We start from the raw sequence: 288,358 nt of genomic DNA on the forward strand, positions 1-288,358 counted from the left end.
AGTTCATCTCTAATAATGGCAGCCTTAGTTATTACTCGCCCAAGATCGCAATTTAGTTCGATCTCAGCCAATGGTAAACAGGTTGGATTCAAATCTAATGGCTGTTGCACCCACACATTTTCACCTGTCAGCATTTCCGGCATGATGTATTTGCGACAAACTATATCAATACTAGCACCTGAATCCCTTAATATAGGAATTTTATGACCATTTACGTAACCCATACTAGTATAAGGTAATAGAAATTTATCCTCTGGTTTTGCACTAATTCTGTTAAGATTAGCAGGAGATTCAGTACTATTCTTAAGTTTTGCACATTGGGGTCTTAAATGTTGATAGGACCCACACTGATAGCATTGTGGCGTTTTTCGTTTTTCATATTTATCATCTGGACGTGGACTTCTAGGTCTATGAAACCAGCTTTGAGAATTAAATCCTGATGACAATTTTTTTTCAGTTTTATTTTTATTATCTGAACTCAATTTACCTTGAGTCAGTGCATTGTATCTTTCTTTCTGCCGATCCACTACAGGCCTTTTTTGAAAGTTTCCGCAAACGTTTTCATAGGCATCAAGTTTTTCAGCTAATTTTTTAGATGAAATCATCTCTACCCATTCATCAAGAAAATTATCTCGAATTTCAGGAGGAACTCGACGTTTAAGTTGGTCAAGCACCATCAAATCTAGCAACTGATCAAAAGTCTTAACTCCTAGACCAGTCACCCATTCCTTGCAATAATTTTCTATTTCATAATTGAAATCCACCCATGTAGATTCGGTACTCTTTTGATGTTTCATAAATTTCTGCCTAAACTTTTTCGGGCTTAGTTTAAACCGTCTTAACAATAAATTCTTCACGTGCTCATAGTCTTTAGCTTTATCGGAGGGTTCTCTAGCTATTAACTGGGTTACTTCGTAAGGAAGTAGTCCTAGTAAATGAGATACAAATTCTTCTTTATCAATTTTAGCCCATTCTGCTTGCCTTTCAAACAATAGCAAATATAGACTGATATCTCCTTTCTTATCATCAAATTTCTGCATAAGGTGACGCAGCTCCGTTTTCGGCCGGATCTGTCCGGTATTTTGAGACTTCAAGTCTCAAAATACCGGACAGATCCGGCCGAAAGATTTAAAGACTTCAAGTCTCTGCTTCAAGTCTTAATCTCTCTAATTCATACTGTTCGTTCTTTCTCCGCTCTTCTGCTTCTTCCTGTCTCCTACGTTCTTCTCTTTCCTCTCTCTCTTTTTCTCTTTTCTCCCTCTCTTTCCGTTCTTCTATTATTGTATCTAAGACTCCTTTGACGAATACTTCATCATAATCTCTACTTTCAACAATTTTCTGTTTTAAATCGATTATTTTCAAATCTGCAGTCACATGAACTCCCAGTTCAGCCGCGAGATTTTGCAAATCTTCCTTACGAGCTCTTCCCAAGTAAGACATTTTTTTATGTTTAAAATTAACGAACACTGTGTTCTTTATATTTCCTCAAAATAGCTCAATTCAATTACTTTAATTAATTACTGCAGTCAGGAATCACGAAATTAAATGCACTTTGTTAAGTACGTATACCTCAAAAATGAAATATTTAAATTATATGAAGTTCATTCTCTTTACCACATTAATTGTGATTAAAATAAGAATATATATAGAGAGAGCAATATATATATCTATATTATAGATCTGTCATAAAGCAGATTGTCAAGATGGCAAAAATTAACTAAAATGATACAGATTATATGGAAACGATGGATAACTGACTATCTTAATCACTTGCAGCAACAAAACAAATGGTATTTTTCAAAGGACAATATAAAGAAAAATACAATTAAGATGATCATTAAAGGTGATCAGTTACCTCCATTTAAATGGTTACTAGGAAGAATTTAACAGACAGTTTCCTGGTAAAGATGGTAAGATACGAGTAAAAGTCATTAACACAAAGTTTGGTCCAGTTAAAAGGCCAATATCAAAAATTTTATTGCCTATTGAGGATAACTTCAAGGATTAAGTTTCATTGTTAATAAAAATATACATTGCTTTTTATTATACTTCTATTTTAGTAATTTTGATGAAAAAAATGTGAAATTTTTTTACTGTTTGAAATGTTGATAAAGGTATACTGTATACTTATCATAATTATTGAAAAATTTGCAAATGTTCAAACTTTATCGAATTTTTTTAATTGTTTATTTCATTCTGTAAATGATTTATTAACTTTAAGTCTTTTGTTGATGCTTAAAAAAATGAAGAGCTGAATTGTTAGCATTTGATATTGAATTGTATGCTTAGATTTCGTTTGCATGTCATAGATATTGCAACGTGGGGCGGTATGTTGTCTCCTACGCGGCATATATAGTAGAACCAGCGACCTCAGAACAAAAGGTGTATTCATTTTAGTGATTTGTAATTCAATATTACATTATTTTCATTAGTATTAAAACGAACATGAATGATGCACCAGAAAATCTAAAAATGGAGTTATAAGTGTGATACAAATCTTATTGAAGGATATGAAGATGATGATTTCATTGACTTTTATTCGTAGTTGTCGAAAGATAACTATCCTCAGTTACGAATTTTTGCAATAAAAATAATCATTTTGGAATATATTTATATGTGAAAAGATTTTTTTTTTTTCGCAATTGAAAATTAGCAAGTCTGAGAAACCCGATTGATTAATGGGTAACTACAAACCGTATATGAGGATTGTTTCTATTAATTTTTCTTCAAGGCTACAAATTTTGAATCGAAATGCCGTCAAATGTGGAACTGCAGTAATAATGAAAAAATAATAATAATTGTTTACATATTTTTTTCTGCATGTACCGAAGAAAAATTTAAGAAATAAAAGAAAGAGCTTTGTAATTAATTATTCTCACGTTTTGACCCTCTTCGAAAGTTTCCTCTATATATTTGAAAACTTTTCGTAAAATTTGTTTATTTTTAGTTTAAGTAATTGATTGCTAAAATTAAAGGTAAAAAAATTTGATAAGTATTAAAAGAAATATTTCTTTACATTTTGTATTAACTTATATAAGTTTTAAAGAATATTAAAAAAAAAATAATAATAACTTTTTTTATTCCCTTTCAAAAATATTCATAGAAAGTTAAATATATGAAAATCAGCAGGAAAATTTAACGTATTTCACTGTTAAAATAAAAGCCGCTCTAACTTGAAATGAAGCGAACAGAGCATTAATTATAAAGTCGCTAAATTTTTGATTTTAAGGATACCTCAGAAGCTAAAAATGCGTACGGAATATTGAATTATACCCATTCTTTCTTGCATTTGATTAAAATTTATCTCATTAGAGATATATTTCCCATTCAGTTAATTCAATTCTCACTTTGCGGCAAGTCAAAAATACATAAAAATTCGAAATATTTGCATTAAAAATTTAAAGATACAGAAAAAAAATAAAACACCAAATACAGTTAAGACAATTAAAAAAACAATTTTTACAATTAAAAATTATAGTTTCTATGCACAAAACAAGCAGTTTGGTCAGCAGGCAAGAAGGCAGATTCTTTGGTGCCCAAATCTAAAAGTTTCCTTTTGGTCCCACTCGGCAAAAAGACACTGTAGGTGTTGAAAGAATTAAATCACTATTCTGCTAAGTATCAAACGTAAACGAATATGGCTGCTATGGTAAAAAAAAAAAAAAAAAAAAAAAAAAAAAAAAAAAAAACTGGTGTGTACACTACATGACTTCCTTGTACGGAATATTAAATTATACTTTCCTGCGTTTCATTTAAACATATTGAATTAGCAATTAACGAATTTTGAATTAAATGTACTTCTTCGATACAACATAAACGCACTCTTTAAAGTTTAGTATATTTATTTACCATAGCGACACTCTGATGCTGGGTACACTTAACAGCGTTACATATCATTCATTTTATAACTCAGAGTGCACAAACATTGCATCATCAGAAGAATTACCACATGTTCAAGTATTGTAATAAATCTAAAACGATATCGTATAAAAGAAATTAAGCAAATAAAAAGTAGCATAAAAAAATAAATTAAAGTCAATTCCTACTTAGGTCAACAAAGAAAAATTGTTATATAATTATATATATTTAAACGAATTATATTACAATATATATATATATCTAAAAAATAACATTTTAAATATATTATAATAACTTAATAATTATATATAACGAAAAAACTGTATTAACATTAAGTGTCATTCAATACTATTAAAACGTAAAAAAAAAAAAAAAAATTAATGTATTTGAACTTGAACGGATGAATAAAAAGAATTTTATTAACTACTGAAAATTTGAACAAGATATAAGGAGAGTATGAGCTAATAGTAGGAATTTAAAAAAGAAACAGTTTTTAACAGATGATTCAGCGCCGCTTCCCTAATGCGCATGCGCTACTAATTAATTCAGTTCTTACTTCGCGGCAAGGCAAAAATACAGAAAAATTCAAAATATTTTCATTAAAAATTGAAAGATATAGAAAAAAATAAATAAATAAATAAAACACCAAACACTTAAAACAATTTTATAATAATAATAATAATAATAATTTTTACAATTAAAATTACAGTTTCTACGCAAAAACATGCAATTCGGCCAGCGGACAAGAAGGTAAATATTTCGGTGCACAAAATTGAAAGTTTACTTTTGGTCTCACTCGGCAAAAAGACACTGAAAGCGTAGAAACTGCCTTAATTTGTTGTGGAGGCTTTGCTTTGTCAATATATGGGATAATTTAATAACTTAAATTATAGTTCCAGAATGAATTAAGCATAATTTAATTCGCAATAGTAAAAGATAACGCTATTTTGTTGTTGCAAAGCTTAGTTTCTCTAGATTGGCAACAAATCCACTATTCTGCTAAGTTTCAAATGTAAACAAATATGGCTGCTATGGTAAACAAATTAGGCTTAGCCGCACTTAAACAGCTTTTAAGTTATTGATGATTCTACAACTATTATATACAGGTTAACTACAGGCATAAAAACCTTAACCGGAAGATAAGAACAACATAGTTCAATAATTTTTAAAGAAAAAAATGCACAATTTACAAACATGTAAGAATAAAGAAACTAAGCACACTGAGCCGAATAACAAAGTGGATATATATATATATTTATATACTTTTGGTGCGGCCGATTGCAACCAAAATGGGAGGTGCACATCTGCATGTTAGAGCAGTCCTATATACAAAATTCCAACCTTCTTAGGCTACTCCTTTTTGAGTTATGCGAGATACATACATACATACGTACAGGCGCCACGAAAAAATCTCTTCAGAATTCATTTTAAATCAGTTTTGTAATATTTTTGGGGGAAAAGAGTCCTTTATTTTGTCCTTACATACTAACGTCACTCAAAAACATCTTTAAATTGCATTCGATAGCGATCAAAATGGATATTTCCGTTGAAACATGATAACCTGAAATTTTTTGCGACTACAATACTTCCTTTTTACTTCGTACAAGGAAGTAAAAATTAGGCTTAGCCGCAATTAAACAGTTTTTAAATTGTTGCTAATTCTACAAATATTGCATGAAAGGCATAGAAACTTTAACCGGAAGATAAGAACTACATAATTCAATCATTTTTAAAGGGAAAAAATGCACAATTAACCAGCATATAAAAATAAAAAACTGAGCTCATTGATCCGGGCAACAGAGCATGCATATATATATATTTGTTGCAGCCGATTGGGGCCAAAAAGGGAGGTGCACAACTACATGTTATAACAGTTCTATATACGAAATTTCAATGTTCTGAGGCTACTCGTTTTTCAGTTATGCGATATACATACATACGTACAGATGCCACGAAAAAATTTCTTCTGAATCAATTTTAAATCCGTTTTATAGTTCGTTTGGGGAAAAAGAGTTCTTTATTCTGTCCTTACGTACAGATGTCATGGAAAAACATCCTTAAATTGCCTTCGATAGCGGTCAAAATGAATATTTTCATTGAAATATGGTACTCAGAATTTTTCGTGATTACAATACTTCCTACAAGGAAGTAAAAATCTTCTCATGTTTGAGAAAGTATTTCAGGAAGAAGCTTTATAAAAAGAAAAGATATAATGCGTAATTTTAACATAAATAATACTTTGATCTTAATTTTGTAATCATTAACTGAATAAAATCGAACTACCTTAAAATTTCGTTCTGATGTAGTTAACGAGAACTTGTGAAAATATTTCATTCCAGTTAAGCTGCTCTAAGCAAACTGCTTAGGGTAAAATCTAGCATTTAATTCCATTCAGAATGAAATGTTATATAAAAGTGTATTCCTTGTACATACTTAGCACTCAGATATTGTAGAAAATGTACATTTATACGTATATTATTGAATTAAATTATTGAATTAAATAACTTGAAATAAATTTGACATCTGGCAACAAAACTTAAAGATATTTGAATATTAAATTTCACCGTCTTTTCTCGGCATTTAATAGTTTCAAGTTCTTCGGCAATTATTCCTCAATATTTTTAGGTTCGTATATTTCATATTAGATGTTTTTAGTTTTTAAACAAAGCGCATTTTGCAGTTCAAGGAGCAATTAACTTTTACATTCAGATATTTCCTGTTGTTATACTAATGAGTTTCAATGTCTTTTTTTTTTTTTTTTTTTTTTTTTTTTTTCTGTTTCAAGATGGCGCGCTCATGTAGTTGTTTAACATTAAAAATCTGTTAAACTTTCTGAAGATTAAACTGTTTGAAGTTGTTGTTGTTATTAAACTGTTTGAAATTTGTTAAGCTATCTGTTGATATGAAATTGCTTCAATACGGAGTGTTTAATATTTTAAATCTACGCTAAATATTGGGCAAAATATTATTTAGCGCCTCATTTTCCGATATTAATTTTAAAACTCATGATATTAATTTAGTTTTGATGGACAGTAAGAGAAATAATCTTATGCTTAAGGTATATGAAAGTACCAATGAATAAGTGTTGAAATAGAGGAATTCAAGCAATTAAAAGTTTTAAATTATTTATAAAGCATAACGCATGTGTATCTAACTTATTGCAAATACATTAAACTGATGCTGTTGTTGTTGTAATGTATCTCACTTGTCTGACAGTAACATCAAAAAAAGCCCACGAAATTCATCGTGGCAATGAGAGCAAGATTGGGCCTGTCGTTGGCAAGACCTTGAGCACCGTACAGGTGACAGTACGACTCGCTCAGTTCCAACAACCCCAGTTTTGATGGAGAGCACTCCGGGTGCACGGGTCCGAGTATCTCTCACCCCTCTTTCCTACCGCCAACCCCTCCAGAGGACTTTTGGCTTCCCGCATATTTAGAGCGCCGCCATGCCGCACAGACACTATGCATTTAAAAACATGGTGCTACTTTGGTAGACGGTTGCACGGATTTTTGGCGATCTACATTGGCGCGGTTTTTACAATCGTCAGCCATCTTAAAAAACGCTGTTTTTAGGTATTTTACGCATAGTAAATTATTCGAAACTTTAAAAAAATAAATATCGTTAAAAATAAGGGATTAATTTTTGTTGAAAACGTTGTTTTTAAAATGGCTGGCAAATGTAAATAAATACATTTACTAAGAGTATAAAATACTAAAGTAAGGATAAATTATTACTTTTATATAAAAAAGAAATAGAGTAAAAACACCGCTATAAAAACATTGCGCCAACGTTTAATTGGATTAAAATATTATTTAAATTGAATATCGAATTAAAAACATCATACCAACGTTTAAAAAAGTTCAAATATTACTTAAATCCAAATACGTTAAAATAAGTTTCATATGATATAATTATTTAACATTAAAACATATGTGGCAATAAATATCTCAACAATTTTTGAAAACAGTGTATTAATTTTTTAATAAAAATCGAAGTATGCAATTCAGGTATTATAAAGTAAAAAAAATATGTACTTACATTTTTTTGAGTATTTTACCTGTCGGATATTCATAAGTACCACGAAAAAAAATCGGAATCACAATTTAGATATCAATGAAAAAAAAATTGTCGGTAAGAAAGGAGGAATGTTTAATACTTTTTTTAACGTTACAGTCGTTATTTCTTCCACCGTGACCACAATACCATATACGGCCGTCCTCAGAATTGGCTCTTCACCTACCGGTAGAACGGTGTTTGAGACACCAGGGTGTCTAAACCGAAGGCTCCTTGTAGAATATTTTGATTGCTACGAAAAATGGCAACAAATAACCAGTCCATATTCTAAAATAATGTGGATTCAAAATCACAAAATCGTAACAAGTTGCAAAATTAGTTGCATAAGGGATAGGTGGTTTGGTTTGGTTTATTAGATTACGGCAAAGCACTCGAGGGCTATCTGCCTTAAGGGGGATGCGTTCGTGGAGGACTTTTTAAGGGAAACTGGCTCGTACACACGTTACACATGGGGAAAACCACGAAAACACCCATGCAGCCAGCCCGTTCGCGGGATTCGAACCTCGGACCGAACTACCAGTGTTCAGCGACGTTAATAAGGTATAGGTGACTAGGAAGCTAAGGTGGAATAAAATTAGCATTTAAGATATTGAAAAGCTGTCGAGCTGGTGAAAAGTCCTGTCTGTAGATAGTAGCTGTTCATTCGACGGAGCCAGTCACGTGGTAGGTCACCCTCCCAGAAACTGACCCCGCGCGATGCTACTTGAAAACCAGATAACCTGGCAAGTACAACGGATGAAACAAACTTTTAGAAAATAAAGTAGAGATCATTTTCCGCATTTCTGCATTTCGTTGGTTGCTAAATCTTTAATGCCTTTCGTCAGTTATCTTCATTAGATACATTACAGCTTTGAATCCAGAGGATAGATTATCCGCGATAAATTTCGACTTTCTGATATCATCAACGATCTCGATAATTTTTGCAAAGAACTTTTGAATTTTTTCGTCTCGCAGCCAGTTAATGGCTTCAGCTGTGTCTACTGGGAACTGTCGTAATTTCGTTTTAAGTTTCTCACTGTACAAACCCTTCTGGGGTGGAGGGTTGCTTTCTTCACTGGTTTTCACGAATTGTGGGAAGTCATCTTTCGTGGCGGTAAATTACTTCGGGACGCTTGGGGCAGTTTTACGTTCAAATTTCTTCTTATATGCTTCGCGTACGCGATAGCTGCACACGTGATTTTCCCCACAGAACAGACATGTGGGTGTTTCATCTTTATTCTGAGGGCAAGTATTACTACGATGATCTTTTCCACATTTACAACACCTAACTGCATTAGTACACAAATGGATCCATTTGCGGTTTTGCAGCTGAAGATGGTGGTTCGGTAAAACCATCGAAACTAGTCCTGTGAAAATTTTGTAAATATAACGTTGATTTTTGTTGTTTGACTTCTGAATTAGTATTTATTCGGCGTGTTATTGTGTCTTAATTAGCAAAGTCAGGTTGGCCAAAATAAGGTCTCAAAGGACAATTTTTTGATTCCGATACTAATAATTCTTGGTGTAATTACCAATAACAGCATTCATCTTCGAAACGGACATATCCATTCGCTTTGAAATCTAAGGAATTCGAAGAGATGAATAATAAAATTTTAAAATGGCGCGGTAATGCACAAATATTCAGTAATCAATCAGGGAGCTGATAACATCACGCATAGAATTAAAATTATTTAAATAATCATTCATAATAAAATCATTTTTTTTTAAAATGCAAAACTAAATTGTATTTTAATATTTAACAGCCATAAATAATGTTTAAAACATTAAAATAAATTTATAGATATTAAAACCAATTACTTTTAAAGTAAGGTGACGTCATTGATTATATCATCCACAACATAAAATTATATAAAATATCATAAGCAATAAAATTTTTATTTCAAATAAAAAAAGCAAAATTAAATTGATTTTTAATATTTAGAAGCTATAAATAATATTTAAAAACATGGAATTTATGCGTAATAAAAAGCATTATTTTTTAAATAAAATGACAACAACGTATCCGTTACCATAAATAACTTATTCAGCAATGGGTTTACCATAAATCGTATCGCTCACCAAAAAAAATTGCCAAAATCCGTGCAACTATCTACCAAAATAGCACAAAAAACGGTGATGCCTTCGCCGTGATTCGAATCTAGGCCTTTCGGTACCGCTGTAAGCTTTCTTAACTACTACACCGTTTAGGCGGCACATTTCACAGATAAATATGTGCTTAAAATTATGCCTATATCACGGATTAAATAGAACTTTCCTATTAGTACTATAATTCTTTGTAAAATACTTTGAATAATCTGAAATGGTGCACAAGTTTGTCTTTAGAGGAATAAGGGGAAAGATTAGTTCTTCTAAGCGCAATAAAAATTTAATGAAGTGATTCTTTTTTTTTTTTTATTTATGGGAAGAAAATCTGTTATGTAAGTTCTACCGTTCTAGATACTTTCTAGAACTCTAGAAACCTCATGTTGGAACTCAGTCATCGATTTAGTCACTTAATCGCCTAATATGTAACCTGCAAATTTCAAATGTCGCCAAAGGCTTATGCTGTGATTTCTGTTTATTTTCTTCTGCTTTGCTTGCTTCTCATTTTAACAAATCTCATGGCTTATCTCAATTTGGGGGTTTAAAAGCAATTCTTGAGGGCATATTTGGTGACAATTACTAAGGCGATAATTAGTGAAATTTTGTAGATCTTTAGTATTGAAAGTAAAAACCACGGATACTCCGGATACTTTATACATCGGTGGTAAAAACATTTCACCCTTGTTAAAGCTGCCACCGCGCTTAAACACCAAAGTCGGCAAACTATGCGGCCTAATCTGTAATGTGCAAAATTCAAATATCGACTGACGTTTTTGCAACACCACTAGCAACAAGCCCCCCCCCCAAAAAAAAATAAGTCATAACCTTGTTGCCTACCAGCGATCGAGCGGTAAGTCATTGAACATTGGTAGCTCGGTTCAGGGTTCGAACCCGGAGAACGGGCTGACTGCATAGGCGTTTACGTGATTTTCCCCATATGTGTAAAGTGTACATGAGGGAGTTTCCCTTAAAAAGTCTTTCACGAAGTCAACCCAGGCAGATAGCCCCAGTGTGCTTCGCCTTAAGCTATCAAATCAAACTAAACATATCCTTGTTAATAAAGCCACCATGCCTATTCGCCAGAATTGGCCAACTTAACAGCAAAGTATGAATTGTGCAAATTTAAAAATTCCTAAAAGCTTATTCGGTCGCTGCTTTAACAAGGAAACACACAGATTTGCTTTAATAGCGTTGGAATATCGCCAGCAATCGTCAAAGCCTGTTTCATACTCCCAACTGAAGAGTAATAGAATCCCACCTAGAAAATACAAATTTATCGCCTATTTAAGCAGAAGCATGCGTGGAAATTCTGTTTCCAGTAACGTTTGTATTCTTTCGAATATATTTATCCTTACGAGTTTTATCGTTGGTCTTGGGTAATTCATTAAATTTAGTAAATTCGACTTTATATTTTTTCGGTTCCAGAAAATAAAATAAATGGAAATATTTAAAATAAAAGTTAGGCATGCTTATAAACGTTTCCTTTCAGGTGACTTCTGGGGAAAAAAAAAAAAAACTACATAACATGTCAATGTCCTCAGCCCGTGGAAACTTTTAAAAAAGTTTAGCATCGGCAAAGTATGTAAACAATTTTTTTTTTTATATCTTGCAGTTGAAAATTGTGTTAGAGCTTATAATTCGATTTTATTATTGGTGTGCTTGCGGGCAACGGAGTAAACTGATGTTATCATCAGTTTACTGACTCTAATATGGTTTGCCATATTAGAGTATTTAGACTCTAATATGGCAAACCTAATCGTTTTCCGCGTGTTTCTGATATGTCGTGCATTTAACACAGGTAAGGCATTTAAGTGCACTGCCCTGTATTTAGCACAATTTTATAAAAGAATCATAAATTAGAATAACTATGAAACTTTTTTTTAACAAGTTAGAGAGTTTACTTGACTCAAATCGAACACAAATCAAAGTTAACACTCTTCACAAACATTTAAATTGATGTGCTGAAAAATGAACTTACAAGATACTCATTTATAATTTTTAAATATCTTCAGGCAATATAAGGCAGTATTATCAGAATCATATTCCATAAAAGAAGATAACATTGCTGAAAAAGAATGAAGTACAAGTCCAATGCAAGTACAAAATAATTTTTAAGACTTCTATATCTAAAAAATCTGATGTGTACACCACATGACTTCCTTGTACGGAATATTAAATTTTACGCATTTTTTCTTGCATTTCATTTAAACTTATTGGATTGAATTAAATCTACTTCGCCGACGCGCATAAACCACAATAGAATAAAAGCATTCTTTAAAATTAAATCTAGTATTTGTTTACCATAGCGACACTCTGGCGCTAGATTCACTTAACAGTATTAATAATTACATAACAGTTAACTTATATAATAATTATATAACGGAAATTAAGTTAACTGTTATATAATCCAATAATTATATAACAATTAACTTATATATTTCGTTCATATTATAACTCATAATGCACAAAATTTATATCATTTAAAGAATAGAATTATCTAATCGTTGCCACATGCTCTATTCAAACACTATAATAAAGCTAGAATGATGTATAAAAGAAATTAAGCAAACAAAACAAAAAAGAAACAATTTTTTTTCACAGACGATTGAGTATTTCTCATTTAATTAATTCAGTTCTCACTTCGCGATAAGGCAAAAATACATAAAAACTCAAAATATCTATATTAAAAATTACGAAGTAAACCTTAAACACGTATTTCCTCGAAAAAATTCCAGAAAGAATTAAGCATGATTTAATTGGCAATAATAAATGAATGCGTTATCTTTGTTGTTGCGAAGCTAATTTCTCTAGATTGTCAACAAATCCACTAGTCTCCTGTTTCAAATGTAAAGAAATATGTCCGCCATGTTATTTAAAACTTAACCGCACTTAAACAGCTTTTAAATTGTTGATAATTGTACAAATATTGCTTCCAGAATTACGAAAGGCATAAAAACCTTAACCGGAAGATAAAAACAACATAATTCAATCATTTTTAAAGCAAAAAATGTACAATTTACAAACATATAAGAGTAAAGAAAGTGAGATCACTGAGCCGGGTAACAGAGTGGATATATATATAAATATATTTATATACGTTTGGTGCGGCCGATTGCAACCAAAATACGAGGTGCACATCTACATGTTATACACTGACTACCAATAAGTATTTGGACACCTATGCAAATGACGATATCTGCGGTCCCAAGGTACGCCACGGACTCCGCCGGTATACATCGTGTAGGAAACAGCATCGGCTTTAGTCGCATGCAAGATGCCTCGCAGTTCGGAGCTGTCTGATTTCGAAAAAGGTATAATTATCGGGTATCACAAATGTGGCCGATCCTTAAGGGACATATCTAGCGATCTGAAGTACCCAATATCTACAGTGGCCTATGTGATTAAGAAGTGGAAGGTGAGGGGTGATTGTCGGAATGTGCCCCGAGTCGGCAGACCAATGAAACTGGGGGATAGAGACCGACGAGTGCTGTTCAGAGAAATTCGGAAGAACCGCACCCAACCGAACGCCCTCATCCGCGAGGAGTTTCAACAGGCATCCGGGAGTATTGTTTCAATGAATACCATCCGTAAGGAAGCACATCTGCTTGGTTTTCATGGTCGTGCTGCTGCCCATAAGCCTCTGATCACTAAGTCCAACCCCGCTGCTCGGTTAAAGTGGTGCAAAGCACATCGAAATTGGACCGTAGATCAGTGGAAACGGGTTCTTTGGAGCGACGAATCAAAGTTCACCCTTTACCTTTCGGATGGCAGGGTCTGGGTCTGGCGTCTACCTGGAGAACATCTCCTGCCAGAATGCATTGTGCCAACAGTCAAGTTCGGCGAAGATGGAATTATGGTCTGGGGGTGTTTCTCCTGGTATGGGCTGGGACCCTTGGTCCCCATTCATGGTAAGCTCAACTCCGATGCCTACTGCACTATTTTGGATGACAATGTGCTTCCTTCGTTGCGGCAGTTTTACGGGTTGGACCCCTGTTACTTTCAGGACGACAGTGCCAGTTGTCATGTTTCGACGTTAACCAAGGCTTGGTATGGTGCCAATGGAGTGAGTTCATCGAATGGACTGGCCTGCCCAGAGTCCAGACCTGAACCCTATCGAGAACCTCTGGGACGAATTGCATCGTCGAATTCAGGGGTGCACTACCCTTGCAAAATCGGTGAAGGACCTTCTGTGTCTTCTCCAAGCCGAGGGGAAGAAAATACCACTAGCTGCCATACAAAGACTTGTGGAAAGCATGCCCCGGAGGGTCCACGCTGTAAATACCTCTCGTGGAGGCTCTACCAACTATTAATTTTGAATAAAGTTAGTTTTTCTTTACTATCACAAGTGTCCAAATACGTATTGGTAGTCAGTATAGCAGTCTTATATACAAAATTTCAACGTTCTAAGGCTACTCGTTTTTGAGTTATGCGAGATACGTACGTACATACGTTCGTACAGACGCCACGAAAAATTCTCTTCAGAATTAATTTTAAAGCAGTTTTATAATTTTTTTGATGGAAAAGAGTGTTTTATTTTGTCCTTACGTACAGATATCACGCAAAAACATCGTTAAATTGCATTCGATAGCGGTCAAAATGGATATTTTCGTTGAAATATGCTGCCTGAAACTTTTCGCGATTACAATACTTCCTTTTTACTTCGTACAAGGAAGTAAAAACAAATAAGTAGAATCCTCTCTCGCCCATATATCATTTGGAGCTTTTGGCGTTGCCTAATTTCATTATGCAAAAGTGACACTAATTAATTTTAACAGTTTTCTTCGCGTACACGTCCTGCCTTGTATAGTTAGCTTTCCATGCTCAGGTTTTTATTGCGATTTTCCATCTCGTTTTTTAAACCTATAATTCATCTTTAAAAATAATGACCTCTATTATAGTACCCATCATTTTTTTTCTGCATGTTTTCTTCGTATGTGGCTCTTGTCTTTTATGCACAGTCCATATTGTATTTACTTGCTTTAAATAAGAACAAAAAGGCTGTGGGTGCTTGCAATAGCTTTTGCAATTGTCAAATAACAATGCACCCATAGGCATTTACCTTCGCATACCATAAGGACAATGCAGACCTTAATGAACTTTGAAAACAGGGTACTAACATACTATTCCGTAGACCAAGGATGTCAAACTCGCGCCCCGCGGGCCGCATGCGGCCCACAACAAATATTTTTGCGGCCCGGCCAATATATCGGCAAATAATAATATATAATAATAAAATAACATATCGACGAAGAAAAAAAATGAAATGCTTACTGCTAAGTAATTAACGATAATTTATTCAGTGTTGTTAGATTACTCACAGCGAGCTGACACACACACTACTTAAATTACAAATGCGTGTGAGTAGCTTGCGTTCAGCTACCTTCGGCTTTTGGGGGACACGTGCACTCAGAACTTGTACGCATCCCCCGATAGCCGAATGTAGCCGAACTCATGGTCTCAGTTTTCCAATCATAGTTTTGTACGACATATTGGTGCATGCTTGTGCATGCACTTTGCTTTATTCTTAATTATTACTTAATTTATATTGTTACGGATTTCATAGTTATTTATTTAGTTTTTTTTTTTTTTATTTAGAATTGTAATTAGATTTGCTTCATGTTGCCTTAGCAACGCAGACGGTTTTTGAAAAGACAGCTGCGTTGGAAGGTTAAAAATAGAACAGCGCGTGCATTTAATACCTAATAAATAAATATCTCGTAATTGCTGTTGCCATCCACAAAAATCCAGATATTTATAGATGTTTCCAGTATATTCGAGAAATTAATTATAAAGCTTATAAAAGCCGAGAACAAACAACTCATCTCAGTAGTAGCTGTAGTTCTAGCGAACTGTTTGTTTACTTAATGCTGTGATTGATTTGTAGCGATTTCGCTGTGAGATAGAATTAGTTTCTCTGTTTTGAATTGATTTTTGCTAAACGTTTGACATTTTGTGATATTGTTAGAATATTTTTGAAGAAATATTTCAGCATTTTGATTTATCTCTTGTAGAAAGAATAAATTTTTGTTAACTTTTTAACGTTAACCGTGTTTATTCCAGCCCTTTGTATTCAGTATGTCTATATCAAAAACAAGTGGGAGTAAAATTAAACGAAAAATCGCTAACGAACATAGAATATTCCAAGTAAAATGAGAATTAGAATATTTTTGCTGTGAAATAAAAGATAAAATAATCTGCTTAATATGTAATAATACTATAAATGTATAGAGTTGCGCGCCCCCAACTTGCACGCAACCAAGAGGTGACTGTTGAAACTGGAAAAGAGACAGAGTCTTGCTAAGGGTTTAAGTCCCTTTTTATTCAACTTAAGAAGTTACAATTGCGTGCTCTTGACGCTCACAAACTACGCCGACCCGGCGGTAAAATAAAAATAAGAACCTGAAAAGAAATAATAACAGGACTCTAACTACGAGGCTCTCTAAAAGTAACTAACCTCACCGCGTTTTACAATACCGCTGCTAATTCAGCAAACTTTGAATATCACGTTGAACGATTAACAATTCTCCAAGGCAAGCACACAGGCCGAAACGCGGGGTTCTTCAATTTCTGTCTAACTACCTCCGCGCTCGTGAAGTAAGAACAGCCGTGGCCTTCGAGATTAGATGGCCTGGTCAGCTGCAGAATCACGTGATTTGACGTCACGTAAGGCGTCTGAACTTTCACCCTTCGCATTGCATTGTGTGGACACTGCAAGCGAAGACTTCTTATTACGTTGATTGCATGCTTTATATTTTTATTATTCGTGTCTTTTTTTTGCTAAATTTAAGTAATATTGTTAAGGATATTTTCGTTTTTAAATTGAGATTACTAGTTAACTTATTTGTTGACAAGAATAACGATCGACGTCTACGTAGAGCTGTCTTCATCATGCCTGCACGATGTTGCGTTCCAGCATGCAAATCCAATTACGATGGCACTAATGAATATGAATCAGTATTCAAATTTCCAAAAGATACAGTAAAACGGGATTTATGGATCAAAAACATTCCAAGGAAAAATTTTATTTCAAGTGATCGCAGCGTTGTCTGTGAAAAACATTTCGAAAAGATGATATTATTCGATATGATTATTTACCAACAAACGAAGGTACTTTTATTCAGATGTGTAGAGGGCATCCTAAATTAAATAATGATGCTTACCCATACATTTTTTCTGGTTGTCCAAAATACTTATCTGAAAGTCCAACCCCTCAGAGGATGAGCAGGGAGGAAAAAAGAGCTAAGATGGAGAAGCATATTTTTAATGAATTTTTGAGAAAGGACAAAATAACATCATTTGAGGATTTTTCTTCTATATTACCAAATAAATTAAATATTTCAGATACTTCAAATATTATTTCACACAAATCTGCTGCTGGTATTTATATTTTATTGCTCAGTTTTCATTCATATCCTAAAATTGAGAAAAGTATCTTTGTATCGCTTCATATAGATACAGCAGTTTATCTAGGAGATAAAGTTGTTCCAGTTGAAAGTAAAGAATAACCAGTAAAAACGTTGGACAGCATTCTTTACTGGTCAAACTTACCGAGATATATGTACAAAACATTAACATGTTTGATGTTCATGAAACTTGTTTAATGTGTGGAATTCCCTTTTCTAGCAGATTAAAAAAAATAATGAGCACCATTTCAAATATTTGTTTAAACAATTATACTAAAGTACTTTTTAAAAATAGTATACTAAATATGATGCAGTTTAAATATATTTTCAATAATGTATCTTTTACATTTAAATTTATTAATCCTTTTGCTGTTTCCTTATTATTTAATAATACTTCATAATTTTTCAAAATGAATTATCAATTGCGATTAATTATTGCTTCAGTATACTAGTACAACTTGCACAGTATTTGCTAATTAGACAGAAATGATGGTTTGTTCTATGTATAGTTGTTTTGAGGTTTTCGTTGGCAAATTTATTGATTTTACGCTTTGGGAAACATTATATGGATGGCTTTTATTTGTAAATATATTATTTATTATGCATCTATGTATAACTAATAATGTAAATATTATTAAATGATGTAAATATTCTTATAATTATTGCTATAGATAACATATAAATATGTGAAAATTATTCGTTTTCTGTAATGTTGCAGCAAAATTGTAATTTATTTAATTTACAAAGTTTTGAGATTTAAATTTTTTCTGTGGCTTTTCTGTTCATTTTATTAGATAGTAATTTAAATGAATTAAAAATACATTTGCATAATGTTTGGAAGCTCTGAAATATTTATAGTTTTAAGGAAAAATTATTTTTTATGTCTTTTAATTTGCTAAATTATATTTACTTTTGTTACTGAATTATTTATGTTTCTAAATCTTTTCATTCCTTTCATTCCTCTCCTTCTCAAACTGTAAAGACATTTTTATGTTAATAAATAACAGCCTTTTTATTTATTTACTTCAAAACTTTCTTTTTTGAGTGTATCCTAACAAATTATTACAAGACAGTGTAAAAAAAAAATGCACAAGATAACCTAAAACATGGCATAGAAAATTTCGTGAATATTTCTTAAAAAATAATATTTATTAAGTTATTAATCTTAACTGCAAATGAATATACGACCTTTTATATACGTTTTCAAGCCTCTGGAAATTTAATTATTATGCATTATTAAAAACAAAACACTCTAAACATCGAACGAAACGCTCGCATTCAAATCTGAAGCAAAGAAAGTCACGGAAGGATCGGACGCCTTTCGTGACGTCTCTCGTAGCTAACCAGGCCATGTTATCTCGAAGGCCACGGAACAGCACACCTCGAACTCGTTTCCTTTCTATTTAACTCAGAATACTTCCGCTGATAATTTGAATCCTTGCGCGTTCTACTAAAATTTACATACTCTGGCATTGGCAGTTCCAGGGGAAAGTAAGGCTTGACAGGAAAGATAGTTTAAACTTAAAATAAATGTTAGTTAAAATAAATATAAACCCTACAAAGAACCAAAGTTATATAATCTTAAACGTCATTACGAACAACACAAATCGAAATATAACAATTACGAAGGATTAATGAGAGAAGAAAAGTTGAAAGAGCTCAAGTTAGGAGTGAAAAAGCAACAGTCCATGTTTAGTAAAGTATTGCAAGAAAGTGAAGCGGCGGTACATGCAAGCTACGTCTTGTCCGAGTTGATAGCTAAACATTCGAAGCCTTTTACTGACGGTGCTTTCATCAAGGAATGCCTAATGAAAGCTGGAGAAATTGTTTGTACTGGAAATGTGAAGGCTTTTCAATCCATTTCATTGTCTCGAAATACAGTTGCGGAAAGAGTTACTGATTTAGCCGCGAATTTTAAGTGATCAGATCAAAGGAAAATCATCTAGTTTCGAAAGTTTCTCCATTGCCTGTGACGAGAGCACGGACATTAGTGGCAAAGCTCAATTAGCAGTGTTTCTTCGTTCTTGTAACAAGAATTTTAACATTTCTGAGGAATTACTGGAACTAATACCGATGCCTGGTACTACCACAGGAGAAGATATATTTACTTGTGTTTTTGGACTTCTGCAGAAGTACAATCTACCTTTGGCAAAATTAAATTCTGTAGCTACAGATGGCGCTCCATCAATGACCGGGAAAAACAAGGGCTTCGTAGCATTACTAAGAAAAAAACTTAGCGAAATTCACGGTTCGTCAAACATTCATCATATGCATTGTATTATACATCAAGAAGTTCTATGCACGAAAGTAATAAATATGGAGAATGTTTTGTCATATATAAAAAAAGTTATAAATTTTATAAGATCTCGAGGTTTAAATCAGCCTCAATTCACTGCTTAAGTGAGTTAGATAGTGAATATTCGGGTTTGTCCTACTATATCGAGGTACGTTGGTTATCTTGCTCCAAGATTCTCAAACAATTCTGGGATTTGAAAGAAGAAATATGTCAGTTTTTAAAAACGAAAAATCAAGACGTAAGTTTGTTTTACGATCCAATATGGATACAAGATTTATCTTTCTTGGTTGATATAACCAAACACTTAACCGATTTAAATTTATCGTTACAAGGAACAGATCATATCATTACGAACATGTTTGACATAATTAAAGCATTCAAATGTCAACTAGTTCTTTGGGAAAAACAACTTAAAAATGAAGATTTGACGGACTTCCCGACGTGCAGCATGAATAAATCAAGTTTAGATGATACTTGTTCGTATCAAAAATAGGCAGAAAAAATTGCAAATTTAACAACTGAATTTTAAACGAGGTTTAATGATTTTAGTTCCCTCGAAGACAATTTTTTTTTCTTTCTTCGATTTTCTCAATAAGTATTGACTCAGTACCCAGCCATATGCAAATAGAGGTGATCGAGATTCAATGCAACTCAAATTTGAAAGCAAAATACATTGAAGTGGGCGTGCCTGAATTTTACAAATATTTACCAGCCAGGTTTGAAAATACTCGAAAATTCGCATATGAAATTATTTCCATGTTTGGTAGCACTTATCGGTGCGAGCAGTTATTTTCAGTCATGAAAGGTAATAAGTCTCCTATTAGAAACCGTATTAATGATGCTCACTTTGGGTCAGGATTGAAAGTTATCACTGCAAACAAAATTTCTCCCGAAATAGGAAAGATAATAGCAGAGAAGAGATGTCAAGTATCAGGACGTAAACATTAAATTTTTCTTGTTCTTTTCTATATAAATATATATATATATATGTTTATTATTGTATTATTCGAAATAAATCTACGTTTCTATGAATATTGATTTTTTTTTTTTTTTTTTTTTTTTTTTTTTTTTTGCGGCCCGCCTAAAGTTAAACCTTGTTTGTTTGGCCCTAGTGTACCTATGATTTTGACATCCCTGCCGTAGACCGTGAAAGTTGGTAACCATCGAATCACGGAAGTTGGCGGAAATTCTGCCAAAATTGCGCCAATTGCTTTCACGGAATTTTGAAAGAGCTAACGCCTCGTTTTGTTAATAAACAGTTAATATAGTGTTACGGTTTTTGTATTTATTTAGATATTTTTAGTAGAGTTAATTAAAATTGTTTTATATTCCCATGCAATGCAACACGAGACTTATTTGAAGAGAAAGCTACGCTGAAAATATTAAAATACAGAAGCACGCGCATTTAACATTTTAATAAATATATATCTCGTAATTGAAAACTTTTGCTATCCAGAAAAGTCGAGAAAATACCAGAATGTTCTTGTGCAAGATTAAAAAGATTATAAAAGCTGGGGAAATACATCTCATTTCAGTTGCTTACTCAGTTTTTGTTATTGATTGCAGCGATTTCGCAGTGAGATCGGATTAGCTTTCTCTACTTTGAATTGTGTTCTTTTAACGTTTTAGGAGTTTAAAATATAACTACTGTGAGATATTGCGGTATTGTACGAATATGTCTGAGGAAATTGCAGCATTTTGTTTTATTTCTTGAGATAAGAATAAATTTTATTAACTTTTTATCGATTTGTGCTTTCAATCCTTTACGAACCCGTACGCACGCAACAATCCGCTTTGTTTTTGCGCTTCGTCGATTTCTACTATTAAGATAAGCCCTCCATATTTTCACGAAATTCTATTCAGAATGCTATGAGTACAATCCTTTCGCAAGTAATTTTTCAATCTATAACTGTTTCGTTCGCTGTATTCAGCTGATCTTATCATTTTTCATGATTCATTTTTTCTTTGATGGTAGAATTCTATACCTTGTGAAAAGAACCACTTGTTGTTGTTCTGAAAAAGAGAGTTCCCAAATTTGAATTATATTCTTTTTCAAAAATGCAGCTATAACAGTTAATTTATATCATTGTTCCTGAAAGGTGTAATATCGAGAACCAATCGGGTTGCAAATGTGCATATGTTATGAGTGTATTGTTATGTTACGCTTATCCAAAACTGAAGCTAAATCGCACTGCTTGACGGTAGTTTCACAGTTCACTGAAGTACCGAAAATGGTTGTAGGGATTCATGTTTTTTAATCGATAACCTTATTATTTTTTCCTTTACTGTCACTTTTACTTTCGTCAGTTGCTGCCAGAGTGCGAAGCACTTAACATACGAAAGAACAGAGTTCCTAATATTAAAGACGTAAAGCAGAGCTTTCGGTATAGCGAATGCCGATTGTTTCCGCACCATTTCCTTCTTCTGAGTTCAATGTCGTTCACTGGTGGTGGTGTTGGTGGTGGGGAAAAGCGGCGAAAAGTCGCCTGACTGTCTACACAGAGCCACAGCTTAGCATTAAAATAATTAGGTTCCATGTATAATGTCCTCTAAATGTCTTCTGTCTACTTCGCCTGGGAAGTACTGGTTAGGATTTGTACCTAGACAGTCTCAACCACGGGGGGTTATATAATTTGACTTCACAGGACTAGAACCCGAGTATTGTACTCAGGTTGGTTCAGGCTTGGCAGGGACCGTACTGGTACTGTCGTGTCTGTTCCTTCGGCTGCGGTGGAGCTATATCGGAGATCGTCGACTAAGTCCCCGGAGGTTTGACCCCATTCAGTTCTCGTGGCGGGGACTGACAAAGTGGACAGAGCACCCACAAACAATGGAATTTTTGCTAACGGAGTGGTGTCCGGAGGCAAGGTAACAGAGTTTTTGATTTTGCAACGTTTTAGTTCTGTCCAATGCTTTGTAAAAGCCGGGCGGGGACTGCGGGGGTTGCGCCCGTGTGGACGAGGTCCCACGGACGACGGATATTCCAAACTCTTGTATGGGTCCTCTAGAATATGGATCTGGGTCGAAGGTCCTTCGTCTGGTGTGTCTGTCTGCTTGCATTCGATGCAAGCGATGCAGGGAATTTTCTATAATATGTGTCAACATGTTCTGCAAAACAGCATGTACTTCACGACTGAGAGTAATTTTCAGTACATAACTCATGTGCAAGCAATGTGTAAAGACTACACTGTGTTTCAGGTGATCCCCATAGGTTGTAATTCGAAGATGTCAAAACTGAGAAGAAAGATAGAAAAATGAAATAGCCAGAGCGGGAAATCAGATGATTTGGAAATATCTGTTGAAGAAAAGCCAAATTTATGTTTCCCATTGAACTGCCTTGTTGGAAGCAAAATATATACACCAGCTATCCTATCTCCGATTCTGGTGATCTTTATTGTTCCACCGAAACCCTCGCCGAGCGTCTGTCACAGACACTGCTCTAATAAAGGCTTCCATTGTCCGCAACTGCACTCACCAACGGTACATTCCATTCCGATTACTTGAACTCCTAGCTCTCGATAGATGTATGTACGCCACACATACAAGTATGCATTTTAGCAAGGTTAGCAACTCTAACTTGTGGATGCAATATGCTGCATCTTGTATTAACATCTTGTGTTCATATACTTGCTAAAGTAATAGTTAATCTACTTTTTTATGTATATATTTCATTCGTAAATGTAGTAATTATTTTCCTTTTCCAATCGGCTGAAAAATTTACTGTTCTGTTCTGGAAAAGGGAATTTTGGGCCGCAATTCGCTTTTTGAGACCAATTATGAAATGAAAATTTCAACGTTGTAGAGGTAAAAGGTGCCTGAAAAGAAAGTGAGCCTCCGTAACGGAAACTGGTTTCATGGTTCAAAAATTCTTTTTCTCCCTGCATTAGCGTTTATCTTTTATTGGTGGGAGAAAATGACAAAAATGAAGTGGTGTGATAAGTAATTAAGTATGTGTAAATAATTCATTAGAATAACTTTATGAGAAATGTTAGCTCAAAACACCTGGTCAAACTTGTTAAAGACAGAACTGGAGAATTCACTGAAGTTGCCGAAACTGAATAACTTGGTGTCTAGAAAAACCAGGGCCGAAGGGTGTTTTCTAAACAGTGGAAACTTTGGGGAGGGGGGTATGTTCCGCTAAACAGAAGAATGCTTTTGAGATGAAGTTCCTAATAAAGCACTCTTGCAAAATATATCATTTATTGTCGTATATTGCTGAACTTATCTAGCGAAAGTATAGGATACGAGAAAAATTGTCAAAGCTATTCTTATGACAACGGCAGGATTATGACCACTAAATCTTCTTGTATTTAAATCAGAGACCATTTTAGATAACTATTTGCCCCAAAGATTCATTATCACCTTGTTATTAATTCTAACAAACCATTTCGCAACTGTTATAATATTCAATTTTTTTACATCGCTAAATTTAAATGGTTTCAACCCTCTAGAAAAGACGTTCTACAGCGTTAAATGGACCATTGTGGAGATACTGCTATCTATCGTTATCTGGAGGAGATGCTGAGATCTTTCTATAATTAGAAGTGCCGGAGCTCACTGGAAACGTGTCAGGAAGGTAGAAAAAATACATAAAGCAAACAAAAAATAATAAAATAATTCATAATTAAAGTAATAGAATTAATTAATTAGATTAAAATTCAAATCCAATAAAATATTAAGAAGTATACAAAAATTTAACAAATTACTAAATTAATAGTTGAATAATAAAAGAATTAAATAGTTAAATAATAAAATAAAATACCGAACGTCTTATTTGGGACTTCAGATGGAATTCCCATTTCGCTCAAAAACTAAGAAATAGCTCCGCTGGACTATGGCTGAATTTAATCCCTGAATACACAATATAAAGCACTGTTTCAGGGGGTGCTAGAAAAAACAGACCATTCTTTTTCCATTATACCAATGGAAAAAAGCAACACGGTTAAAGCGCTACTGATGAGAATAAAACAGCATGGAAAGAAATTTTAAAGGAGAAGTGTAGGTATGGAAACAAAGACAGAAGAGTCCAACACTTTCTGACAACGATCTCCAGCTCCTAACTGTCTAGCAGAATGCAAAAGGATAAAAAATTCTCCCTGCATCTGAGGATTAATCTGGAAGATGAGAACAAGCGTAAGTTCGGTACAAATAACAGTTCATGTCCCCGTACTTAATGTCATCTTCTCAAGACTCTACATGTGCATTTTTTCCCTGGGAAGTCAGCGTTGAACGTGCATGACCAGGCTGAACACTTCTAGATACTTTTTGGAACGAAAAATTTACATGCTCACATAAGTGCATTGCATTTTCTACAGTCTTTGATATTGATTGCCTTTCATTAGTCTTTCTAAAGCCTTTGACTTGTTCGTGGGGCTTTTTCTCTCCATAAAAGTCTCAATCTTAAGGTTAAAAGGTTTGTTTCTTATGAAAAGATAGTACATTCAGAAGCAAAAAATCGATATTTAAGGGTTAAAAAATAAAAAGAATTTTCTGTTGAAACTATGGTTTAGTTTCATATAAAGAGGACAACTACATGACAGAAATGTGGTTCAATACATGCCCTCACGTTTAAGGCTCCAACATTTAGAATGACAATTTAGCTAAAAAAAAAAAAAAAAAAACTTGGTAGTGCCTGGCTTTGGTGGGCTCTGGCGCAGTTTAAGCTCTGGTTAAACTGACCACATTTTCATTGAGACAAAGCCAGGACAAATGGAATGAAATGAAAATTATAATTTAGATATGAAAGCAGACCAATAATTAAAAAAAATTTATTTTATTATATACGATTATATACTTGTCTATAAGTATACAAAAATATATTTATTATTAACTATTGGTAACTATATAAATATTTGTAAAAAAACAATAATTTGAATATTATGTTTTTTAATTTATTTAATATTTTATTTAAAAAAATTATGATTTCCTTTCGCGGTCATATTTTTTATCCGAGTGAATACTTTGCAATAGACTCGGATCATTTAATAAAATGTTGTGAAATTTCTCACATAAATTGGTCAAATTAAATTTTAGGCTTAATACAGATTTTAAAGTTTTAATGTTCAACAGCGTTTTTTTAATTGTCCATATTTTATTGATACTAGAAAAAACACGTTCTGTTGCTGCATTTGTTCCTGGAAGGGAGAGCGCGTGTTCACCAATTTTCAAAATATTTTCATAAGAAATATTATTCTGTTTAAAATGAAGGAATAACTCCGTCCATTTTTTGTCTGGTTCCAAATTTGTAGAAAACCAACATTTAATTTTTTTCATCAGTAATAACGTATCTTTTTACCAATGACACCTCATCAAAAAGATCATTTTCGCAAATATTATTTTTCGGAAAATGGTTACTAATATACTATTAAAAAGATTTTTCCACATATTCCCATAAAATTTCCTTTCTTAAAGTCACCCAATGAAATTTTTTAATGTCCTCGAATTGAACTGTCCGTTCTTCAAGATATTCCAAGCAGTTATTATAAAAATTTCTGACTTTTTTCAGAAAATCTGGTCGTTTAAAGGCACCTTGTTCTTCCAACCTAGTGATTTCCTTTCGAATAACTAAAGGAACGTAATCCTTATCAATTCTTTCTTGCAATTTTGTCTTTAAATTATTGATTTCATTTGACACTTCCGTAACTGAAATTTTGTCACCTTCAATAATTTTCACAGCATTGTGAAATAATGTAACTTGGTTGTGGATGAACTGAAGACAAATTTGTAATGTGTCATTTTCAAAAAAGAGCTGCAATATTCTTGGACGTTTATCTTCTGATAAAAAGTGATTTTAATGGTTCGTATATTTTGAAAATATTTTCTGCAGCTGGTAAAAGAGCTAACCATAGTGTTTTGCTGTAATCAATAATTCTTTTATATTCAGTTTCTGTGCTTTCACAAAGATCCTTCAAACTTTCAACACGCGCAGTATATATATAAAAATACGAATAAATCTTTGCAATAATATTTTCAACATCCATTGGAAGTAAGTCAGATGCTGTTTGAATAGTATTGTGTAGAACGCGCGCTGCACAACCAACTCGAATAATTTTTTGGTTCAAACGTTCGTTAAGTTTCGTAAAAACGTTATTGATGCCTCTTCTAGCTTTTCCAAAAAAATTTGCGTTAGTGTTATCCTCACAATAGGCGATAATTTTATTGTTCAAATTACTCTTTTTTAAAATAGTACTTACTGAACCAAAAATTATTTCTGAAGTTTCACCCGGCAATGAAACAAAATCTAATATTCTAATTTTAATTTCTGTTTTTGGATCAAAAGGTCTAACAATTCTGGGAAATAATTTAAAATCTTTGTAGTTAGAAGCATCATAATATATGGATATAAATGTGTATTTAATTTAATTCTTTCTGCAATTGTGAAAACGAATATGGTGGAAAAACATTATAAATAATTGCTTCGGTTTTTGTCCTTGCATGTGCAAATTTTTTGTCGTACAATGTTTTGAACATTTGCGACGTACAATCAATTGATTTGAAACTTTGATTGTCAGTTATCGTGTGGAAAGCAAATAGCCCTTCATCTAATGCTAGCTGTTCCTCCGTTGACAATGCATATTCCTTGACGAGACGTAACGACAATAATCGAACACCACCGAGTAAATCATTTAGTTTACTCTGCATGCATTTTATGTTTTTTTTTTTTTATTTCTTTGTATTCACTATAATAATTAATAAATAAAAGATAATATATTTTTACAGTACATTTAAAATAAGAAATGCAGATGTTTTTTAAAAAGCGGGACATTTTTAAAAATCGGCGGGAGAGTCATCCGTAAATTCTTGAACTCGTAAACCCGCTCATTACCGATTACATTGAAAGCAAAGTCTGTGGTTGTGCAGGACATACCTTTTGCTGTAAGAGATGCTGACTGATACTTCTTCGATACACGAGAATGAAGCATACATGCGGTTATCAGACGGACAAACGCGAAACTCAGCGGATTATTTTTTTCTAGAAATACCTTCACTCAGAACCAGTTTCAATGGCAAATTTCAGCTCCTAACTGTGTGGAAGAAAATTGCCTCCGACTCAATATTCACTCAGAAGGAAGTTAGAAATTCGGAGTAACTGGATTTAGTTACTTATCTTAATTAAAATAGCGCTGTCGGAATAATTCTGTTCAATGAGATAATATGGAAATTCACCGTCCAGGTTAGCGTTTCTCGGTTTATACTCCTCGAAGATAGTGGTCTTCCTAGATTTTCAAGAAAGAGAAAAAATAAAATTCAAATTAACTTCGCATACCATACTAGAGTTTGGAAATTACAGATGTCAATCGTGTAACACTTTTCTCCCGAGACTCACATTTTATAAAATTTACTGACATTTATCCTAGGCTTATCAACAAAAGAGAGATTTAAATCAACATATCTGGGCTGCTGTTGACTATCACACATCCAAACATAGAACAATTAAACAAGAATCGGTAGACTCATCCATCCCATTAACGTGAATAACAACATTTATTTCATTTTTAGCTGATAAGATAAAGATTATCCAAACTAATAGCCTTGAGCTATTAAAAACAAATATAAGTTTTCTTCTGTTAACTTAATTATTTAATACCTATATAAAATGAAATGAATGTTAATTAATTGTATTTTAAAAATAAAAATGCTGGTAGTAATGCCTGCAAAAATATTGCTTTCGAAAGGAACAAGAATAAGGTGATCCACAAGGCATTCAAATTTATACAAGAAAAAAGTTTGAGAAACGCTGAAAATATTTGAGAAACGTTGGTTAAAACTTTAGCATGTTAGCTTATGACTTAGTATGTTAACTTTGGGTTATGACGCAAGAGGACAGCGCTGTTTGTGCGCTCCGACGTGTTGAGAATTGTGCTTCAGACTTTGTCACGTGGTGTTGCGAAATAAATACAGACGTTTTGCAGTGATAGGAAGGTTTGACTTGTATTTGATTATAGCAAAGCGCTAGAGGGCTATCTGCCTAAGAAAAAGGGAAATTGGCTCGTATACACATTACACATGGAGAAAACCACGAAACCGCCCATGCAGCCAGCCTGTTCGCCGAGAGTCAAACCCAGGATAGAATTATCAGTGTTTTGCAACAACCGCTGGTGGGTCCAGTGGTAGAAAAGAGTGAAGCTTCGTAGGAACAGATTACTTTCCCATCCTTTGTCACGAATGTAATGAGTGACTTGGTAATGAATGACTACTTGGTGCTTTTCTTACGATTTTGAGACTAGGCAGCCAACTTTTTTGGTTGGAGGAAAAACTGCCAGAGAATCTTCAATTTCAGAAATACGGAATGAGCGCTATGCTAGTCTCCTTATTCGATTAAAAAGAGATAATAAGTTTTCCTGAAGGACAAATGTTGAACAATATATTTTGTAAAGATTTAAGAATCAGACTTTTGAAGAGAAAACTTTTTTTTTTTCTTTTCTTCAAAAAGACTTTTGAAGAAAAAAAAATTCAGCTTGTTAAAAACGTTCAATGGAATGGTTGTTTACTGGTGAGCGACAATGAAGTCTTACCTCAGAAGTCATTATTTTAATAGCATGAAAGAGATTCAGAGACTTAAATAGAGTTCGAAAACTGGAGTTCTACAAAGGAATCAAGCAGTTGCACGGACGTGCCAAGCATTGTTACAAAGACTGTCTGTTGAAAACTAAAAAGATCTATACAAAATTCCAAAGTGCTTTCTTCGGATTTTCTGTGAATTTAGACCTCAAACTTTGCAGACATTTTGTTTAAATCTAAAAACAGGTAATCAATTAATCAGATTATTACGTCTTTAATTAATTAATCTCATTAATAGCATAAAATATAGCTATACTAAGATCGTTTCTTTAGGCAGAAACATAGTACTGATTAGACAACCTTCTACCCGTAAGAATCACCATCTATACAAAAAAAAATATTATTAATTCACTTAAAAAAATTTCAGGAATCTAAGATCCATTTCACTGTTTGTTTCAATGCAGAATGGACGAACGGCAACCAGATGAATCTTCGCCTACAATATTATCAGCATTTATCTCTTATGGTCCCGTCACTCAAGTAGAGATGTTTCCAATTCGTGCCAGATTTGAAACTGTAACTCAGGAAGATAGGCGAACAGAGGTAAGTTTTATAATTTTCAGTTCATTCTATCAATTTATCAAACTAAATAGACGTAACGCGGTGCACAAAATTTAAGCCCAATATTCACAGTAATGATGTATAAAGTAAAAGCTCGATAAGCTGGCATGTTCGGCTCATCGGTAATGTCGAATTACCAGATATGTTGGATTATCGATTTTATCAAGGTAATGCGCAAAGCAGTTTTATAAACATCATTTAAACCGCGATAAGAATACAAAATCGTAAACGATGCTTTACGCAAAGTAAGTGAACAGGGTGCGTTTAAATTTTGCAAAGGTGCTAGAAAATTAAATACAAAATGCAATGCAATATATGACTCTTAATTAATTTATGCTTTGAAATCTACTGAATGCCTGTTACATGAGGATTTAAGAATTAAAATATAAACTTTCTTCTGAAAGTATCATTGACGAGATATGTGAATTTTATTATTTCTCCTTTGTTTTGATTATTATAATCTGTAAATTCCACAAATTTACTGTGTAAGTAAAGTAACGTTACTCAGACATATCTAGATTCCATTGTGGTTGATGAATATCGTTCAAACATGGTATATATAATCACATGGATCATGAGGAAAATGAAACTGTTATAAAAAATTATACTTCCAATTTCTACTACCTGGTGAAAAAGACGGCTTATAAAAAACAAGAAACAAAAACTGGAAACAGAATTTTATTCAATTACAACATTTTTTCCATATGCATTCGATTTACACCAATAACATGCTCAAAACGCATTATAACGTGTTCAACAATAGTTCGAAGTATAGTTTTGAAAAACTGCAGCAATTGTGTTTCTGCAATTCCACAAGAAATGTTGTACTGAATTCAGGTAAGTTCGTATACTTCCTCCACAGACAAAATCATTCAGGTGTCCCTACGAACAGAAATCACAGATGCCAGGCATTTGGAAAACTTCTTGATCTCCAAAGTCAGCATAAAACGGTTCTTTCAATTGTCAGCGAATATGGTATGTTGCACCATCTTGCATAAATACGATATTCTCTAAAATTTCTCGTTCTTGTGAGACAAAAAAGGCTTCCTCGTGAGAAGTTCGCAGTAATGGCCACTCTTAATACCTTACAAAGACTTCAGTGCTTCCCTCAAAGTAAAAGGAGCCAATAATGAAATCATCAGTGAAACTACACTATATAATTATGTAAAACAGAATGTACAGGCAGTTAATGCACAATACAGAGATTTACAGCACCGCATATGTGACAGCTCTGAGTATTCACTACTCTTGAGGCAAAATGCGCCTCGTCTGATCAGAAGATGTTCTAAAGCCATACATTGTAAACAGGTATTTTCACCAAAAATTGTGATCAAGGATCACTTGATTTGTCGAAGAGGACTGGAAACAGAATACTCGGTCAAATACTGCAACAGCAATTTCTCTTCTACAGTTTTATTTGAAATCTATTTCCGCCCTCTTCTTTGGCAGTACACACAACTGTACTGTCTCTTCAGATCTCTGACTGGTAAATATCCTTTTAATCAATTCTCCTGTATAGAGCCTTTTTGCAAGCCTTTCAAACGTCAATATTTTTGTAGTGCGGCTCAGTTATTGCTACAGTTCTGATAGATAACTTGGTCTTGCTTCGCTAAAAGCATGGTGAAAAATGACTTAACGGCATTGATTATTGACCTTTCAATATGTCCGGCCGATTTAATCTCAGTCTTGTTGCTTATTACTGGAAGCTGCGTGGTAGGCGTTTCAATTTACATCATTTGAAACAGCGGTCCGTGAAAACGTTTCGATGCTCCGATGCAGAAAAATTGGGACATTATTTATATTTTTATGAAGATTCAGTTTAAAAAATGACGAGTAACGAAACCTATTATAGAATATGGATTATACTTTTTAAATTTTAGCTACTACCTTCAGCTAAATTCCTTCTGAATTTAGAGACTTTTTCAGGTGTATCTAGCGACATTTAAAAGTGACAGTTGGCATCCATGGATATGCTGCTGTTATCAATAATAGCGCGAACTGGAATTTGCTTTCCTTTTGAATTACAAACATATGCTACTGTAGTCGTTACTAACACATTTTTTCTCCGTGTCAATAGGCAACATTATGGATTTTATGAGAATCATCTGTAATGCTTACAAGTGCATGACTGGGAGTTTCCGTTTTTGTTTTGTCTAACTATTGATCGATGGCGCCATTGCTGAGTAAGCGATGATTATTATGTTTACAATAATTAAAAATTGACGGCATAACACTTTTAGTTCATTGCTACTGCTTTGCGTTTACCGGTTTGTTCTTGCTTTTCGTGAAGTTATTTTTCACTGATATGGAAATGCGAAGCTTTATGATCCAGTTTATGTACAAAAAGGTAGAATTTTTGTAATTTTCATATAATTTTTCAATGTGAATGAAATATGTGTATTAGTGAGATGTTAATAGTATTTTAATTGTTACTCATAATCAAGGGTGTAGCCTGAATTTCCATAAAGGCATGCTGCTGAATACCAAATGTTTCGAAAATTGTATGTTAACAAATGAAAATTAGAATTACATGTATTGTAAAGTTGAATATTGTTTTTGCGTATTAATATGTTGTTTTTAAGGTCTTATTTAAGTTTTTTTTTTAAAATTCATATTAATGGTCCGCCAAATATAAAATTATATATGTAGCGGTTCGTGAAGTTGTAAGGGTTGACGACCGCTAATTTAAAATATCGTAGAATCTACAAGTGTAACTTTCCACTGCTCAATATGCACAGGTGTTCTTTTGATGGTATTTAGAACTCCTGCGTAAGAAATACGTTGAGAATATGCTGACAGAATGTTAGGTACAATATTTCCTGCAAACTTTCACGAAGTAGACAAGTTTTTATGCTTACTTTTTTCGCTTAGAGTAATGCGAAATCACGCGTAATAGGAGCTCTACTAATAAAGAATAAAGATACTACTATATTTAATTTTCCTTTTACTTTTCAAAACTTGATTAGGCATAGTTAAACTTTCATATAAAAAGATTCTTTTTTAAGTGAATGTTCAGTAATTGAATCTAAAAATATACCATACTGCTCCGATATTAAGACTTTCGTCTCCCTTTTAAAATGGTTTATCTTTTGAAAACCGTAACCAGTTTATCCGTATAGTTTAACACTTCAATAACATAACGTACTTTATTACTACAAGGGCACATAAAAAAATCCTATTTTTCAGAAATACAAGATAAAATATCGTTTAACTCTGTCGTCAAAAAAGTTATCTTTTTTCCAAAACAAAAGATAAATCATCACTTACCACTAATATTAAATAAAAAAAAATCATTTATTAATTATTATTACATTGCATAATATTTCGACCATTTAATTACCCTTCATATCGAGCGGCTGAGGAGGCTTTACAGCGAAAGCACATGGCCCTCATTCACTGATTGCGTCCAAAATCTGCATATTGTAAACAATGCAAATGGCGACGCTTAAATAGCACACCTTTCCGAAACAAGCAAAAATACTGATACTAACGCTTTATATTGTTGCGTACGTGCGGGTTCGTAATAGACTGAATGCGCACAGCTCCGATGATAGGTTAATAAGATTTATTTTATCAAATGATAGACTTCAGAGATCTGGAGCTTTCCACAAAGATTGTCGTACAACTCTTCACTTTATCACAGAATACAATCACTGCGAACTACTCTGAACGCTAAACACAGTGCAATGCTAAAGAGAAAGCTACCCGGAGAGATTTCAGTACGAACTAACGCTGACGTGACGGCTAACAACAGCAACTGAGAGCAACTCCAACTCCCGCTGTATGCCGAGACCAGCGTGCATTTTATGTAGCTCGCTGTTTTTCGGTTGTAATGAATTAAAGATGTCTAAAATGACAATGAGTCGTGTCACTGAAGAGGATTAGCCGGTATAAAAAGGGGACCACAACACTGTACAGTCATTAGGATTTTTTAATGTGGGAGGCGTGGAAAATGAACGATGCTTTCGCCGGGACTCTAACCTGGACCTCATGAATACATGCTGAGTATCCTACTGTTACATCCCGAAGGCATGCTGGAAAGAGGGAGGAAATACCTCATTATAGCATGACTGGCCAGAGAGAAAAAATTAATGACAAAAATACTAGACATGTGCCCCGCTTGAGATGTGACGCCATCTACGTTGCCCGATAGTAATTAAAACAGTCATCGTACAAATAAATGGAGAATTAAATTTCCAATTCATCGAAGACTTGAATAAACTGCACATAGTTTATCTTTTATTTATACTGAATAGCAAGCTGTGCTTTTTTATTTCATTTTCTTAAAAATCATTGCAAACTTCAAAATTTTGTTGAAGAAATCGTTCAAATTAAGCATTGTGGTTTCAAAAGAGAAATCTGACTGTAAAGTAGAATTATTCGGTGCAGTAGGAGAGGGTGAAGCATGCGCAGAAGCGCTTTCACTTATTTTCACTTACTTAAAAGCTTTCTTGACAGGCCATTTTTTAAGCTGTTCAGGAACAGTCTTATCTTCAACAGAAAAACACAATTTCATATATAACTGCACTAAACTCATCCATCTATGTAGAATATTCGTAGCATTGCCCCACTCCCAAGGACTTCATATCCAGGGCAGTGCAATCCCTGGACAGGAAGCCATACTTGCAACTAAGGCAAATCAGTATAATATTAAAACAATAATTTCAATAGATCAAATACTAAATTAATAACTGAGTGCATGAACCTACAAATTTAAAAACAAATAGGACCGCAGTCTTATATTATTTACATTATATATATATATTGGAAACTATGTACTATGGCCTTAGTAAGGGGCTAGCCTGTTGTAAGAAACGACTTTAAGATTAGAACTCCGTGACTAACGGATCAAAACTACGACGTCGTTCAGCTTGTTTAGGACTATGTAAGGAGCATCCTAAGGTGACTCCAATTTAGGAGAAAGTCCTTTTCGTGGAATCGGATTCCACAACCACACCGTATCACCTTCTTTGACTCGATGTCCTGTAGTTCTCGTGTCGTATCGGGTTTTCATCACCTTCGTCGCCAAGCTGACTCGCTCTCGTGCAAAACTGTGCATAACTTCAAACCTCGGCGATAAGAGCGTATCCGAAGGGCGACTGAACAAGAGATCAGAAGGCAGATGAAGGTCTCGATCGAAGAGCATCTGCGATGGAGAGTAGTCGATAGTCTCGTGGACAGCACTGCGATAGGTCAGCAAGATCAGTGGTAACTTCTTGTTCCATTCATTTTTATTTCTGGAAAACACCAGGAAGAGTTTATAAAGGATCCATTAAACCTCTCTACCATGTCGTCTTCCTGGGGATATAAAAGTGTCCTTTGAGTTTTGTGGATGCCGAGTAGCTGGCAGAGTTCTTTAACTGCAGCCAAAATAAAATATGATCGAAATGTAACTAAAGAGGTACTCCGAACCTAGAAATCCAATTATCATTACCTCTACTACTCTGGCAGCCTCTTGATCAGGATTAGGATACGCTTCAGGCCACTTGGTGAAGTAATCAATGACAACGAGGATGTATTTAGTGCCAGTTCGTGGCAGAAGTCCAGAATGATAAAGGCGATACGTTCAAAAGCGACCCCTACACTATAACCGAGGGAAGTTGCATCTTCCCTCGGTTACGTTTCTTCGGTCCTTTCCGACTCGCACAGGCCGCAAAATTGGCACTTTTTTTGCACGTTACCTCTAGCATTACTCCAGTAGAAGCGCTCTCGAACTCTGTGCAAAGTCTTCCTTATTCCTAACTGGCGTTCTGTAGGGCTGCTATGTAGTTCTTTAAATACGTCCAGGATCCGGCACCTTGGAAGTATCAGCTGCCGTCGAAATGCCTTTCCATCATCTGATTCGAGCTTCCGGTACAAGATGCCGTTTCGAATATGGAATGAGTCCCAGAGAGCCCACTATTTTTTTTTTTTTTTTTTTTTTTGTCGTAGGTCTGTAGATCGAAATGTCCTGACAGGTAGGTTTCCTGTTTGAGGACTTAATTAATTCAACTATGGGTTTAAGGTCGCAGTCTTCCAACTGGTCTTTTCCAAATTCTTCAACACTCCATAGGTCTGTGTCAGACGCTGTTGAATTCGTAACTTGACGTGCGACTGGCTTAAGGAGCTCGTAATTCGCTTCGACCCTGAAACAATATCTGCAGCTTTCTGGGCAGGGTCTTCTAAAGAGGGCATTGTCATTTCCATGTGATGATCCCTTCCGATGATGATAGTAATGTCATATTCCTGGAGTCCCTGTACCCACCTGGCTATTTGACCTGCGGGATTTTCCAAGTACGCAAGGAATTGTAAAATCTATCACATATGGCATGTGATGGTAGGCGGCACTTCCAAATGTTATGTTAACGTTTAATTTTCCGTCGATGTGGTTCTTCTCTCCAGATACAGCCTAGAGGGTAACGCAGGGAGACGTTCAGATGAGTTTACGTTCCAGTTGTTAAGCCAGATCATTTCGAGTTATGTTAACATTGGCTTATGTATCAATGGTCACATTACAAGGATCTTCATTAATAAGTTCTTCTATGATAAAAGGTTCATTACTGCCACACTCAATGCAGAAATCTGAAGCGCTTTAAAATGAGGCTTCTAATTATCTTTCAAATTCCGCTCCCCGAAATGGCCGCAAATTTGTTTCTTGCGTCCTTGCTGGGAAACGGTCTTGTTTTCTGTGCCGTGGGGTATTCTTCAATTCCCCCATACCTGCTTTTCAGGACCGCAGTTCCAGCGCTTTAGGGTTTAATTGTTGTCACTCCCCTTCCTTACCAAGGCATTGACTTGTGTGGTTAAATCATCTAGACGAGCAGTCATTTCATTCACTGGCTCCTGGACTTGAGCAGTTCTGAATGGTTGGCTCTCTTAACGAGTTGCTTGCTGGCTTTCTCGAATTTCATGGATTTTCAAGCTTTTTAAATCCTTGATATCCGCCATTCATAGAACTTTCTATATTTCAAGATCTCGGATGTCATGGATGAAATACTGCAGCGACAGGATTTCCCTTGTTTCTGTCGGGCACTTCGAAACGGCGAGATGGGACAACCTTTCAACATCCGTGGCGAGCTCCTGAAGTGTTTCCGTGGGATTCTGTTGACGAGATTTTAATTGAAGCCTGCTGTAATCTTTTACACATTTCTCGTCGAAGCGTAGCTCCAAGGCGCCGGATGGGGTTTCGAAGTCTAATCTCTGGTTTTCCGGAAGAGTCTTCAGGATATCCGCTCTCAGAGAAGCGGCGAGATGACAGGCCTTAGCTTGGGAATCCCATCCATTTGCGTCCGCCACTTTAGAAAATGGTGTCTTATACGCTTCCCATCATACGTGGATAGCTTTAGAGAGAAACGAGAAAGCATGGGTAAAAATTTAAAACCATCAGAATTGCTTCTTGCTGCCGTTATGCATTTCTTTAAAGTGTCAACTTCTTCGGCGACAGCAAAAGAAAACCTGTTTTCAATTTGTTGTTCGATTTGTTTGTTCTTGGGACGGCAGAAACTCTTTCTTCAATTTCTCAAACTCTGTTTTCAACCATGTCTATTCTGTCTTTTATAGCTTCAGTTTTCATTTCTATTATGGCAATGATTTCTCTTTTCGTTTCCTCTTGACCTGCCTCAATCTCCTCATGGCCTGCTTTCATCTCCTCTTTAATAGATTTCCTCTTTACTTTAACGGATTCTTGTTCTGATTTCATCTCTTCTTTGATGGAAATGACGGCCTTTTTTTTTTTTTTTTTTTTTTTTCTTTTCCTGGAATGCAGCAAAGGCAGACGCTAGCTGTCTTAGTTGCTGATCCATCGCTCTTGCCACTGGCATTGAATTCCACTTATTTTATCAAATGAAACATTTGAGAGATCTGGAGCATTCCACAAAGACAGTCGTATAACTCTTCACAGTATCACACAGTGCAATCAGTAGCTACACTTCAAACTACTATGGACGTTAAACATAACGCAATGCAATGTACATCTAACGAGAAAGCTACCCGACGGTATCTCAGTACTCCGAAGTCCTGCTGAGATAACAGCTAACAACAAATGTCAGCACATGCTCTCTCCGGTCTTATATAGTTTTCAACCTGCCGCTGAGATATTTCTAGTATTTTCTAATTTTCGAAATTAGTGGAAGGCAAGATGAGGATCGAATTACGGTTACAGCTAATATAGTGTTCAATCACATTTTTATTACTTGTACGAAGTAAAAAGTAAGTATTGTAATAGCGAAAAATTTCGGGTATCATAGTTCAAAGAAAATATCCATTTTGACCACTATCGAATGCAATTTAAGGATGTTTTTGCGTAACATCTATACGTAGGAGAGAATAAAGGACTCGTTTCCCCCCAAAAAAATTATAAAACTCATTTAAAATGGAATCTGAAGAGATATTTTCGTGCCTTCTGTATGTATGTGTCTCGCATTACTCAAAAGCGAGTAGCCTCAGAACGTTGAAATTTTGTATATAGGACTGCTATAACATGTAGATTTGCACCTCGTATTTTGGTGCAATCGGCCGCACCAAAAGTATATATATATACCGCTCTTACTCGTCTCAGTAAGCTCAATTTCGTTTTTCTTATATGTTTGTAAATTGTGTATTTTTTGCTTTAAGAATGATTGAATTATGTTGCTCTTGTCTTCCGGTTAAGGAATTTATGCCTTTAGTTAACCTACATGCTATATAGGTGTAGAATTATCAACAATTTAAAAGTTGTTTAAGTGCGGCTAAGCCTAATTTGTTTAGCATAGCAGCCATATTTGTTTACATTTGAAACTTAGCAGAATAGCGGATTTGTTGCCAATCTAGAGAAATTAAGCTTCGCAACAAGAAAGTAACGTCTTCTTTTATTATTGCGAATTAAATTATGCTTAATCCATTCTGGAATTATCATTTAAGTTATTAAATTATCCCTTATATTGACTCAGCGTCAACAATAAGTCAGTTTCTGAGCCTTCAGTGTCTCTTTGCGGAGTGAGATCAAAAATGGACTTTCAGTTTTGTGCCCTAAAAATCTTTCTTCTTGTCCGCTGGCCGAATTGCTCGTTTTTGCGTAAAAACTGTAATTTTAATAGTAATTTTTTTTTTTTTTTTAGTTGCTTTAACTGTACTTGGTGGTTTGTGTTTTTCTATATCTTTCAATTTTTAATGAAAATATTTTGATTTATGTATTTTTGCCTCGTCGCAAAGTGAGAATTGAATTAATTGGTAGCGCATGCGCATTATGTAAGTGGCGCTGAATCGTCTGTGAAAAACTGGTTCCTTTTGATTTGTATAATTTGCCGCTACGCGGCCAGTCTTCGTCTGGCTTTTGAAAATTCCGGAAAATTGCCTAAAGGGAACATCAAACATTAGATTTAAAAACGGCAGAGAATTTTACTCTGCAGAACAGCTTTATCAAAAGGGAAAAAAAACAGAAATTTCAATAAAAATGTTGGCTTTTACATATAAAGCATGCCTTTTACACATAAAAAAATTACAATATCCCTTAATAATATAGCAATATCCCTTAATACAAATATTAATTATTTTAATAAATAAATTAACCAACTTCCCGTTATCGCCCTCATTTTTCCGAGTGGAAACAGTGCTGACATCAGCAACAACGGCAACAGTGATATATCAGCAACAATGGCCCTGATATAATGGGAGAAAATTATCGATTTGATGCGATTTTATCCAAAAACGTAAAATTTTAAAAAAAATGTCATTCGAAATTTGAAAAAATCGCTTCGAGGCTGCACTGGATCTTGTCTAGATGCACCTATGTACCAAATTTTGTACTCCTGGGTCTATTATAATAAGTCTGAGTTATAAAATGAATGGCGCTTTAATTTCCAGGCGCTTTAATTTCCAATGCATTATAGATTTTAGTTTAAAAAGGTGTTCGCTCTCGCTTCATACAAACAGCATAATCTCAAACCTCATTACAACCTTGATGGCAAACGATAACATTAACTTGCTACAGTGGAACCTCGACATACGAGTTTAATTCTTTCCAGCGTTGAGCTCGTATATATATATAGCGAATTTCTCGTATCTAGAAACAAACTTCCCCATCGGAAATAATGGAAATCTAGTTAATCCGTTCCGCAGCCCCAAAAATATCAACATAAAAATCAATTTTTCTAATAAATAGCACTAGTAAATAATATAGCCGTAGTTTACCTCTATTATGGCTTCCGATAAATGATAGCTTCCGACACCGACATTTTAACTGTTTCTCGTTAATCCACACCAACAACAACCTCCAGGAGTTTTAGACGGTGCTTGGAAGTAACGGTAACTCTTTTGGCTACATCAAGTTTCTTAATTTCTGCATTTTTCTTCAGAATAGTGCAGATCGTCAATGTCGAAAGTCTTCCCCGATTCCGCCACTCTTATACCACGCTTATGTTATCTATGATTTCTTTCTTAATTTGAACGATCATGGCTTCGTTATGTTTCTTTGCAGCACTATCTAAGGCAACAATCTTCTTGGGAGGCATCGTGAAATAATTATTTTGACGTTAAATTTAATAAACAATTAACTCACAAGCCACAAACACGTAGATGAAAGAACACTGAGTGTTCTGACAAGGGGATTCCCCGAGTTGAGACGGAACGGGAAATGGCGCCACGCATACCAGCAGCCTGGCTCATTGGTCGTTACTCGAGTCAATGTATTTAGTATATAAATTTTTGCTCATACCTTCCTCGTATCTCGAAATTCTCGTATGAAACTCTAGTGACGTAAGTACGTATTTTTTGCAATAAACAGGTGCGTATTTCTTAATACCAATGGATATTCCTTTCAGACGTTTACACAAAATGAAGTGCATTGATTGCGGACATATTTGGGTATAAAGGCGCAATTATCTTATCCTTGTGAAAGAAATGCCGTTTCGTACCAATTAATTGATGCTCTAAAACTTTCTAATTGAAAATTTGCTCTATCTCTTTTCGTTTTCGATTTGCAACGCCTATCTTCCAGATTTCGTCACTAGCGGCGCTGTGCCGTTTGCATCAGGTCGGGCATAGTCGCTTTACTATACCGTTACCTCACTTGCATAGCTGTAGCTCTCTCCGAACGCAAGAATTTTCAGGTTAATGGGCCTTTGTGCACCCTGTATAAATTCCGTCATTTACTGCAATGTCTTTTTGTCGGGGGTACAAAAGAGAAGGGATGGACACAATTTAAATTGTAAGAAACTTCCTTTTCTACCTGCCCCCCCCCCCCGTAAAATTAATTCTCTTAATGCTATTTTATTTTTAAAGAAAATTTACTAATGAAAAATATATTCAAGAAATAAATAACTCGGAAAAAAAAGTAGTGTATTGCAGCAGAACCCACTTAAAGAGTTTTCCAAGAGACTGTAATGAACGATTTCATAAACGAGATAATTTTTAAATTACAGTTACCTACAAAACAGCTTATTAACAATATAATATCGAATTTATAACTTTAATAATTATTTAGAAATTAAATCCTTGTAGTTTTATTTTTTAATTCAATTTAAATTATTCTTTCTTTCATGTTCAGCTAAATTAGTATTTTGTAATTTAATTCTTTTTAATTTTAATTTCAACTAAATTAGTTTAGAAAGTAGTTCATTAAATTTTGTTTAAATATGCAAAATAAAGCAAAATTATCTGCAACTTCTTATGGATTTTAATGCATTTTCTTAAAATATTAATGAATTAATTTTGTGAAAAAAGCATTTAATGTCTCAGGAACAGATTTACCATTCAAAAAAAGATAGAAAACTGAACTAATAGTCTTCGTTTTCATATTCTAAGTGTTTCCTTTTGTAAAAGCGAGATGTATGAAAATGGACCGAAACTTTACAGCCTTTTTCGTCACCTTAAGTAGTTAATTTGCCTAGGTATATTACTAACCATTATGACGACTGCAAGTGGCATGTTGTCAAAAGAGAGCCATTAAGAAAACCAGACAAAAGGCACCATTAATTTAAAATCAAAATTGTTTATTTCCATTTGTAAAGTGCTTTCGATAAAAATTTCTTTGAAAAAAATAAAAACAAAAATAAAAACTGTTTTCTGAAAGAAGGAAAAGTTTCTCGAAAGATTCATGAAAATTTAAGAGGGTAAATCTCTCAACGTAAAAGATTCTACGCGAGAAAATTTTTTAATATTATCAAAATAAGGGAACATTTCGGATTTAGTGAAATAAACATCTTAAATGAGTTTTACTGCATATGCTACTTGCTAAACAAGTGTTCAGCTTCTCAAGGTCGCGGTTAATATTGTCATTCGAATATTGTTATCGAATTGCCAATGTCCTGGCGGTATGTATACGAAAACATGAAAAATGTATCGCTTATTGTGATCAACAATTCAGTTATACGATCAGAATATTATAGAATAAATATTCTAAACAGTAAATCTGTAAAGTAAAATCTTCAAATAAGCTCAAAATAAAGTATGAAAGTTGCCAAGTGACAGGTGAAGTGTCGCGAAATAAAGGATTAAGTGGCAAAGCAACTTGGTTTCCATTTTAGTCAACCATTTGAAATAAGGGGAAAGAAATAACTTAGGTTTATGTAGACATTTTTTAATTAAAAATCTACACAAATTTTGATTTCGAGGGCGATCAGACATACATTTCGAGGGCGATCTATATACATGACAATGACATACATTTCGACAGCGATCAGAAACACATTTTGATTTCGAGGGCGATCAGACATAGATTTATCTTCTTCAGAAGAAAAAAAGAAGAAAAAATATTCTGCAGAATTTTTTTTTTTTTTTTTTTTTTCGAAAACATCTACGTCAAACTAAAGTTGCTTTATTCCTTTTTAATTTTGCAATAGCATATTCTCTTACAGTGAAGAATGCTGAGTATTAAGATCAGGAGCATACCAACGATGAAATAATTTCACAAATGAATTTTTGCTTCTTTTGTAATTAAACTGCTGTGACAGTACCTATTTATTTGCTTTTAGACATATTTAAGTTAAATTAGTCATATTTCATGGTATTTTGAAGGATTTGTTTTCTCTCATCGTTTAAAGTTATCATTCGGTTAATATTACCAAAGTAGCCGCGGAAAAACGTGATTTAAGTACCTCCTACAAGCTAATACCTGCCTAGTAGGTAATGTGCAGATCACCTAGATATTCCGCATATTACTCCGCATTCCGCATTATTTCACTTGAATAAATCACTCACTTGAAAAATAATTATTTCACTTGAATAAATGCATTTATTCTAGTGAAAGAATTATTTTTCAAGTGAGTGATATTATTTATCTTTGCTCGAATAGCAGCAATATGGGTTTAAATTAATATTCATCAGACAAGCAGTTCAACCATGTTAAGCAATGCTAATTACAGAAACCACTAGACCTCTATTGATTACAATTATAAGTAATTTCATATAATAATCAGCAGATTGTAAATGAAATATATTCGCAATTGTTGAAACATAATAATATCTATTTTCTAATTAATGTGATGCAATGATCAACAAATAGTAAATAGAAATTACTGAAACAAAATGCTATTTACTGAACTTTTGATATCTAAAGAATCAAGTTGACAGAATCTGTCAATCAACAGAAAAGCTAACAAAAAAAAAAAAAAAAAAAAAAAAAAATCATTCAACAAAGTAGAATACAAAGAATCAATTTTAATGATTGAGGACATTTTGAATTTCATAGCCTTGCCTTTTGCTCTAAGCACACCCATTCGTAGCACATTTAGATTAGCAGTCACAATACTGTCCAGTGCCAAAGGGTTAATTTACTATGCAGGAAAGTGGAAATGAAAACAGAAAGAGAAATGTTTCCACGATAATGATTCGGTTAAGTTCACATTACCTACGTAAAGTGGGATTTTTTTTTTTGAAGATCATTGCACATGTCAAGGGAACAAATAATCTGCTGATTAACTAATTAATGTCAATAGTTTATATATAATTATGAAAAATTTGAGAAAAAGGGGTTGGTTCAAGATCGTATTATTCCCTTATTAAATGCAAATCTTTTCTTTTCTTGGAAAACTTTTTCATAAATGCAGCACTGTCTCACATGTTCGTTTAAATGAATCACAGTTTGCCTAAGCTGCGTTAATCAAACCAGAGTCAGCATGTGTTGTTTGCAGATGCAAGTAGTTGTTACATTGCAGGTACGGTATGCTGTAGATTTCCCACTTCATGGAATACAGGATCTGTTTAAAAGGATCACCATTTTACAAATTATTATAGCAAGTAATTTCATTGGCTTATATTTACTGGCCGCCGCCCAGTTGGTATAATAGTTAGGGTAGCCGATTGCAATATCTAAGGGCCCGGGTTCGAATTATGAAGAAGCCATGGTTGTATTTGTCCGACCCTTCATAAGAGGCAACCACCTATTTGGTGCTTCCATAATAAAGTGACCACCGATTCTGGCCTTAGTATAGTGGTCAAAGTTTGTGGACGGTTGGGCCCGCTATTAGAAAAAAAAAAAAAAAAAATATTTACCTGGCGTAACCAAATTAAACTTTAAGAGAATGCGGAATATAAAGATCGCGAAAAAATCCTGAGCTTATATTTTTGTATTAAAAATGTCTTCAAATTCTTTAAAATCAAGCAAAAGAAATCGTATAATGGTACATTAGTTATATCAGCAGATGTAAAATTTTGTTTTCAGTACTATTCATAAGTGAAACCAGGAGTTCCGAAATCTCCTAATCCATTTATCTCGAAATGGATATTTTCAATGATCTGTAAATTTTAATTTAGAGGATGTATCTAAATTTCCTCACACATTTACATACACGTATTTTCTATACATTTCACTTGTTCATTTTATGCAAACTGTCTTCAGAATTTTCAATTTTGAGCAAAATATTTGAAAATATTTCCGTCAAAATAAAAATCAGTCTAAAAATATGGTTATTTTTACAATTATTAAAAAGTTAATAATGCATAATTTTATAAGTTTTGAAGATAAATCGAAATAAATACTTTTAAGTGTACAAAAAGAAAAATTTATGCAAATTGCTCATGGTTCAGTATATAAATCAATTATAAACGCTTTAAAGATTGTTTTTAAATACAATTTTAAACTGCTGAAGAATATTTCTTATGCAAAACGATTTTCATTAAAAAGGTGCGAAATTATGCTAGATACATATATTTCAGGGAAAATATTTATTAAAAAGTATTTATAAATAACAACGAATTGTGTCTCGGATTCCTTTAACCATCCAAGTTTCTTCTCACATCTTACAGGTATTCTGAGACCATTTTATACACATACACACAACTAAGTTACACATCCAATTTATAATCTATTTTGAAGCGTATCCAATATGACTGATGCGATGGCATGGATAATATGGAATTTGAGTTCATCATTCCCGAATGGCAACAATGAAATAAAGAAAAGAAATCGCAAAGAATAAGACCCTGCGAATTAACAGATTAGAGGAGGAATGCAATGCCATTCTCTCCTTTCGAATGTCTGATTTTAAAACTGATTTGAGTATAAATCCAGTGACAAAAGGATCAGACATGTAGCATCTGTATCGTATGATACGAAACTTGGATAGTTAAAGTTTAACTTGATGCTTAAAAATTGATAAATATGTGCTGTAACGATTGATAAATATGTGCTGTAACGATTGATAAATATGTGCTGTATCTCTTTGCTGTAACGATTTGTAACCGAATGATTCTTTTTGACTCACCTACGATATTCATATCTTTTACACACTATGACAGGAAAGAGTGGTAGGATTTCAGATGCTGGTGCCATATTCACCAGGGAAATTTACCAAACCGAAGATGACTGCTTCCCAAGACACTATCCATACAAATCGTCGAAAAAGGAAGAAAAATGGCTCGAAAATTCGTAGAAAAACACAACCGTTGGCTATCAAACAGAATGACAGAAAGACGAAGAAAAGTAAGAAAAATAACGTCACTCGTGTTTGTTGTCGAATCTGTTGGGACACAGCTACAGAACTGAAAAAACAAGGTATTTCCATGCACGTGACAATATGTGGTCATGTCTTATGTGCGCTCTGCTTGCTAAAAGTCGGACGCACCTGCCCCTGCTGCCGAACAGAAATCACATATCCTGTGAGACCTCTGTATCTTGAATAAAAATTAGTTTCTCTTTTAACCTTTGCATCCAAATTATTTGAGATGTCCAGAACGTTTTCGTAAATCTCCACAGATAATGAGTTGAAACTACCTTTATGCGTAACCGAAGAGCTATTTTCAGCATAAATCTAAGCAGAAAATACTGCTGATATATTATTCGATGGCATTTCTCAGCAGCAGTGCCCCATTCTCGAGAATTTTTTCCCTTTTTTTCCCTTCTTCTCCTGTCTCCTTTGAATTGGTTCAATTTCCTCTAATATTACAACAACGATACATTAGGTGTCTTTCGTATGCAATCTGTAAACATTTGCTGAAAATGCTTAAAACTTTTAAGGTACTCATTGTACTTACACTTTATTAAAAGCATTTGCTGAAAACGCTTAACTTATTGAATTTCACCAAATTATTAATTAAAATTCATCACGCCATAAAAAAAGAATGGTAACAATTAAAGACTTTTCAAAGCATTTATAGTAATGAACCCCTCAGAATATACTTAGACACCTGCCACAACACACGTATTTGTACACAGGGTATCTCAATGTAAGATTTACAGACTTGTAGGAAGCACCCAGACGACTCGGAATCGCAAAGCATTGGACACAACAAAATGACAAGCAGATGTACATAGAAAAATCCAGAAGTGGAAGAATACCACGAAGTGAATAAATGCACAAATGGAATTTCGAATATTTTGGAAGATTTCAGGCATCTGAGTACCCTAGGAGTTATTGCATGCAACCGGTTCCTCGGGGCTGTGAACGGGGTGTCATATACCAATATTTCCATATGTTCCCACAAGAAGTAATTAAAATATAATAGGTGCGGGGACTGAACGAGTCAAACCACTGGCGTATCACGCCCGATTCACAATCGGCTAAATGTAAGACCCGAAGATAAAGCTGCTGAGACTACAATTAAAATCCTTCAAAACTTAGCCAAGAAGTCAACGAACCTCACAGGTAAGTGTAATTTAACTTGCACTAGAGGCATTGCTCACCCTAAACGTAAAGCCGATGCCCTTAAGACTAAATGCAAAAGTGCTAATGTTGAAAGTTCAAATACTGATAGCGAAGGTTTTTCGATTAGCCACTAAAACTGCTACTAATGACCTTAAAATTGATACCATAAGTCTATTCAAAATAGAAACAAATTGCATGTGTTGAATACTAAAAACGTTAATAATCGGAATAATGAAACCCCAGCGGTTCAAGTTGTACAGCAGCAGCCAAATTATACCCCGCCCATCATGGTTAATCCTAGCAGTCTATCACATGAGGAACTTTTGAAAAATCTGGCTAATAGTACTGATGTTAAGTTTCTGGAGAAACTTAATGGAGAGTTCATAAAGATTCTTCCTCATATTGAAAATGATCATCGTGTACTTAATGCTTTATTTAAAGAACATGGTGTTGAGCATTATGTATAAAATGCCAAATATACTGAACCCAAATATGCTGAACCCATGATACGTAGCTTAGCCACGTATCATAACCTTTATGGATTTAAAATTAATGTTTCTGAGAAACATTAATTTTGCGCTTACTGAACGTGGATTTACTGTCAGTAAACTCACCCAATTGACCAGAAGGAAAATACAGGCTCTCGTGCCTTTATTCATGGTTGAACTTGTTAAAAATGAGAATACGGGAAAAAAATCTTTGAACTAATAGATCAACTATACTTCTCCAAAACTGTAACAAAATATATAACCAAGAAGAAGTGCCGCAGTGCCATAACTGCCAACGATTTCACCATTCCTCGAACAATTATCATTTTCAACCTCCATGTGTGAAACACAAAACAATGGACTGTCGAGAAAAAGGAAGGACTGAAGAACCCAAATGCAGTAACTGCCCACGTTGCCTCCTATTGTGGGTGTATTAAATTCCTTAAAAATAAGCAGAGCCAGGCAATCTCATAAGCCAAAATGGCCAAAACACAGGCTGCTACACTGACACCAAACACCAATGCTACTAACTCCAACTCGGCTACTACTGTACCTGCCAAGTTGCTTAAGAATTTTAATAGTAACAGCAGTAAATTATTTAAAACTAGCAGCTACGCGGCCAGCCTTCGTCTGGCTTTTAAATCTACCGGAAAAATGCCTAAAGGGAACACGAAACGTTTAATTTAAAACTGCGCACAATTTTACTTTGCAGAACATCTTCATTGGGAGGGGGGAACCACAAATTTTAAAAAAAGTATTACATATAACAAAATTACAAAGAAATAAGCAATATCCTATAATACAAATATTAATTATCCTAATAAATAAATTAACCAACTTCTTGCAAAATCTTAAGAATTCAAATGGTATAAAGCAAGTTAAGAACTCTGTTTCCTATAAAAATCATGCACAACTTTTTATATAATTAAAATTATGTACAATTAAAACATAATATACGAAAACTGTTGCCAAAACCACATTTCTGAAAGAATGAAACTATCATCAGAAAGCAATAATCAATCAAAATTGTGCTTTGTGGATGACATAATTTAAAATATACAAACCTCTTTGCCATTAGCTAATAAAGAGAGAGGCGGGAAAGGAAATTCTTCTTGTTGTGCCTCGCGAGACACATGCGCGTCAAAACACGAAGTTTGCGATGTGCGTGTTGCGTGTCCAAAAATCAAAAGAAAAAAAAAGCAGCATTTTATCTCATATTTTCAACAGTCGCAGACTGAATGAAAAACTGTTGCCAAAACCACATTTCTAAAAGAATGAAACTATTCAAAATGATGCAATAAAATCAAAAAGATAAAATTAAAAAAAAAAAAAAAAAAATCTGCTTCGAATTCTGAAAAAAATCGCTTCGAGGTGCACTGGCTCGTCTAGATGCACCTATGTACCAAATTTCGTAGCCCTGGGTCTATTAGCTTACGCGCAGCACGAACGAAAGACACACAGACTTTTCTTTTATTAAATGTAGAGAAGAGATGTATCCAATACTAATTATATGAATGGTAAAAATCAAATTTTTGAATTTCTTACTCGAAACAACCATTTACCTGGAAATTGCTTATCAAAATTGCTTATACGCACTTTGTGTATAATTGCTGTGGATTAAGTAAGTGCCTGGTTAAGTCAAGAATGTGTGTGTGTGTGATTATGGCAAAGCCTCGAGGGCTATCTGCCTAAGGGGAGGGATGCCTTCGTGGAGTACTTTCTAAGGTAAACTGGCTCGTATACACGTTATACATGGGGAAAATCACGAAAACGTCCATGCAGCCAGCCCGTTAGCGGGATTCGAACCTCCTAAGTCAAGAATGATTATCGCTTCCGGATATTTGTGTTATTACACCATTTCTTATTCCACTATACCACAAAGCAGCTAACGTAATTTACTGTTTAAGACTCCCAGAAGTCGTGCACCAGCAGAAAAGTGAAGTTCAAAGTTCAAGTTCAGGTCAAGTACATGAATGAATTAAATGAAATATTTGGAAACGATAGGATTAAAGTTATGAATAATGTATTCAAAAATTATATGCCTAAGCTAAAAGTAGCTAGTGATCTTATTGATAAAATGCATATTTTTCTTGAAATGATGAATTAAATTGACAATTATGATAGCCTAATAACGTGTATGCATTCAGGATAGTTACATAGAATGCAAATGGTCTTATCCGTAGAGCATATGAGCACAAAGAATTCTTACATGACTTAGTTTTTATACAGGAACATATGCTTGATCCGTATAACGATTTCAAAGCCAGTATAACCGACTGACTTTGAAATTGTTAAGTAACTTTGTAGAAACATTAGGTTATTTCGAGGTCGGAGAGTTGAAAAATTAGCAACCCCTTCTCCGGGAATCGAACTGTGGTCCTCTGGAATATGCACTCAGCGTGCAGACCATCACACAACGAAGGCACGCCAAGAAGGCGGGAGAAATACTTTATATACTCCCTCTTTTAAAAGGCGACTGGGTCTTTTAAGGGGACACAATCGCAAAATCCTGGGTGGGGAGAATCATCATCCACCACCCTTTTAGTTCGGGCGCCACTGTAGAGATATTAGGTTATTTTTACGAAGCAGGCAAGATGAAAAATCAACAACGCCTTCGCCGGGAATCGAACCGCGGATCTCTCAATTACGCGATGAGCGTGCAGACTACTACACCACGAAGGCTTGCTAAGAAGGCGGGAAAAATACCTTATATACTCCTCCTTTTAAATGGCGACTGGGGTTTTAAGGGGATCCAATCGCCAAATCCTGGGTGAGGAGAATCATCATCCAACACGCTTTTAGTTCGGGCGCCACTGTAGAGACATTAGGTTATTTCGAGGCCGAAGAGATAAAAAATTAGCAACGCCTTCGCCGGGAATTGAACCGCGGACCTCTGGAATGCTCGCCCAGCGTGCAGACCACCACACCACGAAGGCGGGAAAAATATTACTTGGCAGATACAGCAGTAGCTGACTTCATCCCTATAACGATTTCAAAGCCTTTCAACTATGCGAAGCACAGATTACATAGACCAACTGAAGGCAGATACGCACTTGGGAGGAATGCCCTAGGTGAATTGCTTATTCTAGTCAAACGCTCCATTTCTCATTACCTCACAACACTTCCACCGCTCTTAACTGTCGAAGCCTTAGTCTTCACAATCACTTTTATCTCCACCTGTATACCAAATAATATACATGTAGTAGATGTGTCTTCTGATTTGCACGCGCTACTTAACACTAACAATTGAGTTATTCTAGGTGGAGATTTTAACGCTCACCGCCGCGTTTGGAACAGCAATTCTATTAAAAAAATAGACCAACTTGCCCAATCAGCCAATATTTTAATTGTAGCTCCGGGTAAAACAACACACTACAGCTTCGGTAGGCCCAAAATTATTGATTTCTTTCTGCTGAAAATATTAGTACTCCTACTTTAATTGAGAGCATGAATGAACTTTCTTCGGATTATAATCCGGTTACGGCGGAGATCAGCATTTACAGCTACAGTACACCGCACAGAAGAGCCCTTATTACTAACTGGGCAGGATATGCCAATGCTCTAGACAACACCCAGTACACTTTTTTGAACATACATACGAGAAATTAATTAGATAACTCGATTAAAAAATTTACGAATGAATTACACTCTGCACTCACCAAAAATAGTAAACGAGTTGCAGAAGAGAAAATATATAAAAGTCCTGCCATAACAGAACTAATAAAAAAAAAAAGAAACCATGCTAGGAAAACTAGGCAAAGATTACGTTGTCCGCAGGACAAATAAGAATCATGAATAGATTCAATCACGAGGTCAAATCAAAGAACAAGCACAACTGGACTGGACAGGATACTCGGAATGTGTCACTCGGAATCATTCAGTGGGTGATAGTTCATTCTCGAATGCTGATTCTAAGTATAAAAGACGCGACACAAACATTTGACACCATAATGGCTCTACGGGGAATGCCTACACCGAAATCGAGAAAACTACATTTCTAGCAGATCACTACGCATCTCAATTTTACACTCACAACATATTGCACCCTCAAACAGAACATACTGTGTCACTACTCAATACACAACTGTTTTCAAGAACATGCGCAAACAGCATTCCTGTTGTCATGCTCTCAGAGGTGATTAGATCTATTGAAAAGAGACAAAATCGAAAATGTCCTAGGCTGGATCAAGTCAGTAACGAAATGATCAAAGAAATGGGTGCGAAGATGATTTGAAAGTTCACCAAAATTATCAGCATTATGATCTATCATTTCGCGACCAACTGAAAGACTGCATCATTACTCCGATTTTTAATCCTGGAAAGAACCCTGCTGCTTATCGTCCGATTAGTTTACTTTCCACGCTCAACAATATTGCTGAAGCAGTTATTCTCCATCGTGTCAACAGCTTCATAGATGGCAACAAAATCCTTATTCCTCAGTAGCATGGATTCCGAAAGAAACATTCCCCGAACCACCAACTCTACAAGGTGACAGAATTTATTGCACAAGGTCTTGGAAATCATGAAACTACTAGAGCACCCTTCTTTGATATATCGAAAGCCTTTGCCCGTGTGTGGCTACAGAAGCTTACTTACAAATTAATCACTCGGGTTCCAAGATTACATTATTAATTCCTTACGATAGATACTTTGTCATTCGCTATAATAATACATATTCCACACGTAAAGTCCTTGCGGGTGTCCCAAAAGGTTTGTTCCTTGGCTCTAACCTGTTCCCACTTTAAGCGCGAACGATATTCCACAATTACCTAACATTACACTAACGATGTATGTAGATGATACTGCGATCCTGGCACAAAATGTGTTTTTGAGTTCAGTCGCATAGTCATTACAAGAACCTATACCTACACTGGAGTCCTGCCTCATTAAATGGAAGATAAAAATCAATTTTAAGAAGTCTGAAGCAATTCTTTTCATTAGAAAAAGAAATATCAATGTTAGCATTAATATTGTTGCAGGCGTACGGGTTTAATGTGAATTAAAATCCACAAGTCCGATGAAAAATGAATAAAATTTATTATTATCACAACAAATAAAACAAAATGCTTAAATTTTCTCAGATATTCGTACAATATCCCAATATCTCACAGTGGTTATCTTTTAAACTACTAAAAATGTTCAACAAAACTTAATTCAAAACAGAGAAACGTCCAGAAAGCTAATCCAATCTCGCCGCGAATTCGCTAGAGTAAACAACAACAGTTTTCTGAAACAACTCTGAATTGAGAGGTTTTGATCCCGCTTTTATAAGCTTTTTAATCAGTACGAGCATAGTCTGGTATTTTCTAGATTTTTCCCGAAAAGCAAAAGCGTACAATTACGAGCTATCTATTTATTAAATGCGCGTGCTCATGTATTTTTAATTTTTTCGGCTTTCTCTTCAAATACATCTCGTGCTGCATTGCACGGTAATATATAACAATTCTAACTAATTCTATTTAAAAATAACTAACTCAACACAAAAACCGTAACACTGCCCCCTTCCACAGGACTGCACGTCCCGGGCAGTACACTCCCTGGACAGGAAGGCATACTTACAACTAAGGTACCAATGCAACAATAAACATTACATTACAAACAACAAAACAATAATTACAATAGTAACTTAAAACAATTCAAATATAAATACAAATCAAATACTAAATACAAGTCAAATCAAATACACATTTAGAAACAAAAAGGACCATGGTCATACACTATTTACACTACGTACTATGGCCATAGTAATGAGCTAATCTGTCGTAATGAACGAATTTTTAAGAGTTCGATGACTTACGGATCCGAACCACGACGTCGTTCAGTCTGTTTAGGACTGTGTAAAGACCATTCCAAGGTGACTGTAGTTTCGGACAGAGTCCTTTCGTCGAGTCGGATTACACAACCACACCTTGTCTCCTTCGTTGAATCGATGTCCAGTAGCTCTCGTGTTGTATCGGGTCTTCATCTTCTCCTTCGGCAAGTTCGTGCGAAATTGTGCATCACTTCAAACCGGGCCTGGAGATCTTGGATGTATTCCTCAGGCGGAGAAGGCGCATTCGGAGGGCGACCAAACAAGAGGTCACAAGGCAGACGAAGGTCACGACCGAAGAGCATCTGAGATAGAGAACAGCTGGTAGTCTTGCGCTTCTCTTCGACCTTAGTATGATTTCGGCAGCTTGCTGAGCTGGGTCTTTTAGACAAGGCGTCGGCATTTCCAGGTGAGGATTCCTTCTGGTGATGAATAGTCATGTCCTTTGATTCTGAAAGCAGTTTGTTGTTTTTAAAATCTAAGGAAAAATTATATTTCATTAAAAAATCCAATCCGAGTATGAATGGATCTGTAATATCCGCCACATAAGCCGTGTGATGGTACGCGGTACTTCCGAACATGATGCTCAAGTTACACCTCCCAGCTATGACGATCTTATCATCAGACGCAATCTGAAGGGTAACACAGGATAGTGTCCAAATAAAAATAAGTTTGTTTTTAAACTGTTGAGCTAAATCTTTCCGATTGATGGTAAAATTAGTTCCCGTGTCAATGATAATATTGCAAGGAACTCCATCGATATGCCCATTGATGGACAGTCTGTTACTGTTGCCACTCACTGTAGAAATCTTGAGCACTTTAAAACAAGGTTTTTATTACCTGGCAACCTCTGTTTCATTAAGGTCATTAATTTGTTTCCTGCGTCGTTGCTGGAAAATGGTCTCATTTTCCATACGCCGGGGTGTTCTGTAGTTTCTTTGTATGTGGTCTTCAGCTCCACAATTCCAGCACTTTAGTTTCTTTTCCGTCCCATGGAATTTAATTGTCTGTTTAAATCGTTTGCCTTATTTTCCGTGCTCTGCGATTCCTTCGTATGTGGTCTTCCAACACCTCAGTTTCAGAACTTCAAGATTGGTTTCTTTTCTCTCCTGTTCCGTCTCAAGGCACTGATTGGTCTTGTCAAATCATCCATTTTATTTTCTATGCCCTGAGGTGTTCTGCAATGCCGTCGTATGTAGCCTTCTGTACCACATTTCCAACACTTTAGAGCCAGTTCGTTTTCACTCTTACTTCGTATCAAAGCATTTACTTGTCTGGATAAATCATCTAAACGAGCCATCAATTGATCCATTGGCTCGTGGACTCGCACGCTCTGACTGGGCAGCGATCTCTACAAGTTGCTTGCTGGGCTGCCTCGAATTTTACGGCGTACATCAGAGCGCTTTTTACATCTTTAGCATCCGCCATTCGTAGAGCTTTCTGTATGTCAGAATCCAGGGTGCCGTCGATAAAGTACCGTTACAGGGACAGGATTTCCCTTGTTTCTGTCAGAAACTCAGGCGAGATGGGACAGCCTTTCAACATCCGTGGCGAGCTCCTGAAGTGTTTCCGTGGGCTTCTGTTGACGGGATTTTAATTGAAGCCTGCTGTAATCTTTTACACATTTCTTGCCGAAGCGTAGCTCCAACGCGCCGAATACGCTTCGAAGTCTAATCTCTGGTTTTCGGGAAGAGTCTGCAGGATATCCGCTGCGTTTTTTCTCATAGAAACGGCGAGATGACAGGCCTTAGCTTGGGAATCCCATCCATTTGCATCCACAACTATAGAAAATTGGGTTTTATACACTTGCCAGAAGGTCTTCCCATCATATGTCGATAGCTTCAGAGAGGGACGACCAGGCATGGGTAGAAATTTAAAACCATCCGAATTGTTCCCTGAATTTCTTTAAAGTATCAATTTCTTTTGCAACTGCAGAAACCCTGTCATCAATTTGTTGTTCGGTTTCGTGTTTGGACGGTAGAAACACTTTCTTCTATTTGTTGCTCCACCGCAGAAACTCCTTCTTAAATTTCTCCAACTGTATCTATTCTTCCTTCCATAGCCTCGAACTTGTTTTCTATTACGTAATTTCTCTTTCCATTTCCTCTTGAACTACTTTCATTTCTTTCTTAACAGTCATTTCTTTATTTTTTTTATTTCATCTCTCCTTGAACGGTTTTTATCTCTCCTTTAACGCATTCTTAACCAGCTTGAATAGCTTTTATCTCTTCTTTAACGGATTCTTGGCGCAAATTCATATCTGCTTGGAATGCAGCAAATGCATTCATCAACTACCTCATCTGTTCTTCCAGCGCTCTTGTAATTGGCATTCAAAACCCCACTCCTGACACGAAAAATTGTTGCGTGCGTAAAGGTTCGTTATGAATTGAATGCACAAGTCCGATGAAACATGAATAAAATTTATTATTATGACAACAAATAAAACAAAATGCTTAAATTTCCTCAGATATTGCTACAATATTCCAGTATCTTACAGTGGTTATCTTTTAAACTACTAAAACGTTCAACAGAACTTAATTGAAAACAGAGAAAAGTAGAGAAAGCTAATCCAATCTCGTCGCGAATTCGCTACAGTAAACAACAACAGTTTCTGAAACAACTTTGAATTGAGAAGTTTTTATCCCGCTTTTAAAAGCTTTTTAATCAGCACGAGCATAGTCTGGCATTTTCTCGATTTTTCCTGAAAAGCAAAAGCGCACAATTGCGAGATATCTATTTATTAAATGCGCGTGCTCTTGTATTTTTAATTTTTCCGGCGTAGCTTTCTTTTCAAATAAGTCTCGTGCTGCATTGCACGGTAATATAAAACAATTTTAATTCATTCTATTTAATAATAGGGTGCTACTTTGGTAGACGGTTGCACGGATTTTGGCGAGTTTTGGGCAATTTTTCTTTTGGCGAGTAATACGACTTATGGTAAACCCATTGCTGGATAAGTTATTTATGGTAACCGATACTTTGTTGACATTTTATTTAAAAAATAATGCGTGTTATTATGCATAAATTCCGTGTTTTAAATATTATTTATGGCTTCTAAATATTAAAAATCAATTTAATTTTGCATTTTTATTTGAAATAAAAATTTTATTCTTTATCATATTTTATGAAATTTTATGCTGTGGATGATGTAATCAGTGACGTCACCTTACTTTAAAAGTAATTGCTTTTAATATTTATAAATTTAATCTAATGTTTTAAACATTATTTATGGCTGTTAAATATTAAAATACAATTTAATTTTGCATTTCTTTTTTAAAATGATTTTACTATGTATGATTATTTAAATAATTTTAATTCTAGGCGTGATATAATAAGCTCTCTGATTGGTTATAGAATATTTGTGCATTAATGAGCTGTACTCAGCTCCCTGATAGGTTGCTGAAAATTTGTGCATTACCGCGCCATTTTAAAATTTAATTAATATCTTCGAATTCCTTCAAAAATGTCTCCTTCAAAGATGAATGTTTTTGATAAGCACCAAGAATTTTTGGTTTCGGAATCAAAAAATTGTCCTTTGAGACCTTATTTTCGCCAGCCTGGCTTTCCTAATCAAAGATTTATTTATAAATTCTTACAAGGGTCAGAGGAAATTTATTTTAAATTTTTGGAGGAAATGTCGCTAATTGCTTCTTCAATGAAGTGCGAAAATGTAGATCACAGATGAAGATCGTTAGAAGTGCCGATTCTGAGACGGCCGTATATGATATTGTGGTCATGTTGGAAGAAATAACCGCTGTAACGGTAAGAAAATTATTAGACATTCCTCCTTTTTTACCGACAATAAACTAATTGCTGTCATTTTAGCTCTAGTGTACGAAGCGTTCTTATTTACTTAAAGTATTTAATTTAAGTAATATTTTAATTCTTTTAAACGTTGATATGATGGTTTTAATTCGATATTCAATTTACGTAATATTTTAATCCAATTAAACGTTGGCGCAATGTTTTTATAGTGGTATTTTTATTCTATTTCTGTGCTATATGAAAGTAATAATTTACCCTTTCTTTAGTATTTTATACTCGTAGTAAATGTATTTATTCTATATAATATATATATTATATTCTATATAACGTATTTTAAAGTATTTAAATTTAATAATATTCTAATTCTTTTAAATGTTGGATGATGTTTTTTATTTTGATATTCAATTTCAGTAATATTTTAATCTAATTAAACGTTGGCACAATGTTTTTATAGGGGTGTTTTTATTCTCTTCTTTGCTATATGAAAGTAATAATAACCTTACTTTAGTATTTTATACTCATAGTAAATGTATTTATTTACACTTGCCTGCCATCTTAAAAAACGACATTTTCAACAAAAAAATTAATCTATTATTTCTAACGATATTTATTTTATTTTTTTTTTTTTAAAGTTTTGAATACTTTACTATGAGTAAAAACAGCGTTTTTCAAGATGGCTGACGTTTGTAGAAATGGCGCCAACAATTGCGCCAACGTAAATCGCCAAAAATCCGTGCAACCGTCTACCAAAGTAGCACCAATAATAGCTAATTCAATACGTAAATCGTAACAATATGTACAGCAATTACAGCATCATGATCTCGTGGGCCAAGCAGGTTAAATACCTGGGTATCATTTTTTACTAAAGATTGTCATAGATCCTTCACACTACTTATACTATTAATAAGTTTCGGGCTTTTAAAATCTCACTCTCTCCCCCTTAATTTCCCAAACTCCGTTCTTTCTCTTGACAATAAGTTACTCATATACAAGACCATGCTTTGCTTGTTTTTACACTTCTCTTATGCAGCCTTCTATGAACTTGTTCCATTTCATATGCCTGATTGCCACGCCTAATGTTTTGTTTTCAAGATTTCACTTATGAATAACCGTATGGATATTCTAAACGAAAACATGATGGGAAGTTCTTTACAGTGAAATCGAAACTTCTATCGCTGGTAAGTGCGTTGTTTATTTTTATTTGAAGTGCTCCTGCTATTCTCAGGTATCTCGGGTTCATCTATAGCTTCATTCTCATAGTTGTTTAGTATTGCAAACTCTTTATGATTAGTTCCTTTAATAATCCGAAAACATGTAGAAAATGTCGAACTTTTCATAAGTTATACAATTGTCCTGCTTATAATAAGATTTACTTGTAAAAAGAAAAATCACTTTTCTAAAATGTTAGTGTTAGAAAGTTAATGTTGTACAGAATAATTTAGAGCATGAGTTGCATAATAATGGTAATGAATATATTTTAGGGTCAGTAGAAAATACAAATCCATTTTCTAAAAATAGAACAGAATGGTTTGAAAGACTAAAAGTAAACATATTGTTAAGTTGGATACTGGAGCTAAGTGTAATGTGTTACCATTGCTGGAAATTGCAAATTATTATGTGAAACATTGAAAGGAGACAAGGATGAAGTAGAATTTCGAGTTGTAGCATGTGATAAAACTGTTCCAGCTATTTTAGTTTTTCCTACATTGCAAAAATTAAACCTAGTACAAAGAATTTGTACAGTAAATCCTGATTCCAATGAAAAGTTACCAGAATCTTTAAAAGGATATCAAGATTTGTTTAAAGGAACAGGAAATTTAACTGTATATACATATCATATTAAATTAAAACCAGGAGCTGTTGGTAAAATAGAGCCCTGTAGGAAAATTGCACTTAGCTTATTAAATCCATTAAAAAAGGAATTAGCAAGAATAGAAAAAGATGGTATTATAAAAAAAATTAACCAACCAACAGAATTCGTGAATTCATTAGTGGTAGTAAGGAAAAAGGATGGTAATTTAAGAGTGTGTTTAGATCCTCAGCACCTTAACCAAAATATACTGAGAGAATATTATCACATACCAACCTTTGAAGAAATTTCATCTCAAATGACAAATGCAAACGTGTTTAGTATTTTAGATGCAAACAAAGCATTTTGGCAAATTAAACTGTCAGATTCAAGTTATGAATTTACTACATTTAATACTCCGTTTGGTAGATATTGTTTTTTGAGGTTGCCATATGGACTGAGTTCATCACCAGAAATTTTTCTGAAATTTTTAGTGATTTAGAAGGAGTTCAAATACATATACAGATGACTTATTAGTTTGGGGTAAAGATAAAAAAAAAAAAAAAAAAAAAAAAAAAAAAAAAAAAAACCATGATTTAAGATTAAAGAAGTTGTTGGACAAAGCCAGAGAAAAGAATGTTAAATTTAATTTAAATAAATGTAAATTTGGGCTGAATGAAGTGAAATATATGGGATAAATATTTTCTAAAGATGGTTTGAAACCAGATGAACACAAAATTAAGGCTATTCTAGATATAAAACCACCAAAAAATGTGCAAGAATTAGAAACTTTTCGGAATTATTACATATGTTTCTAGATTTATACCTAATGTATCAGAATTGACATCATATTTAAGAGATTTGTTGAAAAAACAAATTATCTGGAACTGAAATGCAACACATGAAAAAGCATCTAGAAGACTAAAAGATGTCTTAGTAAATAAACCTGTTTTACAGTATTATAAACATGCCAGTAGTTTTATCTGTAGTGCATCTCAAGAAGGACTAGGAGCAGTCTTACTGCAAATAATTTACCAGTAGCATATGCATCTAAGGCATTAACAGATACACAGAAGAATTATGCTCAAATTGAAAAGGAAACTTTAGCTATTGTATTTGCATGAGAAATTTCACCAGTATATATTCGGAAAATATACTACAGTGGAAAGTGACCATAAAACGCTGGAATCAATTTTCAAAAAGCCACTAAATAAATGCTCTGTAAGATTACAAAGAATGCATATAAGATTACAGCCATACCAGTTTGAGATAAAATACACTGCTGGCCACCGTAAATGCAACACCCTGAAGGAAGCATGCAAATAACATGAAATTTACAAAAAAAAAAAAAAAAATAAAATAAAAAAAAACGATTAATTATGCCTCATAGTAAACAGCACTCATCGTTTGATCAAGTGTCTGAGTTCGACAGAGGAAGGATAGTGGCCTACCGAAAGTGTGGATTATCTTTCAGGGAAATCGGTAGTCGTGTTGGACGAAACAATTAACTGTAATGCGGATACGTGACCGTAGGATGCAGGAGGGTACGACGGACCGACGTGTTCGATCGCATCCACTTCACGTGATGACAGGAACATTGTGCGCATGGCAGTGACGGATCGCTCAGTCACATCACGAACCACAGCACAGCACATTCAGTCTGTAACGCATCACCCAGTGTCTGCGCGTACCATTTGAAGCGGTTTACAGCACAGTGGTCTTTCCATGTGTTGTTTTTATATGCGCTCAGTGATGATTACAAGATGTACACAAACATCGTTTATTCTACATTGCTAATCTACTATTCTATATTACAGTTACATATATAACAGATGTCTTATATGATGCTGGAATTTCTGATGGATCCTTCTCTCCTACTTGTTACTTCTTCCATTAATTGCTTTTAGACTTTCACCTGCTCATCGTATGAAATGTCATTTCCCTACGAACTTCACTCTGGAGTTATATATTCGTTTGAATGACTTCGGAAATTGATTATTGCTTTTTTCCTCTCCTCCACACCATCATGTTAGCCAAAACTCACCTCTATGCTCACTTCCCTACGCAGTTCTACACAGGATGAGGCAATCGCCCGAGCTGAGTTCACCTAAGTCAATGTAACGTCTAAAACGCCCTTTACTACATATATATCGGCTAACTAAGCATTCGTATAATATCCTAGCTAGCAACCGTCCGTATGTAAAATGAAGTTTCGTGAGAACGCTCAACAACGCCATTTATTGCCTCAAGAAGGCATTTCCGAATTAGTCTTTGGTTTATGCAGTTTCCGAAATTCTTCCTGTTTGCAATAATTCGAAGAGTGCAGTATCCCCACCCCACTCATGTCAGTTTTAAAAGATAGTTGAATTTTTGCCGTTTTCAGATATGAAGATAAAGCAAGCATCGGAAAGTAGGCTAACTTTTTCATGGATGAAAATTTTAAAAACTATTTTTAGATTTATACTATCCATGCTCATAATGAGAATGCATGTTATGAAACGAATGTTGTTCCTGTATAATTCTGCTTACTCTCCGTAATGCAATTGTACAAGCAAATTGTGGAAGATTATTTTATTTGATTAACAATTAAGAGAACTTGCTAATTTATAGAAGATTAGAAGAATTTAAAGATTATTTTGTTGCTCAATGTCTTGAAAATGCTGTCGTAACAATACAAATGTGAATTTACAATGGAAAAATACACAGGACCAAAAAATATTGTTGAAGGATAGCATCATAGATTTAATTCCCTTATCAGAAAAAATTCATACTAAAACTTTACAGCTGATGTAATTTTTGAAACATACGAGGCGACTGAAGCTATATTACTCATCACAAAACATAAGGAAGTCCTTATCATTTACGAAAATTCGACTAAAACATGGTAAAAATAAAAAAGAGGGAGGGGGCAGTGGTGACACAGCCTTTAAACTCGTTAGTATTTTTTGCTGCTAGTTTTAAGCCTAGAAAAGTATAAAGACACATAGGATTACTCTCTCTATCATTATGTTAGTAATTTTACCAAGTGTCGAATTTTTAAGGGATTTTCAGACATTTCGCAACTATCAAAACATTTTTGTGAATGCAGAATTCACCTCTTTATAGTATCCATCATCACAACAGACCAAACATTAGCTACCTATATACTGAAGTTGACCAAAAGCTAAGCAGCTTTATAGAAGGTTCACTGTAAAATTTCCCAATTTTTTTTTTTTTTTTAAATATTGTGACTCACCGGCATAAATTGCGATTAATTGTGACCAGTAAGTAGTTCAAAAGGAATTTATTTTGACCTACAGCGCACCTTCTTCTGAAAAAGTGCAAGAAAACAGAAGACCTACCAGAAAATAATGTAATAATAGAATAACGTTATGTGAATAGATAATAATTCTTTCATTATTAAAAAGTAGATGGTAAAGATATACATATATATGTAATAATAAAATTCTATAGTCAAGAATATACTTAAAATTCTAACTGTATGTTCTTTTCATTTTTAATGGTGATGTTCTCTTATTTGAAAGTACGTGGAATTAAATTCACAGCCCCATAGTCAAGTTGTTTTTCCTGCCTTTTCTACACGTACAGTTTTAGAATGTTCTGGAAATATTTCAAGCGAACTGTATTGGCCGACGAGGCTGACGTCACTTTCTTGGAAGCTCCGCCTTTCCAGAGGATATAAAAAGACTCGCAAAAGGAATATTGGAGCTTTTTCTTAAATGTCACGATGCAGTAAACCTTCATACAAAATATTATTAGTAGTTCTTTTTTATTTACTCCGGAGATCAGATTTTTGTAATTGCTATTTCCTCCTGAAATATAATAAATGGATCCTGTTTTTTAAAACTATCGTCTGATAATTTAAGCTACGACTACATTGATGATTCTTCAACAATCTATTTATTCCTGACAAAAGCTGGTGCATCACATATATATATATATTTAAAATCAGTAATTATATATAACTATCAATAATTATATATAGTGTTTTATAACATACAAACATTTCAAAAGGTTCCCTTGGCTGACTAAAAATCACTTGACCAGTTTGCTGGGTCATGCGCAGGGCGAGTGCAACGATACAGACTTCCAGAATTTAGAACGGGTAAAATTGTTAGAATTCAGAGAAGTACCCTGTAGCATAATTTAGAGATATCTTTTATATATATATATATATATTAGGGAGGAGCCAGGCAAATAGAACAGGCAGAGAATGCATCGGGCGCCAAAATCTCTAGCGCCTGTTCTGAACGTGCCCCACACTTTTACGCTACAGTAACTTGTTGAATTTAATCTTTAAAGCTATATTACACAAAATAATTGCTTATTGTTTACATTACTTGATTTTAAATTTTTTTTCCTATCAAACGAAATCAAGATTCCTTGAAGCCCAGCAAATTTATTTATCATTTCTTTTCTTTTTATCTATATATATCCTCCGATGAATGCAAATCAATTCAGTTGAAATTTAGATGTTATATTTTATAATGTGATTTTAACCGTTTGAGGCTGGGGAAATGGGGTAGAATTTTTTTTTGGCTGAAGCAGTAGGAACGAACAGAATAGTTAATGTTTTTAAAAGAAAGAATGTGTTTGAAAAAGTAAGACTAAACAGATATTCGAATGACATTAGTTACACCGAATGGCATATCAGATATTCGAATGACATTGGAATACACTGAAGAGCTAAAACATTATCACCACCTACTCACTAACACATTGCGTGACCTTTGGCCTGCAAAGCAGTTGCAACTCGCCTTGGTATGGCTGCCACAAGTTCTTAGATGACTGGAGATATGTTGTACCAAACGTCAAAGCAGCGGTCACGCAAAGTAGAGATATTCCAACATGGTGCTGTTCGAGCTCTGAGCTGCTCAGAGCCAGATTTAGACTTGATAGGGCCCTAAGCTATTTCAGATATGGGGCCCTTTATAAGTCTGTTATAATATATTTTAATACTACTTATACTATATTTTAATTTTTTAGGGCCCTAAGCTATAGCTTATACGTAAATCTGGCCCTTGACCTGTCGCTTCATGTCATCCCAAATGTGCTCTATTGGGTTAAGATCCGGCGAGTTAGCTGGCCGGGACATTAACAAATATTCATCCTTATGCTTCTCGAACCACTCCAACACAAATCAAGCCTTGTGACAAGGGGCGTTGTCCTGCTGGAAGATTCGAATTCCAGTTGGGAAGATAGACAGCATGTAAGAGTGACACTAATCAACAGTTATGTTCAGATATTCCAAAGCTTTCATTGCCTGTTCTACCACAACTAAAAGTCCTAAAGCCACCCATGAGCAAGTCCCCAAAGCATAACACCACCACCAGCAGCAGCCTCTGTATGATCTGCTGTACAGGAGGGGTGCAAATGTTCGCCTGGAAGACAACACACCCTGACAAGCCGACGCGTTGAATGAGAAATCATGACTCATCCGACCAAGCAACTGTTTTTCCACTTATCCATTGTCCAGTCTCGATGTTCCCGGGCCCACTGCAGGCATACTTGACAATGACGTTTGGTCAACAGAGGCACCTGAGTGGGATGTCTGCTCTGCAGTCCCATATCCAACAATGTCCGTTGAACTGTAACTGTGCATTCCGAAATTCATGTGCTTAGACCTGCATTGTTGGATATTGGGCTGTCAGCTGAGCCATTGCCTGGCATCAGTTTTGCTGTACCAAGCACAACAGTCTTAGACGTCCTTTTCCTTTGATGATGTGTGGACGTCTAATACTTTGGCTTTTACTGCTGGTTTCACCGTCATTTGAGCTATTATAATCTGCCCTCTATCAAACTCACTTAGATCAGCTAATAGTAATTTTACAGCAATATTAACCATCCAATCAAAATGAATTGAGAACCAAAACTAACTCAGTCTGAATTATGATTTCATCCTTTCATTACGCGCTTGCTTTCTACGCTTTGGCCTGGTTGGACTGCTATGTGTCTGCTCCTGCTATCTTACTGCAAATTTAGCTAAAATGAGAATTTTAGCCTTTTTGGAATAGGCACAACTAATGCGCCAACTTGCTTGTGGCCGAAACTTGTATGCTGAAATAAAAAATGAAGATTTAATCTGCCTTCACCTCCAATTTCCTATTCATTATGTATCAACACTTGTATGCCATCAAAATTCCTGCTAGTCTTCACTTCTGACTTAGTTTTTATCACACACACACATATATATATATAAAGATGATAAAGTATGGTAGCTATTCTTACTTGTTTAAAATCTATTTTTCACGCATATTTTTATTTATTTCTTCTCAAGCAGACACACTTGAATCATATAAAGTTGAAATTCTTAATTGTTGATATGCAGATGATATTAAGCATAAAATTTCCTTTGCAAATAAATTTAAAAAAAATCTTTTTCTGAAAAATTCACTAAATATTTTTCAGCATCTTGATCATGCTAAAAAATGTAGTTTAAAATAATTTTACTATTATCTGAATATTAAAAAAATACATCTTTGAAATAGACTCTTAATACCCTGAATTTTAAAATTCTGAAAGATTTTAGCACGTGGTCATTCACTGAAAAGATGAAATAAAAGTCATGTTCAATGTAAATCAGAAGTTTGCTATGTGAAAGTTTTTGCACACCAATTTGAAGATTACTGCCAAGTTTTAAATATGAATACCTCAGACACGGCTTGTATAACTACTTTTAGACATAGCTTGTATGTAAATAAGATTTGTTATTTATGCATAATTTGTGGAAAAGTGATTGAATTCTGTCAAAAAAAATCAATCAATATTGTGTCAGAATATGTAGGTTAGAGCGATGCTATACATAAATCTAATAAAAATAAATCTAATAATAATATATATAATATACATAAATACATAAATCTAATAATATACATAAATCTAATAATAATAAAATGCCTAAGTCACATTTTCAAAGCTTGAAAAATAGAATTTAAAGTTTATGAACCAGCTGGCTATAATAGAAGATGGAGAACAGTTCCTCCTTTTTTTTTATTTGTGGTACATAATATTCAGGACAAAAGAAATGAGAAGACAATATATATAGAAAGGAATAAAAAAAGTGCCACAGAAGTTGATTTAGATCCTAAAAAAAGTAAGATACCTCTGGAAGATCTGGTGATTTCCATGGAGTGGAAGAACACATCAAGGAATGTCCAGAGGAGTAAAATTAACTCTTACAGGTCAAATCTTCAAATATAAATGTACAATTTTTTTATGAAGTTAATGATATACTCTATTCTCTAAGATGGTAATTATAACTTACAAAGGCATTTTGAAGAACTGTTATCCAGCAGTTGGGTTGGCTGCATGAGTGCTTTCATAGTTTTCATTACGTGCAACACAAATCAATCAATACATGTATTGCCGGGCTATCGCTAATATGTTCGATGTTGCCGGCTCACTGATAATTCTGCGGTATAGGCACATGATGTAACAGTCAGACGGGTAAGAGGACGTCAGTCAGAGGTGAAAAGATGGGGGTGCCATGCAACATAAGGTTATAGAAAACCAAACATGAGATCAAAAACCAGGAGAGGCTTGACAAGAGTGTGGGAATCTGACTGATATTATCAAAAACATACACAAGATAACATACAAGTATACAAACATTTTGTTTATAAGAATAAATCAATACAATAAAATGAAAAGTTAAAGATAAATGTGAAAATACAAACAAATAATATAACTATATACACATATGTACAAAAGTGAATTAAGTAGGAAAATTTGAGCGACATGAATACAAATCAGTTTTTCTTAAAACGATGCCTACTAGCGGCTGAGCAGACACTGTTCATTGGTTCGGTCCGAGGTTCAAATCCTGCAAATAGGTTGGCTGCATGGGCATTTTTCCTATGTGTAACGTGTATACAAGCCACTTTCCCTTAGGAAGTCCTCTACAAAGGCATCGCCCCCTTTAGGCAGATAACACTCAAGGCTTTGCCAAAAATCTCATAAACCAAACCCTTAAAAATTACCCCTCCACTTACACAGATAGTCCTCATGTGCTTTGCTCTTAAATTTAAAGCAACATATGTTTTATATATATGTATTACATTCTGAATAAAGAACAAAACGTAATAATTTTATTGAATGCTAAATAAAGATTTTATAATTTCAAGACCTATTAAAAGTCCACTTTATTATACTTTTATAGTATAACATATAAATTTATGAAGTGCCTTCCAGGTCATATACTACAGAAATTAACAAATGTCTTTTTCTTTTCAGCTCAAAATATTGGATATTTTTTATCTATTGGATGAACTTGCTGTTTAGGATCAAAATCTTCTTCTCTTACAACTATAAAATAAAACAAAGAGGAAAACATTTCCAAAAAGGATAGATACATAATCTTTACACAAGTATACTATACATAAAACATGTAAGACATATTATAAAATATCATTTTATTCCATATATAGAAACATATTTCAATTTAAACACATGCACTTTCAGATATAATATTTATATATACACTCTAACCAAATAATATAATATATATATATATATCATCTAATATATAAAGGCAAGAAGCAAGATCATAAACCCATACACATACTGGCAAATGTGCAACACTACAGGCAAGTTTTCCTAAAAATGTACCCTTTGAAAAGTAGACTTCCGATCAAAATTTTTTGCTTCAAGATGGAAAAAGATTTTACATTTATGTTGCCTAGTCAGAAGGAAAAGAAGAAAAAAAAGGATCACGGAATTTAAGTACAGTACAACTCCAATTATCCGAATCGTTTTCATAATTTCACAATTTTTCAGAATCAACTGAAGAAGAGAAGGAAAAAGATGCTCAAGAAACAGAAAGGGAAGAGACAGGAGAAGATGAGGATGATGTGTCACTTGAATTAAGAACCATTCTTTTGAAAATTCCTGGATAGTCAGAAGTTAGTGCTGAGGAGACAGCAGAATGGATGGTGTGTGATTCGTCAGACCCTGGGTTTCAAATTCTAAATGATGATGAAGTATAAGAGAAGAAAGTGTCGAGGAAGAAGATGACCTTAATATCGAAGTTGAAACAGAGATGGGACCATCAGCTAATGAAGCATTTGTCAGCTTTGAAACTGTGTTGAAAGGGATGGAACACCATTCCAAATGTGACCACATGCAACTTCTCATGGTCTCAAGAGGATGTGTGACTTGGCTGCCCGAAAATGGATGAAAACAGTCAAATAGCTTACTTTGATTGAGATGTTCAGCTAGCAATGACTTCCATCACTTGTAAGTACTGTACGGTACACTATACAACATGTATGTAAAAGTCCTGCCTTTTCATTTTAATTAATTAAAAGGTCTTCTTCTTTTAAAATAGTTTTTTTCTCCCATTTTCAACATACATTACATGCAGTAGTTAATTAAAGCTTATGTAGACCCTTTCTTTGGAAAAAAATCCAGTTATCTGAATTTTTGATTATTCGAATGGGGTCCAGTCCCAATTGATTCAGATAATTGGAGTTCTACTGTATATAGAACTTCTGGAAGCAAAGATACCTAGAAAAATTCAGACACTCAGAGGCTATGGTAATTTATTTTCAGGTCTAACGGTAAAAGGAAGGATTTCAACATCTTAACTCAAACCTTTAAATATGTGTAATATATCAGTATTTATATACATAAAATAACATGGATGTTGAAAACATGTAGAATATGCAATCATGGCTAGTAAAACAATGTTTTTATTTTCTGAGAAAATATTGCTTTTACTATAGACACACATTTTTTATGTATCACTGCCAAACTGACACTAAGGATGCCTGTTCTTCATTGAATTTTTGTAATCTGAAGGAAAAAAATGCAACAGAAGACAGTAAAAATATTGGCAGAACATAAGTAAGAAAGTGAGATGGGGAGCGAATGTAGTGTGTTCAAGACAGTGGTGTGGTTGAGAATGATTTAACTTCAATTAAACAATTAATTAATTTTAAGGTTCTGGTTTTGAAATTTGAAACCGTAATTCTGGCTGATGCATTAAGTAAGTACATGTGTTAAAAGGTTAGAAAGGTTTATTATAAGCAGTTACTAATTTTCAGGCCAAAAAGGGAAAATAACCAAATTTAAATGGAGAGTCAAGGGAATATTGGAAATTAAAGTTTGAATTTTGATTTATGTATTTTTATCCCCCCTCCCAACCTTCTAAGGGAAAAAGACTTAATAACATAAAAGCCCTTCCCCTTTTTTATTTTAGAAAGAAAGGTGTTAGAATAGCAAAAACTCAAGAGAAATATAATATAGGAAATAAATATAAGTCATGAAATTCTGATCTAATCAATAATTTTTAAATAATATGTAGAATCACAATTTTGTGCATTATTATTATTTTGAAAATAACTACAACTTTCACAGTTCCATTGAAATTTCAGTCTAATATAAAAAAGTTCTTGTTTTTGCACAGTACAAATTATCTGTATAACTCTCCTGGAACAACCTTTCAAACTTATGTCACAGAATACCACAAATAAAAAACTTTTACATACCCATTATTAATCTTGATATATTATAACAAATAAAAAAATTACAGCATTATAATTTTCACATTTATACTTTATTTTTTAACATTATAATATTATAATATCTATTTAAATTATGGTTACAAATTACTATAAAATTATCATCTAATTTTATCTTACTTTGAATTTTTTATTTTGTATAACTCCACAGTTCCACAATTTTCTAAAAGTAAACATTTTCATATTAAAAAGAAAAAAAATCTACATTAACTGTGAGGTACATTATTTTCCCGGTTGTTAATGGGATGCTTGCGCCTGGAAAACCTGGGAAAGGTCAAGCAGTCACTATTTTTAGGACAGAAAAGGGAAATCATCAAATTTAAATGAAGAACCAGGGGACTAGATCAAATTAAAGTTAGAATTTTTATTTACCTATTTTTTATATCTGTATAGATGTATATTGTTGCTATGAGTTCATGGAGATCTCTTTAATAACTATGTCAGATAAACAGAAAAAAAATAACTCTTTATTGAAATATCTTTTCTACCATTTAGTTTTATTGCCTTGAACAGCTCATTTTATACTATGTATCTTTTATTTTTGGAAAAGCAAATTCTTCTGTATACCATGATCAGATTGTAATTTCTTTTTAATCTTAAATTTTATATAATTTTCTTTTCTTTTTTTAATATTTAACTCTTAAAATTTTAATACAGACTTTTTCAATGTGCCAGACAGAAATCTGAAATTTTCAAACTGCAATTTTTTATTTTATTTGTTTGTTTAGCTACTGAAAGAATTATTTACTGAGAATATATACAGCCATTAAGATTTTTATAAATAATTTAAATAAGATAATTTTAAGAACTATTCAAAATTATCTAACATAGCTCTCTTCTGTCTTGTTACTTACCTATTTTTTTTTAAAAAAATTCTTATGCTACGATTCTTGAGAATATAAATATTAATTTATTATAAATTTTAACACCTATGTTGAGTCACTCAGCATCATATGTTTATATGTTTTGAATAGCTAGATAATTCTTATGTGCTTTATCACAATTAAAGCAGAGAAATCTTTCAATTTTAAGCAATATATTATACATTCCATCGAATTAAACTGATGAACTTTCTTTGATGAAAACACACTCTAATCTTACCTACGTATCTTCTTTTCCATTGCCTTTTACGCCTATCATATTTGTTATATCTTCTAACATGTAGAATCAGAAAAGCAGTACCTTTAATAAAATAACAAGTTTTATTAGAATATAAATGTATATACTTCAGATATGTATTTATAATTGGGCAGACAGTAATATGATAATCACTAAAGTTATTTTAACAGCACTTTGAGTAAAATACATTTCAAGGCCTTCAAAACACCATGTTTTGAACACTTCCACTTCATTGATGATTTTCTCATCCTTCACTGCTTGCTTCTGTTACCATATGAATTCAGTATTTACATATAAGTGTAACCACTGTGGACTAATTTAGCAATTTCTTTTACTTAAGAAATAGAATAATGATTTATAATTGCGTCAATTATTTATTTCACACATACACATTTTATCTTTTAATTAAGTATTCATCCTGAAAAATCATGAATAAATTATTGTTTCCTTTGTTTCAATGGAAATTCCATGGTCAGTGCTTACAGATTGGATTCAAAGCAATTTTCAATAAATTTTGTGGCAAAATTCTGCATTTTTGCAGAAATTTTACCACATTTTTTTTTCCAATTACACTCAAATCCTAAAAATGCCTATTTTAAAATTGATTTTAAGATTAAAAATATCATAATTTTCTTAAGAAAATCTTTGTAATACCAAAAAAAAAAAAAAAAAAAAAAAAAAAAAAAAGTATATGAAAATTTACTAAACATTATTTACTAAAACTTAGAAGAATTACATATGGTTGCGAGCTGGCACATTCTGAAAATTTGGCAACTTATTCTAAGGTGGTTGTATTAATACATTAGTACCATGAATTCTGCTAGGTAAGATGGAAAAATTGGAGTCTTTTGTTCTGTTATTTTACAAAACTCGACCAAAACAAAATTTTATATGTTTCAAAGAATGCTTTTAAGTTAAAAAAAAAAAAAAAAAAAAAGAGGCTGCAACTAGAACAATTTTGGTGATTATCATAGTTTTGTCTGCTCGAAAACAGGAAAGCATCCAGTTTACATGAATGCCTTAAATTAATTTGTATTTCATTACATACTTTAAACATATAAGGGCTCTCAAAAGTGTTTCAGTGAAATACTGCTTTATTCATCAATAAAAATTAATATTTGAGAATAAGAATTTTTTAATAATATCTATGAACTTTGCTTAGCAAAACACCACTAATTATTTTAGGAACATAGTAAAAACTTTTTTAGGTAAATCAATAAACAAAACGTAACAGAAAATTACCTCCCAAAAGTCTTCATACACTTTAAAGAAATCTGATCATATTAGTAAATATTATAGTATTTTGTAGTGTATCCTGCATTTATGACAGCTTTCAAACTTCTAAGCCATACCATTCACCAGAGTAAAAATCCTTTCCTTATTTCAATATAATGGATATTGAACCTTGTAGGAAGAACAAAGCTAAATTTTCAGTATGAACAAAATACTTTTATTTGAATTTTAAAACAGAACCAAAAAAATAAATGCTGAAGCTCTTAACTATCAAAATTTTAAACTCTTAACTACTACAGTTAAAACTCTTACAACTGTTATTGTATTAAAATCTTAAACTCTCTAAACAAAATATATAAAAATCTTCCGAATCTTCTTCTTGTTGCCACACCGTAAAATGCAATTTCTTGTCCTATTATTTATATTTCACGTTCTCTTTAAGTCACGATCTTTACAACCAGTTTCTTTCTTTCTCCTTCTTATTCTTTTTTGGCAATATCTGCATCAATATTCTTCCATCATTACTGTGTTTAGTTCAGTTTTAATTTTTAAGTTGTATCTTCATTTTCTAACCTCCAATTCTGTCCAAATGTGTCCTATTGGGTTTAAATCTGATGACTGAAGTGGTGTTTTCAGAACTTGTGGACAATTATTAGACATAGATGTTGAGAGCCTTAGAATCTGATAAAAAATAAAATTGTTTCCAACACCCAAATTTTGGTTGGATGATTTTAAATTATCTTTTAAACTATTTAAATAAAGAGCATGGTTCATTATAGCATTAATGAATACTAAATTACCTAATCCTGATGACAACGTGCACTCCCACAGAAGGACACCTCTTTTCTTCTCCATACAATTCATCCATTGCAACCAAAAATGTTAAATTTCCTCTCATCTGCAAATAAGATATGATTCGAATACACTTTGGGCTTATTTACTATTGATTTTGCGAAGGAAAGCCTTTCTATTTTTTGCACTTACAAAAATTTTCTTCGAACAGAGCGCCCATGCAATTAAGCTGACCTGAGTATTCGTCAAACAGTTTCAGCTGAAACTGAGGTAGAAATTTTTTCAGTAAATTTTGTAGAAATCTTTACAGCAGTCAAACGTGGAGTTTTCACAAATTTTCTAACCATAAATCTCTGATCACGTTGAGTTAACTTTGCCGGATGTACTTTCTTTTTTATATGATTTTCTTTCTTAAAACACTTTGTCACATACTGCATAATAGAAGGGAATAAATTTACTAATTAATGATATCTCGGATAAATTTTCCACCCTTACAATGAAAAAGAATCAATTTTTAAATCGTTGTTTCTTAGCCATTTTTTAAATATTAAGTAATATATAATGAAGCAAAGAGAAAAGCTAAACAAGCTTTTAAACTTCGGCAAAATGCAAAAATAAAAAATTTGTCAGAAATTTTACAAAAATATTTTGGAGTACGATCACTTTTGTGCCGCGTTTTATCTGTGCCTCCTTACTTTTTCAATTTTTTGAAAAGAAAATAAATCACTAGTAATCACTAGTATTTTATTTTATTCAAAATCACATGGAGATGATATGAAAAATAATTGGGCTATATATTCAAATTTAATTCTGGACTTTTTCTAAAAATTCTTAATGTGTACAAACAGTTTTGGGAACCACCAACCAGTTCAACGAGTAAGCTAAGTTTATTAAAAAACCACAAATAACCCAAACCCATCTAATAATAAAAATATAGAATAGTTGTTGACAATTTGCATCGCATAATTTTCATGGAGAAGAAAATGAGTTAAAGGAACATTGGCTGAATGGTTAAAAGCCTTTTGATAGTCAAAGCTTTAAAAAGTGCAACAAAGTATAGAAAAATATATGATTTACCAGTGAAGGCTTCTTAAATTTCCAAATACCTGTAATTGCCCTTAGCTTACCAACTTTCAAATTCCAATATGTGGGATTTTAATCACTCCTCCCCATTTCTTCAGCAGGGAGCATAAATGTTGATAGCATGTTCTGATTTTCTCTTTAATGCATGCATTCTAATAACCATCTTGGGACAGTTACCAGGCCTTTTCCCTTCTGTTTAGAAATTTGCATTTTACGATCTGTTCACCACTGAGATTAATTTTATTCTAAACCTATGTATATATTTTGTTCTATTAAAATAATTTATTTTTTATGACCTGCTGTTTAATATCCACCTAAAACCAGGGCTGTGGAGACGGTAGAGAAAATGACTGACTCCGACTTCCCATATATATATATGTAATAATAAAAGCACAAGGGAAAGCCAGAGCAGTGTTGATGCATGCTTAGATCCATATTGAAGAAGAATTTTGATTGCATAGTATCTAAAGAACTAGGCAATCGCAGCAGTTTTAATTCCATTTTTATTTGCAATTGATATTTGTGGCCACAATCACTTGGCACTCCAGTCATGCCTTTCCACAGAAGATTTTCATTTTTGATATTGTTAAGATAGAAAGCAAGCCAGCGAAATTACATCTTAGGAGAGTAGAGAGCAAAGCTGAAGTGCGTAGTTACGCAAAATGGAAGCACACGAAATGTTTTGGTTTGCAATTTGGTGATTGGTCAAGAGGCATCTGCATTAAGGGTTTTGTAAGATCACATGATTAATTTGAATGACGCAGTTTAGACTTAAGCGCTATTTTTAGAACGGATAGATGAAGTTTCCAAATGAAATAAAAAATATAAGAGGTTATAATGAATTAAATTTAGAAGTTTGCTTTCATATTTTTCATCTTACACATTCCCCCCTTTCAAAAGAAAAAGGCAAAGCGATAGAGAAGCCTTTTTGAGAGAAAAAGCATTAGAGTAGCAAAAATATGAGAAATATTATTTTGAAACATACAAAGTATAATATTAGATTTCGAACAATAAAATTATAATACATAAAATTTTGATAATAATTTTTAAAGTCCTATGAAGATTTGAGTCCAATCTGTAGAAAGTTCTTTTTCTGGAACATTCACATCATAATTTCGATACTTCAGGGAAGGATTTCCAAAAATTTTTGCACACAAGATCACAATTATTACAACCGTGTCTGACACAATACATATTCTGTGCGTTAAAATTCCAATGGAAACGTCATAGCAGTGTCTGCATTAACCAACCAGCTCTTCAAACTTCTATGTGTAACGGAAATTCATAATCGAGTATCTGCAAGTTCAATAAAATGTGCCTGCTTACCTACAAGTCCAAAAGTGCTAACATCAGTGAAAACGAAGTGTACAGCCATCTCTTAAATGTTTAGGGTACAAAAAAAGTGTTTTAAATCATCAGTGTGCCTGTTCTTCACAGAATTCAAAACAAGTGTATTTAAAGTGAAAATCCATGCTTCAAAATTTAATCCAGCATATACGGTTATTTAATAAGGGTAATGTCGTAATTGAACAGTGATATGAAAATGCGAAAAAAAAAATTTGCATCATAGAATTGCCAAGAGTGCTTAAAAATGAAATCTAGAGCCAGCTTTCCAAAATGAATCCTGCGTTTGTTTATACAGTACAAAGTCTTTAATCCGGACGTCCATAATCTGGAATGATCTATAATCCAGATCTCAAAGCTACAAATTTTCTGTGCAACCTTTACGCATGCACATTTAATGTATAACGGGCGGTTAAGCTAGGCTAAAATTAGCTAATTATCTATTTCAGTTAATGTTGCAGATTGTGTTGTTCCTTAATCTTCTAATTGGATCCGACTTATTATTTTTTGCAGACTGTTAGAGCAAATTTATAAAAAGTAAGCTTGAACTTTCGATTATGTCAAAAAGAGTTTCTGATTCTGGAGCTGCCAAAGGATCTACTAAGCGAAAGCATGTTTCGATGTACCGCTTCCGATAGTGAAGAAAATGACAGAGAGGCTATTGAAAACGAAAAAATTTTGATTGACAAGTTAGTCGATATTCTCGACACAGCAATTACAGGATTTGAACAGTGGAACTGAACAAGAAATTATGTCTGTTTATAGAATTAAAGAGAAAGTATTAGCACAAAAAACGAAGAAACTTAAACAACTTACATTGAAAGAAATGTTTAATAAAGTAAACAAATAAATATTAAGCTTTTTTTTTTTTTTTTTTGTAAATTTTGATACTCTTTAGATCATAATTGCTCTCTATTTCATAAATTACGGTTTCATATTTTTAATTTTATAATTTCTGCATGCCATCTTACCAGATTTCAATTGATGAACTTCCGGATAAATTAACGGATTAGGGGTCCAGAAAAACCCCTAATCCGGAATCACAGAAGCCCCAACAAGTCCGGATTAAAGACTTTGTACTGTAATAAAATCACGAATGTTTTCCGAGTGCTGACGTTTTAAATCGTTCCAGTGCTTTCAAGGTCATCGAATTACGCATCTTAATATGGCTCTTATGCGAATAAATTAGGTTGTTCTTTTGCAGTTACAGGATTAAATTTACACTTGAAGCAGGTGGCAGAAAATTATTTTTGCTTCTGCTTTTGCGTAATTAAATCTTTGTTGAGAGCTGATATTTTTTCTTAATAAATTGGACATTAAAAATGTAACCCTGTGATATGAAAAAATGTAATTTAATGATATTAGAAATTTGAATTCTAATAATTTAGTAAAGTTATGAATTTTTAGATTTTTAATTATTTTTAGGGAAGGCTATTAAGATAAGTTTTTATATTTTTAAAATTTTGAATACGAATTTTATAATTATTCTAAAAGTGAAGTAGATATAAAAATTAAGTGAAATTAGTACAGATAAGAAATATGAAATTATGGTAAATGCATGTTAAAATTTATGGGTGACTGTGCATTAAGTATAGAGTATATTGAGGGAGTACTGGTTCCTAAACAGAGGCTTGTAATTACTTATGTACAGTTGTTCCCTTTACTCTCTTCATGTAAGATAATGTTGGAGGCTCTCATTTTATCAGTGTGTGTAATTTTTTTTTATAATATTATACTTTTTTTGTTATTATGGAAAGTATTAGTGCAGTTCTCAAAGGCCAGTTACCTTATGCAAGGAACGGAGGCCTTTTCAAGTAACTGCCTAGGCACCCTGAGCAACTAGTGCAGACAATACACTGGTTAGCTCAAGAGGACAGCCCTATTGGTGGATATATTTGTTTAGAAGTATTGCGAGGCCTTCCAATTTGGTAAAATCAGGAATTGTAAATGAAAGATAATAACAGTGAAACCATAATTTTTGAAACTAGTACTCCTATTATATTTATGGTAATAAAATATAATTTATCAATATGGAAATTATATCATAAATGTTTATGTGCATTGCATTTAATTATAAGTACAGTCAAAAGTCGTTAATCCAGACGTCCATAATCCAGAATGATCTAAAATCCGGACTTCAAAGCTACAAACTCTCTGCGCATGCGTAAATGCATTACGCATATGCATTTACACATGCGCATAATACTTTTACACATGCGCGTTTAATGTGTAACGGACGGTATAAGCTAAACTAAAATTATCTAATTATCTATTTCAGTTAATGTTGCTGATTGCGTTGTTCCTTAATCTTCGAATTCGATCCGGCTTATTATTTTTTGCTGATTGTTAGAGCAATTTTATAAAAGTAAGCTTGAACTTTCGATTATGTCAAATAAAATTTCCGATATATATTTACTAATATGTAAAGGATCTACAAAGCGAAAGTATGTTTTGAAGTCCATTTAACAAAGAGTGGAATTGCTGTAAAAAATGGATAAAGGCATATCCTTCATTTCTCAAACCATTCCGAAATCTGTTTATCAATTTCGTGCTACTCTGCGGGGGTGGGGGAAACGTCGTGGCATGCAATGAACTGGAAGTTGATCTGTAAGCACTATCCATATCTTCAGGGCAGATGTTTTTATTCTATTCGGCTTATAATTCTTTACTAAATGTAGTATTTCATCTCGATGTACTCCATATTTGATATGATTTAAATCAAATTCCTCGTCATTATGAATATCACGAATACACATCAAATAGTTTTCTGGTTGCAATTTTCTAATTTCGACTATGCGTAATGTATTCTTTACGCATGCGCGCGTTGAAAGAAATGTTTAATAAAGTAAACAAATAAATATTAAGCTCTTTTTTTTTTAAATTTTGATACCCTTTAGATCATAATTGCTCTTTATTTCAAAAATTACGGTTTCATATTTTTAATTTTATAATTTCTGCATGCCATCTTACCAGATTTAAATTGATGATCTATAATCCGGAATCACCAAAGTCCCGACGAGTCCGGATTAAAGACTTTTGACTGTAATGATTATGTAAAAGTTTATTTTGCATAAGAAGAAACTTCCCTAAGAATTATGATTATGCGAACTCTCAAACAAAAAGACTTTTGGACTGAAATACTGAAAAATTCAATGACTCTAAAAATTAAGAATTTATTTTAAAAAATTGATATTTATAAATTATACTTTACGGGATAAAAATTTCATGTTTTATGTTTTTTTTCATTTACTAGTGCTTTAACGCTTTTTCTTTAAAAAGGCTTCTCTGTCGCTACGCCTTTTTCTTCTTGAAGGGGGGATATATAAGAAAAAGAATATGTAAAAGATTAAATTAGCAGCGTAAATTAATTTCCCTTCTCTATTCTAAAAATAGTAACATCTATTTGCACTGCGTCATTTCGAGAAAAATCTATGTCATATGACTCTTACGTAATTCTGGTGATGTATATTGAACTAAAACTCAAGCAGCCAATAATAATTTTACAGCAATATTAACTATCCAATCATGCTTTGAGAACCAAAACTAACTCAGACTGACTTGAGATTTCATCCTGAACATTATGCACTTTCTTTCCACACTTTGGCCAGGTCACACTGCTGTATGTCTGCTGCTGCTTTCTTGCTACACATTTATAAAAAAATGTAAGCCTTTTGGAACAGGCACATTTAATGTGCCGATTTGCATGTAACCACAACATGTTGCTGAAATTAAAACTGAAGATTTAACCTGCATTCGCCTCCAATTTCCTAGTGGATCAACATCTACGTCATCCAAATTCTGCTCCTGGTCATTGCTTCTGAGTTTGAACTTATTACATATATATATGTAAACACATACACATGGGTTACATCCTATTTTATTAATATAAAAAAATAATAGATGCTACAGAAAAAAATTGATAGCATAGCAAATTATTTATATTAATTAACATTTATTATGAAAAGGAAAAACTAGCATTAGTTATTTCTAAGAAACAGTACAGCTTCGGGAAGATCTTCTTTATTGTTGGAATCTTTCTTTGTTGGAAGGCCATATATCCAGTTTGATAGACTTCAGAGATGAGAAGAGTCTTTCCACACTAAATTGAGTAGGAGGAAGAGCTGTTACTGTTAAGGCTATTTCTTTTAACTTTTCAGGATAGATTTTTATAAGTTCTAAGAGAGGTGTCTTGCAAGCACAATCATATTTCTCTTTTTCTTCAAAGGCCATGCAGAAATCTTGTTTGTATTTTTTCATTTTTATATCTAAAGGCTCTTCATTCTTTATTTTCATTCGCTTTGCCTTAGCCTTTTCAATATTATTCCAAAAATATTTCTCAAAATCTAATTCATCACTGGAAGAAGATGATAGAGACTCAATTGCAATGTCTGCAGTTTGACTGTACTGATTTAAATACTCCAATTGTACTGAGAATAATTTCATTCTTAAAAAAAGTTCATATATGGCTTTCTTTGCAGTTTTAATTTGTTCATCATCTAAGAAAATTCGGTGTTTCATATCTACATATATTGAACCCAGCAAGATCTTTTGTCTAGCAAACTAGTTTCTCTTTTCTTCATTGAAGAAATGATTCCTTCTGCAATAAGCCCTCCATTTCAGAAAGAAGAAACATCACATTTTTCATTTCTTGCCTTCTGTCAGTTCTTTAGATTGCAGTTTTTTTGTGGCTATATATGGTGTAGAAAGAAGAGTTTCCAATTCTGCAAGATCATTCCACAGTCTTTTTGTTAGTGAAACGTTAGGGTTATCTACATCTTCTAAAAAAGTTCTTAATTCTAACAACCTCTTTATCATCTAATATGTACTTCCTTATCATGTTGCTTGACCAATAATTGCTCTTTTTCCTGCTCACTTCCTAAGAATGGCATCAATTTTGGGAGTTCTTGCTGCTTACCTAAATTCACCACTGAGATTTGTAACTAAATAAATCACTTTAATCACTAATGGCAAATATCACATCCATCCTCCTCCCTTATATTTATTTATCAATATGTCAATAAAATAGAAAATAACTCTTAATGTATATAGTCCATAAATAAAAATAAATAATCATTAATTTTTTTCAATGCACCTTAATTTCATTTCAAATTCAAACTTTCCAACAAAAACTGGAGTCAACCTGTTTTTAGCGACTCCAGCTCCAACTCTTTTTACCCCAAAATCTACACGACTCCACAGCCCTGATCTAAAACCAGAAATACAATACAATGCAGTTTGAATGCCATAAGCTTGCAACAAAAATTTTACATAAACACGTAAAACATTTTGCATAATACTAAGTTAAATGAAAGACACAAATTTCTGGAATAAACTGCACAGTCAACATTGAATACAATAGCAAAACATTTTAAAAAGCTCTATAACTTCCTGTGTTATAAATCTTGGGTCTTCAGATTCATAGTGTACCTGCCATTGATTTCATTTCATAAAATTTCTTTACTGATAAATAAATACTGTCTTTCATACACACTACAACATATGGATAACTCTTGGATAATCATTAATTTACAACAGAAATAGGCTTAGCAACATAACTCTCTGCTTTTGCCCTTAACCCTTTCCGGCACGCTACCTTTAAAAGTTGGAATTTCGATAAAAAAAAAGTTAGGCAGTCTAATTAGGTCTAGAGGAGTACACGAATAAAATTTTGTAAAGATAGCACTTATTGATTTATTTAGTGTGTGTGCCTGAAGCGGACACACTTATTGAATAGAGCTTTGAAAAGAGTGCTGAAATGAGTATTGCTGGGAAGCGCGTAAAAGAGTAAGAGATTTTGCCTATGATTAAAAACACTAGATTTTGAATACCGTAGCAGATTTAGCAATACCCAGGGTGTGCCACAAGGAGGCCTCCTACTCTACACCCCCTAAAAAGCCCTTTTTTGGCTATATGATGATTACATGCGTACGAATGAGAAAATAAGTAACTTGGGTATATGATATTTACATTTCATATTTACACTCTAGTCTATTTTTTCCATGGTGGTACTTTTTAAAGAAAGTGACACCACCTATGAAAAAAGCACAACCCAATATTGCATGTTTTGCACATGTACCGGGATCCATGTCAGATTCACTATCTGAAAGCAATTCGTGTAGCACTTTCAGTGCTTCAGAAATGGTCAGCCCTGTCATCCATTTGGAAAATAATTTAATATCCGAAAAAAAATAAAGTAATATTATATCTACAATTAGAAATTATAAACCATAAAATAAAATTAAATAAACGCCTACAACCCAAAACTATTAAACATAGCGCTAGCGAAACTTTAAACGAAAGCAAAAGAGAACTGCTCTAGTTAAAATTTTTTGTGCTAATACTTTCTCTTTAATTCTGTAGACAGACATAATCTCTTCTCAAGTTACATTGTTGAAGTCCTGTAACTGCTGTTTCGAGAATTCTGACTAACTTATTATTCGAAATTTTTTTGTTTTCGGTAACTTCTCTGTCACTTTCTTCACTATCGGTAATGGTATTTTCTGGATTTAGAACTATATTACAGATTTTTCCATTCGTTTATTGATTGATGATTGAGAAGCATTGTCATCATAATGAGAAATTTCTTTTATATTAACTTCATTTATTATCGCTTCACATTTCTTTACAAAATCCGTTAATTGGAAAATTTCATCTTTGCTTTTCGATATGCAAAAACCTTTAAAATTAGGGGCTATCATTATTAAATTTAGCCATCCTTCACTATACATATTTGGCTATGCATCATGAACTTAGCAACTAACAAGTTGTTCCATTAAATTTTATGTTGCTTTTATCGCGCGCTGAGAAAATCTCGGGTAAGAGCCTGAATTGTATTAGTTTAGTTATTTATTATACTTATGTCTATTTCTTTTAAGGCTTATCAGAGTTCTGAATAAATAAATTTCCACATATACTTGAGCCTTATTGAGGGCTGGCACTAGATATCTTACCACCTGATGCAGTCTCTGTGGGTCCTAAATTCTGCAACTCGGTGTGGCCATACGAGCCCTGGCGCTGGTTCTGGGTTTATATGTGAATAACAAATCAGTTATTCTTAATTTAAATAGTCCTAAATATAATCTTTGGGTTTATGAGTATCATCAACAAAATCTATTTTTTGCATATGAGAAAGTAATTTTTGTTAAATTTTTCCTCGTCAACATTTTTTAGTGCATTTATTTTAAATCTGTAATCATCACCAAGCATAATGTCAACATAAAAGGTTGCCATAGTCCTTTATAATTCAATTACTAACATAAAAAAACTATTTAGGCATCGCTACATGAGTTATTACTCAAGTTATCATGTTTTGATAAACATGCGGTGATGAAAGAAAAGTATAATAATAATGATTCACCAGGTTGGCATTAGATCAAGATGTATCTATGTGGAATGTTTTGGTTTGAGATGTGTGCCAAGCAGATATGCAGCAATGGAGCCAAATTATTGATTGTATATATTAATGCTAAAGTGATTGTTTCTTCAATAACAGGGTCTTTTATTTAGCGTCAAAGTGAAATTAAGAATTGGAACTCTACAGATGTTTTATTATGCGTGGAGGGGGGAATCAAAAGCGCATGCATAAAGCCTACAAGAAAAACATTGTTGCTGGTTTTGAGGTCTGGATTTTAGATCATTCCGGATAATGGACATGCGGATTTCTGACTTTGTACTGTATTTTATTTAATAGGGACTCTTTTAATTGCCACTTCTTAATAAGTTGCTGATTTATTTGCTAGCTGCTTATTGATTTCCACTTTTCTATAGTTCCTTTAAGCAACTGATTTCTGATTGTTTGTGAATGTCAAATGTGTTTGGTTTTATAGTTAAATTAATTTTAGTTTTTAACTTATGAAATAAATTCTGATAAAACAGTAGAGTCCTGAAAACACGACTCCTGCCATCTTGACATTTTGTATAACTTGACAACTTTTTAGGAAGTTTTAAATGTATCTCTAGACCAAACAGAGCAAATATTACATATAGTACATATAATTATTATTTATGCATATGTCTTTCTTGTTCTGTTCAAAGATTTGAGTGTTCTTTCAGCAATTTTTGTCGTTTTCACCATGTGCCATTAATTCCTGGAACTGCTTAACAAATTTTAAGATATGTTGTAATACTTGGCAATGCTGTTTGCTTCTTTTCTTGAGAAGGAGCTTCTTTCTTCTTTCATTCTTGAGGATACAAAGAAAGTCAGGTAGCAGTCTGTCGCGTATGGGATGAAGCTGCACGACGAGGGAATGAGTGTGAGAGACAATCAACCATCACACGTTATTTGATATTGTTTTAGGATTATTGAATGAAAATGCAGCCAATGAATGTAATAATATTTTGTGATCAAATGATACAAATGAAATCAAAGAATTCATGAAATTGCAAATTCCATAAAAGAGATGCTAATTCAAAAAATAAAACACCATGAATATTGCAATTGATGAAAGTACTGATATAATGAACTTTGTTCAATGGCGTAGCCAGAGGGGGCAAGGGGGTTTATGATGTCCTGGGTGCCACTCACAGAGGGGCGCCAAATGGTCTCCAAACAAGATTTTCATCATATCACCGTGTTTTTCTTGGTGGGGAGGGACACCAAAAAGATATTTTGCCCCAGGCGCCAATTATGCTCGCTACTCTACTGACTTTGTTCAATTATTAGTTTACATGCCTTTAGAAGAAGATGAATGAATCTCTGAAGTGTATACATTTTATGAATCTCATCATGATAGAGCAACTACAAATGAAATTTTCAAAGTAATTGACAATTTTGTCTTACAATGATATTACTTGGAATAACTGCATTGCCGTATGCAGTGATGGAGCTTGGTCTTTAACAGAAACACATACTGGGTTATTTCTCAGATAAAGAAAGTCGCACCTGAAACTAAATTTACTCACATCATAATTTGCAAATCTAAATTTTCTTTTTTAAGATGCCTGCAACACCAGTCTTCAAGCCTACCATTACTACTGCATTATCCAAGTGATAAGCAATTATCAAGAGGAACTGCATATTCTTTTAAAGTTTTAATAATTGGCTGTGCTATATTAAAGCTTGCTGAATGTCCCTCTAAAGTGGAGACTACACTCAGTTTCTGAAGAGACTGGATTAAGAAACGAAACCGGATACAGTTTTGAATCATTGTAGCTTCCATCTGTAGAGAGGCAGAATGGAACTGTTTTAATGCAATTAATAACTGAAGGTCATTTTTTATACTTTTAACAATTGCACAATTGCAGCCATTTTAGTCCTTTCACTTAAGTATTTCTTAGTGATTTCGCTATCAGGCAACATTTTCCTAAATGAAGCTGCAATATGGTTCAATGCCTTCAACAGCAGGTTGTGCTGCAGTGAAAAGGCAGAGAACAGGTAACCTGCATTAATAAATTTTTGGTCGCAGAAAAATTAAATTTTTCCTTTCTTTCTTTCTTTTTTTTTTTTAATAGAACTTATGTTGTCCTTGCATTTTTGTGTACACACACATGTTTGAGAACATCAGGCCTTCCACAGTGCAAAATCAAAAAATCGCAATGACAAGCGGTACACACTGCAAATGTATCACACTTCGTTTAAGATATAATAGAAAGAAAGCCATCTGTGTACGATTTTTGAAAAGTGAACGAGCATTTTACTCTTTTCACAGACGTAACTAAAAGAAAAGATCGTAATTTCTTAAAGTTTTTCTTCAAAAGGACATGCACTCACACTGCTTAGCAACAAGAGGAATGAAATAACAACCTAGATCTTACTTTGTGCTCATTGGCTGATATATGCCAGATGGCACACAGTAACACTCTTTGCTCACTAGAGAACTAAAACATGACGTTTTTGGACACATGTGCTCTTACTTACAAGGCAGTCACAATTTCTCACTGATGAAATGACTTTAGTTTACTTTTATACGTAAGCCAGAGAAAAACCAAGTGCTTTCAGACGCCCCAAATCACTCTTTTTGGTGCAAATAACAAAGTATTAAACTAAAGCTACGTAAAAATTCAGAGAACTTTTAAGAATAAGAGAAAGTCTGGAGAAATGCGCTGTACATTGGGTTACTGGTAGAATGGTTGGAAATTGGGAGTCTTTTACCTAATTTGGGTGAGTTGGGAACTCTGCTGTTGCCATTCAAACATTTACAATAAAAGAAAGCTGCTCTCATAGAATAATTTTAAATGTATCATGTAAAAAATGTGCTTTCATATTTTGGTTCCAATGAGGCATTGAACCAGTACAAATAATGAGTAAGAAAATTTTCCTCTTTTTCAGGGCTTAATTTTCCTCTAAATTTTCAGGGCTTAATTTTCCTCTAAAATTGTTTTAAGTAATTTTAAAAAATCAATTTTAACTATAAATTATGACTCGTATACACACTAATTTTATACATAAATAAATACATGTTTACAATTAAGAAAGCAATAGTTTATTAGTAAATATACACAACAAGAATGAACTAGAACTTACTAAACAAGAAAATTCCTCCTCCAAACATAAGATGTGGTACTTCATGGAATCCACGTTTTACCAAGGATACAACTAAATAACAACAACAAATAAATAAATAAATAAATAAATGCATGTATGAAGTACGAGGTAAGAAACTCACACTTACTAAATTTAAAATACTGCAGTTTCCATTATATTTAAAAATAAATAAAAATTTTAACATTTTAATAAAAACTACTTCGCTGGCAGAATTGATACTTTCCCAGTTACTGTAAAAGACAAACTAATTTGACCTGATCTCCCAAACAACACCAAGGTTCAATAAATACCACAGACATTGGTAATTAATATCAACTGGTACCTATCATAGTCAAAACTCACCGATATACTGCCAACAATCTGCTGATGCATTTTTAGTGCTGAAGTGTAGGATGTTTCTAAATTAGTGCAACAGATGTTTAAAAGACATAAAACACACCAAAATAAACACTTTTCACCACAGTTTGTATGGTTGCAAATGTAGGGGTGTCCGCCGATAACATCGCGGAGAAAACAACGCAAGGCGAAAACGTCATGCTACAAAACATCGTGGGAGAAAACATCGCAGTTCTAAAACATCGTGGTACAAAACATCGAAGTCAAAAATAAAGCGGTTCAAAAACTTCGCAGTTTAAAAACATCGTCGTCGAAAATATCGTGGTAAAAAATAAAGTATCTACAAATCATCGCATGACAATAACATCGCAGACATACTTTTTTTTAGGTTTTAATAATTGTAAATGGATATTCCCATAATGATCTGTGAGCGCAAGATATAAAGAAGGATAATTTTTACTTTCACATTTTTTTATTAACTAATAAATTTTTGCTGAAAAAGTAAGAAGGAAGCTTAAGCATAGAAAATTAAGTGCAACTCATAGATTATACTTTTCGTGAAAAATTACCAGTAAAAACTTTATAAAATATGATTTATTAATGGCCTTTGTTAGTTAACTATGTCGGTTTAAAATTCTATTAAGTACTATACGTTGCATTAATTTTCTATGCTTAAATCTCCTTCTTATTTTCTCAGCAAAAATTTATTAATTAATAAAAAATATGAAAGTGAAAGTTATCCTTTTTTCCAACTTGCGTTCACAAATCATTGTGGGAATATCCATTTATAGTTATAATAGCCTGAAAAAAGCATGTCTACGATGTTATCGTCATGCGATGATTTGTAGATACTTTATTTTTTACCACGATATTTTCGACGATGATGTTTTTAAACTGCGAAGTTTTTGAACCGCTTTATTTTCGATGACGATGTTTTGTATCACGATGTTTTAGATCTGCGATGTTTTCTCTTTGCAATGTTTTCTCCCACGATGTTTTGTAGCACAACGTTTTCGCCTTGCATTGTTTTCTCCGCGACGTTTTTGTCTGCGATGTTTTCGGCTGTAACCAAATGTAGGAGTTGTGCATTAGAAGGTGCATTCCATTTCAGCACATATATACATTGCCTCCCAAAAAACTGGAGCAGTTCTATATCTCCTGATCTACTGGACCAATTGAGGAAATTCAAATTGCATTTTCCATGTCTCAAAATTGCAACTTAGGATATATATTAGATTTATATATAGCTTTGTTTAAAGTGCTTAAAATATTTTCATGATTTACGTCCTTTGGAAATCAAGCTTATTAATGCTGCTTATGACCTGTTAGGTATCATTAAAATTATCATTAGTTTATCGCATGAAAAAACCAAAATTCAAAGAACAGTTGCGAAGTGAGTACTGATAATTTGCGAAACTACTCAGGCGCAAAAATTCACCATTATTGAGATTTAGACGGATAGTTTTGCGGCCGAAGATTTAATTAAATATTACGTGGGAAATGGATGCATACTAGAAGTGAAACACTAAGAGAAATACTTGTATTTAATTAAATAAAAATTATATTGCACTATTTTAATTGAAATTTAGATGAAGACTGCAAAAAAAAAAAAAAAAAAAAAAAAAAAAATGGACACTTTTATATTTCCCGTTCTACTGGGCCGATTGACGAAATTCAAATTGCGTTTTTCATGTCTCGAAAGCGCGACTTGAGTTATATATATACATATATATATATAGCATTTAGGTATTTTGACATAAAATCGGACGTTTTCTGAAGTAACACATCAGTGTTTTTCCATATATCGATGCTACAACATAAATTATGCCGAAATATTAAATTTTGTAATTTTTGGCAAGAAATTTAAAAATTTATCTTGACAAATTTTTTCCAGCTTGTGCCAAGAATAATTCATTTGGCAAACTTCTTAATTTATAGCAACCTGTTCACGTTTGCTTTTTCTTCATCGTGACACACCATTTGCCCATTTTAATGTCTGAAATCGTTGATTGTCCAACACTGTACATCTCAGCCAACTGTTTACCCGGAACTCGTTTATCTGATTGCTCTCTAATTTTTAGTTTATCAGCTAATGACAACACAACATGCTTTCTTTTAGACGTCCTGGTGAACGACAAAATGCACTCGCAAACAAAACAATGTACCGACGCAAAAGGGTATTGTCTCAGTACTGTAGCAGGTCAATGACACACTGACTGACTAGTAATGAAAACAAACAGTAACAGGTGGGCCGAGCTGACCAATATACTGCCAACAATAGGTTTGGTGACGGACGACAATACTGAAAATAGTAACAGAACTGCACCATGAAATGGTGACTCGTCATCCCAATAATATTCACGCTGAGCATACACTATCTTCGCGGAATGAAGGACAATAGCGAACATAGACAGAATCATTAGTTTACGAATTGCAGTATGTTTGGTACTTAAGTATTATCGCAACCAGGTTGGCGCGATTTGTAAGTTTGAGTAAAAAAGTATGAATAGAAAGAAAATGTACATTTATTAATTACAAATAATTTTTAATACAGTTCTTATATTATTTTGTTTTAAAATATAAAATAGCAATTAAACCCTTCCGGTTTCGAATTTGAATAAGTTGCAGAATTATTTTTTTGGCGGAAATCTTTTGGCTATTGCTTTTAGCACTGATTGAAAACTGTCTTTGCCATTAACAGCTTGAGCTTGGCGCCATATAAATTCGATAAGGTATGAGTCAAGATGATGACGGGCTGTTCCTCTCTGTTTTTTGTGACGCCATTTAGCTAAGCCCCACATGCGCTCTACATGTTGTGTGTGAATGCCCGTGTTGGGATCCACAAAGTTATATTTGTGATTAACAGTTCCATGCAGAAATCTAGCATTTTCGAACTCACTTGTATTGTATCCTTTCCAGTAATCTGAATAAATGATGCTTCCTTCCTTGATATTTTCGCAAATTTTTTCCATGAGGGTAACGGCGCTTCTGTTAGGTACAGTAACCAAAAAAGTCTCTTTCTTTTCTCGGCAAATTCTGCCGAAAACCCATTGCTGTAATAGTACACGCCCAGTGTTATTTTTTCTTTTTACAAATAAACTTTCGTCTAAACACCTAGGGTTGCCGTAAGTAGGGTGGCCAAATTTGGCGATTTATACGAATTTTGGCCTGGTTGCGTTAATACGTAGTAAAAAAGTGTACTTTATTTTTAATACTTGCTATACTTACACAAATATTTAAAAAACAAATAAATAAATAAATAAATAAATAATATAAAAAAAAAAGACTTTAATAATCACTATCAGAGCTTTTGTTTAAAGCTGCTTATTTCAAAATTGTGTTATTTTCTTTGCAAAGTTATACATTTTTATTGATAAAGCAAATTCTGAAATGGAACTAAACTGAAAGGGGGAAGGAATGGGAAAAAAGAACAATTTGGTGGCGATAACAAAAAATTACAGTATTAATCAATAAACAGACTTCATAATTAACTTGAAAATACAGTACAAAGTCCGTAATCCGGACGTCCATTATCCGGAATGATCTATAATCTGGACCTCAAAGCCCCACACTTTTTTTTTTTTTTGTATGCTTTACGCATGTGCGTAAGACTATTCAAGACTTTTTAAAATTTTTTAGCATAAAATCTGCTGTGTGAAGCATTGCAAGATTATGGGAGAGTGTGTCTCCAGATATGTTAAAAAATGCTTGGCATAATTTATGGCCAGCTACCATATTTCATGATGAGGACGATGAAGATGATAACCGCGAATTTGAAAGTTTTCGGACATCGCAAACTAAAGGTGAAATTTTCCAGTTATTGGATTTTGTAATAAAATGTGGAGAAGCGGTAATAAATGAAGATGACATAATAGAAGTTTTTCATTGCGACGACAATGCCTCAATCATGAATCAACGGACGGCGAAATTTGTAGTATGGTTTTAGATCCATGCTGCTTCCGATAGTGACAGAGAGGTTATTGAAAATGAAAAAATTTCGATTGACAAGTTTGGTATTCTCGACACAGCAATTACAGGACTTGAACAGTGGAACTTTGTAACTGAACAAACTATGTCTGCTTATAGAATTAAGGAGAAAGTATTAGCACAAAAAAATGAAGCAACTTAAACAACTTACATTGAAAAAAATGTTTAATAAAGTAAACAAATAAATATTACGCTTTTTTTTTTTTTTTTTTTGTAAATTTTGATACCCTTTAGATCATAATTGCTCTTTATTTCATAAATTACAGTTTTATATTGTTAATTGTATAATTTCTGCATGCCATCTTACCAGATTTAAATTGATGATCTTTAATCCGGAAAAAACCCTAATCTGGAATTGCTGCAGTCCCGGCGAGTCCGGATTATGAACTTTATACTGTATTATCACAGTGCACTTATAAATTTAAAATATATAAATTGTTTTCCCCTTTTATTCAAGGCACAATATTCAGCTTTAAACCATTAACTGCCAAAATTAAAGAGAATGACTTTTTTCTTATACAAATAATAATGAGTATTAAATTAAGTATTTACAACATAAATTGACACTGAAAATAAAGAAAATGTGGAACTACTCTGATATGCGCCCTCAAGTCGCCAAATTTCTCACCAAATATTTTTGGCAAGAAACTTCACGCTGCCATATTACTATCTAAATTTTTTGTCTACATTTCGAACTTTAAGCCTAAAATGTCTCCAAAAACACGGTTTTCGCACATGCAAAAACTACGTTTTGAACACACGATTTAAGCTAAAAATCTGAAACAAAAACAAAAAATTTAGATAGCAAAAACATAAAGTTTCTAACCAAAAATAATTGACAAGAATCCATGTACACAGCGACATGTTTTAACTTAAAAAAACATCTACGAATGCAACACTATAGGCAACGAACGAATCTATGAACTACGCACACCTTGCTTTAATAAATTAACATAACAACAATAAATTTCAAAGAATACCATGTACACAGCGTTCTGTTTCAACTTTAAAAAACATCTACGAATTGCACAATCTACACTAAAACCAAATCAAGAAAATAAACTAAAATAAATTTCAGACAATTCAAAAAACAACAATAAAAACTGAAATTCATACAAAAAACAATGAATATAACATTCTACGAAATAAAAACAATAAAATAAGATGCACTTACCATAATGAAAGCTTCTTTTAAAAGCAGAAATATCTTTCCTCCCTATCTTCTCAGATACAGAGCATACAAAGTCCAAAATACATTCGTTAATAAAATTTCGCCAGTCACACAACGTCTGTGAAGAAAACTTCCACAATTTTGCTATATCACATGCCTTCCTACGATTCAAAATTTTGAAAGCAACAATGAAAACTTCCTCCAACGCTAACTTGCTACACGAAAACCAAGATCCAAACCTTAAACTCCGCTGACACCCACATACTTTATTAGCAACAATTTTACTGCAAACCCACACAAGTCTATCAGAAACACCATTTTTCGTCCAAGTTCTCATATCAGCTCCGCATTTCGGACACGTAAAACTCCGTTTTAAAAGTCCCGACTCCCACAGAAATTCCAAAAATACACTACGATCCCGATAAATATATCCGTGAACAAAAGACTCGTTAACAACTCCAACATCGTACCTTTTCATACTAAATTTACTCTGCACACAATCTAAAATACGCGGCTGAAACCTTCCCACCACGTCTTTCATCACAACATAGGCCATTTCAAAAACACACGCGACACGAACCATCTAGCAATTACACTACTCCACCAAAAGATTTTTCAACGTCGACATGGTTGCCATACAACACGCAATCGCACCAAAAACCAGCGCAAAACACATATCGCCACATTTGGTGAAATTAGGGCGTTTATCACAGTTGTACTGAAAATGCTCTTACATGTGAAAAAATCAATGTTGCATTTGCACAATGTCAGCGGAATAAGAATATAGATGTTTAGTGAGTATGATTGTACTCATGCAAAATTTTCTTTGAGTGCAGACTGGATTACTTTATCTGTGTAATGTTTTAGAAATCTAAAAATCACTTAATTAATTTCTGTAACAATTGATCATTATATTTAATCTAGGGGTACAGTAATTTCACAGGTACAGAAATGTACTCATGAGCTCTAAGAACAGCCAAACAAACATTTTTTGCTATTTCTAAAATTAAGTGATCTAAAAATCACTTAATTAATTTCTGTAACAATTGATCATTATATTTAATATAGGGGTACAGTAATTTCACAGGTACAGAAATGTACTCATGAGCTCTAAGAACAGCCAAACAAACATTTTTTGCTATTCCTAAAATCAGCAACGACTTAGCAAATTCTCATGTGAATGTGGATAATTAAAAAGTACCATCTTGTTTTACTCTTGCAGCAACTTCACATGCTGTTCCAGATTCTTCTAAAGAGATGAAATTTATTTCTTTTTGGATAAAAGAGACTGAGAAATCCTTTCCCCCACCACCGAAAGCATACTCCACACCAATTAGAACAGGTAGATACCTGCACTATGTAATTCTTTACGTAATTATTACAATGAAGAGTTCTTACAGTAATACAGTCAAAAGTCTTTAATCCAGACTCATCGGGACTTCGGCGATTCCGGATTATAGATCATCAGTTTAAATCTGGTAAGATGGCATGCAGAAATTATAAAATTAAAAATATGAAACAGTAATTTATGAAATAAAGAGCAATTATGATCTAAAGGGTATCAAAATTACAAAAAAAGAGAGCTTAATATTTATTTGTTTACTTTAGTAAACATTTCTTTCAACGCGTGCATGCATAAAGCATACACTACGCATAGTCAAAATTAGAAAATTGCAACCAGAAAACTATTTGATGTGTATTCATGATATTTATAATGACGAGGAATTTGATTTAAATCATATCAAAGATGGAGTACGTCGAGATGAAATACTACATTTAGTAAGGAATTATAAGCCGAATAAAATAAAAACATCTGCCCTGAAGATAAGGATAGTGCTGACAGATCAACTTCCAGTTCATTGCGCGCCACGACGTTTCCCCCCTCCCCGCAGAGCAGTGAGAAATTGATAAACAGATTTCGGAATGGTTAGAGAAACAAAGTATATGCCTTTATCTATTTTTTTGCAGCAATTCCACTTTTTGTTTGATGGACATCGAAACATGCTTTCGCTTTGTAGATCCTTTGGCAGCTTCAGAACCGGAAATTCTTTTTGACATAATCAAAAGTTCAAGCTTACTTTTATAAAATTGCTCTAACAGTCTGCATAATAATAAGCCGGATCCAATTTGAAGATTAAAGAACAATGCAATCTGCAACATTAACTGAAATAGATAATTTTAGCTTAGCTTATATCGTCCGTTATACATTAAACGCGCATGCGTAAACGTATTATGCGCTTGCGTAAAAGCATATGCGCATGCGTAAAGGTATTTTGCGCATGCGTGAACACATATGAGTATGCGTAAACACATAATGCGTTTATGCATTGGAAACGTTACGCATTTACACATTGGCACATTATGCGTAAACGCATAATGCATTTACGCATTTACACATTATGCGTAAACACATAATGCATTTACGCATGTGCAGAAAGTTTGTAGCTTTGAAGTTCGGATTATAGATCATTCCCCATTATGGACGTTCGGATTAAAGACTTTTGACTGTATCTCGTATTAATCTGTACTAATTTTCACACCATGATTTTATTACATTTGCAGAGATAAAGTAGTTACAGTAAAGAACTGAAAGGAGCCGTTTATGAGCATTTTAGGTGGAATCACATTTTGCTTATCTTAAAAACTTATGCTCACATACATATATTGAACCCTGTGTGGGATAGCAAAATAGAGGAATAGGAAGCAATGTGATACAATTGCTCATATTAGTATTCTTGCTTTTCTTCTTATTTAATAAAGTTCACACATATGGAAAGATACTATTTAAAGAATAACAATCTGTTTCATGCGATTCCCTTACGATATTGGGCAGAAATAATTATAATAGTAATTTAATTTGATCGACTAATTTTGAACATACATTTCATTCGTGAAAAGGCATCAATAAATAATTGATGGATGCCAGCTAGGTAAAATCCTAGTATACAGTGCAGCCTTGGCGCGATTTTTGAAAATTATCGCCAACACCAAAAATTACCAAAAGAACGTCTATGTATATATAGTGATATTATACTATACACTATATACTATCACTATATACATAGTATATACTATGTATAACTACATATATTCTTTGAATACCCGTTTACTACTCATCGTATATGTCCCGTTTTTACTGCTCGTCATAAAAGTCGCCAAATCCTGTGTGCACCGGATACTAGGATTAAACCGCCAGCTAATAAAAAGCTATCTAAATTACCACTGTTAAACTCGATTATACTTTAAAGCTGCATTATAGTAGTTTCACAAGATCCAAACAGTAAACATTCACTGAAAGTGATATTTTCTAACACAAAACCACAGCATACCATGTACTACGCTCAGCTCTCCGTGCTTTCTATTAAAAATAATGCAACCCTCTTTTCTGGTAATAATTCCAGCAATTCTTTCTCAAGGCAAAATGTTTTCCTGAAATGTTAAATCGGTAAAATCCTAATATACGGTGCAGCCTTGGCGCGATTTTTGAAAATTATCGCCAACACCAAAAATGACCCAAAGAACGTCTATGTATATACTATACACTATATATTATTACTACTAACATACTATGTATAACTATATATATTCTTTGAATGACCTGTTTACTACTCATCGTATATGTTTCGTTTTTACTGCTCATCATAAAGTCGCCAAAAGAAGCCAAATCCCGTATGCACCGGATACTAGGATTAAACCGTTAAATCTTTCTTGTATCTCTTTTTATATTAGTTTTAAAATGAATATTATTGCGTCTTCATATTCATAGTTAACTTTTGTAACATCATGTTATCTGTAATAATTTTCTCAATTGATCTCAAAGGTAAACTGAATATTTCACGATCATTTGTTTTGCTAAACTTAACAAACTAGTTTTGCTTGCATCCATATAATTTTATTATTTGAAACAAATTGTTTTACGTTAAAATTTGTTCCAGATACATGCTAGTTTTTTCTACGTTCCAAACAGTTACCAAAAATATATAAAGCATCTCAAATAATATCAAAAACGATCATAACTACAATATTAAAAAAATTCACATAAATAAATTATTACAAACTACAATTAAACACCCCTACCTTGAGACATTCTGCGAAATTTAACATAAACACAAGATGTCACGGTTTGCAGTTAAAACCAAACTTAGACCAATGTTTATAAGTGTACAATGTTTAAATTAATTAATAGAATTTCATTTACGAAATGAAACAGATTAATTTTCATATGAATATCCTTAAAATACAAATTATTATCAAAATTTATTTAAAATTATTTAATAACAGTGAAGTTAAAAATTACCTTTAATACAGCACATTATCACTGTAGCCGCTATTAAAGTTTTAAAAGGAAATAAAATATATGTGGGCAGAAAGACTTAGCAGGTGCAAAACAGGACATCTGTTTATATTGTCTGTCTCTTTTTATATTAGTTTTAAAATGAATATTATTGCGTCTTCATATTCATAGTTAACTTTTGTAACATCATGTTATCTGTAATAATTTTCTCAATTGATCTCAAAGGTAAACTGAATATTTCACGATCATTTGTTTTGCTAAACTTAACAAACTAGTTTTGCTTGCATCCATATAATTTTATTATTTGAAACAAATTGTTTTACGTTAAAATTTGTTCCAGATACATGCTAGTTTTTTCTACGTTCCAAACAGTTACCAAAAATATATAAAGCATCTCAAATAATATCAAAAACGATCATAACTACAATATTAAAAAAATTCACATAAATAAATTATTACAAACTACAATTAAACACCCCTACCTTGAGACATTCTGCGAAATTTAACATAAACACAAGATGTCACGGTTTGCAGTTAAAACCAAACTTAGACCAATGTTTATAAGTGTACAATGTTTAAATTAATTAATAGAATTTCATTTACGAAATGAAACAGATTAATTTTCATATGAATATCCTTAAAATACAAATTATTATCAAAATTTATTTAAAATTATTTAATAACAGTGAAGTTAAAAATTACCTTTAATACAGCACATTATCACTGTAGCCGCTATTAAAGTTTTAAAAGGAAATAAAATATATGTGGGCAGAAAGACTTAGCAGGTGCAAAACAGGACATCTGTTTATATTGTCTGTCTCTTTTTATATTAGTTTTAAAATGAATATTATTGCGTCTTCATATTCATAGTTAACTTTTGTAACATCATATTATCTGTAATAATTTTCTCAATTGATCTCAAAGGTAAACTGAATATTTCACGATCATTTGTTTTGCTAAACTTAACAAATTAGTTTTGCTTGCATCCATATAATTTTATTATTTGAAAGAAATTGTTTTACGTTAAAATTTGTTTTAGCTTTTAAATGTGAACAAAATCTTCCGAATGTTCCAAAATGAAAGTAATAAAAAATATATTATGAACCGATTATATTAAAACAAAAGCCGGTACTCTTCTGTTACCAGGACCGGATTCAGATATGTATGCATGTGTATACATATATATATACACCTGCGCAAAAGAGAAAAAAAAGGGAAGCACTTCCGCAGAGAAACGCGGTAAATGTAAACATCGCCAACTTTGGCAATAATAGTTCAAACTGGTAACCCAGCGGATTTATCCTATTCGCTTGTTCGAAGTTTGCAACCATTCCTCTTGCGTTCATTTTGTTGAATTATCACTGTCGTTGTTCGCATTGGTACTTACGTATTATCGCAACCAGGTTGGCGCGATTTGTAAGTTTGAGTAAAAAAGTATGAATAGAAAGAAAATGTACATTTATTAATTACAGATAATTTTTAATACAGTTTTTTATATTATTTTGTTTTAAAATATAAAATAGCAATTAAACCCTTCCGGTTTCGAATTTGAATAAGTTGCAGAATTATTTTTTTGGCGGAAATCTTTTGGCTATTGCTTTTAGCACTGATTGAAAACCGTCTTTGCCATTAACAGCTTGAGCTTGGCGCCATATAAATTCGATAAGGTATGAGTCAAGATGATGACGGGCTGTTCCTCTCTGTTTTTTGTTGCACCATTTGGCTGAGCCCCACATGCCACATGCGCTCTACATGTTGTGTGTGAACGCCCATGTTGGGATCCACAAAGTTATATTTGTGATTAACAGTTCCATGCAGAAATCCAGCATTTTCGAACTCACTTGTATTGTATCCTTTCCAGCAATCCGAATAAATGATGCTTCCTTCTTTCATATTTTCACAAATTTTTTCCATGAGGGTAATGGCGCTTCTGTTAGGTACAGTAACCAAAAAAGTCTCTTTCTTTTCTCGGCAAATTCTGCCGAAAACCCATTGCTGTGGTAATACACGCCGAGTGTTATTTTTTCGTTTTACAATACTATGTATAACACGTAGGGTTGCCGTAAGTAGGGTCGTCAAATTTGGCAATTTGTGCGAATTTTGGCCTGGTTGCGTTAATACGTAAGTACCTTCGCATTTGCAGATTTATATTATTCGTCTCTTATTTATTATTATTTTTTCTGAATTTTTTAACAATGAATAGATAGAAATATTTTCGTAGATAGATGCCGGTTCTCGGTTCGTGATGAAAGGAAGAAAATGGGGTGAATGCTAATTTGCTTTACGGCTGTTCACGTTGTGTTCTTAATTATTAACAGCTCTTGAGAGCCATGAGGTTTCCAACCTCTAAAATAATTTGTTTCCGTAGGCCGCAAAAATGTGCATGTTCATTTTAAATAATTAAGTAATGCTTTTATTTTTATTATTAGTTATTGCCATCTAAAATTATGAAAATAAATCAATTTTGATGGCGTAAAATTTTAACAAGATAATATATTGTTAATGCTTTTCTAACAATAACCTTTCAGAGGACAGGCAATAACCAACAGGCAGGTGTGACATAAATAGATGATTAAATTCAAATAAAAAATATTGATTATCTGAGATCACAGAATAGTTTGATGCATCACCATGGTCATCAAAATTAGCAAACCACTGCTGGTGTAAGGAATATATTGTTTGCTATGTTAACTGGAATTTAAGACAAATTTTTTCGTTTATCACATTTAACTGGTTAATTTCAGTATATTAATCTAATTTATATTTTTAAATGAATTTTTATTTCTGTTATAAATGATTATATATTGTCTTATGCTTAATATCTTCTTTTCTGTGCTAACTTGAATTTAATACAAATTTATTTTCGTATATCACATTTAACCGGTTAGTTTAACATCTAGTACATGCTTATTATCTGTGAATTTTTACTACCATATGCTTAATATATTGTTTTGTCTGCTAACTTGAATTTACATGCACTAAAAATCATGTTTACGAAATATTACGTTTACGGCTTGGCTCATCGTCGATGAACCGCGAGCTTGGCAAGTAAAAATGCAACGGGTTCTCTGCGGATGAAAACCCAAAAAAAGGAACAGTTCTATATCTCTTGTTCTACTGGGCCGATTGATGAAAGTCAGCTTGCGTTTTTCATGTCGAGAAAGGGTGACAAAATTTTAAACGATATTAAAATAGTTATGCCTTCAAAATAAAAAATTCTTAGAACTAACATTTGTTAACATTTTTTATGTGTATACTGTATATTGTCGCCAATAAAGTCTGCTTGGCGAAATTTATGCCGGCGAAATGGATACGTACTGAACAATGCTATATATAAATCTAATATATATCTTAAGTCATGCTTTCAAGACATGAAAAATACAATTTGAATTTCGTCATCAACTCAGTAGAATGGGAGATATGGAATTGTCCCCTTTTTTTTTTTGTGCAGTGTGCATAAGTATATATGTGTGGGGGGTACACATGCACATAATGCACATACATAATATACACTTTTTTACATACATATATTTCTGAATCTGATGCCGATAACAGAAAAGTGCCCAAAATGCAATGCATAAATATATCCTATAGTTATTGATTCACCTCAAAATACTTAATTGCACTCAGAAGAGAAGCTTTAATGCAGAAAAATAATATGAATATTTAAAAAAAAAACTCAGTGTTGTAACAGCCCTAACGGGCCAAGGTCTGCAGTTCCTGAAATCTGCTTTCTTGGCCGTAAGCATATGCTCTGAACAAGTGGTTAGCTTGTTGCAGGACCCTCAGTGTTTAGCCCCCCCCCCAGCAAACTTGGTTCTCGTTTTATCGGCCCAAGTGATGGAAATCAAGGGATGCAAAGGCTGAGTCGACCTTGCCCAGCCGGGGAATCGAACCCGGACCTGTGGTGCTACTGCAAAATGCGCTAGCCACTGCGCCAGTGGGCCTCATAATATTAATATTTAACCACCCAGAATAGATATGACCTCTGATTAGGAAACCAAAATAAAAGTTTAGACAGCACTTAAAAAATTATTAGAAAGCAAAGAGTAAGAAAGCAAAGACCTTACTTTATCTCTTAAAAATTTGTGTAGGTGTGTACAGTCTGTTCAGGGAATTAAGCATTGAAATATTTTATTTTCTGTTTTAGAATTTCCATAGAATTACTTTGAGAAGTGGAAGAGGGGGGGGCTGTGGCTTTGTATTCTTCATTTAATTTAAATCTTGTTTGTTGCACAAGAATTTTTCCTCTCCAACAATGATATTTTTTAAAAAATTTTTTATGTACTTTCTATTAGTTTAATTTGTACATAGTAATAATTTTGTTTTTGCAAGACAGTACAAAGTCCAGAAATTTGGATGTCTGGTATTCAAAATGATCTTGTGTCAGATTTTGAGTTTCCAACACTTAACCATAACTGGTGTTAAATCGCACTGCTTGGTCACAGTTTTAGGGTCGTTGGGATAACTTGTAAGTACCAAAGAAAATTATGGCTTTTATATCACAATATTATTAAGAAATACATATTTTTAATAATATAACTTTCGTATGATTTAAAAAGGAGATAAATGAGGGATTAGTACTTCTTGTTTAAAGTAGCCTTTGGCAACATTTGAAATTTGGGTACTTATATATTAATGCAGCTGCTTTAGCAAAAATAACCAGATTTTTAGAATGTACCAAACTTTGGCAGTCATTGTGCTCAGCAGTTCTTAAGACAACCATAACAGTTCTTCAGCATTAACAAGCAGCATTGCAATTTATTTGTTCCCTCTAACGAGCTTACAATAAAATATTGTATTTCAGCTGGAATTTCACTCAGATTTCATGTAAATTTCACACGTGCACATTTTAGATTTGAAGATGAAGAAATATGACACTTTATCTGTGAAAATTGTTGAAACTTGGAATATAACAAAAGGAATGCATGTGAAAATGATGACATTGCTAATTAAAACTGAGGAAGGCATGTGGTTGTGGAATTTCTGAATATTTAGCAACTTGTACTAAATGGTTGTGCTAATACAGGTACAGGTAGACGTGGACGAAATATCAAGATTTCATGATTGGTCATGCAGCTATAGTCCCTACCTAGTATTTTTTCATAAAATTGTGAAAGAAAACTGTTACTTTAAATCTTCTTCATGTGCAGAAAGAAAAAAAAAAAAAAAAAAAAACATAACATAAATAGGTTTGTTGATTGATTTTGGGCATAGGGCTGGTGCTGGAGCCAATGAAGCTGGTGTGATTGCATTGGCCAGCAGAATTTAGGAGCAGCAGAATTTTACCATTAGAGAAGCACCAAGCAATAAAATTTAAAGATGGTAAAATTTTTATAATTCAGGGAAGTCACTGGACTGTAGAATTTATGGATAGCAAAATGTTTAGAGAGGCACCTGGCAGCAAAGTTTAGGACTTCTCAAGAGTTTGTGCAACAGGTAGAAAAGTGCTTAGCATTGACTCAGATAACTATCTAATTAAATGTAAAATATGTATGTAATTAATATTTTGTAACTGTAATAAGTAATTTTTTGCAATTATAAATCATCATTCTTCCATTTCTGTAAAAGCTCGCCAAATTCTGCCTTAGTAGTTGTGCAAATACATAAGTACAAAAATTCGCACATTACAGATTCAGTGCTCATATTTACCAGTTTTAATAACTAAATATAGTAGTTATTTTAAAAAGGAACTGAAAGATCTTATGCAGTTAAATGGGGAAATACAGAGGCGTAGCTATGGTTTTCAGCACCCGGGGACAACTAAAGATTTTGCGCCCCTTTTTCTGTGCCAAGGATGGAAAATATTTCATTCTAAAATTTTGTATCATCAATTTGGCGCCCCCTGAAAGCTACGCCTGGGGACAAATGCCCCCCCTTGCCCCACCCTAGCTATGCCACTGGGGAAATAATATCCTGATTTGATGAGATAATAAATTTTTTATGTCGTCAAAAATAATACCTACATTTTGATTTTAATATTGGGGTGGAGTAGACTTTAAGGTACCCCTTGTATTATGGCGAAGTTGTTGTTTTGTTTATCGCCAAGTTGTTGTTTCATTTATGGTAGCCTGAGTAGTTCAATGTTAAGGAAACCCTATTGTGACATAATCGGGTGCATGATTCTGGGAAATTTTGAATCATAGGATGTGTTGTAAACGTTTTCATGGTGTGTGTTGGTTTGATTCTTTAGACGGTAGAATGGCCGAGTGTAGTAAGATTAATTTGAAGTTTCTGTACAATTTGGAGTGAAAGGGGAAAAGAGCTTTAATTGACTGATGTGTAAATAAAGGTTTACTTAGTAGCCATTATAAGTGTCCTGTATGTAGGAAGGATATGCATGTAGTCGAACGTAAAAACTGTTTAGATGGATTTGAATGGGTTTGTAGGAAGAAAGGTTCATATGGTCACTATGTGAAACGTTCGATCAGAAAGAGTACCTGGTTTGAAAAACGTCATTTGAGTATGATTGATATTTTGATTTTTACGTGGATCTGGGTGTACGAAGCGAATTCGAAAATCATGGTAAGTGAGTATTTGCTTTTGGTAGTGCTTAAATGTATAACATGTTTTTCCTTTTTTATGTTATTTTATTGTTTGGTTTAAAATGCATTTTATTGAGATTATGTATTTTTGTTTGCCTATAATGTAGAATTTGGTGCTCCTTTGACTTTGTAAGTGAAAATATATCGATGTGTATATGGACAAAGTAAAGGGAGTGCGCAATGCAAGTTTGTGCAATTCTGGGATTTTTTTTTTTAAAGTGAAAATAGGTCGATGTGTACATGGATAAAGTTAAAAGAGTGTGCAATACCATTTTTGTGCAATTCGGGGATTTTTTTTAAGTGAAAATAAGTCAATGTGTACATGTATACTGAGTTTGTGCAATTGTTTGTCTTGTTATTTTGGCTTTGTGTAGCGGCGATTTCGCAAGCCAAATTAATGAGTCAAATAATTGCACAAAATCGGTATCTATGGTCCGCCAAAAATCGCCAAGTTTCACCAAGGGGTACCCAGGGCCAGATTACCAATTAGGCACAGTAGGCACGTGCCTAGGGCCTACGAAGGCCAAAGGTCTTAGGGCTTTGAAAAAAAATATATTGAAATAAAAATACCCCAAAAACTTATAAACATTTTTATATTATTATATAGTGAAGGTCAAAATAATATATGTAAATACAAATACACAAAAAATACGAATACAAAACGTTTGGTTTACTAAGTAGATCCTAAAATAACTCCTTTTTTCGGGATTTTGACACAGCGAATTCGTGTATTATATCTTCAAAATTAATGCCGCGAGCGACATCACTTTCAATACACAGAAGGCCCAGTGACGAAGTTCTCTCTTGACCCATAGTTGAACGCATAAAATTTTTTATAAGCTTCAACTTGGAGAATGATCTTTCTCCTTCTGCATTCGAACCCAATATCGAAAGGTATATGCGCAATGCAATATTAACATTTGGGAAACTTGACACAAGTTTATCCTTTATTTGTAATTTGATGAGATCCGTTATAGAGGTGGTTTTGGGGTACAAATTTGAAAAAATCAAATACTCATAAACAAAGTTTTCTTCTAAGTCAGACGGATACATTTTTACCAGAGCTTGAGCCTTAACCTTGATAATGTCCTCGGTCAGTGTATTATCCGTAAGAAAACTAAATGTGTCATAAAGGCTGGTATACGCAGTGCGTCTCTTTGTCATTTCAGCGCAAAGCACATCCAGAACAATAAAAAAATCATTAATCTTAAAGGAATCTTTGGCACTGCGAGAGGGAGTCTCATCTGGCCCTTCATCGAACTGTCGTTTTCTCTTACGAACTCTAGTTTCGGATTCTTTAAATTCTGAATCTGGTGCAAGGGCTTTTGCCTTAAGATAATAGCTATTATACATGTCCTCAGTTCTGCAGTGAAATAAATATTGAATTAAACTGTCGTAAAGTCGCACCATCGTGTTAAACTCGATGTCAGGTTCTTGAAGAGATTTATTTACAATATCGACGTGTTTTAGTAGATCTTCCCAAATAACTGTGAGTAATACCATCTCCAAAGTATTCATTTGATGGATTAAGGTTTGTGCCTCAATCACTGTTGTAGGTTTCATACCTTCACTAGTTGAAATATTTGTAAGAATACCACGTATATCATCATAATGGGCTACAGCCTCATAACGTGCTGACCATCTGGTCTCTGAAAGTCTTTTTACAGAAATTTTACTTCCCAAAGACCTTAGTTTAGACCATCTTTGAGGGGACGCTGCAAAGAAATTGTAGAGCGATTGCAAAATTTCAAAAAATTTTACAGCTTCTAAGCAGCTTTCTGCCGCCGCTGTGCCAACTAGATTAAGACTATGAGCTCCACATGGTACCCAAGTGGCTGCGCTGTTGATTTCCCTAAATCTAGTTTGTGCGATGGGCACGCACAAACTAAAATTTAAACTTGTTTTCTCCTTCTTCTCGTCACCTTTAAATATACATTTTAGTTTGCGCCCGTCGCTTTTATTATGCTATCAGAAAGCTAAAAAGTTATTTTTAATTTGTTAAGTAATGCATTTTAAACTTGTAAAAACGAAACCCGGATTTACGAGTATGGATTAAAATTAAGCTATTCCAAAGGTGATTTGGACTGTACTATTTCTACGACTACTACTAGACATTTTTTACAATAGTATGGCCAAACCACCCCATAGTAGGCCTACTCAAAGTTCCTTGCATTGTGCTGCATTCTACGGCGGACTATTATACTAATAAGAAGTGATAAAATGAAAATTCTATTATTTATAATGGAATGAAGCAATATTCCAGAATCAAAAACTAGGTTGAAATAAGTAGAGTATAAAAACAACTTTCCTTTACTTACCTTACTTATAATAAATTTAACTTCCAGTTTTTAAACTAAAGATTGACTTGGGGTTGAGCGTGATTAAATACAAGCACAGGCATACACGCTCTATCGTAGTGTTTACATATTAACTTATTACACAACTGAGCTACTAAAACAAAAGACCTTAGCAGCAGGGAAAACCTCTCGATCGCGCGCAAGCGTTTTGTAGTGGGCATGGAAACGTGGCCAACTGTGTCAAACGCATGTGCCCGTCTGAGAGGTTTTCCCGGCGGCTAATGTCTTGTCATGTTCATGTACTAAAACCCTGGAATTCTGCATGGAATTTGGTAGATATAAAAGTTGTATTGTTGCAGATAAACTCAATTCTGGAATTATGGATTTTGAAAATGGCTCTATGAAAAATAAAAACATTAAAATCCCAAAATAAAATAATGTTATTTTACCGCATCATAACATTTTCGGATTTATATCTACAACAAAATTATTACTTAATATTAGCGGTCAATTTCAGTTAAAAAATGTTTATTATTTCGGGGCCTACGCTGCTGGAGTGCCTAGGGCCTACGACACCCTTAATCCGGCCCTGGGGGTACCCTAAATTATACTTTTACCTAATATTGCTTTTTAGATGTTGTGTATCTCATTTTATGTTTTTGGGCTAATCTTTACTGTACCCCTTGGTTTTTTTTCTGAAAAAATCGCCGGTTACAGTTAACTTTAGGGTATCCTTTGTATTATCGTGAAGTTACTCTTTCATTTATCGCCAAATTGTTGTTTAATTTATGGTAGCCTGAGTAGTTGAATTCTATGGAAACCCTATTATGATGTAATCATTGCGGTAAATTCGTAAGGGCTTGTTGTTTTGTGCGTGTTGGTTAGGAAGTATATTGCTTGTTTTGTGGTTTAGATGGTAAAATGGCCGAATGCGGTAAGATTAATTTGAAGTTTCTGTACGATTTGGAAAGAAAGGGGAAAAGAGCATTACTTGACTGGTGTGTAAATGAAGGTTTACTTAGTAGCCATTATAAGGTGTCCTGTTTGAAGGAAGGAAATGCGTTACGTCGTTACGAAGGATAATTTTAACTCTTATTTTGTGAATTTATGTGGCGACGCCAGTATATAGATTCTAGTTCAGATAATTTTAGGAAGTTTTTTAATGCTGTTAAGGAACTTACAGCATTGTAAGGCTGAAGAGGTGTGAATTCGTGAATAAGATAAGTGGATATTTCCTTTGTGTAGTGAAAAGATGAATTTCCTTTTTCATGTTATTTCAGTGTTTGATTTAAAATGTAGTTTATTGAGATTATATATTTTTTTGTTGGCTGCTCCTCTGACTTTTGAAGTGCATATAGTTCGATGTGTAAATGGACAAACACAAGGGAGTGCAAAAAGCCTGGTTTGTGTAATTCTGGTATGTTTTTTTTTAAGTGAAAATAGGTTGATGTGTACATGGATCCCGAGTTCGTGCTATTCTGTGTCTTTTTATTTTGGCTTTGTGTAGCGGCGATTTAGCCTAGTTTGTGCAATTTTCTGATGTTTTTTTAAATGAAAATAGGTCGATGTGTACATAGGTAATTTCAAGGGAGTGCGTAATGCCATTTTTGTGCAATTGTGAGATGTTTTTTCAAGTGAATATAGGTCGATGTGTACATAGATACCGAGTTTGTGCAATTCTTTGTCTTATTATTATGGCTACGCAAGCCAAAATAGCAAGTCAAAGAATTACACGAACTCGGTATCCATGTATCGTCAAGTTTTGCCAAGGGGTACCCTTAAATATGCTTTTACCAAACCGGTATTGTTTGTTCATGAAATGTAGAAGCCCGCTGCGCTTTTTTATAATAGTAAGCCTTTCGTATAGACCTGGGTTTTTGTTTCTTTGTATTCATTTGAGTTGTTGTGTTTGCTTGCACGTACATGGTTATGGTCTTGGATTTTTAACTTGTTATTATTTTGCTGTGGGTACCATCATTTGAGTATGTCTGAGGTGAGTAAGAGGATGCATGTTGATTAATAGCAGATGAGCAGAAATGAAAAATTTAATTGATTTGCTTACCTAGAGGATGGAGGAGATGGTGGTAGGAAAGCCTAAACGTATGCACATGAAAAAAAGGTATTTTTTAAAAAATTGCGGTTTCCTTTATTTATTCGTCTCTTTGTGTTAATTTTTGTTAAAAGATTTGTTATTTTATGTTTTTATGTTAGATAATATGTATTTTTGGTTATTTATTCTTCTCTGTTTGTGTATTTTTTGTTATTTGTTCGTCTTTGTGTGTTAAGACTACGGCGAATTTTTACTGGTTACCATGATAGTTTTAACTTTGTTTTAGCTTCTTGATTTAAGTGAAAATAGATCGATGCGTACATGTGCAAAGTTAAGGCAGTGCACATTGCCTAGTTTGTGCAATTCTCTGATTTTTTTTTTTTTTTTTTTTTATGAAAATAGGTGTACATGGATACTAAGTTTGTGCAAGTCTTTGACTTCTTATTTTTATTTTGCGTAACGGCCATCTTGAAATTGCTCACAATCTTGGCGTCAAAAAAGAAATGATTTGCCAAAGGGTACCATAGAGTAAATTTTTACCGTTTTTTGTAGTACTTAATATATTTGTTTATAAAATTTATCTGTTTAAGTAGACTGATTTATATGGTACTTTTCCGTTTTGCCGGCGCAGGCGATAAAGTCGCCAATAATGGTACAACTGATGCCAAACGGAATATCCTCGCTGGTAGCTTTTTAAGCCTCATTTTCAAAATAAGTCGCGGCCATTTCTTATCAGATTCATTGTTTCTTTCAATACTGGCATACAATTACATAGAATTTTTAACAGATAGTCCAGTTTTATGCCCTAAGGTCAATCTAATGAGAATGCACTAGCGAAATAAAGCACTCTGGTTTTACATAATTTCTGAGTAAGCTATTCGTATGAACTGAAATAATTCTTGCATTTAAACTTGTATTCCAAATTAAGATTTAACTTGAAATTAATGTAGATAATTACTGAGAGAATTAGATTTTTTTAGTGTAGTTTACGTGAGATGAGATCACTTGGGGTTACGTGAATCAGGATGTTGTACCATGAAAGCATAGTAAATTCGTAAATTAATGACTTTTTACAAATTTATTGTCTTTATTCATTGGCTTTTTATAAAATTTAAACGATATTAAAATGCTTATGCCCTCAAAATAAAAAATTCTTAGAACCAACATTTGATAACATTTTATATGTGTATGCTCTGTGTTGTCGCCAATAAAGTCTGCTTGGCGAGATTTGCGCCGGCGAAACGGAAAAGTACCATTTATATTTATGGTTTAGTAAATGTATCTGATTATAGTAGACTATAATCTATGTTTTTCCTTAATTTTTTTTCCTCATATAGTACTTGTGCATATATTTGAAATATTGGATTAATTTTTTTAAATTTTATTTTAGCCAGACCATGTTCCTGTCAAAAGATATAATTTTGCAAGCTTCCAAATTCTTATCCTTCAGAACTTCTTTCAAGCATATGTGTTGCATGCAAAAGTATAATTATAGCAGATTGAATATGATTTTATATAAATTACATTTGCCTTCTAATTGTTGTAAAGTTTTAGCATGTGATTTTCATACAAGTGCTTTAATGTGTGCTTTAACTGATCATAAAGACTTACAACCAACTGCTAAAGAATTAGCACCAAGGGAAAGTTATTTTAAACAAATTGAAGTAAAAAACAAAAAAAGCTTTATTCAAATTATAGATGCATATAATACTAGAGATAAGGTTAAAAGAGGTCACATAGAATTCATCTATGCTGCACTGAAGTATTTGGAAGAGTTCGATGTTATAGATGATCCAGATGTTTACAAAAAACTGATGGATGTTTTTCCAAAAGGCAAAATGATACCTAACAACTTGATTCAAGCCGAGTTTTTTCATTTTGCTCGGCATCAAGAATGTGCACTTGTCTTGCTAGATCAAATGGAACATCGAGGTAAGCTATATATTTATATCCATATTTTTAATTATAAGTATTGTTTTAATAAATTGTAACCTCTGTATGTCTTATTTCACCCCATGGGATCATATACAGGGTGCCCCGTAAATGTTGCAAAATACTTCTGGGGGAGGTAGGGCACATCATAAGGATTAAGATTTGCATAGGAACCCATGCCTGGAAATGTCAAAGGTAAGTGATAGCAGAGGTAAAAGATGGGAAAGGAAACAAGAGAGTGATTAATTTGAAGCATTTAGGAACAACATTGTAGAAAGAACTACAATTTTCTCAGACTTGTGGAAAAGTTACAAAACTGATGAATTGGAAGCAGTGGGATTCCAACACTTTAAAGTGAATCACTGATATAATTTTATAGATCCTGAAACTGGTACACACACAAAATATGGAACGATTGTGGGGTTTGTCAAAATAGAGAAACAAGAAACTCTGCTGAACTCCCCAAAAACACTTGGATTTGTATTTAAACAAATTTATGCAATGGAGAGTGCACAAGAATAATGACTTGTTTGTTTGTGTTTTAAAAGCTATCGAGGATTTTTTGGACATGATTACAAATGGTTTACAACAGCTTAAAGGTTACAGCAGATGTTAGAAGTTTGCGCCATCATACCCCAAATGTGCCTGACACCGACGGACCATTGATTGCCGGACATGTTAAAACATACAGGGAGTTTCTTTGGTTGTAGCAGCTGCACAGGCGAGTCTTGCCACAAGATTCATTTCAGGCACAACAGGATTGTGATACAAAACACTTGTAATGGCTCCCCACAAAAACAAATCAAGGCTCGATAAATCCAGTGAGCATGGGGGCCAGGGAACCGGTCCACCACGCCCAATCCATCGATGCAGGAATGATCTGTTCAAATGGCCATGAACGTCCAGACCTAGATGAGCGTGTGCTCCCATCATGTTGGAACCACATGTTCACAAGCTATCTGTTCATATAATGTTCCGTGCTCTTCGTAAGGTGTCTACCGCTCAAACGAGGCAATCCTCACTTTCCACTAGCACTATCCTGTACAACACCCTCTGTTGGCATACAATGACGTTCCTGGGAAGGGGTCCCTATTCAATTCTTGATCCTTATGATGTGCCCTACCTCCACCTAAAGTTTTTCACAACATTTACGAGATACCCTGTATACTGGCTTAGAATTATACTCTTACAGTCTTGGTTCTGGAAACATAAAATACACAAGTCATGTTCTTACTATCCATAAGGACAGCTTATGCTATCTCGGAATGTTGTGATATCAGCTATCTGAGTGGGTAGAGTGATGTCTAGTCTGTTCGTTGGCTTCATAAGCTCTACGTCCTTTGCGATGTGTCTGAGAGAGAAATCCTTGTGCTCAGGGATTTAATCTGCTCTATAGTGCATGAAAAATTTTAATCCTTACATCTTAGAAAGGGGGTACTTGGGAAAGTGTGTGGTAAGAGAATTCATTTTTAACTCTTTGAGCTCTCTTCTCTGTCACTTGGTATACCTTAGCTCGGAATTTAAGATATTTTGCTTTCTTATTTCCTTTAAAAATGCAATTGCCATTTTAATGAATACAAGTTTATGAAAATAAGAGAGTAAAATAAGTTATTATACAAATTTAGCTACTGTTTAAATGCAGGTCTTGACAGATCCAAAAACCTGTGCTATCTGAAGGGTTAAATTATCCCTCTGGAAGCCTGCTTTCCCGTCTAATACAGAGTGCAGAAAGGTGTAAGCATTAACAGTTACATTTAATTGTAGGATTGTCATAGTAAAATGTGATACCTTTTTTTCGAAGGGATTGTGTAACATTACTTTTAAGTCATTAGACTTCTTGACTTATTGAATTGTTGAACTTCTTCGCCAACTAAAGCTCATTCCTTTCCTCAGTTTTTTCACTGACATTAAATCTTTCATCCGCTGGGAGGAGAAGGGGGAGAAGAAAATGAGTTTAAAAGTGAATAAATAAAATTTATAATTTATTTGGAAAAGTAATCTGGGTACTTATGGATTATCCCGTCGACCATTTTCGTACTTTGAAATTATTCCGTCGACCATTTTCACCAAATCCCATATTATTGCCAGTAGGTAGCTTCTGCTCTGATTACCGCAAATAATTGTGCAATCCTTGACTACGTGAGTTAGTTTTCTTTAGCGTGTTGAAATATACAGGGTGATTATAATTAAAGTTTAAGTTTCAAAACGCTATAAAAAAAGAACCACTGATGAAAATGATGTGAAATTTGAAAGGAATGTTATTGAAGAAGGCGGAAAGCGTATGGCACAAGAAAAAATTTAGTTTCAAAAGTTAGCAACAGATGGCGCTGTAAGCGGCAGAATCACGACGGGAAACGAGAAATGATTCGTAAAACAATGGCTAAGGTGGAAGTTACACATTAAAACGCATTGACATATTAGAATTGTTGAATAATTTTATTTGCATGACTGTACATATCACATCGAAAGGGACAAATCGGTTTCAAGAGTTTTGCGGCGACATACCGTATAAGAACCATTCATCAAAGAAGTTCGGAACTGTCGCGAGACTGGCGCAAAACATGTTCAATATGGTGTCCACCGTTGTGTACAACAAGTTGAAAGCGACAAACAGCATGTTCCACAACGGATCGCAGTGTCTCCGGGGTGATGTTCAGAATGTGTTGCGAAATGCGTGCCTTTAATTCCGCTAAATTTGCAATTGGAGCACGGAATACAACATCCTTCAGATATCCCCACAGCCAGAAATCACACGGAGTAAGATCAGGCGATCGGAACGGCCAGGCTCTAGGGAAATGACGGCTGATAATTCGAGCATTTCCGAAATGGTGCCTCAGCAGCTGCTTCACGGGATGTGCAATGTGCGGAGAAGCGCCATCTTGCATAAAAATGATTTCATTCACACATCCACGCTGTTGCAGAGCTGGAATCACGTGGTTGCGCAAAAGAGACGCATAGACTCTCTGACCAGTGACGGTTGCGGTAACAGAATCGGAAGCACCCGTCTGCTCGAAAAAATATGGTTTTAGGATGAATGATGCCGTAAAGCCACACCATACCGTGACCTTTTCAGGATGAAGTGGTACGGGGTGCATTGCCAATGGATTTTCTGTTGTCCATATTCGAGAATTCTGGGTATTCACGTATACTGTCAGATGGAAATGGGCTTCATCTGTACACAAGAGTTTCCACGGCCATTCATTATCCACTTCCATGCGAGCCAGGAATTCTAACGCAAACGTCTCCCTAGCTGTCAGGTCAGACGGAAGCAACTCCTGCACATGGCCAATTTTGTACGGATAGCATTGCAGGATGTTTCGTACAATTTTCAGCACCGTGATCGTAGGCCTGTCCAATGTTCGGGCAATTCCTCGTGCACTGCACGGTTGCCCACCACCGGCCGACCCCTCCTGTAATGCTGTGGCCACTTCTTCAACTACCGTCGAATGCAGTCGTTTTCTCCCTCTACCAGATTGCACATCAAACGAACCTGTCGTTTCGAATTTTTGCATCATTTTCTTTAGACCTACGACACTCATTGGACCAACGCTTTCTTTTATACCCTTCAGTGTCTTGAATTTTTGCAGAGCTACTCTTGCACAATCATCATTCTTGTAATACAGCTTTACCAGCAGAGCGCGGTCCTGCAGTGAAACACCCATGGCGAACGTCTGAGACGCGAAATGAGGAACAGCCTGGTACCTGACGGCTTTATAACACTGAAATTTAACTAACATTTTAATTTACGTCGTCTTCCGCTTGCAGCGCCATCTGTTGCTAACTTTTGAAACTAAATTTTTTCTTCTGCCATACGCTTTCCGCCTTCTTCAATAACATTCCTTTCAAATTTGACGTCATTTTCATAAGTGGTTCTTTTTTTATAGTGTTTTGAAACTTTAATTATAATCACCCTGTACTGCTCTTTTTTTTTTTTTTTTTTTTTTTTACTCCGCAGCAAAATGATTTGAATTTGGGATTTGCCTAGTACCAAAGAGAGTGCAGTGGCATATTTTCAATAGTATGGAATCATTTCTTCTAAGAATTTTGTGTGTTAGTGGCCACAATATAGCGTTGTATATCAAAACTGATACGCAGTGGCATTGCAATGTAAAGGAGTGCAGTAAACGAGTAGCTATTCAAAAAGGCATGTGGTTGGAGGGCTCAAAACTCCCGTTTCTGACTTCCCTCCGGTTTATTTACTGCTGGTCTCAAGAATTACGAGGCGTATTCGGAAACTAAGTACCGTTTTGAAATAATAATAATAATAATAATAATAAAATAATAATAATAAAACAATTTTTTCAAATCCAATTTTATTTTTACATGAAAATGCATGTCTTAAACTATTTTTCAACATAGTTTCCGCCAATGATCAAACACTTGTCATAGCGGGTGACCAGTTTTTGTATACCATCGTCAAAGAAACTTCCCTCCAGTTTCGATAACCACGACTCCACAGCATTTTTCGTGTCATCGTCAGATCCAAAGCGCTTGCCACCAAGCTCGCGTTTCATGTGCAGGAACAAGTGATAGTAGGACGGCGCCAAGTCCGGGCTGTACGGCGGGTGATCGAACTGCTCCCAATGAAACTGTCGAATTAACGATTGAGTGACACCAGCAGTATGGGGCCGAGCATTGTCATGGAGCAACACAATTCCTTTACTGAGCATTCCTCTTCGTTTGTTTTGAATGGCACGCCTTAGTTTTGTTAAAATCTCACAATATCGTGCCGCATTAATGGTTTCACCTTTGGGAAGAAATTCAGTAAGCAAAACGCCTTTCCTATCCCAGAAGACAAAGCACATGATTTTTTGTGATGACATTGTCACTTTGAACTTTTGTTTTTTCGGAGAATGAGTATGTCTCCACTCCATCGATTGTTGTTTCGATTCTGGTGTGAAATGACACCCCAAGTTTCATCACCTGTCACAATTTGGTTTAAAAAGTTTTCTCCCCCATCACTCTACCGCGTGAGAAATGTCAGGGCACTACCAAGTCGCTTTGTTTTGTGAACATCAGTGAGCATTTTTGGAACCCATCGGGAACATAGTTTGCGATAATTCAAGCAGTCAGACACAATTTCGAACAAAACAGTACGTGAAATTTGTGGAAATGCCTCTGAAAAAGTTGTCATTGTGAAGCGTCTGTTCTCATGAATTGCTTCATCAACTTTCCTTACCAAATCATCGGTGACAACAGAAGGCCAACCACTCCGAGCCAGAGTCGTAGCTAGGGTTTTCAGCGCCCAGGGACAACTGAACATTTCGCGCCCCCTACTGCTTGCCAAGGATGGAAAACATTTAATTCTAAAATGCCGTAACATCAGTTTGGCGCTCCTTGGATTCTGCGCCCGGGGACAGATGCCCCCCTTGCCCCCCTCTAGCTACGCCCCTGCTCCGAGCCTCGGCGTGGACATTTGTTCGATCTGCATTAAACATTACCCACTTTCTCACCATTCCATCACTTAATCGCGTATTCACCGTAAACTTCTGTCACTTGACGATAAATTTCGGCCGGTTTAACATTCCTCGCGTTCAAAAATTTAATCACGGCACGAATCTCACAGTCAGCGGGAGAACTAATTGTCTTAAACATTTTGAATGTGCACAGCAAACTGAAAACACAACATAGAGCAACCAAAATGGCGACAATTGAAAGTCAGTGAACAAGAAAGACTAGTGCGCATGCGCGGGACGCCTCCCACAGCGCTGCGACGGCGCTAGAATGAAACGGTACTTAGTTTTCGAATACGCTACGTATCATTTGAATGGGGAGAAAAACAGCTGGATTTAACAGGAAATACAATTGTTGATTGAAACAATTATATGAGGGAGGTGTGCACTTATAGCCTTCTACAATACAATTCGAAACAAATAGGAGGTCCGAACAAAATTGTAGAGATAGATGAGAACCTTTTTACAAAGTGCAAAAACCATGTCAGTTGTATTCTTCCAGAACAGTGAATATTTGGGGGACTGTGTAGAGATACCAACGAGTGTTTCATCGTAGAGGTTCCCAATCAAAATGCAGTAACTCTAATGGCCGAAATTAGGAACAACATTGCAGAAGGAACTACAATTTTCTCAGACTTGTGGAAAAGTTACAAAACTGATGAATTGGAAACAGCAGGATTCCAACATTTTAAAGTGAATCACTGATATAATTTTGTAGGTCCTGAAACTGGTATACATACACAAAATATAGAACGATTGTGGGGTTTGGCAAAATGGAGAAACAAGAAACTCTGCGGAACTGCCCGAAAACACTTGGATTCGTATTTAAACGAATTTATGCGGTGGAGAGTGCACAAGGATAATGACTTAATTGTTTGTGCTGTAAAAGCTATCAAGGATTTTTGTCCGCCGAAATGATTTATAATAATATGTATGATTAGATTCAAGAATAATTCAATGTGTAATAATAATAATAAAAAAAATTGCAGTTTTTTACTTCGCTTTAATTCTTTTTATTACATTCTTTTTATTACAGTTACATTTTATTATTAATTTGATAAATTTAATGTGTTTAGAATATTTATTTTGGAAATTGCATTTCATTATGATGGTACCAACGGATTTGCGCATTTTCACGAGTGTTTACAGGTCCACAGGATAATCCCAGTGCAAGAGAAAAGGCTAGTTTGAGCTTTAATTCTCTTACTTATAATAAATTTGATGAAGAAATCATTTCTTCTGTTTTGCTAGAAAAGAAGAAAGGAAAAAGAGGTTTAACTATGCATCTCAATTAAAAGAAAAAAATATTTTTTAATGCTTACCTTTTTGAATAAATTAGTAATTATATATTTTGTCTGCAAAAATCGTTATCCAGCCTTTTTATTTTCTCAACCATTGGTCATAGAGAGTTAGAGAAATGTTTTAAATAATGTAAATATTCATATTTTGGCATTTTTAAATATAGAAAAGTATTATTTTGTCAAAATTATTAGATTTAACTCTTTGTGTGTTTACCCAGACCCTGTATGTATAGTCAGGAAAATTTTATACTCATTGTAAAAATTAGAATAAAAAAATTGGTTTGTCATTCAAAAAAAATTGATCAAGATATTTATTTTCAAAATGCCTGATTTTTTATGTCATTTTGTAATTTGCTGTAAAGGTTTGGTTAATAAATAAATTAGTTTAACTTGAGATCGATTTCCCCCTTAAATGCCCTTCTGTGCTATACTTTTTATGATTTAGTAATGTGAATATTCTTTTAATTTATAATTTTGATACAACTGCTATTCCGAAAGATTTCTCACAGAAATTAAATTCTGTTTTCAAAGGCTAAGAAAAGGTTATTAATATTCTCATGAAGTTTCATTCCTTTAGAATAATAGTCAGTCAATTGTACGCTAAATGCATAAAACTAGAAACAGTTTTAATTTATGCAGATAATGTTATAAGTTGGCCATGTGTAAGTACTGGAACCTGCCAGAATTTTCAGATTTCATAAATAAAATTTTCTTTTTTAAAAACTTTATATGGATGAGTATTTGTCATGTCAAACTGCATAGAATTTATTGTTGTGTAATCAATTAACATAAGAAATCTTCTTCCAAACTGATATTTTACTTTTACTTCTATACAAATGCAAGCGTGTCACTTCTTAATACGTCTTAATATGGCTACTTGTAATTAATTTTTATAACGAGTATGTGAATTTTCCTAAATATAAATATACGGATAGAAGAAAGGTATTAAAAATTGGTTTTTTGTTCTTTTTACAAGAATGTTTTTTTTTTAGATTTAAAAAATTAATTTTTAAATTTAAATTACATTTTTTTAGATTAAATTTTTTAGATTTGCATCATTTAAAATATTTTCTTCTAACTGTAAGTATATGTCTACAACAAATACTAGTTTCAAAAATAAAGGCCAGGTAGTAGGCTAGACTTTTGTAGATTTCCCTATCAGTACAGTTTTTCCAATGTCATGGCAGGCAGTCAGTTATACTTTCGTGTATTTTCTTGCATGAGAATTGTGAAAAATCCTTTATTGCACAATTTCATTCACAAAGCAGAAATGCCGTTCCCACAATGATATTTCAAGCTTTACTAAGAGGAAATAACTGGTAGGAAAAAGCTTTGGAGAATATGGAAAATGTCTATGTATCTCTTGATTCTAATACTTCAGCATCAGCTGAATTTCATGATTGTGATAAGGGGTGACATCATTCTGAAGAAGAAGAATATTATGGCTCAAAAATCAAAATTATTTTCAGCAAATGGTAAGTTGTACTATGTTCTGTTGTATTACAGTGTAAAATGGATCCTTAAGAGCAGGGCTGTGGAGTCGGAGTTAGGCAGATTTTTTGAGTAAAAGGAGTCGGAGCTGGAGTCGCTAAAAACACGTTGACGCCGACTACAGTTTTTGTTGGACAGTTTGAAATTAGACCGAATTGAAAATAAAATAAAATAAAATAAAAATTTAATGAGAAACTGAGTTATTATTTTTATTTATGGACTATATACATTAATAAATATTCAGTTATTTTCAGTTCTATTGACATATTATATGACATATATGTAGATCCAAAACACTGAATTTTGTTGGGTGACGAACAAATTAAAAAGGCAAAGAAAGCCATCTATGAACTTTTACTAGGAATGAAATTATTCTCAGTACAATTGGAGTATTCAAATCAGTACAGTCAGATTGCAGACATTGCAACTGAGTCTCTTTCATCCTCTTCCAATAATGAATTAGATTTTGACAGATATTTTGATAATAATGAAAAGGCTAAGGCAAAGTGAATGAAAATAAAGAACCAAGAGCCTTTAGATATAAAAATGAAAAAATACATACAAGGGCATTGAAAAAAATAGAGAAATATGATCGCTCTTGCAAGACACCTCTTTTAAAACTTATACATACCCATCCTGAAAAGTTAAAAGAAGTAGTCTTAACAGTATCAGCTCTTCTTCCTACTGAAGTTAGTGTGGAAAGACTATTCTTAGCTCTGAAGTTTATCAAATGGAATCTACGGTCCTCTATCAAAGAAGATCTTGTCGAAGCTATACTGTGTCTTGGAAATTACTGATGCTAATTATTCCATTTCATAATAAATGCTAATTAATATAAATAATCTGCTATGCAATCAGTTTTTTGTGTGCAATCTGCTATGCAATCTATTACTTCATTTACTTTTAAAACAATAAGCTGTAACACATGTGTATATGTTCACATATATGTGAGGGAGTCAGAGTCTTTAAATTTCTAGGTGTCGGAGTCAGAGTTGGAGTCAGTTATTTTCCCTACCGACTCCACAGCCTTACTTAGGAGCATGAAAACTCTCTAGAAGGGTGAATGATTGAGGGCCAGCATTCATTGCTAAGGAATGTAAAGTATGTAACCTTGAATTAACTTTGAGTATATGACACAGCAGTTTTCTGAGAAGAGTTCCACAACCATGCTAAATATTGGTAGTTCCATTTGGGTTCAGATCACAATGAATGAGCTGCATGCATGGGAACTTCAGTAGTTATGTAATGTGAATATGAGCCAGTATTTTTGAGAAAATCCTCTACAAAGACGTCCTTAAAGCAGCCCTTATGGGCTTTACCATAATTCAGATAATAAAGTGCCATGTAAAACAACATGTACGTGACAATTTTCAGTGGAAAGCTATGTAAGCCAAGGCAATAGTTGTTCATTGTTTGATTCACATTTTTATGAATTCATAAGGAGACAATAATAATCAAAAACACTTTTTGGGGGTGGGACAGATATTTTAGCTAACATTGTTGCCTGTCGACTGCCTTTGAATTAAATATATTAAACATGTTGCTTATATCTCTTTGAAAAATGCTCATTTTCAAACTAAATACAGTCTTTAATAAAGTCTTTAATCTGGAATGATCTACACTCAAGAGCCAAAACATTATGACCACCTGTCAATAACGAATTGGGCCACCTTTGGCGAGCAACACAGCTTCAACCCGCCTTGGCATGGATGCCACAAGTCCTTGATAGATGGCCGGAGACAGATTGTACCAGATGTTGTAGCAACGGTCACGCAAATCCGAGATATTGCGAATTGGTGGTGTTTGACCTCTGAGCTGCCGTCCCATGACATCCCAAAATGTGTTCTATCGGATTGAGATCCGGTGAGTTAGGCGGTCAGGACATTAACTGGAAATCAGCATCATGTTCCTGGAACCACTCCAACACAATTGTAGCCTCGTGACGCGGGGCGTTGTCCTGTTGGAACATTCCATTTCCAGCTGGAAAAACAGAGGCCATGTAAGGCTGCAACTGGTCCGCAATGATGTTCAGATACCCTGTAGCATTCATGGTCTGCTCTACCACAACCATGGGTCCCAGAGACGCCCAAGAGATCGTCCCCCAGAGCATAATACCGCCACCACCGGCCTGTGTATGACCTACTGTGCATTGGGGGAGCAACTGTTCGCCTGGAAGACGACGTATCCTGACACGGCCATCGGCGTGATGAATGACAAACCGTGATTCATCTGACCAGGCAACTATCTCCCACTGATCCATGGACCAGTCGCGATGTTCCCGGCGCAGGCGCAGTTGGCGATGACGCTTGCTCAGCAAAGGCACACGAGTGGGGCGTTTGCTGTGTAGCCCCATATCCAACAGTGTCCGCTGAACAGTCTTCTCCGATACTTTTCTACTTGGGCCCTGCATTGTATTCGGCTGTCAGCTGAGCCACTGTCTGGCTCCGGTTTTGCTTCACCATGCGAGACAGTCTCTGACGACCTTTTTCTTTGATAGCGTGTGGACGTCCAACACCATATCGTCTACTGCTGGTTTCACCGTCATTGATCCACTTTTCATACGTACTAACAACTGTAGATCGCGAACAACCCACGAGTCGTGCAGTTTCGGAAATACTTGTTCCGAGCCTTCGATCCATTATAATCTGCACTCTATCAAAGACGCTTAGATCCGCAGCCTTTCCCATCACACACAGAAGTAAGTGAAAGAATGATTCTTCTTTCACTTACTTACTTACTTACTCTCCAGCAGCAGTTAAATACCATTTCCACCTGATCATGTGCCTTCCACGTCGTCCAGGCGCGTTCATCGCAAAATGTAGGGCTGATCATAATGTTTTGGCTCTTGAGTGTATAATCCGGAACTTAAAGCTACAAACTTTCTGCGCATGCGTAAGCGCATTATGTATAATACATTTATGTATAATTAATTAGTATGTATAATACGTTTACGCATGCGCGTTTAATGTATAACGGACGGTATAAGCTGAGCTAAAATTATCTAATAATCTATTTCAGGTAATATTGCAGATTGTGTTGTTCCTTAATCTTCTAAATGGATCCGGCTTATTATTTTTTGCAGACTATTAGAGCAATTTCATAAAAGTAAGCTTGAACTTTCGATTATGTCAAAAAGCATGTTTCGATGTCCATCAAACAAAAAGTGGAATTGCTGCAAAAAAATTGATAAAGGCATATCCTTTGTTTCTCTAACCATTCCGAAATCTGTTTATCAATTTCGCGCTGCTCTGCAGGGGGGGGACGTCGCGTCGTGCAGTGAACTGGAAGTTGATTTGTCAGCACTATCCTTATCTTCAAGGCAGATGTTTTTATTTTATTGGGCTTATAATTCCTTACTAAATGTAGTATTTCATCTCGATGTACTCCGTCTTTGATATGATTTAAATCAAATTCCTCGTCATTATAAATCTCACGAATACATATCAAATGGTTTTCTGGTTTCAATTTTCTAATTTTGTCTATGCGTAATGTATGCTTTACGCATGCACGCGTTGAAAGAAATGTTTAATAAAGTAAACAAATAAATACTAAGCTTTTTTTTTTTTTTTTTTTTTTTCTTTGGTAAATTTTGATACAAAAAAATAGATCATAATTGCTCTTTATTTAATAAATTACGGTTTCATATTTATAATTTCTGCATGCCATCTTACCAGATTTAAACTGATGATCTGTAATCTGGAATAATCGATAACCGGGACCTCCGAACTCCCAACAAGTCTGGATTAAAGATTTTTGACTGTATTTTCAATAAAAGTTTTTGAAGTATGTCATTCTATTATAGTTTTTTATTTATTGAAATAACTAATCTAAAATGCCTTATGTTTAGAAAAACTGTGATATCACATTGTCCTGTAATGGAAATGATTTTACATAATTAATAGGAAATTATGTAATTATAAATTATGGTGGTACTTTTCTGGTATTGGAACTGGACTAAGAAATCTATGTTGTATGTTCATATGTAAGTATGTATGTGTGTGTCTGTATACATAATTATACATACATATGTACTGAATTTACATGCATATATGAACACATAGATTTGAATGCATATGAACACATACATTTCTGAATCCAGTCCTGATAAGAGAAGAGTACCATTATGGCATTACAAGTGTAATGTTCATGCAAAATAGCACAGATTTCTGTTCATCATGCAGCATAAAACTTACTAAGTGGTAAAATTATAATCATAAGCACACATATTAATGAATATTGTTACGAATTTGGTATTTAAAAAGCTAATGTTAGTTCAATTGTAAATTAAATGGTTTTATTTCTCGCGCAGTGCAGCGCGTGACGAATATTAAAAGAAAGCTAAGCCGGAAAATTGAAAATACAAGAGCGCGTGCATTAAGTAAATAAATATCTCTTTTTGATTTCGAGAAAGTACTGGAAAATTCTAGCACGTGATTTTTAAAATCATATAAAAGGAGGAAAACATCTCAGTTCGTAGTAGTTGCTTAGTTTGTTGTTGTTTAGAAAAACTGCTCTTGTTGATTGTAGCGAATTCGCGGATTAGCTTTCTTTAGCTGTTTTGAATTACGTTCTATTGGACATTTGAGTAGTTAAAAGATAACTACTGTGAGATATTGTAATACTGCATGATAATTTGAGAAAATTTAAGCATTTTTGTTGTGATAATAATAAATTTTTGTTCATTTTTCATCGGACTTGTGCATTCATTTCATAACGAACCCGTACGCACGCAACAATTTTTGGTGTCAGAAGTGAGATTTGAATGCCATTTACAAGAGCGATGGCAGAGCAGTTAAGACAGCTGATATCAGCCTTTGCTGCATTTAAAGAAGAAATGAAAGATGAGATGAAATCTGGTCAGGAAAAGATGGAAGCTGGTCAGAAAAAGTTGGAAGCTGGTCAATTAACGTTTAAAGACGAAATAAAAATTGTTAAGGAATCTGTTAAAGAAGAAATAAAATCCGTACAAGTAAAGATTGAAGAAAGTCAATACGAAATGAAAAGAGAAATTGCCTGCATAATAGAAACCAAATTCGATGCTATGGAAGGCAGAATAGATGTGGTTGAAAATAAAGTTGGGCATATTGAAGAAAAGGTTTCTTCCGTAAAAGTTAAAATTGAAGAAAGAGTTTCTTCGGTGAAAGAAGAAATAGAAGAAAGAGTTTCTTCTGTAAAAGAACATATAGAAGAGCGAGTTTCTGCCGTCGAGCAACAAATTGATGATAGGGTTTCTGCCGTTGCGAAAAAAGTCGATACTTTAAAGAAATTTGTAGTGACGGTAGGGAGCAGGAGTGATGATTTTAAATTCTTACCGATGCCTGCTCGTCCACCTCTGAAGCTATCCACATATGATGGGAAGACATCCTGGCAAGTGTATAAGACCCAATTTTCTATAGTTGCGGATGCGAATGGATGGGATTCCCAAGCTAAGGCCTGTCATCTCGCCGCTTCTTTAAGAGCCGACGCAGCGGATATCCTTCAGACTCTTCCCGAAAACAAAAGGTTAGATTTCGAAGCTCTGTCCAGCGCCTTGGAGTTGCGCTTTGGGGAGAAGTGTTTAAAAGACTACAGCAGGCTCCAATTAAAATCTCGTCAACAGAAGCCTACTGAAACACTTCAGGAGCTCACCATGGATGTTGAAAGGCTGTCCCATCTCACCTTTTCGGAATGCCCGACAGAAACAAGGGAAATTCTGTCCTTGCAATACTTTATCGACGGCATCCGAGATACTGAAATACAGAAAGCTCTTCGAATGGCAGATGTAAAGGATGTGAAAAGCGCTCTGTTGTACGCCGTGAAATTGGAGGCAGCCCAGCAAGCAACTCTTAGAGATCGCTACCCGGTCAGAGCTGTGCGAGTCCACGACCCAGGAGAGCAATTGATGGCTCGTTTAGATGATTTATCCAGACAAGTCGATGCTTTGATACGGAGTAGCAGTGAGAACAAAGTGGCTGTAAGATGTTGGAGATGTGGTTCTGAAGGTCACCTACGACGGCATTGCAGAACACCCCAGGGCACGGATAACAAAACGGATGAGTTGACAAGACCAGTGAATGCTTTAAGATGGAATAGTGGTGAAACGAAACCGACACTAATGTGCTGGAATTGCGGTGTTGAAGGCCACCTACGAAGGAACTGCAGAACTCCCCAGAGCACGGAAAATAAGGCATACGATTTAAACAGACAATTAAATGCCACGGGAAGGAAGAACACCCCAGGGTACGAAAATTGAGACAATTTCTGAGCAACGACGCAGGAAACAAATTAATGACCGTATCAAGGAACGGAGGTTGCCAGATAATGAAAAACCCTGTTTTAAAGCGCTTAAGATCTCTATAGTGAGTGGCAACAATAACGGACTGTCCATCAATGGGAATATCGATGGAGTTCCTTGCAATATGAACATTGACACAGGAGCTAATGTTACCATCATTAGGAAAGATTTAGCTGAACAGTTTAAAGATAAACTTATTTGGACGCCATCCTGTGTTACCCTTCAGACTGCGTCTGGTGACAAGATCGAGATAGCTGGGAAGTTAAACGTGAACATCACGTTTGGAAGTGCTGCTTACCATCACACGGCATATGTGGCGGATATTACAGATCCATGCCTACTCGGATTGGACTTTTTAAGGAAATACAATTTTTCCTTAGACTTCAAAAACAACAAACTGCTTTCAGCATTTGGTGACATGACTATCCATCCTCAGAAGAGATCCTTACCTGGAAATGCCGACGCCTTGTCCGAAAGACCCTGCTCGGGAAGCCGCCGAAATCATGCTAGGGTCGAACAGAAACGCAAGACTATTCTCCATCCCAGAAGCTCTTCGGTCAAGACCTTCGTCTGCCTTGTGACTGCCTGTTTGGTCGCCCTACGGATGCGCCTTCATCGCTTGAGGAACACATCCAAGATGTCCAGGCCCGGTTTGAGGGGATGCACCATTCTGCACGAAAGCGAGTCAACTTGACGACGGAGAAAGTGAAGACCAGATATGACACGAGAGCTACTAGACATAGATCCAACAAAGGAGACAAGATGTGGTTGTGGAATCCGATTCAACAAAAAGGACTGAGTCCTAAATTACAGTCACCTTCGGATGATCCGTATACAGTGCTAAACAGACTGAATGACGTCATGGTTCGGATTCGTAAGTCTTCGAACTCTAAACCTAAAGTCGTTCATTACGACAGGTTAGCTCATTGCTATGGCCATAGTACATAATGTAAATAATTGTAAATAGTATAAGACCATGGTCCCTTTTGTTTTTAAATGTGTATTTGATTTGATTTGTATTTAGTATTTGATATGCAGTTAGTATTTGATTTGTTTAAGTTATCTATTACATTTATTGTTCATGTTGTTTGATATTGTAATGCAATGTTTATGCCTCAGTTGTAAGTTTGGCTTCCTGTCCAGGGATTATCGATGGAGACGTGCCCAGGACGTGCAGTCCTTGGGAAGGGGGCAGTGTTACGAATTTGGTATTTAAAAAGCTAATGTTAGTTCAATTATAAATTAAATGGTTTTATTTCTTGCGCAGTGCAGCGTGTGACGAATATTAAAAGAAAGCTAAGCCGGAAAATTGAAAATACAAGAGCGCATGCATTAAGTAAATAAATATCTCTTTTTGATTTCGAGAAAGTACTGGAAAATTCTAGCACATGATTTTTAAAATCTTATAAAAGGAGGAAAACATCTCAGTTCGTAGTAGTTGCTTAGTTTGTTGTTGTTTAGAAAACTGCTCTTGTTGATTGTAGCGAATTCACGGATTAGCTTTCTTTAGCTGTTTTGAATTACGTTCTATTGGACATTTGAATAGTTAAAAGATAACTACTGTGAGATATTGTAATACTGCATGATAATTTGAGAAAATTTAAGCATTTTTGTTGTGATAATAATAAATTTTTGTTCATTTTTCATCGGACTTGTGCATTCATTTCATAACAAACCCGTACGCACGCAACAATATGTAATTCATCAATGGATTATAGTTGGGGAAGTTTTGCCTGTACCTTTTAACTGTAGTACATCTCTATTTATAGTACTTAAGGCTCAAATAAAAGCAGTGTTTCTGTTGTTTTAATTTGCAGTGTATTTTATTGTAAATGATTAATAATTTAATAAAAATTTACTGAACTATTTTGTATCCAAAAATGTTTACATTATGTAAATGATGTAATATAGTTTTCCACTTGTGTGGTGGATGTGTACAGCAAAATTTTTAAGGGTATGCAATGTGTGATCAGATGTGGATTTTGAATAAGAAGACCTACGTCAGTTGCCTTCAAAACCAAGCTGTTTAGTTTCTGTGTTTTTTTTAATTAATGTTTCATTTTTTCATATGTTAATCTTTGTAATCTGTATGGATAACCTAAAATTAATGTGTATTTTAAATATTTAATATTTTTATTATTTGTTTATATTTGATTAAATTTTTTATTAGGTATCTGTCCTGACAGAGAAATGGGAGATATCATAGTGGCTTCTTTTGGTAAAAGTTCTCATGTATTTAAGAAATATGCTAGAATGCTTTACTGGATGCCAAAATTGAAGAATATCAATCCATATCCATTGCCTGACCCTTTACCAACTGATATCCGTGAGTTGGCAAGATTAGCTTTGAAGAAAATGTGTGTTGACAAAAGAACAAAAATAGAAGAATATGATGTAAGTACCAAAAAAAAAAAATCGTAATATATTTGTCATCTTGTAATTAACTTTCAACTTTTGATTCCATATGTTAATGCAGCAGAACTCCAATTATACAGATTCCATTGTTTGCATCGTTTATACTTCTAGAGCAAATAAAATTTAGCTTATTCTTTATTTATGTGCGTTTTTTTTTTTTTTTTTTTTTTTTTTGTATAATAACAAGACATGTTTTTTAATTTTGTATAATTTTAAATGAGGGGGGAAAAACATACTACAGAGCAGTACGTATTTTTTAAAGAGCTCTTAAAATACAGTACATTGTTAGACATACAGGGTGATCTTTTTTAACGCGATCTAATACCCGAAATGGCACCAAATTTGGTATTTAGACTAATCAAGACATGGGAAAAAGGATTCCGTGAAAAAAATGTTTAGTTCCAAAATCGCCGCTAGGGCATTTTGTGGCGCTACTGTAGTTTACATTAACGAGAATTAGCATAAAACACGGGTATCAAAGAAAAATGCAAATGTTGTACGATGACAGCGCCAGTAATAGGGGCTATAAAAGCAAGTAGTAGGCAGCTCCGACAAATAATCTCAGTTGATGTAAACGAGCTCCAGTGGACATACCTATCACGTTACCGGAACGTGCGTTATTGGTGAAGTTGTATTACATGAATCAATGTAATGCATCCGCTACTCTTCGGGAATTTCGAACCAGAAAAAAATTACAAAAGGGGCCTTTATCTCTGAATGGTCTTAAGAAAATGATTAAGAAGTTCGAGGAAATGGGGTTACTGACCATTCGCGCTGGGAAAGGACGTAAACCAGTATCAGAAGATGTAATAACTGATGTGGCAACTGCAATTGTCGAAGGATCGCAGGGAACCATTGCTGGTACTAGCAGCGCCTGGGGTGTAGCTCGACAATTGGACATGAAGTATTCCACGGTATGGAGAGTTTTGCGGCGCATTATTGGATTTTACCTCTATAAAATCAGCCGCATGCACGAATTGAAACCAAGTGATTATGATAAGCGAGTGACATTCACTCTATCATTTCTTGCTAGGGTAGAAATTGATGATGCTTTCCCATGGCACATTCTGTGGGGAAATGAGTGCCATTTTTATCTCAATGGGTCCATAAAGAGCCGAATTTGGGCTTCTGAGCAGCCTCACATCGTGCACAAAATCCCGTTAAAGTCCCCAAAAGTCATTATTTGGTGTGGTTTCACAGCCGAATTCGTAATTGGCCATTCTTTTTTGAGACCATCACTCCGACAGGACCCCAAACGTGCACCATAAATGCAGAAAGGTACCACGAAATGCTGCAAACATTTGTTATTCCACAATTTCAGCAAAGAAACCGTCTCCAATAGACAATCTTTATGCAGGATGGTGCTCCGCCACATATTAGTAATAAGGTAAAGCAGCTGTTGCGCCAAAACTTCACTGATGATAGAGTCATGAGTCGCAGTTTTCTAGTTGCATGGCCGCCTCGTTCCCCTGACCTCATGCCATGCGATTTTTGGCTCTGGGGTTATTTGAAATCTCAAGTTTATGTTGGGGAAGTATCAAATTTGTCTAAAGTCTATTCTACATAACAAAGACAGTGCGAAATTTTCATCGTGATATGTTACACACGGATGTGGAGAACATTGTGCACAGAATGCACGGTGTTATTTTTGAGAATGGTGTTCACATTGAATGTGGTCTAATTACTCACCGGGGAAGTTAATGTAGTAAATAAACATTAATAATTTAACTGTACGATTGTATGTCTTGATTAGTCTAAATACCACGTTTGGGGACATTTCGGCTATTAGATCGCGCTACAGGGGGCTCTAAACACTGTCACTTTAAAAAAGATCACCCTGTACATATATTCTGGGATAGACCCCAGTTGAAATTAAGTGATGGATGACAGCATCAAGTGCTGATGGTTAGAATGTGCATGTCTAGTAATATCTTAACATGGTTGAATAAATGTGTAGAAATGTCTTAATACTTCCACACTTGGAATAATTATGTTGGAAGCTCTTTCCTTTGGTATAGCTGCCAATTCTTCTGTTCTTTCGACACATTTCCTGGTTTCCTAGTAGATCACCAAATCTCTTGTTTTTAAAATTTTTAGCTTTAACTAATAAAATTGTTTTTCAGAAATAAAATTTGCACAATTCATTATTGAATTAATGAAGCTTAAATTATGTAAATGTCATTCTCTCATCCCTAGTGATATTCAGCATAATTTTTCTTAATAAATTTTATTTGAACTGAATTGTCTTAATGATATTGTTGGCATTTATAAAACTTAATATGACGATTCAACCAAATGTTTAATAATTAATATCATTAAATATTTGTATTTAATTTTGTTTAAATAAGTACATAGAGCTGTTAGGCTCATTTCAGAGCAGGCATGAAAAATATGCAATGCAAATAATTTTATGTTCAACGTATTTAAAAACACTTTAATAAATTAAAGTTTTCTTAGTCTAGAAGCATAAGAAAAATGAAATTAGCTAAAGAAAATAAAATGCGATAAATTACTGCATGCATTTAGAGAAAATTCCGATACCCTTTCATGTTGTAGGAGGGGGAAAAAAAAAAAAAAAAGGAAAAGGTTTTTCCCTTTGTCCTTGTAAAATACACTATTTTGTTAATGATGCTGGTATTCACAGCATGCAGAGGCAAATTTAGAGAAGACACAATAGTACACAGTTCATCTTCTTTTAAAGTTCTGATTTTAATTAAAATTGGTGATTGATTTAAAAGTATGTGTTTAAAGTAATAAAGATGTTATTATTTGACTGAGTTAAAAAAAAAAAATCTTTTTTTTTTTTTTTTTTTTTTTTTTCTATCTCAAATTTATAGCATATCCTTATGCCTTAAGATGACACCCCTGGGTGCCAAATATTATCGCCCTGTATTATATTTAAAGAAATTAAGTAATGAAAAATCTGCATGAATGTATGTATGTTTCTCGCAATGTGAAAAAACAACTGTATCTAGAGCCATTAAATCTTGAATTATGTAACCCTGCACCTGAACATGGGCACCTGGAAGCCCGAATGAATTTGTTTTATTATCTATTTCATATTTTGTAACACTTTAATTAATTTTTGGTTAACAAACTCAAAGATTTCAAAGTGAGCAGTAGCAACACTGTACAGAATAAAATATTTTTATCTCCAGCATGCGAGACTGTCTATCAGAAGTTCTAAAGATATCCTGTTTTTAAATATTTTGTGATTTTGCTTTGAATTGAATTTTTTGTGGCATAAGTGGAAGAGCTTGATATTTAATAAAGAAAGTAAACGCACAAAAGGTTAATAATAAAAAGAGAAAAAAAAGTGTTGTAAAGCCATCTTAGTAAGAAAACCAAACAAGCATATGATGAAATGAGATAAAATTAAAAAAAAAAAAAAGAGTTAATGCTGCATCAGGAATTCTAAACATATACTGCTTTTCAAATTTTTGCAATTTTGCTGTTGAATTGTATATGGTGCAAGTGTGAAGAAAATGATGCTAATAATAAAGGTAAGAGGAGAAAAAAAAAAGGGATTAGTAGGAGGGAGCGTAACAGCTGACTGGTAGACTGCAAATGCATCGACAGCATAAAAAAATCCTGAACAATCCCTTTTGGGTGACCATTAATGTCTGAAATTCATCAGTTTTATTTTACAGTACACTCATTTACTTGGTGTAATAAGATACGAAAGATTCTACAAATATTTTTCTTATGCAAAATAAATGGTAAATAATTATCCTGAATTAACTCATTAACATGTTTTTGTTAAGAATGAACACAAAATATAATTTTGAAACAAATCTGAATTTTAAGAATCATAACTTGAATGTTTATTTATATAGAAAATGTGAAAGGATTGATTGAAAAGAAATAAAATATGAAAAAATACTCACAAATTTCAGCTCAAATTAGAAACAGTATGGTAGACCACAAAGCATGGCACAAGACATAAAGACACATTCAAATTTGCACAAAAATAGTATCATAGTCACCTTCATAAGTGATCAAATTTTATGAACGAAAATGTGTGTGCAAGGGCTAAATTTGTACAATTGTCTGATTTTTTTTTTTAAGTGAAAATGTATTGCTGCATATATGGGCAGTGTATTTGATAACTGAACTTCTACATTTAATTTTAGATTTATTGGATTATGACAAAGAGCATTAGAGGTATCTACTTAGAAGGACTTTTTTTTAAAAAACTGGGTCATATTAATATATACATCGGAAAAAACACTTGAAGTTTTTCAATATTTACAAAGTCAAATAAAATGTGATAATTATTGGATTTATATACACATATGAATATTGTATATTATTTGTGTAGATATATAGAAAAATGAAAAGAAATTTTATATTATACAACAGCAATGAACATTTTATTAAAAACTATGTTATTACAGGCTGCAGATTTAGAAGATTCAAAAGATAAAACATGGATTATGAGTGCTCAGAGTCCTGTTCAACAAAAGCTTATTGATGAACATCCCCAAGAAAAACCAGTGTATGTAGAAGGACCGTTCTTAGTATGGCTAAAGAGGATATCAATGACATATTTCATATTGCGTGCTGATCCCAAAAAGTACCCGGATATTGAAATAGATGATGATGGTAAAGTACCTTCTGTCACAATACTGTATTTCTGTGCCAAGAATTCAATTTTTAAATATTTTCTTTTCCATTATTTCATATGTGGTGATGAAATAAAAAAAATTTTATATTCTTTTTTCATGTTAATATATGCATTTGAAAAATGAGAATCGAAATACAAATCTTTACATGCAAGATATATATTAAGAAGCATAAAAAGTGGTCAGTCAGTTGTTAGTTGGTATCTTATTTAATATGCTGTTTTATCATGATTTGTGGTAATTGCTAATAATGGAACATTTTGATATTTTTCTATACTGTTAATAATTATGTTTGGGAAATGAGAACTGAAGTTGCATATTTTAACTTTTAATTGTGCAATATTGTCAAAAATTTTGTTTTAAGGAAGCATAAAAATGTGCAATCAGTTGTTATCTGAAAGCATATGTAATATGTTTTTTTTTTTTTTTTCGCTTTGTGGTAAAGATTGCTAGTTCTTGATTGATGTGATTATCAAGAAGTGAAAGAAGTAGCAATAAGTAATTGATTTATTTTTAGAGTACAATCAAAAGTCGTTAATTCGGACACCCATAATCCGGAATGAGCTATAATCCTGACCTCAAAGCTACAAACTTTCTGCGCATGCGCATAGGCGTTTACGCGTGCACGTAAGACCTTTTACGGTTGCGAATATGCATGTGCGCAAGCGCATAATACGTTTACGCATGCATGTTTAATGTATAACGGACGGTATAAGCTAAGCTAAAATTATCTAATTCAGTTAATGTTGCAGATTGCGTTGTACTTTAATCTTCGAATTGGATCCGGCTTATTATTTTTTGCAGACTGTTAGTGCAATTTTATAAAAGTAAGCTTGAACTTTCGATTATGTCAAATAGAATTTCCGATATATATTTACTAATATGTAAAGGATCTACAAAGCGAAAGTATGTTTTGAAATCTGAAATCTGTTTATCAATTTCACGCTGCTCTGCGGCAAGGGGGGGAGGGCGCGGCACGCAATGAATTGGAAGTTGATCTGTCAGCACTATCCTTATCTTCAGGGCAGATGTTTTCATTTTATTTGGCTTATAATTCCTTACTAAATGTAGTATTTCATCTCGATGTACTCCGTCTTTGATATGATTTAAATCAAGTTCCTCGTCATTATAATTCCCTTCCGATAGTGAAGAAAGTGACAGAGAGGTTATTGAAAACGAAAACATTTCGATTGACAAATTAGTCGGTATTCTTGACACAGCAATTATAGGACTTGAACAGCGGAACTTTGTAACTAAACAAGAAATTATGTGTGTTTAATAGAATTAAAGAGAAAGTATTATCACATGAAACGAAACAACTTACATTGAAAGAAACGTTTAATAAAGTAAACAAATAAATATTAAGCTTTTTCTTTTTGTAAATTTTGATACCCTTTAGATAATAATTGTTCTTTATTTCATAAATTATGGTTTCATATTTTTAATTTTGTAATTTCTGCATGCCATCTTGCCAGATTTAAACTGATGATCTATAATCTGGAAAAATCGATAATCCGGAATCGCCGAAGTCCCAACGAGTCTGGATTAATGACTTTTGACTGTATGCATGTTTTTATAACTTAACATTTAAAAATTACCCTTTTTACCTGCAGCCAATGTATATACATAGATAAAGGGAGGTAATGGTTTCAGTTCAAAAATTCAATGAGAATTTTCAGAGAATAGGCATGAAATAGGATCCCCACTACATGCTTTTAACTATTCTTACTATGATATTTATATTTGTATATGTGTGATGTTTTTTGGTCCTTGATAACTCCTGCATGATACCTCTAAAAAGTTATAATTCCATATTTAATTTCCAGTATTACTATCAGGGTTTGTAGCAGTCCTTATAAGTGCTTATAAGTCCTTATTTTTGAAAATAAAATATAAAGGCCCTTATAGGTGCTTACTTTTTCTATAAAGCCCTTATTTTTTTGTTTTTAGTGCTTATTTTCTGCTTTTAGTGCTTTTTTTTTTTTTTTTTTGTTTGTTTTTAATGAGTGCGCTATTTTTCCCATTACCCAAGCTGAAACTAAATAAACAACTTTTCTTCCTAATATGGAATGTCAGATGGTGAATCATACTCCCGGAAATAGCTTTTTCCCCTTTCTCTGCATTAAGGTAACCTTTGGTGTGCACGAAGAGTACAGACATGTGCCTGTCGTTCTATTGGTCAAAGAATTGCGAAAGCAGTAGAAAATTCCGGTACATTCGGCATTCTTTTCCTCCCACCCAAATACTACACACTTTTGAATTTTATCAAGATCTTAATAATTTGCATTCTCGTTCCACTTGGTCAGTTCATATTTGTGTTTATTATGATCATTATGCTTATATTATGAGCATATGTATAAATGTTTATAATAACATAGTTGCAGTAACTGCTGAAGTATAGTAAACTTCCAAAAATGGTTGTGTTTTAACACAGATTAGCTTACTAAGAAATAATATTCGAAGTGGCTTAAATAAAGGGAAAGTAATCAAATAGTCAAAATAATTTCATTTTTTTGGCCAATACATTATACAGTACGAAGATTGGGAGGTTCTCCCCTTTCTCCGCAAAATCTCGAATATTGAAACTGTTACAGTTCACTGCAAAACAAGCAACGGACCTTTTTTTTTTTTTTTTTTTTTTTTAAATCACTTTCCAATCTGGATTGAATAGGACTAAAAGTTCTGCGGTCTACCAACCCAAGCGAAGAATGAATCTGTTCCGGAAATTTAACGCCGTCTGTTGAAAATTAGAATGAAAAACACCCCAGTTATTTAGTTCTTTATTCTCACAATACTGGCAGCTGTTGATTCTGATTGTGTAATATCACGTAGGGAAGAATAATGGCACACATATTGCGCAATATCATTTGCGATATCTTGCAGAGATAATTAATTTTGATGTTCTGTCCGAGATTTGTTTATGAGAGTTTTACTGTGCTTGCTAAGCAGAATATTTTTCAGTTCCATTGGTTTATTTTTATATGATTCACATATCGAAACGTCAGAAGCATTTATTTAGCTGAAAAATCTTAAGAGCGGCTACAGTCTACCCCCCCAGCTCCTCTTTTTCAAATTATGCTCGAGTGTCCGAATATTCGCCAATTTCCAAGTATGCGGGTTAGTTAAGCTTTTACTGTTAAAGGATGACTGCATGAATCAAATTTCTGCCTTCTGATTTCAGAACTGTTCCCCTTTTTTACTTAAATTACTTTGCTTGCAGTATCTGGGGAAAACTGATATACAATGAAAATTTAGAAAATGTTCAGAATTTAGATTTAAATTATTTAAATATGAGTGGAAAAATAAATTTATTAGGTTCCAAGCGAATACAATAAATATGCCTTATTATTATTTATTTTCTCTATTTTGAACTGAAATTTCATCATTAAATCTTCTAATATAGTTTAGTTCTGCATAGTTTTTTTTTTTTTCTTCTGTCATTGTAAACTAGTTCTGTAAATTGAACTGTTATTTAAAATTAAAAAAAAAAAAAAAAAAAAGTAATTATTTTCCATGGTTTTGGGGTAATGCTTATTCTCTCTTAATAAATACTGCATTTCTCATATTTTAAATCACAAGTCTAATTTTTAAGGTTATGCAGTTGTGTATAATGTAATTAGACAAGTGCTTATTTTTTTTTCTTAAAATGTGCTTGAAAAGTGCTTTATAGGTGCTTATTTTTTAACTAAAATGTGGCTATGAACCCTGACTATATTCTACCCATAATTCATATAAAGAATTGATTAGATTTTGGGTAAAATTGAACAACTGCAAGTGATACGGAAGCTCATAACAGTTCTTTAATAATCAACCAGAAGTCAACGACAGCTACTTGAAGCCCACAACAGTTTTTAATGAAAAACTGTATTGAAACATAATCCAAAACATTTCAAATTTAGTATTTTAGACTTGTATATTGATAGGAACCACATACAGTCAAAAGTCGTTAATCCGGACTCGTTGGGACTTCGGCGATTCCAGATTATCGATTTTTCCGGATTATAGATTATCAGTTTAAATCTGGTAAGATGGCATGCAGAAATTATAACATTAAAAATATGAAACCGTAATTTATGAAATAAAGAACAATCATGATCTAAAAAATTTACAAAAAAAAAAGCTTAATATTTATTTGTTTACTTTATTAAACATTTCTTTCAATGTAAGTTGTTTAAGTTGCTTTGTTTTATGTGCTAATACTTTCTCTTTAGTTCTATATAAACAGACATAATTTCTTGTTCAGTTACAAAGTTCCGCTGTTCAAGTCCTGTAATTGCTGTGCCAAGAATACCGACTAACTTGTCAATTGAAATTTTTTCGTTTTCAGTAACCTCTCTCACTTTCTTCATGCCTTTATCCATTTTTTGCAGCAATTCCACTTTTTGTTTGATGGACATTGAAACATACTTTCGCTTTGTAGATCCTTTGGCAGCTCCAGTATCAGAAATTCTATTTGACATAATCGAAAGTTCAAGCTTATTTTTATAAAATTGATCTAACAGTCTGCAAAAAATAATAAGCCAGATCCAATTCGAAGATTAAGGAACAACGCAATCTGCAACATTAACTGAAATAGATAATTTTAGCTTATACCGTCCGTTATACATTAAACGCGCGTGCGTAAATGTATTATGCATTTGCGCACACGCATATGCGCAGCTTAAAGGTCTTATGCGTATCCGTAAACGGCTATGTGCATGCGTCAACGCGATGCATGCGCAGAAAGTTTGTAGCTTTGAGGTCCGAATTATAGATCATTCCAGATTATGGGTATCCGAATTAATGACTTTTGACTGTATTAGATTTTGGTTGAAATTGATAAACTGGAAGTGATATTTTACTTGAAATTCTGAATGGACTTCCTTAGAAAAAATATATTATGACATAATCCAAAACTTCTCGTATTTCATATTTAAAATAAGTGTGTGATTGGGGACAACATATTACATTCATAACAATTAAATATATTCTTGGAATTATGTTAATGTAACAAAAATATGTTCATTATAAAGACGAGCTGTCATGAAAAATAAAATTTTTCACCCTCAATCTCTGAATCACTTTACACATAAAAGGATACTGTCACCAAGTATTATTTTTAAAGGAATAATATGGGACAAAAGTTAGTACTGTATTGGGAATTCCAAATGTTTATATACTTGAACTGGGGGAATTTCCAGCGGGAGAATTTCATAGTTTCAGGTGGAAATGCTGTCAGCCTTTTATTTACCTGTTGAGCATTTAGTTTTATTTTATGAATATAAAGAACTCTTTTTATTCAAGTTTTGATATTTATTGACATTTTCTGTAGTTATTATTGCTTAATTTATAAAACATGCCAAAAATAATGTAAATTTAAATAAATGATATATATATTTTGAGTTTTGGAATGGGGGTAATAACCACCTAAAAATAGTGAAAGGGGGGCCATGGAGCAAACCCCTCACATAGAATACATAGCTGTATAATTTAGGCTTTACTTTTGTATTGCATTTTATTCTACAGATGAAAGCAAGATATAATGTGTAATATTATAAGCAACATAGTTGTTCTATGAATCTGTAATGAGCTTAGCATGTCTTTGTTTCCTGAAACTGCATCATTGTATTAAAAGTTATTGATAAATTTTGCTTATTTATTTTTAAAAATAAGTAACTAATTTTGCTACATATTTTTTCCTTTATAACATTGTTAGTAATAAAATTTTTCTTTATATTACTTTTAATCATTTAATCCTTTTACTTTGATATGATGATAAACGTCCTTTTTCTTTTCCATCATCATAAATCTCAAACTTCATGTTAGTGAATTTAAAAAAGTCTTATAAATGCTGTAATTTTCTATTTACTAATTTAATGTAAAAATGTATGAATTATTTCTGTGTTATCCATGCAGAATTTTAAAAGAAATCATTATTTCTATTTTTAGATGTGTCGAATTTATCTTTATTTATGTTTGGTGAACCAAAGCCAACATATCTCACTGTTAAACCATCATCTGTCCATGAACAAGAAGATGGAATAGTTATGGGTATCTGTTGCACTGGGACATCAAGTAAGGACTCTCTATTATCATGGATTCGTTTCCTTCGCAATGCAAATCCTAAGTTGGACAGCATTCCTGTGTTATTTACAATACGATCTTCACCTGGCTCTATTGTTGCTCTCAATGTTGGTCAAAAACTAAATGAAGATTCAGATGAAGCTGAGTTTAGAAATGTAAAAAATGTGTAGCTTTTAAAGAAAATAATTTATTATTTATTGTTATTATTTAAGTTTCATTGTCTTTATTTCATTGCAACCAAACATTATAAAGCAGTTTTTCATCTCCGGACCCAGCTGTAAGCATAGGCAACATAGGCAGCCATCTAGGGTGCCAACCAAATTGTTCTCAGCAGCACAAAATCTATTTTAACATCCCCTTGTGAAACTTTAGTTAATTTATCTTTCAGAAGATGTGGTAGAATTCTTGTCTCATTGTAAGGGTAATGGATATAGGTTGTCATTGAAGTTCAAGATGCATTAGATGTTCTTGCAGAAATATTTGGAACCTGTGTACAAAATTATTAGAACTTGAGTGAAGGAAATTAATATTCTATTATGAACAATTTAGTGAAGCTCCAGTAGACCCAGAAAAGCAGATTCTGTGAAGTTTCTTTGGCGTGCTTACAAAACAAGACCTTTTTTCAATGAAGCAGGTCAGCAGCTGCTGCGATGAGTGTACACAGTTCATTTCAACATCATCTTAAAAATGGGGTAGTAGAATATTGCAAATATTTGTAATTTGCTTTAATTCAGATGACACAGGAAAGTACAGTAAGCATCCATCGGTCTGATATTGATGCTGAAAATTTATCATAGAATTGTGCAACTGGCAGGATCTTATTTCTGAAAAGGGAAAAATGGCAAAAGAATTTCCTTTTTCCATTCATATGTATCTTTACAAGCTACTTATCCTAATGTATAAGTTAACATATGGATTTTATGGCAGTTCTTGTATTACTAGCTGTAATGTAGAAATTTTCACCATGCTGAAATTGAGAAAGGCTTGCTTGAAGTCATATTTAAATCAAGAAATATTGAATTCTTTTGCATTTATGCCTACAGAAAATTATATTCCTGAAAATTTAGGATGATATCGTTGATGAGTATGCCTTATGAAAAGCACTGTAATAGATTGCAAGTGTTAAAAAACTCTGTGGTTTTAATGAATTAAGTAAAGATACCTGAGGCTTTGAATAGTAACTTATGTGGAGCATCAATTGTATAAATCTCATAGAGCATCTAGAATCTACAGCTGGGGCTTTTCTGTTCCATGAACTAGTAATCTACACATTTTTTATATAGTATTATTTGGTCATGACTAAGAATCTAGTACATACTATAATAAAGTTTTCTCAGATGACAAGTTTTAAATTCTTTTGACCACATGGCAAATTACTGAAGCAGTTTTCAATCTGTAGAATATATTTTTAATGAAATATTTCATCTGAAGAATCCTGCTTTCTGTGCTTAAGAATCTTACTCTCTAAAAATCTCACTGTGTAAGAATTCTATTATATTCTCTTTGAATGAGAACAAATATAAAAGAATATGCTTCCAGAAACTTATTTTGCAAACTTTGCTCAAATCTGTTAAACAAAACTATTTTAATCATAGTGCTAATTCAGAAGTCAAACAACAAAAATCAGCGTTATATTGACTAGTTTCGATGGTTTTACCAAACCATCATCTTCAGCTGCAAAACCGCAAATGAACAAGATAGGAAATAATGATTAGATAAGATAAGAAAGCCTGGACAAGAATAAGCAAGTGGCGCCATCTGTTGGCGAAACCAGAACTAAAACATAATTTCTCTAAAAGCCGAAGGCAAATTTGGATTGGAATTAGGATCGTTAACTAGAACAGAAAGATTTTTTTGAATGTGAAATGCCTCTAGAAAATCCAGTTCTCCAATAGAAGATGTTTTTTGAATAATTTTGGCAGCAGAAAAATATAACGCTGATTTTTGTTGTTTGACTTCTGAATTCTTATTTATTCGGCGTGTTATTGTGTCTTAATTAATCATAGTGATTTGTTTTTTGTTTATTATTTTAAAAGTGCTATGTATAAATATTTCTTAAATGACTTTTGTACTCTTGAGTCAGAATATATTGTTACGAATTTTGTACATAGATAATTATAGTAAAATTATGTCTGAAATTGCATTATTTTTCTGTATAATGTAACATGAAAAGCTTGAGAGAAAGGATTCGCTGCCAGAAAAATTAGAATACAGGGTTAAGTCTATTTGACTTTGAGTAAATGGCTATCATGCTGATTCGGCGAGATATTGGCAGGCTGGCGATGTTTTGGCAACAAATCTCCAAAAGTCGCCAAATTTGGCGATCGCTGGACGACGGTCTGTCCCTGTATAACTGTCATGGGTGTCATATTTGAATAAAAATGTGATTGATTCTGAATTGTAACCATATCCAGCCCTCATTTCCGGCAAACTAGAAATTTCTCGGTGGATGGGGAAAATTATATAAGACTAGAGAGAGAATCAGTTTTTCAGTTATTAGTTCAGATTGACTTCCAAGTATTGAGATATCCATGAAAGCTTTGCCTTTTCGATGCACTGTGCATTCTGTTGTGTTTAACGTTCCTAGTAGCCTGAAGTGTAATTCTTGATGTGCGCTTTGATACTGTGAAGAGCTGAGGGAGTATTTTTGTGGAAAGTTCCAGAACCATGGAGCATTTCTTTGGATAAAATAAATTTTATCAAACTATCATCAGTTCTTTGTGCATTTATTATAAGCCATAGGCACGCAACAGTATAATTTTTTTATTGAAAGAGAATTTATATATGTTATGCAACTTTATAACTTTGTAAAATAAAAAATATGTATATTTAAATGAATGAAAACCAAATTGAGGTTTTTCTTGCCCTTGTCTCTGCAACTTTTTTTTTCTTCTTTGTATTAGATGGATTATTACTTTAAACTAGTCCACTTTTTCTTCATGTACCCTGTAGTTTTCATACATGGTTTTCTGAAAAGGGAAGAATGATCTCCCTTCTGAAAAAATTGGATGTTAGGTGAACTAATTTGAATAAAAAAAGTCTAGATTTATAAATTAGCTCAACTGCTTATATTAATTGTGTATAGTTAATTTTGTACAAGGGAAAAAAGTGTCATCTATTTTTTTCTAAGAATATTGATTACAGGTATAGCTGAATGCCATAATAAGAAATTTTCAGTTATACACCCTAAAAAGAAATAGCTCAAAAAGTGTTTGCATATATAAGAAAAGTCAATCTTTAAACATAAAAGAAAGTCTAAATTTGGCCACTCGGTTACATAAATTCCCTATTTTCTATATTATGTCAAATTCAAGATCTAATTTAAAGTAATTTATGGAAATGTTTTTCTTTTATACTTAAAAATTCAATAAAGAATGAATTTGATTCTGTTTGACAGGCAATAAAAAAGAGTAATTTCTAGAATATGGTATCATCTCTGATCGCTTATATGACAAGTCTACTGCAAGACTAGTTTGCACGCAGTGATTTCAAGCTTGCACATTAATTTCATTTCTTCCCCAAACTGCTGTCTAATGCTTAGCTCGGTATACCTGTATTCTCTGATTTGTCCATATGAAACGAAGTGTTCATCATTTCAGAACTTTTTCCCTTTAAAATGAAAATTGCACAGGGATTTTTATGTGTATGAAACATACCAGCAAAGCCCCCTTTCCCCAAAAAAGTTTTCAGATTTTATATTATGCCTAAAGGGACTTTTTTTTTTTTTTTTTTTTTTTAATGTTTTGTGTGTTACCTTTATTTATTAAATATCATGTTCTTTGCACTTAAACCATAAAATTAAATTCAACAGCAATATCACAAAAAAAATTAAAATTAGCATATCTTTAGAATTTCCAATACACAATCTCGCACATTGGAGATAAAAATGTTTTCCCCCCGTACAGTGTTGCCATTGCTCGCTTTGAAATGGTTGAGTTTGTTAATCAAAATTTGTCAAAGTTTTACAAAATATGAAATAAATAAAACAAATTCCAACTTCCAAATTTGGGCTTTCAGATGCCCAAATTCGAGTGGAGGACTGCGTTATTCAAAATTTGATGGGTCTAGGTACTATTACTTTATCACAATGCGAGAAACATGCATATATTTAAGCAGATTCTTCATTATTTAATTTCTTTAAATATAATACAGGGTGATAATATTTGGTGGCAAGAATTTGAAGAGTGATACAACCTTTTAAGTTTTCAATGCAAAATGCCAAAATGAAATTAATAGCTCTTGTGGGCTAATGCTGTTTGAGCTAAAAAAAAAAAAAAAAAATATGAAGCCTTTTTCAGATTTTTCAAATTTTATATTATGCCCAGAGGGGCATTTTTTTAATGTTTCATGTGTTAACTTTATTTACTAAATATCATGTTCTTTGCACTTAAACCACATAAAATTCAATTCAACAGCAATATCGCAAAATATTCAAAAAGAGCATATTGTTGGAATTTCCAACGGTCAGTCTTGTGCACTGAAGATAAATTTTTTTTTTTTTTTTTTTTTTTTTTTTTTTTTTTTTTTTTCCGTGCAGTGTTGCCATTGTTCATTTTGAAATCAATGAGTTTGTTAATCAAAAATTCATTAAAAGTTTACAAAATATGAAATAGATAATAAAACAAACTCAAAATTCAAAATTTGGGCTTCCAGGTGCTTATTTTGCGTGGAGGATTATGTCATTCAAAATTTGATGGCTCTAGGTACCGTTGTTTTCTCAGTGTAAGAAACATTCATGCCGAATTTTCATTATTTAATTTCTTTAAACGTAGTACAGGGCAATAATATTTGGTGGCAACAATTTAAAAAGTGATACACCGTTTATGGTGAACAAACCCAGAATGTCATTTCGAGACTAATAGCCCTTCTGGGCTAATGCTCCTTTGGGCTGGAAAAAAAAGTGCTTATTCTAGTTGTTGATTATGATATTTCTCCAAATTGTTATTTGTAAAAGTACTTTGTTTCTTTTGCACTAATATTGGTTATAAGAAACAGATTCCAATTCCTTGCTAATTTTTTTCTAATCATGAAGAGACTGTGTATTCATTGGTTATTTAATAGTGTCATAACAATAAATTAAAATAACTACCATAATAGATTTTTATCTGTAATGTAATTTTTAAATTCATTCTACAGAAAAATTTTGATTCTGCATAAAATATCTATTTCTTAAAAATCAAGTCTTTTAATGCTTCAAACTGTGTAAAAATATTCTTAAAATTGCAAAACTATTTTCTTCTGGTGTGTATGAAAGAGAAAGTTATGCATGGAAAACAAAGATTGCTTCTGAATACATATTTTATTCATTTATTGAAACATTAAATGTCTTAAGATACAAAAATCAAACTAATAATATATCTGTTTTTAAAATTTAGAATGCTGAGTTTGCAACTAGGTATTTCTGTTGTCTATTTAGGGTAAATTATGTTTTTGTGTACTTTTCTAATAGGAGCATCAACCAGAGATATACCTGAAAAGTTAAATATATGAATACATACAAAATGTAAAATAATTACAATACTTTGCAATAAACAAAACTTATATCAACAAATAAAGTGATTTTGCAGGTTTATTCAAACGAAATGATATTATTTTACATGTTTAATATAAAGTATGATACTATTAATATTACAAGGTGGTTCAAATATGAGCAGGATTTTTTTTTAACCAAAACCTTTATTGTGAATGAATGAGTTGAACATGTTACTTTTTGACGTACTCCTCTCCAGAATTGAAACATTTTTGCCAGCATTCTTAAAGCATTTTCATGCTTTTTTCATAGATGTTTTTCATCTGACTGTGAATCCACTCCTGAGCATTAGCGACAATGGCATTGTTATCCATAAACTGCATGCCTTCCCAAGTGGTGTTTAAGCCTGGAACTCGATTATAGTAATGGACCCACATTTCATTGGCAGTCATTATGGACTTACAAAATACATTCTTGTTCAAACTGCTGTATGAGAGAAATACCAGTTTGCATATACATCACTTTGTTCTCATATGCCAACATGCATGGAATCCACCTAGCATACACCTTGCTAAGTGCAAATGTTTTCTCACAATGTCGCTGCATTACCAACACTAATTGAAAGCATCAATGCTGGTTCGTTGATAGTGATATACCTGTTCTCATGAATAACTGCATTCACGTGATCAGTGTTTTCGAGGGTGATTATATTCTGCACACAGTATGATCCCTCAGTGAAGGACTTACCCTTCAAGTGCTTGGTTCCTAGAGACAAAATATTTCCCATACTGTGCTTCGAGTCTGACACATTTCAGGAGATGACATTTTTTTTTCAAATGAGAAATATTATCACAAAATGTTGTTCCATACTCCTAGGCCGTTGCTGTTCACTCATCACTCTGCAACACATAACTAGGGAAATTTTATTCTGCATTAGAGGTAAGGTGAGGGGATATTGCTTGTGCTTACCCAAGGACACAACACTGTAGATAGGTAGTATTTAGTGACAGCAATAGTGCCAATGATATATGAAACCTCGTGTAGAAATTATGCATAGCTAAGGAAATTTTCAAAGTTCGTTATGAAATTATACAAAATAGCATCTGTATTGTTGCTGGATTAACCACGTTCTTGACAATGGCTTGGCATTTTGCAGTTAGCTACTAAATTTATCTTATACTATATGGGTTCCTGCCCAATGGAGATACATCCAGGATGTTATCCATGTGTCAGTTCTAAAATCCAGTTACAATGACATATTCAAATAGACATTATAGTTGCCACATACAAGGCAAAACTCTCATTATTGTCTAGATATTTGCCACATAACAAGTGATTCAAGGGGAATATCTTACAATACAATATCTATTTGCATTCTATATGAGTTTCATAAAGTTCTCTCTGCAAAATTTTCTTTGTGTTTTCAGATTTTAATAGATAAATGAATTAGGGAAATTTATAAAATGAAATATTGGTACAGGTCTTCCCCCCTTTCTTTTTTTCTAAAAACAGATTGTTCTTCTGAAACGTTTTGTAAGCCAAAATAGCACAAGGCAATGAACAACTGTACCATTAATTTGTGTAAGAGAAATAACAATAAAATTATGGATAGTATTATAAATCCCAAATAAGTGTTCTGAAGTGGGAAGACTGCTAGCATGTTTGAAAGTTTGTAGAAAATGTGATATGTTAAGCTGAATTGCTGGAACTTCAGTAATACATAGACAACTTGGTAGTGAATTATGCCTCTCCGTGACAATGCCATGAACTTCCTGCTGTGATAAAGCATATAAATAGCAAATGCAAAGTGTGGCATTTCATACCCACATGCAGACTTGAAAACTAAACATATAAATTGACATGTGCCTGCAATATATTTAATCACAGTGCCACAATATTTGCAGTGACACATATAATAAATGTATCTGTGAGTTATAAGATTCTTGTGTGGTAAGGACATTCCTCGTAGGTTGCATGTGTGTCATATATGGCAGTGACTATTGCCTGAGTAGTGTGATATAAAATGTAAGCATGTTCAACCAGTAACAAATAGTGTTGTGGACTAATATTGTGGGATTAGCCAAATGGCTTGCAGTCCTCTTCTGTTACAAATATTAGTGATGCAGTAGTGTCCAACAAACAATATGATTCGAATATACTCTGACAAGCATTTTTGTTAGGAAATTTGTGTTCCTCCTTTGCGGCTGTGCTGAGCCGAAAAAAGTAAAGCATATAATCCTGCAGCAGAATCCAAGAAATGAGGTGAAGACTGTATGTCCTCCCGATGTGCATTATTGATGTGGCCAACAACCGTGAAGCATTTCAGTGTGATGTGGCGATTTCAAGGTATGGAAACCTACAGTAAAATATAGCTATGGAAGACTAGATTCTAAAAGGAATCTAGCACAGTATCTCGGATAATTTACTACGCCGCCAAGTACCTGCCTAACTAAGTAAACTGTCAAGTAGATTCAACTCATGTTGTACCAATCAAGTACATTCATTTGTTATTTATCATACAGTTTTATTAACGTGTCATAGTCATACATGATATGTTCATCTGTTTCCTTAAACCCAAGGAAAGTAACCATTAAATTTATTGTTTTCAACTTACAGCAAGGTACTTAACTCCTTTGGTAGAGAACCACATTTTACACTACTCTTAAGAACCTCAAAAATCAAAACAATTTTATGCAGGAATTGTTTACCTTGCCAGAGCAATAAAATTTCTTAGTATCAATTGCATGAAATTTAAGGAAAATTTAAGAAATATAAGTCAAAGTTCAGCAAGTCAAGACGAGAAAATTGGGTGGACACCAGAATTTCACCGTTGTTTGTACAAGTATAATTCTACCTTATTAACATCACAGCTCCAGTCCAATTTTGATGGGCAACGCTCCAGGGAAAAGATCTGAGGGTCTTCCACCCCTCTTCCTACTACCAAACCACCTGAAAAGGTAATCGGCTGCTCAGTATTTTAAGTGCCCTCATGCCGCACAGACACTGTACACTTATAAACACCCATGCCTTCTCTTAGATTTCAATCTGGGTCTAACAATATAGCAGCCAACATCGCTAGCTGTATTACCAACCAGGGCAGCTAAAAACAAAGTGGTAGAATTTCTGCATCATATGTATATCAAATTTTAGAAGACAAGATGACTATGGTATGCAATTCACTACTGACATTTCAAGAAAGGAGCCACTGTCTCAAGCTTAAATCTGGCACTTATTTTCCATCACATCTTAACCGTCTCTTTGTTCTGGACATTAACTTTATTTTTGTTTGTATGTATCTTGATGTGAGAGGATTGCTCGATTAGGTTCGTGAAATTCATTACGGCTAAATGGTTATAAGCACCTGTCGTTGACCTGGCCTTGGGCATTTTACAGGCGAGAGTACAACACTCACCCAATTCCTTCTCAGTTCTGAATGAAAACTGCCTGGGGGGACTGTATCGTATGTATCTTGATGTGAGAGGATTGATCGATTAGATTCGTGAAATTCATTACGGCTAAATGGTAATAAGCACCTTGTCGTTGACCTGGCCTTGGGCATTTTACAGACGAGAGTACAACACTCACCCAACTCCTTCTCAGTTCTGAACGAAAACTGCCTGGGGAAACTTTCTTACCATGAAACCTCTGAAAAAGACTTTCGGCTGAACAATATTTTAAATGTATACTGCAAAGACACTATACATTTATGAACTTCCATGCCTTCTCCGGGATTCAAACTTGAGCCCAAGGCTGTACCAGCCAGCTTCCTTACCATCATGCCAACAGAGGCCACAAACTTTACTTGTGTGAAAAATTTTCAGAACACTATAGAAATTCATATAGAACACTAGAGAAATTTTTATAGATCTCTATCAGTCTCTGTACTGTGTGTGTGACATATGAAGTGTTCCTACCTGTGAGTTCTAGTGCCAGAATTATCTATTCGTTATGTAAGCATCAACTTTGCTCTCTGCCTTGCCTTCTTCTACCCGTATTACTAAGTAGTGGAGTAGTATATGACATTTTCAGCTTTATGGCGGGGTAACGCGATCTCTGTTGGCAAATGAATGCTTCAAATCTGAAAGATACACATCCTGGTCTATGGCTGCAAATATAACGGGCGCGAGCGCCATTCTATGCCCCTTGTTGTAGGGGGGGGAAGGGTGATCAATTGCAAAATGACACAGTTTGCACATGCTGTTTTGTTCATGCGCTTGATCACCTCCGAAAGTTTCACGGCGATTGTCGTAGGGAAGTCCGATAATCTTCTGGTTAGTAAATAAGTATTTTAATATACAAGTGCAGATGTTGTATAGTATAATTTTATATTTTAATCTTTATTTATTGTATCTATTTATGTATTTATATGTTTATTTCTTGATATTTAATCTTTATTACGTAATTATCAAAATTCTAAAATTTTATTGTATTTTATATATAACAACACAGTTGGTAGATGACTTCACCATTTGAGCATAAAAGCTGAATGTCTTAAAGGCGGTGCAGCTGCTCATCTGATGGTAAATAAATAAATATTATTGTCCACAAGGGCAGATGCAGCCTAAAAATGAAAAGACATAAAGCGAGGATTTAACATGTATTGAACTGTTACAATGAGAAGTGGAAATGCCCCATTTGGAGATTTTTTTTAAGTGCTAATCTTTGTCAAGTACTAATATTTACACGATTCATCAGGCAATTGGAAGAAAAATGTGTCTAATTTACTAATAATGGCTAATCCATTAAAACACACCTCATGTCAAATATGAGAAATAGGTATGCTATTTTTCATTGATAATCTCATGGAAATGTTCTGGTAATTTAACATATTAAAATTATCTTTACCTTCTGGTACTGCACAAAATGGCTCTTTTGGCATCCATCTGCCATCGATGAGACATTCGTAAGTTTGGACTGGGGTATTCTCACGATCTTCGTAACTTTCACATTCTATGTCGCACTTGGTTCCAACTTTCAACTTGTTCGTTACGCAACTTAGTCTTCCTGGTGTCTGGAGTTCCAAAGTGCAATCAACAAACGCTAAAAAGATATAAACACATGTGAGTAAACTATTCTTAAGAGAAGGTACAGTTTAAAATAATGAATTAAAATACTGTAGAATTTGATACGAAATTAAAATAAAACGTTCAATGACATTCCGAATCTCTCATAGCTAAACTAAGCAGAAAGAAGATGGGATCATGGAAATATGCAAGAGAATAATGATGGATTTATGTTTAGATCTAAAAATAGCTTATCAACTGAACAGCTGCGTACGAAGACTCTGAAGATCTTGCAATAAGAAGTCATTAAGTTACTTAAATTTTCAGTATTATCTACATTTTGCTTAATCATAACCATCCCTAATTTGTATAATATTAGTATATTTAGAACGATTTTGCTGATTTCAATTTATTTTCTAAACCGAGAAACTATAAGATGATTAGTTGATATGTTTTATTGTACATTGGCCCTTTCGAAATTTTTATCAAATCCCTTCATTTTAATCATTTGCTTTGTAAAACAGATACACGAAAATTAAAAATTTTAAGCATCTAAACATAATTAATTTTGACATCTGGTTAAAAGTATCATATAAGATTGTTGCCTTAATTATTATTTAATTAAGAGTAAAGCCTAATAATTTCCTTCCCTAAAAACTAATATATCCGGTTGCCGTATTTATGCATGGGGTGTCAAAGAGAAGGACAGACGTGAAATATTTCTTTTGGAAAACTGTGAATTCCAACCGAAACCATCAGTACCGAAGTGAAGAAAGCTTTGTAATGATCCTATTTATTATATTATCCTATTTCATATATTAATTATTGTATCCTATTTATTATTTTATAGTGATTTATTAATTTTTATCAGCAAAAATTATTCTGTAAATATTTTCTCGATTAAAGAAGGTAGTAAAAAGGAACTTAAGACCAAGATAAACTAAACTGAATACAGATGTATGGTTAAATCTTTGCTGTTTGGAAAATATTACGGTTATATTTTAATTCAAATAAAAACATTTTAAATGTTTCCCTGTCTTTGATTTCAGCATTTCAAGGTATAACATAAATATTTGGTTTCGTTTCGAATTACAGCTATTATACAAAGAAACATTTAATATCTATTTCATAAATAAAAGTGTAATGTACATATATTATTATTATTATTGTCTTGTAGATAAAACCTTTCATTGAAATGAGTTAGATAACATTATTTATCCCAGTTCGGCATTTGAATCACGTTACCAGTTTCGTCATAATAGCTATTTGTTGCAACTTAATCTGAATTTCGATATAAAAAGTCTGATGTGTACACCACATGACATCCTTGTACGGAATATTAAATTATACGCATTTTTTTCTGTTTACCATAGCGACACTCTGGCGCTAGGTTCACTTAATAGTTATTATATTTCGTTCATATTATAACTCATAATGCACACAATTTATATCATTTAAAGAATAGAATTATCTAATCGTTGCCACATGTTCTATTCAAATACTATAATAAAGCTAGAATGATGCATAAAAGAAATTAAGCAAACAAAACAAAAAAGAAACAATTTTTCACAGACGATTGAGTATTTCTCATTCAATTAATTCAGTTCTGACTTCGCGAGAAGGCAAAAATACATAAAAACTCAAAATATCAATATTAAAAATTACGAAGTAAATCTTAAACACTTATTTATTTTCTCGAAAAAATTTCAGAAAGGATTAAGCATGATTTAATTGGCAATAATAAATGAAGGCGTTATCTTTGTTGTTGCGAAGCTAAGTTTCTCTAGATTGGCCACAAATCCACTAGTCTGCTGTTTCAAATGTAAACAATCAATGGCCGCCATCAAAAAAAAAAAAAAAGGCATAGCGGCACTTAACAACTTTAAAATTGTTGATAATTCTCAAAATATTGCATACAGATTTACTAAAGGCATAAAAACCTTAACCGGAAGATAAAAACAACATAATACAATCATTTTTAAAGCAAAAAATGTACAATTTACAAACATATGCCAGTAAAGAAACTGAGATCACTGAGTCGGGTAACAGAGTGGATATATATGTAAATATATTTATATACGTTTGGTGCGGCCGATTGCAACCAAAATACGAGCTGCACATCTACATGTTATAGCAGTCCTATATAAAAAATTTCAACGTTCTGAGGCTACTCGTTTTTGAGTTATGCGAAGTATGTACGTACGTACATACGTTCGTACAGACGCCACGAAAAATTCTCTTCAGAATTCATTTTAATGCAGTTTTATAATTTTTTGGGAGGAAAAGAGTCTTTTATTCTGTCCTTCGTACAGATATCACGCAAAAAATTAATGTATTGGTTAAATTGTATTCGATAGCAGTCAAAATGGATATTTTCGTTGAAATATGCTGCCTGAAACTTTTCGAGATTACAATACTTCCTTTTTACTTCGTACAAGGAAGTAATAAAAATAGAATACTATCAAACGTTAAAATATCCATTAAGCCTTTCGCGTCGACTGTAACGCATACGTGCCAGCAAGAAACGCACTCATTTCCCGGACATCCCAGCATTCCGCTGGCGTGTCAGAGAGTTTTCTCGTTCACCCCCGGCTGTAACATATTCGTGCCTTTATTGTGGAACGTTTTAAAAATCACTAGATGGTGTCCTGTGTCCATTACTTTTGAACCGAATATAGTTTTAGGATTCCTGACTTTCAATATGATCACATTCTGCGCAATTTTGGTGTCAATTGTTGCCATGAGCCAGATTTAGACTTGATAAGGCCCTAAGCTGTTTGAGATATGAGGCCCTGTATAAGTGTGTTATAGTACATTTTAATACTACTTATACTATATTTTTCTTTGTTTGCGGTTCCCCTAAGCTATAAGCTATAACTTGTGTAGCTTATACGTAAATCGGGCCCTGGATGTTGCAGGGGAGGAGAGAATGTGTAATGTAAGCAAATTCGGGTCTTTAAACTCGCCACGTGATGTAAACATTCGCGTTTCTGATATCCCTTGCAATCTCTTTTTTTTTTTATTCTTTTTTTTCCCCTTTTGCTACCATATAGGGTCTCTTAGGTGTACAATGTGGTGTTCTATTACGCTTTGGATTGCTTTTATAGCTCATATTTCGCGTACTTCCCTTTTTATTTCAGAAAGCTTTGATTTCAGTTTCTTACAGCTAGCAAGTATTATTAGACGAAGGACATACTCGCATGGTAAATGAGCCAGTTAGTGACATGAAAGAGAGCGACGAGGATATTTTTAGTGATTCTCATTCGACATCTTGTCAGAAACTAAGCTACTACTCGCTGAGTGTCTGCCTTCCAGTTTAGTATCCAGTTTTAGTATTTTGTCTGCCTTCCAGTTAGGTGAAAGATTTTTTTACTTCTTCTTGTAAATAGTCTTTCTTGTATTTTTTATTAATTTAAATAGCTATTGATGTATTTTATCAATTTCATATTTAGAATAATTTGAATAGCGCTTCTGGAAATTATTTCTCGAAGTAAGCAATTTTTTTCATATATTTTCATATAAAATGAAGGAAAAAGATTATTAAACGCTAATTTTAACATATATGATAGCTTATGTAATAATCTAAAATAGTACCAAAAATTAGGACGCTAGGACATAATCTTTTTTTGTTTGTGTGCGTGATTTTTTTCTTCTTCTAAAGTTAGGCTTAGCTGACCCAAACCCTATCTGTTGCGACGATTCCTATGGACTCCCATCTGTCCCGAGCGAACGTCTTAAAAACAAAGGCGCACCGTGTCGAAAGGGTTTACAGACTTTATTACTTTGGTGGTCCTTTAGCGCACATTTCCGACAGCGGGTAAGGAAAAATTCTAATTAGAAACCTTTCTTAAGCACTACCGGTTCAGTCGCATACCTAGGTTCTTTCGATAACGAAAGGGAAAGACTGATTCAAACGATTTCTTATAATTGGCTAATCTTGGGGGGGGAACTAGAAAGAAGAAGGGGGATAGCAAGGAATGTCTCTTCCCATTAAACAAGTTTTTCAAAGCAAAAGTGTGCCATTTAGGAGGAATAAATGTGATGCTCGAAGGGCGTTGCAAAATGAAAATAGTACGAATAAAATAGTAATGATGAACCCCTTAACGTTTTCCCTAATTCTTGGAACACTTATAATGACGACATTCTTTCGTATCTTTTCACTCATATTGGGTACTTCGTGTCGAAATTCTAGTTTGTTTCTAGAATGGACCACGTGCCAGAGAATACGAAATAAGTATTCTTCTTCTTTCTTTGGATTCATTGATGTTGGTGTTAAATAATCACGTGCATTGGTCTATAACTCAGATTTCAAGAATTTGATTTGCCATGGAATCTATAAGCAAAGGAGTAATGGCAAAAGAAACAAAAATGATAAAGAGACCAGTGTTGGGTGAGTGAGGTAAGATTTGTTAGCGAAAAATTTGAGGGCAAGAGTTTTATTTAGAAGCACACACTCTGGAGGAGCATTCAAATAAATAAATAAATAAAATAAAAAGCAACGAAAATTCCAAAACAGTAAAGCTGTGGAAGCTAAACGATTGATCCCCTTTCTCTTTGATTGAAATTGACATGTGCATACGATTTTCTTCTAAATGGTTCTCTGCATCAACAAGAAATCTAAACCTGCATTCAGAAATTTTCACTTCATAATCTTCGAACAATTTGAGTCAGACATAATGCGTCGTCCAAATCAATTTGGGGTGAAGCAGCAGATCTTGAGTTTGGATTAAAAAATATATAAGTTTATGTTTTACGTTCCGAAGATGTTTTACTACCTGGACTATAGATCCAGCTTGCTGGATGTTAAAAGCTGTGAAAATATTTTGCACAAGGCTATATTTTTCAAAATTAATTTATCAGAAACTACTGATGATGATGATGATGTACTGAATTAAGCTAGCAAAGAGATTTCTTTCCATTCAAGTCTTTTATATTGGAATTTAATTTGAAGACTACATCACAGTTGATGAAAATTTACGTACGTAAGAAACAAGCCTGGAAACAGAAAGACTATATAAAGATAATTATAAGATGAAGATAATTATGATATATAAAGATAATTATGATGATGAAGAGAAGAAAACATTGAAGAAAACCTACAAACAGAAAACTGCGTGGAAAGCAAATATGCATTAAACAGCTAAGATGCTCTGAAATGCACTGAAGGCAGTTGAAAGTTACTTCTTGAGCCTTTGAGACTCTGATGGATTCGTTATAACTAACAAAAACTTCATGTAAAACTTCATGTCGATAGAATAAGTTACAAGGATATTTAAATAACAACGAATTATTGCGAGAGATTATTTTTAATAATATAGTACAATGTCTACAGATGTATGTTCGCCACAGTTCCTTAAATAAAGTCAGGAAGTAAGTTATTTTTCATTTAATTTACGTATTTTTTATTTTATTTATTCTTTTTCATGTTTACTGACTCTTATTTAAATTAGTTATAAATAATGTTTTTTTTTTTTTTTTTTTTTTATATTGTCTTATTTTTGGATTCGTCTTGGAATAGCCCTAACTTCGCTTATGTGCAAGTCAATTTCTTTCCATACAAAGCTTCATGAGACTCCGCTATGAGATTTTTAACTGTACTTTAAAAGCATTTTTAAAGAAACAGACATTGGAGAATTAATTTTTCCATTCTACATTTGAATTAAAATATCATAATTCAAGTTCATATATATATATATATCATTACTATATTCTCAATTCAAATATTATCACTCATGTTCATATGTATCATTTATCTACATTCTGAGCTGAATTTCTGAAATAATATACCATCTCTACAGTCTGAATTAAAATATCATCACTCACGTTCGCATTCTTCGAATGGTTTTGACCATCTATTATCGCTCGATGAACAAGATGAGGTTCGTTTTATTCCGTCTGGAAATGTGTACCCAAAAACGCAATACGAAATACAGATCCTGCAAAAAAGAATTATAATTAAAAATGTAATGTTATGAAATAAAATTAAAGATTAATATTATCTTATTACATCTATTTGCATGAACTTAAGCTATTTTTGTAAATATAGTTAATCTCCATTTTGTGATGATTTAGTTTATGACAAATTAGGATTGGCTAACTTACGAATTATGCCAAAATGAGGGCGAATCGCATTTTTAAAATTTAAGTTGTGAAGAAAGGCTAATACATTTTTGAGGGAAAACACAGCCATAAATTTGCGGCTTTAACAGTTCGACTTGGGCCCACCAGCGGCCGAGCGGCAAAAGCAGTTGAACACTGACAGTTCGAGTCCCGGCGGCATAATTCAGAAGTGCACATCAGTATCGCCACTGAGGGAGAGGTTTCAAAAATGGACTAAGCTTCTATTTCTCTTGTGACGCTTAATCTTTGAAATTGTTCATATGAGAGCATGTTGTTGTTTACGTTTTATTTTGCATTTCTTTCACAGTTATAAATGTATGGCGCATAAATGCTGCTATCATTTCAGTAGAAAATCGCATAGTGCTTTCATTTTGTAAATTCATTTAATCGACAACATATAATTTTCGCGAATCTTATCACGCATTGATATTCGGATTAATGTTCGTGGCATATTATCGCTCTTTGTATACAGAAAATGACTCAAGCTAAAATTAGCCTAGAATATTATGCATTTACTAACACCTGTGGATTAAGAGGATTCAAGTATATACTTTTTATTGAGTTGAGGATAACTGGAAATATTAAAATGTGTCTAGGATTTTCCTAATTCAATGCTTTCATTCCTTTGATTTTGAAAACGTAAGATTCAACGTATATATTGTAACTGACCTGATTATACATATTATTAACATTAAAAGTTATATATGAACAAATTAAATCTATTCGTTGTGAATATTATGCATTCATTCTGTTTGAAGAGTATTTCTTGTGCAAGCAATACATTTAAGAGTGAACAGCTATTAATGTGAAATTTAACACATTAAATGTGTAGGAATGCAAATTAGGAAAGTTCACTTTCAATGAAACTGTGCATTGCCTATTATTATAGAACATCTTTCCCATATAGACTGCAATAAAAAACGTAAAGACTTTTTTTTATATATATAATTAAGCTTATATTTATCTACGATGCTTTAATTATTGTGCACAGGAAATCGCGTGGCAAAACATTTTCAACTATCTTGCTTAAAGACGGCAAAGATAATGTGAAATGACAGAAATATTACTAGAAGCCCATTGGTCCATTCTAGAAGCCACTCCCTCGGTGGCGATACAGATGTGCACTTACGAAATATGCATCCCGGCGAAAGGGCTGGCTGGCTTCATGTGCGTTTTCGTGGTTTTCCCCATGTGTAACCTGAATACAAGCCAAAATTCCCTTAAAAGAGCTCCACGGGGCATCCCTCCCTTTCCTTGTAGTGCCTAAGGGCGGAGCACGTAATAAGTAAAATAAATAAATAAATAAATAAAATGAGTTAAAAAAACAGTTCCACTTAAGTTCCGCTCTAATTGAAGAGTGCATCAGAAAGGAAATGATTTTATTAGAAGATCATATTATACACAGACTCTTAATAAATGTTTAAAGTTCTTACTTTTGACAACGTAATTTGATTGTTTGGTTTCGTTATTTAAGCGCCTACGCTTTTATTATTAATGAAATAAACTTGTACATGAATTTTATAAAGAGAATTATTTAATTTTTTGATCCCATCAAACTATATGATAAATTATTTTTCCACTTTTAGTTCATTAAATATTTTGTGAGCTTTTAATAAAACCTTATTTTATAAAAATTAATTATTTTTACTATCATCACTTTAGTCTCAGCGACACGCTATCAATGAAATTATTCAATGGAAAATATATATTTTTCGATAATGAATAGTCATTCTTTTACTTCGAAAAACTGTTTGCGTCAAATGATAGAAAAAAAGGCCAGTGGGTTTTGCCAAAAAATTAGAATTTTTGTTAAAAAACTCAAATTTAATTTAAAAGATTATTTTTCTATCTATCTGATCGTGAAAATAGTAAATTTCTGAGATTTTTAGTTTGTTTGTTAAATAAAGATATGCACGAAAAATCTTCATTAAATTAAAAAACGAATTAAAAAAAATATTTAAAAAAATTAATCGAATTAAAAAAAACAATTTACCAAGGGAGTTTTAATTTATTATGGGAGTGTATAGTTATCCATAAACACTGTATTTACAAAGTTTGAACTTCGATAGCAACGACAAACACCATGAGTGAAATAAATAAAAAAAAAAGCTTTTTCACTTTTCTAAAATATTGTTACGAGCATACAGGTTCGTTAGGGATTGAATGCACATAGAACCGATGATAGCTTGATCAAATTTATTTTACCCAAAGAAACATTTTACACTTCTGGAACTTTCACATAAGTGCTCATATATCTAGCTCTTCAAGCCTCAAATAAGTAAATGCCAAGTATGTTAGAATAAATGTAGTAAGCCTCTCTCGTATGTTCCGTGCAATGAAAATGAGGCCATGAAACGTCTCGATATGACGTCACGACTTATCATGGCCTCTGCCACAGGTGGACTTCTGGTTGCTTTTGTTTACACTGTAATCTGTGTTATCTACATGTTATCTATTCATAACTGAATGTATGTGTCTACATGTTAGCTAAGTAGTAGTCCACCCTTCTTGAGGCTCTTGCAACCGTTCTTCCAAGAAAATTCATGGACAAGACACTAACAACATGTTAGCTATTCATGTCTGTCTGTTTATTATTAATTTTTTATACTTAATATATATGATTTTCTACTTAATACATAGAAAAATCACATGGATTGCAAATAACTGTTTCAAATTTAATAAAATCTAGTCACATGAAAAGGTAACCTAGAAAAACAGGGAAAGTATCAACAGTACTTTTCGCATATTATGCCTAAAGACACTTTCTGAACCTCCGTACGCTGATATATATTTCAAAATCAGTGTAATTTTATTTAACAATATAATATTTCGTAGTCTTACCCATACGCTGTATGGCGGCCATGAGAAGTTGTGATGTCATGTTGTTGACATTTCTTTGGCTTAATTTTTATGACATCATGATTATTCCATTTATTCTAACCTTCTTGGTAAACTCGCACACTGACCTCCCAGTACTCTCAATACTCTGCGCTAAATTTTGAACTGATCTTTGAAATAAAGTGAAACTAAAGCTCTTTCCGGTCTTATATATAGTCTTCCCCCGGCCGCTGAGAAATTTCCAGCGCCTTCGATACCTCGAAACTGCTAGAAGGGATGTGCAATTACAGTTACATAGGAGCTGATACAGTCACAGTTATACAGGGATCGGACCAGTTACAGTTGTACAGAGGTAGGACCAAAATGTGACCAGATGGTACCTTAGCCACTTTTGGCGATTTCCCGCCAAATTTGGCCACATCGCCAGCTCGGCGATATCTCACTAGATTCGTGAAATAGCCATTCACATTGATGTTAAATGGCACATTACCTCTGTAAACCTATTTTTCCGGAGATGCTTTGTTTTCTCGAGGTCTTTCATCTTACAAGACATACTACAATTTAGGTATAATTTAATTAAAATTATTTACATATATACCAAATTCGTAACATTTTCCCCTTCCCAAGGACTGCATGTCCTAGGCAATACAATCCCTGGAGAGCAAACCATACTTGCAAATAAGGAAAATTAATGAAATACTGAAACAATAATTTGAATAAATAGCATACAATAAATAACATACTAAAACAATAAATAAATGATTGAATTTACGAATTTACATACACATAGGACCAGAGTTTTAGTTTACATTTTACATTATGCACACTATAGGAACTACGTACTATAAGCCATAGTAAGGGGTTAGACTGTCGTAAGGAACGAAATTTAGTTGAATTCGATTTTAAAATTAGAATTTGATGACTTACGGATCCGAACTACGACGTTAAGCCTGCTTAGAATTCTGCAAGGACCGTCTCAGGGTGACTGTAGTTTCGGAGAAAGTCCTTTTCGTAAAATCGGATTTCATAATCACACCATGTCACTTTCGCCGAAACGATGGCTCTAGTGTGGGATCGGGTCTTTATCTTCTCCATCTTCACGATGATTCGCTCTCGTGCAAAATTGTATATCATTACAAACCGTGCCTGGAGATCTTGCATGTACTCATCAGGTGATGAAGGCGTCTTCGGAGGGCGACCAAACAACAGATCACAAGGCAGACAAAGACCGAAGAGCATCTGAGATGGCGAATAGCCGGTAGTCTCGTAGATATCACTGCGATAGGCCAGTAAGCATAGTAGAAGTAATTTCTTGTCCCAGTCCTGATGGTTTCTGGAAAACGTCGATAAGAATTCATTTAGGATGGTTCGATTAAAACCTCTCTATCAAACTATCTGACTGTAAAGGTGTCGTTTGGGTTTTGTCTATGCCGAGTAGTTGACAGAGATCTTTAATATAGCAAAGAAGAAATTCCTTCCTTGATCAGAATGTATCTGAATAGTCACTTGAAGTCAGGATTGTCTCAGATGTTAAAGCCTCTTTCAGTTTATAAAATGCATCCTCACATTCTTTTGTTCACAAGAACGATTACCTGCTGTCAACCAGTTTGCAAAGGGCTCTTGAGATAGAAGAAAAATTCTTCACAATTCCCTTATACTAAAATGCCACTGGAAACTTCTCAGCTGATGGAACTTGTAGCGACGTCTCCAGTCTTTAACTGCCTACTCTTTATCCGTACACACACCTTCGGCAGAGGTGACATGTTTGACGTAAGTCACTTCCTTGTCCGACGTAAGTCTTAATAGTTTACATCTGGCAAGCCTTAATTTTAGAGTGGTTTCCTAATATTTTCTAAATGCTGTTCATAACGTTTCCCGGCGATGATGATGTCATCCATCCAGGTGTATACGACAGGCTCCGTAGGAAAGACCTTTCTGCACAGTGTCCATGAGGCGTTCGAATTTTGCCAGTGCATTTGATAGCCCATGCGGCATCACCTTGAACTGCTAATATCCTTGTCTGATAGTAAATGCTCTCTTTCCTCGGTCATCAGCCTGTATGATCACCTGCCATCATCCACCCTTTAAATCAAGCGTTTAAAACCACTTGCTTCCAGAAAGAGTGTCCAGAATGTAGTCGTCTTTAGGAATATGATAGCTGTCTTTCTTCATGATATCGTTCAGTTGCGACAGTCAACGCAAAATTTAATTGAATCGTCTTTCTGAGCAGGGCGATGACCAGGTCGCTTTTCTGACCAGGACTTGGACCATCGACGCCCGCTATCTCTTCATTGCGTATAATTCGACGATCAGTTTTATTTTTAAATATAAATAACTAAATGATTTTTCCTGGTCAAGAAGAACATTATTTTTGAAATTACGTGGTGAGCTATTAATAGCTAAACCAGAGGGTTCTCAACCTTTATTGCCGCCCCATGCGCCCCTTTGACCATTGCTAAAGGATCATTGCCCTCCTTTCCCAAACTCAAAAAATACATGGGCATTTAATTAGATTTGCCGGTACAGCAGGAAACAGGTGGCGTTAGGTTGACTGCTTTCCCCCTGAAATTATGAAATTTCTCCTGGGGGAAATAGCCCCCTGGTCGAGAACACCTGAGTTAGACTAATAATTTCTAACGCTGTCAATACGATGCAAAGAATATAAGTACATTTTAATTATTGTGGTGTATTGGTGTATTGAGAATACGGCAAAGCACACTAGGGCTATCTGCGTAAGGGAAGGGATGCCTTCGTGGAGGACTTTCTAAGGGAAACTGGCTCGTATACACATTACACATGGGGAAAACCACGAAAACGCCAATGCAGCCAGCCTGTTCGCGGGATTCGAACCTCGGGCCGAACTACCAGTGTTTAGCGATTTTACCCCTCGGCCACTGGTGGGCTCTTTTAATTATTGTATTATTGTAGTAGTTATGTAAATATTTATGAATATAACTATCAGCCTTCTTCCCTATTCTGTTCAACGATTGCTATATGTTATTTTATTAAAAAATTTTTTGTCAATATTACTGTGCCTGTGACAGAATGTGGTCTGAATATTGGAAGACAGTAAGTGTATATCATCACGTTATTCCACGTCTGTTTTGATATCATTAAACCAAATGAGAACGAACGGTAAACGACGAGAAAAATATCCTAAACAGCGATGAAATTTAAGTAAATTGATATAAATAGAGCTAGACACATATAAATAGTTATTTTAACAGTATTTTAATTAGGAAACTGCAGAAGTTCGTTTGTGAACTCTTCACAATGTTTTCAACGCGAAAGTTTATTTATGAATGTTTTATAACGCTCTTGGAAATTATTTGCTCGATACTGCTTCCCTGGTCTTGATATTCGAAAGCATTCTTCAGTGGCAGAGAACAACGTTTGTACAAAATTTTAGATTTAGGTGGAAAGCAATCTTAATTTCTCCTAAAAGATTTCAGGAATTTTTTTTTTTTTTTTTTCTAATTTTGAATTGTTGACAAATACAAACGGTCAGAATTACCGTTATTTACTGGTGAGGGCAGCCGAAATCCTCAGAGATGGCACTAACCGCCATCTAGCGACACACTCTTCTATTCTATTCGATCTAAATCTGCAAAATAAGATTATGACATAAAAACTGAAAAACATAGAAGACTAATGTGAACAAGTCACTGATTGCAGGCACCTGGACGTGAGCTCCATCCTGAATTGAATGTAATTGAAAAAATAGCACATACTTTCCATGGCTAACACGAAAGTCTGCAAGAACCGAAAGAAGGTCAGAACTTAATCTCATGATAAGGAAATGCTCGTATTAAGTCTTCGAATGCAATGTTACAAAATGCAAGGAAAATAACTGAATAAAAATTGCTTTTGAGATGTGGGAAAAGAATTAAGAGCTTATTAAGGCCAAAAGAGAGATTTTCATTGATAGACACGAAAAAAATCACCTAAGTTGTGATTTCGGGGGTAGAACTCTCTATCTTTTATCTTTTGCGTTAATCAAGGATTATTTTAGTCCAAAGGGACATTGATTTCCAGAAGGACTATTGATTTCGCTTTGGCATTTTGCGTTGATTCACTATAAACGTTGATTCACTTTTCAAATTGTTGCTACCAAATATTAGAGCCCTGCATTATATTTAAAGAAATTAAATAATGGAAAATCTGCGTAAGTGTATGTATGTTACTCTCATTGTGATAAAACAACGATACCTAGAGCCATCAAATTTTGAATAACGTACGTTTCCACCGAATATGGGCCTCTGGAAGCCCAAATTTGGAATTTGTTTTATTATCTATATCATATTTTGTAAACCTTTAACGATTTTTTGATTAACAAACTCAACTATTTAAAAGCGAGCAATGGCAACACTAAAAAAATTATCTCCAGCGCGCGGACTGTGTATCGGAAATTTTAAAGATATGCTCATTTAAAAATTATTTTGCAATATTGCTGTTCGACTGCATTTTATGGTTTAAGTGCGAAGAACATGATATTTAATAAATAAAAGTAACACACAAAACGTTAAAAAACATTGATTTTATTTATCTAAAATTTCATAAAAATAATGCTAAGATAAAGAATATGCGTTTCATCTCAAACTAACTTTTTTTCTTTCTGGATTTATTTGATTATGGCTTCTTCTTTTTACAGTCGGTTGCGATAATTAACAACTTCTTCATCCCACTACAAAAATTTCATTGCTTTCGGCACGCGTTTTTGTTTTCTTAAATAGGTCACTGTACATTTTCTTGGGTTGTTTTGCTTCGATTACTTCGTCAGTTTCAACATCGGTTTTGGTTTGATAAGGAAGTGAAGAAAATTCTTCAGCAGTGAGAATTTACGATTTTTCGATTTATGTTCTTTTTATCTGATTTTCTTGCGGTCTTCGAAGATTTTTCTTTCGTTTTTGATTTTCATATCCTTCACAAGCTCTGTATGAACTAACATGTCTTCGGAAGAAAAAATACATTTTGGCCATTCCATTTTGCGCGGATAGAAAAAAAAATCCTAATGAACATTTAACACATCTTGGGAGATAGTTGCACATATATTGTGAGTCCCCATATCGTAGAAATCGAAAGCATTGTGTCGGCTGGTTTCTAGGTTTCAATTTAGAAACAGTAACTCTTGAAGTTTAGCAGAAATTCTAAATTATAGACAGGTCTCTCAGTAGCTTAACATAGTAAACTGGCAGTTTAATCAGACTTTCTTTGTTTTCTCTAGTAAGTTATTTTATTTTGATGAAAAAGTATTTTTATTAACTAATTAGTCTTTTATTTCTTTCTCAGGACTGATATTCTTTATCACCACTCTGATTCTTCGTTTAGAATTTAGCATGAACGTGAAAAACGGGGTTCCTCTTTCTTAAAATGAAGAAGAAGTCAGTTGGGTAACAATTCTGCACTTATTAACAAATTCCAGATAAATACTTATTATTCCATTTATAATTTTCGCTTCTATGTTGTCATCTCCAACCGTCATCCTTATAGCAGATCAGCCGACAGTGATAACTATTGGTGGTGGCCTTTCGGGAGCTTCCGGATCTTTTTCAGTAAGTCTCCATTTCATTTTCATTTTCATCCGCTAACGAAAGTAAACAACATTTATTTTTATTTTCAAAGTCTTTCAGGAGGTTTCACAGTATATTGGGGCTCAATTCATTCATTTTCGTAGGAACGGCTCTGAAATCGTACAACTTTTCCACGTCAGATTTTCAATTTTTTTTTTCCTTAGAGATTTTTTGAGAGCCAGTGCTGTAGCTTTCCCATCTGTCTTGAATTTTCTCCTAGCAATAATAAACACAGCTTCATCCTTATCTGAGCCATCTGCCCAAAACTTCTTTGGTTCTGATAAATGCTCTGTTTGGGCGAGCATAATCGCATGAGGTTTGATATTATCGGCAAAGGCATTTGACTTCCTGTGTTTAGAAATTTCTCTCTATTTACATTATATTTTACATCTGCATGTAGTTCTAACTCTTCTGTTATGTAATCACAGTAAAATGTCTGCAGCGTCTTGTATCTTTCATGACATTCTTCCGGAAGAAGAAAAAGAAATAAAGCTGTTCGTCAACTTAATACCTCATTTGGCGACATTTCTTTGTTACTTTTAGCCTTATTTGGCCGTTTTAGCCTTATTTGGCGATTTTTTTTTAATGTGGCTAATTTAGTTTAAAAAATTTATTCAATTATAGTTTGATCATATGAATCGAATTGTTGATCGTAATGAACGATATATTTTCCATGCTTTCGTATCTAAACGAACCAGACCTCGGCAATTCGATAACAATATCCGAATGATAACATTAACAGCGATCCCATTTAAGAGGCGCGTCTACTGTACTGCTTACGAAAACGCTTGCATCCAGAATTCTATCCCAGGCTATAAAAAGCGTAAAGAGTGATACATTATTGATATGGCGCAATGCAACAGATAGACGTTAAGTTCAAACTAGCGCTTATAAAGAAATGAAAAAAAAAAAAAAGCTCCGGGTGTTTAAACACATAAAAAAGTGCACTAATTGAATTGATGTAGAGACATTAGATATTTTTTGAGAGCAAGAGAGATGAAAAATGAGCAGTTGCCCTCGCCGGGACTCGAACCACGGACCTCTCGAATACGCGCCGAGTGTGCTTACCACTACACCACGAAGGCATGCTAAGAAGACGGGAGGAATATCTTATACCTACACATTCTATGATTCGTCTATTTAACAGAGTAATCAATCCAATGTCATTTTTAAGTTTGCGGGTTTGATCAGCAATTTGGTTCTTCGATATAAAAGTTTCTAAAATCGAAAATTTTCGTTTTCGACAAGGCCACATTTTTGTATTCTGCACAGTGGTAAAATTTTAGCTAGAGTAATATGTAATGCAATATTTTGAGTTATAAATAACCGTTTTTTTATTTTATAAATCTTGCTCGCTACCCTTTCAGCCGACATCATATCGAATTTTCGGAACTCTACTGTAATTGCAGATCGCTCTTTATTTAATTAGATAATCAACAGATATAAGTGACGGATATTACCTTTAAAAATCTGACAACGACAACACGACTTCTTTATACGGCCTATTAAATTATGCGTATTTTTTCTGCACTTCATTTAAGCTTATTTCTTCAAATTATTCTACCTTAACCAATCGATTCCTAAAAGCAAGTTTAAAATGGCATCAAAAATTGCAAAGTTTGAAATTAAGTATCCGTTTAATTTTTGTCGTACGGGAGCCAAACTTCTTATATTTCTATTTTTTCAGAACGACAGAACGAGAATAAAACTTTCACAAATATAAGCACAGGGACCCGAAGACCACATTAAAAGTTAGATTTGATTATTTGTCAAAAATTAATTCTTTTCAAATTTGACGTTGCCCAAACATATTTTCGTTATTTAAAACAGTTTGTAACTGGAAGTATATGAGTGCGACCAACAATTGCGAAAATAAAGGCCGGCTTCAGACTTCAGAAGGTGAGGCGAGTGGATATATATATGTTTGGTATTGCAGATTGCAATAAAAAATAGAGGCGCATAACTAGATGTTACAGAAGTTCGATATACAAAATTTCAACGTTCTACGGCTAAACGTTCTTGAATTATGCAAGATACATAAATGCAGACGTCTCCGAGAAAAATCCCTTTTAAATCCATTTTACAATGCGTTTTGGGGGAAAACATCCTCTATTCTGTCCGTTCGTACGAATGTCACGCAAAAAAATCCTCCAGATCGATTCGGGTATGGTCAAAACGGATATTTCCGTTGAAATATGATGCCCGAAACTTTTCACGATTACAGTACTTCTTTTACTTCGTACAAGGAAATAAAAAAAATTTATAAGATTTCAGATTATCCGGCAGACAAATATATTAAAACTCAATACCAGTTATTCCATAGACTACAATCTCCCAGTGGCACTTTAAACAGCGAGAACTTTACGAAGTCTTCATCACATAAAGTCTCTTAAATTAGAAATGGCTGATCCGCTGATCAACTGATTGAAAGAACCGATATAATTTACCGAGGAGCGAATGGTGATTCTACAAAACTGAGCCGTAGCTCCTTTAAAGAGTTCCCCCACCGAGAATTCTTATTGGAGGCTTGCCAGAAAAGTTCGATTCCTTTTTTAGAAGAGAAAAATTTATTACCTTTCTCATGTAAAAACCAGTTTTTTGTTCACACGATCGTTCTCAGTGTTAACCTAGCATATTTGTATTATGCAGTTGTGCCATGTCTTTTACTGCGCTACTAGAGTCTTTCTATGTTTTAAGAGAAACTCAGTCTTTCTATGTTTTGAGAATGCGTATTAATATAGCTAGTCTCGTAATTTTTATTGTTTGTATTTTGATTATGACAAAGTCCGCCAAAGGGCAGGGATGCATTCATGAAGGAAAGGCAAACTAGTTCGTTTCCGTGTTACATGCGGGAGAATGTATGAAACCCCCCAATGCAGCCAGTTCATTCGCGTAAAATAGAACCCACGTCGAACTACCACTCTTCAGCGATTATGCCTCTCGGCTGCAACTGGAAGCCGTAATTTTAAAAAATACTCGACTGTTTGCTGTTCACTCGAAAGGAGGTCCAAAAATGTTTTAATGTTCTTTTCTCAGCAACTAAACAATAGAGTAATTTCAGTTAACGTATACCCTCTTCCATAAAAACTAAATTGGCTTATTAAGCATGGGTTTATGTAAACGAAAGCAAAGATCTTATGAATGTGTTGTGACGTCATATTTATTTATTACTGGCGCAAAATTACTATGTTTGACAACAGGTTTTTTTTTTTTTTTTTTTTTTTTTTTTTTTTTTTTTTTTTTTTTTCCAAATATGGTTGGCGGTAAAATATGCCAGTACCTTTTTTCCATGCTTTGTAATTATTTCCTTATGTAACTGTATTTAAACCATTAAACTCAGTGAAATTAACAATGTTTTTTTTTTAACTTACACAGAGCTAGGATATATCTTGCAAAGTATTTCATTAGTTCTCATGCGAGATGGTAGCCCACACATACTTTGAAAGGAATCGTAACTTGATCGTAGACTTTGTTTTACTTCTGCATCTTGTGCTTCCTCTGAAGGATGATCATGCGAATCTGGATGCATCAGATGGTGGTGATCAGGATCAGCCCTTTTTTTAAATTTGTGAGGACTGACACTTGAACTTGTTATTTCGTAATTTTTAGTTTGTCTGGGCCATTCGTAATGCCGTACGGTTTGTATGAAAAAAGGCAAATGTTCATCTTCCTCAGATTTATCGGCTGCATAGTATTCATATGGTGCAAAGAGACTGTAATCATCAAGGTCATCGTCATCATCATCATCAACATCTATAATTGCAAAAAAAGGATAACTCTTAAAGTATTTTCGCCCTTTAAAATATAAAATAAAATAAAGTTATCTAAGATAATTTAACTGAAGTATAAGTGACTATCAAATAATCAATAATCCTGCTTATTGTAATGAAGATTATACATTGAAGTGGTACTGAATTAGGAATAGCAAGTCAATAACGAGTTGGGCCTCATTCGCTATGTGATAACGGCTGCCACATAGCGAAGCTTAGATTCATTAAGTTTTCGGAAGCGTTCCACGGGAATGGTTTGCCAAATATCGCGTAGATTTTTCCATTATTAAGGAAGGACCGCTAGCGTTGTGTGATGTGCTTTCACATTCTGCAAAACATCCCAAAGGTGCTCAATAGGATTTAAGTCAAGGCCAGTTCATGACAGAGAAGTCAGAGAGATGCTCATCCAATCAGGCAATAGCCAAATGGGACCTGTGAGATGTGCGGTTATCTTGGTGGGAGACTCCATTTCTGTGTGAATGAATGGACAACAAAAATGGATGGAGGTGACAGCCGAGCAACTAACTCTACGTACTACAAAATCGCATTCAAGGAGGTTGGTACAAATTCCAAAGATCCCAAACACCGCCAAGAGAAAACACCCCAGACCCTGATTGAATTACCATGGTCTTGTATAGTTCCAGATTGGCATGCAGGATCCATGGCTTCATGAATTTGACGCCTTATTCTCAGCCTCCGTCGGTGTTAGGTATCCTGAATCCAAACTCATCACTCCATGCTACTCGTTTCCAGTCCTCTAGAGGCCATTTTCTGTGTTCTATTACCCAGGCAAGAAATGCAGCTCAATGGTGTGCTCAGAGCAATGGTATTCTCATGGGTCTATGGCTCCCGATGCCCAAATGGTGAAGCGGAGCGCCTACTATTTGTCCGCTATCGAAGGCGTTTAAATCATAATTTTTACCCATACGAGCAATTGAAACGACTGATTAACAATAACCACAATACTAGTTATATATGCAGTTAACCCACAGCGCCCTTACGTGGCATATATGCGGAGCAGCGCTACACAATTTCCATAGCCACGTCTATTCCTAATTCAGTGTACTTGTAATTCACCAATAATATAGAAAATCATCATTAAAGCAATAATGAATCATGATTTCTATTTTGCTTTTCTTACTGATTGCATTATTCTTTGTCTCACGAACGTGAATATTATGTTCAGACATTTTGCTATTACTAGTGTCATCAATCATGCCTTCAAAATTAAAATTAAAGAAAAGGAATGTCGTCGAAACACATTTAGGGAAAACATACGTTCTTGTTAGAGTAATAGTTGGGAATTTAAAAAAGTTTCGAGCTTCTTTTTACGAATACTATATAAGAATGATATATATGCGTGATAATTCGTGATAATTTGGAATGGAAGATTCAGATACTTGCAATCATTGCCGATGAAACACAGTTTTTTTTTATTCTTGAGAAATATAATTTTTTAAAATGAATTGAGCATCATAATGGTCACAATGCTATTTTTCTTGAAGAACCGCATGGGTACAGTTTGTAATTTTGAAATACGTTTGAAGCAGCAGGCTTTGGTATGTCTAGATAGAAGGAGAAGCAGTTAGAAGTGTGATGAGTTCGAGAAGAAATTTTGATTCAAAATGAGTTAGTTTCGATTTCGATGTATTTTAATTTGCTCATTGATAACTCTAAGATTATTATTGAAGTCTTTATGTAAAACTCTGTAAACTTTATGTAAAACTCTTTTATTACGCTGGTGATACAGAGTTTTACATAAAGACTATTATTGAAGTCTTTATGTAAAACTCTGTATCACCAGCGTTATGTAATAATCGTATGACAAGGATTAATTTCGAAATGCCGCAGTTCAGAGAAGTTTATTATAAGCAGTTACTACTGTCAAGGCGAAAAGGAGAAATACTAAATTAAAAAATTAAAATGCAGAGTTAAGGGACTAAAGAAAATTAAAGTTAGTATTTTAATTTACAATATATATAGATATTTGTGTGTGTGTGTGTGTGTAATAATAATAATAATAATAATAATAACTGTAACTATCTTCGTATCTGGATGATAACTGTAACAGATTTGGGCAGCTGTTTTGCTGCATAGTTTGAATGACGCATAACGAAGCAGAGAACTGTAGACAGATATGGTCGAATTGAACATAACTTATATTGCTAGATAACGAATTAATTATCGAAACATATTTTTATACCATATCACATTTAGATAACGGCGTAGTTAGAGGAAAGGCAAAGTAAAGACATAGGCGAACCAAAGAACGGACAGGAAGAAGAGTCGAAACTAACCTCTAAATTCTTAATTAAATATTCAAGAATACGTATTGCACCATTTTGCGTCCTCATTTCTCTGCATTGCGAAAGCTCATGTCCAATTGCTATTCAGAACTCAAACAAAGAACTTCTGAGTTATATATACCTCAGCTGCCTTGAGCGCGTACTAGTTTGATCGCGTCTAGAATGAGGGATTAATATCTAAATTCATTAATATGGATTTCGAAAGAGAATTTATCTTTTTGATACACTCGTTCATAATAGAACTTTAAGGTATCAGTTGGTATTCATAGTGATTATTGACAGTGATTATTCACAGTAAATATTCATAGTGATGCGCCTCAGGGGTCGGTCATTGGCTCCGTTCTCTACTCGTATTACGTTGCAGATTTTCCAAAAATTCACTTAAACAATAGCTCCGTACTGGCCTGTTATACGGATGACACTGCCTTAGCAGAAACCTCCGCAAACGTAAACCATTCAATCAAGACGCTGCAAATCAACATCCCTTACATCGAACAGTGGTGCAAGCGTTGGAAAATCTGCATCAATGCTCAAAAGTCTAAACTTCTTATCATCATACGGAAGAAACGAAATCTTACTATTAAGAATAACTTATATTTATTTGATGAGCCCGTGTTTCACATGCGAAATATCTGGGAGTCATCTTCAATGACCGACTCACCTGGACTACACATATTGAACATGTAAAACGTAAAGCATTCAAGGTCATGACATTTCTCATTCCCAGCATTTGGAAGTATTCTAAGTTGGACTTAGCTAAGAAAGACTGATCTACCTTTCAAGCATCAGGCCTCTCGTGACCTATGCTTCGACGGCCTGGGCTACTGCGACAAAGTCAGACATACAAAAACTCCAAATAGTACAAAATAGATTCTTACGGAATATTCGCGAATGCCCAATACTTCATAAGAAATCAACTTCTCCGTCGGGACTTAAAAATTGATCCAGTTGCGAAGATTCTAAGAAACATGAATGAAAAATAATTTCGTAATGGGAAATTGTGTGAGCATATGAACTATTTTGGACTTTTCCAGTATGAAATCCTAACTGATGACCGCTATCTGGGACCCTTTGCTGAATTTTTACTAAATAAAAATCAGGACTTTCCAACCTAATAAAGTTTAATTATATATAATTCTGTCTTTCAAAACAGTGAAGGTCTGGAACTCAAGCAGCATTCGCTGTAGTCTGTACTTGGGTGGGTGACCACCTATGTGACTTTCACCCTGATAACTCTGTGTAATTTCTCTGACACTTTTAAATCTGTATTTATGAATACTGTTTGAACCGTATCTTTACGCTTTTATTTAAATTTACTGTAAAATTTATATTTTTAAGCTGACCTGGAATAACTCAACCAGCCAGATGTCTTTGACAGTTCACGCGACAATTGGTCATATCCCCTTCTCCACTTTCTAAGTTGATCTCTTTTGCACATCAGGCGTTACGTCATCTGAAACTCTACTTGAAGCATCTATATCAAGACAGCCGGTAAACAACATGCAAAACGCATGTTAAACGTGGCATATCAGCGGCACTTGGAACTTGGAAAGTGCATACTATTTTGTTACCTAAACTCGCTTGCTAAATGATGTTTCTTTGCTTAACCGCATTCTTCCAGTGTTACACACACATTTCTAAAGTGTAACTGTTTATACAAAATTGTACGCTGCCTGTTTCATCCATAATCGTGTGTGAAACATACATTGTGTCTCCAGAATTGCTTTATTCGATCGTAAAATTATGTTGAATTTGGCCACGTCTGTCTGCAAGTCCATCATTCCATCTACGCAGTAAACATGTCCAAGTTACATCTGCGTTACCACTGCCAATATATTACAGTTAACACCTGCAAAGTTCTCTGCTGTGATTAAAAAGTGAATTTGTGTCTCCTTCATTAAATTCTCTCATCGTATTACATACCCTAATTTCCAAAATATTTCACACACACATATCTGTGTATATAGTAAATTTTCAATTATTAAATTGCAATTTGCAAAATATTATTACCATTTCTTTTTCAAAAGTGCCACACATTTCCAAAATATTAAATTTTGAAAATTTCCAAAATATTACACACACATTTCCAAAATATTACATACAGACATATATGTATATATAGTTTAGAGTTTGCCTTACGCTTGCCCTTTGACAAGTCTGTTTGAAGCGGTGAACAAGAGAGATCAATATTTTGCTTTTCGCATTTTTTCACATTTTGAATGATCACTAAATTTGAAAACGACTTTAGTCGTGAACTTGTATTATATTCAAACTGTTTTTCGCACTGCTAAATGGGCAAAAATGCTGTTCTTAATGTTAATTATGAAACAAATAATTATTACTTTAATTTTTAATTGATAAAAAAACTGTACTATACATTCCTTATGAACAACAACTATTTTTAAAGAGTTTAGCTTGAAAAAGCTTATGATTACCGATTAAGATATAGACACTAGTGATGATAAGCAGTAACATACTTCGACGACAAAAGTATACATTTTATTTTATGATGTAAATATAATCCATGGCTATCAAACTTTTGTTTATTTTTAAGCTTCTGCTGCCTTTCACTTCTGTTATTTATGATTATTAACTCTGTAACTTTATCATGGCACAATTTTCCCCAAATTCAAGGAGATATTCTAACATTTCAAGAAGATCAATTTTCAGTGAACTTCAGAATTTTCCTTTTATTTATTCATTTCTGTTACAATTATTAAATTACATTTATAACTAGAGCATTTTTATGCTTTCCATTAGAGTTTCCGCAAAAATAAGCTGCAAAGCAATTCGAAAATCTAAAACTAGAAGATCTAAGTTTTGTTGAGCTCCATGAATCCGAGAAAAAGTCACTTCCTGAAGTTAAATAACGTGGCCCCGTTGCCTATCAATACCAAAAATAATTCTGATGGCGAACGATGCTTTTTAAAAAATGAGATACCTAATGAACAAAATCTGTATTGTGTTCAGTGTAACATACACAAACACAGTTCAGCTAAATAGTATTCTTGATCAAAAATAGAGATGCTGAGTACGTATCCAGAATCTGATTGGCTTGTATAGTGGAACCTCGAGCCACGAACGCCAAACTTCACAAACACTTCGGTTCACGAACAAATTATCTTAACATAAACGCCTTGGGTCATGAACGGTGTCTCGAGTTACAAACAATCAAGTCAGCAACATATGATTTTTAAAGGTGTTTTAAGCTAACTTGATACACGTAATTAACGCTCAAGATCTTCTAGAAACATCATTTTATTACTTTTCATTGCTTAATTCTCACTAATAAAATCTAACAGCAAGTGACTTGTAGCAATATGACTTCGGCATGGAAGATTGGGCCACATTGCGTTCCAGGCAGACTTAAGACGGTTTTGTTTTGTTATCTATAATATTGGGTCTCCAGAAAAAACCGTGCATTAGGGAATTTTCAGTGAAGACATGGGGAATTTACAAGAGGACGATAAAAATGACCTTAAAAAGAAACAGTTTCAGAAGCAGTAACAAAAGGCGACTGTAAAAGAAAAAAAACATTATTAAGAGAAGAAGAAAAAGTAAAAATTATCCTAGTTATCCTATTCGGGAAATTTGTACAAAATAGGATAAGATGGACAATTCTGAAGTAATGATATCACCTTTGCAAAGCATTAACAAGTAGAGCCTAAGCATTTTCAAAGACAATTTGAGAAAATCATACTGGACAAATTTTGAGTGAAAGAGAGGCTCTGAGTCTGAAGCAGAGTCGAATGGCGCTCAGTTTATCGAGTCGAATAGCACGAGATAAAGAAAAGGTGGAAGAAGTTAAATTTGATGATTTGATGTTTTTATGGATCTGAGGTTTTTGTAAAAGGAAATATCGAATCCAGATAACAGCTCCACATCATTTTCCATTTATGCAGTCTTTTTCGTACACTTTTCTTTAAGCAGATATAGCAAAATTAAATCAAGTTTTCGTCTGTTTTATCCACTTAATATTATATTTCTCTTTTTTTTTTTTTTTTTTATGTTTAATGATTCTCTTCGGCATTGGGTTATGACCTTGTGCACAAAGTATTGCTGTAAAGCTTAAATAAGCAGTCATCTGTTGTCCAAGAACGAATTAATTCCTTTTACAGCAATACCTATGGGGAAAATTTTGTCGGTTTACGAACATTTCAATGTACGAACAGGAATGCATTATGTTCATGAATCAGGGGTTTACTGCACATTTGCGGGAAAAAAAAAAGGACATCTTCCGTTCTACTGGGCCGATTAACGAAATTCAAATTGCGTTTTTCATGTCTCGAGAGCGCGACTTAAAATATGTATTAGATTTATATATAGCGTTGTTTTAGTATAGGTATTTTGATACAAAATCAGACTTTTCCTGAAATGTCATGCCAATGTGTTTTCCATATTTCGATTCTACGACTCAAATTGTGTCAAACTGCGAAGTTTTGTAAAAATCGCAGTAGTAGTTTTTAAAAAATTAGCTCTCAAAATGTTAGCTCCTCAATGTTAATTGAATTTGATAAACATTTAATAATATCTCTATTCTTTATTAAACTTTTTTCAAAATTAGTGATGTATTTATGAAGTGCATCAAAATTAGAGATGCACTTTACTTTCCAAAATTAGCCATGAATGAAGAATAGGCAGTTCCATTCGGTTCATAAAAAAATAAAAGGAACTGAACTTGTAAATTCTTACTTCTCGGAATCCGCAGGTGGATTGGGTATGATGAACTTTCCAGCTTCTTCTCCACTAAGATAAAAAAAAAAAAAAAAAAAAAAAAAAAAAAAGGAAAATAATTGAAAAAAAATTATACTTGTTTTAATTACAGAAAAATGGATTCTATTATTTGAGAACCAGAATACTTATGTAGAGTAAAAATAGCATTTTTAAGGAACAAGAAATTAACGTTATGCGGCTGGAAGAAATCAGCTAAGTGTGAATTCTCATTCAATGACTCAGTAAATTACTTGATTCCTTCTTCCAGAATTCGAAATTTAGGCTTAATTCAAATATAATTTGCACATTTTTTATGATTTATTTTTTGAATTTGTATTTTTAAATATTTTTTATACACTTTTCGAAGACATTTTTGTATTATAATCCATAACATTTTTAACATTGTCTTAAAGTAGATATATTTCTAGGCGCACCTGCAAAAAATTAGATTTTTTTTATTAAAAATTTTGTAAGATATATATGAATTTACATATTAGAGCGTTTTAACATTTGGTATCTTTTTTTTTTAGCGATAATAACGCCAAATGTGGTTTACGCACTTAGTTAAAATTATTTGAAAGTACGAACGATGACTTTTCCCGCTGGTCTACAATGAAAAAAAGGAAATAGGTTGCTATAAATTAAGAACTTCGCCAAGTAAATTATTCGTGGCGAAAACTGAAAAAAATATACCAAGATAAATTTTTGAAATTCTTCGTAAATTTCGCACCAAATTTTACAAAATTTAATATTTAGGCATAATTTGAGCCGTAAAATCAAGGTATGGAAAAGAAATGGCATGTCATTTCAGAAAAAGTCCGATTTTGTGTCAAAATACCTATGCTATAATAATGCTATATATAAATATATATCCTAAGTCGCGCTTTTGAGACATGAAAAACGCATTTTGAATTTCGTCAATCGGCCCAGTAGAACTGGAGATATAAAAACTGTCCAATTTTTTTTTGTGCAGTGTACATCTAAATTCCAATTAAAATTGTGCAATATAATTTTTATTTAATTAAAAACAAGTATTTCTCTTAGTATTTCACTTCTAGTATACATCCATTCCCCACGTAATATTTAATTAAATCTTCGGCCGCAAAATTGTCCGTCTAAATCTTAATGGCGAATTTTTGCGCCTGAGTAGTTTCGCGAATTATCAGTACTCACTCCGCAACTGTTCTTTGAATTTTGCGTTTTTCACGCGATAAAATTACTAAACTAATGATAATTTTAATAATACTTAACAGGTCACAAGCAGCATTAAGAAGCTTGATTTCGAAAGGACGTAAATCATGAACATTTTTTAAGCACTTCTCCAGTATAGAAATACAAATATAATTGCCATTTAGGAGCAAAAACTATCAAATAAGCAAAGAACAATATACTTTAAATTTAAAATTTTAAGTGATTCATCAAAAACAGTCAAGTAAAAGTTTTTTCAGTGATTTACTCAAAACGTTTACTTTCGGATTTACAATTTTTTCAAAATTAGTGATGTATTTATGAAGTGCATCAAAATTAGAGATGCACTTTACTTTCCAAAATTAGCCATGAATGAAGAATAGGCAGTTCCATTCGGTTCATAAAAAAATAAAAGGAACTGAACTTGTAAATTCTTACTTCTCGGAATCCGCAGGTGGATTGGGTATGATGAACTTTCCAGCTTCTTCTCCACTAAGATAAAAAAAAAAAAAAAAAAAAAAAAAGGAAAATAATTGAAAAAAAATTATACTTGTTTTAATTACAGAAAAATGGATTCTATTATTTGAGAACCAGAATACTTATGTAGAGTAAAAATAGCATTTTTAAGGAACAAGAAATTAACGTTATGCGGCTGGAAGAAATCAGCTAAGTGTGAATTCTCATTCAATGACTCAGTAAATTATTTCCAACGCAACAAATCAAAATACATTTACTGCAAACATTATCTCCGAAAAAGAAGTCTTTCATTACATTTATCTATATAATTATTTTCAGTGTCAATTGTTCTACTCAACCATAAAGCTCTACTTGAGCATCCTGAAAAGTTTACGGCTGTTGGAGGATTCACTCCAAAAGTATCACATAACCCATGCTATAGCCTCTTAGATCCTGCATTTCAATTCCAAATCCATCATTATCTTACTATCATACACCAATAGTTTTCCAGCAGATTATATCATAACACTCCCCTGTATTGGTTTGAACTCGTCGAAAATTACAGCTCAAGCATATCAAGATTCTGAACAGTCGAACTTTGAAGCGACCTGTTTGAATGTTCTACAACAGCCTTGGGCCCTGTTTGAATACCGGAGAGGGCATGGGTGTTTGTAAATGTATAGTATCTTTGCGCCACTTGAGCTATTGTCAAGACGAAAATCATTTAGAGAGATTAGTGTTAAGGGAAAGGGATAGGAGATGGGCTCAGAGATGTCAGCGTAGCATAGAATAACCTTTCGAAGAATTCGCCTTTTTATTTCAATATAACCAACAAAGTTACGCTGACACCTCTGGACTCTGACTCGAAGAGTATTTTATTCACCATTACAATATGGACGGAGGCACGAGCAGTGCGTTTAGTCCCACGGTAACAGTCGCAAAGCAACAAGAATAGAAAAACAAAGTGTTCATTCAACTCGGGATTTTACGGAGAGAATGTGGCCTTCAAAGCAATCATTAAATATGCCACTTGCAACCAGCGAAGGTTTTCATTAATTTAAATCCAGCCTCTAGCTTATCAGCAGCTGCTGGCAACCGTTGTAGGAACGTATTAGTTCGACTTCAATAAAAACATATTAGTTCCTCCAACAGCCGTAAAAGAGATACTACTAGCCATTCCGCAGCACATACATCCACTCCTAATCTAGATATTAACCCATGTAAATATGTTGGCAAAGAAAAGGCTGACCTTCTGGCCAAACAGGCTGCCAGTGCTCACAGTGCTAACATGCATAATGTCGCAGGGCGATTTCTTACTTCAAGTTTACAGGGCACAACTGTTAGAAAAATTGCAGGAACGCTGGACTACAGAGGACATATGAAGGACAATGTTTCGCCTAATTCCGAAAGTTGACACAGATCTAAAAGTCATCAACTCAACTCTTAGTCGATTCCTAATAACCGATCACAAACCATTCCCAGCTATTTGTGCAAATTCAAAAATCGTGACAGTGATTTGTGGATTGGGAAGAGACAAAAAACGCTGACCACCATGTGTTTGATGCTAATTGACAGAAAGGTGGCGCTTGATTAAGTGAGAAGATATTAACCGGTCAGCGTGGATTGTAAGCGTAATATTCAGCATTGGGGCAAAATTTGCATATGAAACATTCTTACTTTTTGTTCTGAGTTTTATCAATTTTAAGGTTCACTCTTTGTATTAATTACAGTGTATTACAGTGTATGAAATTACAGTGTATAAGTTATACACTGTAATTTCGCATCCAGAAATAACTACTCGTATAGTCCATATATGTTCACTACATTTAGTGTACCTGTGCATCAGTACACAGCATTGTATTGAGATTTGTTACCTGGATCACTATTATGAAAATGGACCATTTTACTTTTATTTTTATCTTTAGACCAAAGTATCAGTATTATCGATTACGTTTTTATATTTGTATTGTATTTTTGTTGGTTTTTCGTAATCTTTTCATTGTGTACATGTTCTAGTAAGATGCCACACTCTCTTCCCTTGTTTAACTATACATTAATACAAAGAAACTGTAGAGTCATTAGGTTTTTTTTTTTTTTTTTTTTTTTTTTTTTTGATGCAGGAAACATGAAAAATGTGCATTGTCGTCGCCGGGACTCGAACTCTGGACCTCTCGAATACACACTGAGTGTGCTACCGTTACACCACGAAGGTATGCTTAAAGGCGGGAGAAAATACCTTACAAAGAAAATACCTTAGAAAAAGATTGTATTGTTCCTTGCTTCAGTATTACAATATATAGCATAACTTCTGTTTACTGGATATCATCATTGTTATTAGCGTTTTCTTCTTCTATGCTTTGCATACTTGATTGGTGTTTTGCAATTTAAGTTACGTTAACAGGTCACAGTGTCCATCATATAAGTTTTAAAGGTACATATTGTTTTATTCTGTTCTATTTTATTTTGCATGAATTATATACTCGTTGTTAATTTATATATTTTTTGTACCTTAGCATAGTTGTTGTTTTTGCTATTGTTTCAAGGGGTGAAACCCAGGATCCCCGGCCGAAAACAAGTTCAGCCATCAGGCCATAACAGGGGCCAAGCCGTCAAACAATAACGGAGAACAGCGAGGCAGTCATGTTTCATCAAATTATCCAATCAAATCAGAATTCTATCGTTTTTCTATTCTGATTAATTCTCATCACAATTTCTTTAGCTACTTGTTTAAATTTCTCATAATTTTCAAACTCCCCATTCATATCAAACTGGTGTCTCTAGTAAAACTACAAGATTTAAGGAAGTGGCAATTATTACCTTTTACTTTACAAAATTGACAGTTTTCATTTTCTTGAAGACCAAATCTCTTAAAATATACTGGGAATCGTCTCGATCAATAATAATTTGGTTCATATCTATATTATTAAATATATATTTTCTTTTATTAATTTCCAAAAATCTGATATAATCATTATTTTCTTCAGACGATTCCCAGTTTTCTCTCCATTCCACAAGTATCTCCTTTTTCATAATATTTAATAACTTTCTTTTCGAATACAACACTTCAATATCTTTCTTTCCTAGGCATTGAACAGTTTCTTTAACCAGCATGTCCGCCCTCTCATTGCCAATATACCCAACATGGGTCTTGATCCAACGTAAATTTATATTACGTATTTCAGCTAGAAATTTGAAATCATTTTTAATTTGGTTTATTAATAAATTATCAGTGTGTATATTAGAAATTGTGTATAAAGCAGGCAAAGCATCGAAATAAATATCTGTTTTATGTATGTAAGTCAAGTTTTCTTTAATCCATAAAAAATGCTCTAATCTCAGCTTGAAAAACCGAATTCAATGGAATTAACGCATGATTTTGGTACTCGATCTCTGTTCCATACAAATAAATCACACATGAACAGCCAACTCCATTGTTCATTTCCGATCCGTCTGTAAAATATCAATCTGACCTACATTCAAAAAGTTCTTATCAAATGTAATTAAAGTCTTTTCGACCGGATGGGTATCCATATCACAATATTTATGAAAAGCTTCCTTCTTTATAATCACCTCTTTAATATCTAATTCATCAATAAAACCATTATCCAATAAAAAATTATGATAAAAATACCTGTATTGTATTGAGAGAGGGGACATACAAGCAAAAAAAACATGCTACCACTGTTGAAAATGAATACTCTAGTGACTGCTAGCATCCAGCTTCTCTGCCACACAGTCCAATTTTGGTCTCAGCTTTATTAATTTCCACGCTCGGACACCTCATGCAACAGCACCGTGCATAATTATAAGAGTAATGACATTTCTAAATAAAAACCCCAGGTACCTTAGCATAGCACTATGTCTTGGCCTGTGCATATATTATACATATTTGTCATAGGAATGTCTTATATACACTGTAGTATATTATTCGTTTGCCAGGTACTTGGGCATCTAGCCTGCTTGTGCCGTCATCTTGGGTTTTGACCGAATTACAAATTTTTACTGCTGGTGAGACACACTGGATCCTCACTCAAATGCTGCTTATCTTCCTGGCAATGGAGTGGACGAGGGATTCTTCATCAAAACTGAGAGGAAGCTAACAACGGCTGGATTCACTAGGTGACGTGCTAAAATCGCAGTTGACTGGCCACCTCATCGTCGGAGCATATGCTTAACGCTGGCATTTCGAAAACGGCTTCAAACATTCAACAGATTCGCCTTCTTTGTCAAGCACAGTCCCGGATAATATAAAATTCGGTTCTTGAATCTTAGTTTCGTCATAGTAACGTCTGAGGATGTTATGCTAACTCTACTGACGATGCATTAACTACTGCATTGACAATGAAAAGGGAAGGAATGCCTTATGAAACTGCTTTTTTTCTTCAAAAGAACAGGCCAGTTACTTGTCTTATATCATTCTTGTGAAAACATTAACGCTGTCTACCCAGCAAAGATTTATGTTTTCAAGTAAGAAAATGAGAAACGTGCATTCTGTGAAACATTGAATCACGAATGTAATAATTGACATTTATTTTTTCCTCTGAAAAACAGTGTGGCAGTAAAGATATTTTAAACAACTAATTTATGGCTATCCTGCATTTTCATATTGATAACCACAATCTTTATGGTATTTAATAAATATCTATAACTTGTTATTTGGGAGGGCTTAATTTCCTCTATATGTAAGAATGTTCAAAATATATAATGTTTATAATAAAATTACAATATCTAATTTTATTTATTCCAAAGTTTCTTTTTTATTTCTTTATTTTATATATATAAATAAAAGAATCTTTAGAATTTCTAGTGGAGGTCTGAGGATGTAATGTGCAATTTTCATAGATGTTGCCATAACTAAAATCTCTTCATTACATGGAGAAATGTTAGGTTGCCTAAAACTGTTAATTATCTATTTACTTTGCAGAGTGATTAGGTTTTTTGACCTCTCGAATAAGCTCCAAGTTTGCTACGGCTACACAACGAAGGCATGCAGATAGGAGGGAGAAAATGCCTTATAACTTTAATCATCTATTTATTGTAATCAAACGGTCAAGCTTTCCTATGATTTTCTAGGTCCTCTACTTGGGAAGGTTCAGAGTTAATATTGCCGTAATCAATGGTTTAAGCAAGTTTTTCATGGATCGTATGATATATTTTATTCATTTTTGCTATATTCTTTAAATTATGAAATTGTGAGCGACTTTTATACCGAGATCCAGAATTTTCCAAGATTTATATACATTTAAATCAAAGACAAATGTCTAATCTTTTTGTGAAATGACTCGTGGCTTCTATCTTTGACCGTAAGAGTTAGTCGGTCGATTAGCCAGCTTCCTTTCAGAAGCTGCAAGAGCTCTGACAGTCCCTTCTGGAAATATAGGTGTATATTCTACAGGATTCAATTCACAGTCTAATTACTTCTATGGAAAGATCTCACGGTATCTGATTGTCAGTTTTATGATGAACACACACTATGTTATTTCTGTTTTGGATAAATGAGTTCCATGAAACTTTTTCCCCAAATCATGAATATTTTTCTACAAAATTTAGAATACATTTCTGCAGTGTGTAAATAGCTTAGTGTATATCTAATAAAATATAAGAACACGTAATGTTATTTTTCATACACCACAAATACTCGAAAATTTTTTAAGTTATGTTTTAATAGTGCTCCACAACACTCGACATAAGTAAAGACGATTAAAATTTTTCCAATCATTTCGCTGTTAATAATCCTAGGACTTTTGTTCACCTTTTTACATTCTTTCGCTGCTTAATCTTATATATATCTGAGTAAAACATTCCTCCTTTGAATTTATTAATAATAATCTAATTTACTGAACTGAAAACCTTCAAATCGGGGAATATGAAGTTGGAAGAGATGTAAGAGAGGGATAGAACTTGGTTAAATGATGGTTGTTTGAGCATAATAGTTTTAATACATATAATTTTTTTTACCTTCCTTGCAAATATTCTTATTATTTATGTCTTCACAAAACATTTTAACTGTCCATCCCATGGTTGTGTTGAAGATGCTGAAAAAAATGAAATAATTAACTTTTAACTAACAATCAGTCTGTTAGCTTAAATATCAATTTCTGGGAAGAGCATTAATTTCGTTATAAACTAATACTACCTTATATTATGCAGAGAAATATTAATATATAATTAACATATGATTTTTTTTACTCAAGGTAACAAAACTTGGTACAAATTCTCAATCATTTTAATTGTGAAGCCATATTAATTTCTCTTTCTCAAATTAATTTTAAGGCAACTTTTACAGAAATGAAATAAAATAAAAGTAATTCAGTTTATAAACGATTGAAAGGAATTTGAAAAATTTTTTAAATTTAAAATTAGCGAAATTACGGGTATTCAATTGGAAATATTATACGTAATACTGGAAGGTTGGATTACAAATAATTTGGCTAAAAGTAATATATTTTTTATCTCTTAAGGCTTGGAATACATAATAGTATTTAAGTCTCTAGTAAAGACTTAAATGTCTTCTTTCCACATGCAACTTGTTGTTTTTAATGCCCAGTATATCTGACCAATTACTGAAAGTGTCCATGTTCGATTTTGGGTGAATACAAAGATTAGGTTAAGTTAGGTAATTTGAATAAGGAAATAGCACACGAAGTAGCAAGAAAGCTGCCGGCTGCGCAAGAATTCCTACAGCCTTCAAAAGAAATTCAAAGGAAAAAGAGACGGAACCTAGAAAGTGAAAATTTAAATGAATTGTTTTCAATATTCAGTTGATTTTATGTCTTAGCGCAACAACTGCTATGTATGTTGAATTTTGCCTCGAGAAGACGTCCTAGATTTTCTTCAGCAAGGAGATTTTTCAGTTTAATTATGCATTTATCTTGAAGAAATTTTAGTTTCTAGTATAAACATAATACCGTGATCTTAATCTGTAGGGTTTTCCTTATTTTGCATAACAAATTTATTTTAAATTTGATTTCCTGTTCTAAACTTCTCAACTTCCCCTCACATTCTCTCTCCAGCATGTAAATTTAAAGTGAAGTGAAGTGCTATTTAAACGTGTGATTATCTCAGTTTATTCAGAGCGTGTTTTGCTAGCCAAGCACACGTTTCGTTGTTAATTCGCGGTTACGCTAGTAAGCCTCTTGTCCTTATCAGATTAGTATCACGCCGGTTAGATTTCTGTGAGTCCACCTCTTAGGCGTAAACTTAAGTGCGCTCTTGCATTATTTTTTTCAGGTTTGAATTGTATTATGCTCTACATTTTAGTTGCCAGCGCAAGTGGACGGTGTTTTTGTAACGCACGAAGTCTGCGCCTTTCTGTTAAATTAGTTTGATTTAATAAAGGGTTATTTTTTACCCTTCTTCTGTGCTAGTATTTAATTTATTCCTGTGCGAGAATTCGCCAAGTTCATTGTAGGATCTAATATAGTTTATGTGGAATAATAGAGATAGGTCTTCCACAAGAGACTGCATTGAGACAACTTGGGCACCATTGCAGAATAGACATTAGTGACTTGTATACATTGAGATGCAAAGTGCTAATTGAGTAAACTTTTGAATGTAAATGAATTAAATTTTTTTTTAGTGAAGTATGCTTGTTAACTGTTTTGTAAGAGTTAAGTGTTCTGATATTGCATAGTATAACTTTAAAATAATAAGATTTGAAAATAATAGAATAAATAATAATTTGAAATAAAGTAAAAGCTAGCATAGTGAGTTTAAGTTGTTAAAAGTTAGACTCTCCAACCAACACTATAAGATTTAATGAAAACTAAGCTTAGGACATTAGGTATAGTCTTGAAATAGGATGTTGTTAAGGTCTAGTGTTTCTAAGTTATTAATAGGTAGGATTTCGATTAGTAGGTAGTTTGTGGAACTCAGAACACTTTTCACACGCACTTACGCATATTGCAACGTTAGAGAGCAAGGGTGAGAAACTGAATTGAAAGGAAACAGAAAGCTAAAAAGGTATTTGATGAAGTATAAAAGGGCAAGCTAAAACATATAAATGTTAAATATTTGCTTGCTGAACTATTTTTCCTTCCAGATGCCTGGAAGGACACGAGATTGAGCTAAACTGGAATGACGCGGAGTTCTGTACAACGAAATGCAAACTTCTGAAAAATTGAAGTTTAGTTTTAGACATACAGCTTCATGATTGTGCAAGATATTTATGTTGTAGGTTTAGAATTTAAAATCTTAAAAATCTTAGCAAGGTCTTTAAAGCCCTTTATCGCGATTACTTAAGTTCTGGTGGGGCAAAATGTAAGAAATCATTTGCTAATTAACCAGTTATTTATAATTTCAATCTTCTCTATGTCTCCTTTTCTTATTCCTAAACAGAAGGCAAATAGAACAGAAAGCAAAATTTCATAGAGCTTGAAAGAAACAAAGCCGGAGATTCGTAGTGTTAGCAATATTTTCAACTTTAACGTTACGATAGAAAAATACGCTCCGAAAACCAGAAGACCTGTGCAGTGTTTTAAGTGCCAAGCCTATGGACATTCTCAAATTAATTGCTTCAAGAATACTAAGAATCATCGTTCCTGCAAATGTACTAAGAACCATCGTTCTGATATGTGCCCACTAAAACCAGAAGAAAAGCCCGTCTGTTATTTTTGCCGAGGAGAACATGTAAGTTTTTACAGTGGATGTCCGGTATATAGAAAGAGGTTCCGAGCTAAAAAACTCAGCAACTACTCACCCATGAAGATTTCCCAGCCCTAAAATCTAAAAACGGAAGCAGAAATTCAAAATATCCAAAGAAATATCCCATTCAGCGCCATGTTTAACCAGCAGAAAATCCCAGTTAAAGAAGCAGAAGATATCTTTAAAATCTTTCAAGATCCGAAAGATTCATTCGAGAGATGAACAACATAGCCAAAAGGATCAAGCATTCGGAAACCAGCACTGAAAAATTAGCCATAGCCTTCGAAGCACTAAAGTTAACGCTGGAATTTGCCGAAAATGAAAACTAAGCCTTAATTTATTTCTACGCTGAAGTTCTCATGGCACTCACTAGATGGCGGCACAGGTAATCTACACTCCGAAATTTTTATCCATACGTATTGTCTCGTACTTCTTCATTTTTCAACCTCATTGTTCACAAGTTCTACCTTCCACCCCTGTTAAAATAGAGAAAGAAGCTAGCTATAATTATTGATTATACTTAAATAAATTAATATTAAAACATTCCTCATTTTAGTGTACGAAATCTAGAATATAATTGTGAAATAATTTATTGACTGTTTATTACCAACTGAAATTCAAGATTTGTTTTCTCCAGAATTAGAGACTAACTACAAAACAAAAATTCCATATTTTGTATACTAATTTTTTCTTACTGGACAGAAAAGCGCTCACGATAAAATTTGTAACTTGTTTCTTGAAAATATTAGCTTAATTACGCACACCTCTGTGAATTTTCCGGAAACCTTTTGGATTAGTCTCATTAAGTTATAACGTATGTTTTGCTAATTTTTATACTTGCAGTTCTCTTCCATCTACAGTTTAGAAAATAATTTTCATAAAATATTTTCAGAAACTTCGGAATTAAACACCTAGGATATTCATAGAACCAAGACCTAAGGCTATCCTTTTCGATCACTCTATGAAAAGACAATTATTACAGACATTCTACAATCATTTAAAATACTTATTGCAATAATTACGTATAATAATTACCAATAATAATTATTGCAGATAAATATTTTGTTAGCTATGAATTACTGAAACCTTAAATTAAAATAATTTATCTGCTGCTAAACACTTTCTGTAAAATGTTAGAGTGCTTACCTTCTACAGGTCATGTTGAATGTTTTCGGACATTCTGCTGTTCTGATTTAACAGAGAATCAAGGACAGGAAAGCCGAAAATAAGTAGTTCTTTGCGCGACACTTATGCCAATGCTAAAAGTTACGCTAGAAAATGGCTCTGTCGGTGCCGTTTGTCTTGTTCAATGGTCTATGTTCAGAAAGACGGTTATATTTTGATGATGGTCGCTTGAATCAGTATAATTTTTGCAAGAGTCTCTCCCTCAAGAAACGCTGAACACAGACTGTGCCCACTTGTGCATCATTTGCATTCGATACGTAAGTCATACATATAACAAAACGCTGCAAAGTTTTGTGTCAACCGAATACATAATATAAGGTTATAATATTTTATTGAGAGAATTTACGTGAAATTAAGCATTAAGGCTGCTTACCTTGCAGGAGATGAAGAGTAAATTGTATTAACTGCAGATTTTGTCTTGACGATACCTTTTTCTTTCTTTTCCTCAAGTATCGATTTCTTGAAAATCAAATTTTCTCCTTTCTTCTTAAGTACCGTTTTGTCCACGGCAATATCCTTTTTATCAATTTTTGAATTCCCCATAACGGCATCTTTTTCTCCGTTGTTCTCTGTCAAGTTCGATTTGGCAATATCATCTCCTCCATTCTTCTCAATTTTCAGGTTCAGGTCTTCACTACGTGTGACTCTGAAATCACCAGCAGCTAGAACTGAAGTAAAGCGTACAGTTTAATGAATTTTTGTTTAATTTTAATTTTAATTGAATGCAAAATCATTGCAGAATTTATTAATATTACACAATCATTTTGACATGACGCTATTGATTTTTTCCGGGCATGAGGGAGGATGCTGTTAAGTAGTGTATGTTTCTAATTTGAAAAACTCCCTTAAATTTTTCAATTAAAACAATAATCATTATTTATTATTTCTCCCACGAAGAAATCATTAAGAAAACTTCTCAGCAGCTCTCTAAATGTTCTAGTGCTAGTTGTTACTCGCGCTAGAACAAGCAGACTTGATACTATTTGAAGGCGTCAAGTCTTTGTATGAGAAGATCAATGCATTACGCACCGATTTCTATGTCTTTCACAAGAGAGAGAGCTTAAAATAATTTCGTGTTTATAGAGAGTTTAGCCAGGATGACTTACCCAAAATGCTACTCAGAGATGAGTCCAGGCTCAGTGTAGAGATTTGAATTATTTTCACCTGGAGACAGTCTAAAAGGACTATGAAAGATACTGTTTCCACGGTGGCAATAAATCTGCATAGTGGGGAATCAAGAGAAACAATTGCACAAAGTTTCACAATCCATGACACAGGTTCTGCTGTTATATCTACATAGGTAGTTATATAATAGGGGGACCAGAAAGTAATGTCGTTTCTGCGCATGTCGACAACAACATGCTAAGAGCAGAAGTGAAAGCAAATCCATGCCAAACACTCTTAACCAACCTTGGTCGACCATCCAAGAACATTTAAAGCAGAATGGCAAAATAAGCAAAGCAGGTGTTTGAGTCTCCCATAACACTGTCCGAAGAGAGCAAAGCCAACCGATCCATCACATGCAACGTATTGCTTCAATGGCACCATACAGAACCATTTTTTGATCATTTGATTACTGGAGACGAAAACTGGGTCCTATATGATAATCCAAAATGCATAAGGCAGTTTTAATAGGGGTTACAAAGGGTTTACATCCCAAAAAGTCGCTTTTGTGTGTTTCGTGGAGTATTCGCGGAATTGTTGATTTTGAATTGCTGAAACCTGGACAAACTGTTAATGCAGATCATTTTTGTGAACAATTGGATCGAGTAAACCAATCTTTAATCGAAAAATATCCGGCTATTGTCAGCAGAAAAGGCATCAATCTGCAACACGACAATGCAAGATGGACACTGGAAAAAATGAATGAATTGGGATGGGAGATGTTGCATCACCACCATTACTCGCCCGATATCGTACACTCGGATTTCCATTTATTCCGATCCCTACAACATTTTCTTAGTGCCAAAAAATTTGAAAATTTGAATGATGTCCAAATTGCCATCTTGAGGTATTTTACTCAAAAACTAATTGATTTATGTCGATCCGGGGATTGAAAATCTGCACACTAGATGACAAAAGGTTGTTGATAACGAGGGTGATTACATTATTCATTAAAAATAAAAACGTATTAAAAATTTATTCGTGTGAATTTAATGTAAGAAAGCGAAATTACTTTCCGGTCCTCCTATTAATATCTATTACGTAGGAGATACGTTGTTGGGGTTCTGCATCCCCAAATAAATCTGTCTTAATTAAATCAGTCAAATCTTTCGTCTTACCAATTTTCACGCTGACTGAAGTCCTTAATGTTTTTGCTAAAGATGAGCGTGCCTTATACACTCTTCAGAATTAAAAAACCTGATCCAGAAAAATATACTCTGTGATTAAAGTTTCCGATGTCCGAAGACGTAATTAATATTAAATATCTGCAACTGAACACAAAACTAGACTTCTACGCATTGGTTAGTTCATAAAATATACAAATTAGGTGACGCATTGCGCAATGAATGCATGTTGGAATACGGATGTGCAGTGTTGTTTAAAGTTAATGCGATTACTGAGAGTGATCAGTACTCATTAGTTATGAAACAAAGAAGTAAGTTAAGGGACCTGTATACCTTAGAAACTGAGAGTTTGGTTAAAAAATATTGATATTGAATAGATATTGGTATAGATTAAGTATAGATATGGTAAATTAGGTATAGATATTGGTTACTACACTGCAAACGAGTATGAAAGGTTTGATTGTAACCGTACTGACAATGCAAAACGACATTCCCTGATTTGGCTTTAAAAGGCACAGAAAAATTTTAAAAGCTGCGAGAAAGCAAAACAATGTAAATTCTGAAAAACAAGAGGGCATTAGTTATAAATCAGAGGAATTCTAAGTTTACGAACTGATTAAAAGTAGGTAATCGAGTGTTTGAATTCTTTAAATGCGTTTATCTCGTTTTTCATTTTTCGTGTTTTAATGCTAACAAGAAACACATTTTTAAAAATTATGATTGAAATCTTATGCAATTTGGTATAGATGTTTAGAACATTTCATGTAAGGAGGCAGACTATTTACTAATTGATAAATGTATTTTTTATAAAGTTATTATGTGTTAAACATGAATTTTAATGAGAAAATATGCTTTTTCTTTGTTATATTACACATTCCAGCTTAAAAAATTTTTTAAATAACTTCCTAGCTTTAAATTAGTAGTCCTTGAGAATATCATTCTGATGAGTTTGCATTTTACAAAATATAAAAATATATTATATTTTTTATTACAGTGTTTCTAATTTATTGTAAATATTGCTTTTTTTGCTTGTTTTCTTACTTTACTTCAAAAATACAAAATTAATGGTCATTATATAAGGTGTTCCTCCCACTTTCCTAGCGTGCCTTCGTGGTGTAGTCGTTCTGCACACTGTGCCGGTAATCCAGAGGTCCACGGTTCGATTCTCGGCGAAGGCGGTTGCTAATTTTTCATCTCTCTGACTTTTCCAATAAATTCTAATGTCTCTACAGTGGCGCCCGAACTAAAAGGGTGTTGGATGACGTTTCTCCACACCCAGGATTTGGCGATTGGGTCCCCTGAAAACCCCAGTCGCCCTTTAAAAAAGGGAGTATATAAGGTGTTTCTCCCACTTTCCTAGCGTGCCTTCGTGGTGTAGTGGTTATGCACACTGGGCCGGTATTCCAGAGGTCCGTGGTTCAATTCCCGGCGAAGGCGTTTGCTAATTTTTTCATCTTTCCTGCTTCCAAAAAATACCTAATGTCTCTACAATTAAATAACTCAGCTTCTTCATTTTTTCATTATTAATTATTTTAAGGCCAAAATTAAATGTACAAATTTTAAAATTTTAAAAAAAGTGTTCGAAGGTATACAGCCCCCTTAAGTAAAGAGCAAGTGGAAGTTGAATGGTAGATTCGAAGTGGGGAGACAGAAATAAAGGTCTTACTTTATGCGAGAAAAACTAGTTTTCTATTCCATTCACTTCATTTTCCGAAGACGCCCCTTTAAAGTGATATTATTGCCATTTTCAATAGAACCAAGCTACTGACGAATCCAGATACAACCTGAGCTCTGATTTTAGACGTGTTCTGATCTCGAGAGAGCGAGAAACACTCAACTTGCCTTCTCTTGTTCTTGAAACACTCCTTTCTCACGGAAGCGATTTCATGGTTTTGGGTGGAATAGTCAAAAATGATCGCATCAAGCTGCATATCTCTCATAGAAGTTCTGTAACCAATCACAGATATGTGAATTAAATCTTGGAACCCTGTGTAAAGCTGTGTAGGGGTGGTCCAGCTCATATTATCAAGCTACTCTGGTGAAAGGATACTTGGAAACAGTATCTAATTAGATAGCTTTCTTACCAGACTTGAACCTGATAGAGCATGTGGGAGCTGCCTTAGATCCCCGAACTGCAACATGCCAAATGTTTCCCAGACTTGAACCTGATAGAGCATGTGGGAGCTGCCTTAGATCCCCGAACTGCAACATGCCAAATGTTTCCCAGACGCTTCATGATCTGAAAAGTGCAGTTTCAGACAGACTTATAAGGTATCTTCCGCTTTCCTAGCGTGCCTTCGTGGTGTAGTGATTCTGCACGCTGGGCTGGTATTCCAGAGGTCCGTGGTTCGATTCCTGGCGAAGGCGTTGTTAATTTTTCATAGCTCGGGCTTTTCAAAATTACCTAATGTCTCTACAATGGCGCCCGAACTAAAAGGGTTGTGGATGACGACTCTCCACACCCAGGATTTAGCGATTGTGTCCCCTAAAAACCCCAGTCGCCATTTAAAAAGGGGAGTATATAAGGTATATTTCATGCTTTCCTAGCGTGCTTTCGTGGTATAGTGGTTTTGCACGCTGGGCCGGTATTCTAGAGGTCCGTGATTCGATTCCCGGCGAAGGCATTGTTAATTTTTCATCTCTCCGGCTTTTCCAAAAATACCTAATGTCTCTACAGAATTTCTCTGTAATTTGGTAAATTCTCTAAAATCAACATGTGATGTTTCCTTACCTATCAAAGACGACAATTCACCATATTAAAGAAAAATTTGTTGCAGAGCTGGAGCGATTAATTTTCCCTCATTTTAAAATTTCGATAAATTTTAGTTTAAATTAAAAATTTTGAATTAATCAACTGGCAAACATAATAATTTTTGTTGCATAGTAATTTACATAATGCCTATATACAATTTTTTTAATCATTTTTCGGTAATTTTTAATAATATCTTCTAGTTCTGATGAGCTGTAAATAAGCAATTTCTTTGACGAGTAATGTTATGGCACTATACGTCATTATCAGTGACACAGAGTGCCCCATATGAAAAATGTGCCTCTAGTAATTTCCGCCATTCAGTGACTATGACTGATATATGTATTTGTATAATGCGAAATAAATTAAAATCCATCCCATATTCAATTCGGAATAAACCATATGGGGAAAAAAAACCAGAAGCACATTGGCAAACAGGAGCAAAAAATGACAAAAACCAAAAATGAAAAAGAAATTTACATCTTTTGCTCTATTTGTCATTGGAGGAGTTTGTGCAGCAAAAGAAATAAATGTTCAGCTTGTTTCTGAACCAATAAAACAGGTAAATTAAATTTTAATACTCAATCTCAGAAAATTAATCAAAGCTATCTGTGGCTTTATCAGTCTAACTCTTATAGCCCGTAGTAACTAGTGCAAGAAATTGCAAACTAACAGCATCAAAATCATAAACTAGCTTAAGAAAGTTTTAAAAAATTTTCATAATGTTTTTTATTTTGAAAAGATCGAGTCTAAAGAACAAACTGGCAATAAGAAAACAAATTGAACAAACCATATAAATACTGGCCATCCAACATTGTGAAAAAAAATATAAAAACATAAAAATTTGAAACCGTAGAAACCGGAGTAAAAAAAAGTTTTTGCAAAATAATAAACAAAAAAGTTTAAAAAATTGAATAACTATTATTTTATAGTTAAGCGGGCTGAGTCGGAAAAGTAAATATATAAGCAGAAGTAATCCACATAACAAAAATTATAACAAATGAAAATTTGAACCCTCTAAAAAATAAATAAAAAGTAAATAAAAATTAAAAAAAAAAAAAAAAAAAAAATCTGAAATGTTTCAGATTTTAAATTACGTCCAAAGGGGCGTTTTTTAACATTTTGTGTGTTACCTTTCTTTATTAAATATCATGTTCCTTGCACTTAAACCATAAGATCCAGTGCAACAGCAATATCGCAAAATAGTTTTAAAACGAGCATATCTTTAGAATTTCCGATACAGAGACTCACGCGCTGGAGATAAAAATGTTTTTTCTGCACAACGTTGCCATTGCTCGCTTTGAAATCCTTGAGTTTGTTAATCAAAAATTCGTCAAAGTTTTAAAAAATAGGAAATCGATCATAAAACAAATTTCAAATTTCAAATTTGGTCTTCCACATGCTCATATTCGTTGGAGGATTACGTTATTCAAAATTCGATGACTCTATGTACCGTTATTTTATGACAATGTGAGAAATATACATACATTTACGCAGATTTTCATTATTTATTCATTATTTAATTTCTTCAAATATAATGCAGGACTCTAACATTTTGTGGCAACAGTTTGAAAAGTGAACCGACATTTATGAGTCCGACGCAAAATGCCAAAACGAAACTAATAGTCCTTCGGGATTCAAATCGCTTTGGACTAAAAAGAGTTAATTTTTAAAATCTGCAATATTAAAGGAACAAAATTTTGAAGTATAAGAATATATATTAGACATACCCATTGGTAAATAATCGTTATTAAGCTAACATATCCTACATAATGAAATCAGCTACACTACAAATTTTAAGCTAATTAATAATAATAAAAATAATTAGAAAAAACTTCTAATGTAGCATTATGGTGTAGTTGAAATGAAATAATTCTTAAAAGAAAAAACGGTCGAATTACCTGGTGTTTATGTGAGTATCGTTTGCTTCATTTTATTGTTGCAAACAGCGTAAATTCCTTTTGCTTTTCTTCCTTTAGTTTTGAACTTTATGTGTGGCAACAAGATAATTGATTGATAGAATTGTGTTTGTGACAGCCATGTAGAATGGCTCGCTTATTTTGTATCAATTATTTTGCATCGCTGACAAGTGTAATTTAATAAAAAATGTAGGAATACAGTCCATTTGTTGATTGATTATAGTTTGTGAAACATATTAAGTTTAATAGAAATACATATTGTTGGTCAAAAGTCTAGCCGGAGAGCTAGTGAAGATAGTGACTGTTCTAAGTGTATTCTAACAACGCAAATATGTATATGGTTTGTGAAAATTATCCACTTTGTGAGGTAAGTGGATTTTGAGCAAAAATTCGTTTAATTTGTTAATTTTTAAGAACAATGTTGTAATACAACATAGAATTCGATTTCATTTTAATAATAGTGTTAAGTGATTTAAGAACAATTTCTGTTTTTGAATTGATCAATTATGAGTGAACTTATAACTTTTAAAACAAAAAGTTACTAATTATGTAAAGAAAATTGAAACTATTTTAACTGCAGATGAAATTAATTTAATAGAACTAGAGGAATGTGTCGAATTATTGAAACAAAAAGAAACTGAGTTAAGGAAGCTTGATTCTGAAATCGAAAGTTTAATTACAGATACTAAAGAATTAGAAAACGAAATAGATAATGTTCAGGAGTACACAGATAAAATTTATTTGTGGAAATTTAAAGGTGAAAAAATATTAAAAAATCAAAATAATAAAAATAATTCTAATAGTGTAATTTCAGAACAGGTTCTTGACAATATTAAATTACCCAAGTTAACATTACCGACTTTTGGTGGTAATATTACAGAATGGATAGCTTTTAAAGATCTTTTCAGTGCTTGTGTAAGAAATAATACAAATTTATCTAATGCTCAAAAATTGCAGTATTTGAAGGCTTCGTTGAAAGGTGAAGCATATCGCATTATTCAAACCATTCAAATTTCGGATTGTAATTTTGAAATAGCATGGAATCTGTTAGACGAAAGATATTCAAATAAGAGAGAACAAATTTTTGCATATATTAAACGTTTTTTAAGTTTACCAACTATTCAAAATGAATCAGCATTTGCTATTTTAAATTTAGTTGACAATATTAATGAAATAATTCGTTCTTTAGAAGTATTGAATCAAACCCTTGATAATTTTGGTGACACTTTAATGACTTATTTAATTTTGCAAAAGTTAGACCCTGCTACAAAATTATGGTGGGAACGTCAGTTAAAATCTAATGAAATTCAAAAACTTACGACTTTAATTGAATTCCTAAAAAACTATGCAAGAACACTTCAAAATAGCAAATCAACAAGTAATAAGGTACCTAAATCTGTGTTTCAAAATAAGAATAATGTTCTGGTTGCTGCTTTGGGTTGTGGTTATTGTAAAGAAGATCATAGTTTAGCCAAATGTTCGAAATTTCTAAATTTATCGGTTCAGCAAAGGATAGATTTTGTAAAATCTAATCGTTACTGTTTTAATTGTTTATCTAATATGCACTTGCTCAAAAAATGCAAGAGTTTAAATACATGTCGACATTGCTTTAAGAAGCATCACAGTATTTTGCACATTGTAAATAATTCAAAGAATAAAACTCAGTTAAACAGTATATCTCCGCCTACGCAATCTATCCCTAAAAGAGATGAATTAACGAGTCCTAAGGACGTTTCAGCCACAGTTTGTGCCTCTCATTATGATTCGAATGCAAAAGGTAATCAAACCAGTCACATTTTATTGTGTACTGCTTTAATAAAAGTTCAAAATTCTAAGCAACAATTTGTGAAGTGTAGATGTTTATGTGACACTGGATCTCAGAGATCATTTATTTCAAGGGATTGTGTGAAGAAATTAGGATTACGAGTGAAAGATAATTCCATTTCTGTATCATGTTTAGGAGAATTTAATACTATAACTAATGGGGAAGTCGATTTAGTATTCACTTCTCATTTTAAAAGTGATATTCGTGTATCAACATCAGCGTTTGTACTGGACAAGGTGACAGATAACATTCCCTATGTATCTTTGCCATCAATCATCTTCGATAACTTCAGTGATTTACAATTAGCTGATCCATTATTTTACAAGTCACAACCAGTTGACATTTTATTTGGAGTAAATGTATTTCTGCATTTAATGACGGGAGAAATTGTCAAACGTGGTTCTGATCTACCATTTGCTCTAAATTCGAGGTTGGGATGGATAATTTCGGGTACTACAAATTTTGAATCTACAAATTTTGAGCCAGTATATGTAAATCATTTGAATACAAACACAGATGAGTTAGTAAATTCTTTCTGGGAGTTAGAAAAGTTTCCAAATGTACAACCTTTAACAAATGAAGAAAAACTTTGTGAAGAACATTTTAAAAACTCGCATTTTAGAGACACATCAGGTCGTTATTCAGTTGCATTACCATTCAAACATAATAGAGATATTCTAGGTGACTCCCGTGAAGTGGCGTACAGAAGATTTCAATACTTGGAGAAGAGGCTGTTATCTATGAAAGAAATTTACAACCAGTATATTCAGTTTATGAAAGAGTACTTTTCACTAGAACACGTAGAATTAGTGCCAGACACAGATTATGAATTAGAGAATAAACACTATTATATCCCACATCACGTCGTGTTGAAGGACTCTAGCTTAACAACAAAATTGAGAGTTGTTTTCGATGCAAGCGCTAAAACAACCACAGGTGTTTCTTTAAATGATACACTAATGATAGGCCCAAAAATACAAGATGACTTAATTTGTATTTTACTAAGATTTAGACTTCATAACATTGCAATAACCGCTGATATTAAAATGATGTACAGACAGATAAAGGTTCATGAAAAAGATAGAGATTTTCAGAGAATATTATGGAGAGATAGCCCGTATAAGCAAATACAAGTTTGTCGTTTGAAAACAGTTACATATGAAACTGCAGCTGCTCCATATCTTGCAACCAAAGTTTTGAGTCAGTTAGCGATTGATGAAGGATTGAACTTTCCAAAGGCAAAGAATATAGTTTTAAGAGATTTTTATGTTGATGATATGTTAACTGGTGTAAAACATAGTTCGGAAGGTATTGCATTGATAGACGAATTGCAACATCTGCTAAAAAGTGGTGGCTTTGAGCTTCACAAATGGTCGACAAGTGAACCGTCGTTGTTAAAAACCTCTGGCTTAACAAACACAGATAGTGACAATATTCATCGTGTAATAGAAGACAAACCATTGAAAGTTCTGGGATTGGAATGGCATCCGGACAATGATGGATTCAAATGTAATGTCGGTGTAATAGAGTATCAAAGTGTTCCGACTAAAAGAATTATTTTGTCATTCGTAGCAAAACTATTCGATCCATTGGGGTGGATAGCTCCGTTTGTAATTCTCGCTAAAATGATCCTTCAGCAATTGTGGAAATTACAGTTATCATGGGATGATCCTGTAACAGAAGAGATTGATCGAAATTGGAGAAATCTATGTAGAGAAGTTAAACTTTTGAATTCTATAAATATACCTAGGAAAATTCTGCTACCTGATTATTTTCGATGTGAACTTCACGGATTTTGTGATGCGTCTGAAAGAGGTTATGCAGCAGTTATTTATATCAAAACTTGCAATAACTCTGACATTAATGTTAAACTCGTAACAGCTAAAACTCGTGTAGCACCATTAAAATCTATTACGATTCCAAGACTGGAATTATGTGCAGCAGTGTTATTGGCACGCTTAATTCAGTCTGTAAAAGCTGCATTAGTTATAAATTTTGATTTAGTGCAAGCTTGGAGTGATTCACAAATCGTGTTGTCATGGCTAAGGTCAGATCCTAAAAAATGGCAAGTATTCGTATCCAATAGAGTTTCTGAAATACAATCCATCTTACCACCTGAGAACTGGAGTCATGTTGATGGAAAGGAAAATCCAGCTGATTGTGCTTCACGTGGATTATTTCCTGCAGAACTATTATCTCATCAATTGTGGTGGAATGGTCCTTCTTGGTTAAAGTGCAGTGAGATTGCCTTATCTAAAAATATTCTTATAGATGAAGAGGCATTACCAGATGCACGTAAAACAGTCTCATTTGTAGTTTCTGAACCTGTACAGGAACTTGCTATTATATCAAATATATCTTCATTTCCAAAGTTACAACGCATATTTGCTTGGATATTAAGATTCATATCGAATTCTAAAGTAGCATATCTAGAAAGAAATACGTCTTTTTTATCTAGTAATGAAATTCGAGCTGCAACTTTCTGTATTGTCCGAATAATACAGCGATTTCACTTTTTTAAAGAAATTCAATGTTTGGAGTTGGGAAAGGACTTACCTACAAACAGCAACCTCCTTAGCTTGTGTCCAATTTTAGATGACAACAAAGTGTTACGTGTAGGAGGAAGACTGAAAAATGCGCAACTATCAGAAAATGAAAAACATCCAATCTTATTACCTTCAAAACACAATCTGACAGAAATCATAATTAGACACTTTCATGTCAAATATCTGCATGCAGCACCGGAACTTCTTCTATCTTTAATTAGACAGCAATTTTGGATCATAGCTGCTAGATCTGCTATCCGAAAAGTAGTAAAATCTTGTATCACGTGTTGCAAACTTAGAGCTAAAGCTGCAAGTCAAATAATGGCTGATCTACCGGAATCTAGAGTAACACAATCACGACCATTTCATCGAACTGGAATAGATTTTTCTGGACCGTTCATGATTAAACATCGTGCAGGACGTGGACAAAAATCATTTAAATATTACGTATGCTTATTTGTGTGTTTTGTAATCAAGGCAGTACATCTTGAAGTGGTAGAAGATTTGTCAACAAAGGCATTTTTAAGTGCATTGAAACGATTTATTGCAAGAAGAGGGAAACCATTTGAGATTTATAGTGACTGCGGTACTAACTTTAAAGGTGCAGACAAAGAAATCAGAAAATGTTTTTTGCAATGTAAGCAAAATCAAGAAATTCACAAATTTTTGTCTTTAGAGGAAATAAAATGGATATTCAACCCGCCATCATCTCCCCATTTTGGTGGACTATGGGAATCGGCAGTAAAGTCAATGAAATTACATCTAAAAAGGACTGTTGGTGATACTGTGCTGACCTATCCGGAATTTCAGACCTTGATAGCGCAGGTTGAGGCTTGTCTCAACTCTAGGCCATTGTGTCCAACATCGGCTAATCCAAATGATTTAACTGCATTAACACCTGGTCATTTCCTAATAGGAACGTCTTTAACTGCCATACCTGAACCAGACCTAAATTATAGTTCCTTCAATCACATTGACAGATGGCATGTGAGACAGTTTGTTTTTCAGCACTTCTGGAAAAGATGGAGTCGAGAATACCTGTCTCAGCTTCAACAAAGACCTAAATGGCAAAAAAGTCAAAACAATTTAGAAGTCAATGACTTAGTCCTCATCAAAGAAGACAACCTTCCGCCTCTTAAATTCAGGTTAGGGAGAATAATTGCTGTTCATCCGGGCTCAGATCAAAGAGTCAGAGTTGCTAGTATTAAAACTGGTCATGGTGTCATAAAACGACCAGTCGTGAAATTGTGTCCTCTTCCTATTCAGACTAAAAAACTATGAACTGCTTCGCATATAATATTTTGTATTATTTTTTGTTATGTTTATCTTTATTACAGACTAAGAAGTTTCAAAATGCTCCAACTGTTGAAATCCCCTGGGATTTCAACGAGGGCCAGGATGTTTATGTGAGTATCGTTTGCTTCATTTTATTGTTGCAAACAGCGTAAATTCCTTTTGCTTTTCTTCCTTTAGTTGTGAACTTTATGTGTGGCAACAAGATAATTGATTGATAGAATTGTGTTTGTGACAGCCATGTAGAATGGCTCGCTTATTTTGTATCAATTATTTTGCATCGCTGACAAGTGTAATTTAATAAAAATGTAGGAATACAGTCCATTTGTTGATTGATTATAGTTTGTGAAACATATTAAGTTTAATAGAAATCACCTGGATTATAGAATCGGAATGAAACCAAATGTTAGCCATCAGAATATTAAGCAATGTTTTAATTCGCTTCAGTTCAACGAACGGAAAAGTTGTACTGGTTAGTACCAAATAGTTAATTATTTTAAATTAAGTTATCTAAAAAATTGTAGTGCTTAGTATAAAAATATTTTTGAAGAAGTTAAAAGAATTTTTGAGGCATAAGTAAATAAGCTCGAAGAAGTTAGAAAATAATTTTACTGACGAAAAGAAGCGTGTTGTATAAAAAATATGACAAGGATAGGGCAGTTTCTTGTAAACCGTCAGGAAAGCTGCAAGCAGTCTTAGAGAATGAAACTGAAGACTTTAGCAAAAACGTTACAAATTATAGGAAATCTAAAAGAGAAAAAATGCAGAAAACGAAAATTTGTCAAACATTGCAGAATTTAGAACTCATTCAATACGGCTTTCTTGAGACCTGGAAGCTGAAATAGGCCTATTTGTTAATAAAACAGATAGACAATTAGCAGTCAGATCCTGAGCGATCGCCGTCAAAATTATAAAATATAAATTTTTCTATTTTTCTTATTTTTAATATTTGAATTTTTTTTAATATTAGAATTTCATTATTTAAATTTAACACATCTTCCACATTTTGCATGCTTAGCAAAATCTATCCAGGATTTTGCACTGTTACCTTACAGTTATTATAAACCTTTATCTTATCTTCCACTAGGATTCGAAATAGCTTGTTCTGAAAGCGTTACCATTTTAAAAGTATAAAATCTTTAATCTTGAATTTACTTTTGCAATTACTTAAAAACCCGAGCAATTTAACGGCAGTTAAAAATAATAAAAGGGAAAAAAACTTCTCGTTTCATGCTCTTATAATTAATTAAAGCTATTTCTGAAGTCATATATTACAAATCTGATACAGAAATATATTATTAGCCCAAAGGGGCGTCAGCCTAGAAGAGCTATTTGTCTGGAAACGGCGTTCTGCGTCAGTTCATTATAAATGTCCGTTTCATTTTTCAAATTGTATACATCAAATATTATCGATCTGTTATTATACTTTAAGAAATTAAATGATGAAGAATCTGCGTGAAAGTCTTTATGTTTCTCGCAATGAGAAAAAACAACGGTATCTACAGCCTTCAAATTTTGAATAACGTAGTCCTCCAACCTGACATGGACACCTGAAAGACCAAATTTCGAATTTGTTTTATTCTCTATTTCATGTTTTGTAAAGCTTTAACGAATTTTTGATTAAAAAAGGCTCAACGATTTCAAAGCGAACAACAGCAACACTGTACGGGGGGAGGGGGAGAAAAAAAAATTTCCAGTGCGCGAGATTCTCTAAGGGAAATTCTAAAGATATTCTGTTTTCAAGTACTTTTAGCCCAAATACTCTCAGTTGTTGTATGTGTGTGTAAAAAAAAAAAATAAATAAATAAATAAATAAAATAAAATAAAATAAAATAAAATAAAATAAAAAATAAAAAATAAAAATAAATAAATAAATAAATAAAATAAAAAAATAAACCCCTCTTTGATCGTAATATATTATTATTGTTATTATTGTCGTTATTGTACATGTGTGTTTCATTTTACATTCTGCATATCTGTTTAGTGTCTACCGATTTATTGAACGATTTCATTTTAAAGAATTTTATCTCTGGTTTGGACTGTTCGTTAAATCCGCATTTAATATATTATTTAGGTAATATCCTAGTATACGGTACGGCCTTGGCGAGATTTTGAAATTTGTTGTCAACACGAAAATTACGCGTTTAAACCCACCCGATATATCCCTTGCCCCAAAATTTGCCAAATCCCGTGTGTACCATATACTAGGATCAGACCATTATGTATTAAGACTGCGGTATAAAGCATTTATATTACATTGAATATTAAATTTGAATTGATATCGTAATTTCGCTGCAAATATATTATCTATGATATTACTGACTAATAGCAAAATGACTAAATTAATGACTTGCAACGAATTAATGAAAGAAATATTGAAAATAAAAATTATAAACACTAATCCTGACTCAGACTGTATGCTTGGTGTAAATTAAGACTCCAGTATTATGCAGTTCTACTATGGCGCACATTAAGACTACAGTTTTAAAATTGGATTTCGAATGTATTTGTTTATTGCAATCAACTCTCTATTAACCGGTGACGGGTAACTGGCTTACGGATGAACCAGGCTTTGCATATAAAAATTACTTTTGTATATTGCGGAACTATGGAAAAATTACTATCACAAACCATCAGCATAAAACGAAACTGTCTACGAGAAATGTGAAAAAGAAAAGAAATTTGCGTGAAATAGTAGCACTCCGATAGCAGATGATATTGCGCTAGTGCTCCCATGGGAGTTTTTTTAACCTATAAAGGTACGTAATTTAATCGTGCATAATATGGAATATAATAAACATTGCATAATAAAAACAGGCCCACCAACTTCGGAGCGGAAAATTCACTGAATGCTGGTAGTTTGAGCTGAGTTCGATTCCAGGCAAACGGGCTGCCTGCATGGAAGTTATCATGATTTTTCTCATCTGTAACCTGGATAAGAGTCAGTTTATCTTAAGAAGTCTTTCCCCCTGCTCAGATAGCCCTACGCGTGGCTTACCATGATCAGATAAAGCAGACCCATAAAAAACAAAAATACCTACCTGACTATTTTATGTGAATTTGTACTCAATGATATCGCTCAAGTTCTCTTACAAATGTTGTGCTTTAATATAATGTATAACTAACTTAATGTTTTAACTTTGAATTTTGATTTAATTTTGAACTTATTTTGCAGATTAAACTGTTTGAAAATAGAAGTAAATAGTGAACACTATCATTTTCTTAATTATAAAGGAAGTTATATAAACCTTTTTCGTGTGTTTCTTTAGCTATCTTCTTTTTAAGCGTGATTTTTAGCTAACCGTGGAAGTCCTCCCCGGTGGCGTAATGGCAGACCGCACATTGAGTTGAACAGTGTTAAACGAATGTCGCATACTGCGCATGCCCAGAAAACAATTTGGCGTAATTACTATGTTGGCGCGATTTGAAAAGAAGATAAATACGGTATATGGTAGATGTACCGCCATCTGATTGTAAACAAATCTGGCGTTTAAATCTTCGTAGAGTATAATGTAAATGTAAATTAATTACTGTGTTAAAATACTATTTTTTTTTTTTTTTTTTTTTTTTTTTTTTTTTTTTTTTTCTGTACTGCTCAAACAACTAGAAAGCTGAAATTATTGCGAAGTAATGTGAAGCAGTGTTTGCATTCAAAATGTAAAATATAATACCTATGAAATTCTGCACATTCCTTTGGAACTGTACAAATTTTCGTTCAAAAAAAGACTGAAATTTAGGATATATTAGTTGAAAATTTATTCATTATACTTTTAAGTAATAAAAACAATTTACCATACATTTATTTATTTATTTAACCATACGTTTTACCATACGTTCCATTCGTACATACATAAAGAAACACTGAGGAATATAACAAGTGCTTGCAAATAACACTGAAGAAATTTTACAATTCTTTAATGCTAGTTATTAAATTCTTTGAAATGAGAAAATAAAAGCGCGAATATACGCTAACAAACTAAGCGAGATACTCCAGTTTACAATTACTGAATTATAACATGTAAACAAATTACATTTAAATAACGAATTATTACGAACAAATATTAAATGCACTGTTATTGACAAATTACAATGAAATATATATTAGAAAAATAAGCAAGTGCAATCGGTATGGACGTTAAAATAACTAATAAGCTAAGTTGCACAACATTTTACAGTTGTAAACATCCTTCGAACACACTCGACAGCCATGGTGATCACGAATAAGCTAGCGTTGCTTAGTCGCCAATATTTCTCCCCGCGCCAAAGGTACACCATCAAGCATGCGCAGTAAGCGAAATTTGCTTAACATTGTTCAACTCAATGTGCGGTCTGCCATTACGCTCCCCGGTGTTACCTCAGTGAGTCAAAAGCTGACTATATTCAATTTAACACTGGTGGCAACGCTAAATAGAATGTGTGAAAAGAACCTCTATAACAGTTCGTCACATCCCGGATACGTGAAAACAGATCACCCCCCCCCCCACACACACACACCTACCATTTATGGGTCTAAAGCAATTTTTGATGTCAAGCGGCTTCCTCTAGAGGCAGGTGGTGCGATTTCTTTCTCCGCTTCCAACAAAATTGAGTAATTTCGGAAGTTCCCTCTTCCTGTTTTCATTCATAGAATATCTCAAACGGGTATTTTCCCACGTACTCTGAGAAGGCAAAAATCAGCACTTTTAAGTAGTTGTACATTTTCCATCCAAGTGAAAATAGATCTTTTTGAGAAACTTAAATTTTCTTCGCGGATGATGAAAATATGTTTCGTATACAATGAATGTTTATTATACAGTGAAACTCGCCTAACTGAAACCATAGTGAAAAAGAACACTTAATGAGTCCCCCAAACACTCAGTTCTTATTCTTGTCCCATCATTTTGAACTTCTTAACAGAAATAATTATCTAAAACACCTTGTTAAAGGTCATTATTTTAAACTTTTAATTAGAACTTACTATTTAAAAATCCTTATTGCGTTTCTTGTTATTCGCTTATTGGAATTTTAGTCAGAACTTCTTGTTAAAACTCATTATTCAGTTCTTCATTAGATTTCATGATTCAATTAGAACTCATTGTTTAGGACTCCAGTTTTTCAATCAAATCGCTTACGCGTTTTTTCATCCAAGTAAAATTAAGCTTACTGTTACTTTATTTGCATGTTTTTCATTTCTGTATAGATTTAAATTAGGCATACAAAAGTAAGGTATAGCACAAGTTTTCGAAAAAAACTGATGCTATACTTAGACGGACGTGCATTCACGATATCTAAATAGGGTTACAATGTTGTGCAAATACACGTAGCATATGCAAAGTTTTAGACTAATACTTTTTTACAAATTCTGGTAAACTTGCCAAACGATAATTGGCAACATTTATTACTATGATCTCTCAACTTTCTTTTCCTAAAATATCATTTGCTATTGGACAGAATTTTCTTTGTAGTTAATAGCTTGATTTTATTCAGTGAACATCAGTTTCATGGATTACGATCTATTGTTTTCCTTTGGTGTGGGTGATTTCGAGATAGATGCAGAAATGTTGATTAATACTATATAAGGTATTTCTCCCGCCTTCTTGGTATGCCTTCGTGGTGTGGTGGTCTGCACGCTGGGCGCGTATTCCAGAGGTCCGCGGTTCGATTCCCGGCGAAGGCGTTGCATACTTTTCATCTTGTTTCCAATAAATCCTAATCTCTCTACAACAGAACGGTCGCCCTTTGCATTGATGAATGGAGTAGAACATGGAAAACGTTCAACAAGAAATGATAAAAAAAACATTATATATCTCTTCTAATGATAAATGACGAGTTTGCTTAACTTCAACAAGACAATGCTCACAAATTTATGGAACATCTTGGAAACTTTGATCGTTTCGTCCCTCATATATTGATCGCAAAGGAAACTTGAACTTTGTTCTCGTTTCCTTCCTCATATACTGACTGCAAAAGAAAAAGAGTATCAAATTTCTGCATGGCGAGATTATTGAAAACTCTTACTGAAAATGAAATTGAGTCCTTTGCTTATGATCCTAAGATAAAACGACAATTATCTGCTCCGGGGGAGGTTAACGACAGCAACAAGAATTTTGGCTTCAAAAATCTCCAGAAATGACCATGTTGGAGGCTTTTCGCTTTTAATTTATCAGAGATAATTAATTCACAAGGGATTTGCTCTCCAGATGGTGAACTCAATGGGCAGATTTCTGAAAACAGTTGAGTGCTTTAGATCTGAAAATCCTTCATCAAATAATTGGTTTCAACTACAATGGCAATGCATCGTCATACAACGTTCTCGGCAAGCAATTTCTGTCAAAGAAAAGTATCACGACTCTCAGCCACCCTTTATTACACAAAATTTGGCCCTTGCAGACTATTTTCTCTTCTCTTAAAGAACCCCATAAATGGCCGAGCAGTTAAAGACTGCTGAGTACTGTTAGTTCCTCCCGGGTTCGAACTCAAATGAACAATTGATTGCATGATTGATTTTTCGTGGTTTTCCTATTGTGTAGCGGGAATAAGAGCCAGTTTTCCCTAGAAAGTTCTCCATTAAGGCATCTCTTTGCTTCAGACGATAGCCATCGTGTGCTTTACTATATTTAAATAACCTAACCTAACCTCTTCCCTAAACTGAAATCTGACCTTAGAATCAATTTATTGTTCAAAAACATTAATAACCAGAGACAAACAGAACACTAAAAAACTAGTTCTACGAAAAATGAATCAAGTAGTATACGTAAATGTTGCGTAGACTTACAAGGATTTTATATACAAAGTTATTTTCTTCAACTTGTGATTTTGTACGAACTTAGTTCTATGTCTACTTTGTACGAACCTAATTCTATGTCTAAATAGGGTTACAATGTTGTGAAAATACACTTAGCATCTGACTAATATTTTTTACAAATTCCGGTAAACTTGCCAAAAGAGAATTGACAACATTTATTGCTTACATTTACTAACATACAAGCTTTATGCTCTGTGTATAGGATTTGTAATGTTAACTGAAAAATGATTTCGTACTCCGTTTAAATTTGCTATAAAATAACGAAATAATGATAATAATAATAATATATTAGTTCAGATTTACACGTATAGAAATAAGATATGCGTTTGGTTGTAAGCAAATGAAAAATAATTTCTTGGGCTAATTATAGTACAGTAAAAATAAAAACAAGTTTATGCGTTTAGTTGAAAAAAAAAAAAAAAATTCATCATTTTATTTTAATCTAAAATGAGGATACATTCTGCTTATTTAGGCAAATAAAAATAATTTCATTGTTTAATTTTAGTGAAACATGTGACTTTTTTTGCATAATATGCAAAATAAAATAAATAAGATAATTTTATTGAAATTTAAAATAAAATTTAAATTTTAAATAGTTTTAGTGAAGCTTTGAAGCTTATGCAAAATTTTTTCAAAACTACTGCTTATGATCCTACTGACAAAAATGGTTATAAAAAACAAGTTTTTTTTTTTTTTTTTTCAATAAAAAAGGGAACTTACTAACTTTCGAGATAGCTTAGCTCCTTTCAGCTAAGATAAACAGTATTTTACTACACTCGAAAATAAAAAAAAAAAAGATAAAGATTAAAAGATTGGTAAAAGATATTATTATTTATTAAATAAATATTATTTATTAAATATTTATATATTCAATAAATTATATTTATTAAATATTTATATATTCAATAAATTATATTTAAATATAATAATTATTATAATAAATAATATTTAAATATAATAATTATTATTTATTAAATAAATTATAATAAAGAGAAACACTCTTATTAGTTCTTTAAAATCGCGCAAACTATAGCTTATAATTGATGCCAGTTTTAGATAAATGTTGTATAAAATTCAAGGAAGGCTGACACAGGTCTCTATTTTTTTTAAGAAATAAAATTATTTAATTGAAATTATTAAACTAGCATACTTCACTTATTAAACTAACATAAAATTCAGTTATTAAACTAACTAATATTTTTTACAAATGACGGTAAAAATTTAAAAATAACAAAAAATCTGAAAGGTTTCAGATTTTAAATTACGTCCAAAGGGGCGTTTTTTAACGTTTTGTGTGTTACCTTTATTTATTAAATATCATGTTCTTTGCCCTTAAACCATAAAATTCAGTTCAGTAACAATGTCGCAAAATAATTTTAAAATGAGCATATATCTTTAGAATTTCCGATACACAATTCCGCGCACTGGAGGTAAAAAGATTTTTTTTTTCCTCCCGTAGAGTGTTGCTATTGCTCGCTTTTAAATCGTTGAGTTTGTTACTCAAAAATTCGATAAGTTTTACAAAATATGAAATCGATAATAAAACAAATTCCAAATTCAGATTTGTTCTTCCACATGGCCATATTCGTAGGAGGATTACGTCATTCAAAATTCGATGGCTCTAGGTACCGTTGTTTTATCATAAGGCGAGAAATATGCATACATTTATGCAGATTTTTCATTATTTAATTTCTTCAAATATAATGCAGGAATAACATTTGATGGCAACAGTTTGAAAAGTGATTCGCCGTTTATAGTAATTCAACGCAAAATCGCAAAACGAAAACGATAATCCTTCAGGGACAAAGCCACTTTGGACTAAAAATTTTATATGAGAAAAAAAATGTGCCTTTTAAGGAAAAAAAAAAAGTGAATTAAAGTATTGAACAAAGTCATTTAAGTGCTGCTCCAAGTGCGGCCGACCATGTAAATTGCATAAGGGCTCAATATTCACAATTTCAGAATTAATAGATTTAATTACTAAAATTAACGAGATACTAGAAACTTTAAATTATAGTTAACATCTCTAATAGAATTTTCTTTTGATAATTTTTTTAATTAAAAAATGTGAATAAATATGTAAAATTTGAGGTTATGTTTCTTAAATAAAAATGCTTATAATTCTCAATTCATCGAAAGAAATATTTATTGCTAAATAAAATTAAAACTCAACTTGGAAAGAATTTAAATTTTAAAAACTGCGGCATTTTTTCCTGCATTTCGTTTTTGTATGAGGAACATTGAAAGAAGGAAATTTTCGAAATGTTTAAAAAAAAATATCCTTTGAATAACTCCTACTACAATATTCCACTATTATCATTAGATTGATTTTCCTGCAAAACAGAGCACACAAGAAATCGAAATTTTACAATCGACATATTATATGATGTTAAAAATAAGTCGTTGCATGTTAAGGGTTCATAAATATCTCCCGAATAAACAGGCTAGATGAAGAGGGAAAACTTGAAGTTTTATTGCAGGTTTTCGTGGGATCTTCCTTTTGCCTTGACTTTCTGTTTGGAAAATGAAAAGATGGCTTTATCAAGGATGTTTACAGATGGTGAACAATGTATTCACACAATTTGCACAGATGAGATTAAACGGACGTAACCCCAACAAGGAATACACTTACAGATTGTCAAGGTAAAATGCGCGGATAGTAACAAACATAAACATAATTTACGACATAGGATGATCCATCGATTTCATTTTAAAATTAAATCCGAGTATGCCGAATTTAATTTTAAAATAAAACACAGTAATTGAAAAATAAAATATTTTTTTAATTGGGCTGTATTTATAGAATTTTCAAAGTAAGCATGTTGAAGATCAATTATGGAACATGATGTTGGTTGTACTGACATATCTTCATTCTTTTCATCAAATTTTAGAAGACCTTTTCTCGGTTGGCTCAGTTTCAGCCATAACGTGTTGGATTTCTGTTTTCAGTTCAAGCGGTCTTCGTGGTTTGCTACCATAGACCTTGTACTTTACAAAACACCACAGAAACAAGAATCTCATGGTGTCAAGTCGCAAGTCGCGAATAGTCTCCGTCACAGTCTGACTCCATATTTGTATCGATAAAAGCAATTGAAATCTCATGTAAAAAAGCATGCTGTATTATGTTATGTGATGATGAAGTACGATTATCGGGGTAGAAGCGTCGAGTTTCGAAGAAGATCTTACGCAGCCGTTTTTTTTTTTGCTGTTGGCTGAATTTGCACGCTTGAATTAAATTCAATTTTTAATTCAGTTGAGTCCAATGTTTAAAGGTGGAGATAAAGGTGTTTAGTGAGAATTCCTTGCAAATTGTTTCTGCTAATGTTCAAATATTGAGAAGAATGACATGCTAATGTTCCTGAATTCTCATCGATATTCTAACTGACCAGTGCAGGATTTGCGTATAAGCTACGCAAGTTATAGCTTAAGGACCCCGCCCCCCCAAAAAAAAAAAATTTAAAATATAGTATAAATATGGTATTAAAATATAGTATAACAGACTTATAAAGGGCTCATATTTTGTAGCTTAGTGTCTCATCAAGTCTAAATCTGATCCTGTAACTGACAACTGCAGTGTTTTTGGCCGACCGCACGGAATGAGGACTCAGTAGAGTTTGCTTGTCTGTAACCAAACGTGTTTCCTCAAATTTTTAAAATAACCTTCGAACGGTGGACTAACTGAGTGAAATATGGATACCAAGAATTTACCAACATTTCCTTTCCCTTCGATTCATGTAATTTTTTTCCCTTCAGTTTAGCCAGTCTGTTCAAGTAAATTGGCCGTTGGTTCGACCCAAGCTGCTGCCACTTCTTTTCTTCACCGCGGCTTCTCTGTCGCTCATCTGTTCATCGTACTTATTCAAAATGTACATGTCTGCATGTACATGTCCAAAATGCTTTCTGTATGTACGTATATAAGCATGTATTATTTATCCATGTAAAAATATTGTTATGTATTATAACGTAAATGCGAACGGCACTATCTGTCACAGTTATATTGTAACTATATATCTAGTTGTAAATATGTAAAAGCTCTTCTAATGCTCAAATAAAGATACTACAGGAAAAATGTCCACACTGCTATTGGTTGACTAATGGGTATCCGCTGCACTTCAACTTGAAACTGATCATCGTGTCAAAGGGCCCAGTTTCGAATCCCGAAGAAGGCACGAATGCTTGCAAGCGCATTGTGTCTGTGAGGCAAGGAGGCATTCAAAATACACGCCAAGCCTAGAGTCCTTTCAAGAGGTTGATGGTAGAGGAAGAGGGGGTGAGAGATCCTTATCCCGGAATATTCTCTATCAAAATTGGAGCGGAATTACACAGTTAGAGCGGCGGGACTATACACGACTAATTGTGAATTTCTATTGTCCCGCCCACTTCTACTCGAGGAAGGAAACTACGAACAGCTGGAAGACAGAAACTAGTTAACAAATTTGGCTTTTTTGACCGATTTAACGCTGAAATTTATGAACTAAATTTGAAATTACAGGGCAGGAATAATGACGTTGCTGATATGATTAGCGATATCAATAGCTTGAAGTCAGTGTTCGAATTGTATAGGTATGATCTCTTATTAACCCTCCCCCCTCCCAAAAAAAAATGGCAGAAGGCAGAAAGTCGGAAAGAGCGTTACATTAATACAGACACATATCCTCAAACTGTGTCTGCAGTGCAAACTGAATTTGATTCTAGATAATTTGTTGACATTGCAAATTTAGAGCCTATTTTAAAATTCTTTATAAATCCCTGTAACATTACGAATACAGAAAACATGGCTATAGTAATTTTTTACTATTTTCATCTTAATATGGAAAACTTAGAAATAGTAACTGTGCAAAATGACGTTATTTTAAAATCTTATGAAACTAACAAGATATTTTGGAGCTTGATAAACAGAAATCAGTATCTTATTTCGTCATGTACCGTAAAGATGAATGCTTATTGCTCAAGTACCAAAAATCGTGAGACGTTTTTTGCAAATATGACTTGTTTGAAGCACCGTTAAAAACATACTGATTCGCAGTTACGTAATTGTTTAAGAACATGCAACTCAAATTATATTGTCGATTATACTACGTTATCAGATGAATTACATACACAAATTTCACATTAACATATCAAAAAAAAAAAAAAATTAAGAGTATAAATTATAAGTAAATGCTATTTAGCTCAATAACGTTATATCTTTTAAACAAAATATATGACGTTTGAAATTTGATTATGAAATTTGAATTGGTGGCGCCCGCTAAGAATTTTAAATTTTTTTTGTGCACTCGATGATAAAAAGGTTGCCAATCCCTGGTTTAAAGTGTCCGAATGTTTATGTAAGTTCATTTTCGGAACTTCTTGATTTTTTTTTTTTTTTTTTTTTTACAAAAAAAAATTATTTGAGTAATTACTCTCAAAGCAAGCAAGTTTCAAACCAGATGATGAATACTATATATGTTAAAAAAAGTTATTTTGCTAATATTTAATTATTCATATTTTCAAATAAATTCAAAAACACAAGTGTCCTGAAAAATGTGAGCTACTATATATTGTTACAAACTGTACAGGGGCGGTAAGATGGCTTCCCCGCAAAGCAGTTTTAGGTTTGCCATAAAATGGCAAGGGGATGCAGGGTTGCCATATTTGGCGAGAAATCGCCCCTTCGGCGACAAAATTGCCGACATGCCATGGACTGATGGAGAACCTTCTGGAACGAATTCTTTCCGGTTTAGCCCAGAATGTTCTCGAACACAAGCCGAAAGCTATATAAACTCTGCTGGTCCGCAGTCAGTCAGTTAGCATCGAGAGTGTGCTTCATCGAGAGGGCAAGTTAGAGTGCCTCGTCGAGAGGGCGAGTGTGTGTGTCTCGTCTAGCGAATCAGTCCCTGCGGAGTGGATCGAGTTGACAGCCGGGCAGCGAGTGCCGAGTGGGTCGTCGAGTGCACCGCAAGAGTCTCGTAATATATCGCGGTTAGTGCATCATCGAGAGAGCGTGTTGAGCTCCGGAAACGACTGAACCGAAGAGTCGGGAGCTGTGCTCGTGTGTCCTCGAGTGCATCACGAGTTGTAGCGTGAAGAGTCTCGAGAGTACGTGGAGTTCCAAGAACGACCGAGCAGAGTTGGGAGCTGTACTCTGGTGCTTTGCAGTGAAGCTGTCTCCAGCGTGATAGCCTGATAACCTGAAGGCTGTGTCGCTGATCGTGTCAACGTGTTTGTAGTAGATCTTCGCCGACTGTAAAAGTGTTTTGGAGCTGCCCCGATTGATATTGGTAAATAAAGTGTGTTTCGATACTTCATCAAGTGTCGTCGTTATTCACTCCAAATCTGCAAACCCCGTATGAACGTGAAGGAAGAAAATAACGCAACAACTGGTGTTAGAATAAGAGAAAAACGTAACAATATGATCATTTTATTTTCACATTATTATATCATTGTAAATGTTTATTTTCATTCTCACATTGCTTCAACTGTATTTTATTAGTCCAAAGGGATTTGAATCCCAAAGGACTATTAGTTTCGTTTTAGCATTTTGCGTCGGACTCATAAATGTCGGTTCACTTTTCAAACTGTTGCCACAAAATGTTAGAGTCCTGCATTATATTTGAAGAAATTAAATAATGAAAAATCTGCATAAATGTATGTATATTTCTCGTATTGTGATAAAACAACGGTACATAGAGTCATCGAATTTTGAATAACGTAATCCTCCAACGAATATGAGCATGTGGAAGACCAAATTTGAAATTTGAAATTTGTTTTATGATCGATTCCCTATTTTTTAAAACTTTGACGAATTTTTGATTAACAAACTCAAGGATTTCAAAGCGAGCAATGGCAACGTTGTGCAGAAAAAACATTTTTATCTCCAGCGCGTGAGTCTCTGTATCGGAAATTCTAAAGATATGCTCGTTTTAAAACTATTTTGCGATATTGCTGTTGCACTGGATCTTATGGATTAAGTGCGAGGAACATGATATTTAATAAAGAAAGGTAACACACAAAATGTTAAAAAACGCCCCTTTGGACGTAATTTAAAATCTGAAACATTTCAGATTTTTTTTTTTTTTAATTTTTTTTTTCACTAAAATAAATTTGTTTAATTTTTTGGTTCTTGTTCTGTGATATCGGTGTTTATTCACATATTTTGAATTTCATTGTAAATATTCCCTTTTATCTAATATTTTACATTTGAAATATTTCCATTTTGGCATGCAGTTTTTAATTTTTTATTCACATGTATATTGTTTTCCTCTTCTTATATTTGTGTTTATACATTTTATAACTATCACATTTGTTCTGGATGAGGAAAATTCATACTAATCAAGTTAATTAAAAACTTTCTTTTATCAGAAATAAGTAAATTTAAATACATATCTCTCTCTCTTTATATGTAACGATATCTGTTTATCTCTGTATCTTTATACATTTATAAACACCCCAGCAACAGCGAGAATTTTTGCGAAATTTCAATATTTTATACTTATAATCACTTTTCCTAATTTACTAATTTTTAGAATAATTAGTTGATTTTACTTCCGTCAGGATTTCTTCATTTGTGCATATCTTGATATAATGAAACTACTGTTGACACCACAACGTGATTCTATTTTGAATTAAAACGTCGAAACACTTAGGCATTCTACAGTTTGGCTTGTAGAGTTCCTCACTTTGGAATTCTAAGTTAATGTTGGGAGTGAAGAATCTAAGAACTGATAAGCGAATAATCGCTTGAGTTCGGTGACAAGAAACAACAAGATAGAAGGGTAACTAACCCTTTATTATTTCAATAAGATTTAACAAAACTCCGCCTGGGAGTGTACAAGCAAAGCCGCACTTGGACTTGAACTTAAAAGACTAAGAATTAAACTAAAACTAAGATTAACTAAAAAAGTATAGCCGAAGCTATCAAGGTTCAAATCGAGTTGGCCCCTTAACTTATTTGACTACGAAGCTTAGCAAGGGCCTGAGTACGGTCGAGCGTAATAACAGCTTTGAGAGAGAGAGTGGCCAAAAAGGCAGACGCGCGTAAATCAGAAACTCTGATTCTCTCTGGCTAAGTAACTTCGAGGTTTAAATACCGCTCCTCCTCATTAAATATTCAGCAAGATTCCAAAAGTACGTTCTGGCCGGAAGTAGTAAGTTGAAGTTAAGAATTTGACAGGAAAGGAACTTTAACTTAAAATTTAACTGTTAATAAAATTAACATAATCCTTACATACTATCAAATTATGTTCATACTTTAATACATCATAAAAAAATTAAGATCATAGATTAAATAATCGAACTGCGTGTACGATTTTTTGTTGCGTTATATGCAATTATTTCGTGTTACCTTCTTAAAGTGCTTAAGAATAATACAGTTTTCTCCAGATGAAACCGAACAAGAATTGATGTTCCTGATACCTGAGCTATTTTTAGCAGGTTAGCCAGTGCAGACGTTTACGTTGCATAGCAACGCATTATACGAGTATCTTCTAATTCATCTGGAAGTGCGAGCGCGTTGCTAAGCTATTGAACTACTAAAAAATATTGACATTCGGTTACACAGAACTAATAATTTCATAATGTTTAAAAGAATGGGTTGAATTGTTTTCTAAATGATTCACTCTGTTACGACAGCGCACTTTCATTATATACTAAAAAAGCGATTAAAAAGTGATAAAAGGCGAGCGATAAAAAAGCTTTAGGTTTCGTCGATTGGCAATAATTTCTTGTCTTGTCAGGATGCGAAAACTGTTAAAAGAAAATGTTAACTTCTTTCCAAGGCTTTTAAATAACTTGAAATCTAGAAACTTCGGATTATAACGTAACACTTCGAAAAATAGCCTACCAGTAAAAGTTTTAAAAGTTAAACAAATTTTATAAATGTGTTCTATATATATAAATGTGTGGATTACATATAACAGTCAACTCAGAACCTTAAATGACACCGGACGTCAGAACCTGGTTGAACACTGAAAATGACCTTCCAGTTAATCCGAAGGCAGTTAAAAAAAAAAGAACAGAAAAGTGGGGGAACCTCATTAACCGAAAAGCACCATTAATAATTTATCAGTAATTTCAAGCAATTTAATCTTTAAAATATATACTAAGTAAAGGGAAATTTACCAATTAGTCGGATCCTTCATACATTAGATTTTAGTTAATACGAGACACTGCTTGCCGAAAGAAATCCTATTAACAGATATTTTTTGTATTTTTTGAAAAAATATTTACTTTTTGATAGCCATTTAATGCTTATTTTTATTAATGCTTTCTAATAAAAATCCTATCCTATCAATTGATATTTTTTACTGACAAGCTTACTTTCCGATAGCCTATTAAAGCTTATTTTTTTAATGCTTATCGACAGAAATCTTACCAATTTATACTTCTTTGTAGCACCTTTTACCTTACAACATCAAAGTTTCAATCAAACAAGTTACAACATCAAAGTTTCAATCTTCAATAGCTAACACGTGTTTGTCTTATATCGAGTAGACATTGTTTCACAATAAAAACGACTTTTTATCTCATAAAATGCTGGATGATGATAAAAATTATCCATATCTGTTTTAATCATTTGTCAGAATTCGAGAAATTTTTGGAGTCCCGATTAGTGACGATAATGATATTAACTTATAGATAACAATATTCTGCTACACTAGTTTCAGAAAGTGATAGAGATAACAATTATCAAACGCGAGATAACGATTGGCGGTCAAGTTTGATAAATAAATTAATTTATAAATCTCAAAGAAAATTGCATCATAGTTTTTATGGCGGAATATCAATAATGCCTTAAATATGTTTAAGATGTTAATTATGAACACATTCGTTAAAATGTTTCATAAAATACGGACACTCAGTTAAAATGTACTGAACTTAGACTGCATCATTATAATTGGGGGACATCGGTTCACTCTCTGCTTTTAGTAAATAATTTTGAGTAATTCGCGAATGACCATTTCCCAAGAAACGTATCAAACTGTATTAATTAACCTTTCACTCAAGTTGATCCAAGCTGCATATAATTTAAGTTTTCTATTCCAACTGGCCACTTGCACGGCCTGAACCTTAAAATAGCTAGTGTGAAATATATATATATGTGTGTGTGATGTATCAGATTTTGTCCAGAATAAATAGATCGTTGAAGAAATATAGATGTAGTCGTAGCTTAAATTATCAGACGATAAGTTTAAAAAACAAGATCCATTTATTATTGGTCCAGAGAAAAAGCAGTTACAAAATCAGATATCCGGAGTAAATAAAAAAGAACTACTAATAATATTTTGTATGAAGTTTACTGCATCGTGACATTTAAGAAAAAAGCCCCGATATTCTTTTGCGAATCCTTTTATAGCCTCTGGAAAGGCGGAGCTTCCAAGAAATGACGTCAGCCTCGTCAGCCAATCCAGTTCGCTTTAAATATTTCCAGAACATTCTATAACTGTACTTGTAGAAAAGGCGGGAAAAACAACTTGACTACGGGGCTGTGGATTTAATTCCACGTACTTTCAAATAAGAGACAGTCGCCATTAAAAATGAAAAGAACATACAGTTAGAATTTTAAGTGTATTCTTGACTATGGAATTTTATTATTACATATATATATATGTAAAAATCCATAGCAACTTTCTTTCGCCAAGTCATCTTATCTTATTACAATAATGGTACAGTTTTATTACATATAATGATTTTAATAAATCCAATTAAGGTAATTTAAAGAGTCCAGATAGTAATTAATAACAGTTGAAATGAATCTGCGTTCCTTCCTTTTAAATCGCTTAATTTGTTAACAGCAGAATAATTTGAAATAAAATAAAATAACTCACGCTTTTCTAAACGACAACATACTGCTGCGTGGAAGATCAATTATTTTAATTCGGGCAGTGGTTGCATATTACTTTTAAATCATGAGTTTGTTTATTAAATTTGAAATACAGATATACAACGTTTACCCGAGTGGCAACACACTTCTTTTGTATGGCTGATTTTCTCATTAAATATGAAACATAAATATCTTACGTTCTTCCAAGTGATAACATAAAGCTTTTAAACAGCTGAGTTTTTACCAAAATTCGCGCAGATCACAACATAAATAAAGATACAAATTCAAAATTCAAAATTATTCTGTATATAATTTTGTTCACATGTTTGGGTGAAGAACTAAGGATATTCAAAATTTGGTGGCTCTAGATTCCATCGTTTTTCCACAATGTGAAGAACATACATATACACACGCATACAGATTCTTCATTACCTAAAGTTATGCTGTAAAACAACCTTTGCTCCATTATTCTCAAAATATGATGGCAAATCTGTAGTTGTAGCATAATCAGTGCTTAATTCGCACGATCTTTCAATTACTCCGTTGGGTGCTGTGGCAGGAGTCTGTGCATAGTTCGCAAGTTCACTACTGTGAAGGTTTGAGAAATATTTAATTGTTACCATTCTGTTTTTCTGTTACATTACGATTTTTAATTAATAATTTGTTTCAATGCAAGTGCAATACATAGATAAAACGTTTCATGCATTTTCAATCCGTGCCTTCGGATGATTATATAGAAAAAACACCTGATATCTTAATTTTGCAAGGATAGAGAAGAGCTGAGCAAAATAAATGTCTGGAAGGAGTCAATTAGCCAAAAAGAAATTGAAAACTGATGAGTTAGTCGAATATGGCAGAGCACGCGGAAGCTATTTGCTTAACGGGAGGGATGCCTTCTTGGAGAACTTTTTAAAGAAAACTGGCTCGTATTTGTGTTGCGAAGGGGAAAACTACAGAGACACTTATTTAGCAACCCGTTTCACCAGGAATTGAACCCTGAGATAATTACTATTGCTCAAGCAGTCTCATTCATCTGCCCATTAACAGATCAAATTTTCATTTCGGATGGAGAAATAATTTTATCATGAATCATGGCATTCTTAGAAACATCTCTAGAAAATATACACTTTTTATTACTGCATAGCGTGGCATTATAATTAGCAGTTAATTATTCGGATGGTTAGATATTTTCCTAAAGTCAAGCGTTGCGTTGGAAATAGGTAATCTAACCTCCCAAACCTGAATAGAGTAGTTTTAATACAATAAACTTTCTTGATCATTCTCTTGCTCTACGAATGCAAAGATTTGGAAAAGAATATTTGAGATTCAATTTAGAATATTACGAAAATCAAAATAGAAATTAACATTATTATGTAATTTTTAACTCTGTAACTTTAATCGTAATATAAATCAAAATCTGTTAAAATATTGAGTCGCAATATAAAAATTTAACTTATTTCCCAACTGGGCTGCTCAGTAATATGTTAATGTAGACATAATTTTTGATTAAAATATTCCACAGATATTTAAAAATAATATATGAGAATTCATACGTACCACCAAATATCATTATAAAGAACACTAAACGAAACATCTTGCTTGAAGTTTATGCAGGAACAAAATGCAATTCATTATTTTAGGACGAGAATAAACCAAAAAAATGATTTCAAGCTTTTATATCAGGCATCCTAGAATTGATGTCCGGGATCCTTGCTTAGTTATACAAATTACTCGAAAATGTGTCTATTTTTCTGAGCACTTAACTGTTTATTTTGAAAGCTAAACAGTTAACAAAATATTACTTGTTTATTCAGATAAGAAGAGTTGAATAACTATAGCTATCCTTCTAAGCGTTTACCCGCCAGTGTTGCAAACTGAGCCTATTTGCATAAAAATGATTTAAATTAGCTGTTTTCCATGTTTTTTGCAATTATTCATTTCTTTTTCTAACAGTATTTCAGAGGCATAGTTTTTTTAACATCGAGTATATTTCAGCGAAAAAGCGGTTTATTATTATTTATTGTTATTTTAAACTGTTAGTGTGGCACAGAGCTGATTTGATTCTTTGATGTGTGTCAGTATCGTTTTCCCCAGAATTTATTTCGAGATTTTCGATTTGTTGCAACAACTTCATTGATATTTATACAAAAAACATAATTGATCTAATTATTTTTATACTCTAGATTATGAATTAAAATAATATTTTAATTACTAAGGAAAGTAATAATATTTATGTCTGTCACAGGTTTGATTAATTCGAATTCTGATTAACGGTCATTTTCTTTTTAATTTTGGCATACTGATAATCGACTGGGTTATTATAATTCAAAAGAAAAACTGAAGACATAAGCCTTTCGTACGTGTTCTCAGGAGTGCCTAACCGACAAACAAGTTATGTGGCTGATTAATGGGCTGCTAACTTAATGTAATACTATAATACACTTAATAGACAGAATTAGCTTTAAGCATATCTTACAGCAAAACTAAATTTCCGACATACGTACGCTAACACTTGAAGTATGAGAAATCTTGACTTTCAAACCTTCAAATTGTCCTTTGACGATATATATATATATATATATATATATTGTATAAGCTAATTTTGTATCGGAAATACATATTTTGATGACTTCAGAATTGTATCATCTCTTTGTTAAGTGAATATATTTAAATATGGCGCTCATTTACTAATACGAGTTAGGTGCTGTAAGTAAATAAACTGTTATAAAACATATAGTGAAGTAACTATACTGTATTATTATAATTCTAAGCATTTTCTGAGTTTTATTTATTTATTTTTAACTAATAGTTAATATTTAAGTTGAAAGACTTTCTTATCACTCTCTTTTCACCCCCGCTTTTCATGCCAGAATGCAAATGAGATAGCGAACATTTATTCAGATTAAGGTAGAAAGAAGTGCCATTTGAGCAAGAGTTTCGGAAGTTAGTTTTAGAGCGTGTCTGCCTGCTACGCTGTGCCTTGATTATTAGCGACTTGATTTAGTGGCGTTGAGTGCTTCTAGCCATTTAGCTTTATCTCGCCGGTTTTCTATAAACCAGAGCCTTGCCTGCGCGTTATGAGCCGTTAACTAATCTACCACATTTTGAATTTGTTCATCATTACGTATTTATGTTAAGCCAAAAGTGCTTAGCTTGTGTAAATCCAAGTTGGGTAAATTGTTGTGTTCAAATAAAAGGATCTTACACACTCTTCTTCTGACTTTTGTTTTGTTTTGTTTTGTTTCACACGGCTAAAAGATAATTCTCCAATAGTCCTTTTAAGGTCTATAGTTATGCTTCCTAAGAGACATTACAATTTTTTTTTATATTTTTATTCAAAGTTATTAATTATAAATATTAAATTTTTTTACTGACCACTTTGCGCTGCAGAAAAAGTATTCACGTGGAAATATAGAATTTCTGAACTTTATATCTGCCTTAAATTAATTATTTTTAAAAGCTATATACTTATCATAATTTGGAAGGGGGAAAACATTCCATTCATTTACTCATTAATAAATCTAATTTGGTATAAGTAATATAGACTAAATTTAATGTCCTAATACTTTTTTTAAAAATTTCTGGCATAAATATAGTGTTGCGTGCGTACGGATTCGTTACTAAATGAATGCACAAGTCCGATGAAAAATGAACAAAAATTTATTATTATCACAACAAAAATGCTTAAATTTTCTCAAATTATCACGCAGTATTACAATATCTCACAGTAGTTTTCTTTTAACTACTCAAATGTCCAATAGAACGTAATTCAAAACAGCTAAAGAACGCTAATCCGCGAATTCGCTACAATCAACAACAGTAGTTTTCTAAACAACAACAAATTAAGCAACTACTACAAACTGAGATGTTTTCCTCCTTTTATAAGATTTTAAAATCACGCGCTAGAATTTTCCAGCGCTTTCTCGAAATCAAAAAGAGATATTTATTTATTTAACGCACGCGCTCTTGTATTTTTAATTTTTCCGGCTTAGCTTTCTTTTAATATTCGTCACGCGCTGCACTGCGCGAGAAATAAAACCATTTAATTTATAATTGAACTAACATTAGCTTTTTAAATACCAAATTCGTAACACTGCCCCCTTCCCAAGGACTGCACGTCCCGGGCAGTACAATCCCTGGACAGGAAGCTAAACTTACAACTGTGGCATAAATGCAACTGAGGCATAAACATTACATTACAATATCAAACAATATAAACAATAAATGCAATAACTAACTTAAACAAATCAAATGCTATCAAATACTAAATACAAAACAAATACTAAATACAAATCAAATACTAAATACAAATCAAATACTAAATACAAATCAAATACTAAATACAAATCAAATCAAATACACATTTTTAAACAAAAAGGACCATGGTCTGATACTATTTACAATTATTTACATTACGTACTATGGCCATAGTAATGAGCTAACCTGTCGTAATGAACGACTTTAGGTTTAGAGTTCGAAGACTTACGAATCCGAACCACGACGTCATTCAGCCTGTTTAGGACTGTCTACGGCCCATCCCAAGGTGACTGTAATTTCGGACAAAGTCCTTTCCGTCGAGTCGGATTCCACAACCACACCTTGTCTCCTTCGTGGAATTGATGTTCAGTAGCTCTTGTGTCGTATCGGGTCTTCATCTTCTCCGTCGCCAAGTTGACTCGCTCTCGTGCAAAATTGTGCATCACTTCAAACCGGGCCTGGAGATCTTGAATATATTCCTCAGACGATGAAGGAGCATCCGGAGGGCGGCCAAACAATAGATCACAAGGCAGACGAAGGTCACGACCGAAGAGCATCTGTGATGGAGAATAGCCGGTAGTCTCGTGGACAGCACTGCGGTAAGCCAGTAAAAAGAGTGGTAATTTCTTGTCCCAGTCCTGTTGGTTTCTGGAAACCACTAATGAGAGGTTATTAAGGATGGTTCGATTGAACCTCTCTACCATGCCGTCCGACTGGGGATGCAATGGCGTCGTTTGAGTTTTGTCAATGCCGAGTAGTTTGCATAGTTCTTTGATTACTGCCGAGGCAAAATTCCTTCCCTGATCGGAATGTAACTGAAGAGGCACTCCGAACCTGGAAATCCAGTGCTGTATCATTACCTCAGCTACTGTGACTGCCTCTTGATCAGGAATAGGATAAGCTTCAGGCCACTTGGTGAAGTAATCAATGACAACGAGTATGTATTTGTTGCCATCAGCAGTTCGTGGCAGAGGTCCCAGGATGTCAAAGGCGATACGTTCAAAAGGCGCACCTACGTTGTAACGTTGCAGTCTGCCTCGGCTGCGTTTCCTCGGTCCTTTCCGACCTGCACAGGCATCGCAAGATCGGCACCACTTTTGCACGTCATTCTTTGCATTATTCCAGTAAAAGCGCTCACGAACTCTCTGTAAGGTCTTCATAATTCCAAAGTGATCTCCTGTAGGGCTGTTATGTAGTTCTTTGAGGACATCAGGAATCCGGGATCTTGGAAGTATCAGTTGCCATCGGAACGTCTTCCCATCATCCGACTCGAATTTCCGGTATAAGACGCCGTTTCGAATGTGAAGTGAATCCCAGAGTGCCCAGTATTGTTTTGTTGTAGGACTACAGATAGAAATGTCCTGCCATGTAGGTTTTCTGTTTGATGACTCTATTAAATCAAGTATGGGTTTAATGTCGCGGTCTTCCAGCTGGTCTTTCCTGACTTCATCATCACTCCACGGGTCTCGATCAGCCGATGTTGATGTTGTAATTTGTCTTGCGACCGGAGTCAGCAGCTCGTATTTCGCTTCCACCCTGGAACAATGTCGGCAGCTTTCTTGGCAAGGTCTTCTAGACAGGGCGTCGACGTTTCCGTGTGATGATCCCTTACGATGACGGATAGTGATGTCATATTCTTGGAGTCTCTGTATCCACCTGGCTATTTGACCCTCAGGATTTTTGAAATTTAAAAGCCAGGCCAATGAGGCATGGTCCGTGCGGAGGAGGAATTTTCTCCCGTATAGATAATGATGGAAATGTTCTACAGCTTTGACTATGGCGAGCAACTCTTTCCTTGTGACACAGTAATTCCTCTCCGGTTTAGACAGGCACTTGCTCCAGTAAGCTACTACACGTTCTTGGCCGTCTATTTCTTGGGACAAAACAGCACCGACACTTTCATTGCTCGCGTCGGTGTCGAGAATAAATGGTCTGTCGAGCTGAGGATACGTCAGGATTGGAGCAGATGTTAAAGCTTCCTTTAAGTTGTTAAATGCATCCTCGCATTCCTTTGTCCACAAGAATCTTTGCTTGCTCTCTGTCAGCTTGTGAAGTGGTCTTGCGATGGAAGAAAAGTTCTTCACGAATCTCCTATAGTAGGTGCAAAGCCCTAGGAAGCTTCTCAGCTGATGGACATTTTCGGGACGCGTCCAGGATTTAACCGCTGATACCTTTTCAGGGTCCGTGCGCACACCTTCTGCGGAGATGACATGTCCCAGGTAAGTCACCTCCTTTTGAAACAATTTGCATTTAGCGGGAGTCAGCTTCAGATTGGCCTCTTTCAGTTTCTGAAGCACCTTTCTAAGATTTTCTAGATGCTCTTCAAAGCTCTTTCCGATGATGATGATATCGTCCAGGTATATCAGACAGGCTTCGTAGGAAAGGCCTTTCAAAACAGTCTCCATAAGACGTTCGAATGTTGCCGGCGCATTACACAGTCCAAACGGCATCACTTTGAACTGCCAAAGTCCTTGTCCCGTAGTAAATGCCGTCTTTTCTCGGTCATCAGGATGGATTTCTACCTGCCAATACCCACTCTTTAAATCAAGTGTTGAGAACCACTTGCTTCCAGAAAGAGTGTCTAGAATGTCATCAATTCTAGGAAGAGGGTAACTGTCTTTCTTCGTAACCTCATTCAACCGGCGATAGTCAACGCAAAATCTTGTTGAGCCGTCTTTCTTTCTGACGAGAACGATGGGAGATGCCCATGGACTCGCTGAAGGCTCGATGACATCGCCTTCTTCCATATCTTTTAACAGTGTTCGCACCTCTTCCTGTTTAGCAAACGGTAGACGTCTTGGATGTTGCTTGATCGGGGGATGATCGCCAGTATCTATTCTATGTTGTGTCAAACTAGTTCGACCCACGTCAGAAGACGAGCGGGAGAAAACAACTTGAAGATCTTTAATGACGCGATCGGCAGCATTTTTCTCTTTATCGTTTAATTGTGCATTCTGCGATAACTCCGATGTAATGCTCTCTGAGGACACGGATTCTGGGATGTTACTCTTTCTTTCAACGCTGGTTAATGGAGTACATGTTGCAACCACTTCACCTTTCTTAATAACTCTCGACTTTTCAGTTACATTGGCGACTCTCACCGGGATAACCGTTCTGGATAGGTCGACGAGTGTTGAGGCTACTAGTACTCCTTTTGAGATATTACAGTTATTGGGATATTCTATGATGCCGTAGCGGAAATTTCTATTTTCGGCTATGGATCCAGGAAGTAAAATTTCTGTTCTTGCCGGTATTGTGATATAGTCCTGTGCTATGATTTTATGGACAGATTTAACTTCTTCATCATTAACGAGAAATAACGCTATGTCCTCAGATGTAGAATGCAATTCGTTATTTTTAAAATCCAAGGAAAAATTGTATTTCCTTAGAAAGTCCAATCCGAGTATGCAAGAATCAGTGATCTCTGCTACATATGCCGTGTGATGGTAAGCGGCACTTCCAAACGTGATGTTAACATTTACTTTTCCGTCGATGTCGATCTTCTCACCGGACACAGTCTGGAGGGTAACGCAGGGCGGCGTCCAGATAAGTTTGTTTCCTAGTTGCTGAGCCAAATCTTTTTGGATGATGGTGACGTTGGCTTTTGTATCTATAGTGATATTGCACGGAACTCCATTAATATGTCCTATTATGAAAAGTCCATTACTGCCGCCTCTCATTGCAGAAATCTGAAGCGCTTTAAACGGGGGCTTTTCATTATCTGGCAACCTCCGCCCCGCGAGATGGCCACTAATTAGTTTCCCTGCTGCTTGTTAGAAGCGGTCTTAACATCAGTACTCTTAACATCAGTACCCTGGGGTGTTTTGCAGTTTCGTCGTATGTGTCCTTCAGCACCGCAGTTCCAGCACTTAACGGTCGGTTTCTTCTCACCAATATTCCGTGTCAAGGCGTTCAGTTGTCTAGTTAAATCGTCAAGTCGAGCGGTGACTTGATCCCCTGGCTCCTGGACTTGAGCAGCTCTGACTGGGTGGCGGTCTCGACGACTGGCTTGCTGGGCTGCCTCAAATTTCATGGCGTACACTAGAGCACTTTTTAAATCTTTTACATCCGCCATTCGTAGAGCTTTCTGTATTTCAGTATCTCGGATGCCGTCGATAAAGTATTGCAAGGACAGGATTTCCCTTGTTTCTGTCGGGCATTCCGAAAAGGCGAGATGGGACAGCCTTTCAACATCCGCGGCGAGCTCCTGAAGTGTTTCGGTAGGCTTCTGTTGACGAGATTTTAATTGGAGCCTGCTGTAGTCTTTTAAACACTTCTACCCAAAGCGCAACTCCAAGGCGCCGGACAGAGCTTCGAAATCTAACCTTTTGTTTTCGGGAAGAGTCTGAAGGATATCCGCTGCGTCGGCTCTTAGAGAAGCGGCGAGATGACAGGCCTTAGCTTGGGAATCCCATCCATTCGCATCCGCCACGATAGAAAATTGTGTCTTATACACCTGCCAGGAGGTCTTCCCATCATATGTGGATAGCTTCAGAGGTGGACGAGCAGGCATTGGTAAGAATTTAAAATCATCACTTCTGCTCCCTGCCGACGCTACGAATTTCTTTAAAGTATCCATTTCTTTGGCAACTGCAGAAACTCTCTCATCAATTTGTTGTTCGATTTGGTGTTGGACGGCACAAACTCTTCCTTCAATTCGTTCCTCCACAGCAGAAACTCTCCCTTCTATATGTTCTTTTACAGAAGAAACTCTTTCTTCTATTTCTTCTTTCACCGAAGAAACTCTTTCTTCAATTAGTCCAACTTTATTTTCAACTGTGTCAATTCTGCCTTCCATAGCTTCAAATTTATTTTCTATTATGCAGGTAATCTCTCTTTTCATTTCTTCTTGACCTGCTTCAATCTTTTCTTGACCAGCTTGAACGGCTTTCATTTCGTCCTTAACAGATTCCTGGCCCAACTTCATTTCTTCTTTAACGGACCTAATTTCTTCTTTAACAGAGTCTTTCATTTCTTCTTTAAATGAAGCAAAGGCTACCATGAATTGTTTTAATTGTTCTTCCATCGCTCTTGTGATTGGCATTCAAATCCCACTTCTGACACCAAAAATTGTTGCGTGCATACGGATTCGTTACTAAATGAATGCACAAGTCCGATGAAAAATGAACAAAAATTTATTATTATCACAACAAAAATGCTTAAATTTTCTCAAATTATCACGCAGTATTACAATATCTCACAGTAGTTTTCTTTTAACTACTCAAATGTCCAATAGAACGTAATTCAAAACAGCTAAAGAACGCTAATCCGCGAATTCGCTACAATCAACAACAGTAGTTTTCTAAACAACAACAAATTAAGCAACTACTACAAACTGAGATGTTTTCCTCCTTTTATAAGATTTTAAAATCACGCGCTAGAATTTTCCAGCGCTTTCTCGAAATCAAAAAGAGATATTTATTTATTTAACGCACGCGCTCTTGTATTTTTAATTTTTCCGGCTTAGCTTTCTTTTAATATTCGTCACGCGCTGCACTGCGCGAGAAATAAAACCATTTAATTTATAATTGAACTAACATTAGCTTTTTAAATACCAAATTCGTAACAATAGTTTGATCTTAAATTTTTGCAAAAGATTCTATCGATAAAGCAAGTAATATGCTAAGTAATAATTTACCTTAATTACAGAATGTTTCTTAATTTCATAATATAAAACTATATGTGTAGTTTTCTCCTTAGCTTATTATGCAATCGCGAAAAAGTTTTCTGAGTTATCGATTTTTAATACATTTTACGAATTATATTTTTGCATCTAGAATCTTTCAATATCTTTAACTGATAAACTTAATTAATATTGGTGAATCATAATTTTAGAATTTAATGTTTCAGATTCTGGGAAGACCTCGTATCTTAATTTTTTCTATATCTCAATCTATCTACATACATGATTGATTAGTGCTTTAGAAAAAGTTCTTCATTTAAGAAACCTTAAAGTCATTTTTAAGACTGATGCTAATCATAATGAAAATTACAATAAATCAAGAAAACCAAGTATGGAAAGCTATGAATCTTATGTTCTATGGCAAAGGAATTTAAATTTTAATTACTGAACAGGTATGAGGCAGAAGTATACTTCGAATGTATAATTCTACTTTTTTCTCGTTTTCATCAACAATCTTCCACAACAATATAATGAATATTCAGCAATAGTAAACAGATTCCAGAAATTGCGAAATAATAAACGTTTAAAATTCGCGATACTAGACAAGCGATTGCAAAAAATGGTTAATCCGCTAAGTCTGAAATACTGATCATATTAATCACCATTCCTTTATTCAGAAACGTTTACTGCTTGTTAAGAGATTCCACAGTACCCGACGCTTATTAAATTCACTGGTTAATAAACCTAGACGCTTATTACTTTCAGATTTCTTGGAACTAAAACAATACATATCCGCCGCTTATAAAACTCAGATTGGCAAAAGACTAATTCTTCAGTATCAAAATTTCCTCTTATACCTATCAAAACTTTTCGTAAGTTCATCATTTAACGCATTGTGGATATTGTGTTAACCTTTAAGGTAAGGCTCATGTCCACTTTTCAGATAGGTAATGCTTCAATAAAATGGTTTTGACCGACATTTTTTTAACCCTTCCCTATCCGTGCATTTATGAGACACTGCTTTCAGAGTTCGATACCCGCACTAGACTTAAGAGAGGCAGAATTTTCTTAGTTAATGGTTAAGAAAATGTTTAAAGGCAAAGTAAATGAGTAAGGAATACCAGCTGATTGGAGGGAGGTGTAACTTCTGATTTTCTTTTTTTTTAAGGTTATCACATTCAAAATCCTCCCTTCGGAATAAACATATATTATATTCACGAAGAGCTATAAAAAGGCTCATGAAATAATTCTTAACATTACCGTGCATTAATAATCTTTCACTAGAAATGAAGTGGTACTTGTAGGCTGAAGGAAAAGCAAAGAAAGCATTCGTCATGGATTTAATCATGAAATGGCAGATCAACGAAACTGACAAAGAACAGTCTTTCTGTTGGCTACAAACGCAACTTTTAAAATTTGAGTAAATCACTGAAATCAGCATTTTTAAAATTTTTTCTAGGCTTAAATTGTAATACGTGAAAAATGTAAGGTGAAAAGATTTAAATCTGAAAGATAAGGATAGGTTATTAAAAAATTTTGACGTTCTTAGTAATTGCAGCCACAGAAAAAGTACGTTTAAACTGGAAATTTCCCAAACTACCCTGTGCAGTTCACTTAAACAAGGCATCAAATATTAATTAATTATTGCTACCTTTATAGGTTAATTAATCATAAATTATCATTAATGAAAAACTAATAAAAAATACAAATGACTCAAGGAAACGCAAAAAAGACCGAAAATACAGAGACTTTGAAATTCCTTTTCTAGAATAATTTTTCAAGCTATGAAGCTAAAACGCATCTCTCTTTCAAGAATCTGAGCATTTTTCACTAATTCGCTAAATGCTAAGAAAGAATTTTTATATCAATCAACAGATGATTCACAATTTGGAGAAAGTAAAATATATCATTGCTCAGCAGGAATTGGGTGTTGAGAAAGAAGAAGCAGATCATTATGCAGATGATCACCGGATAAAAGATGTTCTAGGTGGACTGCTAAGAGACTACCAACCACACGAAATTTAAAACACAGACGAAACTGGACTGCTCAGTATTCACCTAGCTTACTCTTTTATCCCTCCTTACCGCGAAATGTATTTTACCTCTCTTTACAGCGTGCCTTTGTGGTGTAATTAGGAGCACTTCCGTCTATCAGTTAAGAACTCCGTTGTTAGAATCCCAGCGAGGACACTGCACAAGTTCCTTTCTCTAAATAACTTAACAAGTTGAGCCCGAACTAAAAGATGGTAGAACATTATTTGTCACCAACAGGATTTGACGACTGGGTCTTTTCCTCTCCAGTGGCCCTTTATGACGGAGAGTATGTAAGGTATTCTCTCATTCCTTACCGCGTGCCTTCATGGTATAATTGGAAGCACATCTGACTAGCAACCGGTTTTCGAATTTTGACTAGAACATTTTACATTTTTCGCATCTCTTGCCCCGAAATAAAAACCTAATGACACTACAACAGAACATTACCAGAATACAAATTAATAATTATAAGTAGCAGTTGGTATAAAAAAAACTAAAATGAATTACAGCGTTATTAACGTACAATATGAACAATATTAATAAATTATTAAGAAGATATACATTAAGAAGACAGCTTTGAATATTGGCAAAAGCCGGAAAACTCCATGTTTGAAAGGAGTCAAGAATTGACTTAGCATAACAATAAGAACTCTTTTGGGATGACCAATAGTATTTTACGGAGTTTCTTTTGAAGTGATACAGCACACTTAGAAATGAAAAAATAGCTTCACTGATTAAATAACTGTACAGCACACACACATCTATGATCTCTTTCTGGAAAGCATTAGCGTTTTCTTGCAAATACAACGTTTAACATTCAGCCATTCTGACCATGGTATTATAAAAGCTTTCACATGTCGTTACAGAAAAGATTTTCAGAAACTCATGAAAAAAATTGCTTTTGTGAAAATGCAAATTCAAATGTGATGCGTAATTCGATATTTCTGCTAGAAGCCATGCACTATAATATTTATTCTTTAAGATTACAGAACACTATGTTATTTATTCTTTAAGATTACGGAACACTATGTTATTTATTCTTTAATATTACAGAACACTATGTTATTTATTCTTTAAGATTATAAGGTATTTCTCCCGCCTTCTTAACATGCCTTCGTGGTGTAGTGGCCAGCACACTCGGCGCGTATCGAGAAGTCCGAGGTTCGAGTCCCGGCGAGGGCACTATACACTTTTCATGTCTTCTGCTTCAAAATAAACTAATGTGTCTTAAAGATTACAATTCTTTAAGATCATAGTGCACTGTATTATATATATAATTTTTTAATTACAGTGAGCTATAGTATTTATCCCTTAAGATTAGAAGTCTTTAAGATCACAGTGCCCTATATTATTTAAGCTTATCATTAAAAATATAGTAAAATAATCATATTTATTGCACAGTATTCCCATTTTAAGTTAAGGCTTTCATTTTTTAACTAAAAATTACATTTAGTGAAGCTCGATATAAAACTATGATCAAAGTATTTCCGTGACCACATAAACAAGTTCAAGAGCGTCGTTGAACAGAGAATTACTTATTTCCAAGAAGCTGTTACAGCGATTAAGCAGTTACAATAATAAAAGCAGTTATAGTAAAATGTGGCTTAAAGACGTTTTTGGAGAACTGCTTAAAAATGGATAAATAACCATAGTTTTTTAAGGCTTTTATAAGATAACTTTTTATAGTTGCTTGCGTAGAATTCGGGGACTTCGGATTTTACGTATCCTAAAAGCTTTTGAAAGGACGTAATTGTTTAAGTTTGTGTCTCTATATGTAGAATTTCCTTTTTGAGCGAACTGTTGCAAAATGTTGTTTCAAAATGGAGTTTAAAATGCTGCAGTAAACATATTCTGCATTCTGATAAAAAAAAAAAAAAAAAATTCTTAAATGTTCTGATAAGTCAGAACTTTTTTTATATTTCTTACTGGTATGTGAAGATGTGATACTTTATGTAATGTTTTTATACAATGGGAAGATGCGCTCTTCAAGTTCAACAAGTAATAATGTTTTTATACATAAAATATGTGTATGATGTAATATGTGTGATGTCCTAGTATGTGAAGATATGATATTCAAGCTCGGTTAAATATCGCTTAATATACGCTGTTGTCTACTATTCTCTACTACACCGCTACAGTTACATATTTACAACTATATACTTGACATCAAGTACCTAGCATTCAAATAAGGGATCTATAATGTATTCAGATTCTCAAAAATTTGCACGACAGTGTATAAACAGCTGGATTTTAGCATTTTCAGCTGTGGAGTTTCTTAAGTTGGAAACTGCTGCTGCTCAAATATGGCAGTTCTTTATTTCTTAGCTGAACGGAGAAGCGGTATTTCACGTCCTTGCTCCTTAAGAATTACGAAATCACTTTGCGTCGAAATAAAAAATACAAAATTTCTCGAATTAATACGATAATAACTTTGAATCTAATTTTTTGCTTTAGTAAATTTTATGAACATTTGTTTTTGTTAGCAAACAAAAGAATTTTTGTAAGGTTTAAGGACAATGAATGTGATGAGCTGCCAGATCTGGTTCCTGTTTTCGTCAAGAAGGGTTAATGACAGAATTATCTTTTCTTATGTAACGTGTAACAGTTTCGTAAGCTTCGAAATTTTTATCTAAATATTGAAATTGAGGAAAGTTTTGTATGAAACAGTACTTCCTCCCTATTTGTAATAATTATATTTTCTTTAAATGATTTTATTTCTAAGTCGAAATAATTACTATATTTTGATTTTTAATTTGCAGCCAAGTCGATTGAGAAGTATGCCGAAAATTTCTTTCTGGCTGAAAGGAATCACGAGTGAAAAAAAAAATCTTATAGCCCTGCTTCAGAATATTCTGGTTTTACAGCAGTTCCTCACTTATCTATACACGCATTTGCTGTAGATTCAAGATCAAATATTTTTGAATATAATGTTTCTGGCTATTCAATATACAAAATTGCTGTAGGAATGGTATTTAGACTTCAGCGTGAGAAACCAATAGGATTTCTTGTAGCCCTGCTTCAGAATATTCTGGTTTTACAGCAGTTCCTCACTTATCTATACACGCGTTTGCTGTAGATTCAAGATTAAATATTTTTTAATATAATGCTTCTAGCTATTCAATATACAAAATTGCTGTAGGAATGGTATTTAGACTTCAGCGTGAGAAACCAATAGAATTTTCTATGCAATCGATATGGCATTCAAAACAGAGTTTCATTGCAAGAAAACTAGTGTATCATGCTTAAAGGTGAGGATAGACACAGGTATAGGCAAAAGTGGGCAAGAAAACAGAATTTTACCATTGTCGTACAGGTATTGTCCGACCCAATGTACAATTCCGACCAGTGTACAGTTCGACCCGGTATAGATGAAGAACACCCCAGGGTACGATCTCAGACTTCCCGCTCCCCTTTCCTACGACCAAATCAAATGACAGGAGTTTCTGTCTATACCGCACAGATACTATACATTCATGCCTTCTTTGGGATTCAAACCCTGGCCCATCGGCGCGATAACCAGAGTCGCTAACTTAACGCCAGATAAGGGTGGCTGGGGATATACACATGTTAAGACTGAAATAGGCGGGACATCAGAATTTCAACATTGGTCGCACAGGTATAGTTTCGCACCCTTAACTGTGTAGTTCCGCCCTAATTTTTAGGGAGAACACCCTGGAGAGCAGTTCAAGCAGATTCTCTCACTTCTCTTCCCTACCAACAAGCTTTCAAAAAGACTTTCAGCTCGCAGTGTATTTTGAGTGATCCCTTGGGATAGACACTGTTGGATTATGGCAAAACGGACCTCCTAGATATCCGTATAAAGTGATGTTTCAAAAGATTGAAAAAAAAAATGTCTTATTTGATAGATAGCAAGCCCTTAAGGACTTAAGCTATTGGGTTTCTGCCTAAATCTGGACGAAATGGCTTAGAAGTGCCCCAATTATTTTCCAGGACCACTAGACCAAATAAATTTGATCTAAGGATCATGTTTAAGATGATCTCATGTCTTCTTATAAACCTTCATAACTCTTCTTTCCTCTCACGAAAATGAAGAAAACGGAGCAATAACCTTCTTGAAAGAACGCTTGCTTAGAGTCTTAGAGTGACTTAATCGAGTTTGGGTTTCACTCTGGATAATGCAGAGTTTTAGCTATTAGAAACTCAAATGGTACTGAAAAAGATCTTCTAATATCATTGTTTCGTGGATGATGGTAAAGAAAGTTTTTAATTAATTTTTAACACGATTTTAAATGGATTTTTAAAATGATATATTTTTAAAAATGTATCATTTGATAGAGCAAAGAAGAAAAATTACTATTTATGATCAGTTATTACCTTCCGCCAATCTACATAAGGAAGTAAGGAGTAAGTAAGGAAGAAAAAGTTTCTTGTCTAAAAATTAGTCAGTTTTCAGTGAAAAAGCACCAATTAGAGTCCGCGCAACACATTTGGACTATTTTTACAATGACGTCTATCTGTTTGTGTGTGATGATTTTTTCGACTCGACTTGTGATGACTGTTAAACCAAATTTTCAAAAATTTCCACTTTCCGTATTTAAGTTGTAAGAATGTTAATTTTATTAACAATTAAATTTTAAGTTAAAGTTCCTTTCCTGTCAAATTCTTAACTTCAACTTACTACCTCCGGCCAGAACATAGTTTTGGAATCACTCTAAATACTTAATGAGGAGGAGCGGTATTTAAACCGCGAAGTTTACTTGCTGAGTTAGAGAGAATCAGAGTTTCTGATATGCGCGCGTCTGCCTTTTGGCTACTCTCTCTCAAAGCTGTTATTACGCTCGGCCGTACTCGTACTCAGGCCTTCGTATTCAAATAGAGTTAAAGACTCAACTCGATTAGAATCTTGATAGCTTCGGTTATATCTCTTTAGTTAATCTTAGTTTTAGTTTATTTCTTAGTCTCTTATTTTCAAGCCCAAGTGTCGGCTTTGACTGTACACTCCAAGACGGAGTTTGTTAAATCTTATTGGAATAATAAGGGTTAGTTACTCTTACATCTTGTTGTTTCTTGTCACACGAACTTAAGCGATTATTCGCTAATTAGTTCTTAAGGTTTTCCCTCATAATTGCAAATACTCACTGATAAACCCCACAAAGCATTCTACATTCATATATAACGAACTGATTAGATTCTGGATGAAACTGAATACTCGTAAGTGGTAATTTACGGGAAACTCATAATAGTTTTTAATGAAAAACTATATTAAAATACAATCCAAAATTTTTGAATTTTAGTATTTAAGACTTTTATATCAATGGAAACAAGATATTAGATATGGGCTAAAATTGATAAACCGAAAGGAATATTTTACTTGAAGTTGAGAACAAACATTCCTAAAAAAATGTATTATGAGTTAATCCCAAACTCGAATTTGGTATTAGAATAAGTATGGTGTCACATTTGTCTGACCTCTAGAGTCAGAAATTAACCTAGTAGTAGGTACAGCTTTTTCTTAGAACATCATAAGTATTAACTATTTTTAAGACTATGTAATGACACTTTGCAAAGCAAAAGCATTACAGTAAGCCTCATTACACAAAGTAGCGTTAGTAGTATTACTACCTACTTCAATTGTACCTGCATACATGTTCTCTATCTGTCTTTTTAGGGGGGGGTGCAATTGTAATTGTATTTATATACACTCTGCATCTATGTATAACCCTTGTTTTGCTTTGCTGCTTATTGCTGCAATAGAAATCAGTTTATACCTCAATTGTATTATATTTATTACCTTGTCCAATTCTATTATCTTAATTGCTTCATTCAATAGAGTAAGTAATATTAATGGCACCTTAATACATTGTTCAATAGTGTTTTGCGACTTGGCCTGATATTGGCATAATATATGATATGTAATTTCAATGTTCAGTCATACGTGTGTCTGAAATGCAGTCATGCATCTTAGATTTGTAATACTGTAACTGCGCTTGTTAAGTCCTAAACTTACAACCAACAATCTCTTTCTGAACACGGGTATCATCGGTGATCTCATTTTGTCGGTAATTAGCACAAGACTGTGTAACCTGTAAGGACTTAAGCATCGCTTTTAATTAGCCTTATGAATTTCTTATTCATCATGTGTTTGTAGCAGTCTGTTCTGCCGGCCCTCTTGCGGAGGCAGCAGTATTAGATCTCTTCTGCAAGGAGGACAATAATGCTATGAGGCAAATTTTATAGCCGTAGGGCAGGAGACAGGAGACCATCAACAGAGCAACTGCACCATCATTACGACTTTCAGCTTTTGTGCTCTATTGATGGAAACTATCTACCATCCGCTATCAGCGGTATTTATTTGAAATAAAATTTTACAAAGTTACAATGGTTGTGCAAATATACATATGACATACAGAGACATATTATACAGGTCTTGTGTTTACATAAATGGCAATTTTAACAATAAAACTCATAACATAAATATTTAGAGAATTGTTACTTAAGTTGAAAATTTATGTTTACTGATTTTTATATATTAATTTTGAAGAATAACCAAATTATATAATATAAAATGCCCTTATACATTTTAAGAGAGTCTAGAAATAAATGAGTAGTCTGTAACTGTAGAGATAAGTAAAAGGTAAACAGTCTTTGAGAATATTAGTAGGTCATGAATAAAAGAAGAAAACAGTCCTTGAGTTGTAGTCTTTAAATTAAAAATATTTGAGTAGAAATTCATCGAAGTCAAGATTATTGACATATAAACATGTACAATAGCAGCCCTCTTCTGTAGCGTAAAAGTGAAAGTAAAAAGTCAGCCCAAGCCCTCGAAATTTCTCGTGACAAGGAGCGCAAGGTACGCCTATCGTTGGCAACAGTCTTGAGCACCTTACAGGTGACAGTGCGATTTAGCTTAGATACTTAGATACTTAGTTGTAATATACTGGGTTTCTACTGCACTGCGGCAGTACTTCCCAGTAGCATGAGAGATATCCCGAAGGAACATAGATTTGAAGGAAAATCAGTTACGTCCTGTAGCAGGAAAAATCAGAAGAGGCTAAAAAGAAAAGAGTGCGATTTAGCTCAGTTCCGCTCCCAATTTTATTGGAGAGCACCCCGGGGAGGGGACGGGTCGAGGGTTTCCCCTCTTCCCCTACCATAACTTCTCGAGAGGACTTTCGGCTCACCGCATATTTAGAGTGCCTCCATGTCGCACAAACATCCATACCTTCTCTGGGATTTGAACCCGGGCCCTTTGGGACGGCAGTCAGCGACGCTAACCGCTATAACAAGTGGGCGGCGAATATGTATGCGATTGAGAACAACATATTACATTTATAAGCCTTAAATATATTCTTGGAATTTTGCTAAATTCAAGAAGAATAAGAGCATTATGAAAACTAGCTCTCTTTATGAAGCCACTATATATATTAACTTGACTCAATACTCGATTTGGGGCTAATTTGTGGTGGTATAATTTCGCTTTCCATTTTATGAGAACAAATACTTTCTCTTAAATTAAAATGAAATAGCAGTAACTGGCAGTTTTGTTAAAACTCTGCAATATACATACCTCATTTTTAAAATCAGGTAAATGAATATTTAATTAATTTAGCTGTAATTAAAAAAGTAACGCAGAATTTCGTTCTGTTCAGCGGGAACTTTTCTTGCCTGAAAAAAATCTGTTAGCACTGCATCGATGTTAAAAAGAAGAATCAATATTGATATAAAAACGGAAAGTTAAATAACTGCCCTACTACCTGCTGGAAGATAAACAGCTTCAGCAACAATGCCAAAACACGCAATATTTCAAAATTCATACTAAATGATTATTTTATAACATGCAATATTTCTGTAGATCATGAACTGAATGCAACGTTTTTTAAATTTCTGTATCCCCAGTTTATTTCTTCTCTTATGTGGCTCTTATACTCTTCACCCGAAGTGTATCATACTCCTGTGCCTGTAAAGACTTTAGAATTAATAAAGAATTTTTAGTGGCTCATCGGAACTCACAATTAGATGTATGATTACTGATTAGTAGCCTTAGATGTTGTTTAAAAGCGAAATGCAGATTGCTTAGGTATCACTAAGGGAGCTGAAAAACACTTTCTATCATTTTCTATTATGTACTTGCATCTATTTAGCTCATTTTCACAACTGTTTTGGCATTTGTGTGTTTAGCACAACGGCAAAGTACTAGAGGGCTCTCTGTCTAAAGGAATTTATTTCAGGATATTCTAAGAAAATCTGCATTTTAATCACATTACATATATGTAAAAAAAAAAAAAAAAAGAAAGGAAAACATGATAGCAGCCATATAGCCAACCCTTTCGTCAGGTTTCAAATGTGAATGGAAAACCAGTGTTCAGTAGTCTTATCCATTCGGCCGTGGTGGATCATTACTAGAGCGAGATACGTCAGATTTATTGTAGGATACTGTAGAATTAAGAAAGATTGATTTTAAAATTAAAACATATGCTGGTAAGCCACTTAGAAGTTTGCCGTCCATTGAAAATGTTAAATTAATGGCGATAGCTTGTATACTGGAAACACACAATCGACACATAAGTAGACAAAGCTTGTATCAACCAACGAGTATTATTAAGAAGGTTAGGTTATTTAAATATATCAAAAGACATGAAAATTAATTGCCAAAGATGACGGATGACCTTCGTGGAGGACTTTCTGAGGAAACTTGGCTCGTATTCACATTACACATGACGAAAACAACGAAACACTTCCATACACAAAACCCTCTCGCTTAGCTTGACCCCAGATCAGATTTCCAATATTAAGCTGTCTTAACAACTCAACCATTGATGCATACATACGAAGACGAAAAGAATTTGATTAAATTACTATTTTTAAGACGTTTTTCAGGATCAAAACTGGTTATTGAGCTGCCGTATCTAAACTGTGCCCAAAAGAGATTGTAGATTTTGGGGTCATATTCCTTAAATAATAAACGACTGAAAGTTCATTAAGAGACGATTAGCTTTCGATCTTCTTGATCATGATGTTACTAAATCTCCACTGTTTTAATTAAAGGGGAGTTAGATAAATTTTGACTCATTTAAGGAAAAAGAAGTTGTTTACTTCCTCGTGAGATACGAATTATTATTTAAATCGGAATCTGGATCTAACTTAAATTCAGAAGCGCTTATTTGTAATCAGAACATCTGTTCTTGTAAAAACATAGTTATTATTTTTTTCCCTTTGATATTAGTTTACTCTACAGTCAGTTAAATTAACGGATCCCATTTCTTCCCAACACTCAATTCGAATCAATACTGCGTGACGCAAGACATCCAGCCGTTAACGCAAGCGCAGTCGATTTTTACCTTCGAAGGAAGAAACCGAAATGTCGACTACCGGTTGGATCTTCCTTGGAATTCTCTTTTCTAGCCCTTTTATACAAGCGGCTAAGCATAAAGGTAATTTTAATATCTTTTATTTTCCTATTTCTAATGAAATTGATTCAAATAACAAAAGAATTTGGCATCATTTAACGCATTCAAAACAATCGAATGAAAAGAACTCAAAATTACGAAGCTGAGGTGATAAATTTTACAGTTTGTTTATCATGATCTTGATCTGATAAATGACTTTTAACATTTGTTGGGACGTTAACAAGACTCATTGCTTGTATTTACCAGTCGGTTATCTCTTAGTTTATCAGTTACCTGTTTTAAAATATTACAACTGACGAACTCAATGCGTATTTACTTTAGTGAACATACTCATCATTATTTATATCGATTAATTTTAAGATATGATTATTCAAGAAGTGGTATAATTTATATTAAAGGTTCGTTATATCATTTTTAAGATAAGATTTCATAATTTTATATTAATTTCTGTTAAAAATGCATAATTTAACAGTAACAAGATATTCTTAGTTTCGATTTTGATGCTCAGAAATAATAAATAATAATAATAATTTCGTAATTATTAATAATAATTTCGTAAATAATAATTTCTGGCAAGTCTGAAAAATTCAGTTCTGAATTTTTTTTTTTTTTTTTTTTTTTTTTTTTTTTTGCATATTCCAACTGATAAACATTAAATGAAAAAGCTAGATAATTAGCTACATGATTGGCTTCTACTCAATCTAAACCGCTTGATTGGCTACACAGAGCAAAGCCGAGGCTATAATATCAATATAATCTAACGGAAGTGGCTAGCATACAAATGTTCAGCTACAGGAGCTGCTTTCAAACACTCGACATAAATTTGAGACTAACTCTTCTACTGCGACCTCTTAAAATCTGCTACTTATATACAATTCCCGAACTCACTTAGATTTGCATATACATAATTTAAATTTGCATTCAGGCAGGAAATTGAAATCAGAAGGAAAAGTAAAGTTTCTTAAAATAAAAATAATTGGTTAGGACAAAATAAGGTATTTACAAATATTGAATTATATGATTGTTTCACTGAATTCTTTACATGAAATTTATTTTATACAGAATGTAACTTACATCAGTAACTTCTATTACAATGAAAAAATATAGAGGGGAGAGGCTTTTCCCTAGGCTTCTAATTTTATAAATAGGGCGCAGTTTCATGCTATATATTATGTTCGGCTGCATAGACAGGATAGTGGTTAGTAACTTTGACTGCTATACTGTGTTTTGTGATTTGATAAATTAATGTGGTATAGTTGTTAGTATATTGCAAACTGGGTTATGTTCTTAAAAAATTCTTTTCAACTCCTGTGGGTACTTTTTATTCTAAGGGTTCGAATGCGAATTTAACCAATTACTACGTTTTTGCAAAATATTAGTGTATGTAAATCTAGTTTATTTTCTTAAAGTAATGTTATAAACGTTTTAGGAATTCAGAGAAGCAAAAATCTAATTCTTGTAATATTAATTAGGCGTTAATGATTAAATATGCTGTCAGAGAAGAAATCTCATAAATCTTGCCAATTGTAATTATTAGTTCCTATTTTGCAAACAAATCTTCATTAAATATTATTTAGTATTTATATGATTCGTGCTTTCTTCAACAAATTGTTTTTTATCATCATCACCATCCAAGGCCGTCTTAAGGAATTCGGCGCCCAAGGGCTACTAAAAATAATGCGCCCTTCTTCCTAAGAAAATACACAGAATGGCAAATGGGAGTCGGAAAAGTTATACAAAACAAAAGTGTCAGAACTAGAAAAAAACTATTTATTACTTTTATAATAAACTGTTATCTTTATTGTAACTTTTCTTTAAAGTCACTTATTTAAAAGATGGGTATAAATGTTTACCCAGATTTGAGGGGATTATCTCAATAATGACAGTTTCGATCAGTTTTTAGTCTAATCGTTAGAACTTGATCGGAACTATTATATGATTCTCCATCAGTGCATAACATAAACAAAAATAAAATTTAATTAAATAAAAAAACCATTTAAGAACAAAAACACACCTTAATCTAAACAAATGTAACTTATATATTTACTTTCCTAGCTTTTCCTTTGGCAAACTGATCAATAATATCACTAGTATTTAAATTTTCAAATAAATCTCTTTCAATAGACAAAATACTTAAATCATTGAGTTTACTCTGTCCCAAAGAAGATCGTAAGTAATTCTTTTGATTGCTGAAAATGATCTTTCGCCACTGCAGTTTGTTGTGGCAATACTTAAAAATATGCGCAGTGCTGTGGTTACGTTTGGAAATGTAGATTCAATTCTTAACTCGATTATTGTCTTTAAACTTAGTTCTGCGATAGATATATTTTCGGTATTTTCCAATAAATTCACATGTTTAAAATGTAGGCATTCTTCAATAAAGTTGTTTTCTAAATCATTCTGATATATTTCGCACAACTTTGCAGCATTATTTCTAATTATGTCTTCATTTATATTTTTTAAATTAACTAGAAACCCAAATGTTGAATAAATGTCAACATATGCACATTTTCTCTTTTGTACTTCTGCTAGAATTTTATCAATAATAGCATAATATGTTTTTATGCGGAATTCGTCATTTGCATCAAGTTGCACTTCTTCCGACGTATTTTCGTCGAACTGTCTTTTTCTTTTCCGTAACCGTTTGTATTCATAACAGCCAGATAATTTTATACCTTCCGATTTGTAAAGGTTAAACGAATCTATATTTCGTTTCGATTGTACAAATTTTTCTAAAGAAGCATATAATGAAACAATGCATTCAATTGTAATATCAACTTTTTGAAGCGATATATTAGTTTTATTGATGGTTTCCAATATTTCACTCCAAAATGCTATCATAATAGCAGTTTCCAATGAGTTGAACTCATTTAACAACCCCTGGGCTTCAACTTTTGTTGCAGGCTTTTGAAAATTGTCTTCGTAAAGTTTAGTTAAAGCATTTTTAAAATTTTCATAGCCCGAAACCACTACTTTCACTGAATCAGCTCTTGCTGACCAACGAGTGTCGCTTAATTTTTTGGGAACTTTATTTTTTGCTGTTAGCGTATTTTTTAAAATTTCCCATCTTGATGTTGATGCGGCAAAGAAATTGTATAAGTTTTGTAGAGACAAAAACAATTTAGTTGCTTGTATGCAGCATTCAGCTGCCGATTGTCCAATTAAATTTAAAGAATGTGCCGCACAAGGCACGTAAATGGCAAGATTATTTCTAGATTTAATGCGTGCTTGGAGGCCGTTATATATACCCGACATATTAAAGGCATTATCATAAGATTGTCCTCTACAATCTTCCAAACTAATATCTAAATCAGATAATAGCTTTAAAATACAGTCTTGCATTTCTGAGCTCTTATGGCCAGTATTCTCCAAAAATTTTAAAAACCTTTTAACGGGTGTCCCATTTTTAATGACATATCTTACGACAATGGTTAATTGATCCATATGGGAAATATCGGGCGTCGAATCTATTATAATAGAGCAATATTTTGCCTCTTTTAGTTCCGTGATAATAAAACATCTAACATTTCTGCCCAATATTTTTAGAAACTCATCACAAATATTTGCAGATAAATAAGAAATATTCCCAGTACCTTTATTTGCAAAATTAAATATATGTTGTTGCAAAATAGGGTCAAATTTTGCTAAAAGTTCTAAGCACCCTAAATAATTCCCATTATGTTTATCACCAATAGTTTGATTTTCTCCCCTAAAAGCCAAACCCCTTGAACTTAAAAATTTTATGACTTCGATGATACGTTCTAAAATATTTTTCCAGTAATTCGTATTTTTTTCCATTGATATAATAGAATAATTTTTGAAATATTCCCATTTTTCTGTAGATCTGTTCACAATTATACCGGTGTTTTCTTTATGAAGGGCTGAATTTTCATGGTCCGAAATTTTTTCACTGTGTTTCCAATCGTTAAAACCTGCACTAAATGGATTATTGGCACTACCAAACAGTTTGCAAGGGATGCAATATACTTTTCCTGAAGTATTTGAGTATAAAAGCCAGTTTCATTTTTGTTGTTTTCCGTTTTGTAAACGTCTATAAAATATCATTTTTGTAGCATACCTGCTGTGATTTGTAGACCACTTTAGATGCAGAAAAGTCTAGTTCTTGAATATCTACCTCTACGTTAGATATGTTCTTCATTATATCTATAATTTTATCTTCGCTTAATCTTCCCCATAATGCTGGATCAGTATAATTAACACTCAACATATTACTAAGTTCATCTTCATCTAAATATTCTCTTTCTTGATCTTCTGGCTGTGGCTGTTCCATGTTTTGTTGTTTCTGGTCCTCTTCTTTTTCTTTCACATTTGATTGCTGGGCATTATTGTCATACTGTTGTTGATTTTTTTCTTTTCCCTCTTTGTGTTGCTCATCCTCTGTAATATCCATAGAAAGTGTTTCGCCTTTTTTAAAGAAATTTGTTAATGTAGGCATTTTTTCCAAGAGAGCTTTTTGCCTCGCCTCTTTCTCTTCTTTTAATTTACGGTTGGCGGAACCAGATAATTTTTTTCGTTTATGTTCCATGGTTAGTCTTCCTACATAACGGAATAAAAAATTGTTATAAAACTGTTAAATATGTATATATCATTATTAATTAATTTTTAGCTAACATATACACTAGTGGACAAAAAAACGCATAATGAAAAAAATGGCATTTAGCAACATAATATTTATTAATTTTAAAAGGTTAAAAAATAAATTGGTTTTTTTTTTCTCATTTTATATTTAAAAATATATTTACTTTAAGGTATAAAGAAATTAGGTAGTATATTGAACGGTTTATAAAAATCAAAATGGACAAAAAAAATGCATATTGTTTAATTAATACCTTGTATGCCCGCCCTTTGCTTTAAAAAGTGCTTCAGCTCGATCTGGCATACTTTCGACCAACTTTTTGCAGAAATCCGGATCAATCTTGTCCCATTCTTCATGCGTTATCCTTTTTAACTCAGTGTTTTTTTGGCTGTCTTTCCCTTATTCTTGTTTTCAGGTGAGTCCAGAGATGTTCTATTGGATTCATATCTGGTGATTGGGATAGCCAGCTTAGCACAATAATCTTCTTATCTCTGAAATATTCTCTTGAATGCATTGAACGATGCTTTGGATCGTTATCTTGTTGGAATTCATATCCATTAAGACCCATTTTTGAAGCTGACAATGCAAGACAAGAGTCGATTATCCTAGTATATTTAAGGGAATCCATATTTCCCTCAATGATCGTTAACATTCAAGTGCCATTAGAGCTAAAACAACCCCAAACCATAATATGCCCTCCGCCATGTTTAACAGTAGGCTTTAAATTTTTCAAATTATATCTTTCCCCTACCTTACGACGCACATATCTTCGTCCATCTGATCCAAACAAGTTTATCTTGGTCTCATCTGACCAGATTATGCTATTCCAATGCTCTTGAGTGTAATAAACCCATTTCTTAGCATGCTCATATCTGCTTAAAACATTTTCAGGACTTAAATATGGTTTAGAACAGGCAACTCTGCCAGGCAAACCTATAGAACACAATCCACGACGAATTGTTCTAGATGAAACACATTTTCTTTTTCTGTCATTTAATATATTTTTCAATTTATTTGATCCTAATTTAGGATCTTTTGAGATTTTGCTTCAAAAAAGTTAAATCACCTGATCAGAGTGACAACTTTCGGCCAGATCCCGGTTTTCGAGATGAAGACCCTCTTTAAATCATGTTCGTTCCTCACTTAAAGCACAGTGTCAAATCCTATAACAACGTACTCTGATCAACGATCTTTCTAATTTGCTCCTAAAATTTTACTGGACAATTTCCAATAATTATGCCTTCCAAAAACGTTAGAAGATGCTTTTAAGAATCTTAAAAGTTCTGGCGAAAATTTCCGTTAGTTCAGTACACGCGTCTCAGAATCAAGAATATACTACCCTAAGACTTCTTTAGCTGATTTTATCCCCAGCAAGGAATCAAGGGAGTTAACGTTTGCACTTTCAATTGCTCCACATGAATCCCCCGAGGTTCTTCTACAAACTACATTACAGTTTTGAACCGTACGTGACCAGTAGATCCAATGTAGTTATCTCACTGACAGTAATAAATGGAACTGAATTTCTTACTTAACAATTCTGGAAATTGTTGATTGATTTACGGAGTATATTTTTGCTAACTCCATTTGGCTCATTCCTGACTCGTGGAAAGCTACAATTTGAGCCTTGTCTTCAATTGATAATTGCTTTGACATGGATGCACTGAATCATAGAATTTTTTTATGTTTTTTGGCGGGAAAAGGCAATTTTTTTTAATATGCATTTTTTTGTCCACTTTTATTTTTATAAACCGTTCAATATACTACCTAATTTCTTTATACCTTAAAGTAAATATATTTTTAAATATAAAATGAAAAAAAAAAACCAATTTATTTTTTAACCTTTTAAAATTAATAAATATTATCTTGCTAAATGCCATTTTTTTGATTATGCGTTTTTTTTGTCCACTAGTGTATGTAAAAGGAAAAGCACTTACCTTAGGAAGATAATAATATAATTTAATAATTTCCACTTAATTTTCAATTTTTAATTCACCTTATTCAGTCGACAAATACTAAAATTATATCAATTTTACTTTTGTCGTGCAATCTATATTAAGGTACGCATCAGTGACCCCTTTATGTTCCTATCTTTTATCAGGATTGTTAAAATAATACAATTTACGTTTAGATAAATGAATATGCCCTGCCGACGCGGTGAGTATACGTAGGTGGTCTTATATTAACTCCAGTATAGCTCCGACAGTTCAAATGCGACTGAAACAAAAGTACGATCGGTAGGGTGTTATTCCTATTTCGCGTTTCCCTTCTCTATCTATCGTTTTTCATCACATTTGGAAGAAATAAAAATCAGTTTAATATTTTAAGAAGTGTTTTAATTTAAAAATAAGTAAAAACTAATAAAATGAAAAATAAATTTTTACTATATCGCATATAAAAAATTGCCGCCTCAAAAGGCTTGCGCCCTGGGGCTATAGCCCATTTAGCCCTGTGGTTAGGGCGGCACTGTCACCATCATTGTTATTAGCCCAAAGGGCGTTAAGCCCATAAGGGCTATTTACTTTTTTGCCATTTTGCGTCGAATTACTATAAATGGCGTATCACTTTTCAAATTGTTGCCTGCAAAATATTATCGTCCTGCAATATATTTAACGAAATTAAATAATGAAGAATGTGCAAAAATGTATGTATATTTCTCGCATTATGATAAAACAACGGTACATAGAACCATCAAATTTTGAATACCGTAATCCTCCACCCGAATATGGGCATCTGGAAGCCAAAATTTGGGTTTTTTTTTTTTTTTTAATTATTATTATCTCTTTCATATTATGTAAAACTTTAGCGAATTTTTGATTAAGAAACTCAACCGATTTCAAAGCGTGCAATGGCAACACTGTACGGGAAAAAAAAAAAAAAAAAAAAGCTCCAGCGCTTGAGACTGTGTGTCGGAAATTCTAAAGATATGCTCTTTTTAAATTATTTCGTCATGTTGCTGTTGAATTGAATTTTATGGTTTCAGTGCGAAGAACATAATATTTAATAAAGCTAACACACAAAGCGTTTAAAAAAAAGCCCCCTTTGGGCGTAATGTAAAATCTAAAAGCTTTCAGATTTTTTAAAATTATTATTATTGTTATTATTAATGCTGCTGTTTTCAGATGAGACAACCGGTGGAACGAAAAGGCATCGGCGTAGCCTCACAGATTTAAATTCCATGGTTCAGAGCATCATCGGACGCGAAGGTTCTGACTTCATTGGTTACGGAAACTGGTGTGGATTGGGAGGATCGGGTCGTCCAGTTGATCCAGTCGATGAGTAAGCATCCATTAAAGTTGTAAAAATCAACGAGTTCTGTAAATATTAATAGCAACAGTTTTATCCTGAACATTCAACAGTTTTATCCTGAAAATTAACTATTAACACACAGTTCGTTGACACAATAATTTTTTACATATTTTTTTTTTCAGGAGAAATGAACTTGATCGCAATATTTCTGGTCATTTTGAAATATCCCCCCCCAATGCGATACAGTTTGCTAACTAAACATGGAAATGGCAAAATGTCACGGTCATTCGGCAGTTTTATCACTGAAAACATTGCCCTTGTCGCACAACAGTGGTGCTCAAACGACATCTGCGAGAACGTTCTTTCTCATCTTTGAATGAGAACGCCGGAGAGACACATTCGAAGTTCCTCTGCCACCAAGCCCTCGAGACAGTTTTGGCGAGTGTTTTAAGTGCCTCCTTGCCGCAGAAACATTATACACTTATAAACACCCATACCTTTTGAAGCCATACCTTATGAAGACTATGCCAGTCGGCTTCTCTATCACCAAAAGTGCAGCTTTATTTAACTACAGCTTGGCTGTATTTCTTTAAAGAAAGGGCAAAAACATTTTTTATGACAAATTTAAGCTCAGCTTTATTAATTAGTCAAAAATAAAGCTGTAGCAAATAATTTTTATGCTGCAGTGGGTAAAGGAAGTATTAATAATACATTTTTTAAATAATTTATTTGTTGTAATTATTTGTACGTATTTGTTTATATACCTATTTTATCACATTTTAGTCGAAAAATTTTAAGTGTAGAGCTATTTGCATTCTGCTGACAACTCTGATAGAACTGAAAATTTGGAGCGTATTCAGTTGGCAGTTGTCAAAACTAAAAACTGCTAAAACTAAAAACTTTTGAAAGTCATAAGGAACTTTGAAAAGGATGTAAAGCTCAGAAAGAATATAGATCTAGAAATATTTACTCGTCCTCTTTTACGATTACGTTGTGTAAGGAAACATAGGGTTTATTTCGATGTGCTTTCTGAGTTCACCCATGGTCTCCTAAAAAAAATACTATGATTGTACGGCTGGATTTCTTCCTCCCTCCCGGTGAAAGTAAATTTTAACCTGTGTATTTTTACCACTAAAATTTACCTACAGCACTTTTTACTCAGCTAAAGTTAAAATGTTGTTAGCATTGTTCTAAGGCCATCACTGACATCCGACAAAGATGAAATCAAAATCAGCGTTATCTACACCATCGTGTCAAAAACATTCGACAATGCTTCAAGGTGTGCAACCTGAAATAGATTAGAGACTGGCTGCATGATGAAAATATCTGATGTGGACGACAGAAGACTTCTTGTACGGCCTATTAAATTATACACATTTTTTGTTGCATTTCATTTAAACTTATTTCCTCGAACTTCATTAGAGATAGTATATTTCTCAGTCAATCAAGTCAGTCCTCACTTAGCGGCAAGGCAAATATACATAAATACTCAAAGCATCTTCATCAAAAATTGTAAAATCCAGAAAAGCCTAAAACACCAAATACAGTTTAAAAAAATATTCAGTTAAAATAATAGTTTCTACGCAAAAACAAGCAATTCGGCTAGCAGGCAAGAAGACAAATTTTTTGCTGAACAAAATTAGTTTACTTTTGGTCCCATTCTGCAAAAAGACTCTGAAGATGGTGCACCCAACACCTTACCCTGCTAAAAGTCCTTACCCGGCTTTTATTTTCGCAGTCTTTGGTCGCAATCATCTACTTCCAGTTAAAGAAGTGTTTTAAATGACGATATTGACCACCATGTTTAATTTCAAAATTTGCAGTTTTTGATTTTGTTTTCAGCTTGCCTTCAGAGATGGGTTTATTAATTGAAAATAATTCCACGAAATAAGTTTAAATGAAATGCAACAAAAAAATGAGTATATTTGATATTAAAATATAGCCGTACAAGGAAGTCATGTGATGTCCACATCATATTTTTTATTTCACCTTCTACATGGCTATCACCGGCCGAGGTGTCAGGCCGCTCGACACTGATAGTTCACACGGGTTCAGATACCGTCTTGCATAGGAAATTTTTGGCTTTCTTCATGTGTAACACAAATACGCCAATACTTCTTGAAAGCCGTCTACAAAGTCATTCATTCCTTTGGACAGCCCTCGTTAGTTTTGCCATAATCGAATTCAATGTCTTAGGCATGTTGTGCGGTATACTGAGGCTCTAATAAACAGCTTTGGGTCTAGTCTCAATGTTATTTTAAAGGAGACCCATAAAGACAAATTTCTTTTCTTTTATAGAGAAAAAACATAATAATGAAAAAGAAACTTTTTCAGATCTCTGATCAGGCTTTGTTTTGTATATTCATATCCATGGGTTTCTTGGGCATGTAATATCATGTCTCTTCAATATCTTTAAAAGCTATCTACATCCATATTAATGTAAATTCTTTAATTAATATTAATATGAATTTATTTTTCATTATATATTAATTCTTTAATTAATTATATGTGATTTTTTGTGACAGTAACTATATAACTGTTGCATAACAGATGTTAACTTTCAGGTGTTGTGAAGTCCACGATATGTGCTACGTTTTAGCTAGTGAAGGCCCTTGCAAGGATAAAGGAGAAAAAGGAGTATATCAGATAGAATACCAATGGAGTAAGAAAAGCGATGGCACAGCATCTTGTAGTAAGCATAATCACTCATTCGAAACCTGCTGATATTTCTGATAGAAATACGATATAAATTATATATGAAAAAAAAAAAGTTTCATTGAAGAGACCTTCATTTACGTTTTACATTCCAAATTTTCCTTTTAAGTAATGCTACGATTCGAAATCTTGTCTCCAAAGAAATTCGTCCAAGGAAATTCAATTTTATGCGACTTCTAAAATCAAATTTTTCGCCTCGCATTTATTTATTTATATATTTTTTCATTAGGGGAAAGTACTTTAATTTAGATAATTTTGAAAAAATGCGTTCTAGCCATATTTGCATAATACAGTAATAGTTTCTGTTCAAAAGATCTTTAACTGAATTCCTTAATATTTTTATACCAGTTTTTTACAGAGAAATTCTAAGCAAGCAAATTACTAATAAAATTACAATTTTAGAAATTATTAATTATCTTTTAGAGAATTAGTAAATTTCATTTTGTGTATTTTTACTAAAAATGTGACCAAAATTTCTCATAATATGAAAAGCCTGTCTTACATTAGTTGTTTATTAAACTGTAACTAACAGATGAACAGATAGCTGCGCGGTCCTTTTGAAACACCTTACACATATAGTAAGAGAACTTGATGAGAGAGTATAAATATTACACAAAATTTAGCATTTTAAAGTCAAAATTCTCATTCAAAACTTTCCTAAAATTCCTAAAATTTAAAAAGTATTAATTCTTTGACAGTGCAGCTTTCAGTGCTTGTTTTAGCCAAATAATAGAATTACTTTATCAATACTATTGTATATTTTAGATTAGGAATAGCGAACCTTCTAAGATAAGAAATACCGTATTTATTCGCATAAAACCGTATTATTATCGTATAAAAAGGTAAATACGGTAATTTTAAATATTTGCCCTTTTATACTAGTGTTATGGTACGAAATCAAGAGGGGAAAATTTTGCGAATAATTAAATTTTCGAAGGAAAGAATATAATAAAGAACACAACAAAAATTTTAAGAATGTAAAAAATTCGTGTAACAACATAAAAAATTTGTTTGAAATGAAAATTACATAATTTGGACATAAAAAAATAAGCATAATAAACATTTGAATATAAAAAATTTGAAAAAAGAACCTAAAAAGTTGTTTGTTAACAACATAACAAAGGAGTAGTAGTCATGGGTAAAATACCGGTAACTATCATAATACTATTGAGTTAGAAGAGATCTACATTCCAAAAAGATTACGGAGATAACTATAGTAATATATAATACATGTAACGGATCTTCATTTATGTATCCTGTTACTCGAATTTTACCGGCTGTTATTATTTTCCAATACTACTTCCTAGGCCTCAGATCATTTAATGCTGCTCAGTCTTCTGGCAGGTCGTCGCCATCGTTTTCGCCACTATTCAGTTAGCTTTTTACATGCAATAATCTTCAGAACCATTATAAGCATTCGATATCACCATTTTCTTGAAGCTCTTCACTATTATTGTTTTATCATTCAGAACCCATGCACTCAAAAATCCATGAGCAAACAATCTGTAGGATGAAAACAATCACTAAGTGGACGAATCCATTTTAAAATTTAGGGAAGCTCGTTTTAAACAGATGAGGAAAGGGGAAATTGAATTAATAATTAAAAAAAAAAAAAATTCAAAACCTTGCGCTGAAAGGCTAAGGGAGAAAATACGCGAATAAATTCGGTATTTCTTCCCAGTTATCTCAAAATGGAAGAAAAAAAGTGAAATATTTTATAATCTGTCTTAGAGATTTATGAGTAATATTGGAATTAGTATTTCATGTTTGAGACTTCAGTAAATTCAGTGTCCTCTTTTGTTTCAGAAGAGAATGTAGACAGGTGTCCGGACAGTATCTGCTTGTGCGATGCTCTGTTGACGAATTGCCTGAAAAATAATCTGGACAGCTATGACGAGAAGAATTTGCACAAGCTGGACTTCCTAGAACTGTTTCGAGAAGCCAACTGGCTTACCGAAGATTGACGAAAGCAAGAACGCAGATTTTGGCTGTTTGTACCAGTTTTCAAACTATGCCTAACTGCTAGTGATATTTTAATGTTCATCGAACGTGCACGTCAACGAATTAGCGTCCAACTGTATTTTCATCTTCGCAGTATCTAAAGTTACAGAATTATTTATTTTCTGAAACCTCAATTTATATTAACCACTTCAGTCTTTCCGACTGCTCGAAGCCTGTACTTTGCCACATCTTAAATTGACGACTGTAGTGTATTTAACTTTTGGATGTGCAATTAGTTACTTGTGATGGCACATTACCCGGTGATCTGTCAGAGTATGGATTCTAAATTTATATCTCTATTATATATTATATATAACTTATTACGCTATATTCCCACCGATTTATAAAATATTTTTCTTGATGTGATACAAGTTACTTAAATTCAAGCATTTTACATTATGTTTTTTAACAACAGAAAATCTCGATATTTTTTCGTCAGATCTATCTTTTCTCTAAACACTTATGTTCATAAAATTTATTTATGGAAATATTATTAAATAAAGTTATTCTAAATTTATTTCTTTTTTTTTTTACAGATAAAATTTAATACACGTGCAAATACATGGAATTTTTTTAAAAAATATTTATTGGTTTTAAAAATATTTTTAAAAAAGACGAGAATTTTAACTTATTGTATTTTTACACGAAGAATATTTTACATCATACCAGAGTTAATGATAAAAACGGAAAATTAAGGTGAAAATAGATAAGCCCTTCAAATGAGATCATGACTGAATAGATGTACACTTTGCTCCCCCCCCCCAAAAAAATGGGACACTTCTGTATCTTCCGTTCTGCTGGGACGATTGACGAAATTTAACTTGCATTTTTCATGTCTCGAAAGCGCGACTTAGAATATATATTAGATTTATATATAGCATTGTTCTAATATAGGTATTCTGACACAAAATTGGACTTTTTTTTTAAATGACATAACGATTTTTTTCCGTATTTCGATTCCACCACTCAGATTATGCCTAAATATTAAATTTTGTAAAGTTTGATGATAAATTTTAAAATTAGTCTTGGTGCACTTTTTTCAGTTTGCGCCAAGAATAATTCACTTGGCGAAATTCTTAATTTATGGTATTCATTCTTTCAAATAATTTTAATAAAGTACGTAAACCATATTTGGCGTTATTAAGGCTTATAACAAATATGCCAAATTTCAAAACACTCCGATATGTAAATTCACGTATATCTTCGGAAATTTTTAATAAAAAATTCTAATTTTGTGCAGGTATGACTAGAAATACATCTACTTCAAGATGATGGTGAAAATTTTATAGGTTATTATTCAAAATTTTTTTCGAAACATTTATAAAAATTACTAAAGATACAAATTTCGGAAACAAATCAGAAAATAGCTGCGAATTTTATTAGTATTAAACATAAATTTCGAATTGTGAAAGAAGGAATCCAGTATTTTTAATAAAAAAAGAGATTAATAAACCATACTCAACTGACACTGAGGAGCTAAACTTTTGAGAGCTAATTTTTTTTAAAATTACTTGTGCGAGTTTTACAAAACTTGGCATTTTGGCATAACTTGAAGCGTAGAATTGAAATATGGAAAAAAAATAGGTATGTCATTTCAGAAAAAGTCCGATTTTAAGTCGAAATACCTATGCAATAAAAACGCTATATATAAATAGCGCGCTCTTGAGACATGAAAAATGCATGTTAAAATTTCTTCAATCGACTCAGTAGAACGGGAGATGTATAACTGTCCTTTTGGGGGTGAGTGCAAGGTACACATCGCAATTCTTCTTCTCTTTTAGACATAAAATAATAAAAGCAATTAAGGCAATTTCTTAAAACGAAAGTTGGTTTTTCGTATTTTAAACAATGGGTTTACTATTGATGCCACCCCTTTGAACCTGAAAATAAAAAAAAAAATCATTTACGTCAATTAATTCTATTAATTACATGACGACGGATTAACCAAAATTCTAAAATGTACATAAACTCATACTTTATGACTCTAACGTGATAAATGTTTTCTGTTTAATTAATTAGAGATGGATAATGTTTTTGGATATCAATGTACTGTGTTCAGAAGTCTAGGAGTTATCACATAAATGTTATCGATCGTAATGCAGAGTTATATTATTTTCGGTCAAGCACAAAGTTATTGAGATAAAATACAAGGATTTTCAAATTCTGATTAGAACGTACTTAATGTTGGATAACAACGTGATGGACAGGGTCCGCAAAATTTTTAGAATTTAGAGAAGCACCGAACATAAATTTTTCAGAAGTTAGAGGAGGCATGAGGCCGAAAAATTTAGGAAGGGAGGAAATTTTCAGAATTTAAGGCGACGCCGGACAACAGAACCTGCAGAAATTGCACTGGATGGCAAAATGCCTGGCGGCAGCCCTGTGGAATTTTTCGTTTACGGAAAATGAAATCTCAACACCTGGGCAATGTTAGCAGCGTCTTTAGTGAGTTTGAAGGAGACCATGCAATAGAACTACGGGAAGGTGCATTTTCTTTTGGAATTTTGCAGAACGAGTTGCCAGGAATGTATCCACTGTATATGCGTGTTGAGAGCAGTGGTCATAGGAAGGTACTGCATCAACAAGATCGGATGACGGCAGCACACTCGCGACTACCCAAAGGGAAGACCAGCGTATGTCTATAGCGAATCGTATTACTTCTACAGTAGACAATGAAGATTTTGTCGGCACCATAGCGACACAGCGAATTTTAACAAATCGATTACTTGAGGGTCAGCCCCGAGCTAGACGCTTTGTAGCAATGCTCTTAACTCCACCGCCATCTACGGCTTCGGTAATGTCAAGCTAAAGCTCAGTAGAGGGCGGAGTGAGATCTGTTTGTGTTCTCGGATTGGAGCCATTACTGTCTTGGTGCTAGTGGTCACCGTATGTTGGTTAGAAGGAGACAGCGCCGGCGCAAGGTTATCCGGCGCCCGCCTGCAAAATGGCTGAAGTCGCCCCCCCCCTTTTCTAAATTTTTGTATAGGAGAAGGAAGTTTTGAATAAAGCATTTGTTGAAATTGATTTTAACAATTTATTGAGAATAATTTATTTTTCTGCATTTCATATTTAAAAATTTTTCTATAATTTCTTTTGCATCTAGTTCTTGACAGATTTCATTTTCAATGGCAATCAAAGCTAAATTTATGAGTCTTTCCTGCGACATACTTGAACGTAAATATGTCTTGATCAAGTTTAATTTGGAGAATGAGCTTTCGCTACTAGCAACGCTAACATGAATGCTAAGTAGTATTCTCAGTACGATCTTCAAGTTCGGGAAGCACAAATTATTTGACACAATTAAGTTCAAAATATCGAATGGGTCATTCATACCGGCTGTAAAAATGTCTTTCGAAGCTACTATTTCGTTATAGTGTTCTTCTGCGTTAATATCTTTATTGTCACCACACTGTAACAATTTTTGTAATTTATCACATTTTATTTTCAAATTTGCGTTATCGATTTCTGATAAATTACCCAGGAAACTAAAATTATAGCAGTGTTTTTTCATTCCATCAAATCTTTCGTTTAATGATGTTCAAGCAGTATCCAAAATTCTAAAAAAGACATTTGCTCTGAACTTATCTTCTGGAGATTGAGGGGATTCGTCAGCATGTTCGTAATCGAAGTGACATTTCTTTTTTCCTTCTTCAACAGTTTTAAATTGTGGCTCACCATCCACTTCTTCACTAAGTTCTTTGGTTTTCTCAAGAATACTTTTGTAATTGATATCACTTCAATATTCTTCAATGAATGTTTTTAAGTTACTTCTTGCCTTTAAGGCTAGTGTAACACTCAAACCCTTTTCTTGCAATTGTTTGCTGACAGGATTAATTCTGTTAAGCAAATCGTGCCAAACTATCAAGGAACAAATAAATTTATAATCCTTGATTTTGGTACACAGACTTAGTGCTTCATGATGCCCTTCGTTTGAAAAGCATTCATCTTCGGATATTTCAAAGAGAGCATCATAGATTTCTTCTAGTTGATATCTTAAAGGTCGAATAGCTTCAATTTTGCTTTCCCATCGAGTGTTTGAGAGGGGTTTTAAGGTTAAACAGGAAATGTTTTTTAAAAGAACTGCCCATCGCTTAGGAGAAGAAGAAAATAAATTGTATAATTCTTGAATTGTCGGAAAAAAAACTAACTGTGTCTGCATTCACTTTTGCTGCATCGTTAATCATTAAATTTAAGCTATGAGAGGCACAAGGAACATAAAACGCACGAGGATTTATTTTTAAGATGCTATTTTGAAGACCATTTTTCTTCCCTTTCATATTTGCGCCGTTGTCATATCCCTGGCCTCTTATATCATCAAGGGGAATGTTCCACATTTTCAACATTTCCATTACTGTCTCACATAGCCCGTTACCTGTAGAATCATCAACTTTAATAAATCCTAAAAAATGTTCCTTGATTTCTCCCACTCTATCACTGCAGAGAACAAAACGTATGACGACACTCATCTGTTCAGTTTTGCTAATATCGGGAGTACAATCTAAAATTATAAAATAATACTTGGCTTTTCGAAGAGATAGTAAGATTTTCTCTCTTATACTACTGCCAATTTCATTTTGAGTATCTTTGCTTAGATAATGAACTTTGCTGTTGCTACCTCTAGGTCGTAATACTCTTTCTATGTGAAATTCCATAACAGGGTCGAATTTTGCAAACAATTCCACTAATTTAAAAAAATTTCCGTTGTCTTTTTGGTACAGCACATCAGATGAGCCTCGAAAGGCTAAATTCTGGCTGCCAAGAAATTTTGTGATCTCAATCAGTCTCCCTAAGACATTTGACCAATTTTTTTTTTTTTTTTTTTTTTTTTTTTCAATACATCTCTTGTGTTTGGGAATCAATTGTTGTTTTATTTTTCAAATTTTTCTCAAGCTCTTTCCATTTTAAGAAATTTTTCATATGTGCTCTACTAATCTCATGCCTATGCAAGGCTTTAGATACATTTAGCCAATCGTTATAGCCTTTTACAAGGCTGCTACTGTCAACCGATGCAAATATCTTGCAACAGAAGCAAAAACACAGAATTTGTACTTATAGAATATAATAGCCATGTACGGGGAACTAATTCTCCGTTTTCCATTTTTCTGTTATAATATGTATCACTAAATTTACCTCCATTATTACTTTTCGGATACATTAAACCTTTCCTTTGAATAGGCCCCAATTCAGACATTCTCACTTTGTCGCTAAGAGTTGGCCACTTTGCAGGATCATCAAAATCAATATAAAGAAAGGAATTTTCATTTATGCCAGTCTCTTCCATCGAATTACCTGGATAATCTCTAACTTCCGATTTATTTAATACCATGCTTGGATCATCTTTCTCTTTCTTTGGAGTTTCATCAGTCCTTTCAATAACTTCATCCAATGCTGCTGATGTTCTTTGGCTGGATGATGTCTGTTCCTTTGTAATTGATTCTGATGCTGATTCAGTGTGAGCATCATTTACGCCCGAAGAAGTCTTCATCTTCTTTATGAACTGAGACATTGCGTCTGCCTGCTTCTGTAGAGCAGCATCTTTCTCAGCGTTGCGTTTACGATTCTGTGATTTCTTCTTTGTTTTCATGTTATCAAAATTTCACACTGAAATTTAAAAATTCAATTTAAATTTTAAATAGCTAATCTTTCTTTTAAAAATAAGCCATAACATCTGCTAAATACAGAATAAAGATGAAAAGTCAAAAAAAAAAAAAAAAAAAAAAAAAAAAAAAAAAAAAAAACAATGAAGCTAATGAAAAAAATAAACTTTATGATACCTTTTTCGAGCGGTTGGGAAGTATTAGCATCTTTCTAACAAACGATAAGGAAAAGTTTGACCGTGTGGATGGGTCAAACTTAATACTTGCCAAGGGCTCTGTGTACAGTGACCACCAAACCTCTCTCTCCAAAAACACTAGCTAAGTCCTACCTCAACCCAGTGTTTTTCAACCTTTCAGTATACGAGGCCCAATTTTCAGCCATAATTTTCATCGCCCCCCACACATATTATAAAGTGTATGCAATTATAATGTATTTTGAGTATTTTTGGCGCTAAATCTTAATTACTAATTACTTACTACTTAATTAAACTACGATCTTAATTTTAAACTTAAAAATTACCAAGAATACGTAAATTTATTTATTTTTGTCAACGTCGATCCTCAGCATTGACAAAACAAGAATCTGTTGCACTTTTATTGCTGTTCTGTCCACCATCTCAGATATACTCGCGGTTTCGCGAGAAGTTCCGACTTGTCTCGAACATTCTGGAGTATCTGCGTGAATGTCTGTATGTCTACATATCTCTGCGTGGCTAGATGGCGCTGCATGTCGCAAGGATTACCGTTTTCGGAGCCAAGATGCCGTCTCAAGCATTCGCAAATGTCACAAAATGTTTCTCTAGAGGGAGAAGGAGGAAATTCGATAGCACCAGTTTTAATTCCAGCCAGTCTCATTCGAGTCTATCTTTCTGTCGCTATCTATTTTACCGTGAATGTTTATGTTATATGTTTTCGTGTTAATTGCAATTCACCGTATTAAAAATTCACGGCGGCAGATTTATGCAGAATTATGGATAGATTTTTAAGCCGGCGTAAGCGAGCATTAGACGATAGTCAAGCATCAACAAGTACAGAGACGAACGTGGTTCCGAAAATAAAATCACGAAAATATTCTCAAGAATACTTAAATTTTGGATTTACCAGTACTAAAGTAAATGAAGAACAAAGACCATTATGTATCATTTGTTCAAAATTATTGGTAGCAGACAGCATGAAACCTAATAAACTTCAAAGATATTTGGAACCACTTCATAGTGAGTACGTCAACAAACCCAGAGAATTTTTCAAATTAAAATTAAAATCATATGAAAAGCAAAAAACATTTTTTTAAAAAAAAACTTTGTCTGAATGAAAAAGCATTAATTGCTTCTTACAAAGTTTCATATAAAATAGCCAGATGTAAAAAGCCTTACACCACTGGTGAAAAGCGTATTTTGCCAGCAGCAATTGAGATTGTAGAAACTATGTTTGGAGATAATTTTGCAAACCAATTGCAGTCCATATCTTTTTTAGGCAATGAAATGAGCGTTTTTTTTTTTTTTTTTTTTTTTTTTTTTTTTTTTTTTTTTCCGTCGAATTACTGATATAGCTGAAGATGTACAGTGTCAGCTTTTTCTCGAAGTTGCGTGACAAATTATTTTCAATACATTTTGATGAGGCAACAGATAGTAATAAAGACGCTCATTTCATTGCCTATGTTTGATTTTGTATGATATGTCAATAGTAGAACTACTCATGATCTTGCTTTGTTTTTAGAGAATTTGTAATATATTTTTGGATATGCTTTAATATTTACTGTATAACGTTTCTGCTTATAAAGCATCTTTAGGATCAATCTTTTTTTTTTTTTTTTTTCTTCAATATGTAGATTCAACTTAAGATCTAGTAACTAGGATAACATATTAATACGATTTAGGTATTTCACTTAATGTCCACTTGTGTATTTATTTTAAAAAGCATCTTAGGATCTCGGATTGAATATTGAAAAATCTTTAAGGGAATAAAGAAAAGAAATAGCCCCTTTTTCTTCAATATCATTGCACAGAAAAACATAATTATAAAGCAATATTTTATTATATTAGAATTAACGTGTTGATATTAATTTTGTTACGAAATACTATATACGTTTTTTAATATTTAAGTAGTATAAATCAGTCTGCTTAATTTAAGCAATATAGACTAAGATAGAGCCTAAGATACATTTTCTTCTTTTTATTACGAAATGAAAATCATCTTGTGTTGAGCTCATTATACATGTTATATTTTCATTGATATTTTTCTGTGCATATGTTTCCGTTTAATTTTTCAAATTTTATTTCCATATAAAAGTTCAGATACGTTTCAGTTTATTTAAATCTGCTTCGCTAAATTTATAATATCGCTCAAGTCTTATTTTATCTTCTGTTTGATAAATCGGTAGAAAAGTATTTAAATATTACGATATAATATAGCAAGTTATTAAACCTAAAATTCAAAATATTAAGTTGTAAAAATTAATTTCACTAGACTTTTGTGTTTGAAATAAAAAGTGACATAAATATGTGTGGATCGCCTTCGCTCAAACGATGGCGTCACAAAACGATGGAGCAGGCCTGTAGATATCTAGGTGTCCTTGGATGTAGCACCAGAAGCCAACTTAATATTAAAAATCTAATAAAGATTCTCAACGTTTTATGAAAACAACTGAATATAAAACTTCAGTTCTTTACTTCGGGCATCTCAGCCGACGTGCCTAGGGTAAGCTCATCAAGTGGCTTTTTATATGTCTTTTGTTTTTCTGTACAAAAGAGTGCGCAAACACATCAAGATGCTTAATTGGGGAGTCTAGTCATTAAATAAATTGTATAAATGTTGAGAATTTGGGCTTAGACTATAAACACCGGCGACCTCCACCCCCCTCCGAAATAGAAAATAAACTCTCTATACCAGTGTCCAGTAGCGAAATATCCAGCTATCTGTCCAAAACCGAAATTACCGATATTACAACAGCACCCACATTACAATAACAATAGTTTACTAGTTTAAAAAATAATATGATCGGTGATGAAAAATATAACAACCTGGCAACTAGGTACCTAATAGCCTTTTATAAATTGCCGTGCCGTACACTTTACACCAGTTAGTGTGCTCCTGTCCGCCTTGAGTATCGCTGATTACTTGAACGATGAATATCTATCATAGTGTTTAAGGCGTCTTAGGTTAGGTTTCGCTTCTTATCTTGTTTACATTCTTCTGCATGCTTGGACAACTGAAAATTATACATCAACGTAAGTTTTTAATAACCATGGAATTTAATACTGTGCTATAACTACTATTTCTTTAACTATAGGTAGATTAAAAATCAATAACCAGGATGAGTAAGAAGGAAACGAAAGGCACATGTATTTAAATATGATTGTAGGCAAATGTAATAAGAATATTACAATTAACTTATGTAGTAATACTTAAATACTTTGTAAAGTTCTTTTTTTTTTTGAGGGGGAGGAGGAAAAAACACTGGTCCGCGAAATTTTTTCTTAAGTTTTACCGGTCAGCGGATCAAAAAAGGTTGAGAAGCACTGCTCTATAGACTTTTGCGTTTTCGTCCATGCAAATCTTGCCCTCCCCTCCAACTCCCGTGAAGAAAATGAAAAGTTGGTGCCTGTGTTCATTCTTACATATGGCAAAATGGGAAATTTTTCCTGATAGAAAGGGCTAATCCGTTCCCCCCTTCCCTCCCTCACAGAAATTTTCAAGAAAAAAAATCCGTATTTCACTGTATACATTTTAAATAAAAATATAATAAAAACGATAAAATAAGAATAAATAGAAATTATATTAAGTAAAATAAAATAAGAACGTACTTCATCAAATGGACTTTTCTTTTCCAATAGCAGTAAGGTTATTGTGCATCGAAAATTTTCTTCGCCAACCACTCAGTGACTCAGTAAATACGAAAATGGAATGTGTAGATGTTACATAACACGTGGTTTTCTAGACACATGGAAAATGACCGTTATCTGGTACTAGATGCGCAGAAGGGTCATTGTGAGTAATGAACAACATCTGCGTATGTAGTCGGTGTAAGTACAGTATTACCTAGATTTAAACTTGCTTACAGCGTGAATTCCCAACTCGAACTTCTTTGTATGATACTATCCCTGACGATTGACGGATGGGTGACAAGGCATTGATGAATGAGCTGGAGAGGAAATGTGAGGAGGGGCAACACCTACTGTTACAGGTAGGAAGTAAGTTTCCTACCTTCATGTTCTGTTAGGAGGTGTTGGGAGGGGGGCGCGGACTCCCATGGTCCCTGTCCTGTGTAAGCATTCAAGAAACATTTTCTTCTTCCCCAATTACTGCACATTCTTTTGCATTAAAAAAAAAAGCCCTTCGCTGGTCGGCGCCCGCCTGCTAAGAAGGCCTTGCGGGAGAGGAGACCACGTGGTGGTTTGGAACCAACCTGTCTGCGGTCGTAGACATATTGGACTTACACCAAGAGTTATGGTCTGGGGATCAATTTTTTGTGACAGCAGAAAAACTTTATTTTAAAAAATAATCACATTTCTTTGTGCTCAATTGCCATATTTGTCTAAATGCAGATTTAAAGAATTGTTGTATTCATTGAGTCTAAGCATAGGAAATAGTTTTCTTTTCTGCTTGAATTCTAACCTTCATCATGACTTCTAAAAGCTAACTCCAATCGACTTCACAATTTTATAGTAAATATAATTCTTTTCAATATATCTTGCCAGTAATTTTCTTCGTGTTCTGTTTATTGTAATAAATTAGAATCGGTCTTAATCTGAGCTTTTATGCAAAGTGCAAATAGATGACTTTGTTCCTACCACCTTTACAACAAATCGTACGTCAAACTGGTTGCAACCGGTTTTCTGCCACTCTTGAGTAATATTTCAGAGGGATATTTCCAGCATGATACTCTCGTCCCCATACAACTGTTACCCCTCAACGTGCTGTGCACACAGCCGACATTTTGCTTTGGTCTGCAAGATCACCTAATCTGTGAAAGCAGGTCGCAATTAAATTAAATTTATTCATATTAAAAAAACTTAGGAAGCACTCTTCAACAAATTCAATTATAGTGAACTTCATTAAGGCAACTATCTTTTGGTGTATCGTGACGATGGTTATATTAAAGTAGTGAATTCAATAGTAGTGTAAATCGTAATAATCTCGAAATCTCTGATGTTATCCTAAACTTCGTGGTACGATTATGAATTTAATAAATGTTATTATCCAAATTAGGCCTGTCCCTCAGGGGGCAGCCTAAGGTTCTCTTCGAGAAGACTTTCTTCTCCCCGTGTATTTTAAATGACTCCATAGCGCACAAACACTAAGACCATAACTTCTCCGAGAATCAAGCCCGGGCCCTTCGATCCGGCAATCAGCGTCACTATCTACTGTATCGTCTGAGTGGTCAAATATCAGGTATAGAATTGAGTATATGGGTAAGTTACTGAATTTAATTTCTTTTGTTATTAGCGCTATTAAATACTTGTTAGTGATACTGATGGATGCCTCGCAAATATCATGTGACAAATAATCACATTTCTTTGTGCTCAATCGCCATATTTGTCTAAATGCATATTTAAAGAATTGTATTCATCGAGTCTAAGCATAGGAAATAGTTTTCTTTTCTGCTTGAGTTATAACCTTCATCATGACTTCTAAAAGCTAACTCCAATCGACTTCACAATTTTATAGTAAATATAATTCTTTTCAATATATCTTGCCAGTAATTTTCTTCGCGTTCTGTTTATTGTAATAAATTAGAATCGGTCTTAATCTGAGCTTTTATGCAAAGTGCACATAGATGACTTTGTTCCTTTGAATTTCAAAGGACTATGTGCCTTCGAAATTTCATTTCCTGGTAAAGTTACGATTTTTAATTTTTGAAACTGCTAATTAATCCGGATTTTTAATACGGAAAATCTTTTACAAGAGTAACAATATACGCATTTGTTTGTTTGGAAAATATGTATCAGTTTCATTCTTCTCTGATTCCTTTTTTTAAGCCGTAGAAGTTAATTGCACGAAAGCAATCTATTATACATTTGATTCCGATTCTTATGTAAGTTTCTATGTTTACAATATTTTTGGAGCTGGTTTAAAATTGTATACTCAATTATTACATCAGATAGCACCGTACGCCAACGTATAGCCTGATAGCACCGTACGTATAGCCTGATAGGTCGAAAGATTTAATTGTGTAAATTCTTTTGAATTACTTTTGGATTTTCCGAAATCATCAATTTTGTCATTATTTCAAAATTTTATTTCTGACAATTTCTTTTTTAGTGCAAGCTACTACTTCCGATTCACGTTTACGTCTATGTTCTGCAGTAGTGTTTCGATCGTACTACAGGACGTTGATAATGTAAACGGTATATCTTTATTGATGATGAGAAATCTGTGAATAGGAGTTTTCTGCTATTCAGAAATTTCTGATTTGTTTTAATTTTTTTCCCTCCCTACTTCTAAATGATTACCGTGTCATTCTTTCTTAAACAAATACCTATTTTTTATACTTTTGACTTTTATACGTGAAACTTACTCATGAATGAAATGCAGCGAGTCTATCAGTATATGCAAATTAATATTTTTACAGACGTTAACTAGCATTATGTTCAATTACTAGATTTTGGTAGATTCTGGATTCTTAGCAATGACGTCCATTAAAATACAAACTGACATTAAATTAATTCAAATATTCCTTTTCGCTTTTACAAAATTATCTCACTTCTCACATTTAATAAAACCAAACTCTTATCGTTAAAAGTGTACTTGAAAAATCTGATGTGAACACCGCACACCTTAGCCTTATTAAATTATATACAATTTTTGGCTGCACTTCATTTAAACTCAGTTCTTCGAATTTCATTAGAGATGCAGTTTTCATTCAATTAATTCAGTTCTCACTCGGCGACAAGACAAAAATACATAAAAACTCAAAACATCATAAAAAAATGTAAAATACAAAAAGGAAACCAAAGACACAGAATACAGCTAAAAACACTTAAAGAAACAATTTTTTCAATTAAAATTAGAGTTTCTATGCCCAAACAAGCAATTCGGCGAAAGGGAAGACGAAATTTATGGTGCGGCAAAATGTAAATTTCGGCCCCACTAGGCAGAGCGATACTGCAGTATAGTGACTTAATTCACTATACTACTAAGTTTCAAATATATATAATATATATGTGTGTGTGTGTAACAAAGCAAATTTAGAGAAGTACTGATGTAGGAACACTGACATGTAAAAACGCAGAAAATACTGATGGCGAAACACGTAGATGGCATATTGAATTCTGATTGGGTAGGATGTCAAATCCTTAATGATTAGGAAACTTGGGCACTCGCGACGGATTAAATTCCAATTTTATTTAAATTGACATTTGTGGCCACAATTCACTTGGCACTCTACTCAGCGAAATTGCGTCCAAGCAGCACAGAAGTTGACGCGAAGTGAGCATTTATCCAATATGGCAGTCTGTTAAGAGAAAGGTTTTGGTTTAGGTTCCGAATTAACTACGTCATGAGCTTTACGAAAGGGCTGTGGCAAATATTAACCCAGAAATGGCGCAGTCTAGTAATATTATTATTTTTAAAATAGAGAGACGAAATATATACGCTTCATATACACGTTTAGTGGGGCTGAGTACGTCTTGTACGTAGAGATATCACGAAAAATTTCCTCCCGAATTCATTTTACAATACGTTTTTGGAAAAAAAAAAGAAAGTCCTTTGTTCTGTCTGTATGTACAGATATTACGGGGGGAAAAAAATTCATCCAAATGAATTCCAGAGCGACCCAGAATTTTTCTCTATTACAATACTTCCTTTTCTTTGTACAAGGAAGTAAAAAGGAGGGAAATACTTAAACCAATGGTTGTCAAAATAGTGTTACGCCCAAAGATTTGAAAAACGCTTTTACACTACAGAATTTTATCATGATCGTTACATTTCATTTTTAATGCAAATGACAGTGTACACTCAGAAGAGAAATTTGTAGCAAAGGTTTCAGAGAGATATTCAAACATTATTATAAACGCTTAGTCTTACCAATTTAATAAATGCAAAATGGTGATAGTATTTTTACCAACATGAACAGAATAAAACCATATACCAAATACATTCAACCTACACTGAAGCAGCGAAACGGTGTACTAAAGAAAGGAAAGTGATTAAAATGTCAAAGCCACGTAATACTGGCATAATTTCGTCTTGGATGACTTTTGTGTATAGTGACCTCAGAATCAGTCAAAACGTGAGGAACAGCGTTCACTGCTTAATGTTTCATTGACACCTGCCAATAAAAGATCATCGGTGATTCCGGGGACTAAACAAAACATTTAGAGATACACTCACAGGTATACAAAGTGGAAAACTTAATACCTCCAACTGACCAGTATTTCGTATTTCTCGGGAAAACAGGTTTAATACATCAATGATAGTCATCTTCTTTGCGGCGATTACCTCTGTGGCAACGTACGAAATTTAAGTACACGATATCTGAGAACAGAAAAGGGTAAATCGATAGACATTTAAACTACCTCTATCTTTTTCGATTTGATACTTTTAAGTAAAATGGCTGGATGATTAATTGAGCTAATTGTAATAAAAATGTTGATTAGTTACCGTTATTTAATTAGATAACTTGTGTATTTTAAGTTCCCCTAGCGGACGCTTAACCCGCCTCTGCAAACACCGTATTCAATTTACATTTTAAGAAAACGAAGTTTATTTAAATTCCTATTCGAGGAAAAAGTGTACAAAACAGTCACATAGTTTTGCCACGTGATTGTGTTGAGAAATGTAGCCACTGAGCAACCGTCCACAAGAAAATCAATATTTTTACAGAACAGACAGACGCATAGAGAAAGTAATTTCCAAGAATGGCAAAATTTGAAAAGATATATGTTTTTACAACTAAAAATTGAAAACGAATAATCTGTCTCATTCCTTAATCCATCCAGCAAATTTTCTCTTAAGAATGAAAAACCACGATAAACTGACGTCTGGAAAACATTATATTAATATTCTCATAAAAAACGGAACTGTCCCGGAAAATATCGAAGGTTAGCAATAACATAGTAAACAGATGCTCCATATCACTGTCATACACATATACAAGTAACTTCTCTGCAGACGAAAATACTATTTTAGCGAATAGCAGTTACCGTAAAACTGGGAACTTCCGTTTCCGTGTTCAGGTATCAGACGTATCAACACCGTGTCAGGTAGTAGAGTCGGTGTTGGACGTATGCAGTTGACTATTTTGTTTACGAAAATTACAGCGCTGACCTGCCACTGACGACATAACTTTCCAGGCGGAACAGGTTTGCTTTTGCCAACTGGTACGCTATGACGATTGCTACGAAACAGATATAAGATCCAGGTCAAAGACCTCACTGCTCGTGCATATATTGGAACCTGATTTTCAGTTACATAGCTCCATCTAATATGTCTAGTCGTGTAACTTTGAAGTGAAAAATATTCAAACATCATATCCCCCACTCCCTAAAAAGTGCCATGAAAACATGGACGCAAAAATAGGGTAATGATAAGAAACACGTTACTCAAATTCCGCATATACGGAGATAGAGTTTGGACCGCAATGTTTTTTAATATTAATATTTAGAAATACATTCTAAAATAATAACAGGGGTTAATGCTTTGTTTCTAGATTACCACAAAAACCAAATGCGATACAATGTTCATAATCAAATTAAAAATCTCCGCGTAATGTTTATATTCTTAACATTTAAAATTTATAAGTTATAGAAAACGCAGTAACAATGACCACCCATGCTAAAAAAAGGGGAGCTAGGCTATCAGTCAAGTCAATTTACAACAATCAGCTGCCTTTCACAGTAACTGTACACATATCCAAAAGTTCTCTACTTGTAATAAATGTATTAGCATAAAAATATATCTAAATATGCATTCATCAGGAAATTTGAAGTCTGTGACATAATAAATTTTACCCTGAGTCTGCAGATAGCCACCCTGGAAATAAATACATCGATCAAATAGAAAACAGCAATCTGGTTTCCATTAAAAAACTGAATAGCACATGGATAGCAAATACTTCCTATTTAGAACTTTATAGTAATATGGGTTGAATACTATGTGTTAAATGACAATCAGTCAGCTAAAATTGATTTATTACAATCTTGGATGGGTATTAAATTTTATCGGTTGCAGGAACAGCTGGATTATTGCACAGAAGCCCATGCTTTGAAAGACCAAAAAATCCTCCTATAAGGGCTCATAACACTGTTTTTCTCCTAAAAAGGTTTGGTTTTTCACATGCTTTGCCATAATTGTTCTTATGTAAAAAAATATAAAAATTTTTATGGCAAAGCACGTGAGGGCTATCTGTCTAACGAAAGGTATGTTTTTGTGGAGGACTTTCCATAGAAAACTGACTTGTATCCACATTATACATGGAGAAAACAATGAAAAAACCATGCAACGACATCGAATTACCAGCGTTCAACGGTTTTACTAGGCTGCTGGTGGGCACTCCTAGAGCTGTATGACTGGAGTTATGTCTGTGAGTTGATTGAATTTCTGTCTAAAAAAATTCCCATTTTCTAAATTTAAAAACCAAATACATTACATGAACTTTTACACTTGAATACAATACAGTAGCAAAATAAATTCAAATTGAAGCATCAAACAGATACCTGGCTCACAATACACATTAAAAAATCATTACAGTAAATATTTGAGAAAAATAAAGCTTAAATAAATTTTTATGTGTTTTAATAAATGGTAAAGAGGAAAAATACGTCTGGATTTTGTAAGATTCATGTTATGGCTTTTTAGCTCTACATATAAGAGGAGTAACCAAATCTGGCAGAGGCATTGAATGTAATAACTAAGAGCATTATTTTCAGAATATGATCTGCTTTGTAACAAAACAAATACAAACAAACAGCTTGGTTGCATGGACCTCATTAAGAAAGTAGAAGCCATTCCTCTTAGAAAGTATCCCTTTCGTTACATAGCCCTAACATTCCTCTTAGAAAGTATCCCTTTCGTTACATAGCCCTAACATTCCTCTTAGAAAGTATCCCTTCGTTACATAGCCCTAACAAGCTTTGTCACAACCTAAACTGAAACAAAACCAATCATTTGGCAAGGAAATTAATAGAGCCAAAATCTTGAAGCTAGCACTGTTATGCTACTTTCAGCAAACAAAGGGACGACAAATTTGAGAATTTGACTGCAGGGAAAAAAAAAATCAAAGCTGTATTTCAATTAAAAGTCCAATTTGAGAGAAGCTCTCTACAGCTATCATTGTACCAATCTCTCACTCAAAGTTCAGAGTCAAGACTTGACAATGGCAGACGTATTTGATACTTGCTGAATGATAGATTTCAATGAATTTTAAATCTGATTGGGTGACTTCTTCCCTCTAAAAGTTTACAAGAATTCAGTAGAAAAACATTTGAATTGTGTATACAACAACCAAATTCAAATATATCTGATTTTGCAATTTTGTGAAGGAAAACAGTCAAGTGTTTAAAATATGCATTTCATCCAAAAGATGGAAAAATCATGTTAATTTCTCAAACTGGCTACATTATAATATACAGTCAAAAGTCGTTAATTCGGACACCCATAATCCGGACCTCGAATCTACAAACTTTCTGCGTCAAAACGACGCATGCGCGTAAGACCTTTACGGCTGCGAATATGCGTGTGCGCATGCGCATAATACGTTTACGCAAGCGCGTTTAATGTATAACGGACGGTATAAGCTAAGCTGAAATTATCTAATTCAGGTAATGTTGCAGATTGCGTTGTTCCTTAATCTTCGAATTGGATCCGGCTTATTATTTTTTGCAGACTGTTACAGCAATTTTATAAAAGTAAGCTTGAACTTTCGATTATGTCAAATAGAATTTCCGATATATATTTACTAATATGTAAAGGATCTACAAAGCGAAAGTATGTTTCGAAGTCCATTAAACCAAAAGTGGAATTGCTGCAAAAAATGGATAAAGGCATATCCTTTGATTATCTAATCATTCCGAAATATGTTTATCAATTTCACGCTGCTCTGCGGGGGAAGGGAAACGACACGGCGCGTAATGAATTAGAAGTTGATCTGTCAGCACTATCCTTATCTTCAGGGCAGATGTTTTTATTTTATTTGTCTTATAATTCCTTACTAAATGTAGTATTTTATCTCGATGTACTCCGTCTTTGATATGATTTAAATCAAATTCCTCCTCATTATAATTCGCTTCCGATAGTGAAGAAAGTGACACAGAGGTTATTGAAAACGAAAAAATTTCGATTGACAAATTAGTCGGTATTCTCGACACAGCAATTATAGGACTTGACCAGCGGAACTTTGTAACTGAAGAAGAAATTATGTCTGTTTATAGAATTAAAGATAAAGTATTATCACATAAAACAAAGCAACTTAAACAACTTACATTGAAAGAAATGTTTAATAAAAAAAACAAATAATAAATATTAAGCTTTTTTTTTTTTTTTTTTTGTAAATTTTGATATCCTTTAGATCATAATTGTTCTTTATTTCATAAATTACGGTTTCATATTTTTAATTTTATAACTTCTGCATGCCATCTTACCAGATTTAAACTGATGATCTATAATCTGGAAAAATCGATAATCCGGAATCGCCGAAGTTCCGACGAGTCCGGATTAAAGACTTTTGACTGTATTCCATAGATGCAACTATACCTTGAAATCTTCAATATATGGTTATGTTTTTGACATATCAGAAAGCTAATATCATACTTACCTATTATGCTAGGCAACTAAAAAAAAGTTTGTGCTGCTGGAGCAAAAAGTAAAATTCAAATGGCAAATATTAAACTGTCGGACTGTTAAGTTGCAGCAGAGTTCTGTCAAAAGCAGTTCTGGAGGAACTAGTGAAGTGAATAAGTCAGTGTTAAACAATGTTTTACGGCCATATTTACTTTATGAGTCAAACTGGACAGAAGTGATGCTTGAAAAATACACTCCACATTTGTAGGGGCTTCAGTGAACGAGTGTACAGCACTGAAGTCGTTCAGTCAATTTGCATCAGTAAATAAGCATCTCCAGGACAAGCTTCAAACTGAGTGCCCATCCACTATTGATGAAACCCTGCTAAAAGAGGCTATCAAGGGTGCAAAGAATTTGCACAAAGGTTTAAAGTGTTAAAAAATACAATTTGATTGCATCTGCATAACCTTGGAAAGACATGAAGCTCAGTAAGTGGGTTTACATGTTTTAATTGAGGAAATCGAACTCCAGCAGCTCACCATTTGCTCTGTATTGTTATGCCATAAAACAGTACTATTCCTGGAACAGATATGTAATAAGAAATAGTGTTATACAGTGACCATAAATGAAAACATAATTGGTTGGCCACTGGTTCTATAAAGCATTTGCCCCGATATAAAACATTCATTAACAGAAAGTACTGCACTCTGTTTGGTGGACCAACACTGGTGCTGTACACTTTGAATAGCTAGACTGTCAAAACTATCACAGCCAAGGTGTACTAGTCCCAGCTGCAAAGGGTTAAGTCACACTACACAACTGCAATCAATGCAGTTGGTTTGAGTTTTACCTTATCCTTTTTACTCCTTAGCCATCACTCCGATTCTCCTAGTTCTGATACTGAGATGGTGTTGTGCAGGCCACGGGACAATTTTTTGGTTCTATACCTCTCCCTTTTGATACCAATGACTTTTTACAAATGCAGAATTTAAAAGTTTCTAACCATTCGAGAACATGGAATTAAAGGTGGGATGTTTCTCCTCTAATAACTCGGTCACTACTATAGCTATCGTCATCAAACTTTCTATAATTCTTTTCTAGGTCTTGAAAAAAGTCGACGTCCACATTTTTCAAAGGAAAAAAAAAAAAAAAAAACCCACACACACACAACTAAGATTAGAGATATTAATTAAAAACTTGGAAAAACAATTTTCACCCTAATTTTTCTGAGCAGCAAGTGTCTCGCAAGCTGGAGATGAAAATCAGCTTTATTTCGAAAGTTGGTGCCAATGATCGTTTTCAAATCCTAGGGTTTGTTAATAAAAAATTTCTAAGTTTTACAATGAAATAAAAATAGCATCGCCAAAGATTAAACACATTATTCCAGATTCCAAAAATTCATAGGAAGCCATTTTGATTATTCCCATCTTTGCATGGCTTGGACAAGATATTAATTAAAAACCCCGAAAACATTAATTTTTGCACTCATTTTTTCGAATGGCAGCAGTCTCATGCATTGGAAATGAAAATGCTTTATTTCGAAAAGTGCTGCTACTGCTCGCTTTTAAATCATAGAGTTTGATAATCAACAATTTGTAAAAAGGAAGAATGTCTGTTTGTGTGTTTGGTCGCTGTGATCACTTTTTTGGTCACATTTAATTGACTAAAATTGTATATAGGCGAAATAATGGATGTAACTTAAGCTTTTATGACCATTTACTTAGAAAGACGAAAATCATTAAAAACTAAGAGCCATTATTGCCAATACAACCTGACAGAATAAGCTCATGTTTCTATTGAAATTTTTTATGTGGATTCGCATCAGACTGAAAAATGTATGACTATGAATCTTATTTTTTGCATAATTATTAGAGAAGGATTATAGCGGTATCGTTCGCTCTGTTGTTGAATACATAACTCTCAAACTAACTTAACTGCCCTCAGGTATTTCCACTAGTTTTACATAATTTCAGCTTAAAAAAACTTCATAACTATTTCAAGAAATGATGCAAGCTTACATCACTTACTACTTTTCACCCAAATAGAGACTAAAATTTTCCAAAGTCTTGAAACAAGAATATGCACAGCATCAAACTTACATTTATTTGGTGCTGCACAAATTTTCTATTTTAAAATGTACAGAATGTATGATAGAATAAAAAAATATCAAATCTACAAAGTGATCCCACACATCCATTTGATCTGCAGTTTTGTTGCTAGGAGCCAAATGCACGGTGAATAACTATCATGTTCAGAGGTCTTATCCAATTGATAAATGATCAGTTGAGCATGAACTAAAGAGAAATTACAATATTAAATAAATGCTCAACAGTTTAAATCTGGAAATACTCATTTAAATATATATGTACACTAAATAAGCACATAGCCATGAATAATTGTCACTGCTTGCAAGCAGTGACACAGTCATGTGTTAAAATAATAAACTTGTATGTTGTAAATTCGCATACTTACTGGGATTCCAATTTGTTTTGCCCTTCAATTGATAAATATACTTTGTTTTCTTACTATTAACTAATAGTATGTTGATAAAATTAAATAACATCTTTTGATACAAATAAGAAAAAGTTACTTAAATTACAGAATGCAAACAAGTCAATCTGTGCATATTATAATTAATTTTAATAAAAGCACAATAAACAAATGTTTTTTTTTAATTTTTTTTTATTTGTTAAAATAAAACATACATGTATAAAAATATCACAAAATTGTAGAAAAGAGTTACAGTGTACACAAACATTTTCATAAAAGCAGAAATCTTAAAACAATCCTGAATGAAGAATGTTTGATCCTGAATAAAAAAACCAAAAACTATACAGTAGAGCTCCAACTAAACCAAAAAAGATATTCTGAAAACTAGTCATAGACAATTTTCCATTTTCTTACTTACAGGCACACCTGTATATAATGTATGCAGCAAATATAAAGAACTACCTGTTCAGAAGACACTTTTAAGTCAGTAAATGATAATATTAATTAAAATTTGTTTTTGTTACAAGAAACAAAGATAAGACGATATAGACTTTCAGTTCTAAAACATTTTGTAGTATACTTTAAGAGAAGTTTCATCATTCTATGAAAAAATTTAATAGTGGACTCATAATTTAGAAGCAATACATCTTATAAATATAAACAAGTGATATAGCACTATATAAAGCAATGATATAATTATGCCTGTAAAATTTCTATCTACAATCATTGATTTTGGCCAATAAAATTTGCTATTTTCCTTTAAGCCCTCCATAAAACAGTTAATTTTCACCTTCATGTTTTCTGCAAATAAGATCTTGATTTTTGTAAATTCTCAGTTAATAATCGTCTTGCTAATTTTTCAAACTTTATCTGTGGAACAATGGCCAAGAAGCTTAGAAATCACAATTATTACACCCCCCTTTAAAAAAAATACAGTTACATTTCTCCATTTCTATGCTTATATGGAAATAAGTTTTAATGAAACAGTTTGTAGTATATTTTATGTACAATATATTAGAAAATAACACTGAACTAGATCAAAGAAATGTATTCCTGTATACATGGGATTCTACTGCATAAAACAGACTGTGAAACTGTTAAAAACAAAGAGGCAATTATAGTTACCTAGTTCACTTACTCTAAAATTTGTACTTCCAATCTAAAACTGCATTTAAAATGGAACTTATAATAAAAGCAAAAACTAAACAATAAAAAAAATATATACATAATGTGAATCTATTAGAAATAAATTGCATATTACAGAAGCATTTAAAAACAGAATGCTGAAATATTGTACGTATTATAAAAAGGCACCGATATAGACCAATACAATTCACTTTATGAATGAAAATGTAATCAAAAGTATCATGCACACTTACATCATAGGAAGAATAATCTAGTTACTTTTACACTGAGTTGCATATACTATATCAACATGATTCCATACGAAAAAAGATATAAGTACTTTTCTGTTAACTGGGTGCCAGTCACCAAATGTGGTAGCCTATTTATACCATATCATGAATAGATGTGTAGAAAGATATTGCAGAGAAAAAGTGGAAAGTATGAGCATAAATTCAGGAATTATTTTCTCCTACATTTTCAGATGATTTCACAAACAGATATACAGGCAATTGCAGGATACAAGTGCCTGCAAACACAAATACAATGTTACTGATCTTAATATAGAATACTATGTGCAAAAAGGCAAAATAAAACATCACTGCAGAGTGAAATAAACACCACCAGCTGCCACCATATAGATTTTTACCTCATTAAATTCATGTAGCACAAAAAGATGCTAATGTTTTCAGCAATGAAATAGGCAGTTTTATGCCTCCTGCATATTCTGAAATTATCTAATTAAATATATTTTGCATTTGTTTTTATTCTGGACTTTAACAAAATAGCTGTCTTTTCCACTGAGCTCTGTGTATCATCAGAGTTGTCACCATATAATTAGATTTTGTGCCGACATTTTATGTTCAGTACGTGGCACTCTGTTAACAGAAAAGTACCGAGATATGTATTTATTAAATGAAGAAGCAAATTCCCTAACTTTGTAAAGGATATCTACAGATTAGTTACCAGTTATAATACACCATTAACAATAGATAATAAAAAGAGATGTGCTAAATGCAAAAAAAAAAAGGAAAACAAATTATGCTGAAAAGAACATTGGAAAATCACATCAACAACATGTCAATATGTTCCTGCCTATATGTATTTGAAAACAGTGTGGGAACTTTATGCTCACTACTTCATATGATATACACCAAACAGGTAATAAAATGATTGCAATATCAAATATTTAACAGAAATGTGCTTTAAATACATTACTATTAAAAATGACATAAAACTAATTTTTTCAGTAACAAGCATTGTAGCCCAGTAGATTATTGAAACTAAAAAACTGTAAATGATATATCAATCTACCTTTATGTTGACAAAAATTAATTTCCATGCTTACCACAAACTATTTAAAATGTATCAACAGTTTTTGATATGTCATTTCTTTTTTTCATAGAACACCTTCAATCATCATATAACTACTTACCAATTCTGATCACAATGTTTGTTGGAAAAAGATGGTTAAGTGAAATTTATCTCAACATGCAGCAAAATGTGACTAATTAAAATTTCCCATTTTGAAAACAGTGATAAACAGACGTAAAGTAACTCAGATTCCACTTAAAATTACATTTTCAGGATTCTGTATACCATTTCAATCATTATTTTTTTGTCATTAGAACATTTCTGGAATAAACCACAAAAATAAAAGTAATTTTAAACTTTACTACTTAATTTGGGACATTTCTTTTAAAAATTTTCTTTACAGAAAACATATAAAAGAAGTCCTTTATACTATAATTACCCGTCATGAAGATATCAAGATATCTTTCATGAAAGGATACTCACAAATAGAAAAACAAAAAGCTAAAATCACGTACTAAAAAATTACACTACTTTATATAGTTCTACAGGAGTTTTCATGCATGTCCTGCTCCTTCAATCAGCTGGAAATTAAATGCTGGATTTCTCTTCTTTCATCCTCCTAATCTGATCTCCTTGCAATTGAAATACAAGCACATTTAGCTGCAGTTTTGCTCGTGACTAGTTTTTCTTAAGAATGATTATCTATATATACATAATTACGAATGGCTGCTCTTCACTGAGACATGAGCTAATTTTTACTGTTTCTTTGGGCCAAATAATCAGGCCTTGATTAAATGCAGTCCTAGGCATAGCATTCTTTCACATGAATTATAGGAAGATTAGGGCATTCCTAAAATTTGAGCTATAAGCATAGGCAGCAATTATTCTCTGTATGTTGCAATAAAAAACATTGAACTGCTAGTTTCAAGAATAAAATAAATCAATACAGAAAAAATTAAAGAAAGAAATTTTTTTTTTTCCTTTTTGAGATCAAAGTGTTAGACAACAGCTGATTAAGCATTCATTAGAAATTGCAGCTATCTTTACCACTCAGAACATTGCCCAAAGCAGATCACAAAAATGAAAACTATATCACACCCATAAGAAAAGCTACAATTTATACTGGAGTTGAATCTACACCTTAAGTTTAAAGGTAAGTAAGTCTTGACTTAGCACCACATCGATTCAAACATGCTATCTGCAAATTCTCTTTTCCTACAAAACTATCAAAATTGTTGAAACAAATCAGAAAGAAAAGAAAGAGGGAAAACTCCACGCTGAAGACAAATCACCGAGAAACTTACATATCTATATACCATTAAAGTATTAATAACTAGATTAACAACACAACTTAAATATCACAGAAAATAAATCTCAATACAACAAAGGAATCGAATCACAAACACTAGTACGACTCAAAAACTGCAATATATGTAAAAAAAGCATACTAATAAAAATCATTTCACATATATGCAAAACTGTTAACAAAATCTATCATTTTCTCCACAAGAAATAAAATTTTTAATTGACAACATGTAACATATTTTCCTTAAATAAAAATCTAACAATGCAAATTTTGAGTTAGAAAAAATCATAGAATCAAAAACATATTTTAGGGAGTTATTGTAAGAAACTTTTCCTTACACAAAATACTAAAGTACACATTATTTTATGTATGTACAGGACACTTAAAAATGTGGCAACATGTTTTATTTCCTTGAATAATAATTAATGAGAACTGTATAAAGAGCACCAGCTTTTTTGTGAGTTTTCTAACCTCCAGTGCTGAGACAGTTTCCATAAAATTCTCTAGTGAAGTAGAGAATATTTAAGGAAATATAATTAATTGTATTTCCTTAATTAGTGTAATTATATCTCCACTCGTGAATTAATATTTAAGGAAACCACGTTTTTCCCAAATATCCCGTGTTCATGCTTTTAAAAAATTTAACATCTGTAACTATCAACATACAAATGCTTTATAAAAATTAACTATTAAAACAAATTTCAATAAACATTTTCAGAAAGGCTTAGAATAACAATTTCAAATGACCAAATATTTTTCTAAAGATAGCATATCCAATGTTTATAGGTTCATCAGAAAAACTGCAAAAACCTCATACAGACAGTATCACCAGGAACAGAATAAGGTACCAATATTTTGTTACTTTGCTACTGTTAGTCTTATTTATTATGAATGCAACTATCAATTCATTAGGCACATCAGAATACAGTTTATTTGATTCCCTTCTTCTTTTAGTTTAAAAAAACAGTTTTACACAAAATTAAATAATCAAATGGAATATTTAAATACTGCTAATATAGAGATTTTTCTTTCGTTTTTTTAAAGCAACTCTTCATAAAAAAAATTACATCTTCTTAGTTAAGTGACCATTAATAATTTAATTTCAATTGGCTGGTAAAAATACATAATATACAGTACAACACACAACTGCTGTACACTTCTTCACATTTACACATCACATCTTGGCCTTGTTCGGAACAAGTTGCAGAAACAATTTTGATGCAATCAATTTTTATTCCAACCTAAAATTCAGAACATCAGTACCTGTAGGTATGAAAAAATATTAAACATTAATACAATATTATGTAAAATCATGCTTAAATTAATGAACAGTACTCTCAGAACACAATGAATGTATTAAAAATCATTAAATATTTGTATACAACATATGTTGAGGTAAACTGAAAAAGGTAGGATGTTCTTCAAAGAAAAAGTTCAGGAGAAACATTTAACCTTTAATTTAGTGTAACTGTTAATTTTGTTCTCTCTGTTAAGCAAAACCCAACAAATTTTTATCATAAAGCAAACTTAAAACCAATAAAACTCTAAACTGAATTTTAATGATATAAAAATTGCTTAGGAGTGAAGTTCAAAAGGAAACTTTAATAACTGACTATATGAATAGAATTATATGAATGAGAAATTAAAAAACACTGAATATTTTGGATTTCATTATTCAGTACAAGCTAAACAAACAATTCTGATGTTATCAGCTGCAATAACAGCTTAAAATTATAAAAATATAAAGCAAGGATGAGAAAAAACATGAACCATAAATATAATGTCTCAAATATCTTTTAAAATCCTATACAGACCTAGGCCTTTTCAGACATTAGGAAAACAGCACATAAAAATTGTGAAACGAAGCAAAAAGTTGTCATTTGCACAGTTATTGTTTGCAACATCATTACAATCAAGGCATAAGTATAGAGTTAATGGTGTTAATAAGGCCACATAACAGGCACACTGGTGAGTCTATCTAATCCATATGAAGATGAAGTTTTTGCAAATAGTCACAGACAGTTCAGAAGCAAAAATCTATGATAGCCACAGCTCTAGAATGGTAATGGAGACCTGAAGTTCTCAATAAGAAGTCCAGGGCATCTTTGCCACCATTTCTTCAGAAAGGTTTCACCAATATAAACAGATGCTAGATTTAATAAGTCTTTTAACTTTAGAAAATCCCAAAGTCTATTTTCTACTTTAACCAACCCTTGAAAATGTATACAACATTCTAGAAGAGACAGATAGAGAAAAAATATTTAAATTTGAATTTGCATAATATTACACATATATATTTGCAAACAACATATAAATATATGTTTTTGGTCATCAATTCCAAAACTGTACAATCATATAAATCATCATTAAAGAAATTTAGCTTTAAAATTGCTTGTTACTGTTTAAAAATCACCATATTAATTTAAAAGAATATTTTTTGGTCAATATGTTTGACTAAAATTAGGCAATGAAAACTCGATTAAAGGCCTAAAAATATACAGAAAAGTATGAAGAATTTTTTAAACAGATCTTTTAATACACCAGATACTCGACAAAAACATCAGATATCTTTTGCATTTGGAATGTCAATGCACATTACAAAATTGTGTTTGCACATTTCTGAAAGTTGAATATTTTAACAAATCTTTATAGCAAATTAATCTTAGGTTAATTATTAAGTAAAAAATGCATACTTTGAAATGACATATTAAACTGATTTATATTGGAAAGGGTTTTATATTATACATTACGTGCTAAAATAAGGGTTACTAATATCTGTTTGATGGTACAGATTCAATTTTGTAATTTAAATCTCTCTCAATTCAATTTTGTAATTTAAATCCTCTGGCTGCTCATCCCGCAATTTCCACGGGCAACTCAAATGTAACAAAATCTGCTCATCCTGCAGGCATGTGTTTTTCTTCCTTTATTGAGGACCGCATCCCGTTTTTTCCCTGTTTAACCACAGTGTTAGACGTTTAGTTTACGCTTTGGCCAACAGATAACCTTAATTGTCCATTAAATTGCGGCGTTTGAAGGCACGTGGTATTACCGCTCAAACTCCACTTTTTTCTTGCAGGAAAGGCTGCTAGAAAGCACTCAGTGATTATCTTGATTATTTAATTAAATTATTGAATCATTAATTAGATTTATTGATTAGATTAATAATTTGATTGATTATGATTAGATTTAATGAATCTGGTGCAAAGACTGTGAAGTTGACTTCGCCTTGAACCCTCTTTTGAACTCTATCATACTAAACTGCATTTCAAAGATATTTTTTCCTCAGTGCTTTATAATTTCTTAAATTTTATATATTTTACTTTTTTATATTATGCAATAAATAGAAATTAATTATACAATTTTTCAATTCTCAAATATATAGAGATTTAAAATATGAAAAAAAAAAATTTTTTTTTTGAAGTTATTTCAGTCCATAAATTGAGCAGTCAGAGGGTTAATCTTAAATTTAAGTGTTTCTTTCTTTTTAAATAACTTTGTTTTTAATACAAAATGAAATTCAGTTAAAGGATCTGTTTAAGTTAAAAAAAGTGAATGTGAAAGATCTATCAGAAGATACAAATATGCATATATATCCAAAAACGATTATTAGAAGCATACAAATATGGCTAGTTAAATTTCATAAAAATTAAATATTTAAGTTAGTAATATATAACAAATCTACAAATGAATATAGATTTAATAAAATATAAATGAATTTATTTAAAAAGATTAACTCTTTTGACTTCAGGGAAAGAAACCTACTCCTCCCTTTTTCCCGCTTTAAGAAAGAAACATACCAATCCTCATTAAAAGTAGTTCATTCCAATTTTTATAATATATATCTGTAGTGATTCAATTCAATTACACAATAATTATTTTGAATAAAAAATGTAAAAGGATTTCACATATCAAATTTGTGTAGGCAAATGTATTTTTGAAACTATGTTTACTAAAATCACATCAGTTTTAAATTTTGCAATTACAAATTAACAGGTGCCAGTTGCCAAGAAGCACCAAATGCAGTAGTACGTTTACATCTTGCTAGCATCTAGATTTTTAATAGCTTCTATGTAAAACAGTGCAAACAGTCATTCTTCACTGAATTTTTGCAGGTCTCCATTTCTTTTTTAAAAGCAAAAAAAGATCACAGTATTACACAGATCAAGTTTCATTCATTTCATGCATACGTGACCTGTTTTCCTTAAAAAAAAAAAAAAAAAAATCGGAGAACTGCCCAGTTTAGCATTATAGATATTATTCATTACATATAAAATAGTCAAGTCTTTTAAAGAAGCTTGCTAGGGTTGCTCCAGTCTAGTTTGACTTCGTGTGAAAATTTATGCTTGGTGCTAAACGGCACTTTCTTTTTTTACACACGATTTCAAAACATAAAACTTAAGTTAACTTGAAATGTTACACAAATATGACAAAGAAAAGAAATATATTCACCCACTTGATCCCACGAATATTCCAACTCGTTCTCAGTGCCTGTGGAAGAATCAGCCCTATTCTTGATCTAGGTAACAGCTGTCAGATGGCATTAAAAAGTCATATCGCTAAAAAAGATATCAGCATATAAAACATATTATTCAGAACTTTTTTAAAGAACAGAAGTTCTCTTGTCACTATTTAAAGTTTTCAGAGAAAAAAAAAAAGCCCTAGGTCAAGCTAATTTGAAGTAAAAAATAATGCATCAGTTGTTCATAAATGCCTGTACACTCTGAAAGAAATTTTCTAATAAGCAGCAAGAAGTATGTTGGTAAAATTTTTATTAAACATGATCAACTGATAGCAAATACTGCCCAGCTTTTAATCTTCCAAAAGTGTCAGACAAAGACACACTGAGTTAGGTTCTTAACCATTTTTTGCCCCATGCACCTCTTTCAACACTGCTCATTCCTTCCTTTCTAAACTTGAAAAAAATATATAGATTAAGATTACTTTCTAACATGCTTTATAAATTGAACAAAAAAAGTATTGAAAATGGTGATAAATACCGACATTTGAGCTTTGAAACTTAATGATAGATATATAGAAACTATATGGCAAACAAGTTCACTGAAACTTAACACCATATATCTATCGTTCCAGAGGCTAAAATCTCCCTGAACACATTTCAAAGAGCAACAAAAAAGTATCTTTGTGAACTAAGTACAACATAAATTCCCTTAAATACACACTTAAGTAGCACCACACAGTTGGAAGGATGCTTTTTATTTCACCATTTCATTAAACCCTAGTATTTTTAAATGACTTGGATTACAGCATCTCTCCAAAGTGTTCGTACACTTTAGAGAATTTGTAGAAAAAACTCTAACCCAGAATTGAGTACAAATATAAAGCCCAATATTTTTTCATATCATCTCCATACGATTTTGAATAAAACCAGACTTTTAAAATTTTTTATACTGAATTATTTTCTTTTTCTAAAATTGAAAATATAAGGGGGCATAGATAAAACACAGTGCGAAAGTGACCGTAGACCATGGCAGTTTTGCAAAAATTCATAAATAAAATTATCTTCTGCCACTTTTTTATTTTTGCATTTTGATGACAAAAAATTGTTTGGCTTTATTTTTCTTGCTCACTTTATCATATTTTATTTAATGTTTAAAAATGGCTCATAGTCATAAAGAAACAACAAACAGCATTCAAAAATTAAATCATTTCTTATGATAAGGATGGAAATTTGATTCAGGATATCGCTAAATTAGTAAATTTATTACAGTGTAGTATGCGATAAAATACTTTAAAGAAGACAATCAGATCCAAAATAAAGTAAGAAGAGGTTGTCTGATAAAGAGGACTAGACCTGACTCGACATAATCAGAGATTTAGACAGAAAATCTGTAAAAAATCCACATTTGAGTGTTGTACAGATTTCTACAGAATTTACTGAAAAATTTCTCACTTCAGTTTCGCTTAAAGCTTTTCGACAAGTACTCAGATCAGCTGGATTTCATAAGCACTCTTCTCTCGAAGAGAATTTTTTAGAAGTACAAAAAGCTTACACTTTTCTTCTCAAAATAAATCGTAAATAATTTGTATTGGAATCACGCCATATTTGCATATGAAAGCAAATTTAACCTTTTTGGTTCCAATAGGCATATTTCCTGTCCCAAACTTTATTTTTTATCAGCACATGGCCCTCAACATACACCTTTGATATGTTTATCCACAAGTTCTGTAAACACCACCTCATTTAAACCCAACAGAACACATTGGGGCAGAATTACAAGTTAGAGTACGAAGACACAACACTAAAACGAAAACTGAACTAAAAACAGTAATGATGGAAGCATGGAGAAATATTGATGCAGATATAACATAAAAGATAATGGTGAAATCTATGCCCAGATATTTGAAAGTTGTCATAAATACTGCAGGATATACTACAATACTTAATAACATGTGCAGATTTCTTTAAAGCAGACGAAGACTTTTGAGAGGTAACACTTCTGTTACTTTTTATTACTGATTAACCCTTTCAAAAAAAGTTTTAATATGTTTATAAAATAATGTAGTTTTGCTAAGAGAAATAGACATTATTAAAAATTTAGGTACTATTCTGTTTTGAGGACCATAAAAAATTGCCAAACTATTGTTGATGCCAGTGCTGCCAAAAATAATTGCAGCAATCCTAACGCAAGAATGGAAGTATAATAGTAAATAACTATCTAAGCTTATTGTTTTAATTTAGAGCTAAATTAAATTTTAAATTTAAAAAGGCTAAACATAACTGAAGCACAAGAGTAAATAACTATTTCAGATAATTATTATAATTTATATAAAAAAAAGGCTAAACATAGTTGAATGGATTCCTGCATCGCTATTTCGCTACCGAGTAATCGCTAAAGCATAATTCGATCTCGGTTATTCAAACATAATTTTCTATAATGAATTATGCCTATTCTTTGAAAAAATTCTATTGCAGACTTTTCAACACTGGGCAATTCCCAAATTTAGCGTTATCAAAAAAGGATTTAAAAATTAAACTAGTATTTCAATGGCACCTCAAGAAATACAGAACTAGCTAAACTTACGCAATTTGAAATCAGCGCATATGTTAGATTTGGCACTTTAGTGCATACATTTTCACTGCAATTTTTTTACGATCCTCAAACCAGAATGGTACCAAAATTTTTTACTCTAAAATACTAATTCTTATTAACGAATAAAGGGATATTTCACTAAAAGCATTTGTACGTGCACGTGCCAGCATAACTAGCCTCAAAATTTTGAAAATATTCAACCGCTTGCTGTACTGCAGAAGGCAAATCTAGAATTCTAAATTTTTTTTTTTTTTTTTAAATATGCAAAGATAGGAATAATGCTTTATATCTTTCTTTCAAAGTTAAACTGAGTTACAGATGTTTGGGATTACATAAAACAAAAGTGAAGATCTTATAAAATGTCTTGCTACATCAGGCTTATCGATTACCTACGTTAAATCACTGACAAAAATGGTCAAGAGGACAACGTAAAATACCCCAATTTCAAAACATTTTCTTCAATAGCAGAAATTATTCTACAATTACAGTAGTTCAAATATTGCTTAATGCATAACACTATCAACTGGGGGGGGGGGAAATGAAGTAAGACATGTAATATAAAAGAGAAACGACATTTAAAATCACCAATTTTAATAACAGCAAATGGTTTTAAAATCCTTCTACTTAAGTTGAATTTTTGGTAAACTTATAAGTAGAGCATGTTTTTTCACTATTCAGTCTTAATAACCATTTTGCTTAGAATGAAACTGCAACATGTTTTAACCCCATTGCTGTAAAATGAAATTTAATTATACAGAATCCTATTTTTGCTTAGCATGATCTAACTGACAGCTTCCAATAATTACATTAATAAATATAACAATTTAACATGCAAAATTAATCTTATTAATGTTAATAACAACTGAATACAAGATAGCCTTAAAATACCCTGAGATGCTAGTCTAAAGAACTATCAACACATGCAACCCCTTACCCCTCCCTCCAAAGAAACTATTTTTATACTTACTTTTATTCTAAGCTATTTAAAAAAAAAAAAAAAACACCACCTACCTTTGATGATGTAGCTATCCTGCATAATATGGCAATCATCTTATCAACATTTGGGGGTCCTAGTGGACCCAAGAAAAGAAAAAGGGAAGAAAAGATGGATAGGAAAGAAAAAGAATTGTTCAAAAGAGAATAATGGAAAGAAGAGAAAGAGGAAAAGAACATAGGTGAAAGTCTTTGGCAGAGATTTTTTTTTTTTTTTTTTTCAATACAAACAACACATTACAACATTTGTTAAAATTTCAATTTAGACAGACAAGGCATAGGTTGTTAGTGTCTCTTGATGGCAAATACTAAAAGAGTCTTTCCTCTTGATGGCAGGTCACAAAGCACTTTGATTTAGAATATCAGCACCGTGAGGCTCCAAGATCACAACATACTACAAATTTAAAAACTCTTCTTCGACATGTGCGTTGAATGACAATGTTTGATGAAAATTGTGGAATGTTAACGACTGTACACTCAAACAATTAAGGATGCTGCAACAACCTCAAGCTATGTAACTTTTCACACATCATCAATCCTCCTCCACAATGGCATGGCTTTGAGATGATTGCCAGGGAGATTCCAACATATGTGCAGCTGATGTCTGAGGACTTTGTTTCACAGAGAGAAAATGATGAATATCACAGCTAATATTCCTCTCATGCTGGCACCATATACAAAAGCTGATAAAAATATATTCCACAATATTGAAACGGCACAGAAAAAAGGTCTTCGTGACTAGACAGAAGCAAGCCAACAAGGGTCACTAACATGAAATATCAGTTTAAGAGAAAATTACAGTCATTAAAACAGCTACATTTAAAGCATAAAGAGAAACAATTCTCAAAAACAATCTATTCAGAAAAATTTTTAAATCAAAAAAAAAAAAAAAAAAAAGATATAACGCAACAGAAACATAGCTAAATTTTACAGATTATAAAAACACTTTTTACAAAGGAATAAAAATACATTTATATTTTATACATATATTCACATTACATTTTTTATAATACAATTGATAGTTAAAGCTTCAGTCATGTCAAACATTTAATCTTATTTTTTTTTAACATTTTTTCCAAATTTTTTTTAAAAAATTCTAACAAGTACTACATAAGATTTAAACTATAAATTGTTCTTCCTGCCACTTATACAGGATATTAAAGATAAAAATCAACAATTAAGACTTCATAAATGGTTGAAAAATCTCACATTTCTTTCTTTCTTTCTTTCTTTTTTTTTTTTTAAAGCACTTAACAATTGTGTAAAATCAGCAATTTAAGTAGTACGCCAAAAGAAACTTAAAAAATAAAAGACTAAAATACAATTTTGTTTTTAACAAACAACTTTATGCTTATTTCCTTTAAAAAATTTAAAAACTAAATGTATTTTAAATATGTGTTATTAAAAAGCATTTTTTATATTTTGTATTATGCGTTCACCGGCAATTATGATAAGCCATAAACAGTAGCAGAATGCAAATCCCATATTAAGACACAAAAACAGACTCTTCTAATGTCTTTTTTTTTTTTTTTTTGTTAGGCCAACCAGTGGCGACACTTTACATTTATGTACAGGTAAAGTTATACAAAAGAAAACATGGCATGTATCTGTATAGTTTATATATCAAAAAAGACATCAAAAGAGTAATGATAAATGCAGTATTACATATCTCTTTTAAACATATTAGATTTCCCACACAATTCATTACAACATAAGATGACTAAAATCATCTAAATAAAGCAAACTTTTTCAAGAGCATTTTGCAAGTTATTACACAGCAAACTTCAGCAGTTTTTGCTGTATATCATATAGCAGAAAAGCAAGCTTTTCCAAGACTACTCCAAGATCCAAGTAAGTTTTCTTGAGTTCCATTACCATAGCCATGCAAGCAAATATACCCCATGATTCCAGCCCATACTAATTGCAATTTCTACTTCACTGTTAAGTGTGATAAAGAGAGAAATCCATATAAAAGTGAAAGACAAATCCCTCAAGCCCACAAGTTAACGTCCCATGAATTAGTAGCTAAAAATATTCTGTAGGTAATGCTTTTAAAGGCTTAACAATGATTGTTTTATCATTACCTAGAACCCTCTTCTTTTAAGTCAGATTCATCAAACTATCACCATCTTTAAAAAGTAAAAGAAGGGATTGCAGACTCGCAAAGTGGACCTGATACAAACTGTTGTATTTTAAACTCTTGTAATTAATATAATTATAATTTTAAAAAATGCTTACATTATGCATTCATTTATATTAAGCTCCACACAGTGATGTTTCATGATTTTTTACATATCAAATAAAACTTTTAAAATGTTAATTTAATACTGAATAGTATTAATGTGAGATTTTTAGGACAATTCTGAAGCTTTAACATTCACACATGGAAAAAATAGTAACTTCTTAAAAATAGACACACTTTTAAATCTATCTGCCTTTAATTTATTAGAAAGATGTGAATTTAAATTTGCAGTAAAAGATGAAAGAAATTATTAGATTATGCAGATAGCTAAAACTGTGTCAAGAGATAAACAGGGCTTGGATACATTTATACATCACACATGCATTTTAAAATATTTAAAATGCTTATAGTTTGACCACTAAGACTTAAATTCCTTATTTTATAAATTAAAATATTTAATTTTGTTTCCTGGCAGTGCAGAAAAGTAAAGGCACATTCAAATTTTAGTAGAAAATACTTGCTAAATCCAAATCTTTACAAAATGATCCTTATAGGGATTTATTTCTAAATAAATTAAAAAATTTTGCAACCAAATTATATTCAAGCCTTGTTTACATAAATACTAAAGTTTGCACACTATATATTAAATTTGTATGTGCTACAGATTGGATATTGGCCCTAGGTAAGTTACGAATGTTTGACAATTAGAATTCAATGTTTTAATCAGTAAAAATTATCAACTTTGGATTTTAAATCAGAAAATGAATTATAATTACTTCAACAAAATCATACTAAGCATAAAAATTTTAATTTAGAGTTAATTAGTGGCCTTACACATAGGTAAAAACTATAAACTATATAAGCATAGTTAACATGCAATGTATGTTACCTTTTACATACTCAAATAATCCTTTAAATACATTTTCTAAGAAGAATTTTAATTATATCTGAAATTAACAGTAAAAAAAAAAAAAAAATATCTGATGGTATGCTGAAATCCGATGTTGTTTATGAACAATGAGGAAACCTAATGCCAATTAACGACTTAAAAGATAAATATAAAGATACACTTAAAAAGATGGATATATATATATACTATAAAGATTTCACTCCAATAAAATCCAACCTGTAGCACGATGAGCATGTGTAACACAGAATTTCGAAAATGTGGCACACATATTATGACTGCACTTTCAACAGAACCTTAAGAGTATTTGTCATCTCAATGCAACTCTGTTCTTTTGATCCCCATTGTTTGTTCTCACTCACCCAGTGATTAGGAGGTTTGGGCAGCTCAGTTGGAGGCGGCCTTTCACCAAACTTGGCACCAGCATAGAAACCTTTACCATTAAGCTGACTGGGTGATAGTCTGGACGGACTATTCCTGGTCGCAGTACCTTTAGGAAGCGATTTGCTTTGGTTTTCAGGCGCCTTGGATGGTGGAGTTTTAAATTTGATATGGGAATCGATAGGCATCGAAGCTTGTTTACTACCTTGGACTGTGCGGCGAGGTGGCGTCACCAAACTACACAATGCAGAGTTCAAATTCATATGAACGCCTTGTTGAGCGATACTCATGTAATCAGAGCCGCCTCTACCCAGCATTTCCATCATGCTTCTCAAGTAAAATGATTAAATCAAACAGTCAAGAATTATCACCTTTTAAATACAACCACCTTTGCACTCGATCCAATTCTTTCGATCAAAATGGTTCCCTTTCCAATTTCCAGTTGATAAATTTCCGTTAGATGTCAACCGTCTGATTCAATTTACAATATATTGCTGTTATACAGCTTGACTAAAAACAAATGTCCTCAAATGAGATTTCATGCACCTTCAAACTTAGATATGAAACTCCACGTCACTTCTGTCCTCAGAAATATAACGCTATCTACAAACGATCGATCAACGACAAATGTAGAATAAATTTAAACTTTTCGGAAGACAATCCAATTCCCTTGCTTTATCGTTTGTACTTAAACATATATTTCCTATTAAATGATCGACAATAAATGACTATACATATTTACACGAAATATCAACTGACTACAACAAAAACCTTAAGACATCCTTCTCCTTCCCTGATCTCTCTACCACAGGTTTAATGTAAAGGTACACAATTCTGTGACCTACAACATGTTAACCAATCATATGATTACGATTGTGCACGTGATTGCACCAAATGCGGAACTTTTAGGGTAGTATCAATGACGTCATTATTTTGATTGCGAATTTCTGTTTAAAAATTATTTTTAATAATAGCTATTTTGTAAACAATATTTTAAGGCATTCGATATCATTCAGGAATTTAAAAATATTATCGATCGTGATCTTAATTTTAGTCTTCCGAAATGTTTATTTAAAATATAAAACAACATCGAACTTACTGTTGCCAAATAAAACAAAACTATAATTTGAAAAATGGTATCTGAGGCCGAACGAAGATTTCATATTTTTCGATAGGAATGTAATGATTTGAATAGCAATGCAGATTAAATCTTCATGAAATGTAATTGCAGGAGAATACTTATAATTACAAGCTCACAACCATACTCTAAATAAAAAACAGTAAGTTTCAGTAGCACAGATATGCGTTTTTTAAATTAAAAACTGTGATGAAAAAAGAACAGCAATAGTCTTGTTACTTTAAAATACGCACTTTAACATTCCTAAGGCTAAAGGGAAGCTGAATTGTCGTCTATTTTGAAGCTAGCACGAAGTCCACTTGTTGCTATTTGCCATTGGATCCGCACTGTTTTTTTTTTTTTTTTTTTTTTTTTTTTTTTTTTTTGGCATGTTTGTTGATCGATTCCAACATAATTTTCAGAAATATGGGTGGATGTGCTGTATCAAATTATTCGAATTGGTCCAAAAATAACTTTAGGATGTTTCGTTTCCCGAGAAATGAAGAAAGACAAAGAAAATGGATAGTTAATTCGGTACTTTTCCATTTAGCCGGCGCAGGCGATATAGTCGCCAAAAATGGTACAACCGATGCCAAACGGTATATCCTCGCTGGTAACCTTTCATGCTTGATTTTCAAAACAAGTATAGTTCGAACGCCTCATCCGCGACCATGACCGCAAACACGCATGCGCCATTCGGACCGAATTATTCTCAAAATAGGGTGGAAGGATGGAGTCTTTCTTTCCCACCAGCCTAGCTCGTTCCGGAGAAGAGAAGACCTTTCACATCGCAGCAAGTAATACCGCCCCTTTTAGACGAGTCTATGTGTTTTGGCAGAATGCCAACCAGGGTTGCGCTTCAGACGGTCGAACTATAGCAGCAATTTCTTATCGGATTGACTGTTTCTTTCAATACTGGCATAAAATTACATATAATTTTTACCAGATAGTTCAATTTTATGCCCTAAGTGATAGAAATTACTTTCAACGTGTTAGTCGAGCTTCGCCGGCGCTGTGGATGTTGCTTCTTTTTCTTTCGGAAAAACCAAAATTTCTTCGTCGTTTCTGCTAAATAAACTTCTTTAGAGCATATCGTGCTGATAACGTGATAGAAATTACTTAAATGGCAGGTACATTTTGAAAATATAGTAGAAACAAATAAGCAAACCACAAATACACGTTACATGTTTATTTACTTGGCTAACTAAAGATGTAATGTGCATTTGTGGTTTGCTTATTTCTTTCTACTATATTTTCAAAATGTATCTGCCATTTAAGTAATTTCTATCACTAAGGGCTTTCGCGGTAATTAAGTCAATTAGGATGCAATCACACCGCTCAACCGAAGGCAAAAATATATAAAAAGCGAAGTCAAGGGTTAAATTCATCAGTTCTAATGCGAATGCTCTATTGAAGCACAATTTCTGAGTAAGCTATTCGTACGAATTGAAATAATTCTTGCATTTGAATTTGTATTCCATAAGATTTAACTTGAAATTAATGCAGATAATTACTGGCAGAATTAGATTTTTGTAGCGTAGTTTACGTGAGATGAGATCACTTGGGGTCATGTGATGTGAACCAGTGAATTAGGATGTTGAAACATGAGATCATAGTAAATTCTTGAATTAATGTCTTTTTACAAATTTATTGTCTTTTTACAAAATGCTTTGAAAATAAAAAATTCTGAGAACTAACATTTGTTATTTATATGTATACTGTGTGTTTTCGCCAATAAAGTCTGCTTGGAGAGATTTGCGCCGGCCAAACGGAAAAGTACCGTTAATTCTCGTCGAGAGCAATGGATTCTGGGCTCAGGAGCGTATCTTTGTGAGGAAAATTCATTTTTCCATAAAATGTTAGGAAAATTACTCTTCGTATTTCTTTAAAATACGTATTTTCATTTAACTGTCACTTATTGACTATCAACTGATTTTATAAGTACAAAATCAATTGCGGAATGTCTATGTGTTTGTGAAGTAATATATCGCCAATACTGTTTGTGATGTTGTTTCCTTTATTATCGTGAATAGTTTATACTATTAGTAAAATTCTATCATACATTTCATGTAAACTTTGTAGTCGGTTAGAAATGTGATATGGCTCTTTTTATTTAATTTTACTGTACTATTGGTGATTTAAAGTCGCAGTCTATGTTTTGATTGTGATGTATTGTCGCCAATGTTAAATCTGAACAGTATGATCAAAATAACAAATGATTTTGGTTTTTCTATAAGATAAATATAGTCTGTATTTTTTAGGCATTTTGAAAAACGTTAAGGCTCTAGTGTAGAACTGGGTGCCCCTTCGATTAGCGACAATTTTTAAAAAGAATTTTGGCGATGAAACCTCATTTCTGGTTACCATGATAATTTTAACTTTGTTTTAGCTTCCTGATTTTTTTTAAATGAAAATAGAATGATGTGTACATGGACAAATTTAAGGTAGTGCGAATGCCTAATTTGTGCAATTCTGTGATGAAGTGAAAACAGATCGATGTGTACATTGACACAGAGTTTGTGCAATTCTTTGACTTCTTATTTTGGTTTTGTGTAGAGCCCATCTTGAAATTGTGCCTTCCTGGCTCCGATCTTGGCGTCAAAAAACAAAGGGCACCCAATTGTAAACTTACCGAAGTTAAGTATTATTTTAAATATTCGATGAATCATTTTGATCCCATTATGATGCTTTATGTATTAGTAAATCTTCATGTTGTAGTTTTAACTTTCATGCATGCTGTTAAAAATAAATAATATTTGCATAATCCGAGTTAAAAAAAAATTTATTTTACATATTTGTAAAGAAAAAAACGTTCTGAAACAACATGTTTCATCTACACAATCAGCCCACCAGCGGCCGAGCGGTAAAATCGCTGAACACTGGTAGTTCGCTCCGAGGTTCGAATCCCGCGAACGGGCTGGCTGCATGGGCGTTTTCGTGGTTTTCCCCATGTGTAACGTGTATAAGAGCCAGTTTCCCTTAGAAAATCCTCCACAAAGGCATCCCTTCCCTTAGGCAGATAGCCCTAGTGTGCTTTGCCGTATTCTCCATGCACCATACACCATCTACACAATCAACCGACAGTCTCTTCAAAGCTTTAGGCCATCAAAATTGGTACACATCATACCTGCCAACCTCTAAAGATAAAAATTCAGAAGATTTCTCCAAAATTCAGAAGAACACGAAGAATTAATATCATGCTTTGATATTAAAAAAATAACAATTTATACAAATAGAAAAAAGAAAATTGTACTTGCATTAGTAAATCTCAATTAAGTAGTAACTAAAAAATTGGTAAAATCCTAGTATACGGTGCGGCCTTGGCGCGATTTTTAAAATTGTCGCCAACACCAAAATGATGCGTTTACGTTTGTCGCCAAATTTTTGGTAACCTCAAAGTAAAGCGTCACCACAAGTTTGAGTTGGCAAAAAAAGTAAACAAAATGATAATCATAAGATAATAAATCCTAAGCATACGGTGAGACACGAGAAAAAAAGCAAGCATTTAGAAATTGAAAATAATTTTTAACAGACCTTTATAACAAATAAAAATATAATTTTCAACATGCATCGCAACAAATACAAAACATTCACATATCAAATATAATAAATTAAATACCATGGCTCAGTGTCACATATGTCTATATCATAACTCAAATGCCATAGCCCTCAAACTCGGGTGGCGGATATATTGCTTTTATTGCGTCAATATTGCTTTTATTGCAAATATAAAGTCTCATTTTTTCGGATGACGATTTATTATTTTTCAGGCGCCGCCACATATATTCCACCAAATAAAAGTCAAACTCTTCGCTTACCTTTTTTCATCTCCTTCATCCCACGCTTAACAGCACTCCACGTTCCTTCCAAATCCTAGTATACGGTGCGGCCATGGCGCGATTTTTAAAATTCGGCAGCAATCCGGCATCTACTGCCCATTGAATTACAGCAAGCTTTCCTTCCAGTTCTAACTTCCAAAAAAATTTCGTGTTTAAATATTCGCAATTCATAGCACTGCACAGCATAATCGAAAAGTAACGTTATCCAACTGTAGAACAAAATACGTTAGCAAAGATAACTGTAGAACAAAATACGTTAGCAACTCGAACTGTAGAATAAAAGACGATCAAACTAAAATCATATTCAGTATCTGACCAAAAATCGGTTAATTAAAATATATTAACCAATCACAAACTCGGCGGAACCACTACTGTTATTTTAAAAAATACAAAAAATAAAAGATAAATAAATTTTACCTGAACATACGTTATCCTTTCTCATTCAGTTCAGCCGAAGACAGAAGATTAACGGAACTTCAAACAATGGTTTGAAATAA

At 33.4% G+C, this 288,358-nt stretch overlaps 6 protein-coding genes across 12 annotated transcripts; 3 read left to right on the forward strand and 3 right to left on the reverse strand.

Moving 5' to 3' along the window:
* Positions 1-6,403: 6,403 nt before the first annotated feature.
* On the forward strand, positions 6,404-45,925 carry LOC118185860 (uncharacterized). 2 transcript variants are annotated; one of them, XM_035355784.2, is made up of 4 exons: positions 6,404-6,483; positions 11,507-11,595; positions 29,645-29,820; positions 45,529-45,925. In XM_035355784.2, exons 3-4 carry the CDS (start codon positions 29,683-29,685, stop codon positions 45,910-45,912), a joined length of 522 nt encoding a protein of 173 aa, XP_035211675.1. In that variant the 5' UTR covers positions 6,404-6,483; positions 11,507-11,595; positions 29,645-29,682; the 3' UTR covers positions 45,913-45,925. The 2 variants fall into 2 exon arrangements, with proteins under 2 accessions (XP_035211675.1, XP_035211669.1); XM_035355778.2 differs by having other exon boundaries at positions 6,408-6,483; positions 29,682-29,820.
* A 20,923-nt stretch (positions 45,926-66,848) lies between these two features.
* Positions 66,849-94,944, reverse strand: NdufA3 (NADH:ubiquinone oxidoreductase subunit A3). 2 transcript variants are annotated; one of them, XM_085819832.1, is made up of 4 exons: positions 94,871-94,944; positions 85,279-85,350; positions 70,347-70,427; positions 66,849-67,029 (listed from the first exon to the last, which is right to left on the reverse strand). In XM_085819832.1, the coding sequence occupies exons 1-4, from the start codon at positions 94,878-94,880 to the stop codon at positions 66,959-66,961; spliced, it is 234 nt and encodes a 77-aa protein (XP_085675958.1). In that variant the 5' UTR covers positions 94,881-94,944; the 3' UTR covers positions 66,849-66,958. The 2 variants fall into 2 exon arrangements, with proteins under 2 accessions (XP_085675958.1, XP_085675957.1); XM_085819831.1 differs by lacking the exon at positions 94,871-94,944 and adding an exon at positions 90,797-91,608.
* Positions 94,945-101,590: 6,646 nt separating this feature from the next.
* ECSIT (evolutionarily conserved signaling intermediate in Toll pathway, mitochondrial) lies at positions 101,591-138,589 on the forward strand. Its single transcript, XM_085819833.1, has 5 exons — positions 101,591-101,612; positions 107,370-107,911; positions 124,601-124,824; positions 129,243-129,450; positions 135,399-138,589. The coding sequence occupies exons 2-5, from the start codon at positions 107,377-107,379 to the stop codon at positions 135,701-135,703; spliced, it is 1,272 nt and encodes a 423-aa protein (XP_085675959.1). The 5' UTR covers positions 101,591-101,612; positions 107,370-107,376; the 3' UTR covers positions 135,704-138,589.
* A 2,188-nt stretch (positions 138,590-140,777) lies between these two features.
* LOC118199111 (uncharacterized) lies at positions 140,778-214,622 on the reverse strand. 3 transcript variants are annotated; one of them, XM_085819834.1, is made up of 9 exons: positions 214,558-214,622; positions 183,169-183,463; positions 178,926-179,002; positions 172,950-173,003; positions 171,303-171,356; positions 163,906-164,287; positions 151,830-151,942; positions 145,849-146,043; positions 140,778-141,003 (listed from the first exon to the last, which is right to left on the reverse strand). In XM_085819834.1, exons 1-9 carry the CDS (start codon positions 214,592-214,594, stop codon positions 140,942-140,944), a joined length of 1,269 nt encoding a protein of 422 aa, XP_085675960.1. In that variant the 5' UTR covers positions 214,595-214,622; the 3' UTR covers positions 140,778-140,941. The 3 variants fall into 3 exon arrangements, with proteins under 3 accessions (XP_085675960.1, XP_085675962.1, XP_085675961.1); XM_085819836.1 differs by lacking the exon at positions 214,558-214,622 and adding an exon at positions 211,552-211,672; XM_085819835.1 differs by lacking the exon at positions 172,950-173,003.
* A 19,525-nt stretch (positions 214,623-234,147) lies between these two features.
* On the forward strand, positions 234,148-247,358 carry LOC118199112 (phospholipase A2 A2-actitoxin-Cgg2a-like). Of its 2 annotated transcripts, none has more exons than XM_035370908.2 (4): positions 234,148-234,306; positions 241,999-242,155; positions 244,690-244,817; positions 246,647-247,358. In XM_035370908.2, exons 1-4 carry the CDS (start codon positions 234,234-234,236, stop codon positions 246,802-246,804), a joined length of 516 nt encoding a protein of 171 aa, XP_035226799.1. In that variant the 5' UTR covers positions 234,148-234,233; the 3' UTR covers positions 246,805-247,358. The 2 variants fall into 2 exon arrangements, with proteins under 2 accessions (XP_035226799.1, XP_035226800.1); XM_035370909.2 differs by having other exon boundaries at positions 246,650-247,358.
* Positions 247,359-267,825: 20,467 nt separating this feature from the next.
* Positions 267,826-283,717, reverse strand: LOC118199113 (uncharacterized). Of its 2 annotated transcripts, none has more exons than XM_085819838.1 (3): positions 282,887-283,717; positions 275,844-275,946; positions 267,826-272,650 (listed from the first exon to the last, which is right to left on the reverse strand). In XM_085819838.1, exons 1-2 carry the CDS (start codon positions 283,229-283,231, stop codon positions 275,896-275,898), a joined length of 396 nt encoding a protein of 131 aa, XP_085675964.1. In that variant the 5' UTR covers positions 283,232-283,717; the 3' UTR covers positions 267,826-272,650; positions 275,844-275,895. The 2 variants fall into 2 exon arrangements, with proteins under 2 accessions (XP_085675964.1, XP_085675965.1); XM_085819839.1 differs by having other exon boundaries at positions 275,840-275,946.
* Positions 283,718-288,358: the final 4,641 nt, after the last annotated feature.

The sequence above is a fragment of the Stegodyphus dumicola genome, chromosome 7 (assembly GCF_044657685.1).
Source record: "Stegodyphus dumicola isolate Sdum_Otavi_A_Nest chromosome 7, ASM4465768v1".
Taxonomy (NCBI): Eukaryota; Metazoa; Arthropoda; class Arachnida; order Araneae; family Eresidae; genus Stegodyphus; species Stegodyphus dumicola.

What these genes read in the sequence shown, in the direction of transcription:
- LOC118185860 (XM_035355784.2), top strand. Translation starts at nt 29,683, where the DNA reads ATGGACGAACGGCAACCAGATGAATCTTCGCCTACAATATTATCAGCA. An exon ending in AGGAAGATAGGCGAACAGAG is followed by an intron (nt 29,821 to 45,528) that starts GTAAGTTTTATA and finishes ACACTATGACAG; the next exon opens with GAAAGAGTGGTAGGATTTCA.
- NdufA3 (XM_085819831.1), bottom strand. Translation starts at nt 91,376, where the DNA reads ATGGTTCGTGTCGCGTGTGTTTTTGAAATGGCCTATGTTGTGATGAAA. An exon ending in AGGAGGAATTTTCTTGTTTA is followed by an intron (nt 70,428 to 85,278) that starts GTAAGTTCTAGT and finishes ATTTTATTAAAG; the next exon opens with GTACTGCTTTTCTGATTCTA. An exon ending in ATGGAAAAGAAGATACGTAG is followed by an intron (nt 67,030 to 70,346) that starts GTAAGATTAGAG and finishes TTTATTTTATAG; the next exon opens with TTGTAAGAGAAGAAGATTTT.
- ECSIT (XM_085819833.1), top strand. Translation starts at nt 107,377, where the DNA reads ATGTTCCTGTCAAAAGATATAATTTTGCAAGCTTCCAAATTCTTATCC. An exon ending in AGATCAAATGGAACATCGAG is followed by an intron (nt 107,912 to 124,600) that starts GTAAGCTATATA and finishes ATTTTTTATTAG; the next exon opens with GTATCTGTCCTGACAGAGAA. An exon ending in TATTGAAATAGATGATGATG is followed by an intron (nt 129,451 to 135,398) that starts GTAAAGTACCTT and finishes TTCTATTTTTAG; the next exon opens with ATGTGTCGAATTTATCTTTA.
- LOC118199111 (XM_085819834.1), bottom strand. Translation starts at nt 214,594, where the DNA reads ATGTTTCGTTTAGTGTTCTTTATAATGATATTTGGTG. An exon ending in TAAGAATATTTGCAAGGAAG is followed by an intron (nt 173,004 to 178,925) that starts GTAAAAAAAATT and finishes TTTTTATCTTAG; the next exon opens with TGGAGAAGAAGCTGGAAAGT. An exon ending in CCACCTGCGGATTCCGAGAA is followed by an intron (nt 164,288 to 171,302) that starts GTAAGAATTTAC and finishes TTGCAATTATAG; the next exon opens with ATGTTGATGATGATGATGAC.
- LOC118199112 (XM_035370908.2), top strand. Translation starts at nt 234,234, where the DNA reads ATGTCGACTACCGGTTGGATCTTCCTTGGAATTCTCTTTTCTAGCCCT. An exon ending in ACAAGCGGCTAAGCATAAAG is followed by an intron (nt 234,307 to 241,998) that starts GTAATTTTAATA and finishes TGCTGTTTTCAG; the next exon opens with ATGAGACAACCGGTGGAACG. An exon ending in CCAGTTGATCCAGTCGATGA is followed by an intron (nt 242,156 to 244,689) that starts GTAAGCATCCAT and finishes GTTAACTTTCAG; the next exon opens with GTGTTGTGAAGTCCACGATA.
- LOC118199113 (XM_085819838.1), bottom strand. Translation starts at nt 283,231, where the DNA reads ATGATGGAAATGCTGGGTAGAGGCGGCTCTGATTACATGAGTATCGCT. An exon ending in CCAAACCTCCTAATCACTGG is followed by an intron (nt 275,947 to 282,886) that starts GTGAGTGAGAAC and finishes TATCTTTTTTAG; the next exon opens with CGATATGACTTTTTAATGCC.